The 217,650-nt window shown below is 47.8% G+C and overlaps 2 protein-coding genes and 2 long non-coding RNA genes across 15 annotated transcripts; 1 reads left to right on the forward strand and 3 right to left on the reverse strand.

The window, feature by feature from the left end:
• Positions 1 to 19,104: 19,104 nt before the first annotated feature.
• On the reverse strand, positions 19,105 to 163,436 carry PFKFB3 (6-phosphofructo-2-kinase/fructose-2,6-biphosphatase 3). Of its 11 annotated transcripts, none has more exons than XR_013379534.1 (18): positions 163,310 to 163,436; positions 107,425 to 107,550; positions 106,752 to 106,848; positions 105,984 to 106,050; positions 105,348 to 105,422; positions 104,939 to 104,995; positions 102,439 to 102,563; positions 101,371 to 101,578; positions 100,996 to 101,142; positions 100,724 to 100,828; positions 99,166 to 99,295; positions 98,359 to 98,421; positions 98,158 to 98,222; positions 96,196 to 96,369; positions 76,646 to 76,846; positions 66,651 to 66,690; positions 48,623 to 48,844; positions 19,105 to 20,716 (listed from the first exon to the last, which is right to left on the reverse strand). XR_013379534.1 is itself a non-coding variant. In XM_077897296.1 (17 exons), exons 1-16 carry the CDS (start codon positions 115,222 to 115,224, stop codon positions 91,966 to 91,968), a joined length of 1,581 nt encoding a protein of 526 aa, XP_077753422.1. In that variant the 5' UTR covers positions 115,225 to 115,361; the 3' UTR covers positions 87,837 to 90,512; positions 91,956 to 91,965. The 11 variants fall into 11 exon arrangements, 3 of the variants coding, with proteins under 3 accessions (XP_077753422.1, XP_077753425.1, XP_077753424.1); XR_013379535.1 differs by lacking the exon at positions 163,310 to 163,436 and adding an exon at positions 145,548 to 145,678; XR_013379536.1 differs by lacking the exon at positions 163,310 to 163,436 and adding an exon at positions 144,597 to 144,659.
• LOC144313887 (uncharacterized) lies at positions 143,035 to 144,617 on the forward strand. The gene is made up of 2 exons (XR_013379539.1): positions 143,035 to 143,887; positions 144,257 to 144,617. It is a non-coding gene; the product is annotated as an uncharacterized LOC144313887 (long non-coding RNA).
• Positions 163,437 to 167,633: 4,197 nt separating the features above from the next.
• LOC144313886 (uncharacterized) lies at positions 167,634 to 180,553 on the reverse strand. Of its 2 annotated transcripts, XR_013379538.1 has the most exons (7): positions 175,062 to 180,553; positions 174,374 to 174,932; positions 173,278 to 173,444; positions 169,815 to 171,061; positions 169,094 to 169,254; positions 168,918 to 168,994; positions 167,634 to 167,786 (listed from the first exon to the last, which is right to left on the reverse strand). It is a non-coding gene; the product is annotated as an uncharacterized LOC144313886 (long non-coding RNA). The 2 variants fall into 2 exon arrangements; XR_013379537.1 differs by having other exon boundaries at positions 167,634 to 168,994.
• Positions 180,554 to 187,476: 6,923 nt separating this feature from the next.
• Positions 187,477 to 213,667, reverse strand: RBM17 (RNA binding motif protein 17). The gene is made up of 12 exons (XM_077897300.1): positions 213,535 to 213,667; positions 207,183 to 207,320; positions 203,138 to 203,254; positions 200,213 to 200,379; positions 198,240 to 198,337; positions 195,404 to 195,460; positions 194,365 to 194,506; positions 192,263 to 192,414; positions 191,074 to 191,147; positions 190,218 to 190,316; positions 189,003 to 189,075; positions 187,477 to 188,870 (listed from the first exon to the last, which is right to left on the reverse strand). Exons 2-12 carry the CDS (start codon positions 207,303 to 207,305, stop codon positions 188,767 to 188,769), a joined length of 1,206 nt encoding a protein of 401 aa, XP_077753426.1. The 5' UTR covers positions 207,306 to 207,320; positions 213,535 to 213,667; the 3' UTR covers positions 187,477 to 188,766.
• Between the last annotated feature and the right edge of the window lie 3,983 nt (positions 213,668 to 217,650).

Consider the following 217,650-nt stretch of genomic DNA (forward strand, 5'->3'; position numbering starts at 1 on the left):
AGAAGGGGAGACAGAACAGGAGAGACTTGTAACTCTGGGAAATGAACTAGGGGTGGTGGAAGTGGAGGAGGGTGGGGGTGGGGGTGACTGGGTGACGGGCACTGAGGGGGGCACTTGATGGGATGAGCACTGGGTGTTCTATATGTTGGCAAATTGAACACCAATAAAAAATAAATGTATATTAAAAAAATAAAATAAAATAAAATAAGCAGCAATAAAACAACAACAACAAAAAAAAAGAAAAGCAATTCGGTGTGTAGGGTTTAGAACCAGATCGACACATACAAAATATTGGGCATGAAAAAAAAATATTGGGCATGTTAGCTCTTCGATCTCAGGCAAATTACTTAACTATTTTTAATATCTTTAATCTCATTTCCTAATTTACATACCTCATGGGTTTCTTCCTTTTTTAAATTTAAATTCAATTAACATATAGTGTATTATTAGTCTCAGAGGTAGAGTTCAGTGATTCATGGGTTTCATAGAACACCCACTGCTCATTCCATCAAGTGCCCTCCTGAATGCCCATCACTCAATTACCCCATCTCCCTCACCTGTCGCCACCCTCCAGCGACCCTCAGTTTGTTTCCTATAGTTGAGCCGCTTAACTTCACCAGTTTCTTAGGAGTACTGTGTATATAAAACGTTTAGCAGAGTTTTCCTGAAACACTTGATAAGTAGGTAGACAGATACTCAAATATTTTGGAGGAAAAGGTGAGTTTATTTCTCAGAAACTCTTCCTGGGGCAAACCATCCAACTACCCAAATAATAAAAGAACTGGTCCTCAGTGTTTCGCACTGTGAAGTATTAGTACCTCCAGCTCCAACCTGCAATCTCCATTTCTTTTCAGGAATTCCACTCGTAATTTTAATTCACTATTCTTGATCCTATCCTTCCCCACCTACAATTCAGCTCTGTTTGGGGAAATAACACTTGAAGGAGACAGCAGGAGGGCCTAAATTGCATTCTTCCTTGCAGCCAATTTCACAGCGGCGTCAGATACATTCAGCCAACCTGGGGTAGTCGCCGTCTGTGAAAAAGGCATTATTTTTCTAAATCGTTGGGGGCAGTGATAGAGATAAATCAGATCATTTTTTGCACAGCGCTATTGATTCCTTAAAATAAAAGAATATATACTGACTTTCTGGCCTAGTTGCCATGACCCCTCACAGCGCTATGCTGCTTGCACGGGTCCCTCCTCTCCCAGGCCCCTCCAGGCCCCAGCCCCCCTTCCATGTGTCCTTAAACCAAACTCACCTGTGTTTGCTTTCATTGGCATCAGCGATCCCACCGCTGGGGTCTGATGTGAAATGATTTGGGACAAACCTCCCAATATCCTTCTAATTTCAAAGGGTCATATGGTGATGAAGGGGAGTGGGGGCAAAAGAAAGTGGGTGACGCTTAAGGTCATTTTCAATGCCCTGATTCCGAGATAAAAATAGGATACTGAGCAAGCAGGTAACAGTCTCAGACAGGGTTCCTTCCCCCAAAGCTCTTTGGGGGTCCTAGTCCCAGGCACCTTCCCTGCACTGTTCCTCCTTCCTCTCCAACCTTACAGGAGCATCCTAGCCCCCCCTCAGGCAGCTCCCTAGCAAGGCTCCCTTTCCCATCCTGACTTTGGATTCCTACTCGGGGAGAAGCATCCTCTGGAGCCTCTCCAACCTCGACTTCCCGCTCCCAGGGGCACAAATGTGTGGAAGGGGAGCCGGGACCGCGCAAGGAGCAGAAGGGCAGTCCTGGAGCTGGCTCCCAGGCTGGCATCTCTACCCCTGACCTTTAACCAAAAGAGACCTCGGGGAGCAGTTTCCTTTCCTTAGCCCGACCTCAGAGCATGGCTGCCCCTCCTGCCTGTTTTATGATTAGCAAGAAAAAAACAATATGCGTCCAAAGGAGGAAGAAAGGAGCCCCCCCTGCCCCCCCAGTACCCCTCCCAGGCGCAGCCAGGGGGGGTCCCCGGGGAGATGGGGGAGGCCGCGGCCCCACGCACACCTGTTGAGCCTGCAGCACCCACCTGATGGACCCCGCAGAGCAGGCTGGGGATCCCCCCCACACCCGGGGCTGCCCCTGCCCGCGTAGACTCCACAGGCCCGCGCTCCCACAGACGCAGAGCCCGGGTTGGGGAAGGGCAGGTCGGCACCCACCCGCCCCCTGGCACCCACCCAGGACCGCCCGGCTCCCCCCGCCTCCCGCTCAATCTGTGCGCAGCCCCGCAGCCCACGAGCGCACGCTCACAGGAGCGCAGGTGCACAAGCAGGTGCACACGCAGGTACACAAGCTTCGCTCCCGCCGAAGGTCGCCATGCAGGTGCGTCCCTGCTCTGTTTGGGTCTGCGGCTCAGGACCCCTGCGCCCTGGCTTCGGACCCACTGCCCAGCCAGGAGCGACGGGGCTGGGGCCAGCAGCCTGCCTCCGCACCCAGGAGGCCCTCCGGGTGCAGCACCCCAGCGTCCCGCACTGACCCCCAGGGCCCCCGCCTACCAATGGAGACCTCCGGGTTGCAGAGCCGGTTCCACCATCTTTCACCTGGGGGTATCCGGGTGCGTGGCAGGCCCTACCAGGCCTCAAAGTCTGCCCTATGCACTTGGTTTCTAGCACATATTTTCAATATCTAGACAATTTCAATATCTAGAAGGTAATTCTCCGTCAAGTGCCCATGTCTCTGGTTTAAAGAGAAAAACAATCACACTCAAGTAATGTCAATCTTCCAGCCCTGGGCTCACTGGAGCTGTCCCTCTCTCCCCCACACCGCCAGTCCTCTCCTTCCCACTCCCTTCGTTTAGACTCAGGTTCTAGAACCTTCTCCGCCCTCCAGCCTCCACTGGAACCAAATACCAAAGCCTGATCCGAATCCCTGAGCTCTGTGGCCTGTCCGCCGGGAACAACTTGGCAAACCTCGCCTCCCCACCTGCAGCTGAGTTCTTTCTTAAAACCATGTCCCCTGCTCCCACCCGCAGACACCCACTCCTCAGTGTAGACACTGACATGGACTATTCCTGGCCCCTAGCCTAGTCCAGGTTTGTGAGTGGTAAATTCTGCCCCGGAGAAGTACCAATTTTTAGTAGCACTTGCTCTTAGGAAGTTCTTACATATTCAGAAAAATCATAATCATTTCCAAACGAGATCCTCACTGATACTCACTCCCGGGCCAACTGGAGTAGGTGCAGGAAATACAAACTAGCCGTAAGCTCCAAAGTAAGTCTCCTCTAAGAGGCGGAGAGGAAGAGGAATTCCCATTAAATATTTGTGCATGGTAACGTAGCTGATGTTTTGGTGACCATTAGAATATGACACTGGTATTAATCTCACTTCCAGATGAGAATGTTTGCTATCTAGGTTAGTTGATTCTTGCCTGCTGATTCCAAAGCTTCGGTCAGACTAGTCAAAGGAAAAGTGAGGGGGGAACCATTCAAACACAAGTAGGTTGAAACAGCAAAAAGCTTGATATTTTGAGGTAGACTGTGAATCTAGTTGGTCTACACCCCCTCCTGGCCATCACAGTTGGTCTTAATTCTCTTTCTCATGTCCAACCTCCTCAAGCAGAGAGCGATTGGAAAGGTTGGCTTAGTGAGACAGGATACTCAGCACCTGGGCTCATGCTCTGACCCCTTCTCCAGCTACATGGGCCGCCAATAGTCTCCATCTTGCACCTGGGGGTATCCGGGTACGTGGCAGGCACTACCGGACCTCAAAGTCTGCCCTACGCACTTGGTTTCTAGCACATATTTTCAATATCTAGACAATTTCAATATCTAGAAAGTAATTCTCCGTCAAGTGCCCATGTCTCTGGTTTAAAGAGAAAAACAAGCACACTCATGTAATGTCAACCTTCCAGCCCTGGGCTCACTGCATTTCTTGGACTGCCTTTTGTACTCACTGGTCTACACTCTGTTGACACAATCTCATGTGATCCTCTGACTTGTCACCTCCCCGTTCCTATCCTTCTGAGCTCCTGGCCTGTATATCTGATCCCTATTTGATGGCTGCACTTGGATCCTTCACAGACATATTGATCGCAGTGTAACCAAACCTGAGCATTAGAACCCAACTCCCAACCTCCCTCCACCTCCAATATGTTCCTCCTCCGGTGTTTGCCATCTCAGTAAGTGGTGTTTTTAGTGTCTCATTGCTCATGTCAGTAACCACGGTGGCGTCCGACACCTCCCTCCCTGGCAGCTCTGTCCCCATCTCCCTCATCACTACCCCCGGGTCCACACCTAGCCCAGTGCAGTCAACCTTGAAAATGATTTGAGGATCCATCCGATTCTGCTCATCTCTACCTGTTCTGTCCTGCCCTCTTATCAGGGCTACGCAAGAGCCTGCGGGCTGGCTTCCATTTTGCTTCCCACCCCCACATCCCTGTGTAGCAACTGTAGAAAACCTTTTTTTTAAAATTGTGGTAAAATATACATAACATTTACCACTTTAGCCTATTTACATAGGCTTCGAGTGGCATACACATGGCCAATGGGTACATGAAGAGGTGTCCAGCATCACTAGTCATATCCCATGATAATTTTGTGGCACATAAGTACATTGTGTGCAACCGTCACCACCATCCACCCCCAGAACTTTTTCATCTTTCCCAGTTGAAACTCAGTTCCTATTAGATAATTACACCCATTCTCCCCACCCATCCACCAGCTGGCCCCTGGTAACCACCATTCTAAATTTCTGTGAATCTATTCTAGATACCTCAACAGTATCTAGAATACTGTATCTAGAATCATATAGTATTTGTCCCTCTGTATCTGGCTTATTTTTTTCTTAGCATAATGCTTTCAAGGTTCATCCGTGTGGTAGCAGGTGTCCTAACTTCCTTATTAAGTCTGAATATCCCATTGTGTGTGTATATATATATGTGTGTGTGTGTGTATATATATATATATACACACACACATTTTGTTTATTCTTTCATTTTGTTTTCCACCTTTTGGCTATTGAGAATAATGCTGCTAAGAACATGAGTGTACAAACATCTGTTTGAGTCCCTGCTTTCGATTCTTTGGGGTATCCTCCCAGGAGTAGGATCCATGATAATTCTGTTTAATTTCTCGAGGAACCATAATAAACTTTTATAAACATTAGCCAGATTATGTCTTTCCTTAAAGTCCTTTGACGACCCCCTGTCACACCTGCTCAGCAAGAAAACAGTGTCCCAGTTTTGCTTGATCTGCCCTGACCTTTCCCACCTCACCCACTAGCTCAGCCCCTCCCGGGCCTCTCCAGCCTCACTGGTCTTCTTCTCATCACTAGGGGGCACAAAGCACTTCCCTGTTGCACCCCCTCACGCAGACCGTCCCTGTGCCTGGAATTTCCTTTCTTCTGTTCTTCTGCTCTCCTGCAGTTTAAACGTCATGTACTCAGGAAACCCCTCCCTGAGCTGGTCCTAGACCTCCCCACCATCTGAGCTTGATGCTCCCCTATAATCTCTGACAGAGCCGCCAGCTGGCTGGTGGAGGGACCATGAGGTCAGGTGTCCTGACTCTCCCATTCCCACTCTTATCCACAGTATCCGATCCCGTGGTTGAATGAAGACCCCTTGTTTCACTAAGGGTTTTGTCGTTGTTGTCATTGTCGCTGCTGCTGTCTCCAAGCAGAGCTAAAGTTTACCAGAGTGGCAGCAAGGCAGTGCTTGTCCTCATAAAGTCATGGCTGAGCTTCTATTGGTATTGAGAACTTCTGTATGCCATTGCCATCTGTCACAGACTGAATGTCGCAGCCCTACTGCTCCACGTGATGGTATTTGGAGGTGGGCCTTTGGGAGGTGATTTGATCATGAGCGCCAGGCCCTGGTCTGATGGGATTTGTGCCCTCATAAGAAGAGACAGCAGAGCACTTGATCTCTCTGCCTCCCTCCCTGCACTAAGGAAAGGCCATGTGAGGACATAGCCTGAAGGCAGCCATCTGCAAGCCAAGAAGAGGGCTCTCACCAGAACCCAACCATGCTGGCCCCTGACCTCAGACTTCCAGTCTCCAGAGCTGTGAGAAAATAAATGTCTGTTGTTGAAGCCTCCGGGCTACGGTATTTTTTATGGCAACCAGAGGGAACTGAAATACCATCATCTCAAACCCATCATGTTACACACAACTGTTACAACTTGAGCTTGTTACTACTCCAGCTTTCCTTCAGCACAGCTGTCATCCCGTCTCATTATAGCCTTAGCCATTCATGTGCCCCTTTCTGCCTCCAAACTTGAACTAGTTGGGGTATGAACCACACGTGATGTACTTTTTTTGATCTTGCCTGCTGTTAACCGGATCCCGAGCCATCCCCTCAGCAAGCATGTTTGTTAAAGTTGGCTGAAATGACTCGGTGGCTTCTATATGCCTCCAGAACTTTGACAGTTTATGAACGTTTCCTCTTTCCAAAAACCGTTTCAAATCAACTTGGTTTCTCAAATGTTAGATAATCGTTAAACAGTTATATTGCTATCTAGCCATATTGCAATTAGAGCAAACATATGATACATCCTTTATGCTAAGGAGTGATTTATCACATTTCTCTCTGTATTTGTGAATGTTTTATCAGTACACAGCACTTACTGTGTACGTAAGTTATTTAAATGCCTCTGTATGTATATACATGAATGTTAATAATGACTACCCTTGTTGAGCTCTTACATCTGGTAAACCCATTGTGTTGGGCTCTTACACTTTTCTAAGTGTTATGTGTGATATCATTTAATCTTCATAGAATTCTGGAATATGGGTATTTTAATGCCAGGTTTATGGAAAGGAGAGTGATCTCTGACAAAGACTGGGTAAGTCCCTAAGCCTATGCAGCAAATGAGTAGTAGTACCGGGATTTGAACTCAGGACTGCCTGATTCCAAACCCTATGCCCTCACCTATTCTCTGTATGTCAGCTTTATCTTCGCTGAAGTTCCAGCAAAGCCCATTTCTTTCTGTGATGTACCCTCAGTGCAATGGAAAGTGCATACCCTTTGAATCTACCTTATTTCTCAAGTCGGGGAGGCCTTCCCATGAACAGAAGTTACAGTTTAGGAAAAATATCAAGTCACATAATAGTCAAGACAGGCTAGGTCATGCTGCAAGGAGAAACAGCCTTAAAATCCCAAAAGTCTAGGATAACAAACAATTTATTTGCAGCTGACAGTGTGTCCATGGCAGGTCAGTAAAGGCTTAGCTCCACGTCTGGAACCAAAGCTGGGGGCAGCCTCTATCTGAAACGTTGCCTATCTTCAGACAGGAGGAAAAGGGGGAACTGTGAAAACCCACAATGACTTTGTTGGCCAAAGACACATGAGCCAGCCTGATCTCTTGGGGTGAGAATTATAATCCTCAGTAACTGCCCAGAAAGGAGCAGTTACTACTTTTAACAATACTGTAGTCTATCATAAAATTCTTTTCACTGTGGAAGAAAGAGATTATTTCAATCTGGCAAAAACATTTCTGTTCTTTATTCTACAAATCCACAGCACTGTGCTCTTTTTGCCAGAACGCTATGATAATTACTTTTTTTCTTTTTAATTTAAAAAGGCAACATTTGGGGGCGCCTGAGTGGCTCAGTTGGTTAAGCATCTGCCTTCAGCTCAGGTCATGATCCTGGGGTCCTCGAATCCAGCCGCAGGATCATGACCTGCTGGGGTTCCCTGCTCAGCAGGGAGTCTGCCTCTCTCTCTCCCTCTGCCTCTCCCTTTGCTCCTGCTCTCCCTCCCTCTCTCAAATAAATAAATAAAACCTTTTAAAAAATAAAAAATAAATTAAAAGGCAACATTTCATTTAAGAATTTAGAATCCAGAGTATACACCTTTTAAGTAAACACAACCACATGAATATAATAAGATTAATTTTCCAAAAGTCAAATACAGACCCTTCTATATATGTGTACGTTATCTTTTCTGAATAACAGTCATTGATTCAAAACTTAGAAATACTTTCACCACTTAATTTTGGTCTTGTATCGTCACTATAACTCTCTAGTTGAGCTTTTGGAGTTTTTTGGTTTTGTTTTTGTTTTCTCACAGTTCTGGAGGGTAGAAGCCCAAGATGAAGGTGCCAGTAGGCTATGTCTGATGAAGGCCACCTCCTGGCTCAGCGACAGCTGTCTTTTTCAATGTAACCTCACTTGGCAGAATGGGAAAGGGAACTCTCTGGGGTCTCTTTATAAGGGCGCTAATCCCATTGGTGAGGGCTCTGCTTTCATGACCTCATCACCTCCCAAAGGCCCCACCTCCTAATACCATGACAGGGGGCATTAGCTTTCAACATAAGAGTCTGGTAGGGGACTCAAATATTCAGCTATAGTACTGTATGAGATTAATATTTGAGTCAACAGACTGAGTAAAGCAGATTGTTCATTCTCCCCACGGTGGGTGGGCCTCATCCAGTCCACGGCAAGACTTATTGCCTTCAAGCTGAGATGCAGATCATGTCCTGCCTTAGGACTCAGACTCAGACTATAACATCAGCTCCACTGGGTCTCCAGCTTGGCAGCTACATAGATCGTGAGATTTGTCAGCCTCCATAATTGACATGAGCCAATTCTTTATCATTTATACATATAATATTCCTCGTATATTTATTATTCTTTATAATTAACAGATGTATTTCTCATGATTTATATTTATGTGTGTGTGTGTGTGTGTATCTCATTGGTTCTGCTTCTCTAGAGAACCATGACGGATATAAATAGATTGGAAAATCTTCCTTCTATACAGATGGGAAAACTGGCTTAAGAAGATGAGACTTCTCTTGGGTCATACCACAAGCAAGTTTTCTGGACTCTAGACTCTAAATTCCCAGCTTGGACCAAGCCAGAAGGATTAAAATTGGCCAGCACCCCCCCTCCAACTCCAAGGCCAAGGTGGCACAGACGAGTGTGGGCTCTGTTGCTTGTGGTTGCTTCCACGAACCTGGCGCCAGGAGATCTCTCAGAGGCCTGCCTTGCCCACACTAAGCACAGGGGAGAGGTTCTGCCTTTTTCCAGTTAGGTTGTGGCGAGCCAGAGGCATTGAACTTTCAGATGGTTTGGCTCCTGGTTGGGAATTTTCAAGGACAAGGTCAGAGATTAGTCTGGTTGGCTCTTCCCGTGCCAGCCAAAATATTCTTAACTATAATCAAAACCAAAATGAAAAGTGCCAAATAAAATGTGCAAGGGCCAAACTTTTCATTCCTTTAACCTGATAACCAGTTTTAAGACCAAGGAATCAGACAAGGTTAGGAAAGTTATTTTGTTCAGCTGAAGTGACCCCACCCAACTTTCTGTTCCATGGAGGGTGTCTAATCTAAGCAGAAGCTCATAGTAAATCTCCTGGTTGCCCTTACCACAGTGGTTGTACATGAAGTTAGCCTGCAGTTACATAGGCTTCGCATGGCATACACTTGGCCAATGGGTACATGAAGAGGTGCCCAGCATCACTAGTCATCAGGAAAATGCAAATCAAAACCATTATGGTTCTTTATACTTTTCCAATGTGAGGAAATGCGCACACATCCACATACATATTTTAGTCCATTTCAATTTGTTTCTGAAAGCATTATATATTCACATATCAACAAACGTATATGGATTTATTTATGTAATTTCATCATTAAAAATATGTAAGATACCACCTCACTTGTTAGGATGGCTTTTGTCAAAAAAGACAAGAGATAACAAGCATTGGCGAGGATGTGGAGAATAGGGAACCCTCGTGTACTGTTGAAGGGAATGTTAAATTGGTGCAGCCACTGTGGAAAACAGTAGAGGTTCCCCAAAAAAATTTTAAGTGGAGCTATCTTATGATCCAGCAACCCCATGTCTGGGTATTTATGGAAAGGAAAGGAAATCAGTATCTTGATGAGATATCTGCACTCCCATCTCCTCTGAGCATCTTTCACAATGGTCAAAACATGGAAGCAACCAAAGTGTCCATTGACAGATGAATGGGTGAAGAAAATGTGATACATCCGTGCACACACGTGTGCACACACACACACACTGTAATATCATTCAGCCATAGAAAAGAAGGAAATCCTACCATTTGCAACAATATAGATGAATCTGGAGGACATTTGCTAATGGAAATAAGCCAGACACATACTGCATGATCTCACTTACACATGAAATCTAAAAAAGTCAAACTCATAGAAGTAGAAAGCAAGCATGATGGTGGTTGTCAGAGGTTCAAGAAAGGAGCAAACGGGAAGGTGTTGGTCAGGGAACACAAAGTTTCAGTTATGCAGAACGAAAAGTTATGCACGTAGAGCATAGTGGTGATAGTCAACAATACCGTATTGGATACTTGAAATTTGTTAAGAGAATGGATCCTAACTGTTCTCACCACAAATAAATAAATATAGATAGATGATAGATGATAGATAGATAGATAGATGATAGATAGATGATAGATAGATAGATAGATAGATAGATAGATAGATAGATAGATACCTATGTGAAGTGATGGACATGTTAATGAGCTTGATTTGGTAGCAATATATGCATATATCAAAACATCACATGGTGCACATTAAATATATACAATGTTTGTCAATTATACCTCAATATAGCTGGGTGAGCCAAACAAACAAACAAAACAAGCTTAGCCTGAGGTCCCTGGCTTCTGACTTACAATCTTGAATGAATAACTCATCAGCCCTTGCTGTGGGGGGTCCTAATTGTAATGATATCCAGCTCATGCAGTCATTGCAAAGACTAAATGAGATCCTATGTGTCAGAGTTTCTCAACCCAGGAAAAATATATGTTCTTTATTCTCACCAATTTAAATGTACTATTAAGCCTATCCTCACATCTTTACTCCCCTTTAATGGTTTAAAGTAAATTATAGACATTTAGGCCAGATAACCTTTTGTTGTGGGGCTGTCCTGTGCAGTATAGGATATTTAGCAACAAGTCTGGCCTCTACCTATTAGAGTAACACTCTCACCAGCTGGAACAACCAAGAATGTCTCTGGACAACACCAAATGTTCACGTGGGGAGAGGAGGGAAGTCCTGGAGTTTCTCCTGGTTGAGGAACACTGCTTAACCTGAAGGTATTTTATAGAAACATAAAGCATTGCCCAATTGTTTATTATTATTATTAACATGCAGTGATTTTAAACTAACCGCTTTCAAATCTGGACTGGCTGTATGTGTACAGAAAAGCAGTGGCACCAAAAATGTAAAAGCCACCGAGATTCTCTATTGAAATGTCCAAAGGTTGTTGTGTGGCAAGCCGAAGTCCTGGTTGTTTTATGTTTCTAACAATGTTTGAGCACAGGGCAGCTGTTGGAAGAGGAAGCAGTCCCATGGTCTTCGAGCATGTGAGCAGCAGGAGAGAGCCCATGACCAAACGCATGGGGCTCCCTTCCATCTTTGGCTGTGTAGCCCCAGATGTGTCCCCTGCAAGTACTGGCACCATATCTTCACCTTTGCAAAGTCAGCATCTGTCTTAGTCCATTTGGGCTGCTATAACAAAAACACCACCAACTGGGTGGTTTAAATAAGAGACACTTAGTTCTCTCAGCTCCAGAGGCTGGATGTGTAAGACAAAGCTGTTGGCAGATCTAGGGTCTTGCGAGAGCCCTTATCCTGGTCTGCAGATGACTGTCATCTCACTCTCCCTCCCACGTGGTGGAGAACAGAGAGACAAAGCAAGCTCTCTAGTGTCTCCTTATGAGGGTTCTAATCTCATTTTAATCTGTGGTCAAGGTGAGAACCACTGGCAGAGAAGGAACATAATGGAGCTATTGCCTTTGGCTGCACAGGTGAGCAGAATCCACAGAGGGTTCCCATCCGGGCAGCTGCTTTCCACTTGTCCAGTGTCCAAGCTGTCCGTGGGACGTTCCAACCAGTCCTGTCTCACCATCTCCCGGGAGACAGTCTCCGGGGCACACTTTTCTCCTCTTCTGCTTTAAAGTCTCCTGAATGCATTTCTGTGTCTTTGGCCTCCTCTCAAGAGTCAGAGGCCACTCAGCCTCACATCAAATGTACTTCCTGGAGAAGTTCCAGAAGCCTCGCATAAAGATTACATAACCAAGAGGGAAAGGGGAAGGCCAACGTGCTGGCAAGGAGGGTGAGAGGGAAGGAGGCCCGGCTCAGAGGCTCGGTAAAACGTAAATTATCAATTCACCCACAAGCGTTTCCATCACTGTTAACACCTGCATGTGTGACTCTTCTGGAGAACAGAGCTTTGGAAATTTCAGTCCATTCAGCAGAGGGGAATGTGGGCCTTGGAGCATTTTCTCACATCCTCCAAAGCACAAGAGTGATCAGCTTTCTCCTCTACCTGTGCCTACAGCTCTCTCTGGGTTGAAAGTGAAACTGAGATCTTCCCAGTTTCTCATACTTTGGAGACAAGGGGTAAATTCCTAGTTATGCTCTTAATTCTTTTGAAAGCGCTCAGCACATAGAAGTTCAAGGGCTTTTATAAGATTAACCGAGTTTTTAAAACATCAGATGATTTAATCACTGTACAACGTTGAGTGATAACCTGAACGGATGCATTCACTTGCGCGTTTCACAGAAGTAGGTGTAGGAGCTGCTCTGTGTGCATCTATCTGACTTAGTGCATTCCAGAAAAAAAGCTAGAAGCAAAATAGACGCAATTTAATAACACGATGTCCGAGTCATTTCTCAATTTACTTTGGGGGAGGATTTCTTTTCATCCCTTGGTTTCAGCCAAGTACGAGAAAAGCAGGCGTATGTGAATGGGTCTGTCAAAGTCTTACCCAGCATGGAGATCTTTGTTTAACCCATTGGCAAGATACTGATCAGACACCACATTCTTGGTGAAAAGCCTCTTTCACAGAGAGAGTGCATTCAAGAAGAAAATAAAACTTGAATTGCTATTTATAAAGCAGAGTTTGAAAGACAGATGGAAGGAGCAGGTTCCATGGGAAAGGAAAGAGAGAAAGAAAGGGAAAGCAGTGACTTGCCAAAGTAAAGCTGGCTGCGGCTTCGAGTTCTTTCCAAAATGCCAGGAACCTTGGGAGGCGAACAGTCCTCTCCTGGGAGGAGACCCAGGGTAAAATGGCACTTCAGTAACTGCAAATGCACTTCTCGGAGGCAGAGCCCCACTTGGAGAGCATTAAAGGAGTTCACAGAAGGCCTTCTCTCCTTTAGTGACTCAACTGTGGAATGGGTAAGAAGCACATAAAACTCCCCAAGTAGCAGGATTCTTCACGTGGACTCTGAACCTCTGGAAGCTTCGTGAATGAGCACTAGGAGTTCTGTGAAAACCCCAGAATGTAGACGACAGCTAAGTTCAGGAAGAGGTCAGTAGAAGAATTCTAGGCCAGATGGGTCATGTCGAGAAGACGTTTTCCTAGTATAACCATTGTTCTGTGTGCGCGTTTTAGTCTTCACTTACGTGGGTATAGTTGACCACAAGTACCTTTATGAGACCTTTAACCTTTCCCGATGTTCTAAAGTTCCCGATCAGAACTAGTTCATCGCAGGGTAGTGGAGGGAGAGAAGGAAGTTTGGGGAGGGAACTACGCAGGTGTGTTTTTATTTCCATCTTGATGAACCACTGCTGAGTGTGAAATAAGTGTGCATTTCTGGGCTGTGCTGTCCGCAGACACCATTCAAGAAATCAATGAAAATATGCCTTCTTCTTTTAATTTTTTTTATTGGAGTTCAATTTGCCAACATATAGCATAACACCCACTGCTCATCCCGCCAAGTGACCCCCTCATTGCCCATAACCCAGTCACCCCAACCCCTCGCCCACTTCCCCTTCCACTACCCCTTGTTCATTTCCCAGAGTTGAGTTTCTCATGTTTTGTCACCCTCACTGATATTCACTCATTTTCTCTCCTTTCCTTTTTTTCCCTTTCACTAATTTTTATATTCCCCAAATGAATGAGACCATATAATGTTTGTTCTTTTCCAATTGACTTATTTCACTCAGCATAATACCCTCCAGTTCCCTCCACGTTGAAGCAAATAGTGGGTATTTGCCGGAAAACATGCCTTATTGCTACTGTTTCCATCGGACAATCTGATCATTTCCTTAGAAATTATACTCACCGTGTTCTATTACTTTATATGTCACTTTAAATTGATCCTTAAGGGGATACTCCATTTTAATTTAATTCTGAAAACATCTTTATTCAGAGTGCTGCTGCCATTTTTCTCTTTTAAGAAATTTCTGTCTCCATGAAAGGCAAGATTATATTTATTTTCCTGATTGAGTTGGGGTAGTGTATTTTTGGTTACTAAAATACTCATGGCTTTTCCTGGGCTCCTCTTTCTGAGAGGCCTACATGCAAGGTACCCCTTTTATTCACCATGCTAGCCTTACACAGGCCTTTCTTCCCTTCCCTGACAAATGTCAGAACTCTCCCTGGAGTTTCTGGAAGGATTTATGATCCTACAGGTCACAGGGTAACTGGAAACACTTATTTAATGATCCCAAGAAGAGTGAGCTTCTTGGGTGAGTCACACTGAGGTCCCTGGTGTCACACCCTGAAGCGCTAGAAATCTTCCAGGTCTGTCTCTCTCTCTCTCTCTCTCACACACACACACACACACACACACACAGTCACAGTCACTTTCATGACTTTGGAATTTTGGTAAATATTCATGATGCATGAAATAGCATGATAGATACTATTTGACCTTATCTCCAGAACAATACGAAGGGCAACTTAGAAGGTCAAGGTAAAATATAAAGTGCTTGTGATTATGAATGATTTCTGCATTCTTCACTCTTAGTGTTTCATATTTTCAATAATGCATACATTATTTTCAATAATGCACGATAAATTATATTTTAAAAATATATGCTGAAGCTTTTATGTATATGCATATACGCATATCTGTAGGAAGAGGATTTATTTTTATAGACTCAGAGAAGCTGTAAACTCCCAAAATCAAGGTCAACTGTGCTTTCTCAATGTTTTTTCCCCATTTTCTTTTTTTTGTGGTAAAATATATATAACATAAAATCTGCCATTTTGATCATTTTTAAGTGTACAGTTCAGAGGCATTAAACATACTCTGTTGTACAGCCATCACCACCATCTGTCTCCAGAACTTTTTCATTTTCCTCAACTGAAACTCTGTACCAATTAAACACTAACTCCCCCATTCCACCCTCACTCCAGCCCGTGTTCTACTTCCTGTCTCCATAATTTGACTTGGTATCTAATATAAGTAGAATCCTGCATCTGTCTTTTTGCCAGCTTATTGCACTCAACATGATGTCCTCCAGATTCATCCATGTAGTAGCAGGTGTCACAATTTCATTCCTTTTTTAAGGCTGAACAATACTCCATTGTATGAATGGACCACAAGAAGACTACATGAGAATGTTTATCCATTCTTCTGTGGATGGACATTTCAGTTGTTTTGACCTTTTAGCTATTGGAATAATGCTGCTATGAACACGGGTATGCAAGTAATCCATTTGTGTTTCTGCTTTCGATTCTTTAGCACTCAAAAGTGGGATTTTTGACTAATTTTATGTTTAATTTTTTGAGGAAACACCATACTCTTTTCCAAAGCAGCTTTATAATTTTACATTCCCTCCAGCAAATGCACAAGGGTTCCAATTTCTCCACATCCTCACCCTCACTTCTTGTTTTATATGTATATGTGTATGTATGTATATATGTATATAGTACATAGGATATATATGTGTGTGTATAAACATATATAAATGGCTTTCTAAATGGGTGTGAAGTGGTACCAGTGCTCTTTTAATTACCTTACAGAGTCAGAGTTAGCAATCCTGGCCTCAGATCCTCACCTGTCCTAATGTGCAACTTGAAGAAAGCCTCTTTTTTTTCTTTTTTTTCTTTTTTTTTTTTTTTTTTTTTTGAAGCAAGCTTCTTTAAGTGAAGTTGTTTCCTCATTTCTGAAATAGGAAGATTAAATTATTTATATAGCAAACACATATAGTGTGTAAAACGTAAGGCTAGGTCTCAGAGGGTGAGAAGTGGGGAGAAAAGGGTGTTAGGATGAATAAGATGGAAGAACTCTGCTTTCAAAAGAGTTCACAGTCTGCTGAGGAAATGAGCCTGGAGTTGAGGGGAAGAGGAGGAGATGAGGGATCAAGCACTGAGGTGGGCTTGCTATCAAAATTCCCAACTGGTGTTGGTGTCACGGTGGCATTCTGAACACCGGCACAGTGGGTGTTAATAAGCTTTGTCCAGATCAGGCTAGAGAACAAACACCCTGCCGGTCACCATGTAATGACATCTACACTGCCTTGATTCCCCCTCTCCCACTAAGTAACCTGCATTATCCCTTCCTTTGACCTCATGTGCTAGATACCCAGCATCACAATTTGATCTTAGTCTAGAAGGGAACAAATATAAAGAAATTGCACTGCTGATGTTACAAGGCATCAGAAAAGCTTTAGATGATTCCCAAATGATGAATTTTTGAAGTTACTACAACACTTACTATCAACAGAAGGGTTGAAGAAGTTCTTTTAACCCTTCAGAAGAGTGAAGATTGATAGGTTTAGTTTATAGTAACTGTCCCACAGGAATATGAAAGTAGTCTTAAAGAAGTCATAATACCAAGTGATTTTTTAAATTTATCTTTCTCTATTATTTCAGAAGATGTCATTATGAGAAATCTCTGATTCCAGAACAGTTCATTTCAGTCATAGTGCCATCTGCACCTTCTGTCACTCATAGAATTAATGCCTCTTCCTTCCTTCCTTTTCCCCTCCTTTCTATTTTTCCTTCCCTCTCATTAATGACTAGACTTAGATGTGTTCATAAACATTACCTTAGACAGTACTCATAACAATAAAATAGAAAGATTATTGTAATTCTTTTTACAATGTGGGAAACTGAGTCTCAGAAACATTAAATAACTTGCCCAGAGTCACACTTCACAGCCTACATTAAAACCTAAGACTGAAAGACTCCAAGATCTATGATCAGTCAATTTTATCAGTTTGTTTCTGATTTTTAAAAAATGTAGTGTTGAATAATCCCAAAACTTGTATGAAACCACAAAAGACCTCAAATAGCCAATCTTGAGAAAGAGGAACAACGCTGGAGGTACAAAACTCCAGATTTCAAGATACACTACAAAGCTATAAAAATCCAAACAAAATGATAGGGCAGCCCGGGTGGCTCAGCGGTTTAGCACCACCTTCGGCCCAGGGCCTGATTCTGGAGTCCCGGGATCGACTCCCACATTGGGCTCCCTGCATGGAGCCTGCTTCTCCCTCTGCCTGTGTCTCTGCCTCTCTCTCTCTCTCAATCTCTCTCTCTCTCTGTGTCTCTCATGAATAAATATATAAATTTTTAAAATAAACAAACAAAATGATAGTGGCACAAAAATAGATCAATGGAATAGAGTCCAAATAAACCCATGCTTATATGATTAATTCATGTTTTTGAAGTTTTCATTGATTTCTTTAAGAAAGAGAGAGCATATGCAGGAGGAGGGGCAAAGAAAGAGGGAGAAGCAGACTCCCCACTGAGCAGGGAGCCCAACACAGGGCTGGATCCCCAGACCCCAAGATCATGATCTGAGCCAAAGACAGACATTTAACCAACTGAGCCACCCAGGCATCCCATGGGTAATTCATTTACAACAAAGGAGGCAAGAATATACAATGGGGAAAAGACAGTCTCTTCGATAAATGATGTTGGGAAAACTGGACAGCTATGTGCAAAAGAATAAAATTGGACCACCTTCTTATACCACACACAAAAATAAGCTTAAAGACCTAAATGCGAGACTTGAAACTATAAAACTCCCAAAAGAAAACATTGGTAGTAATCACTCAGACATCAGCATTAGCATTGCCTTGTCTCCTCGGGCAAGAGAAACAAAAGCAAAAATAACCTATTGGGACTACATCAAACTAAAAAGCTTTTATAATTTTTTAAAAATATTGTATTTATGTATGGATGTCTGTATTTGAGAAGGGGGGGAGAGAGGGACATAGAATCTGAAGCAGACTCTGCAGTGAGCAAAGAGCCCAAGTCAGGACTTAATCCCATGACCTTGAGATCATGACCCAAGCCAAAACCAAGAGTTGAACACTCAACCAACTGAGCCACCCAAGTGCTTCAAACTATAAAGCTTTGCAAGCAAAGAAAACCATAAACACAATAAAAAGGCAACCTATGAAATGGAAGAACATATTTGCAAATAATATGCCTATAAGCAGTTAATATCCAAAATACGCAGAGAACTCAACACCCAAAAAATATTCAATTAAAAATGGGCAGAAGACCTGAATAGACATATTTTCCAAAGAAGACATACAGATGGCCAACAGACACATGAGAAGATGCTCATCGTCAGGGAAATGCAAATCAAAACTACCATGGGATATTACCTCACAACTGTCAGAATGGATTAAATCACAAATACAAGGAACAGCAGTGTTGGCAAGGATGTGGAGAAAGGGGAACCCTCTTGCACTGTTAGTGGGAATGGAAACTGGTGCAGCCTCTGTGGGAAAAAGTATGGAAGTTTTTCCAGAAGTCAAAAACAGAAATACCTGATCCCAATAATTCCACTAGTAGGTATTTATCCAAATACAGAAACATTAATCCAAAAAAAAAAAAATACATGCACCTGTATGTTCATTGCAGCATTGCTTACAATAGCCAAGACATGAGAGCAACCTTCATGTGCACTGATAGATGAATGGATAAAGATGTGGTGTATATATACAATGAATATTACTCATGAAAAAGAATGAGCTCTTACCACTTGCAATGACATGGATTCTCCTTGAGGGTATTATACTAAGTGCAATAAGTTGGACAGGAAAGATAAGTATGATTCCACTTATATGTGGAATCTAAAAACCAAAACAAATGAACAAACAAAAAAAACAGAAACAGACTCATAGATACGGAGAACAAACTGAGGGTTGTCAGAGGAATGAGGGGTTGAGGGTTGGGCAAGATAAGTGGAGGTGATTAAGAAGTACACATTTCCAGTTACAAAATACGTAAGTATTGAAACATGAAAAGCACAGCATAGGGGATACAGTCAGTAATATTTTAATAATGTTGTATGGTGACAGCTGGAAACCATACTTATGGTGATGAGTAGTACATAATGTATGCAATTGTTGAGTCACTGTGTTGAACATCTGAAATTAATATAACATTGTATGTCAACTAAGATAACAGAAAGTTCTTTAAATGTAATTGTTTAAAAAAAAAACAGTGAGGTCTTTTAGAGGTTATTAAAAGTTAATTTTAAAGCTAATGTTAAGGGGTGCCTGGGTGGCTCAGTCAGTCAAGCATCTGCCTTCAGCTCAGCTCATGATCTCAGAGCCCTGGGATGGAGCCCCACATCAAGCTCCTCTCCCTCTGCTCTTCTCCCCTGCTCACGCTTGCTCTTGCTCTCTCTCAATAAATAAAATCTTTTTTAAAAAGCTAATATTAAGGTAGAAAAAACTGGCAAAACATAAGATAATTTGAGAAGACAACATGCTTTTTATAGCCTTAAGCAAAAGATAGACTAGAGGAAACGTAATGCATTATTAGAATTGATCATATGAAAAAAAAAAAAGGAATTGATCATACATCCTTTAAAAACATAATATAATTATCTGGGGGGTTGGGGGGAAGTCAGGAAAAGAAGGAATAGTCAGCAAAAGAAAATGAGAAGAAGAAAGGTATAGACGTGTCAGATGATGGAAAACCTGGTAAAGGAAACAAAATAGAATTTCCATGTGGAGTTGAGCTTTCACTTAAGGCTTTCATAATTGTGAAGCCACTCAATGCAAGGTAAGAGTTTCTCCAACAATATTCATTAGTTCAGTTCAAGTACAAAGGAAGGAGATCATTGGATTCAATTCAACCAGGGTTGGAATTTTGCCAGGTGAGTGCAAAAGAGAGTAGATGGACTCTTAATATATGCTTATTGACCTGCATAAGAGTCATACTCTACAGGGTGAATTTTTTTTCTTTCAGGGGAAAGAAAGCCAAATAAAATTATGTAAACACAGTAAGATTATAGAATATACCAAAGTGGAAGAAGATATGCCAAGGGAGGTCATTTATCAGGAATCATCAGAATGAGTAATTCTTGTCCAATTTGTTGACCACTGAATCTCCAGCATCTAGAACATATAAGGGACTCAGTAAATATTAGTTGAAAGGCTTCCTCTTATGAATATCAAGCACCTACTCTCAGGCCCTGTGCCAGACACGATGCTAGGATGTGGGGAAATGCAGGTCTCAAATAGCAAAAAGCCACACTTTGAACCAGGACCACAGCAGGATGATGGTGAAGCATATGGATGGAGGCAGCCTTGGAAAATCTCCCTTGGCCTCCAAACCTTTGCCAGGCCTGTTCACATTTGTGCATGACACATTCCCAATTTCACCGCAAAGCTGGAGCTCCATGCAATGGCCTGAGTCCACAGCCCCGTGGAGGGATTGCCTGCTGGGAATAATATTTTTCCCCTTTACACAAATTGTCCGTGGCCTCCCACATGCTTTCCTCCAGGCGCTTGATCTGTGAGGCTCCTGGGATTTTTCCACAGGGGAGTAAATGACATCAATCACTACAAAGCCACAGCAGACAAATCATAGTGGTCGGGTGTAAACATGGAATGAGCATCTGTTTCAAGTCAAAACATCGGAGTGATTGTTGGCAGGAATGTGGCCAGCCACAGTCTGCTGGCAGAAACTGAAGCACAGCTCTGGAGATGGGCAGGAGACTTCATATCCTTCTGACTTTCTGTCCACGTCTGAGCTTCCAAGAGATAAAGTTGCCAGCCAGTCAGGTTGTCCTGGAACCTCAAGGCCATCATTGTACACCTGCCCAAAAAAAGAAAGCAAGTGACATGCCTTTCAAAAATCCTCTGCTCTTCCAGTATGGTCCTCATCAAAGAGGAGCCATTTGGGGCACTGTAGGACACACCTGCTCCCAGGACCAGTCTCGGGAAAGGCAGGTGGCCCAATGCAACATCGGGTGGGGTCCTCCAAACACCTTCAGTGAGTCTTCCCCACTGAAGGAGCCTTGCACCCATCCCTTCCCCTAAAATGAGGAGCACATAGAAATTCTGGAATGTTCCTGGTAATAGTAAGTACCTCCTAGGAAGTGGATGTAGGATGGGGGGACCATAGTGCAGTGAAAGGCAATTTTCACACTTTTACTTTACATATGTCTATTATCTGAATTGCTATCATGAGCACACATTGCTTCTATCATAAGGATTTTTTAAAAATCCCTGGTCATGCTGGGAATCACTGAGATGCTTCCAAAGATTCTGTACCTATCACACCAAATGTAAAGCCACTGTCCCCTGAGAACATGCAGTCTTTGCTCAGTTTCCCCTCTCTCCAATACCCTTCCCCTGATCTATCCCTCCTACACAGCCCACCCTCAAACTTCTTCATGATTTTTCACCCATTCCTACCCTCAGCCTCCAACCTCCAAATTATACATATTTTACATAATCACTCAAAAATGCATTTCATCTTGGATCTGCTATCATTGCTCTTTATGGAAGAAGGCAAGATAGAAACCAATGTAAATGAGGTATTGATGTAACTAATTTGCTGAATCCTAGACCTCAGGGTTTTGAAGTGCTCATTTTCCTGCTACAATATCCCCATCCAGCTCCTTTCACTCCACAGCCCTGAGAACACAGCACCAACCCTCAATAAATGCATACTCTTTTTTTAATAAACATGACAATTTTCTAGACTCCCTACCATCTTCCTTGCCCTGGTTGAGTTGGACAATCTAGGAAGAACCTGAAAATGGATTTTTTCCTTCTCATCGTTGACTCTAAGATGCCAGCTTTCCTAGATTCCAGTGTCTGCCACCCTGCTTCTCTGGAGTGAAATACAGAAATCCCCCCTGGATACCAAAAGGTCTCAGAACAATTTGTTACCTCCTCTTCACAAAGGCTCACTACCAGAAGAAAGGTTGCCTATACCTAGGAGGTAAAAGGCGGGGAAATATGTTGCTACTACCCTAGAATAAGACAAAGCTTGAATTAATTTTAAAATCATAACACTTCCTGGACCCACTATGTCTCATAATGGGCAGGCTCTTATGCCACTTCCTTTCTAAGTCTCTGGCCAGGGCAGCCACCTTAGGAAACCTGCCCTGGGTGACCACCCAGTCATTGAATGAGGATTGCCCAGTCATTGACTGAGGATTTGCTGGGAGGAGTGTGGCTTTGTGAACCACTGAGTTGGATCCTGAAGGAGCTAATAGAGACAGCGGCCAACCACAGTTCTCAGAGCTGGGGGCCTAAAGAGGGAAAGAAAGATGGATCTACCACAGTCTGCCTCTTGCTCCTCACAGAACCACTTCTTCATACACACATGTCAGGATCAGCCCCCAAGGTTCCAGTGGGCTGCTCTTCCTAAGGGCAAATTTACCTCCTAAGAGGGAGGTAAGTGGGAAGAAATACAGTTCCTATCACTGCAGTTTGTCATTGCCTCCTTCCTATACCACCTACTCAAAATTCATCTTGCTCTAAGCTGCTACCTCTGCAAGCCCTGGGAACTTACCTGGTAATATGATACAAATCTTTATTCCTGAGGATTTAAGCCCTTGGTACCCATACCTTTCTCTAGCAGTGTTGCTGCCCTTGTCCATTCAGTCACAAGGGGTACCCAAGTAGGTGACCTATGTTGCACTCCTCTCCTCCCCCACAGCATGACAACAACCCCACCTCCTCCTGCTGATTAGAGTCATTTACCCCTGCCACGATGGTGACTCTTCTCCTTGCCTGCAGGTCTCTGGACACCAGGAGCTCACACTACCCAATCAGCTGCCATGGACTATAATTTAGTGGGACCCTTACTTTTCTGCTGGTGAGAGAACACTCCTTTTGCAGAGCTCAGAGTTGCGGAGACAAAAAACACAAAGATTCTTAGTGGGTCACTGGGACTAATGATAGCTTCTACTCTTAGTTCCCAGATCCATGTGTTTCTCCCAGTGGGCATGCAGAACCATATACAGGTCTCCAATTCAGATATTTTATCTTGGAAATTGGGTACCATCTACACAGGGCACTGCATCTGAGCTTCAGTGGCATCTTAGCAGTCCATCCCAACAATCTGTCAAGCTGACAGCTTCTGGATTGGATGGAATGTATACAGCCAGTGAACCCATGTCATGGAGCCACATCCACACCTCCTCTGATGAAAGTGGGGCCATGGTCTGACACAGTGTTACATGGGATCCCATGACAGTGACTCAAACACTCCATAAGGAGTTTCTACTCCCACCTACAATACAGAAAAGCTAGAAAAAATATTGCTGTCATCCCTACAAGAGAAAGATGAATAAAATTTAAAAGCATAACTTTTCCTGAACTCATAGAGAGATTAAATTGTAGAGAAAAGAAATAGCCTAAAATCCAAGGGAAGACAGTTGTCTCCAAGGAGAGATGGATCCAAGCATGGCTCACCTGTGGCAGAGCACAAGAGGAAGAGACCTCGGTCATCACACCAGCAAGTAGGAAGAATTTCAGATTTTTAACAAAATGCTAAAATATCAGAGAGGGTAACAAAACATGAGACACTTCTAACTCTGGGAAACAAACAAGGGGTAGTGGAAGGGGAGGTGGGTGGGGGGATGGGGTGATTGGGTAAAAGGCACTGAAGGAGGCACTTGACAGAATGAGCACTGGGTGTTATACTATATGTTGGCAAATCAAACTCCAACAAAAAATATATAAAAAATTAAAAAATAAAATAAAAATGAACACCACCATTATATTATTTAAAAATGCTAAAATAAAATGAATATGGGCTACCATGGGGATATAGAATACCAGATGTTGCAGACCCAAAGAGTTTGCACCTACCCAGAGCGTTCTCCATGGATCTCTATGGTATATTCATAAGAAAGATTAGAGGCTGGAAAGAAAACCAGAGAAACTGTTCCTTCAGTGTTTTAGGCTTAGGGGAGAAAAGTAGCTATCTCCGTGAGAAAGTCACAGAGTCTCCTTGAAACTTCCCTTCCTACATAACAAAAATCTTAAGCCACTTGGAAAGGGACAGAAGACCCTAGTACAGGAATATAGGGAAAGCTAAAATCTGGGGGTAGAATGAAGATACTGAGGACAAATCCTCCAGCACCTCAGATAAAAGCACAAGAAAATTCTAGAGAAATTTGAAACTAGTGATGCTCTGAAGGTAATCATATCCATAACAAAATCCAACTTCCTCTTAACTTCTAACTGTATTCTGACTCAGATACCAATTTTTTTTTCTGATACCAATTCTAATGTATGTGGTGCAGGGGGAAGTTGCACACCAAATAAGCCTCTAACGCCAGCTGGGTGTGCTACAATTCAACTCAATCCTGACACTATCTACATGGAGATAGTCAGATCCCACAGGTTAAGGGATAAGTTCTACAAGATTGTCCTCCCACTGCTTCAGGCACTGATTACAAGTCCAGGTTGTTACCTGTGCTTCTGACTGACCAGCTAAAGATTGGAGATTCAAAAACCCCACCACCACACACCCACCTTGAGTTCAATTAATTTGCTTGAGTGGCTCATGGAACTCAGAGAAATATTTTACTTACTAGATTACTAGTTTATTATACAATTAAATTTATCTATTAATGTAAACTCAGTTGTGGTTGTAAGGGGCTTATTTCCCAGAAATAATGAAATACACCAAACCATAAATGTAAGAATCCTCAAAACCCCCAAGCAAGATAAAAAAAAATAAAATAAATGAAACAGGTAAACATAATGCAAGCCATAAACAATGGGATATTTTTAAGTGCTGAAAGAAAAACAGTCAATCAAGAATTCTATAGCCAGCAAAAAATACATTTCACTGACCATACAACCTGGAAATTGCATTTCTCTTCATTTATTCCAGAGAAATAAGTTTATGTCTACACATTCCTCTGAAGTATCATGCATAAACCAACAACACCCTGACTTCTGTCTCTCTTCCTTGATTCTTTGAATAGCTTTGAGATCACCTCTTAGAACTGCTTTTAACCTTTAGCTGCAGTGGCCATGCTGCCACACGTGTGTATATATATGATGTTGTACAATGTACATATCCTTGGATCTCCATAGCTTGATCCGCCTCCCAGGACCCCTCTACAGTATGATGAGTTAACAGGCTGGTGACATTTACAAAGTAAGACACAGCTATTTAATTTCTTGCCATACATCACCCCTCTTAGCATAATGGGGAAAAAATGTTATGTTCACACAAAAAAGTTTACACGAATGTTCATAGGAATAGCCATATACCTTAGGGCCCTCAAATAGTGGTACTACTTGAAGCTCTGTAGGAACAAAGGGCAAACCCATTCCTGGAATATGTGTCTATTTCTATTATAACAAACCTCTGGCTCTTCCATAATGGAAGGGGCCCAATGTAGTAAACTGGTCACCTAGTTATACTTCAAAGTATAACCCTAATCAAGAGCTCAGCATTGGTTTCTGTTGCTGGCCGGTTGAATATTAGAGAGTTGCAATAGCTACATCTGCTTTGGTAAAAGGAGTCCATAATGATGAGCCCATGCATAGCTTTTATTCTCTCCTACCATGGACTCCTTGTTCATGTGTCACCAGCACTGACATTTGACCAATGTCAACTGGCCAAAACATTAATGCCTCTTCTATGATGGTTGTTCCCTGGCGGGTTTAACATGTGATAAAACTATCTCCATATTTTATTCCATCCCTCCTCCAAACTTCCTTGTCCCTAGTCTTCCAAAATCTCTCCCTTCAGACTTTCATGGCTGGCTAAGCTATCCATGCCATTTTCCATTCTGAGTCAACAAATATTTTAAACTCAGAATACTTCTCCTTCAGCACAAAGTAGTCAATCAGCTTCAACACCCAAAGTTCTACCCACTGGGAGATTCTTTCCTCACTACTGTCTTTCATGGCCACTTCTAACTAGCCACAGGCCATTTTTGGTTTGCATCACCTACTTAGATGATATGTCCATAAACCAAGCTCAGAGATTATCCTCCTCTATTTTGCTAATAATTTCATGGATTTCTGTCAAATCCTGTTAATCAACACATAAGGCTTTCAACTTTTCTATTCCAGAAGGCCATGTCTCTGTCAGCATCCCACCTTCATCATCAAAACTGTCAAAATCTGTGATGGATCTGAGATTTTTACCCTTGAAAGCTATCAAGTTCACCTGGCATAGCATAGATGCTGGCACAAAACTTGGGTCAGAGACAAATGACAGTTTGTTATTCACAGCAATAGCAGCTTTCAGAGTAGCAGCATTTCCACTCATTCCCCAAACCCTAGTTCCCATGAAGCTACAAATGACTGCCAGGTAAGGCATGTGTCTCTATGGGGTTGCATTACAGTAGACAAATCCCAAGCTAATGGAACCTTTTAGAATAGGCAAAGACTACCTAACCATTGCACCAAAGAGAAACACTAAATTTGCCACACTGAAGAGTAAACAACCTCACCTTTGCTCTAGAAGGAGACACCATCTCTGATTCTCAAGGTTGCTTACTACACAAATATCTTTGAAAAGATCATATGAAACAAAAGCCATGAGTGACATGTAGAAACATGAGAGACCCACAGAGAATTGTCTTCCAAAATAATTCTGACAATTTCATTTTTAGAATTCATCCTACAGATAGAATTGTGCCAGTGTGAAAATATATATATATCTTTGAATATGATGATGAATATATGATGAATATATATAATGAATATATATATTCATTAAAGCACTGCTTGTAACAGCAAAAGATCACAAACAACATAAATGGCAATCAATAGAGACTGTATTAGATAAATTTTGGTACATCCAAACAATGGAATGAAATATTACAGAGTCACTAAAAAGAAAACTTGTTCTACTTATGCATATATGGAGCAATCCATGATATATTAAGTAAAAATGAAATAAAACAAGATATAGAGAATGATATAGTAAACTGTGTTTATATAAAAATTAAGAACATATTTTATAGATATTTGCCTGTTTATAAATATCTCTGAAAAGATATATAAAAATCTAACAACTGTAGTTGCATCTAGGGCAAGAAGTTGAGAGACGGGGGTTAGAGAAAGTCTTATTTTATACTGTAAGCTCTTTCGTACTTACAATTTTTAAACCTACACCTATGTTAATTATGCAAAATGATGAAATTTTTTTAAGAAAACCGGAATTTTAAACTTTTGATGGCTCTTAGTGTATCTATGGATAGAGCATTGGAATTAATGGCTTTTTGCTTAAGGGGATACCCTGATGGTCTATTTTGATTAAAAAAATAATGGCCCTAGGAAGAAAATATGGCATTGCATAATAAAGCAACATGAATTTGTTATTTTCCTAGTGAGAATTTTAAAGGTTTGGGGAAGAGAAGTGGGGAGAGCTTGTAGAACTGAGAAAAAAATAGAGTTCATGGTTGTGCAATACAGCAATAATGATATCTAAGTAGAAAGATTGCTGTTGAGGATATCCCTGTGACATACAGAAACTATCTAGTACTGAGTCTTAAGCTATTTCTTTTTTCTAATATTTTTATTTATTTATTCATGAGAGACACAGAGAGAGAGAGAGGCAAAGACATAGGCAGAGGGAGGAGAAGCAGGCTCCATGCAGACAGCGGATGTGGGACTCCATCCCCAGATTCTGGGATCATGCCCTGAGCCAAAGGCAGACACTCAACCATTGAGCCACCCAGGTGTCCCAAGCTATTTCTTTTTCTATGTTCTGCTAAAAATCCATTCTACTATTCTCAAATACTAGCATTAGTCTATTATATATAATTGTATATATATTATAATAAGAAGGAAACTGCTCTGGACACCATTCTTGGAGTATCAAATTTGACAAATCTATCATTGCTAATAGTAGGACAATCTGAAATTGCGAGCTATTTGGTATGACACTATATGAACACAGAATCTATTGATATGACAACTATAAGAACCTATTGCCAAAAAATGTTTTACCTGAATTCAATCAGTATACAAAAAACACTGGGGATAGAGAAACAATTTAAATGACATCTCAAAGAATAATCAGACAGATCTAGAATTTAGGACATACTATAAGACAACTGGTCTGGTATCTTTAAAAGATTACGGTCATAGGGCAAAAAATAGTGGGGAGATTATTCTGGCACAAAAGAGATTAAAGAGACACAAAAACCACAATGCAATGCATGACCCTTGATTGATCTCAGTTCGAAAAATATGTAGAACATATATATAAATGTATTTGGTGCATGAGTGGAGATTTATTCAAATATTCATGAGCTGAATCTTACAAGATATTGAAGTTTTTTTTTTTTTCAGTGAGAGAAAAAGAGTACCAGCAAGAGTAAGGGCAGAGAGCTAGAGAATCTTAAGTAGCTTTCACGCTCAGTACAGAGCCTGATGTGGGGCTCTATCTCACAACCCTGAAATTATGACCTGAGCTGATATCAAGAGTTGGACACTTAACCAACTGAGACACCCAGGCACCCCAAGATAATGAAGACTTAATTGTTTTGAGTGACATCATGTTTTCGTAATTATGTAGGACAATGTCAATAAGAGATGTAAACAAAAGAGTTAGGAGGGAAGTGTCATGTATGTAAATATTCTATATATTTGTAGACAAAGCAGGTATGAAATCTGAAAAATTTCACAATACATAATTGAGGATAGAGATTAGGTTTGCGCAGAAATCCAGTGCAAGGGTAGCCCGGGTGGCTCAGCGGTTTAGCGCCGCCTTCAGCCCAGGGCCTGATCCTGGAGACCTGGGATCGAATCCCACATTGGGCTTCCTGCATGGAGCCTGCTTCTCCTTCTGCCTGTGTCTCTCATGAATAAATAAATAAAATCGAAACGAAAAGAAAAGAAAAGAAAAGAAAAGAAAAGAAAAGAAAAGAAAAGAAAAGAAAAGAAAAGAAAAGAAAAAAATCCAGTGCAAGAGGCCATAGAAGCTAGGCACCACCTCAGGAATCTTTGAAATTTTCACCAAAACTCCAGGTGAACTCTTAGCCTTTCTTTTGAATATTTTTTAAAGGATGACCCAAGAAGGACTTCATTCAGTCAATCCTTTATTAAGCCCCCACTACATGTCAAATACTCTGTTTGCAGTGGTGATAAGAAAGCAGACCTTGGGCCCAATGAAGTCTCCAGTTGGGAAACATCTGTAGTGGCATTCACCCTTGGAGGCTAGCAGCCCATCCCCCTGCCTCCTTTGTTGGGGAACTTGATTTAGTTGGGGCAGTTTGTGCCAAGCCCCAGAGATTTGTCATGTTTGAAGTCAGTCAGTCAGGGTGATTTCACTCCCCTTTACAATTGGCTGCCTAGAGACAGGCAGGCGAGCCAGGTTTAGCTAATGTGATGCAAGAGAAAGACTGTTGGGAGCTTCTAGGTCAGGTTTTCCTCCTTAATCACAGAGGGGACAGTGTCAGGGAAAGTCCCTCGCCCTGGACCTTTCCCTTCCTGCTTGAACTCCACCATGTGAGTACACAATGCTTTGAGCTGTGGCATCTGTCATCACCTGTGACAGGAGACATTTTCAACCACACAAAAAAATGACAGCATAAGAAGAAGGGAGAGCCTGATCCTTCATGGCTTCATGGGTGCAGAACTGACCCTGGAATCCCCTACCTCTAGGCCAGGCTTCTTCTTATAGGACAGTAACAAACCCATACAAACCTTTTTATCTATTACCTGCAGCTTATCAACTCTTAACCTTTAATCTAGCAGCTCCACTTCCAGGAATTTATCTGAAGGGTCATTAAGCATTAATTCATTTCCTTAAGGATTCATTTATGATCACAAACAGCATAGATATTGTTCTTAAGCAGTAAAAATAAGTTTAAAACAAACTTAAAGATTCATTAACGGAATGTGAGTTAAATAAATTATGATATAATCGTACAGAGCGATACTAGTCAGGTATCACAAATAATACTATAAATTTTTTTAGGATTTTATTTATTTATTCATGAGAGACACACAGAGAGAGGCAGAGACACAGGCAGAGGGAGAAGCAGGCTCCCTGCGGGGAGCCCAATGCGGGGACTCAATTCCAGGACCTCGGGATCATGGCCTGAGCCCAAGGCAGACGCTCAACCACTGAGCCACCCAGGTGTCCCTTACCAATTTAAATCTTAAACACTAATGAATAATTCCAGGTGGTCACAGACAACCGTGAAATAACTCAAGTTCTGTTTCTCAGTCCTTCCAACCAACTGGCTTCCTTGTTTCCAACCAACCAACTGGTCCTTCTGACTGGATGTCCTTGTTTATTTGAACCTGTTTAAATATAGGTATATGTAGTAAGGCAGCCACCGGGGACAGTAACTGTGTCCAAAATGCATCAGAATGGTGCTGGGCTATTCCAAACTTCCTCTTGAAACAAAGGTGGGTACCCAAGTCCATGTGTGTTGGAGGCTGACTCCATAACTAGGAGTTTTCAAGATTAACTGTCACGTGGGAAACAATATTTATGAACAAACAAGTAATAAAAATCTACTCACTTTAAATTTATATGATTAAAACCCAGCCATAAGCACAGCGACTATTTAGAAGTTATACCAACGAAAGACTTTTCTTGTGGGAGGTATATCTGTCACTGACATTGCTTAAAAGTGTTAGGGAGATGTGTGTCAAGAATGCTGAGAAGGCTATATGTGAACCCAGTGGCATCCAAAACAAATAACAATGCTACCTCCTGAGGAGCTTTTCCACTGAAAATCTATTGTAAGGATTTTCATCACCTGTTGGGCTATAGCACCAGACTGTGGATGCTCAGATTCTGGATTATCAAATTTCTGCCATGACCAAGGTGGTGCAAGATATAATTATGGCAGAAGAAAGGAAGGGGAAAAAAAGTCAGGGAAGGAGGGAGTGAGGTAGGAAAGAAGGAAGGAAAGAAGGCAGGCATTTTAAGCCGATCCGTTCTCAGAGCATTGAAATTATCCTTCCCTTAGGGCCACTCTTGCTTGGTACCCATCTACATCCCGGATGTATTAGTCAGGGTTCTCCAGACAACAGAACCAATAGGATGCATTATATACCTGGGAGTTATATAATACAAATATAAAAAGATTTATTATAAGGAATTGGCTCATATAATTATGGAGGCTGGCAAGTCCAAAATCTGCAGGGTGGGCAAGCAGGCTGGAGGATCCAGGAGAGGCAATATTACAGTTTAAGTCTGAAGGTTGTCTGCTGTGGAAACAAGAAGAGTTGATGGTACAGAGGTAGTCTGCTGGAGAATTCCCTCTGGCTTGGGAGAGATCAGGCCTTTTGCTCTATTCAAGATTTCAGCTGATTAGATAAGGCTGCCCACATTATGGAGAGCAACCTGATTTCCAACCATTTAAATGTTAACCTCATCCATGAACACCTCACAGAGACACCCAGCATAATATGAGACCAAATATCTGGGCACCTGGGCACCTGGTCGAATTGACACATAAGTTTAGCCATCACTCTGAAGAGCTGGGAAAGTTGCCCTCATTACTGCTTTTATTGCCCTACAGCTTAGTTATCCCACCTCCTATTGGAAAAGCCTCATGGAAGAAACGTGTGTCCTCATCTTTAGCCAGTCCTGAGACTGCACTGCTCTGTGGGCCAAGGACAGGGCTTTCCCCATACAATGTCTTGAAAAAATAATGATTCCACTGAACAGAGCCTCTGTGGTAGGACTGAAGGTGCTACCTCCTCCCTCTACTCACTCAATCTCTGAGCTCACCTTTCTGGAGAGTCTATATGGTTATTTCATTGTTTGGGGGAGTATAATATGTAGGCAAATATGTTACATTTAAGAAAAGCAAACCTGACTTCAGCTACCTGTTGATCTGAGCCAACTCCCACCTCCCTCCCACCACATCACTGTCACTGGGCTGACCCACAAACCCATGGGGAAGCTGCATAAACAGTCCATTTGCAGCAGTCTAGAGGACTGAATACCCTCAAAGAGTCTTGCAATGAAAATAGCCAAAAAGCTAGATTCAGCATTGAACAGATGTTTTCAAATGCATGTCTGAGAGGTAAGGCAACATGGAAGCCCATTCATATGCTAAGTTTCTGCCTTGGCAGATGCACAGGCCTGAAAACAAGAGATAAAGCTCAGGGCATGATCAAGGTATGCTCTTGACATGGCCTCTCCCCACAACTCCACCCCAAACCCCGACACACACATACTCCCCTCAACCACCCACCAAGGACAGATTACCAGAATAAGAGGAAGGAGAAACTAACCTAATACATACAAAGAAAGGCAACAAAACTTGCTTATCTTGACCTTGGCACAGTGTGGAAAGGGGGAAAAAATCTGCTTTTAGAAGTTGTTACCAGAAACCTTAATTAACTGAATTTAAATAAAACTAAATTAAATTTTTTTAAGTTGTTACCAGAAACCAGATTTCAGTCATGTTTTGAGTCTGAACGCAAGTTTGCTGTGTGATCTGAAAAGGTTCATTTTGATATTTTTATTTAAAGTGGTCAAGGTTGATAGCACTCCCAGACAACCAGCAGAAGCAGAAATTCTCTAGAGAGATGCATTTCAACCAAGGCTTCAAAGAAATCCCACAGATAAAGCAACTGAGGAAGATTAGCAACTCTCAATAAGAGGATCTCTAAACACAAAAGAAAGCAAAGCACCATGTGTGAAAGTAAGCAACAACAACAAGCAGCTGAATCAGGCTTGCCAATATTTCCTACATATTGGGATTATCTGATACAGAATATTTTTTCGACTATATTGCTAACCTTAAAGAAATGGATGGAAACTTGAAAGCAAAAGCAAGGAATGTGAGACAATAAGGAAGGGCTGAGCATATTTGAAAAGATATAAATTTCATAAATGGAAGAATGCATAATTTCCACTAAAATTTCTGGGGGATTAGGGAGCAGAGTAGATACAAACAGAAACTAGTTGTGGTAGCGTATGAAGAGAATTCGTATCCTGGAACAGAGGCCTGAAGCAATGACGGGGGATACAGCACAGACGCAGGCTGACTACGGTAATCCATTGACCCAAATGCATCACTACTCGAACTCAACACAGGTTGACTTTTATTTAGAACACTGATCAGAGCAAATGAGCTTTGTTCACAACTGCTCCACGAGGTAATTCAGAGACCCAGGATCCTTCCACCTTGTGTCTCTACCATCCTCTGGACACTCTTTCTCATTCGAATGCAGCCAGCAGGTGAACCCTGAAGCATGGAGATGCACCTGTGTCTTCAAAGTCTTGCCTAAAAATGAACAGCTTCTGTCACTGTTCCACTGGCTATAACTCACTATCATTATTTATTTCTCATTTTCCCGATTTTTGTCTTTTAATCAAGAGTAAATCAATGCTATTTTAGCATTTATTGAAGTCATGAGCTTTCTGTATTAGACCCAACTTTGTGATATTTACATTTATAAAACTTTTTATATTAAGACACCAGTGCTTTCTTTGACATCAAACCATCATTGTATGGTGTGATATTGCTATGTTGTACCACTTACTCATTTTTTTTCTTTTTATATAATTTTATTTTTTATTGGTGTTCAATTTGACAACATACAGAATAACACCCAGTGCTCATCCCATCAAGTGCCCCCCTCAGTGACCGCCACCCAGTCACTCCCACCCCCAACCATGTCCCCTTCCACCCCCCCACCCAGTTCATTTCCCAGAGTTAGGAGTCTCTCAAGTTCTGTCTCCCTTTTTGATATTTCCCACTCATTTTTTTTCTCCTTTCCCCTTTATTCCCTGTCACTATTTTTTATATTCCCCAAATGAATGAGACCATAAAATGTTTGTCCTTCTCCGATTGACTTATTTCACTCAGCATAATTTTTATTAGAATTTCTACTTCTCTGACATGATACTCTACATAGAAAACCCAAAAGTCTCCACCCCAAGATTGCTAGAACTCATACAGCAATTCGGTAGCGTGGCAGGATACAAAATCAATGCCCAGAAGTCAGTGGCATTTCTATACACTAACAATGAGACTGAAGAAAGAGAAATTAAGGAGTCAATCCCATTTACAATTGCACCCAAAAGCATAAGATACCTAGGAATAAACCTAACCAAAGATGTAAAGGATCTATACCCTCAAAACTATAGAACACTTCTGAAAGAAATTGAGGAAGACACAAAGAGATGGAAAAATATTCCATGCTCATGGATTGGCAGAATTAATATTGTGAAAATGTCAATGTTACCCAGGACAATATACACGTTTAATGCAATCCCTATCAAAATACCATGGACTTTCTTCAGAGAGTTAGAACAAATTATTTTAAGATTTGTGTGGAATCAGAAAAGACCCCGAATAGCCAGGGGAATTCTAAAAAAGAAAACCATATCTGGGGGCATCACAATGCCAGATTTCAGGTTGTACTACAAAGCTGTGCTCATCAAGACAGTGTGGTACTGGCACAAAAACAGACACATAGATCAGTGGAACAGAATAGAGAATCCAGAAGTGGACCCTGAACTTTATGGGCAACTAATATTCGATAAAGGAGGAAAGACTATCCATTGGAAGAAAGACAGTCTCTTCAATAAATGGTGCTGGGAAAATTGGACATCCACATGCAGAAGAATGAAACTAGACCACTCTCTTTCACCATACACAAAGATAAACTCAAAATGGATGAAAGATCTAAATGTGAGACAAGATTCCATCAAAATCCTAGAGGAGAACACAGGCAACACCCTTTTTGAACTCGGCCATAGTAACTTCTTGCAAGATACATCCACGAAGGCAAAAGAAACAAAAGCAAAAATGAACTATTGGGACTTCATCAAGATAAGAAGCTTTTGCACAGCAAAGGATACAGTCAACAAAACTCAAAGACAACCTACAGAATGGGAGAAGATATTTGCAAATGACATATCAGATAAAGGGCTAGTTTCCAAGATCTATAAAGAACTTCTTAAACTCAACACCAAAGAAACAAACAATCCAATCATGAAATGGGCAAAAGACATGAAGAGAAATCTCACAGAGGAAGACATAGACATGGCCAACATGCATATGAGAAAATGTTCTGCATCACTTGCCATCAGGGAAATACAAATCAAAACTACAATGAGATACCACCTCACACCAGTGAGAATGGGGAAAATTAACAAGGCAGGAAACAACAAATGTTGGAGAGGATGCAGAGAAAAGGGAACCCTCTTACACTGTTGGTGGGAATGTGAACTGGTGCAGCCACTCTGGAAAACTGTGTGGAGGTTCCTCAAAGAGTTAAAAATGGACCTGCCCTACGACCCAGCAGTTGCACTGCTGGGGATTTACCCCAAAGATACAGATGCAATGAAACGCCGGGACACCTGCACCCCGATGTTTATAGCAGCAATGGCCACGATAGCCAAACTGTGGAAGGAGCCTCGGTGTCCAACGAAAGATGAATGGATAAAGAAGATGTGGTTTATGTATACAATGGAATATTACTCAGCTATTAGAAATGACAAATACCCACCATTTGCTTCAACGTGGATGGAACTGGAGGGTATTATGCTGAGTGAAGTAAGTCAGTCGGAGAAGGACAAACATTATATGTTCTCATTCATTTGGGGAATATAAATAATAGTGAAAGGGAATATAAGGGAAGGGGGAAGAAATGTGTGGGAAATATCAGAAAGGGAGACAGAACGTAAAGACTGCTAACTCAGGGAAACGAACTAGGGGAGGTGGAAGGGGAGGAGGGCGGGGGGTGGGAGTGAATGGGTGACGGGCACTGGGTATTATTCTGTATGTTAGTAAATTGAACACCAATAAAAAATAAATTAAAAAAAAAAAAAGAATTTCTACTTCTCTATAAAGGAAATCAGTCTCTTCTTATTTCCTTTCTTCTCCTCTTTCTAGTTCTTTGTATGAGATTTCTTCTACCTTTGTAAATGAATCAATGTGCTGCCTACACAGTATATGACAAATTTATTACTCTTGTAAGATTGTAGTGGTCCATAAATCCTAACGACATCAAGCAGGATTTTTTAAGAGTTAATGCATAGTTGTCGAAAAACAAAAGATTTATGCTTTATAAGACTTTCCAGATGATTGATTTTATCAGCATGTTGGTACATGCCAGCCATTAGAGGATGGATACTAGTCCCTGCTCTGTTCCACTTTTACCTGGGGCATGTCACAATGCTACATCACCTAGAGTTTCATTTTTATCCGTAAAAAGGGTACTGAATAGATGTGATATCCAAAACTTCTTCCAACAACCCAAGTTTTTTTCTGAATTCCACAGATGACTTCTTCAGCTCAGAAGTTAAGGAAGATCACTTTAAAACCAAGACTGTTTTTCTCTTTCTTTGCTTTGTCTTCCTACCTAAAAGGGAGGCAGGTATGGAAAAAAATCACAAATATGTTAGCTTTGTATAAGTAATAAAATCAGCACACTTCTCTGTCCCTGTCCCATGAGGAAGTAGAGAAAGCGAAGTGACACTCTGGTCACTGAACAGTCTCATGAGGAATCTGTCAGGTTGATCAGTCATTAATCATTTACCAGAACAAATAGCACAGCAGGTGGACCTCCACCCAGCTTTCTGCAGGGGGATATTGTGAGCTCTCATTTCCTGGAAATTAGTCATAACAGGGGTGATCTGCAGTGAGCCTCCCTTATCAGGATGGAGTAATGATGATTAATTAGAATCCCATCTCTGCTGTGGTTTGCCCCTATTAGGACAATGCCCACACAAGATCTTTGAGCTAAGCTGCTACTTAAGGCAGACTTGTTGCCCTACTAAGTCAAGCTGTTATTCGCAATTATATCAACCGGTGCTTTTCAAAGGGGGGGGGAGATTTCTTTAATCTATTTGTTATCACATTAAGTTTCTGAAAATCCAAATTAGCACAATTCTGTTTAAAAAAGAACTCTTCACTTTAAGAATGGCATGTTTCCCTAGTATATTTAGAACAAGTCAATTTCCAAAAAGAAAACCCTTTCGATCAACACTCAATATTTTTAAAGGATGTATCTCAAACAATCCAAGACTATACATTGACCATTACCTACAGGAATAGTGAAGGGAAATAATCTTTATCAAGTTCCTTAAACATCCAGGAACTACAAGATGACTTATATAGATTCTAGGAATAAATCTTAGTCCTGCATTCCAGATATGCATGAATCATCACATTACTTTATTTCCTTAAATCAAAATCATCTCCAACTCACTGAGATAGTGCAAAGTCCAATTGTGGATGCTTCTTCCCATTCAACACCTTATCCAAGGTTATAAAGAGGTACAAAGAGCAAAACATTCATCTTCTGTTCATACTCACATAGCCCTTTGGAATCTGATAGCCTGTGGCTCCCATGCCAAACTTGGGCAGAGGAATCTGCAGCAAGATGGTAGCTTCAGTTGCTAGGGTTCGAATCCATGGTGCACCACATGGCCATTCCCTTCACTATTCTTCCCACCTTTTCAGGTGTTGCCAGAGAGAGAAGAGCAGGATCTCCCTATTCATGGGACCCACAGGTTCCTGACCCCTTCCTAATCTTGAATTTACCCTTCTCTTAAAGGCAATAGCTTGTCTTTACTACTTATGGCATAATGACCTCAAGAAGCCAAGGCTTCCAGAACTCAAATCTGGAAAGAAATCAATCCCACTGTATACAACTCCTGACTTCCATTCTGCATCACAAGACTGGCTTTGCTGAAACCTGAGCTTCTGGGTGCAGTTAATAAGAAAATAGCATGGGGCGCCTGGGGCACTCACTTGGTTAAGCATCCAACTCTTGATTTCGGCTCAGGTCATGATCTCAGGGTCACGAGATCGAGCCTGCACTGGGCATAGAGCCTGCTTAAGATTCTCTGTCAGGCCAAGAGAAAACCTAATCCTTTCAGAAGTGAAGACTGACTTGACTCAGACTCTTGAGTTAACTTTACAGGATCTAAACCAACTTTGAGCATTCAGATACTGGACCAAATGGAGCCAGAGAATTGATGATGCTTATTTTGAGCTGGACTCAGTCACCTTAAGATGACTTGCCTCCATTCCATGCTGTATTCCCCATTGTGCAAGCCCCTTCATGAATACATAAACACCCTTAACTTAAAATGTCTCAATTTTGTTGTTCAGGGAGATCTGCTTTGAGAAATATCCCCAGTGTTCTCTCTTACTTGTTGCATGTAAAACTCTTCCTTTTCCTATTCTTTGGCTTGGTGTTGCCTTTTGGCTCAACACCCACCAACAAGGAAACCCAGTTTCAGTTTTAAAAAGTGCTGTAATCAAAACATTTTCATGGTTAATGGGAAAGTAAAATGGTACAACCACTGTGGAAAATAGTATAGACAGCCCCCAAATAATTAAAAATGGAACTATATTTTGATCCAGTGGTCCCACTTCTGGGTATATATCCAAAGGAATTGGAAGCAGGATCTCGAAGAAATATTTGCACACCCATGTTCATTACAGCATTATTTCTAATATCCAAGATATAGGAGCCCCCTAAGTGTCTATCAAAGAGTGAATGGATAAAGGAAACGTGGCATATGGTCTATCCACACAATGGAATATTATTCAGCCTTAAAAAAGAAGGAAATCCGGTCACATGCAACAATATGGACAAACCTTGAGGGCATTATGCTGAGTGAGATAAGCCAGTAACAAGAAGACAAATACTGCATGATCTCACTTATTGAGGTAGGTAGAATAGTCAAATTCACAGAGACAGAGAGGAGAATGGTGGTTTTCAGGGGCCATGAGAAATGGGAAGACTGAGTTGTTGCTGTTTAGTGCATATAGAGTTTCCATGTCAGAAGATGAAGAAGCCCTGGGGGTCTGTTGTACTATAACATGCATATAGTTACTATTACTCTACACTGAAAATTGTTAGGAGGGTAAATTTGTGTTACATGTTTTTTTTAAAAACACACACACACACACACATTTTCAGGCTTTAGCCTTGCTCAGGAATCACAGTTTTCAAGAAAAGGGGTGCTGTCTCCACAAAGCCTCATAGGAAGGGTAGAGATTAGGAGGAGAAGCAAAGTTGGGGGAAGAGGTTCTAAGCCAAGGAAATATATAGAGCCCATACGACTGGGCAATTTCTTGGGAAGACAAGTTTGAGCGATTCCTGCTTGAGGAGCACAAGTAGTAAAATCAGAGAAAAGAGGAAAAGTACTATCCTTTATCTGCCCTAACAGAGGGAACAACAGCCTGTGAATGATCAATGCCAGGGAGAGACTGAAGTTCATGTCCAACAGCCCTTGACCTGCTGCACGTGATTTAGCTACTTTATCTCCACAAAACTACATAAGCACCATGAGGTGGCTCCATGCCTTCCAGGGACTCTCTCTCTCTCTGTCCAGGCTTTGGAAACACCACCCCCTGGGGTCAGCCAATTCACGCCTGCCCATAAATCCCAGTCCAGGAGAAAGGAACAATGTAGACATACGAGTATAAATCCTGCCTCTGAATAAAGACAAAAACCAAGTATGGCTCATTATAGTGACAACACAGTCATCACTGCAAGCACGTATCATTCCTGAAAAATACAGGCAGAATGTATCCCTGTAGGTTAGCAACTGATATCTCCCCTTGTGGTGTTAGCTGACCTATCTCCCCTAGTGTGGAAGCTAGGCCATCATTTTCAGTCCTACAAAGAAAGCACTGGGAAAAACAGAATTTAAAAGTCATGTAGGTTAAGCAAGGAGTCAACAGCTATAGTTTGGGTTCTTTTGCTTTATCAGGGAAGGAAATGAAATCAGCAGAGGTCAGCACGGGTTTGGGGCTTTATGGGAAATACAGAGATGAAAGAGACACATCCTCAAGAAGCTCAGAGTCAGGCAGAGAAAATAAGACATTTTACACATCAGAGCAGTGATTGGTACCACACAATAAGCTCTTTAAATGATCGACATTACTCACAGCCACCAAATGCTGGGCTCTTTTTTAAGACCAACAGATTTGGGAAGGCTGTAGGGAGTATCCACTTGGGGGTATATCACAGAGATCCATCTGGAAGACCCTAAATCTTTTAAGACCGTTCACAACTCGAATACACCTGAGCAGCTGCCTGGGATTGAGAATGCCTCTGAGGATGAAGGATTCACTGAAAAATGGACTATGGCTTCACTGTTTTCCCACCTCCTTTCTCAATCCAGCTTCTATGGGCATCACCCAAGGACATTCTGTAATGGTTACCCTGGAAGAAGCAGCACCAATCTCATGGAGCTGAAATATAGCTGTGGGCTAGGCTTGATTTGCACCTACATGTCCCTGGGTTGGGTCACAGCATGTGCACCTTTTCTTTTGGCTTTTACTCAGACTGATTTGCAAGGTAGGTAGACTGCTAGCCAAGAAGTCTCTTTTCCTCTTCTTATTGCTTTGATAAGTTCTTCAACTAAACAGAACATAGTGACTTATGGGACCAGCCCAATTATTAAGAGCCACTTTAGTTTGAAAATGCAATTTATTTTTGTTCATCCACATGCTTTTTTTTTAAATAAATTTATTTTTTATTGGTGTTCAATTTACCAACATACAGAATAACACCCAGTGCTCATCCCATCAAGTGCCCCCCTCAGTGCCCGTCACCCATTCACCCCCACCCCCTGCCCTCCTCCTCTTCCACCACCCCTAGTTCGTTTCCCAGAGTTAGGAGTCTTTATGTTCTGTCTCCCTTTCTGATATTTCCCACACATTTCTTCTCCCTTCCCTTATATTCCCTTTCACTATTATTTATATTCCCCAAATGAATGAGAACATACACTGTTTGTCCTTCTCCAATTGACTTACTTCACTCAGCATAATACCCTCCAGTTCCATCCACGTTGAAGCAAATGGTGGGTATTTGTCATTTCTAATGGCTGAGTAATATTCCATTGTATACATAAACCACATTCTTAACAGATGAATAGAGTGATGCCCCTAGGAAGTTGTCAACAGAGGGAAGAAAGCCTGGTCTTTAGGGACACCTTTGACTCAGCTGTTAAACAAAAATACAAGGACAGGGACAGGTATTAGAGCCAGAATATCTAGACAGGAAGAAGACCCACCTGTGATATAGTGAGAAGGAAAGGTTTGCCCACTCAAAGGTATTCTCCACTTTGCACAGCCTCTAATACCTCATCATCAAGAGAGCACTGATCCACATAACAAGCCTCTTTCTCAAATGCAAATGACCTCAGACAGGTCCCCACACTCAGAAACAGGTCTGCTTGTACTCCATCCTCCATGCACCCCTCATGGTGGCATCTTGCCAGAGCTCCTGCAACAGAAAACATTCTTCTTCCTCCCAACGATATCCCTACACCCCACCCAACTGTGCTGCATCCATAAAATCTCTGCAAAGAATAGGATGGACACCTCACTGACAACTCTATTCCAGATTCTGACATTTCATCTTGTCACCTAGGCCCTACAACAGCCCTCCTCCTGTCCTTGACTCACACAAAAGCAGTATTTTTATCTTTTACCTACTCTCTCCCTGGAGTTCAGACATCATCCCTGTGTCCTTCCTACCTTGAGAATAAGTGGTATATTCCATTTTCTCTCTGAAATCTGCACAAAATAATTTCTCCCATGAAAAACTCTTCTTTCATGCATGTCAACCATTATAAATGCATACTTGGCAGTGGGACACTAGGCCATTATTCTAGCACTCAGACTAACTTTTACTGTCAGATTATGCTCTAGTGGAACACATAAAGATGTCCTCAGATACCCCCTCCCTCCAATAAAAAAAAATCCCAATTTGCCCAGGGAAGCCTGATCAGTGATAGATCAGTAATTCATCTCAAGATTGTGTTGCCATTTTCCTTACACCTTTATCATGCGCAGGTGAGGTCCAGTTCAATCATTCCTCTGCCTTAGCGTTCTATAAACTAGGTATGGGAGCCCCTTTTATGAATTGAGTAGCTTCCAGGGAGTCTCTGACATTAGTTGCAGACATCTATCTATAGTAGGTAATCTCAGTCCTCAAACTGAGATGTACTTTCTGAAAAGCGCTAACTTCTTGTTTCCAGTCCAACAGGTATAGAAGTTAGAAGTCATCACTACCATCCTCACAAACAAGAAAAAAAAGTTGAGCAAACTAAATATCAACAAATCTTGTTAGAGCCATCAGAAAATTGAGGTCACAAGGCAAATGGCTGTCCCCAAAACTGGAGAGATAGACAGGCAAATACAAAAAAAAAAAAAAATCACAGCTCACCCAAAGTAGAAGCCTGCAGCTGGAGCTGGAGTTCCTACTGTGTAGAACACAGTAAGCTGTAATTGACTAATTGCTAGAGGCTCAGTGTAGACAAGCTTGAGAATGAGAAATTCTAGTGGGACTCAGTCCTAGGACTTTCCTCACACTTGTATAAGTTTTACCTCCAGGGACCCTGCCAAGTTCTTACTGTGAAGATCTGAGAAAAATCTCCTCTTGCTTCCAACAGGAAGAATGGAAAGCTCTATTCTCATTAACAAGGCCTGCCCTCAAGAGGAATTATTTACCAGAGTCTCACCAACTGGGGCTTTACCAAAGCTAGGGTGGGAAGATGGGGGAGGAATATTCAACTGAGGCTCATGGAAAAAACGAGACCTCATAATCTTTACTACCCCTCACATCTCACCACCACATCAGTAGGGCTCCTGTATATAACAGCTGATTACAGCAGAAAAAAAAAACAAACAAAACAAAACAATTTTTTTTAAGAAAAGAAAACCACCAACTGTATTTAAGAAGCCTTTAGGAAAATCTAAGACAGCAAAGAACAAGAACATTATGAAAACAAGAACATTAAAGGAAATTTTAGCATCTGAGACCACAGCTACAGTAAAGAGTAAACACAGACTAACTTCTAGCCAATTAGACCTAAAATTCATATCAAAGGCCTACCTACCTTATTTCCTTTCACCTGATATATCATATCTGACTTCTAACTTCCAAAAATTACAAGGCAGCTAAAAGGCAAAAGGCATAATCTGAAGAGGCAAAGCAAACATCTGAACCAGACTCAGATATGGCAGAAATTGTGGGATTATGAGACTGAGATTTTAAAAGAACTATGATTCATATTCTAAGGGCTCTAATGGAAAAAGACAGACAACATGAAAGAACCCATGAGTAATGTAAGCAGAGAGATGGAAACATCTAAAAAAGACTCAAAAGGAAATGCTTGAAATTGAAACCACTGTAACAGAAATGAAGAATGCCTTTGATGAGTTCATCAATAGACTGGATATAGCCAAAGAATCAGTGAGTTTGAAGAGGTGTCAATAGTAACTTCAAAATGGAAAAGCAAAGAAAAAATAATGAAAAAGGTGGAGCAGAATATCCCAGAACTGTAAACAACTATAAGCAATGTAACATACACATAATGAGACTATCAGAAATTAAAAAAAGAGTAAGGAACAAAAAAATATTTGAGATAATAACAGGTGAGCATTTCCTGAAGAGAAACTCAGAGAACACCAACCAGAATAAATATTTTTAAAAATCTATATCTAGGTATATCATATTGAAACTGCAGAAAGTCAAAGAAAAAGAAAAAAATCTTAAAAGAAGCCATGGGGGTAAAAAACACTTTACCTACAGATAAACTAGAATAAGAATTACATCAGACTTCTCTTCAGAAACCATGCCAGCAAGAAGAAAGTGAAATGAAATGTTTAAAGTGTTAGAAGAAAAATAATCAAACTAGAACTCTGTATCTAATAAAACTATTATTCAAAAGTGAAGAAGAAATGAAGATGTTTATAGAAAAACAAATAATGAGGAAATTTGTTACCAGTAGAACTGTCTTATAAGAAGTCATTTTTAAAATTCTTCAGAGAGAAGAAAAATGATATAGGTAAAAAAAATCAAATGTACAAAAGAAAGGAAGAGCATTAGAGAAGTAATAAGTGAAGGTAAAATTCAATCTTCTTAGATGATCAAATAGATAACCGTTTGTTCAAAATAATAACAATAATTTGGTTATTATAGCTTACAGAAAAGTGAAATGAATGACGACAACATTATAAAAGACAGGAGAGAAGAATTGGGAGTACTCTGTTATAAGGTTATTTGCACTAACAGTGAAGCAGCACTGTTGTTTGAAATTGGACTTGAATTAGTTATAAATGTAGATTGCACTCTCTAGGACAACCACTGAGAGAAGTAAAAAAAAAAAAAGTATAATTGACATGCTAAGAGAAGAGAAAAAATAAAATCATACAAAGTGTTCAATTAAAACCAGAGAAGGCATTCAAAAAGATGCATGCACACCTATGTTTATTGCAGCATTATTTACAATAACTAAGATATAAAAGCAATCCAAATGTCCATTGATAGATGAATGGATTAAAAAGATGTGAGGTACAATAGCCAGACTGTGGAAGGAACCTTGATGTCCACTGACAGATGAATGGATAAAGAAGATGCGGTCTATGTATACAATGGAATATTCCTCAGCCATTAGAAACAACAAATACCCACCATTTGTTTCAACGTGGATGGAACTGGAGGGTATTATGCTGAGTGAAGTTAGTCAATCAGAGAAGGACAAACATTATATGGTCTCATTCATTTGGGGAATATAAAAAATAGTGAAAGGGAATAAAAGGGAAAGGAGAGGAAATGAGTGGGAAATATCAGTGAGGGAGACAGAACATGAGAGACACCTAACTCTGGGAAACGAACAAGGGGTGGTGGAAAGGAAGGTGGGTGGGGGGATGGGGTGACTGGGTGATGGGCACTGAGAGGGGCACTTGATGGGATGAGCACTGGGTAATACGCTATATGTTGGCAAATTGAACTCCAATAAAAAAAAGATGTGAGATATATATAATGGAATATTACTCAGCCATAAAAAAGAATGAAATCTTGCCATCTGTGAGAACATAGATGGACCTAGAAGGTATTATGCTAAGTTAAATAAATGAGACAGAGAAAGACAAATATCAATATGATTTTACTCATACATATAATCTAAAAAACAAAATAAATGACCAAACAAAACAAAACAGAAACTGACCATTAATACAGAGAACAAATTGGCAGTTGCCAAAGTAGACAGGGGAGGATGGTGAAAAAAAGGTGAAAAGGATTAAGAAGTACAAACTTCCAGTTATAAAATATATTAACTGGGGAATATAAAGTACAATATAGGAAATACAATCAATAATCTTGTAATAACATTGTATGGTGACATGGTAACTACACTTGTGGTGATAATTTCATACTGTATATAAATGTTGAATCACTATCTTGTACACCTTAACTAACATAATATTGTATCTTAACTATACTTCAAAAAATAAAATAAGACAGAAAAAGGGTAGACATGGGGAAAAAAGAAAGAACCAAGGGCAGGGACAGCCTGGTGGCTCAGCAGGTTGGTGCCTGCCTTCAGCCCAGGGCATGATCCTGGAGACCTGGGATCATGTCCCACATCTGGCTCCCTGCATGGAGCCTGCTTCTCCCTCTGCCTGTGTCTCTGCCTCTCTCTCTGTGTGTCTCTCATTAATAAATAAATAAAATCTTAAAAAAAAAGAACCAAGGGCAATGAGGCAATGAATAGAAAACAGTTACAAACATAGTAAATACTAAACCAATTATAATAATAATCACAACAATCACTTTAAATATGAATGGTCTAAATATACCAATTCAAAGACAGAGATTGTCAGAGTAAATTAAAAACACAAAACCCATTCAATTGCATGTTGTCTATAAGAAACCCATTTGAAATATAACAATACAGATAGATTAAAAGTAAATAGGTAGAGAAGAAATTAAAATTCTTGTATACTTCTGGTAGAAATGCAAACTAGGGGCACCTGGGTGGCTCAGTTGGTTGAATGTCCAACTGTTGATATCAGCTCAGGTTATGATCTCAGGGTCATGGGATTGAGCCCCATGTCAGGTTCCACACTCAGTAGGGAATCTACTGGGTATTTTTCTCTCTCCTACTCCTTTTGCCTTCTCCTTTTGCCCCTCCCACATTCTCACATTCTCTCTCTCTCTCTCACACACACACGCACACACAAACACACATAAATTAATATTAAAAGAAAAATAAATGCTAACTAATGCAGCTGTTGTAGGAAACAGTTTGATAGTTCCTAAAAACTTAAGCATAAAATTATCATATGATCCAGCAAGTCCACTTCAAGGTTTCTACCCCAAAGAATTGAAAGTAGAGACCCAAACAAATACATGTTCATAGCAGCATTATTCATAAAAGCCAAAAAGTAGAAACAACCCAGATGTTTACTAATGGATAAATGAATGAAAAGAATGTGGTATATACATATAATGAGATATTATTCAGCCTTAAAAATGGAATGAAGCTCTGATATGTTACAACATGGATAAAATTTGAAAACATTATAAATTTTAAAAGTCAGAAACAAAAGAACAAACTTTGTACAATTCCACTTACATGAGGTACTCACAATAGACAAATTCATATAGGCAGAAAGTAGAATAGAGGCTACCAGCTGTGTGTGTAGGCAGGGGTAGTTATCCTTAAATGTTAGAGTTTCTGTTTCCAAGTTCTGGAAATGAGTAGCCATGATAGTTGCACAATACCGTGAACATACTTAATGCCACTGATTTGTACACATAAAAATGGTTAAAATGGTAAATTTTACATTATGTGTTTTACCACAGTAAAAAAAAATTAAGAGAAGGAATAGAGAAAGATATATCATGCTATCATGATCAAAAGAAAACTGGGGAAAAAAAAGAAAACTGGAGTAGCTATATTAATTTCAGACTTGAGAGCAAGAAAAATAACCAGGGATAAAGAGGAGAATTACATAATAATAAAAGGGTCAATTCTCCAAGGAGACATAACAGTTCTTAACATGTATGTGCCTAAAACAAAGTATCAAAATTCATGAAGTAAAAACTAATGGAACTGCAAAGTGAAACAGAAAAATTCAATAAATACCCCTCTATCAGAAATGGTCAGATCCAACAGGCAGAAAATCAGTAAAGACACAGCTGAGCTGAACAGCACCATCATTCAACTGGATGTGACTGACATTTATAGACCACTTCATCCAAAAACAGAGTATACATTCTTCTCAAGCTCACATGGAGCAATCACCAGGAGACCATATTCTGGGGCAAGAAAATGTATCATACAAAATATATTCTCAAACACAGAGGCATGAAACTGGAGATTAATGGTAGAAAGATGGCAGGACCAAAACAACAACAACAACAACACAAAATAATTGGAGATTAAACAGCACACTCCTAAATAACACAAGTCAAAGAAGATCAAAGAAAAAAATTTTAATGTTTTGAAGAAAATTAAAATACAACCCACCAAAATTGGTAGAAGCAATGCTTGAAGGGAAATTTTTAGCATGGAATGCATATATTAAATATATGTATATTCATAAATATATATAAATATATGTATAATCAATTATCTAAGCTTCTATGTTAGGCAACTAGAAATGGTAGAGCAAATTAAATCCAAAGTAAGCAGAAGAAAAGAAATAAAAATTAGAGCAGAAATCGGTGAAATTGGAAACAGGAAAACAATAGATAACATCAATCAACCCAAGAGGTACTTCTTTGAAAAGATCAATAAAATTAGTAAACCCCTAGCCATGCTAACCAAGGGAAAAATAAAGACACAAATTACTAATACATGAAATGAAAGGACCTCATCACCAAAGATCCCACAGACATTAAAAAGGTAACAAGGGAATATTATGGATTACTATATAGCCACAAATTTGATAACTTATATTAAATGAACTAATTCTAAATAAATAAATTAATTAATTAATAAACAAACAAACTAATTCCTTAAAAGACACAGTCTATTAAAACTCACACAAGAAGAAATAGACAATCTGAATGGGCCTATATCTATTAAATAAATTGACTCAATAATTAATAATCTTCCAAAATGGAAAGCACCAGGCTCAGGTAGTTTCACTGGTAAATTTTGCTAAACGTTTAAGGAGCAAGCCTCACTCATTATTTACCATCCGTTCTCGAAAATAGGAGAGGGAACACCTCCTAACTATTCTATGAGCATTCCCCTAACACCAAAACCAGACAAAGACACCCCAAGGAAACTACAAACCATTATCTCTCATCAACATAGATGCAAAAAATCCTCAACAAAATATTAGCAAATTGGATCCAACCATGTACAAAAAGAATAATACTTCACAGACCAGTGGAATTGGTTCCAGTATGCAAAGCTGGCTCAACATTTCAAAATCAATGAACATATTCCATCTCATCAATAGGCTAAAGATATATTTTATTATATATTTATAGTTTTTTATGACTAATCATATAAATATAATAAAGGGCTGTCACCACAAAGGAAAAAAATAAAAAACCTGACTTCTATCTGGTAGAAGTAAGGAAGGCATCATAGAGGAAGTGACGCTAGAACTAGGTCTTGAGAGATGAGTAGAATTTCTCCAGGGAAGGGTGGTTTAGGGAGAAGAGGCACCTGAGTGAAGATACCATGGCAGGAAGGTAACTAGTCAGGTGTGGCTAGTGTGTGATGTTGACAGTATAGAAAGCTCCGGAATCCTTTGTCTGTCATATCTGGCTATTTCACCCACCTGCAAATCCCAGATTCCTCCAAGAGGCATTTCTTAACAACCTTTCTTACACACACTGCATCCTGCCAGGGTCAAGCACAATGACAAAGTAATCTTTATAAACCCAACGTTGCCTCGCACACCTCCCTCACAGAAGGGCCTTGACATGTCAAAGCCAGTTGACTCTAGCTCCATTTATGTAATGGTAAATATCACTGGTCTTTATTTGTCAAATAGCTGGAAATTTTACTCACCTCCTCCTGCCCCTGCAGCTAGTTAATGGTTAGTTTCTAATTGCTGCCTCATGTTGTCTGGCGGGAGGTTCTGTATGACTCAGGGTTTTATTGAGTATGACATTCCAGGAGGTCACTGGAGACACTCCTCCTGAACGTGACCCCAGGCACACAGGCTGCGAGCACAAGTGGACAAGAGGAGATACTCTCTCTTCTCTAAGTGTTCAGATAGCATTGAAATTTCTGAAAAAGAAAAGACAAAAAAGAACCAAGACACTTGCTGCAGATAGTAGGAAGGAAAGGGAAAAATAAAATCTGTTCACCCACTTTTATGAGACTAGATGCCATTTTCCAAGGTTGATAGAAACCACTGAGCATCTGCACAGAAAAGAACATTTCCATCCTTCCAAATGCCTAAAGATATGGCCATATGCATGTTAGATGTTTGACTATGAATGTTCATGGCACCATAATTTACAATGTTAAGCAAGAGCTGTCATTTCAAAAAAGGAGACACAAGGCATTTTAAACGTTCGTGTGCACATAAATGCAATTTAAATTTGCATAAATGTCATGAATATAATGGTGCATCTTCAATCAAATGATTAAGCATTTCTGAAGAAAAGCAATTAAGAGTTACAGTGACTGCATCATGATGATCTTAGGTAGAACCATGATCTGCTTCGGGATAGTACCAACAACGAAAATTGATTACGCACTTACAAAAAAACCAGACTATGCTCAGAGCTTCATGGGTCTTCACAATAATGCCCCTACGACAGCTGGCCTGGAATCATCCCATTTTACAGATGAGGAACAGAGGTCTGCATTAGATCGGCCAGGCCCCAAATTCTAGCCTGGATCTAAATCTTTTATTTTAACCAGCCCCCTACTGTCTCCTTGAAATGGCTGGTTGGCATCTATCCTGTCACTAACTAAGCATTTATTGAGCATGTAAACAGTAACCTAAGAACAGGGAATAATGTGTATAAAATGCAATCTGCCCTCAGCAAACTGTTGGTCTAGTAGGCACTTTTTTTTTTTTTTACCTTTAATATTACTATGCAGAAAGCAGCTTTATTCATAAGAGAGAAAAAAAAAACAGGAAAAACATTTCCTTCCTTGGAGAAATGGTCAAATAAAACCATGGTACACCCATATCACAGACTATTATTTCAGCGATAAAAAGGAACAAATTACTCATACATGCAACATCTTGGATGGGTCTCAAAGGAATTATGCCAAGTGAAAAAAAAGTCAACCAAAAGGTTAAGCGCCGTATGATTCCATTGATGTAACATTCTTGAAATAACACAATTATAGAGATGGAAAACAGGTTACTAGTTGCCTGGGATTAGGGATGGGAGATGGGTGTAGCTTGAGGAAGACTTATGTTGATGGAACCGGTTGACTTTGGCGAGTTAAAGGAATCTACACATGAGCTAATACTGCATAGTAGTCACACACACACACGAATGCATATAAAACACGGGGAATCTGGATAAACTCTGTGGACCGATGTCAACACCCTGGTGGTAATATTGTCCTATAGTCACGTGGCGTGTTACCATTGAGGGAAGCTAGGTGAAGAGCACGAGGACCTCCCAGTGCTTTTTGTTTTGCAACTCCCTTAAATCTACAAGGATTTCAAAATTTTTTTCAAAAAATTTAACTGCTATGCAAGTAATTCTCCTTTTTTAGACACTGTTGAACTCCACTGGGAGCTGTAACTCCTCTGCCATTGCCCTGAGGCCATTGCCCTGAGAAAGCAAAGATTTTGCTGGTCCTTGGCAGAAATTGAGGTTATTATAGTCAATAGTTTAGTAAATCAGCCGTTAACACGCAACTAACCAGCATGTTAAAATGACAGTCTCGTATAGAGATTTTTGTTTTTTGCTGAAGCATAATCCTTTTGTTAAATAGATCCACAAACACACATTTTGTACTTTTATACGTTTTAAATTTTTTTTTTATTTATTCATGAGAGACACACAGAGAGGCAGAGACACAGGCAGAGGGAGAAGCAGGCTCCCTGCGGGGAGGCCGATGTGGGACTCGATCTCAGGACCCCTGGATCATGCCCTGAGCCAAGGGCAGATGCTCCACCTCTGAGCCATGCAGGTGCCACTATACATTTTTTAAAGTATGATCTAAAACACATTATGACCCATACATAAAAAAATATAAGTCTTTCTATTCCTATGCCATGCTTTTTAAAGAATTATCCTGCTTGTAATCTGTACATAAAATATACTGCCCATGAACTTGATTCATGGCCAAAAATCCCACAAAATTAAGGAAGCATTTGCCTATCTACTCTAAGTGACCAAAGTTTCCTCATGGGTGGGCAGATGTGTTGGTCTTCTTTTCCATCAAAATCTTCTACTTCTCTAATGGGCTTTCTTCTTATGCCCCCTTTTGACCCCATTTTGTCAAATACAAGATGCCTGGAATTATAAGAAACATCCTGACTTCAGAGATATTCAAGCATGAAAGAAGCGTGTCTTAGAATCAGTAGAACACTGTGGCTCAGCTCAGTTGGTTAAGTGTCTGACTCTTGATTTCGGCTCAGGTCATGACCTCAGGGTCGTGAGATTGAGCCCCATGTTGGGCTCCATGTGGGGCATGGAGACTGCTGAAGGTTCTCTCTTTCCCTCTGTTCATGCTCATGCACGCTCCCTCTCTCACTCTCAAATCAAGTCAATCAATCAATCATAGAATCAGTGGAACACTATAATATTCCATCCAAATACCTCCAAAATTCCATCCAGATACATCCAAAGGTAACCCCTGTGTTTATTTGAACCAGGATCCTCCCTGATGCCATAAAGAAAATGTTTCTACTTATGGTGATGCAATCCCTCCATTCAAACTACAAGGTCCAAACAGAGGTTTCCTTTTTGTGGGTTAAGAACCTATATGAGGAAGGGGAGAGTGTGTGGTTATTTGCAATAATGAGATGAGTTCATGTGAAACTTCCCAGAGAGACCAGAGCCTGGGATACGCCATGTGTGAGTGGAGACCAGCTGACTGGAGGCCCATGATTCATCGACCACTAGCTCCATTACAAGAGCAAGGATGCAGTTTCTGGGATAGATAATCAGCTACTTCCTGCCTGTGTGGGACCCCAGGAAGGCTTAGCTGAGTCACACAGCAATGATTGGGGTGGCTCTGCTGAGTCACAGGCCAGCTATGCAGAGAAGTCTTCCCGAATAAGCACTGTGCTGCTTATGCTTGAGAAGGGGGTCACTTCCAGAAACCAAACAGGCCCTGCCACCATGACAACAGAAAGGAGGGTACGGCATGACCACAGCTCCTGGCACCAAGTCACCAAGGCCCAGCTGGAGGGTTAGCGGGACCAGGCAAGAAAGCCACAGACTTTAGCCTCCAAGAGGAATTAATCCAGAGTCTCCTAATCACAGATTAGGCCATAGACCTCATCCAGTCCAGGAATAGGTACACTTGGATGAAAAAAATAGAAAAATCTTTGTTCTGCTAACCAACAATGGAGATTTAGCATTTAAAAAAAAAAAAGATTTTATTTATTTATTTGAGAGAGAGAGCACAAGCTGGGGGAGGAGCAGAGGGAGAAGCAGGCTCCTTGCTGAGCAGGGACCCCAATGTGGGGCTCCATCCCAGGATCCTGAGATCATGAACTGAGCTGAAGGCGATGCCCAACTGACTGAGCCACCCGGGCTCCCAGATATTTAGTATTTTAACTATGAATGTAGTTCATCAGCCTCATCTGTGCCTGCAACCAATAAAAATCATAATATGTTCACGTCACATTATGGTTGTTGCAAATATCTTGAAATATCGTTCGCCCTTCATCCCTCCTTAGAACTAATGGTTGTTTTAGACTCGCCACGATATCTTGCCATTTTAATCCGTTATTAAAGTAGCACCTACGTTCCTCTTCACAAATGTTTGGGTTTTTCGAGAACTGTATTTCAACAGACATTCTTAGTCATTCGATGTAATGTTTTTCACATGGAGGCATATTCTGAGAAAGGGATCCAGGGTCAATCTTAGATCACCAAAGGGAAAGAGCATAAAAGCATCATACTAGTTGGCTAGGGTTGCCATAGTAAAGTACCACAGACAAGTGGCTTAAGCAACAGAAATTTGCCTCACATTTCTGGAGGCTGGAAGCCCAAGATCGAGGGGTCGGCAGGGTTGATTGCTTCTGAGGCCTCTCTCCTTGGCTTGTAGAAAATGGGCCTTCCTTGTGTCTGTTCACACTGTCCCTGTGTCCAAACTGTTTCTCAGGACCCCAGTCATGTTGAGTGAGAGCCCACCCTAATGACCTCATTTTAACCTCGTTAACTCTGCAAAGACCCTATCTCCAAGTAAGGTCACATTCTGGGGTACTGGAGGGGAGGACTCCAACATATGGTATTTTTGGAGGGGGAGGGGGGACAATTCAACTCACAACAGGCACATACTGTCGTCCAATCTCCCTGCTTTCTTGGTGAGGAGCCTCAGCCCCAGAGCAGAGGAGTAACTGACAAAATTACTAGTAGAACTCAGGCTTCCCAACACCTCGTTCAGGACTTAAAGGGCTTTGTGGACTGTAAAGGGCTGCACAGTCATAGGTAAATGGCAATCTCCCCGCTGCAGACTCTCTCAGTTGCCCGAGAGGCCCAATCTGAATGCTAAACCTTTCACCTACCGGGCAGCCAGTTCTTTGGTCCCAGAAGAGGAGGAATGGGAATCACCTGTGATACAATTTATTTTCTGTTGGAAGCTGCTTGCTATCCCATCTTTACATTTTGCAGCAGTTATGATCACCTGCATACAAGGTGGCGAGTGATGGGGCATGGGGAGTCCACTTGCGGTCCCCAAGAAAATGCCTGCAACCCTGACTGCACTTACTGCACCAAAGACATTTGAACACTTCAGGAAAATGAGAATATTTTCTCACCCTTTATTTTCTCTCTGAGACTCTCCCTCTCTGATAAATCTTGACCTCAGGCCTATTAACCCACTGAAATCCTGTCTCCCCCGTCTGACCCTGTTCTCTGGAGAACTGAAATGGACTCTTTCCGCAGAGCTGTTGGCATGCACAAACCCAAGATGCAGAACAAGTCTGATGGAAAGCAGTCCAAGCAGAGAGCTGCTGGGATCCAGATAGACCGACTTCAATACACTGGCCAGGATCCATATATCTGATTGTCATTCAGGGTTTAGTTAAGAAACCAGCACCCCCATGTCTTCCTGGGGCAATCATAATGGTCACCTCCTCTAGCTGGAAGGTGGAAGTCAAGGCAGGGAACAGGAGAGACTATTGCCTGCAAGTCCTAAAGCGACATCTGGGACACTTGTCATCTCTGAGCTGTGCCCTCCTCGGCCCTTCACCAAAGCGTACAGACTGCTTACAGCCTGCACGTGGCGTGAACCCAGGGCGCTTTGCACTTCTCCCCACATACTAACTACACACACGACGGTGATTAAACACCTAACTGCTGCATCCCTGTCTTCCCCACTAGATCCTAGGGCAGGGGCCACCGTGTCTCCTTCCCACCACCGTGCTCTCAGTGCTAAGCACAGATTCCCACACATGGCCCACACCCATCAATATTTGCTCAGCAAATAAACGAATGCCTCTCCCACTCCAATACCCACCTCCCTGAGAGCCTATGCCCTGTTGCAGTCCTCTCTGCCCTTCAAAGTGACCCAAGTTCATTTAAATTTAGCTTTAAAAATATGCTCAAAAAAGGTGGAGCAAAAACCCCTGCTGCAACCTGCCTTATGGACCCGCCTCTCAATGAGGCCCTGCGGCTGTCGGGTAATAGTACCCCAGCTGCCTTTATACTTGCTATCAAGTATAAAGACTTGATACTTGATACTTGGACACTGCCTCATTTATTCTCCACAATGGCTTCATTTTAGAGACTCTCAGGCTCAGGGTTGGACCTCTTATGTAAGGTCACACAGCTAAGAGGGCATACTGGGAAATATGTTTGGTCTGTGTACCCTATTCCTGGGGCAGCGCTCCTAAAACCCTTGGAATTTCCTGAGTAATAGGAGTATCTTTTGCTCTTCACTTTTTGATCACACCTGAGTTTATGCTAACGAGGTGACACAGGTGGAGCCCCCAGATAGCCTCAGGATGGGGCTTTCAGGGCGGGGAAACTTCAGCCCTACTCACGGACCCCTCAATAGGGCAGTGGGGACCGCAGATGGAGCCCCATAAAACCTTTGAACCAAGAGATGTGCTTCCTGGTTGGTGATGGTGGAGAGGTGCTGGGAGGGTGCTATGGCAGAGAGAGCACGCGAGCACCCCCCCCCCCGCAAAAGACCTAGGCATGTCTTCCCCCTGGAGGGGGGTCTGAGGGGGTGGTGCATCCCCCCCACCCCTAGGGGGGTTGCATTCTTGGGATAAACCAGTAACAGCTAGTCAAGTGTTTTCTCTGAGTTCTGTGAACGGTTTAAGCAGATCATCAGGGGCGCCTGCTTGGCTTGGTGGCTGAGCACCTGCGTTGAGCCCAGGGCATGACTCCGGGACCTGGGATCGAGTTCCCGGGGGCCTGCTTCTCCCTCTGCCTGGGTCTCTGCCTGTCTTTGTGTGTCTCTTGTAAAGAAATTAAAGGCTTAGCAGATCCTCAAACCCGCATTGGAGGCAGTCCGCCGGGAGTGTAGGTGACCGCTGGTGCCCACGACTGGTTCCACTGAGGCTGAGCCCTCCCCCCATGGGCCAGGATGTGCCTGCCCCCAGACAGCCCATCAAGGAGGGGGCGCGGGTCCTCGGGGAGAAGCCCCCGTGGGGAGTCAGGGCTGCTCTGCTCCACCGGGAGGAACCAGGCCCAGGGCCCGGACACTAGGCCTGTAAACGTCTGGCTGTGGCTTTGCCACCTGCAAAGTCCTTCTGGCTTAGGTCTCTAAGCGCTGCGCCCATGCTTCTTGGCCTGGGACTAGAGGCCTTCCCAGGCTGTCAGCCGGGAGACCACACTTCTTTGCCAGCTCTCAGCCCTGTCCTACCTGAGGAACCTCAGCACCAGGGCAGCAGCAATCACCACCAGTCCCTGCTGCCCCGGCTGATGAGCAAAGGGAAGAGGTCTCCCCACTTCCTGGAAACACCAATGCCCCTCCCCTGACCCTGTAGGTCCTCACTACTACAAAGCCCGCAGCTAAAAAAAAAAAAAAAAAAAAAGAAGAAGCGAGAACCTATAAGGGACAGAGATTTTTCACCCACACAGCCTCCTTGGATGTATCTTCGCAATTGCGTTGCACGAATGTTTCCAGGAGAATCTGTTTAAATTCTAAACACATTTTCCCTTGGCACTTGAAGCCAGGTTCCAGACGAGGGAAGCAGCTGAATACTAATTACTTGTAGCCAAGGACATTTAAAGACCAATCTTTCACTTCTTTTCACAACTTGAATCATCTGTTCCTAATGCGATTTGCCCAACCCCCTTTACAGAAAACAAGTTAATAAACCAGCAAAATCCACAGAGAGGATGAATTAAATGAAATTAACAAGCTTGCTTTCCTTCCTTCATTTATTTGACAAATATTTACTGGATGCTTCCCATCCCCAGGCAGTGGGCTAAATGCTGGGGAGAGAGCGATGAGCAAACACTGGCAGGGTGCCTCCCCCCAGGTGCTGAAGTCTAGTAAGAGAGGAGGCATGAAGGAAATAATCACACCAACGAACATAAAACTGCAATTCTGGGGGCCCAACAGGAGAGAGGTTAGGCCTGCGGTCTAATGAGTGCATTTCACGGGGATCTGAGCTAGTCACCAGGCTGGGAAGACTGCCCTGAGGACAAGACCCTAGATGCATCAGGAGCTAAGTGGGCCAGGGGGCCAGGGGGACACTTGCTAGCCAGATGCACTTTCCAAGGAAGGGAACATGGCCAGGTCAAGGGAGCTTCAGAAAGTCAGTAGGACTGGAGGAGTAAATGGTCTAAGATGAGGCCAGGGACCTGGGCAGGGGCCAGGCCACCAGGTACGGGGTGAGCTGTGCTGGGCGAGTTTGTCACTAAGCCCAAGAGCATGGGGAGACACTGAAGGGCTTTGATCACCCGCGTGCCACAATGAAACTGTTGCCTCCAAAACAGTACTCTCATGGTAGCAGAATGAGTAATATGGGTCATGCTGTACTTTTCATCTGAAATAGGAAAGATTAAAAAAATGAAATAGGAAAGAGTATGAATTATTATCTCTTCTAGAGATGACAGTAATGACATGTTGAGAAGGAAAGTGACTTGTCCACTCGTAGCACACTAGAAGCTAAAACATGGAACTCTTGTCCCATGTTCCCAAGTCTCTAAACACCCAGTTTTTAAAAAGTAGATTGAAAAATCTGTCAATTGGGACGCCTGGGTGGCTCAGTGGTTGAGCATCGGCATTCGGCTCAGGGTATGATCCTGGAACTCCAGGATTGAATCCCACATCGGGCTCCCCACAGGGAGCCTACCTCTCCCTTGGCCTCTGTCTCTGCCTGTGTCTCATGAATAAATAAAATCTTTTAAAAAAAGAAAAAAATCTGTCAATTATCATATTAGATATGACTTCTCAACTTATGCATTTGACATGCTAAGTTGTGACATCCCGTGGCTATAAAGGACTCAGCCAGGGGCCAGAAATATAAGCCACCTGTCGTCCACTCCTAGGAGTGGTTAAGTCTTACTCCCTCTTCTCTCCACACACTGGACTTATTTCTCCTCCCTTTCTCTGCTCTAAGTCACCCGAACTTCTTCACTGCTGTGTTACTCCTTAATACAAGTCTAAATCGTCCTAGACCACTGAGTGATAAACAGTGGGAAAAAAAGACCCAGGGCCCCCAATGAACTAGCACAGACTGGCAAATGTTTCATATGCCAAGGAGATAACATACAAAACTAAAACTTTTAGCAGAGGAATGGAAATTATTTCTTTGAAGAAGAGCCAATGGGAGCTCTAGAACTGAAAATACAATGCCCAAAATTAAGAAGATTCTATGGATAGGCTTAAGAGAAAGTTAGGAAATCAAAAAATACAGAGGGGGGGGAAGCAAAGCATAATAAGAAGGCACAGAGCAACAAGAACATGGAAAGCACAACAGAGTAGGTGACTCAGAGGATACACTGAGAATGTCTGGTATATGTACATACAAAATTCGAGGAGAGACGAGAATGAGGGAAATGTGATATTTAAGAAATAATGGCTAAGAAGTTTCCAAAAATGGTGAAGATCAAATTTCAAAGTCGGAAAACCCCGAGAATTCCAGCAGGATAAACAAACAACAAAAAAAAGAAACCCTTCCCTAGGCACACCATAATGAAACAGATGAAAGTCAAAGACAAAAGGAGTCTCTTGAATACAGCAAGAGGAAAAAAAAGGCATATTATCTTTAAAAGACCTAAAATAAAATGTCAACTGACTTCTCACTGGGGAACAATAGAGTGTTATCTTTAAAGTGTTTAGAAACAGGGATGCCTGGGTGGCTCAACAGTTGAGCATCTGCCTTTGGCTCGGGGCATCATCCCAGGGTCCCAGGATTCCTAGGGTCCCAGGATCAAGTCCCACATCAAGTCCCCTGCAGGGAGCCTGCTTCTCCCTCTATGTCTCTGCCTCTCTCTCTCTCTCTGTCTCTCATGAATAAATAAATAAAAATAAATAAAATCTTTTTTAAAAAAGTGCTTAGAAGCAGCACACATATACTAAGTCAGGAATAAAAAAGCAGCAGCACTCAAAGTCCCACACATATTAAAAATATACTATGAAGGTATTAGAAACAACCCTGTGAAAGGTTGAATGGATGGTCAACTTATCAGAGGAATAAAGCTTACCCAAACTGGCACAATAAAGTAGAAAATACAGTCATGTTACTATTAAAGTAATTGAATCCATAATTTAAACTCCCTCAAAAAGAAAATCCTGGTCCAGATATATTCACTGATATTTCCAAACACTTGGAAAAGAAATAACAACGTTTACACAAACTCCAAGAGGAGACGGGGGGGGGAAAAAAAAAGGCAATCACAAACTTGTTTTTTTGACCATAATCTAAAACCTCTTAAGAATATTACAAGAATGGAAAATTTCAGAACATTCTTACTCATGAACACACAGAACCTTAAAGCCAATTGAACAGTATATATAAAGAAATTAACATATTATAGCCAAGGTAGGCTCCTTCCAGGAACACTGGGTTTGTGTAACCTTCAAAAACCAGCAAGTCATAATCACATGACATCTCAATAGATGCAGGAAAGACATAAAATTCAACATACATTCATCATTATAAAAACAAATAAGCCCACAGAAGACTAGGAATAGAAGCTGTTTTTATATTTAAAAAGCATCTACTAAAAACATTGTTGGTAACAAAATTACACACTTTCCTTCTGAGATCAGGAATGAGTGCCCACCATCACCACACTCCTATTCAATGCCCTACCAGAGGGCCTAACAGCAGTAAATCAAGAAAAATGGAGAAAGGATAGAATTGGAAAGAAAGAAAGAAAACTGTCATCATTCTCCCTGACTACATGATTGATTTATGTCCCCAAAAAATTACAGCTGAACTATTAAGAGCTAGTTTGTGAATTTAACAAGGTCTGGAACTACAAGGATACTTTTTTTTTTCAAGTTATTTCTACGTAACTGTAGTAAATAATTAGAAAATGAAAATTTTAATATACCTTTAACTTCTTTATGCTTGATCTTTGTGAATGTATTATCCAGTCCACACCCCCACCCCGAAAAAAGTTTTTGATTAAACAGTCTTTTGGGGATCCCTGGGTGGCGCAGTGGTTTAGCGCCTGCCTTTGGCCCAGGGCGCGATCCTGGAGACCCGGGATCGAATCCCACATCGGGCTCCCGGTGCATGGAGCCTGCTTCTCCCTCTGCCTACGTCTCTGCCTCTCTCTTTCTCTCTCTCTGTGTGTGACTATCATAAATAAATAAAAAATAAAAATAAAAAAAAACAAACAGTCTTTTGTTGTGGAAAAAGAAGATAAATTTTAACAATAGCATCAAACACACTTACACACACACACACATCCTAATCTGTAGGATAACAGCAGCCACTTGAGCTTAAAACTCTGCACACAACCTCCCCCAAACCGCCTAAGATCAAGGAGTAAAAATAAACCACACATGCCTTCAGCATTACCAGAATTGAGAGGAAATTCAAGTTATGCAGAGAAATATGCACCAAATGGCAACAGACTGGGTGACGGGCACTGAGGGGGGCACTTGATGGGATGAGCACTGGGTGTTATGCTATATGTTGGTAAATTGAACTCCAATAAAAAATAAATAAAATAAAAAATAAAATAATAAAATAAAATAAATTAAATAAATAAAATAAAATAAAATAAAATAAAATAAAATAAAATAAAATAAAATAAAATGGCAACAGAGCAAGTTGTGGCTGGAGCTCTGCTCGGGCTTTAAGACTTTGGGAGTAAAGAGTGGGGAGGGATGCTTAAGAAGATGCTTGAAAAATAGGAATCCTGTGCACTGTGCAGTCACACAGGGCTCTGTGCTCAGAAGGATGCACTTGGCCTAAAGTTCTGTGGTCACCATCCTGAAATTCTTCACAGGTTTATCTTTGAAGGGACACCATCAGTGTAGAATTCAGGGAGGCTCGAAGTGAGTGCAAAGAAAGTGTGTAATGTCCACAACTCGGTAGGTGAGACGAGAGCCCCAGGAGACCACGCTTCATTGAGTCAGAACTTGCTGTGACTGCGCACAGAAGGCGGCGTGTCCGTCGTAGGGCAGGCTCACGGCCAAGGAGTCCAGGGCCACCTTCCTCCCCCTCATCCACCAACCACATAGGCCGAAAACGATGACATACAGAGAAGGGGAGAGACAGATGACCAGGGTGCCTTTTCTTGCCTTTTCTTCCCAGTCCTTCCTCACTTATCAGTAACCCCAAGAAGGGTTACTAGAACGGTTGGTCGAATGTGAGCACATTCAGAAGTGAAGCAGAAAAAGTTAGTTTTGTACAACCATCCCGCTTTCTTCCTAAGAACAAAATATACACACACGTACAAGCTAGGAAATAGTCACATCATGTGATTTGGGGGATTTCATTCAAGAGTTTCTTGATTTTTTTTTTAAAGATTTTATTTATTTGACAGAGAGAGAGAGCGCACAAGCAGGAGAGGCAGAGGGAGAGGGAGAAGCGGGCTCCCCATTGAGCAGAGAGCCCCATGCGGGACTTGATCCCAGGACCCCAGGATCATGGCCTGAGCCAGAGGCAGATGCTGACCCTCCCAGGCGCCCCTTCACTTAGGATTTAAATGCTTATATGCATTTAAAATGGCCATTGTGAAAAAATAAAAATTAAAAAATTTTAAAAAATTAAAAATTAAAAAAATAAAAAGGCCATTGTGCAATATAAAGATGAACAGTAGAATTCATGCAAATAATTCAAATTTAATTTTTTTTATTTGGGACAAGGTTAAATAGCAAATAAAAAAAGCCATGGCAAAATGAGGAGATGGCAAAATCAATTCCAGGAGGATGGAAAGTAAATATAAAAGGCGAAACAAAAAAAAAAAGGCGAAACAATAAAACTTTAAGAAGATTTCTGTGCCAGGTATGAGGCTCTTGTCTCTCAGCTCTGGATCTACTCTGCTTTGTGATTCGGGGGCTGGGACCCTACATTTCTCCTGTTAGTTGGTTTCCTGCTAGATTCCGCGTCAGGTGCTGCACGGAGGAGACTGGGAGACGGGAGAAGCCTAGAAGAGCCTTGTGCTGTTGTGCACGCGTCTCCCCAGCTGCAGCCTCCCAGGCCCCTAGCACCTGCTTCCAGGTCCGGCTCAGGGTATCCCCCCAGGCCCCTCCAGTCCCACCCCCCCCCAGGACCCAGCAGCAGCTGGAGCGCACCTGCACCTGCCTCCCCGGCTGGGCTGCCAGAATCCCTTCTCTCAAGTTCAGGTTCTGGTAACACCACCTCTTCTCTTTGCTCCCCTCCTCTTAGGGCCACCCCTGTTTTCTGAAGCCGTTATCTCTGTGCTGCTGTGAGCTTCCTTGTTTGTCTTCGGGCTCTGATATCCGTGCAACCATTTCTCCTTGTGAGATCCTCTCTGTTGTACGTGGTGTCCGTTTCCTGGCTCCGCCACCACCGATACAATAACATGCAAGAAGATTTCTTTTATGACCTCAGGGGAAGGAAAGGTTTCTTAAGCAGGACACAAAGAGTGCTAACCACAAAGGAAAAAGATATCGAAAAATAGCATTTAAAGGATTAAAAGGCAATTATACCTCAATAAAGCTGATCAAAGGGGTGAAGACTTCAAAATGTACTTCACAAAAGGTGATAGAAAAATGTCCCAAAAATATACAAAAATGCTTTCAACCTAATTTGTCATGAATGGGATGCAGATTAAACCCAAGAGGAGATACCACTACAAACCATCCAAAAAAGCCAGAATTAAAAAGACTGGACGCAGCGCCACAAACATACTGGTACACTTCGGGTGGAAGGGTAAATTAGTACCACCAGTTTGGAAAACCGTTTTGCATTACCTACCAAAATTCAATGCATGCCTATCACCAAGCAAGTTCACTCCTATTTGAAAACCCAAGTAAAATTCAGGCTATTTTCACTGAAAGTCATGCACAGAAATGTTCATAGCAGCATTTTCGGTAATTGCCAAAAATTGGAAAACCACAAATGCCCAAAAAAATAGTAGACTGGAAAATAAATGGTGCTATATTCATATAAGAAAATACTATACAGGAAAGAGAACTAGATACAACTAATGCAACATGAACCTTAAAAATTTAATGTTGTGGGGGGAGAAAACAAAATCACTAAAGAAAACATACAATATGATTTATGTTTAACAAAACAAGCAGGACCAAACTATAGTGTTTAGCGACACATGCTTACACGTTAAAACTATTTTTTTGAAAAAGTAGAGGTCCTTATTATACACATATATATCTATATATAAAATCTCAGGATGGTGGTGATGTCTAGAAGGTAAGGAGTGGGTGGCACTGAAGGAGGGGCACACAGAGGGCTTCTGAGTGTATATATATATATATACACAACTTTGCTTTACAATAAATTATAGAGTCATACTTTATTTTGGGGGTGCATTTCTTGATATGTGTTGTATCTCACAATTAAGAGGATGAAAATGTAGATAATACACACGTCTTAGGATCCCTGTAAGGATTTTTTTCTTTTTTTTGGATCCCTGTAAGGATTAAATGAGATAAGGTATACAGGGAATTTTGCAAAGTACCTGACAGGTAATGAGCATTCAGTACCTGGTAGTTGTTATCCGGTGTGGTAGTACTGAGAGACAGAAGGAGCTACGAACCCAAAGCAAGGAGAAAACAAACCCTAATGAGAAGTAGTCAGAGGACCTGACATGGTTTCTAATATATGCTAAAGGCTGTAGGTAAAAGCTGAAGGTGAGTTTTAAGAGTGTTTGCAGATAAATGCAAAAGACTAGGAATGCCTACCGCATTGCCTGGCTCATGAGAGTCTCTCAAAAATTATTAGAAAGATGGATGGATGGATGGATGGATGGATGGATGGATGGATGGATGGATGGATGGGGAAATGAGCAGGTGGGTGAATGGGTGCATAGATCAATGGAAAGACAGGTGGGTGGCTGGATGAAGAGTAAGTGAGTGGATTGGTGGGTGAGCAGATGGTTGGGTGGATGAGTGAATGGACTGGAGGATGGGTCGATAAATTGAAACAAGAGTTGGTCTGATGTAAATCTTGCAGCTCCAAAGTGAGGAGACGTTCTTCAAGCCCTTCTCTTTGCCCACAGCTTAACACCATACACAAAGCTTTTATTTCAGGCTTTGTGATTACAGGGATGTTGGTACCACTCTTGCAGACCTTTTCATGGTTCTTTTTGGTTGTTTACTGGCCAGAGGAAGGGATTATATCAACCTGGATCTAGAATACCTACCATCAAGGAGGAGGAGAGCTGATTTCACCTACAAATTAAGCGTCTGGCAGGGCTACCAATTCAGGCTGAAGGCAGAGTATTAGAATAGTTTTTATACCCAGACAGACCCCCCAGGGGGAGGGGAGGCTAAACCAATGAACATCCAAGGGATAGGGACTCAAGCATGAAGAGGAGGCACCAGGCTAAAAACATGTTTTCTTAAGACAGTCGAAAATGACAAACAGGCATCTGGAATGGAGACCACTGAAGCCACAATTTCCAGTCTAGTCTTGTACGTAATTGTAGACTTCAAAGTTTTGTCCATCACGGGGAAACAGCACCATATGCACCAAGCGATCACTATGGCACTCGGTCCGTAAGCCTGTCTGGTTCTCAGAACTGCACACAGAGATGCCCATGGGCCACAGAGGCACACGCTCTTGTCACATGACAGAGGTCTTGTACACTGCTTTATTTTTTTTTCCTATTATAAAGCATAACGACACGCTTGCTCAGAAATCTGAACATCTCTGCCTGCCCCCCCACCCCAGCCTTCCCCAGTCCCTCATGTGGTAACACAATCAACAGTTCGATCTGTTTCTTTCCAGACTTTTTTCTTTACGTGCACACAGATGCACATTTCTTTTTATTAAAAAAAAAAGTAAAAAAAAAAAAAAAGTTATCAAAATATCTCTGTATGGTATAAGAAGCAATCTCTTTGGTCTTTGTCCCCAGTCCCTGGAACAGAGCTCCTAAAATCCTTGGAATTTCCTGAGCGATTGGAGTGCCTTTTTATGCATAAGGGACCCATTTGGATCACACCTGAGTTTATGCCAAGGAGGTGACACAAGTAGGGCCCCTAAATAGCTTCAGGATGGGGCTGCTCCCAGGCGATTACAGAATCAGAACTTCCAGCTCCTTCTACCAACCTCAGGGAAGAGGGGAGATGGGGCTGGAAATTAAGCTCTATAAAAACTCTTGCATGAGGTTTGATGAGCTTCCAGGTCAGTGAACACGTGGTGGTGCTGGGAGGGGAGCTGCACCCAGAGAGGGAACTGGAGACTCTGTGCCCCTTCCTACATCCCTCGTCCTAGGCATCTCCTCTACTGGCCTTTTCCTGAGCTGTACGCTTTATAATAAAATGGTAACGTTGGGTAAAAGTGTTTTCCTGAGCCCTGTCAGCCATCGTAACAAATTGTCAAACTTGAGTGGGTGGTCCTGAGAGCCCCAACAAGTAGCCAGTCGGCCAGAGGACAGCTGACCCCCTGGGACTGCAGTGGGGGCTCCTGTGGGACTTAAGGAAACTGAAACTCACTCCAGAATGGAACTGAATCCCTGGAGACCCAGCTGGTTGGTGCCAGGAAACACCCTAGGATATGTTGCTTCTGAACCTGCTTTTTCGCTCAGAATTTACCATAAAATATTTTTTTTTCAATGGAAGGACTTGGCACTTCCTTCTCTTCAATAGTTGGATAGTAAAGCCAACACTAACCAAACCCTCCCTCCAATCCCTTCACCATTTCAGTGTGTGTCCCTCTAGCCACAGGCACCTGCAACTCCTTTCTTGGAAAACTTTCTGCCCTTGAGGTTCTGGAGCCATTCTACCTGTTAACACAGAGAGCTAGGAGGGGCTGTGGGACTGTGGGACCCTAGCTCCTTGCATCCAGTTGGTTCAATCTGTGCTCCAGAGCTACCCTCTCACCCACCCCAACCCCAGGGATCAATCAGTAAGTGCTGGGATTTGTCTGAAGTCATTCCCTGACTTGATTTCTTTCCCTTTCCCACTCCTGCCTCCCTCCTCCTAGGGGCCTAGGAAGGCTTCTGTAATAAATCATTAACAAATCATATGCAGACGAGTCCTCACTGCAGGCTGTTTCTGGAAAGATGATGCACCATATTCCATGGTATACAATGTGCCCTCATCGGCCCAAGTGATCTGTTAATGGTCTTTCAGGTTATTTCTGAATTTGCCTATCCCAGACCGTGCCACACACATTCGTGCACACTACTCCTACAGCAGAGGTCCCTCGCGGCACCCACCCCCCACCCGGCTACGCTTACCAGTTGCTCTGGTGGTCAAGTCAGTTGTCTGGCCTCCCAACGTCAGACTTTAAAAATAAGAAGGTAAACGCCCCTGCAAGCAGCCCACTACCTTTATTAGCAACCCTGATGATAAATGACTCAGTGTGCCTGTTTATTTTTCCTGGAGTTAAGTTAGGATCAAAGAGCTCAGCCCACACTGCTTCCCGAAACACCCTACTCTCAGATTCCTAAGTAATCAATGGTTATTATCACACACCCTCCCTGGAGGCTGGTGTAGACATTTATTCAGATCAATGACTCAGAAAGAGTCCTTTGTCTGAGAAATTACGGGGTCTTACGTCTCTCGTCTCTCTCGGTCTCTCTTGTGTGTAACCTTCAACCAACTCCTTGGATGGTCCCAAATAAAAAAGATGAGCTCCTGGTGCCTGAGAACTTCATTTACTGACACTACTGTGAAATTTTCTGGGAATTCCTGAAAGGAAAGGGCTCCAAGCAGGCTGGGTATTTCTTTTTGAAACCATCAGCGAGGACGTATGAAAATCTGCTTGCAACTCTTCTTTAGGAAACCTTGAAAAATGAGCTCAACTGTCTTACTCTCCAGGGAATCCCCAGAATAGAGATTTCCTCCATATCCTTCTCTTTTGGCACAGAACCTCAGGCAGCAGTAATCTGGTTCCTTCCTTTTTCTCTCCTCATGGGTGAAATTATCTACCAACGTCTGAAAGGCCCCCCCTTCACCTCCGACTATGTATTTCCACTCACTGAATAAGTTCCGCATGAAGTTTCAGGATGACAAATCCCCATCACCTCCAACATGCCTGGTAGTGAGCCCCACCTCGTTCTTGCGGTTTCCCAGGGCGATCAAAGAAGTTGGTCCACTTACAACACAGCCATCGTGTGAAAAAAAGAAGTGTGGTGGCTGCATCTCCCCAGTTCCATGGTAGCTTGGCCTCAGTGGGGAGTAGGAGAGAGCACTGCACACATCTTCCCAACACCCAGCCCTGGGACCAGCTGGGTACAGACACAGCCATCTCCCCTGGGTGCTAGCACTCACATCCTAGCAAGGACACTATCTTTCTTGTTTTTTTGTTTTTGTTTTTGTTTTTTTCCATCAGGGATGACAAACTTAAAACAGGTTGACTCACCTGTACTTCTCAGTCTCCTACTGACCCACCCCTTCCTGTCCTGAAAAAAAAAAATTCTTCAATTAGTCTCAGGCAGTTCACTTCCTCTGGTTGGCTGGATGCTGGGCCAAACCATCCAAGAAGGGGAGAATGAAATGTTCAGAAAGTCATCTCATTCTGATGCTGAGCCAAAGACAAAGTAAATGCTGAGGGCACAGCCCTAGAATCTCTGTGTAGAAGGGAACCCGGCGATCAGACTGCGAGGGTGTGGGGTGTGGAATACAAGTTTTCAGAGCCTCAGTGGTTTACCCCAAAGCAGGCCATTAGCAGCAAGTCAGGGATTGCAGTCTGCTTTCTCAGTTCCTGGCCTGGGGCTCTTTCCACTAGAATACATTGCTAATGTCATTAGAAGCCCAAGGAACACAAGAGAGAGAATAGTCGGTAAATGTCAAGGCCCCTCTGATCACCTGCCAACATTCTCTTTTTATTATTATTACTATTATTGGTATTATTATTATTATAGAATGCCGTTGTCACTTTTATTTTCACACTTAGCTAAACTAATGGCCCTGAGGGGGAAGCAGCAGTGCTTCCTTTCCCTGACTCTAGGGTCAGGCCCGCCCAAGCCACCCCCTGGACCAAGAACCCAGAGCATTGCCGGTGGGCTGATGTTCAAAACGCAGGGCCTTCCCCCCATGAAATCCACGCATCCAGACTGGGCAAAGCCTGCCCATCGAACAAACCCCACTGTTTGCCTGACCTGGCGGAGTTCTGCATGCTAACCGAACAACACAAAAAAATTACTCTTTATTGCTCTCAAGTTTTCATCGTTGCAAGGGGAAGACACCTGTTGAAAGCATCTTACCTGGACAAAACATATTTTGCATTTGTGTATTAAAATTGATTGATTTTTTTAAAAAAGAAGTTGATTCAATGTTATTTTATTCACATCGGGGTTAGACATATAAAGAGATGTAAATACTCCTCATGATGCTCTAAATGGGGCCCAAGAGAACTAATGGCACAAAAAAAAAAAAAAAAAAGGCCAGGCGAAGGGATGTCTAGGTGGCTCAGCTGTTGAGCATCTGCCTTGGGCCCAGGGCGTGATCCTGGAGTCCCAGGATCGAGTCCCAGATCGGGCTCCCCACATGAAGCCTGTTTCTCCCTTGGCCTGTGTTTCTACAACTTCTATTTTACACAACTTACCCTGACCTGAGAAAGTGCCAAATGGCCACAGAACCATGAATCCTTGTCTCTGAGGCTCATCTTGGTCTCAGGTTAATGTGGTTACTGTCAGCCAGGTATCAGCTGCTTTCAGGAGAACCAGAGAAGTGCAGGAGCAGTAAAAGACCAGCCTGGGCCCCAGGCTGCTGGGTGGAGAGCCAGCTCCCCACCTGGATCCCCTGGATGCCCTGTCTACCTACGCCCACCAGCTTCGACTCCTAAATAGGAAGGAGCACACCGTGGGTTGACTGGCTCGAGTGGATCATCAGAAGTGGATAAAGAGGAAAGTACATGAGTTAAAAGACTATTTCTGGTCCCAAGTGAAACATGCTGCTTTTTTCGAAAGGCTGCCTAGCGACGGTGCTCTTTCCCTTGTCTTGATGGAGCACCAGCTGCCCTCCCTGCAGCTACCCCACCACCAGGCTACAGCCACGCACTTTAGCTTTCTCTTCTCTATGCCAGCAACCCAGGGAGCAGATTGTGGGAATGAAGGACGGGGGTGCTCACCCCGAGGTAACAACACGTGTCACAGAACACACCCTGCCACTGGCTGTGGGGTGACGACACCCTGTCACCCTCACGTGGAGCAAATCTGTCTGCATTAGACCACATCCTGCCACCCACATCCACTTCAACACACCTGTTTGCAACTTTGCCAAGTAGCCCATTCACCTCAAACCATTTTCCCAATTTGTTTAATTTTATGAAACCACTTTAGATCTCTAGAAGGTATTTTTTTTTGTCTTGCAATAAGCAGCCAAGCTTCAAAAGAAGGTACATAGGAAGAAACTAAAGGTCAAGGCTTTTTAAGATTTTACTATTTTTAATTATATATGTAGTGGATATAATTGTTCTCTTTGGAAGCGATCCAAATATAGATGTTTACAGAATAAAACATAAAGGTCCTGCTTTATCATCTCCACCCATTTCACCTCCAAAACTAACTTATCTCCATTAACAGTTTGATATGCATCTTTCTATATGCATAAGATTTTTTTCTCTGAAATAGCACATAGCATATATAAATAGCATATACAGGACATAAATGACTCCATACTGTCAATAATATGTATTAGAGATCTTTTCAAATCTGCACATGTATATTGATCTCATTATTTTTAATTATTGCTTTCCATTGTATGACTATATCATAGTTTTTTTAGCCACTTCCATATTGATAGCCATTTAGTTGTTGCTAACCCTGTTATAACCGTATTTAAATGACTTTACACATATGTGTGTGTGTATATATATATATGTCATTCCTTAATGTAAGACTTTTCAATAATTTCCAAATTTATCCTTATTATATATGACTTTCTGTATAAATCTTTGTCTGCCTTTATATCTTGGGACAGATTTCTAGAAGCTGAATCACTGAATTGGAAGAGACAAACTTTTTAAAACAAAAGTCTTACATCCTTACTTACCTGATTACCAATCAGAAAGCATACACCACTGTTAATCACAAACAACACCAAAAAAGTCACAAGGGACACTTTTATAGACAACGATCTGGGTATCTGTTACCAATTATACCATGAGTTTTGGCATAAGTTTTCCGAACTATGTCATTCATTCTCAGATCAAAGTTCTGTGTAGGAGTCCCAAGAGCCAAAAGTATATTCTACAAATACACCAGAATAACAGCTTAAGCCAAACAGTATTATTTCTATATTAGCCATTCGGCAGGGGCAGTAGCTTCCTGTGGCCAATTACACAAAGGATACAGATTAAAAAGTTCAGGCATTGGAGTCAGACACCAATTTAAATCTTTCCCTACCTACAACTGAAGCTTTTTCTCTCATAATACCTCTCTCATTCATCAACTTCCGTTCCATTCTTACAACATCCTCCCTCCTGCCCATATCCTGGCTCTCCTAAATTTAACTCATCCTGCCTTTGCCCCCAGATGAATCTTCCCATACAGCAATTTGCATGCTTCCCTTTCCAGGGCTTCCCAGTACCTAAAAGAATTCCACTTCCTACAGGAATGTAGAAGAGACCATCACACCCACCTACCACAACACCTGGAAACGGGGAAGCAGAAAAAGAAAACTAGATAAACCAACAAACATGTATTTGTTAAAAAGCTATTAGGAAGTATGGATTCAAGGCAGTCTACAAATTAAATTGTAGAAGGAGCAAGGGTCTCCTCCCTGTAAATGTAGAAGGCACTTCATTCCGAAGGCAATGGTGGTTGGTGGATGGGTGGATGGGTCTGCCGTAGACTGAGGGAAGACGATGAATAATCCCTACAACGATTCACTGAGATAAAATATTTAGTTTGGTGGTTTCATCCAAGGTTTCCTCACATCAATTTAGACTTACATAATCTGAGAGTTGGAAAAGATACCTTGGGTTATTGTAGTTCAGTGGTTCTCAACCTTGGCTGCACATTAGAATCACCTAGGAAACTTGAAAGAACAGCCATGGAGGGGGAGGAGGTGCAGGGGCAAGGGTGCATCCAGACCAATTAAAACAAAACCTCTGTGGTTAAGGACCAGACCTCAGCACTCAGTAAAGTTCACAAGGTGATTCTGGTGTGCGGCCAAAATTAAGAGGCACTGGCTTACTTCAACATGCTCATATGATCCCTTATGGCTTAGGTTAGATTTTTATGTGTTACACTATTTTATCTCCTTCCCAATTTTGAGGGCTCAGGCAATATATAAGCCATCTTTATATCTTTCATAGCATTCAACATAGACTTTACCAAAGCCAATAGAAGAAGGAAATAATAAAAATAAGAGCAGAAATAAATGAAATAGAGACTTAAAAAATAATAGAACAGATCAATAAAACCAGGCACTGGTTCTTTGATAAACCTTCAACCAGACTCATTATAAAAAGAAGAGAGAAGACTCAAATAAATAAAACCAGAAATGAAGGAGAAATAAGTACCAACAGCACAGGAATACAAAGGATTATAAGAGAATATTATAGAAAATTATATGCCAACAAATTGGACAATCTAGAAGAAATGGATAAATTCCTAGAAACATATAACCTTCTAAAAGTAAATCAGAAAGAAATTGAAAAATTTGAACAAACCTATTACTAGCAATGAATTTGGATCAGTAATCAAAAAAACTCTCAACAAACAAAAGTCTGGGACCAGACAGCTTCAGAAGTGAGTTCTATCAAACATTTAAAGAAGAATTAACATGTATTTTTTTTCAAACTATTCCAATATTAGAAGAGGAAGGAAAGCTTCCAAATTCATTCCAGAGGTGAGCATTATCCTGATATGAAAACTAGATAAAGACACTACAGAAAAAAAAAAACTACAGACCAATATCTCTGATGAACATAGATGCAAAAATCCTCAACAATATACTGGCAAAATGATTCTAGCAACACATTTTTAAAAAAATCATTCACCACATCAAGTGAGATTTATTCCAGGAATGAAAGGGTGGTTCACTACTCACAAATCAATCAACATGATGCATCACAAGAAAAAGGGTTAAAAATATATGATTATCTCAATATATGCAGAAAAAGCATTTGAGAAAGCACAACATTCGTTTATAATAAAAACTCTCAACACAACAGGTTTAGAGGGATGTACCTCAACATAATAAAGGCCATATATATATAAAAGCACAGCTAACATGATACCTAATCATGAAAAATTGAGAGATTTTCCTCTAAAGTCAATAGCAAGAAAAAGATGTCTACTCTCACCACTTTTACTCAACATAGTACCAAAAGTCCTAGCCACAGCAATCAGACAAGAAAGATAAATAAATAGCATCCAAATTGGTAAGAAAGAAGCAAAACTGTCACTATTTGCAGATGACATGACATCATGTATAGAAAACCCTAAAGACTCCACCAAAAAACCACTAGAACTGATAAATTCAAGAAAGTCACAGGATACAAAATTTATATAGAGAGATATGTTGCATTTCTATACACTAATAATGAAGCAGCAGAAAGAGAAATTTAGAAAACAATCCCATTGATGATAGCACTAAAAAGAATACCTAGGAATAAACTTAAGCAAGGAGGTAAAAGATCTGTACTTTGAAAACTATAAAAGAAAGAAATTGAATATGACATAAACAAATGGAAAGATAGTTCATGCGCATGGATTGGAAGAACAAATATTGTTAAGATGTCCATACTTACCCAGAGTAATCTACAGATTCAATGCCATCCCTATCAAAATACCAACAGCATTTTTCACAGAACTAGAACAAATAATCCTAAAATTTATATGGAACCACAAAAAACCTTGAATAGCCAAAGCCATATTGAAAAAGAAGAGCAAAACTAGAAGTATCATAATCCCAGACTTTAAGATATACTAGAAGACTGCAGCGATTGAAAGTGTATGGTACTAGCACAAAAATAGATACATAGATCAATGGAACAGAATAAAGAGTCCAAAAATAAACCTATGATTATATGGCAAATTAATCTATGACAAAAGAGGCAAGAATATTTCATGGGAAAATGACAGTCTCTTCAACAAATGGTGGTGGGAAACTGGGACAGCTATATGCAAAAGATTGAACCTGGACCACTTTCTTACACCATATACAAAAGCAAACTCAAGATGAATTAAAGACTTAAATGTGAGACCTGAAACCACAAAATTCCTAGAAGAAAACATAGACAGTAATTTCTTTAACATTGGCCATAGAAACATTTTTCTAGATGTATCTTCTCCGGCAAGGGAAACAAAGGCAAAATTAAACTATTGGGACTACACCAAGATAAAAAGCTTCTGCACAGTGAAGGAAACCATTAAAAAAAGACAAGCTACTGAATGGAAGATTATATTTGCAAATGATATATGGGATAAGGGGGTTAATATTCATTTTATAAAGAACTCATGCAACTTAACACCAAAAAAGCAAATAACCCAATAAAAAAATACACAGACCTGAATAGACATTTTTCCAAAGAAGACATACACATGGCCAACAAACACATGAAAAGGTGCTCAACACCACTATCAGGAAAATGCAAATTAAAACCACAATAAGGTATCACTTTACACCTGTCAGAATGGCTAAAATCAAAAACACAAGAAATAACAAGTGTTGGCAAGGATGTGGAGAAAAGGAAACCCTCATGCACTGTTGGTGGGAATGCAAATTGGTGCAGCCACTGTGGTTCCTCAAAAAATTAAAAATAATCATATGATCCAGTAATTCCACTATTGGCTATTTACCCAAAGAAAATGAAAACACTAGTCAAAAAGATATATGCAGATATATGCACCCCTATGTTTACTGCAGCATTATTTACAATAGCCAAGGTCTGGGAGCAGCCCAAGTGCCCATCAATAGATGAATGGATAAAGAAGACATGGTATATATACTCAATGGAGTAGTACTCAACCATAAGAAAGAATGACACTTGCCATTTGCAATGATATGGATGGAGCCAGAGAGTATAATGCTAAGTGAAGCAAGTAACTCAGAGAAAGACAAATACCATAGGATTTCACTTGTATGTGGAATTTGAGCAAGAAAAGAAATAAAGAAAAAGAGACAAACAAAAAATACCATTAAATACAGAGAATGAAGTAGTAGTTACTGATGGGAGGTAGGTGGGGGGACGGGGTGAAATAGATAAAGGGGCTTGATGATGAACACTTGATGAGTACTGAGGAATGTATGGAATTGTTGAATCATTATATTGTATACCTGAAACTAATATAACATTGTGTGCTAAATACACTCAAAATTTTAAAAAATAAAAAAATTTTAAATTATTAAAGTGATAAATAAAGACAGTGCTTTACATATAGTAGGGATTCAATAAATGTTTTCAAAGTGACTGATTAAACACACTCCCATGAGAGTTAGTCTTTAGGAACTCAACATCAGGAACCAAATGCATGTTTTTAAATTTAAAAAACATTAAAATTATAATTTATTAAAATTATAAATGTAATACTTTAAGTAAGTAAAGAGAGAGAATGGTATTACCACGCCAGAAAAATTCAGACCTTACACTACCGGCTCAGGAAAGTGAAAGTGACTAGTGACTACATTTCCATGGAAATCACATGAACAGAAATGAAAGGAAAGGTCCATTTTCCCATCTCACAATCTTGTTCCCACAGGGTTTCTCCTCTTTCTGGAAACTCACTGACTTTTCTCTAATCAAGTCGGATCCAGCAAAAGAACAAAGGCGTTGGCTTTAAGGCCACCTGGTAACTGTGGTTACCTGCTTTCATTCCCCTTCTACCCATGACCATCTGTGTGATCTGGGGCAAATTATTCAAGTTCTCAAAATTATTTAACCTTTGAGCCAGACTTCTTTCATACATGTTGTTAAAAGATAAGCTGAGGCCTATTACAATTTTTGAGAGTTTGAGCAAAAATCCATTCATATAGGACAGCATCCAATCTAGAAGATAAAGAGGAATTCTGAGTTGCTGCGCAAAATGAAAGACTTTTATAGGCAGAGGGGAGTGGGAACAAGGCTGTACTAAGCCAAAAAAAATAAAAAAATGCATGTTGTTTATTGCAAGGTCACTTTCCTCAGGAGGTGGCAGGGGTCTATCACGCACATGACCTAGCCAGTGCTGATCAGGAGATTCTTGACCCGCAAATTTAGGATTCCATTTCTGGGAGAGCCCGAGCTGTAATTAAGTTAAGTCTTGCTTTGGTGACATGGGGCTTAGCACAACTGACTCCCCTTGGAAGCTGTTATCTTGTTTTTAACAATATAAAATGGAAAAGGAACAGAGAAGTAGCTCATTAAGCTATGGAGAAGATTGGGTGCAATGTCCTAAAATTAAACATCTAGCCCAGAGTAGGCATCAGACAGTACTTCTGATTGTTCTTTGGGACCATTTTTCATATGTTCTCTGGTAAGAAAATCAAGTTCGCGCTTCTAGTGATTCCCAGAACTGTCTGAGCACCCAACCTGACCGCTGAAGAGATAGGAGATATGCCTGCCCAAAGCAGAAAGGTTCAATTAGGAAAGGCCTGGAAGATAAAACATCACAGCAGTGGAATGAGAACAGAGCTCCAGACGGGCCAGGAAAAGAGAGATGGTTTTTTCTCCTAATGAAGGGAGAGAGCTGAACTCTTGAACCAACTAGATGTGTTTTCCTTTGTTTTGCCTTCCCCTGGACTAACCCAGAGCAGTGGGCGGATGGAGGTCATTGCCTATTTCCTCCCGGTTGTTTTCATAGACCTACATTTTGAGAGGGCTAATTGTTGGAGTCCTCTTCCTTCTTCCCCACAAAGAAAAGAGCTTTGTGCAGCAATTAAATCGGGCTGTCTGAGATGCGAAGCCCCTCACATCAGAGGCTCGAGGTTTGGCCCCCAAAGTAAAAGAAATGCTGCCTCTTTTTTATTGAGCTGACGATGTTTTCTCCCCCAGAGACCAAACTAGACTTTTCCACCCGAAAAAAAAAAAAAAAAAACCACCGGTCCCACTGTGACACATAGCAGGAGGTGAGGCCCTGCTGGCGGAGCAGGGCAGGAAGGCCACCATTTAGACATCTTGTTTCTACTTCCAGTGAACCAATGCAAGCAGATTGCCTCCGGTTTATCCATATAACCGCCTCGGGTCTCTCCCTTCCCTTGTTCTCTCAAATATCAGACTCCTAGGGAAGGGTAACCCCACCAGCCACTGGTTACCCATGCTGGCTAGCTGTTGCCACCTCAACAAAAGTTCTGGGCACCCGACTTTGCAAAACTGATGTATTCTTCTTCAGCATGCTGGAGCCCCTAAGAACTTCTTGTCATTCTTTTAAGTGATTGTCTGCTCTGAGATGAAATGGTTGTGTTCTGTGGTTTTAATCTTTTTTTTTTTTAAGATTTTATTTATTTATTCATGAGAAGCACAGAGAGAGGCAGAGACACAGGCAGAGGGAGAAGCAGGCTCCATGCAGGGACTCGATCCCAGAACCCCGGGGTCACACCCTGAGCTGGAGACAAGATGCTCAGCCACTGAACCCCCCAGGCTCCCTACACTTCTCTTTGATAAGAACTAATGCTTTTCTCCTGCAACTCCTATAAAAGTTCCTCCTGGCATGTAGCACGGTGTTGGGCCATAATGGGAACTCCATGAATTTGGAGTGAGTGAGTGAATGAACCTGATTTGAGGCCACTCTTGGCACTTGGGCACAGTGCCATCCTCAGGACATGGGGCCCCAGACGGCAGGGCGATACACCTTTGTCCTTACCTGCTCCACCCTAATCCTTTGTGAGCTGTGGATTTAAAAGACCCAGAATGACTTGTCCACGTACAATCTGCTGGCCCACCATGTGCTACAGAGCCCAGATTCTTGACTGGGCTAGGGTGTACTTTCGGGTCCAACTGACCCAGAACACCTGCCGAGTGCAGCTTTTCCCAGGTGCTGGGCCCACACTGTCAGGCGTGGTCTGAATTGGAATACAGTTCATGTCCTTCTGAGACAGAGTGAGCAAGCAGATTGCTCCAGGGACACCGTAGTGTCCCCAGGAATTCCCTTCCACTCCGACCAACTCCGCCTTCCTGTGGCCCGTGGTGGTCCAGCTCCCTCGGAGAGCTGGGTCAAGGGGTCCCTAAACCTGCTTCACTGAGTCGCCTGTGTCTAGTGCTTTGTTAGTCCGGGTAAGGGATCGGAGGCCCAGAAAGGCCTGCGCAGCTGAGCTGAGGTCGCCCTGTCCCCTGATGCGCAGAAGAAACAGAGCCAACCCTTCAACTCCCCAGCCCTGAGGTTATAAAATGAAGACTAACGGTTTATGTCGCACCTTCTTCCCCATTCCGCGTAGTCGAGGTGCAAAGTGAATTAGAAAAAGAGAATAGGCCCCGGTAGGAAAACGTACCTGCTTCTAGGGCTCCGGTGTGCAAAGGACATCGAATGACAGGGCCCAAAGGCCAGCCTGCTCAGAGGGGCCACGTCCTCGCTGCCTGGCAGAAGGGAAGGAGGCTTTTCCCGAATCCGTCACGGGGGGTTACTTCTCCCTCCTTGTGTGTGACTCTCTCTCTACTTGTCGTTCCTCAGACACTGCATCCACTGATGCCTTCTGGAATTTAAGAACAACAGAAAGAAGTCTGGGACCAAGCTTCCCTCAAGTCTTGGACAAAAGATGCTAAGTGTGTTGTGCTGAGACCAGCAGGTGCTCCATTTCCAAACATGTGTGAAGGAATCTCTCTCTCCCTTCTCTTTCCCGTTCTCTGAAGCTCTTGCCTCCCTCTCCACACAGCTACCTTGGCTGTTCTGGAACTTCACGGACCTGAGCATCCCTAGAGAATCCATTAGATTGCTGCTAGCTCTGATACCTACCACACTTAGCCTTGCACGTCACAGGCGGTCCACAGGGGCTTGCCCCGGGGCTAACCCCCCCACCCCCCCGTCACATGGGAAGGCCTCACGGAATAGCTAAAACCGAACCCCTCCAGGCTGCACAGTCACCAAACATGCTTTTTTTTTTTTTTTCAAGATTTTATTTACTTATTCATGAGAGACATAGAGAGGCAGAGATACAGGCAGAGGGAGAAGCAGGCTCCATGCGGGGAGCCCGACGTGGGACTCGATCCCAGGACTCCAGGGTCATGCCCTGGGCTGAAGGCAGTGCTAAACCGCTGAGCCACCCAGGGATTCCCCCGAACGTACTATTTATAAAAACATTTTCTGGAGCACCTGGGTGGCTCAGTGGTTGAGCATCTGCCTTCAGTTCAGGTCGTGACCCTGGGGTCCTGGGATCGAGTCCCACATCAGGCTCCCCACATGGAGCCTGCTTCTCCCTTTGCCTGTGTCTCTGCCTCTCTCTATGTCTCTGATGAATAAATATAATCTTTAAAAATAATTAAAAAGATAAAAAACCGTTTTCAGTGCATTACCATGAGAATATTTTCAACCTACAGGCTTCATCTGAACAGCCAAGTGAAATCTTGCCATACTAGTTAAGCCATTTGAGGAAAATATGAGCCAGGATGGTGCTGACTTGTAGGTCAGAGTGGAAACCCAGGGATCCACCTCTTGCCCAGTCAGGTATATTAGGTGCTTAATATTCTGGGTAGTGGAGGCCTGTCGTTCATGGAAATTGAAGAACTACAAAGCTGGTAAGAAACATACAAACTCATCTATGGGGACACCTGGGTGGCTCCGCAGTTGAGAGTCTGCCTTCGGCCCAGGACATGATCCTGGGATCCTGGGGTCGAGTCCCACATTGGGCTCCCTGCATGGAGCCTGCTTCTCCCTCTGCCTGTGTCTCTGCCTCTCTGTGTCTCTCATGAATAAATAAATAAAATCTTAAAAAAAAAAAACCTCATCTATGAAGGAAGATCTGTGATTCCATAGTGATATAAACACACAGTTGAATTAAAAACAAAAATAGGGAAAAGGCAAAATTTTCCTTAGGAAAGAATTACTCATAATAAGTGTAAAAGGAATAAGGAAAATTTAAAAATTGCCATTAGACCATCATAGTATTTGCTGCAAGGAAAATAGGCTCATGGGCACTAAAATCAGAGGCTGAAACTTTAAGAACCAAAATCTTTGTATGTCCTCAAAGTATCTCTCCCAATATACATATTAATTACTGCGGTGGTTTTAACATATGTCCACAAATTCTTTGATACTCCTCCCTGCTGGAAGTGGAGCTAATGGTCTTCCTCGCATGGGAACTGTGACTCATTGCCAAATAACTAAACATTGAGAGGGAAAAATACTAATTCGACAGTGGCAAAAACCGGCAGATGCCACCTTCCAAGTCATGGGTTAACATTACCAGTAGTAAGTCCTATTGTTGTCACATCTTCCCCCACACAGGGTGTGATGAGAGAGTCACCTCACCTCTGCACGCCTCTTCCCCAAAATGCATAACCTTAATCCAATCACCAGAAAACACCAGATAAGCCCCAAATAAGGAACATTCTACAGGACACCTGACAAGCACTCTTCAAAGGCATCAAGGCCATGAGAGAAGAGGAGAGACAGATTATCACAGATGGGTTGAGGTTTAGGAGACAGCAGAGCAAAATGCAATGCGCCATCCTGACCCGGCATGCTGGAACCAAAAATAAAAAAAGGACACTATTGGAAAAACTGGGGAAAATTCAAACAAAGTCTGTAGTTTTAATAGTATTGTATTAATGTTAATTCTTAGTTTTGATGACTGTGCCGTATGTTTGTAAGATGTTAACATTCGGGAAGACGGATGAAGGGCATATGGGGACTCTCTGTACTATCTTTGCAACTCTTCTGTAAATCTAAAACTATTTAAAATTTAAAAGTCTTTTAGGGGCGCTTGGGTGGTTCAGCCAGTGAAGCATCGGACTCGATTTCGGCTCAGGTCATGATCTCAGGGTCATGAGCTCCAGCCCTGCATTGGGCTCCATGGTCAGTGGGGAGTCTGCTTGACATTCTCTCTCTCCCCTTCCCTCTGCCCCTCTCCCTCCACTCTTTCTCTCTCTCTCTGATAAATAAATCTTTTGACAAAGTTTTAAAGAGATTGGTGTCTAAGCTCTTCATTTTATATATAAATCTAGGTAGGGGTCCTAAGCTTAAAAATGTCCAGCATCCTAGAAGCAGGCACATGGTAAGTGTTTGATGAATTTTTAATTATGTGGATTTTATTCTAATAGCTAGTGAGTAAACAGCCTTCAGAACCCAGGTGTCCTGGGCAGGTCCAAACAAATGATGACTCTGTAAAGTAAGGATAGTCATGTTTTTTAAGTTTTGTTTTTAAAAGATAAAACAAAGTAAAAATCAGAAGTAGCTTCATTGCTTCTACTAGCCATCAAGTTCCGATTTTCTCTACATACACTTCATGATAAAGAAAGGCAGGCATATCTAAAATCTAGTCTGTCAGGCCATGGGCACAGAATTTTAATTTTTGTTAATAGGAGGTAGACATTACTGCACAGAATATAAAATATAGGGAGGATTGGCAGTAATCAGAATAAATATTTTATCATGATTTGATATCACAGGTTTTAGTCTCACCTTAAATGGCAGAGACTCTTCAAGAATTCATGAAATCCTTTAAGAAGAAACTATTTTACACATTTTCTATATCTACGTGTTCATGTTATCACCCTTTCCGTTTTGTGAGAAACACTGGACAGAGCTTTGTCTTTTCTAGTCCTTGTTGGTCTATCAATTTAAAAGCCAACTCTGTAGACATCTTCGGAGTTTAGTTTTGTAACAAAAACCGTTTGAATAATTAGACCTTTATATTCCTGAAGATGAAATGAACCTGTAATCTTTTATCCTATTTGGCTCAATAAAACTGTTCAGAAGATCAAAAGTGGTAAAGACAATGTGAAAAGTTAACTTTTGCGGGGATCCGTGGGTGGCTCAGCGGTTTAGGGCCTGCCTTCAGCTCAGGACATGATCCTGGAGTTGAGTCCCACGTCGGGCTCCCTGCATGGAGCCTGCTTCTCCCTCTGCCTGTGTCTCTGCCTGTCTCTGTCTCTCATGAATAAATAAAATCTTTTTTTAAAAAGTTAACTTTTAAAAATATTGATGTTGGACATTATTTTACTGAACATTTCAGGGAGTAACTGCTTCCGACTTCGACTTGAGAAAACACTTTTTTGTTTGCAAGACTATTATAAGAATATCGCAAAATTGCAGGAATAAGAAGAGAACCACAGCAAACTATATGCTTTTACCAGATGTACTTATTGTCAACACTGTACTCCATTTGCTTTACTATTCATTCTGTGCATGTGTGTGTGTGTGAATTTAGCTCAATCATTTTAGAGTAAGTTGTAGGTATGGAGACATCACGGTCCTGGAGCTTCTGTAGCATAACAGATGACAAGAGAAGTTTTTATCTGTGGGGATTTTTCCAATGTTTTCTGAAAATACTTTTAGTTCTAGAAAACATTTCCATTACATTTTAAAGAATATGTATGGCTAACCTATATTGTTGTTCCAACTATTTAAAGGTACTTTTCTTTCCAGCTCGAGAATATTGAGAATGTTGTTCGTGTTTTTACGTTTTTAATTTTTAGCATTCGATATTTCTTTCTGATATTCTCTGCTTTGCTTTCAAGGGGAACTCTCTCACAAGAAGGCTATATCCTCCGATACTAGCAGAGAAATAGAAGAGGGCAAGACACTGAGACAAAATTATCATCTCTACCACTTCATTCTACCATATATTATTTGGAATAATATATCAAAATGACTCTCCCTGAAAAAAAAAAATGCATATGTCACAAAAATCCTTAAACTCCGTGTGTATTCTTTTGCAGATCCGATCTGAGAATGCACCTCTTGTCTATCTCAAATCTCACTTAGCTGCATGGCCCCCAGGACATAAGAAAATTCTAGGGCACAAAACAAAGAATAAGACTCCCTTAATTATTCAATGAAGGTAGCATAAACCGGGGATTTCAAGATCTGAGCTGGCTAGAAAGTATTGCTATTTCCCCTACTTCTTAGAAGGCCTTCCCTAAATCCCCAGGGGGAACCCTGTACCAGTTTAAAGGCCACTTTGCTAAACAAATCATGGTTGTCTGAGAAAAGAAGGGATTCAACTGGGGGAAGACCAACTGGTCCCAGATTCTGCAAAAGCAGTCAGGGACACAGGCCATCCCCACCTGACTCCTGGGATCAGAGGGAAGTGCAGAGTTGCATGGGTTCCATTTTGCCCATTGGTTAGTGGCTATAGTTAGAGCATCTAACAAATACTGTATGATCAGAATGGTGGCTGAGAATATGATGTGTGATCAATCAAGTGAAAAACAATTTGGTTGACAAAGACAAAAAGGTAGGAAGTAACCTGAAACAGAAGGATGAGAGACCCCACAAGGTGGTCCTTTCCTCACTCATTCACCATCATCTTATTCATTCTGTGGTTGGTTACAGAGTACTTAACACACACACACACACACACACACACACACACACACACACACACACACGAGTCCACTCATTCTGCTCCTCTGGAGAATAACCCTGACACCTCCACATTCCATACTCTGAGAGCACCCCACACTCAGCTTCATGTTGTCATATGGCTACATAATAGTCTGTTTATAATCTGTACACTTTATGTATATGTATTTATATATATATTTGAAGGGGGGGGAGCTAATAAATCCCAAGATATGCAGGACCAGTCAGCAAGCTAGAGACCCAAAAGAGCTGATGGAGGTCAGCCTTTCGTTTTATTCAGGCCTTCAGCAGATTTGGTGAGGCCCATCCATATGAGGCAGGGCAATCTGCTTTATGCCATTTACCCATTTAGATGTTAATCTCATCCAAAAACACTCTTGCAAAACAACAACAACAAACAACGCCCTTGCAGATATTTAATATCTGGGCATCCTATGGCCCAGTCGATACATAAAATTAACCATCACAAAGGTGAAGGGAAGACAGACCCAAAGACTGACATCTCAGATTGAATCTTAAAGGATTAATGGGACTTGGTGGAATTGGAGGGAAATATTTGTGATCCCGCCAGAGAGGAGAAAGTGGAGAGGTTCAAGAATGGAGGGCATGGCTCAGGATGGTGACAGTTGGGATGGCAATGTCTGGAGGTCATGAGGGCGGGATTAAGAGGTAAGCAGAAGGGTCCTTGGCTTGGGGAATTTGTCACCATGCTAACATCCTATCCTTTTCTTGTGGGAAATAAATGGGTGGCCAGTGAAAGGATTTATGCATAGGAATTGTCAGATTTCCACTCTACAATAAGGGGGGGGGGGCGTTTAAATTGTAAAAACAATACCTAGAGTCTCTAAAAAATGCAGTGAGCTACCACTATGGAAAACAACTGACAGTATTTGTTGGAAATTTCAAGTTTTGAAATAAAAATTAGAAATGTAGAAAACATATCTGTCATTACAAGACTGATAGTTTTTCAATGCTTCGAGAATTTTCTAACGAGATTAAAAGGATATTAATCTTAGTATATATGATGCTGAAGCGAGCATTAGAAGGATATCCATCAATGTGATTTTTTAATATTACGTTTTGAAATGTGTCAGCATTTAGAAGATCTCTGTAACTCGGTGAACCAATGTTTTCCAAATGACCTATGTTGGATATTATATAATTATGCATGGATGAAAAAAATCAATTCAAAGAGCAAGATCAACCAAATGAATTTTAATGTAACAAAGTATGAAAAATTCACTGATACCGTTGCAGATCCAACACCCCAACAAAATTTTAAAACACTATAATGTGTCCACTTTGGGTGTAGGATCAAAGAATACTCATGATTATCTGAAAAGGATATTAATATACTCTGCTCATGTTCATCTACATAACTGTATGAAGCCAGATTTTCATTATATACTTACTTCAACCCAAGCAATAAATATATCACAACAGATGGAATACCAAAATCAGATATGAGAATTAGCCCTGAAAGAGATTTATAAAAAAATACAAATGCCATTCTTCTCACTGCATATTTTCTATTTTGAAAATCAGTTGCTTTGCATATGTCATTTATCACCTGTAAGGAGTTTGTTATTTTAAAATAAATTATTAAGTACACGTCTTTTTAAAAAAATGTCACGGTTTTCATTTCAAATACACTACATATGGGTAGAAGTAATCCATATCAACAAGGGCTCTTTGGAATCTTTAGAAATTTTAAGAGTCTAAAAAAATCTTGAGACCAGAAAGTCGGGGAACTGCTGTACTAATTTATAGTGCTTCACTTGTTCTCAATTTAGAACATTCCAGTAGTAGCGGAATCCCAGCTTTAATAGAGAGCCAGGTTAGGAAAGAAATCCATGGGCGTTCACAGTGTCTGGAGTTAATCATTAAAGGAGGCTTCCCTCTGCTGGGTGCCCAGGAGATGTTTCCACCCTTGGGCAATGCACTCTAGTAACTGCTTTTGGGGTGGGTGAGGGATTGCCTTTTGTTTGCAAAGCAGAGAAACACGAACTGTGAAGGTGCGTAAACTTCTCAGGCTGTTTTAGAAAGAGTGATGGAATATAAAAAATAGTGAAAGGGAATAAAGGGGAAAGGAGAGAAAATGAGTGGGAAATATCAGAGAGGGAGACAGAACATGAGAGACTCCTAACTCTGGGAAACGAACAAGGAGTGGTGGAAAGGAAGGTGGGCGGGGGATGGGGTGTCTGGGTGACGGGCACTGAGGGGGGCACTTGATGGGATGAGCACTGGGTGTTATGCTATGTGTTAGCAAATTGAACTCCAATAAAAAATAAAAATAAATTAAAAATATATTAAAAAATAATATAAAAGAGTGACTATGGAAGTTGAGGATCTGTAAATCTATTCCCCTAAAACTATCTACGTGTGTGTGATACGAAAAGTCTTTTCGTGTACGAAAGTCTTCATGTACACCCAGGAATAGGATAGCCCCAAAGACGCTGGTCTATAGGCCCTATTTGGAAGAGGTGAGTGGAGGAAAACACAGAACCTTAGACACTGGATATCTGGTCTTCAAGGCTCTGCAAGCCTCCTGAATCACAGGCCTTTAAAGAAAATCTGCTCTTCATTTGGATGCAGACAGACCTCTCCATAGCCCCAGGACACAAAAGCGAGCTCGCTAATTAACATGCAACTCGGCCCCAGTCTTGTGGTTGGTGACTCATCCAGCAGGGCCTTGCTCAGCCGTGTGGTTCTTAGGCTGCGTGATTTGGCAGTCTAACCAGCCTGGGGCTTACCCCTAGTAGTGGCTAGGCAAAAATCAAGCAGGATCCTTCAGCTCTCCTGGCCTCAGCCACACCTCTATAAGGTGGGAGTAACAATATCTGCTTTGCATTTGAAGCATCTGATGCGCATCATTAGATTAATAGCTATCACTTGGGTGCTTACTCTGTCAAGGTCTCATTTATAAAAGTCCCTGACAAAGTCTGAAAAGTAATTATGGTATTTCTCTACTTCTAAGGACAAATTTCGTCTACATTTAACACACCCAAAAGTTCAACTTTTTTCTTGCATTGGATGTGCAGATGGTTCATTCTGCTTTGTGTGAAAATCAAATCGACAGTGAATCTTATTTAAAAATAAAAAAATAAAAAATTGATAGTGAATCTTATTTAAAAATTAAAAAAAAAGATAGTAAATCTTATTTAAAAAAATGTGGTATGAACTTCTCCACTTTATGATTGAGAAACAAGTTAAAAAACATGAACTTGTCCAAGGCCACACATCTAGAACGTGGTGGGAAAAGAGATGGACCTGAGACTATCCATCTCCAAAGCCTGGGGTTGCCTGGTCAATTCATCGCCCCAGTCCCCGAATTCTATCACACAGCCAGGACTTGGAGATGAACTGAGTCCCACCCAGACCTTGAGTGTCCCCTCTGTCCTTTACTCGCCAAATGCAGTTGCCAAAATATCCAGGTGAGGCATCTTTTGTTCAGTGATCCAACATGTCGAAGTAGAGTTACTCTGATGCCTGCAGCCTGGAAAGAGCTTACCTGTACCCCCACCTGACCCCAGCATTGAGGATTCACTGACAACGCAATGTCATGAAGCCTGTTGCACAAGGGGACACTTCTCCACTGAGCTCCACTCAGCTCCACTGAGCTCTCCATGAGCTCCACTTCATCCACTTACAACGGTGGCTAATGACTTTGAAATTAGAAGTATTTACATTGTGGAATCTCAGTGTTTCCTCTGTGGCTTCTTTTATAGCTTTTAAGCTTGATTTTTGTCCACCCAGTATTTTCTTCTCCTTTTTAATAGTTTGATACTTTTTAACACCTCGCTCAAATGGATGGTGCAACACTATGGTCTAATTAGCTGCTGCTTGTCAAATACTGGACTATTTTTCTCAGTTAGGTTTATTAAATAATCCCAAATTAAAATATTCCCAACAATGCTGGTGAGAAAAATGTTAAAGGAGCTGAGGGCAAAGTGTGACGAGAGTCAGACTAGCTGGTTGCTCCCACCAGCAGGTCTGGACTACAGGGGGGCAGCATCTAGCATCAGGAATGCAGGTCCTGCCCAGGTCCCCAGAAGAGTGATGCCACCAGCTCTGTTTACTCAGAGGTAAACCTCCCTGAGCACCCACTTGCCCACTCCCCACCCCTCCCGGGCCTCCCACCCTTTATGGCACAGTGCTATCTGCTACTTCTTGGAAGTGCCAATAAAATTCTTGGGAGGAACTCCTGCCAAGATAGATTTTGGATATTACCTGGGGATTTCTGAAATCTGAGCCATGGCTCCCATCTTCTGCTGATGACTTCTCTAAAGATCCTGACCATCTGACCACCAGCTGAGCACCACAGGGAGCATGATGGGAGGGAACGCCCATGCCTCCCAGCCCGACAGGCAAGCAGCTTAAAGCCGCCCTGCTTCCACTGCTAACTCACTTTACTGTGGAAAGACCAAGGAGACATGAAGGGAACATTTTTTAATGGTTAAAGCCACCAACTCTAGGGTCCCAGATACCTGGATTTGAATCACTAAAAGTTACCTGCCAACGCAAGGGCTAAGTCACCTTCATTAAGTCTCAGATTCTTCATCCATAAAATAGATGTGACAGTAACAGTCCCTGAAGATGGTTAACTAAGTCCTCCGCAATGTAGTGGTTAGTCCTTGGCATAGCTTTATCTGCTCCAGGGGAATTCCTACTCTGGTTTTCAAGGTATAAAGAGGCACAGCGTGGCTTGTAGGACCTCAGTAATGAATCAATTTCCTTCTGGCATTCGCCTTCCCGCAGCTTTCTGCCTCTCTTCCCCCACTCACCCACCTGGTCACCCTTTCCTCAATATTTATTCAGTCATTATAGCTCTGGCCCAAGGTGACACACAGATGTATTCAGGAGATTGCCCAAAAGGTCAGGAAACTTGCAGATTCCCATCACCTGGTAGGCCCAGGACTTTAAAGTATGCAAACAGGGGCACCTGGGTGGTTCAGCATCTGCCTTTGGCTCAGATTGTGATCCCGGGGTCCTGGGATTGAATCCCACATCGGGCTCCCCACGGAGCCTGATTAATTCTCCTTCTGCCTGTGTCTCTCATGAATAAATGGGGTCTTAAAAAAAAAAAAAGTATGCATACAACCTCTTTTAGGACCACCTTCTAATTTCTTTGGTAGATAACCTAAGACATCAGCCCCAATCTAGGGGCAAAGACCCACATCTGTGAAGGCCACATAGCGAAGCCCTGCACCCAACGCATAACGAGCACTCAAACATGGGCTCAGAACTTGAGAGGCTGGCCTGAAGCGTGGGTCAGGCCCGGCCTGCAGCGGCTGCCTGCACTCCCTGTTGCCAGCCAAGGCCCTTTATCAAAGCGCTTGGCCCCGCCACGCTGGTTACAGATAACCTTGGAATAGAGGTGCCCAACTGCTGACTCCTGTTCTCTTCACAGCTAGGGTTGAGAAAGCGAAAGGGAGGCGGAAAGAATATTTGGGAGCAAGGTCTATTTCTGGAGCAGAACAGGGGGCGCCCATGGGAGAAAAGTCAGACCCAATGAGAGCACTGTCGGTCATCAATACTCTGTGTGAAGGAGATACTCAGGGCTGCCTTCCGGCCACTCACGTGTTCTCATCCAGCCCTCGACCCTGCCTGTATGAGAGAGTCCTCATCCGTAGAGACAAAAGTGCTAAAGCAAAATAACTTGCTCAGGAATAGTAGCAGAGTGACCCTAGAAGTTCGACTGAGTTTTTTCCCCAGTAGAAACTGAAAGGGCCACAAGGGGGTAGGGGGAAGGCAGGGAAAGTGAAAGGAACCCAGAACCTAAAACCAAATGCCTTCCTCTAATTCTGCCCAGGGCCATCATGAGCTGCAATGCTTGCATGAGCATGCTTCTGTTGAACGGGCTGAAGAGCAAGGGTATGGGATGAAGGGAACACAAAACGTGGGGCCTCTGTAGTGGTGATGGGACACCCCATCGGTATGCATCTGTCAAAACCCATAGAACCCATAGGGCACCCTACTGTAAACTGGGGGTTCTAGTCCACCAGGACCTATCAGGACCTGCATGTCCTGGTTAAAGGACGATGATGGATGGTAGGTCAGTCAAGAGCCCAGTGGTAGAAACTTGGTGCACTGACCACAAGTGTCACCACCACCACACCCCCCACACCCCCAGAGAAGGATCAGAGGTATACTTCATCCGCTTATTTCAACCAGGTATTTTATTGTTTCGGCAATTGCAAAATATACAAATTTCTGAAAAGCATCCCCTGTTTGAAAGCTGGCACAGCCTCATCCCAGGTCATTAATTCAGACAACATACAGAACACAGAGAAGTCTTAAGTCACACGTAAAAGGCCCCCAAACCAACCAACGAACAACTAAACCCAATCTATACAGCTTTCTATTTTCAGGCTCCCTTATACATATTAAATAAATAAATAGCACATCTGCTATCAAAATAATAAAAAAATAAATTTCAAGTATTACAAACGAAAACATCATTGGTGTGGTTGTGTCTCTTCTCCCCACAAGTGATGAGCTTCGCCCATGGTCTCAGGACAGAATTACGGGCAGGGGTAAACCCACCCAAAAACAAACTTATGCCAAGTTAACAAAATTGGTCCCGAATATTTTTCAGGGGGTGGAGTGGGGAGGGGGGGGTGAGAGGCAAGAGTCCAGAGCAGCAGGCGCCCCGTGACTGCAGCTCAAACACTCCCTCTGTCCGGCGCCTCAAGTCAGATCACGGCTTTCATCCGGACAGCATTCTGTTCTCTCAGAGGTCTCTCTCCTCGTCCGTGTTTGTTCTCTCGCCCCACCTGGGCCTTTACAGCCGGCTGTTCAGGATGTTAGCTTCCGTAGGGACCGACCTCAGCAGTCAGGCAGGCGGGGTGCACCTGATGGCTGGGAAGGGTCAAGACTCCGAGTCGGCTCTGGCAGCCAGCGTGAAAAGGAGAAGGCCATTCTCAAGAGCAGAGCCGCAGGCCCTTCTGTCAAAAACTACGACCAACCTACAAGCACGTGCTGGTGCGCACACACACTTGCCATCTGACGGGACTCGGGATGGCAGGAAAGGGAAATCAACCCATCTTCGGTTGCACAGGAACTGGGATACACGGACATCCTCTCGGGCAAAGTGCCCCCCTGGGGAAGAATGGGGGGAGGATCTGAATGGCTCGGTGTGAACCCCATGGATGGGACTCTATGGTACCTGAAGCACACCCCAGGTTCCCACCGAACCCCAAGCAGGGAAACGCGCATCGTCCGGTTCCCGCTCTGGATGCCCAAGCCCCGGTGACCCCGCTCCCAGCACCTGCCTCGAGACCTAGGAGGGGCAAGGCTGTCAGGCTCGAAAGCAGAGGGCGAGCAAGGGAAGTGACCTTTGGCACCAGCTTTTAGAGATCCTTCAAAGGGTCGTTTGGACAAATTCTACCAGAGTCTCCAAATCCTTTCTTCTGGGCCTCAAGACACCTCCTGGTCCCCAGTCCACGGAGGCAGCAAGGAGAAACCAGCAGGCAGACACTATAGGTCTTCAGAACCGTATGTCCCACAAGCCCTGCTTTGAACCACCCCCCAAAGATGCCACAGGAGCCACGAAGGCGAGGACATTCTCTTCTTCGGAATTCCGAGCAACCCGGCAGCGTGCCAGGTGTACAGCAGATGCTCCACAAAAATACGCAGGATTGAGCTCAGTCCTGCCAGGAGACCACAGCCAGCCTCCTGGAAGTGGCTGCAGCTGAGGCCTGGGCTGGGCCACTGTCCCCTCCCCGGAAACACAGGGAGGCGACAAACATCCCGGAAGGAAGGAGGCCGGACCCCTGATCACCTCTACTCCATGTGCCGGGTCAGCCTTGCAATGATCCGAACAGCGTGCTCCCGGCCTGGTGGACTGGGGTCCCCCAGAGCTCCCCATTGCGCGGGCGGCATGCCCCACTCCCCATGGAGCTCTGGCCTCCCAGGGCACGAAACCCAGACATCACCCAAGGTCCTCCAGAGAAGGTGCATCCCTCCGGCCTCGCGCTCCGCCACTTAGAAAGTGCAAAAGCAAGCGGCCCCCGGGGAGCCACCTCAAGGGTGCCTCGGTTCGGGTGCCTCGGTTCTCGTAGGACGGCAGCCCCAGGGCTATGCCGGCAAGATTATTTCCTCTTGTCTACAAGGCCAGACTGTCCGTCAGCATCTCCAGGGGCAGAACAGAGGCGGGGCGTGGGGACCCGCGGCGGGGGGCTGCTGATGGCACAGGCGCATCTGGCTCACCGCCCCCCTCTCCACCTGCGGCCCCCGCCCCGCACCCGTCCGCACCCTTCCTTCGCAGGGCGGCGTCCCAGGCCCCGAGGCACAGAAGAGCCCTGTGAAAGTGTTCACCATCCCTTCATCTTCAGCAACTGGGATCTAGGCTGCCTTGAAATTTAGGATTGTGGGGCCAGCGTCACCTCCCCAAGCTGGGGACATACCAGGTCAGGATCATAGAAACTACAACAAAATGAAACAGCATGGAGGCCAACATCCCCTCCTGGGGAGGGGCTCGTCCCACGTCTTCCACGGCTCATTGTCCTTCCCAAGCCCCGTGGAGGGTCCGCAAGTCCAAGGAGAGCGCAGGGCGGGGGTGGCCGCAGCACGAATTCCACACGTGTGCGCACACAAGGAGAGGCCTCCTGGGGTCTGGGCCGCCCCGCTGCTGGCGGGTGGGGGGCACGGTTCTCTGCGGCCGGCGGGCCCCGCTTCCACACCACCCACCCGGGGCTGGAAGCAGTCCTTGGGATCGCTGGCCTCAGGTAGATGGAAAAGCACTAACTAAGCGGTAGGAATGGAACTGGCATGGAACCGACGGGGCTGCCTCAGTGGGTCCTGGCGTCGATGCCGCTCTGGGTGCCTTTCAGGTTCTGTTTCCAGGAGAAGAGAGGGGCGAGGAAGGGGAATTATTACTTACCATCCACTAGGCTCCTAAACCCAAAGACTAAATGAAGCCATGCAGTCGAGACCACCCCCCCTCCCTCAGACAAAGGACATGGCCCCAGAAGAGCGCCAGGGCCTAACAGGTGGAAAGAAGGGCAGGTGGGCTGCAGGAGCGTGGTGGAAGCTAGGCCCGGGTCACCGGGAGAGGGCCCTCGGGGCAGAGGCCTGGCATCTGCCTCTAGGAGGCAGGGGGCAGCAGGCAGCTCTCGTGGGTCGGGGCTCTGGGGACTGTTGGGAGCCCTGGGACTGCCCCCGCCTGTACCTGGAGGGCTCCTGCCGCCTGCGGAGATATGGGGAGGGGTGGGGGATGGCGCCTTCCTCCATAGAAGTGTAAGGACTCTCCTCCCAACGTGGCTCAAGTAGACCACACACTCCGGCCCCTGGAATCTCAGTTCCAGAACATGGGCTGGGCAGCTTGGACACGGGTGCCACTGGCTGGCGGGTGGGGACGGGGACAACCCCGGCGAGGAAGCCAGGCAGGGACAGGCAAGTATTACTAAAGCTCTTCCTGTTCTAACAAAAGCAACCGTAGCTGGAAGTCCCACCCCCTGTGAAGCTGACCAGTCTCAAAACCCCCTTAAAAAAAAAAAAAGTGTTCCCATCAGCTGGGGACAGATGGCAGCTGCCACTGCCCAGCGGCGGGCTCTCTGTCCAACCTCAATCCACCCCACAAAGAAAGGAAACCCAATCTGGGAAGGTGCTCTTTCCCATCCCGAGTGTCTCCAGCAAGTCGGTGCAAAGGGGGCAGGGTTAAGGGGAGGGCGGAAGCCGGGGACACAGACACGCAGGGGTCCAGGGATGGCGCCGGCCGGCTCCCCTGCCGTGCGGGACCGGGGACATCTGCAGAGAAGAGCCTCGTGGGAAGCACCGGGCTACGCAAGCCCGTGCTCAGCCCCACCCAGCCCGGGCCGCCCCCCGCCACAAGGACACCACGCGGCGTCTGTGGCCGGGGGGCCTCCCCAGGGGGCACCTGGCAGCCTGCACCCCGCCACTCGTGGGGGCTCCCGCCGCACCTGCCGGCCCGAGCCCGCCCGCACACCTCTCACGCCCAGGGCTTGGAGCGCCCGCGGATGATGACAGATGCAACAATGACACTGGGGACTGCAGGCACAGGCCACGTCACATCACTCACTCATGGTGCCCTGGCTCAGGCCATGTGGAGGGAAACGGGGAAACGAGGAAACGAGAGAGAGGACCTCCAGACAATGGTGCGGCTCTTGGAAGACACGTGTTCTCCGGCACGGGGTGTATGAGTCACAGACTTGACAATGGCCAGTCTTCACACAGACCGAGATGCCCTGGCAGGCTGAGATGCCATGACTCGGGGAGATGTGGGGGGGACAGGGAGGGGCATGCACCGAGCCATTTACCTTTCCAAGGTTAGTAGGGAGAAAACTTTGAGAAAATGTGACAAACAGTTCGTCTTTCAAGCATAGTGGGGGGGAAGGGAAGAGCATGTCAGAAAAGAACAGAAAACAGCTTTAGTAGGAGCTTCTTTCTCGTGTGCGTTTGAAACTTCAAAATCGAGGCCGCCCGATGGCCAGCCGGCCCCAGAGCACGGGCGCCACCCTGGGGGAGGACTGCAGGGCGCTGCGCCCAGCCCGGGTGTGCTCAGGCCACACCCCGGAGAGCCCCAGGGGTCCCCCCGGTCCCCAGTCCTGGCGCTCTTGCTGCTCCTGAGAAGACACCCCACCGGGCCCGTGCAGAGGAATGGGGAGGAGGGATCAAAGTGCAGCGGGAGCCAAACCCCAGCACCCCAGGCACCGCAGCAAAGCAGGGGGCGCGGACTCTCCTACACTAACGGCTCCTGCCCGCCCCGCGCTCTCTGTGCCGGGTATCCTAAGCGCTGCACCTGCAGCGTCACCACCAAAACGCCTCGTAACGTTACCGTCTCCGTCTTGCAGATGAGAAAACAGAAGAGCCTGGAATGGCAGGACCTCGCCCAGAATTCCAAAGACAGAGGGTCAGATAGGAAAACCAAGATCCAAACCCGGCTCGGTTTGAATGGAGGCGTAAAACCGGGGGCCTGCAGTCTCAGACACGGGCTCACCCTTCCAGGCTGGGCTGGATGCCGGGACCCCGGAGTGGAATGCAGGGTGTGATGGGTCCAGAGGGTACATTTTTTGCTGACCTGGAGGGATTCTAGCCAAAGGCATTAGGAGCCATGGAGAAGGGGCAAGTTCAACCTTAGAAGGTCGGGGGTGGGACACCTGGATGGCTCAGCGGTTGGGCATCTGCCTTCAGCTCAGGGCCTGATCCTGGCAGGATTGAGTCCCACATCAGGACCCCTGCAGGGAGCCTGCTTCTCCCTCCACCTGTGTCTCTGCCTCTTTCTGTGTGTCTCTCATGAATCAATAAATAAAATCTTTTTTTTTTTTAAAGATTTTATTTATTCATAGAGACAGAGGGAGAGAGGGGCAGAGACACAGGCAGAGGGAGAAGCAGGCTCCATACAGGAAGCCTGATGTGGGACTCGATCCCAGGTCTTCAGGATCACACCTGGCTGCAGGCGGCACTAAACCGCTGCGCCACCAGAGCTGCCCAATAAATAAAATCTTAAAAAAAAAAGAAGGTGGGCGAGATGCCCAAGGGGGACCCTCCTCCCAGCAGGAAGCTCTCTTTCCTGGCAACACCAGGCCATAAGACTCAAAAAGAAGAGGATATGCACAGATGCAAAAGTAGAAGGCTCCAAATCCAAAGGCTGATTTTCACGGCAGGGGATCTCCTGCTCTAGAAGCACTCGGTGTGCAACGCCTGGGTTCCAGGAGGAACCAGACATAGGACAGTCTGTCTTTAAAGACTGAATTTAACGGACAGGCCCCCGGTAAGTAAACACAGCCTAGGCGCAGAGGACAGCTGCAAGGGAGAAGCTGCAAGAGCTGAAAGGAGCACCCAACAGCTCTGGCCAGTGCCCCACGGGCCGCAGACGTCAGGTGCCCGGGGCCAGGGGTAGGTGAGAGCACCCGGACTGTGCCCAGACTATGCCAGCAGAGGGAAAGTGGTCGGCCTTCAGGAGAAGGAGACCCGGGTGTGCTACTGACTAGCTGGACGGCCACAGGCAAGTGCCTGACTCTGGGTCATCTGGTAAAAAGGGCCAGAACTGCCCCCCACGGACCTCCTGGGGTATTTTAAGGCCCAAAGACACGGGCTATATGCAAACAAGCCGCATCGCAAAATAGATTCCGCTGCAGGTGGGGGCCCCTGATCCAAGCACGATGAAACAACCGTTTTCCAAGAACAAGCCACACTTTTAAGCCCCCAGGCTGAGCTCACCGAGTCACCCGACTGGCAAAAGGGAGAATGGGCAGATAATGCCCTGAGCGGCCGGGGCAGGTGGGTGTATCATGGTGGCTGTTAATGGAACTCCAGGATGGAAGGCCTCAGGGCTCCTTCCTTGGTGGGGGCCACAGGAGCCCTGGAGACACCGAATTATCTAGCAGCTGCTCCAGCTGACGGTTAGCCAGAGACGCCTTGCAGAACGCCAGCAAAGGACATGGGAAACCAACGGGTCTGATTCAAATGCTGCACCCAATCCTGAACGTGACCATCACGGCTAAGCAGGTGCTGGTACAGGACAACCAGATCCACAGCCACGGTCCCCAAAGAGACCTCCCCAGAGTGCCGGGGTCCCGGAGCCCCGAGGGAAGCGGGTCTCTGCTGGGACAGAAGGGAGAGGCTGCAGGGCTGCAGCCCCCACCCCCACCCCCCAGAGTCTGTCCTCCTGTCTTGCAAACTAGGCCCTGAGTTACTTTTCCTTTCAACATGAAAGGCCTCTCCCCGCGGAGGCACAGACCCTCAAAGACGATGCATCCGATGCATCGGGCGTAAGGCATCGTCGACTGGCACCAAATTCTGACTCCGAGGGAAAAAGTAGACTCAGGTCTAGCCATGCCCTACAGCAAGTCCAAACAGTCACCAGGACCCCAAGGTGCGGGCAAGGAAGGAGCCAGCCGTGGCCAGTGGCGGCAGCAGGACGCACTGAGGGTAGCTGGGCCACATAGCTTCTTGGCTCCTTTTCTAAATATTCATGAGTCCCCTTCCCCCTCCCGCATGGCCATCTCCCTCTGTCAGATTTGACAGGAACTGTCCTCATCCTCCACATTTTATCAGGCAGGAGGCCACACTGGCAAGCAAGGAGAAACAGGTGCGAGTAGCAAAATTATTCAGAGAAAAATACTTACAAACAGGCTTTCCCTAGCAAAGGCTGCAGAGAGAAAAAGTGGAGAGAGAGAAGTGAGTAGAGGGACAGGGTACAGGCCCCGCATCACTTGAAACCAGGACATCCTCTGCTGGGATGAGGCCCCGTGGACCCTCCCCGCCCAGCACCACCCAATGGCTTCCAGACTTCCTGAGGATTCGGGTGGACCACCCCCAAGGGCTGTCCTGTCAGAGTCGGGGGAGCCCCAGCCGCACGTCCTCCGTGACCTTGCAGACGCAGTCCCAGCCCAGGCCAGTCCGGCCTCGGAGTGTCTGTGACAGCAGCCTCTCAACTTCCAACTGTGCCCGCACAGCAAACGCCAAATGTCACCCACAAACCACTTCAGTCCTCGGTTTTCACGCAAAGACACGATAAGATCCCACAGCTGGCGCAGTGGTGGACACCGATGTGTCAGAGGCTCAGCACAAACTGCCCCGCATGACCCGCCTTTTGCAGGAGGTACCATCTCTCCCTGCCCCCAACCCACAGATGGGAAAACTGAGGCCTGAAGAGGTTCGGTGGCCTGTCTGAGGCTGCCCGGCACTGTTCCCCACGACCCAAGTCCAGACACCACCAGATTTAAACATGCCTCCAAATGCGGGTTTGTGGGCCCCGGCACTGAGCTCCTACATCCAATTTGAGATTCAGCCTCTGGCTTATTATCTGCGAAGGGCCCGGACACGGTGGGTGGAGGTGAGGGGAGATCTGGAGGTGGCCCCCAAATTTGTGCCCGGGAAACTCCTAGATCTCACGTAGTGGCAAAGATTCCTAGTGGCCACTGAGAAAGACAATTGCTGCTCTTCTGAAAATAAATCCTAGCGCCCAACAGCCAATATCTTGCAGCTTTTCATCTTCACAGCAAACGGCACAAGGGAAAGCTAGCTGGGGTTTTTGCCTTTTGAGGTCTTTACTACGTGGCGTGAGGTGGCACCCGTGTCACGTGAGAAGGCGGCTCTACCCCGGCTCTGGAGGAAGACACGCTTTTCCCTACGACAGGGAATGTGCACGGGGGCACGTGAGGCAGATACTCGGCCATCGGCCTGGGACAGAAGAGGCGTCCTCAGGCCACGCGTGGCCGGTGACCCAGAGCTGAATGAAGGGAGGCTTGTCGACTAGGGCTTGGTCTTCGATTTCGTGTGACAACAGAGCATTCGGGAATGAGAGTGGGGTGCAGATGCTCGGGAATTTCTTCTGCTCTGCCCAGTTCTGCCCCATGGAGACCAGCTCCTCAGAAAGCGGCCGGCGAGGAAGGACCCCAGGGTGCACGACCTCGGGGGGACACCCCCACGCTCCCCCGCTCTGCCCCCCGCCACCTCCCACACACGCAGGCCTGGGTTTGCGGCCCCCGCGGCCCCCCGGGCGCTCTCCTCCCGACCCACAGTGACTGTGAGAGAGGAAAGGGGTCAACGCACTTGTCCGGGCAGCTGCGTGGGCACCTCCGGGGGCAGGCAGTTGGGCAGGGCAGCGGAGGTGGAAGCCACATGCTCCTCAAAGCTGTTGATGCGAGGCTTTTTGGTGGGCTCGGGGCTGGCTAGTGGGGTGACACTATTGCGTCTCATGAGCGGGTTAGGTGCCTTCTTTGCATCCTAAGCGAGACAAAGACAAAAGAGAGAAGGCGACAGTTACGAGGAGTGGGGCGGTAAATAAGCCAAAAACAAAAACACCAAAAAAAAAAAAAAAAAAAAAAACCCAACACCAAACAAAACATGTTTCTCTGCTTCTGGATTTTACAGACTCAAGACTGAGCGCGGTGACTGGCCCCGGGACCTCGGGGCTGCCATTTGGTGCGGATTCCCTGGTCGGCACAAACGAGGGATGACGTGCTGAACCCCTTTTCGGGAACATTCCAAGACGCCCACTTGGACAAACGCGACGCTCGCAAAGCAGGGGAGGGCAGAGCAGCAGGACCAGCTGTGCAGACAGCCGTCCCATGACGGCAGCTAACGAGGTCGAGGTCGGAGGAGGGGACCCGGCTGCCAGCCTCCAAGAGTGCCGAGAACGGGGAAAGGGGACCTGAGCGGAGGGGACAGCGGGAGGGGGAGGGGGCGGTGCTGGGCTCTCCTCGCCCGTCGCGAGCCAGCAGGTGTACAGTGGCTCCTGCTCCCCATCACGACACCTGACACCCCGGCTTAGGGCCAGAAACGTGAGCTTCAACCCCTGCCAAGGAGACCAAAGAGGCAGAAAACCTGAGGTTTGCAGAACGGCAAGCCAGGGCCGAACGAGAGCCTTCCCAGCAAGTAACAATCCAACTGGAACCTGGGGAACCCGGGCCCGTCCCCAGGCCTGTGCCCCTACAGCCTGCAGCCCCGCGGCCTGCGTGGAGGTCTAACTGTCTCCCTCGAGGCGCTGCCCCAGCTCCGCACAGTGTCCACGGGCCATCGGAGCCCAGCGGAGGCCCCGGCCCACGGCAGGAGTCAGGCAGGGCGTCTGGCCCTCACCCCCACCCACGGCCGGGAGCGGGGCCAACACAGGGCCGAGGCTGGCCGTCCTCCTTTCCCTATGGCCAACCAGCCAGCCAACCACTGGTGGAAGCTGGGATCTTCAAGCCAGAATCTTGTGGCCACGCTTGGGAATGGGGAGGCAGGTGTCCTGCTCAGACGGGACGGTCGCCGTGGTGTGAGAGCAAGGGTCAGCGGGCGACGGATGCGCTGCGGTCTGACGGCTGGTATACAGCAAGCCCGCCGTTCCCTCCCAACCACGCCTGGGCAGCGCGCTGCTTGGCCCCTGGGGGCTCCGGCCAGGCTGCCCCCCAAGTGCAAGGCCTCCCCAGGGGAAATCGGATATGACCAGGCCTAGGGTCTCCTGATGGAGCCTTCCACATCCAGCCTCCCTCGAGTCCCTACTTCCCGAACCACAGCATCTGGCCAGCCCCGGCTCCTTTCCATGGTTTTCGTCTTCCTGCTAATTCTGCGCCTCCACCCATCCTGTTTGCACCAATAACTCTGGAACCCGAAGAAAGGAGACTTAGCTGCCCCAGAGGAACAGACAGCAGCTGTGCTACGGTCAAGCTTGCAGGAGCGGAATGCATCTTCTGCTCTGATACCCACTTGAGTCGAAATGGGGGAGGAAAATAGGGAAAATAAGAAAAAGAAGATGCAAGGAAGCCACATAGAAAGACACGGCAGGAATGCATGGATGGAAAGGCAGGCGGGCAGGGGAGGGTCGAGACCGGCCAACTCCACACACGCTTCTCCAGCGAGAACCCGCTGGAAGACACAGGCGCACGGTTACAGGCAACACAATGTGGGGACCTCCCGAGGGCTCGCAGCCACCGGCCCTGTCACTCCACAGAGTCCCTCTGGGAACGGAGGACAGGATGGACGGAGGACAAGGTGGGGATGCTGGAGGGCCGGGGGCACCGGGCTCGCACTCACCTCTGACCTCTCCCGGTGCGTGCTCACGGACTCCACATTCAGGTAGATGGACTCTACACGGCAGCCTGGGGGAGGGTGGGGACAGAGGTTGGCTTCGGCTCCAGGGGACAGGCCACTTCTAGCCCCAGAGACGCCAGGAGCCACCGTCCCGGGGGGTGGGAAGGGTGCAGGGTGTGACAGGAGCTGAGCCGAGGTACTCACCGTAAGCGACAGGGGTCAGCTTGAGGACCGTGTGAAGGGGGCATTTCAGATAAGGCATCTCCTCTGAAAAGAAAAGAAAGGGCCTCACGGTGAGACAGGAGCCTCGAGGATGGACACCTGCAGGTCCCCAGGGACAGCTCCTTCCGTGGTGGTGGTGGTGGTGGCGGCACCCTTGGGGTCCGGGCCGAGCAGGAGCATCTCTGCCTCCCCCCACCCCACACACAGGCCTCTCCTGCTCAAGGCAGGTGGCCCTAGAAGCAACATCCAGCCAAACGAACAGAATTAAAACCAACCCCAAAAACACCCTCACACATTAGAATTTACAAAAAAAGAAAAAAAAAAAAAGGTGGGGGGGTCATTTCTCAATTCCCCAAACAGTTTAGGTATGAGCCCTGGGTAGACACAGGTTTAAATTTCAAGTCTCGTGAGAGTTTTCTGGGTGCTTTGTTCTTTACAGGTGGGCTGAAGGGAAGAGCGGCCCCCCCCAGGCCCCCCGACCCAGGGCCCCTGAGCCCCTGAGATGTGAACAGCTGAGGACTCTCGGGGCCATTTCACGAAGCCAGCAGGTCCACTGTGCATCAGACTGAGCATCACAGGGTGCTCTGCAGACCATCCCGAGGGTGGCCAGGAAGCCCTGGGCCGGGAAGGCCTCTCTGCAAGCCGCCAGCCTGCGTGCTCTGGTGGGCAAGGCCTGGTTTGCAGCAACCCCAAACTCAAAGACCAGTTCCCTCCTCCGTTTTGGGGAGCCCAACTGGCTCCTAATCCCCTACCCAACCACCAAGAGGAAGCTTCAGTAGCCAGCAGCACCTGCACTCTTGTCCAGGAAGTAGGCCAAGAGGCAACGCAGGACAGCCTGATGGCAGATGACCAGCACATTCTCCTGGCGCTCCAGCTCCATGATCACCGGCTCCAGGCGCTGGACCAGGTCCTGGTAGGACTGCAAGACAGGGACGGGGACGCTGGGTTTGGGCAGAGGCACAGGCAGGCAGGGTGGGGGCTCTGCTAGCCCAGCACGCCCCTCCTATCGTTAGAAACCAGGGCACAGGGGCGCCCGGGTGGCTCAGTGGTCGAGCACCTGCCTTGGGCTCAGGTCATGACCCCAGGGTCCTGGGATCGAGTCTCACATCGGGCTCCCCACAGGGAGCCTCCTTCTCCCTCTGCCTGTGTCTCTGCCTATTTCTCTGTCTCACTCATGAATAAAATCTTTAAAAAAAGAAAAACAAGAGGATGTGGGATCATTCATCAACAGCCGGTGGCAGTTTCAGGGGTGCAGCCCTCATAGGCACTGGGGGACCCCCCTCAACCAGCTTCCTAGGCAAGAGGCACTGTCCCCATGCTGGTGAGGATGTGGAGAAGCAATCCTCCAAGAGTTGCACAGAGCATCCTCTCTCCCACTACCGCATCCTGATCCTCTGCACGGGGGAGGGAGGGGACGACGACCCGACACAGGTTTACAACGTGGACCTTGAACGTGTTAACTCGGTGAAAGAGGCCAGACACAGAAGACCACGTGCTGTACGACCCCATGCCCATGAAACGTCCAGAATCGGCCACTCCACAGAGACACAAACAGTCCGTGGTCACCAGGGCCGGGGCTAGGCAGTCACAGGCTGGGGTTTCTTTTGGAGTGATAGAATGTTCTAGAATTAGCGGCGATGGTTACACGGTATCCCGAGTATACTAAACACTGCCGAACCATATACTTCAAGATGGCAAGTTTTATATTATGTGCATTTCCTCTTAATAAAATAAAGAAATTGAGGAAGAAAGGGGCAGGCCCATGGCTCTTAAGACCACCGAGGCTCCCACGCACGCCACTCCCTCTGGGGTCCCCCCTCTTTCTCTTACTAATCAGGCTCCAGGAACGAGGGCCAGAGCCTCAGAGGAGGTCAGCACCCTGAGCGCGAGCAAGACGGAGACGGAGACAGCCTGCAGACGGTGGCGAGGAGCCAGCAGATGTCACCTGGTGGCCTGCACGGACCCCCCAGAGTGCCACCCACACTCCAGCGCTCACTTGGCCAGATGGGGCTACGCGTGCCCTCAGTTCGATTCGTGCCCACAGCCTGCGGACCAATGTCACGTCTGCCGTCTGGTCTGCAGCCGAGGGAATGACCGCCCGTGACTTCAGTACGAACTCCTCAGAGGAGCACGCCTCCCGCTGTTGCTCACGGGGGAAAATACAACTGTGCTTCTCTGGGGCCCTTTACAAGGTTCAGTCCAGGAAGCCTCGAGTCAGGGGTGAGTGTGCCCGGAACAAGCGTCCGAAGGCGCTGGGGGAGGCGGGATACAAGAGCCCGTCCTGCCCACTCCGCCTCCCCAGGTCCATGCCCGGCCTAGACACACGCGGCCACACCTGTGCACGTACCTCCCCGGTGGGGTAGCGGTAGTAGTACTTGTCCTGCTCCCGCAGCGCGTACTCCTCGGGGTAGGTGGCCCTGATCTCCTCGTAGGTCATCTCCTCGCAGACGCCCTGGCAGGAACACGGGCGTCACCGCCAGCCGGCCCACACGGCAGGGGCTCTCACTTTGAGCAGATGGGGAGGGGAGAAGCCTCCGAGCCCTCTGGCTCCAGTCTCCCGCCTCCCACAGCCAAGGCCGGGGGTGGGGCCCACCCCCGACCACCCCGCACTGCACTCACAGCATCAATCTCGTTGAGCGCCTTCCACTGCTCGTAGGGGAGACGAAGGGCCTCTGCCGTCTGGATGGTGCTTTTCAGCTGGCTGGTCCACACCTTGAGGTCCTTCAGGTTCTGCTCCTCCACGAATTTGCTCAGGGCGTTCGCGAACTGGGAGGGCACGGGACAAGAGGGACACGCAGACTGGGCTCAGGCTCCTGCACCCACCCTGCGCCCCCCGGAGAAGTGGCGCAGGCCTGTCCCACGCCACGTCAGGAACGTTACTCTGCCATCCTCAGAAGAGTGAGGAGCAGCCCCTGCAGGGACATGCACCCCCAAAGCCCTGGAGACCCCCCCCAACCCCACACACATGCAGGGACTCCCTGCACTCCCCCCTACCTTCCTGCCTCTGCTGGACAGACCCGAGTCCCCTCCGATCTTCCCCTGGAGGTTGTGCTCGCTCTCCCCGTGCCGACACAGGTAGATGGTGCGGGGCTGCACGTGGATGTTCATCAGGTAGTACACGATGCGGCTCTGAATGTGGTCCTGAACTCTGTTCACCAGGAACCGCCGGCCCACATCAATCACCTTGATCAAGGAGAGGTCCCTGCACGGGAGGGCGGCCAGTTGAGCGGCAGCCCCTGGGCCCACACCCCCCGGGGGCCCCCAGGCTGAGCGCACACACTCAGCCCCACCAGAACCACCACGTCGGACGTCTGGCCGAGAGCCCCGTGAGGGCACAGACTGTGTGTGTTTGCTCAGAGACTGAGAAGAAGGGTGCAGGGCATGCTGGAAAGGCCGCTGCCTCCCAGACGGGGAGAAGAGCAAAGCAAGGGGACAGAACAGGACAGAAAGGACACAGGGACACCTGGGTGGCATCTGCCTTTGGCCCAGGCCGTGATCCCAGGGTCTCGGGATCGAGTCCCACACATCAGGCTCCCCGCAGGGAGCCTGCTTCTCCCTCTGCCTGTGTCTCTGCCTCTGGCTCTCTCATGAATAAATAAAATCTTTTTTTTTTTTTTTTTTTAAGATTTTACTTATTTATTCATGAGAGAGAGAGAGAGACCAGAGGCAGAGACAGGTAGAGGGAGAAGCAGGCTCCCTGCGGGGAGCCCAATGTGGGACTCGATCCCGGGACCCCAGGGATCACGGCCTGGGCCGAAGGCAGGCGCTAAACCACTGAGTCATCCGGGGATCCCCAATAAATAAAATCTTTAAAAAATCAAAAAAAAAAAAAAAAAAACAGAAAGGAAGCAACAGGAGCAAGACGGTGCTCAGCACGCACTTTCCACACCTCGACTCAGCACCTGAGACATTTACACTGAACACAGGCGATCAAGGACTTCTTTTAAAGACATTTTAAAAGGTAGTTTTTGAGAGTATTCAGGAGCAAGTGCTTTCACGTGGACAGCAAGAAAACACTAACGCAGGGGATTGGGCAATGGTCCCCTCTTAGGAATGAATTACCTGTCACATTTGTCGGGGTCGAGGGGCTGGTAGCTGGCTTCATAGCAACTGATTCTCTTCATGAAGTCGTCCATAGCTTCTGCTGAATTGCAATCTTTGTAATCCGGGCTGGAGATTTTGACTTCCTGCAACACCACAAAAAGGCAGCTGATGAATCACGCTGTGCAAGGCTTTCTGCTTAGACGAAGCGGGATTTGGGGCTTGCAAACAGGGAAAGCACAGACCAGCTCAGAATAATGATGATCCTACCCGGCATTTAAGAGGAAAAAAAAGGGGGAAAAAAAAAAAAAACCACCGGGGATTGAGTCATAGTCTGATGATTACATGGGGAAAGCACCCAAGGGACACAGAGGATCCCTGCCTGGAGGGATGGAAACAGAAAACCCACAGGATTCTAACGAACACATCTGAATAGGCCACGTTTGGGGATCAACCCAGTGGCCAGGACGCCACCGGACCGCCACCCTCAATCCCAGCTCTGGATAGGCACCCATGACGTTCCGCGCGTGGACAGTAGGTGGCCCGCTCGCAAAGGTGCACTCGGGGGTGCCAGCGGTGCTCTGCCCTGCGCGCCAGGCGGGACTCTTCCTCCCACCTGCCCTAGACGGGCAGCGCATGCTTGCAACCCGGCCCCGGTCAGAGCTTCTCCCCCTGGACCACACGCCTCGGGCCTTCCTCAGGTTTGCTCCCACACAAAAGAGGTCAAGGAGGAAGGACCCCCAGACCTGCTGCCGTCTCCTGTAAGTGAGTGACATGTCTGAGAAACAGGGCAGGTTTTAGGGACACTCAGGATTTGTTCCTGCGTGTGCTCTCTCCAACAAGCCGTGAGACAGGCGGACACTCTCCAAAACCCCGAGTCCGCGGGGAGTTAGGGGTCCACGACATAGGGCCTCTGCCTGGGAAGACGCGGACCTTCTGCCGTCCGGGGAGGTGACCACTGCGCGGAGACGGGAGCGCGCTGAACGCCGCAGCGCGGAACGCTCGCACGGGTCAGACGGCAAATCTGGTCTCGTGTGTATTTATCGGGCCGCGATGAAAAGCGATCTAAGTGGCCAAATCCCTCTCTCCCTGGCACGGCCACCACAAAGAGCGCAGCGGGAAGGCCTAAGCTCCAAAGCTGCTCCAGGGCTTAAGCAGAGCCCCGGATTTCTGAACACAGAGGGGTCAGGGCAAACGACCAGATGTGTTAACAGAGCACGAGATAAGCGGGGAGCTCCCAGCCAAGCACGTGGGGCCCGCTCGCTGCGGAACACCAACTGTGCAGCTGCACCCTGCTTCGCCACCAAGGGGAATGAGGACCAAACCCAAGAGACACAAGCAAAACCCTCTGTTCCGATGACCGCCACGTCTGTGCTACGTCCCCGTACTTTGAGCCTCTTCCTTTGGACGTGCTGAAACTAACCGGGCCTGATTTTCCACTAGTTGAATAGCCCTTCCTGACATACAAACTCATTTCTTAGAAACGCTCGTGAATATTCCCGCTGCCTTCCAAGCCAATGGATCTTCAGCAACCCCCTAAGGATGCACGCGTGGGGGATCCCTGGGTGGCTCAGCAGTTTAGCCCCTGCCTTCGGCCCAGGGTGTGATCCTGGAGACCCGGGACTGAGTCCCATGTCGGGCTCCCTGCATGGAGCTTGCTTCTCCCTCTGCCTGTGTCTCTGCCCCTCTCTCTGTGTCTCTCGTCAATAAATAAAATCTTTAAAAAAAAAAATAAAGATGTACATGTGTATACAGCAAACCGGAGCACTCCCTGTACAAGCCTCAGACCCGCTTGTCATTAGAGACATGTCTTACTCTCATGTAATTTACACAGAAAATTATCTACTTGGGAAGGTGACCTGTGGTAAGGTCTTCATGGTAATGGTTTCCACTTACAATATATCGCTCTCAAGTGGCAAAATTTAAGAATCAATCAAATTAAGCTGCCAGTTACCTTCAATTTATCTGGGCAAACTCCCCCTTGGCACCGGGAGAGGAGAAGGTTACATTACAGATGCAAAAGCAGGAAGATCGTTTTCCTACCTCCAGTCTTCCCACGCATGGGGGTTCTGGTTGAGTTGGCTGCGTCCTATGGCGTTTTATCGATACACGATCATTCTTACTAAGACCTTAACAGCTAAAGAGTCCACCCCACTGCCTCCTTTCCCATCTGGAGGGGGTGAGCTGCCCTTTGTCCCAAGCAGCCCCGTCCCCAGCTGGCTGCCAAGCTACCCACAGAAACTGTTTCCAGTCTCCTGCTTTATCTCTCACGTCCTGCAAAGATTGGTTTCTGCCAACGGTCTGCAAGGACCCCAGATAAAAGCCAGCCCAGGTCACAGAACATGCTTCTAAATTAAATACTGCTCTGCACCTCCCTCCTCCCTGGATTCCCATTTCTCCGACAAAACCAACAAGTGGGTCAGCCAGCTCGCTCTCAGCACCCAGTTATTGCTCTGGGCCTGACCTGGTTCCCCACTTTTCTCTCACTGCCACCCTAGAGTGGGGTTCTGCGTGGTCTTACCATGATGTTCGAGGCCACAACCATAGGGTCATCGCACACAGACTCAATGAAAAACACCTGGAAGTAAAAGTAAGGCAAAAACGTTAGGACACCACAAATGTGGTTAACACAAAGGGCTGACTTGGGTGTCACTGTGATGTCATCACCACACTGGAGGAGACAGGACCTCTTTAAAAATACCCAAACACATAAAACCAACCACTTGCTCAATCCTACCTCCTAGTCATGGTAACCCCTGAGAGTCCCCACCAGGGAGACTCAATCTGTAAGGCAGCAAAGCAGGGGCAGCAGGAGGTAAAGATGCAGGCAAGGAGCAGCGGTGCCCCAGACATGGCAATCAGCCAGTTCCCGAGGGGTATGTTTTCCTCACTCCTCCATGCTCCAGAGCAAGACAAGAAGTTTGGCTCACCTTGAAATCATTTTCTTTGGCAAAATGAAGGATCATGTGTCTCCTCTCTCTGGTAGTATTGGTGGCATCGAAAACCTGATAGCAAGAAAGACGGGCAGTGAGGAGAGCCCAAGTTTGAGATATATAGTATTTACCAAACCACAAGTAGGTCAGGCCTGTCACCTCCAGGTGTAAGCCAAACGAGGTTCCAGGAGAGATGGTGCCCTGCCCCCTGGGCCTCCTGCTGCCTCCAGCACTCTGGGACAGATAGGGAGCTGGGGGATGGTACTTAAACCAAATGAACAGTAGCAACGCACAGGAGAGGGTGCAAGGGAAGGGACCCTGGCTACCATGGCACAGCTACCCCAGGCCCAGCCTGCCTTGGAGGGTGGTGTCCAACGGCATACAGATGAGGGGTGATCAGAGCATACCAACCAGCTGTGCCCCGGGTCTGCACCCAGTTAACCCCCTTCCTGGGTCCCTGTGCTGCACTAGCCACTTGCTTCCCTCAACTCTCAGGCCAGAGGCACTTGTCCCAGTAGAGGTGTCCCTGCAATGTCTCTTGGCACTGCTCTGGCCACTGTTCTACATTTTGCTCCCTCCAGGGCACTACCCCACTATGGCACTGGAGACAGGGCTGGCAATTCCCAGACTTACTGCAATTTGGCCCCCTTCCTTCATCAGGTAACTTTTGACGTCTCTCAAGGCAGCTAGAGCACACTGCCTGGAACACACAGAAAGAGAATGCAGGCATTAGAGCAGCACAGCCCAAGGGGGAAGCCCACGCAACCCCCCATTCATCCTAACAAACAGACTGACCGGCAATTCCACCCCTAAACCGCCAGGCTGGCCAGGGCGGCCAGGCCCAGCCCCCACACACCCAGAGGCTCTAGGGGAGGCTTGCACGGGTGGCCACGGTCACCCTCGGGAGATGGTGCTCATGCCTGGCTGCACACAGAAATCTCTCCGGGATCTTTTACACATCGGCCGCCCAGGTCCTGCCCCTGGATTCTCACTGCACTATCTAGGGGAGGGCTGGCATCAGGAGCTTCCCAAGCTCCCGGGTGCATCTAGAATGCTGTCAGGGATTGAGCGCCACGGGACCTGGGTTTCACGACCACCCCGGGCTTAAAAGAAAAATGCTCAGCAAATGTAAACAGATGATTTTACACACACATACACACACACACATTTTGTTCGTCCTCGACGAGGCATCACTGCTGATCTGTATCAACCCTCAGATGAACTGGGCTACGGGTTGCAGATGAAGCAGCGAGCCCCAGCGAGGCCGACACACACCCTAGCACACTCGGAGGCCCGTCTGGGGAGCTACACCGCAGGCAGCTTCCTCTTTCTCCCAGAGAACCCGGCTTCAGGAAGCAGAGCAAACCCACGTCCAGGCTCCCGCAGCAGCTCGGGCCTTACTTGCGGACTTTCATGGCTTCCTCATTGTCGGGGCGGAAGAAGCTGTAGGAGCTGTACTGCTTCACGGCCTCCCGGCGGTACTCCCCGACGTTGAACACTGCGGGGGCAAAGGCAAGGACCCTTACTGACCCCCTCTCTACCAAAGGAAGCCACGCCAACGCACCGACGCCAACCCGAGTAAGGTTCCGCTAAGACGCAGAGACCAGGGAGTGGATCTCCCCACGCGGGGCTGGGAGGCCAGAGGCAGCCCCGCTTCCCCAGCCCCAGTGCCGCTCACGGTGGCCTGCTCTTCCAGAGCCCGTCTTCCACCGCCCCGCCTGCAGTCCAGCTGCATGAGACCGTGCAAAGAGGCTGCAGCACACAACTACGTGCTGGTGGGACTTAAGGGACATGGATCCCCCCAGACCATGTGGCCAGAGAAGGCGTCTTGAAGGAGGTGCAGGGCAGTAGGAAATGAGCAGCAGGTGGGAAAACATCCAGCACAAACGAAGGGTATGTCCATAGGGTGGTGAGTGACACGGCCAGAGGGACCCCCCCCACAACCACAGGGGGCAGGCCAGCCCCAGCGGGGCCCCACAAGGCAGGTCCCAGCAGCCATTTAATCGGTTGCAGGGGTCAGCGAGCAAGACCACAGCGCTCCAGGTGACCAGCCTGGCCGTGGCACTGGCCTCACCTTTCGTGGGGACGCCAATCCAGTTGAGGTAGCGAGTCAGCTTCTTCGAGATGTACGTCTTACCCCGGGCTGGGAGGCCCACCATGACGATCACGGTGGGGGAGTTGGTCAGCTTCGGCCCACAGGCTAGGGGGAGAACAAAGAAGGGAGTGAGCGAGGAAGCAGGTGCCGTGACGAACTAAATCCACGATGAACTCTCAGGAATTCTGTAGCAATTCCTATTTCATTCCCACCTCAAAGCCCAGGGTCCAGCGGGGCTGAGACACCCCCACACACACCCCACCCCAGTTATGCATCCCCATCTTGTTTTCAGGTCATGAGTGGCAGGGGCTGTCCCAACCCCAAATACCGACCCGATACCTGAGGGCCCTAAACCCAGCCAGGAACCCCATTACTAACCCCAGAGCAGAAAGCACTCTTGGGGAGAATGAGGAAGGGACTCCCCAATACCAGTGGGGGTGCGTTAGTGGTAGGAAAGGTGTTTCAATAAGACAAAACATCAGGGAGAGAGGTTTTCACTGGTTTTAAGAAAGGAGCCCAAAGAACCCTGTTCTGGACACTCAATGGGCAACGTTTTCTTGACTGGTGTCTTGCCCTTGAGATGCTAAGGTGACTCCAGCATCCTGGGGACAAGCATGTCAGGGGCCCATTGGGGGCAGGAAACCAGCCGCCTGCCCACTCCCAGCCCAGCCACACTGCCTGGTGCTCGCTGGCCGCCTGGTCGGTTACGTGGCATTGCTTCCTGGCACCGGCCACGTGGTTGCAGACAGAGCTACTGTCACCACGCCACAGGTCTAGGCAGACGTCAGATTTAAACGTCAGATTCTGTCTGCTTCTAGGCGAGTGAGTGCCAGATGGGGAAGGAAGGAGAGCCAGCAGGCCACTGACAGGCACCGGCTTGAAGGAGGACACCACCTCCAAGGGGGACGCCCCAACACGGTCCCATGCTGAGCCTGTGACCATGCAACCACGTGTCCAAACACCCACCGTATTATTCTAGGATCTGCCCCCTGGACCTGTGGGCTGGGGGCAAGGAGGAAGCAAACCACACAGAGGGGGCTGTTTCTTCTTTCACATTTGAGACCATCAGTGACCTTCTCCACGCAGAGTCAGGAGGAGGACAGGCCATCAGAAGGCCAGGAGACATTTGGGAACCACAAAACCCCTTGGCTGGGAACAAACGAGTTCGTAGCAAAGAGGCATTTCCCTGCCCGGCCTAGGTACCCAAGTTGAGCAAAGAAGCGCCAGTGGGCTTTCTTGAATCCCAAGGGGCGAGAAGAGAAAAGTGCTGGCCTTCTGGAAAACCAGTGGGGCCCTAAGACACACTCTCTGCATTGTGGCAGCTGCAGGTGACTCATGAGAAGACTCTTCTCACTTATGCCTGGAACCATTTACTCTGCAAGCCCTTCCCTCAAGCCACTGGCTTTCCTCTGCTCTTGCGTGATGTCCCCACCATGCCACTGCTCCACGAGCATCCTAATATGCAGGCACCAACCGACTGACTCCCCCCACAGCTGTGCCCATGTATGCGATGCTTATGATGGACTCATGCCAAGTAAGTGGAGACAGAGGCTGACCGATTTATCAAATAGGGAATCAAGGAATCCTATGCACAAATCTCTGGCAGGAGATGCTTTGGAAGGAAAAAAAAAAAGCCATGTGGACACAGCAGAGTAAATATCTTAAGCCAAAAATTCAAGCTGAATCTCAAACCCCAATAAATCATTTCTCTCTGATTTGGCAAAGCAGAAGCGATTTTCCCTATTCCTTTGGCTTCTTGCACAAGATTCAGTGGAACCCTCGGCAGAGGTCGCAGCCGTCCCTCCACCCTGGCACTCCTGGGACTCCAAGCAGGGAAACCTTCTGACTAAGCTCAGAGTCTGACTCTCCCTCATCGCTCCCGGCTCCTTTTGTAAACTCCCAGGTGATCTCAAGAGCCTTCACGCTATAATCATCTGCCCAGGCTGCAGCCCCCCACTACCCCCCCTCGATTTCTTCTTCTCTGCAGATCCTTCTTAGCCCATGGAAGAGGAGCACCTCTGTCCCCCTGTCACACCAGGCTCACTGGGCCTCTGCTTTCTCCTCCTCTCCCCCAAGAGCAAGGGACTGGGGGAGAGCAGGTAGGAATTTAACACAAAAGTCTCCAAAAAGGGGGATCCCTGGGTGGCTCAGCGGTTTAGCGCCTGCCTTTGGCTCAGGGCGTGATCCTGGAGTCCCGGGATCGAGTCCCACATCGGGTTCCCTGCATGGAGCCTGCTTCTCCCCGTGTCTCTGCCTCTCTGTCTGTGTCTCTCATGAAGAAATACATAAAATCTTTAAAAAAAAATTAAAAAAAAAAAAGTCTCCAAAAAGTTCGTGTATGTTTCCCTTCATCTGATACAAACATTTACTATTTTAACTTCTTTTTGACCCTCCCCCCCCAAGTTTTTATACTCAGATATATTTAGATGTCAGTGTATAAAGCATGTTTCGGGGGATGCGTATATGTTCACGATGTTAAAGCCAGAGAAGCCATTGTTGAAAGGAGCTGGGTTAACAGACTATTAACACCTTGACTGTGGTTTGCAGCAGGGAGGGGGACGGAGCTCGGGCTAAAAGCCACATCCAGGGTTAAGGCTGTCACTAGAGCAAGAGCCGAGTTCTGGGCGCCCCCCCTCAACTCCCGTCATTCCATTCATTCATTCATTGGCCCATGGAACACACGTGCTGGGTGCCCTGGGAGCACAGCCCCTGTGCTCACAGCATCTGGTCTGGGGTGGGGAAGTGACAAAGTATGAGCAAACAAACGCACAAAGTCATTTCGGAGCGTGGTGAACGCTGTGAGGGCGCAGAACAGATGTGTGCGTGGAGTGCTGGGGCGGGGCGGGTGTGGGCATGGGGGGGGTGAATTGGGGCGCCAGGGCCAGTGTCCCTGAAGAGCACCTGAGCCCAGCCCTCGCCGTCCACGGCCAGCCACACCAGTCCATCAGCCCGCGATGCCCCCTGCCCACTGGGTGCCAGCCCCTGGGTGTCAGTGGACACAGGAAAGTCTGCAAACGGTAACCAGGAAGCCAGCTGCCCAGGCCAGTGAGCAGCAGCCCCTGGGGTGACCTGAGTGGCCGGTCCTAAAAACAGTCAGTGAGACGGGCCAGGGTAATGCCCCTCGCCCTGCACACAGGTTCATTCTAGGGTTCCAGCTCCAGCCCTACTCCCCAGATTAAATGACTCACTTCTCTGATAACGTGTAACCACGGACACCAGCAGGCACCCAGCAGCTGTCCTCACCCACCACACCGACACCCACAACCCACGCTCAGAAAAGAAACGAAACCATCGGAAGACACTTTATTGTCGCTCCCCTATTTCCTGCGAGAAGCTTCCTTCTACCCAAAGGCACTCGGAAACGCCAGCTTCCAGAGATGCCAAGTCACTGGCATGCCTTTCTGCAAGCAGGTAATCATGCTTCCCGTGCTGAGTTCCGGGGAAACAAATGGAAGGGGTGTTTCAGACAGACGGACAAGCTGCACACGCGGATGGGGTCAAAGCCCAGAACGTCCAGATGGGGGACTCCCCTGCCAGGGGTCTACAGGACAGTTTGCAAGAGCAAACCAAATGCTGCAGACAGAGACCCTCTGGGACGCGGCCACCTCTGCAGGGCTCCTTGGGAAGGGCTCACATACCTGACCCTGGGGTGACAGAAGGCAGGCCCAGAACGCTCTCCAGTCCCACTGCTGGATACTAAATCGCTCAATGCTTTGCATGCAACACTTCAACCCACGCATGTCCAACAAATGGCCCTCCTCCCCTGACATGGTCTCTGCAGGCCATAGTGAGGAACCGGGCATTTTAGTGACTCATCTGACAACCCCGGGAGGCGAGCCGAAGTGCGGTGGCTGAGAGAACAGAGCGTGCAGTCGAATAAACAGCGTTGGATGCACAGCCCCACCACTTCCTCGGACCTGGGCCAAGTTACTTGAGCTCTCAGCATCTTGGTTTCCTTGCCCGGGAAATGGAGGGACGCTTCATAAAGGCTCTTGGGAGGATCAACTGCAATGCAATAGGCATAAAACATGCTCCCTGCAGCATCCTCATCAGTATGAGCCGTTATGGTTTCCATCATTCTAGACGTGACGAAGAGCCGCAGGTGAAGATGGGTCCCCCTACACCCGTGGTGAGGGACAGAACTGGGGCTCGCCTAGATTTTTCTCACCTGGAAGTCTTCAGGTGCGCTCTCCTAAACTAAACTGGCTGTTCTCAACCGGTGGCTGAACCGAAAACAGCCCCACTGTAACACTTCCCACTTGGCTTGGGCTACCCCTAACGATTTTTTTTCCCCAAAATCTCCCCCCAAAGAACTCTAAAGTGCAGCCAGGGCAGAGAATCACTGCTAGATAAGGTTGGGAATTCTCCGGAACACCCTCCTTTCCCTTCTGTCTTCAACTTGGAATGCCACCCACGGGCTGAAGCCCCTACCGAGATGAAAGTCCATCAACAGTACGTACCCTATTAGATAGACTAGAAACTCAGGTTTTGCGTGGATAACTACCTCGCCCAAAAAAGTAGAGGCTCACATACAGAGGTTCTTAACTATCAGCGCTGGTAAACTAAGCGCACAGCTGGCCTTTCCCACTAATTTACTTCCTTGTCGACGGCTTCCTTGTCAGTAAGTCCTGCCACAGTTTGCAATCGAAGGAAACTGCAGGTTTTGTAAGAAACGTTTACTACAGCGTGGGTGCGGCAACAGGGCAACCCAACTGATGTGCTTTAGACACAGACATCATCGTCAGACTAACCCACCTGGAGCGCTCGGTCGTTGTTTTACTGTTCCTTGTACACAAACACTAATGGTCACCATGTCATCTTTTAATTAATAAAGCTCAGAGGAATCTGCTGCAGACCTTCAATTAGGACACCAATTAGAAAGGCGGTTAACAGGTTTTAGAAGGAAGAAAATCCACCCAAGTTTCCAAGTACCATTAAAGAAGGGGAAGAAGGTGATGGGGTTGGGAAGGGAACCAGGAAAGACCCTTCAAGGAAAAATACCCTCTTCTCCCCATTCTGTCGAGAGACAAATGTGACTATGTGACCCGAGAAAGACCCCACTACTTGAAATAAGGTCATGTAATAAATACCCAGGCTGCAGATATTTTTATAAGGAAGAATGTGTCTGAGACTACACCCCAGAACAGGGATTCCAGGAGTGGGCGGGGACAGGAGACTTAATCTATCAGCTTTAGCACACACACCCCCCTCCCCCATGCACACACCAAGCTCTAATGGTTCTCACAGGGATTTTAGGCAAATCTCTCATCTGCGTGTGAGACGTGCAGACTGATAACGTCTAATGGATGGGTCTCTGAAGCCCGGAGGAAGGAAGCATAGCTGCACGCTTGTGTCTCTCCGATTCACACGACTGAGCGAATGCCAGCCAATCTCAGTGTGCTCCACACCAAACCTCACGTCTCCACCATGAACCTCGGGGCCCTTCTAAATGGGTGCACATGTGTACACACACACCCCTACAAAAACACGTGTTTTACCTATAGAGCGAGAACCAACCTACATTTGTATGGCCAATTATAGCTTACAAAGTGCTCCATAAATACTGGTTTTATTCAAAAGCCAAGAGGGTGGGGCTGTTTCTGTGTCTTGCTGTGGCCACATCTCCCACACGACTCAGGGTACTGCCCACTCCCCCACCCCAACAGGGGAATATTGTGGTCAGCCCCAGTGCAGAAAGCTACTTAAGAGTGTGTCTGAAAGGGCTGGGAGCAAGAAACAGACCTGCAGAGAGCCCCTGCCCGTGGCTGCCTTGCAAGGAAACCAGTTCTTAAGGCTTCTGTGGCCCCAAGAACCTGAGGTCCAGCAGAGGAGACAAAATCGTGGAGGAGAGGCCCCCACTGTCAGGAGCACCTTGCCAGGTCCCCATCAACAGGATGACCTAGAAGCACCCCAGAGCCAGCTCTCCCCGCCTCCTGTCTGGGACAGGGAGAGAAGGGGGAGGGTTGGTGATTCAGACCCGGGCAAAGCCTGAGGTGGCAAGATGTCACCATAGCCTCAGCGGCCATCTCCTGAGAAACATGGCAACAGAGGAGGCCAGCAGGCAGCCTGGCGCTCAGGAGCCACCCCTGACTGGAAGCCACCCTGAGGATCGCTACCCAGGATTCCCTGTGTAGTCTCAGGTAACCTGACCCCACCTGAAGCCCAACACCCAGCATTCCACTGGCCCCATTCGGCCCCTTAGGCTCCTGGGTGGGTTACCTGGACAGCAGGTGTTGCCTTCAAACCACTGGGACCACTCTTACTAGGGGCCTCTCTCCGCGGCTAGGGAAGAGCCCAAGTTAAAGGTAAACTTTTCCAAAGCATTTATGGCTGATGACAGGGCAGGAAGGTGAACTGCCAGCAAAATCCAAGCACAGTGGAGTGTGTGTGTGTGTGTGGGGGGGGGGGGGGGGGTGCGTGTGTGGGTGTGCTCATGCACGCAAGTGAGAAATGCTGTCAACTGTGTGGTCACTGATGTGCGGACCCTCTCCAAACCCAGGAGCAGAGGCCTGGTTCCCGGCCGCTCTCTTGTCACCCCCAACATAGAAACTGATGGTGGAGGCCCGGAGAAGAGGGCACGGGAAGGAGAAAGAAAATGCACCAAGGGAGAAGGAGGGAGCGAGGCGACAGGGAGGCAAAGGAGGGAGCCGACAGCAATATAAAGAGGGCTGGGCAGCCCGGGGCTCAGCGGTGCAGTGCCTGCCTTGGGCCCAGAGCGTGACCCAGGAGACCCGGGATCGAGTCCCACACTGTGCTCCCTGCAGGGAGCCTGCTCTCCCTCTGCTTGTGTCTCTGCCTTTCTCTGTGTCTCATGATAAATAAATAAAATCTTTAAAAAATAATAATAAAGACGAGTGGAGATTTCAAACCCCCAGAAAGAAGAGAGAAACTGGAGATGGAAATCCAGAGAAGGGACAGATGCATGGGCAGCGGGAGGGAGAGGCGGCGGAAACCGAGGTAGGGGGCCGGGAGGGAGAGGCTGGGCGGGGGGCACCCGCCGCGGCTCCCGGGGGACTGGGCGCCCCGGGGCCCCGCGTCCCCGCAGCAGAGGCTCCCGCACGCTGGGCCCCCGCGCTCCGACTGTCCCGGCGCCTGTGCGCTTCCCCACGCCGGCCGAGCCGAGCCGAGCCGAGCCGAGCCGAGCCGAGCCAGCGGCGCCGAGCCCAGCCGAGCCCAGCCGAGTCGAGCCGAGCCCCGCCAGCCGCGCCGAGCCCAGCCGAGCCGAGCGGAGCGGAGCAAAGCCGAGCCCAGCCCAGCTCCGCCAGCCGAGCCGAGTCGAGCCCCGCCAGCCGAGCGCAGCCGAGCGCAGCCGAGCCCCGCCGAGCCGAGCCGAGCCGAGCCCCGCCAGCCGAGCGCAGCCGAGCCGAGCCGAGCCGAGCCGAGCCGAGCCGAGCCGAGCCGAGCCGAGCCGAGCCGAGCCGAGCCGAGCCCCGCCGCGCCCCGCGGGCCGGGCCACAGCGCCCCCGACGCCGGCCGCAGGAGGCGCAGCGCCCGCCCCAGCCCCGCCGGCCGCCCGCGGGGAGGAGCGGGGAGGAGCGGCGAGCGCCCGGCCCGGCCCGCGGGGACCGCCGAGGAGGGCGGCGCCCGAGCCCGGAGCCCGCAGCCCCGCGCCCCGCCGGCGCCGGCGCCCGCCACACAATGGCCCGGCCGTGCACGCGGCGCGCCGCCCCCGGCAGCCCGGCCCCGCGCGGACCCGCACTCACATCTGGGCAGCGAGGGGCGGTGGTCGACGGGGATCCAGATCTTCTGCACTCGGCTCTGCGTCAGCTCCAAGGGCATCTTCACAGCCTGCACTCGGCGGCCCTGCGCCCCCCCGCGAAGAAGTCCGGCGTGGGGAGGAGCGCGGCCTGCCGACCCCCGAAACAAAGGGGAAGGGGGTGGGGGTGCGCGGGAGCTCTCCCGTGCGCCGCTTTTTGGAAACGTGCTTTGTGCTAAATGACGAACGCTCGCCCGGGGCGTGAGGCTCCACGCGCGCCGCGCCGGGGCCGGGGCGGGGGCCGGGGCCGGGGCTGGGGCTGGGGCTGCACCCGCGGCCGCCGCGGGGCCGGGCGCGTCTACGCGGGAGCCCGGGATGCTCGGAGCGCGCTGACAGCCGCGGTCGCCGGGTGCCCGCTCCGCTCCGGCGCCCGCGCACCCGCTCGCCGCCTCTCCAGCTCTGCTAGGACTCCGCGCGCTGCGCCCGGGCTTTTAAGAGTCGGGGCCGGCAGCTCCGCACGTCAGCCTCGGGGCGGGGCCGCATTCTTCGGGTTCCAGCCCTCTTTCACGTGGGGGGTGGGCAGGCCCGCCGGCGGCCTGCGGGCGCCCCCTGCAGGTGGGCTCCTGCGGTCCCGGGGCGGACGCACGACACTGGGCTCGGGCGAGGAGCCCCACTCTGAGCCTGCCCCTCCTGCGTCCCCTAAAGATGCCTGGCGCGGCTGCCCAGGAGCATCCCCGCAGCAGTGCTGGCAGGGACGCAGCGGCGCCGTCCATGTGGTGCGCGGAAGGGCCCTGGCGGCCCCGTCGCCTGGGATGCTGGTTAAAATGCATCCTGCTGACCCGGCCTCTCTGGGACGGGGACCCCAACACTCGACATTCTTAACGCGCGATCCAGGTCAGGCGCGGTGAAGTTGAAGACTCGGGCCCAGGGCTACAGATGGAAGAGGGGTTGGGGGGTTCGGGGGTGGGGGGGTCTCTGCTACCTTAGGGAGAGCCCGAGGAGGATGTCCAGAGCGCCTGTGTGGCACAGGTCTCCGGGTCACCCCGCTTGCCAAAGCTGCTCCTTGATAATCATGCGTGTTGAGTCTCACCCGCCACGACCCCTGCACCCCCCCCCACCCGGGGAGGGGGCTTCCCTGGTCCTTCATCCTCACCCCGCCCGCCTTCCTAAATCCCTTAGAAACCTTGACTTGTGCTGAGCACCGTTCCCCCCACAAGCAGCCCCGAGACCTGGAACCAGCCCCCCTCCCCCGCCCCGGGGGTCTGGGCACCAGACCCAGACTGGAAAGCTGGAGCGGGGTGGGGGTGGGGGGGGGGTGCAGAATGCAACGGGCCAGGCACCTTGGTCTTCGCTGTCACCTTTTACAATATTCACGGTACTGTCAACTCCGAGCAGAAGAGTGAGTCAAACTAGAGCCTGCAATGCGTCCCCTTGACTACAAAACCCTGGAATAACTATTGGGAGGTGGCCCCTGGATTATGCAAACCCCTGAAATTCAGGACGTTCACCCTGCACAGCTCGCACCTCCTCCTCGCCGTGTTTTGGGTTTGTGTGTCTCCGGCCTCCACGGCCCTTGGGGTTTTGCATCGGCTCGTGCGTGACACGGGACAGCCGCGTGGTCATGCCGGTGACCCCCCCCCCCCGCCCCCGGGAAGATCCGGGTGTTTAGAGCGGGGACTGCCGCCCGCACACTGGCCCTTAGGCAAGGGGACGGCACCGAGGGGCTGCGCTGCCCTGCAGAGGTGCACGGGGCTCCCTCCGCGACTCCAGTGCGCCTGGAAGGAAGAAGGCGGCGCTCCTGGAATCCACTCTGCAGCAGAACAGCGCGCAGAGCCTGCCACACGTCGCTCACGTCCCGCATGGCTCGGCTGGACCGCGCCCGCTCCCTGGCGGCGGGCGCAGCTGCTCCGCCCCGCCCCTCCCGGGCCTCCCTCCCGGGCCTCCCTCCCTTCCCTGCACCCCAGCCCGACCCTCACTCCGGGCGCCCCCGCCCCCCCCCAGGGCCTTCCCCCTTCCCCCTTCCCCGCACCCCAGCCGGCCCAGGGGCCGCGGGCGCCCCCCCCACGCCCCGGGCATCCCGACTGCAACTCCCCCCCCCCCCCCCCCCCCGCGGCCCTCCCCGGAGTCCCTGCTCTCTCTCTGACAGCTTTGCTGACTGTCTGGTTTCGGCGCTCGGGCAGCTGTTCAGAAACCCGAGTGCATTGCAATGGACTTGTTTTTCTGCAGTGGGAGCAAATGCCAGAGATGACACCCTATAACGCCCCAGGGAGAGTCCCACTCCACTCCTGAAACAAGAGTGGGCTGATCCAAAGAGAAAAACAGCAGCAAGCGGGCTCTGGAGCCCCCCGGGAGAGCTGCTGGCTGGGGGTTGACTGGGGTCAGGGAAGGGGGGGCCCGTCGTGCACGTGAGGCCGGCTGCACCCCTACACGCTTGCACGCTTGCCTCTCCGAGAAGAATCAGTGTGCCTGCTCGCGTGCCTGCTACCTTGCCATCGGCGTTTTTGGACAGACAGGCAGGGCGCAGGGACGAGGTGGCATTCTTCCAACCTCTAAGCTTGCAAACAGCTGTGGGGGCCAGCTCAGGGGCAGTGGGGTCCTCGCTAGCGGCGGCCAATCTTTAGTGTCCTGACCTAGATAATGTGTCTGGCAGGGGCTGCTTCTGAGGGCAGGAGGCACCTGAAGTTCCCCAGCAAGCACCGGCACTCGCCACCAGACCCCTCGCCCTACCTGTGTGTCCATAAATGCCTCGGGCTCGTGTGTGTCCCGGGCCATGGATCAAAGACCAAATTCTTCCCCCATCATCTCCTGCACCTGACAGGGGGACAGGCAAACGGAAGTTCACATAATCCCCCTAGCTTCTGATATGGGAGTACAAACAATGTGGGAACTGGTGGGGTTCAGGGAGGAATCCACACGTGACCACAAGGCAAGGGGACAGCTAAAACCCATGTGGCAATTGCAACCCTCAAGTACATTAGGGTAGCGTCCTTAGGAGGGTAAGATTGCCTCACTGCAAAACAGTTTAAAAACAACCCCACTGTAACCGAATTCCAAGAATGTGCGAGTTCAGACTTTATGGATTTAAACATCGTCCTACCCCCGGCCCCCCCAACCCCGCTCTGTTAATAGCTCCATCTCCGGCCAACTCCCCTGTCCCCAAGCTGGCAAGAAGGCACGCAGTCCTTTGGAAAAGGCTGCAGGGGATACACAAATCTGTCCAACAGTGATGCTTTACAGACAGGACGGCTCCGCGCACCAGGGGAGATTCCATGATCCTCGGTGCACCTAAGGCTACCAGACTCCTCCAGACTAGTCAGCCCTTTGTTTTAATTGAGTAAGAGGAAGTTTAGAGAGAGAGGTTAAGGAACTAGGGCAAAGGTCAGGACCGCCAGTTATTAACTTCTTTTCCCCGACTTGACACAGGCATCCGATAGTTCCCAAGGGGCCATGTGATGGGCACGGCAACCTCAGGGTGCTGAGTAGAGTCTGTGGTTTGAGCCTTCTCGCCCAGAACAGCTGAGCTGTTGGACAGAAAAGGGCACAGAAAGACCTTCTTGCACAGTCATGCCTGGTGGAGGTGCTTATAGAGAATTCTTGAATAAGGTAGAGACTCAGAGAAAGGTGGTGGAAGAGTGGCACCCTCTTCTTCCCCCTGTTGGCCAGTGTCATCGAACCCTTACCCCTGCTCCCCGGCGGGGCTACACAGCAGCAAAAAAGCAAACCCCACTTCCAAGATCTCGTGCCAGCGAGCCAGACTGAAACCCTGAAACCATGCGATACCCACCTCCTCTCTGGCGGGAGAATGACAGAACAAGCTGTGGCAGGCTGGGAGCCATCAGAAGTTGTTAATTAGACACAAAGTGTCATCATTTGCTCCCTTAACAATCCCGAGTCTGAGAGAGCGAGGCAAGACACCAAATAAAAGACTGAAATAAACCCTTACCTCACCATCCATCCAAAAACAAGAGAGAGGGTGAGTTTTTTTTTTTTTTTTTGTATGTTCCTCACTCATGCACGAATGGTTTCGCAGACACAGGTGCCCACCCAAGTCCACATCGGTGGGTTGAAAATCCAACTCAAAACCTGCACATGGAGCTTGGTGGCAGCTCCATTCATCATCGCCAAAGAATGCAAGCAGCCAAGATGTGCTTCGGGAGGTGAGCGGATAAATAAAGTGGGGTCTGTCCAGACAGTGGGATAGCATTCAGCACTGAAAGGAAATGAGCCATCAAGCCAAGAAAAGACATGGAGACGATAATGTGCATATTATTACTGTCTGACTGCAAGTCTACGACACGCTGGAAAAGGCACAACCACAGAGACAGTAAAATGATCAGGGACGCCTGGGTGGCTCAGAGGTTGGGTATCTGCCTTTGGCTCAGGGCGTGATCCTGGAGACCCGGGATTGAGTCCCGCATCGGGCTCCCTGCATGGAGCCCGCTTCTCCCTCTATGTCTCTGCCTCCCTCTCTCTGTGTCTCTCATGAATAAATAAAAATCTTTTAAAAAAAAGTGATCGATGGTTTGCCGAGGGTTGTGGGAGGGGATGGTTAATGGGAGAAACACGGGGTTATGTGGGGCAGTGCAACCACCGTGTCAGAGGCTGTAATGGAGGGTGCACGTCATTACACGTGTGTCCAAACTCCTAGCATGCACGACACCAAGAGTGAGCCCCGAGGTCAACTATGGACTCTGGGTGATGATGCTGTGTCAGCGGGGGTTCATCCTCAGCCACAACGCCCCACTCTGGTGGGAGATGCTGCTAATGCGGGGTGCCAGACCTGTGCGGGGCGGGGATATACGGCAGCTCCACGTTCCTCTCACTTTTGCTGCGGACCTAAAACTGCTCCAAAAATAAAGTCTATTTGAAAAATTGCTATGTTTCTGCCGGTGGCATAAGCTTGTCTCCGATCAAGTGGACTCACACGTCTCATTATGAGGCTGTGACAACAGCCCAACATGGCAAAAAGCACACCATGCAGTCCCACCAAACCCAACAGCAAGTTTCCATCTCCCTCCACCCGAGCTCTGTTTCTCCACTTTCTCCAGGCCTTTCCTTTCTTTAGGGTGCCCCTGAGCTTGGGACCAGGCTCTTAAAACTGCCCGACCTTGTTTCTTAGCCAGCACCAAGCCTGGCTACTGCTTTCGGAGTATCTTTCGCTCCTGTCAACCTCCTCACCCAATACCAAGACATAAATCATTTGCGTTTTAAAAACATTATTTTACAACTTCAGAATATTGGTGCTTTTTAAAAACCAAATATCCCACAGTCTGGGTAACAGTATGGTAGCAATGTAACATTCATTTCCCGGTTTTGATATTTTGCTGTCATGTAAGATGTTGCCAACAGAGGAAGCTGGGTGAAGGGTTCCCGGGACTCTATGAACTATTTTGTAACTTCTGGTATTTCAAAATAAAAAGCTTTAAGAAACAAAAAAATCTAAAATAGGTGAGAGTACAGGGCCTCTGAGCCAATGTCTATTTGGACTACTAGCGCCAACATGAACTGGTGCAGATTGTGCAGATCCAGGCATTGAGGGAGAAGGGAATTGCCAGAAAGGTAGTCAACAACTCTGCAGTGATTTGCATATGCACCTAACATCTCTGCTTCTTGCAAATGACACACATATACAAACAGAATTTGCATGAATCCTGTACCTGTGGAAAAGCAGAATCAAGCTCAAGCTGTGTTTTAATTTAGGGGGAAATGATTCTATTTCTGGGCGTTGCATAGACATTTGGGAGAATACCAATGGGTCTGTAGTTTGTCCCCAGTGTGCATGCTGAAAATTTGAAAAAGACAGTCATGCAGAGTTCAGCTGACTCCAGAGTTCAGTGGCTCCAAGAGGTCCACGCTGATCCCGTCTTTCCTGGAGTGGAAAGGCGTGCAAGGATGGGTAACTACTTGAGAAGCTCACTGCCCAATCTTCTGGTGTCTATTCATTAAATGCTCACATTTATTAGACACTCACAGCAGCGACTGTGTGTCAGACGCTGCAAAGAACAAGCCACACCAGGATCTCAATGATCTGGGGTCCAGCCAGGGAAGACAAGTGGGCGGGCAACTAGCTATCATCATGGTGTTCTGTGCCCAGCCTCATGCTGAGTATCACAAAGAAAAAGCTCCCACGCCCAAGGCCTTGTAACTGAAGACTGGAGTGGGGAATGTACATGTATGGGAATCAAAGCAGGAAACAGAGAGGCGGTAGGTAAAGGGAGGCTATGGGTAGATCCGTTTGGGACAGTAAGAAACGTTTGCACCTCAAGGGGGGAAGCCAGCTGGCAATTTCATGTCCTAGTCATCTCATGCTTCTTCGGTGTTTGTCTAAGAAGACACATCGAACAAAGTCAGTATCTCTCATTTCTTGCCATATGCAACAAGTACCCGCTGAGAGCCACTGTATCAGGGAGGATGAGGACAAGCAGGATGTGGTCCTTGCCAGAACTGCAAATTCACTTTTGAATTTTATAGTGTCCCCCTAGCACGCATGTGCGCGCACACACACACTCACTCACTCCTCCCTTTGTTCCTTACAGTTAACAAAACTGAGGTTCAGAACTATTAAATTACTTTTCTGTGGTCACATAGCTAATGAGCCAAGGAATAAAAAAAACCATGATCTTCAACGAGCCTGGTAGTCTTTCAAGTCTCTCCCATTTCAATCCCCTTCCAAGTGGGACATGCAATTTCCTTCCCGATAACAATGCCAACGACAAAATCTTGAATCCAAGTGGCTTTGACGACGGACTCAAAATTACTTAGAATTTGGCTATGATTTTGAAATAAGATGAAGAATCATCTTCAGAAACTACTGGGAAGATTAAGACCTAAAAACTCTCACATGATCCTACAGTGGAAGGTGCTACTTAACCTATGAAAACAAAGCCAGCCCCGCGGAGATGCCCGCATCTCTGTAACCCAGCAGGCACGCCTGGAGAGCCTTCCACCTAACGGTGTAGGAAAGCCTCATGGTCGCCAGTATGGTAAATTTAGAAAGAAACAATGGTTTTGTGGAATGAAAATGCATCAGCATTCAAAAAGAAAAAAAAAAGGTGGAGGAGGCCTTGGCATTTTGTGTACTTCCCAAAACAAAAGTTTTAGGATGTCCTGATTTATTAGCAAAGGGAAAGAAGAAAAGAAGAAATATTTCCCCATCTCCAACCTCATTCAAATGATTAGATAAACCTCAAATTTCTATTGTTAATAATTCATTTTTACAGAATGGTCACCTCACCCCGGTTGTCAAGAGCCTGACATCTTCATGAGCTCTAAGGCAGCGCCATCCCATAGAAGCTACAATCTTAAGATTTTCTAGTCGTAAAAAGAAACAGGAGAAACTAGCATCACTCATATATTTTAGTTAACGTCATAAATCCAAAATATCATTTCCACATGTTACAGTATGACACACTGAGGTACTTTACACCTCCGATCTCCCTTCCAGACATCTGGAGGGAGAGCCATCCAAGGAGAGGGAACAGGAACAAAGGCTCTGGCCTGGGATCTTGATTTGGGGATGGAGCCAGGGTGGGTGGGACAGGCAGGGCTTCGGAGGGAGGGGGAAAGAGGTGCTACATGGAGTAGCACCTTGCAGATCCATCAGGAAGGCTGGGTCCTTTTCTGACAAAGGTAGGAAGCCACCAGAGGGTGATAAGAAGGCTGAGCAATACACAGATGACCCGCTAGGGCAGGGAGGCCGTGTTCAGGAACACATTCACGTTCACTGGTGTAGCCGTCCCAGGTGCCTAGAACACAGGCACAGCCACGGTAGACACCCATGGGTTGACCGAATGAGAACATGTTTAAAGAGTGGCCTCTGGTTGCTGAGTTAAGAACAGGTTCTAACAGGCAGGCAATGATCCCAGGATCCTGAAGTAATCATAAGGTCCAGAATCTCTGGTCTGGATTTATAAGGAAGAGGGGGTGAATGACCAGGCCCCTGCATGGAGACAAGTCTCAAACAACTTGGCTCTCGAGTTCTCTTGCACGCCTCCCCCTCACCCCATAGTGTTAACCTTGCAAAACTGAAAGAGGAGGGCGAACCAGAAAGCTTTATTCTGGAAAATTCCTCTCGAAGGCTTGAAAACAAGAGGAAGGGATGGGGCAGCAAAAGAGCTGGATGTGGGAACCCGTAACTGAGCTCTATGAAGCAGCAAGGGGCCCTCCTATGATGAAAAAGGTCATCATCTGCAGTGAGAAAAAAATTCATGGATAATTCACTGTGAACCCGATGTCTTGGGCGGCCTTGGCTCTTCGACAATAGCCAATAACCCACTTTCTCCTTTCTCTGTTCTACCCTGCACAGCAGCCTTCTAATTATCACTCACCTCCCCTCGCAGAGAGAACTACCACTTACCTCCCCTCGCAGAGAGAACTACCACTTACCTCCTCTCGCAGAACTACCATTTATCTTCTCTCACACAGAACCCACGGGTGAGCTGCTGTGAATGTTCTCTTCCAACCAGCAGCTGGAAATGTGTCAAGTGGGCAATCTATACTTACATGCCATTCTCTTACCAGTTTGGTTTGTGACTCAGTCTCCCAAAGCTCGACTATCTCCGGATGCACTGCTAAAACCCAGTTCTAAACAGAAACACCTGAGGACCAGACACTGGACCAGACACTCGGCCAGTGGACCACAGCCACCCGAGCCACATTGGTCCCTCCACCGGCCCGGTGATTTCTGACACCTCCATCTTGCTTCTTTTCATTGTAAGCCTGGAGATATGCCCTAGAACACTCGTGGCTATGCTTCTTGCCAGAGTAGCTTCCCAATGACAATATTTTATTGACACAGATACAAAACACAGATTGAAGAAAACATCCAGGAGTGTAGTTAAGACCCAGAAAAGCTGGTGTAACAATCTCTGGGTAGACTCATTATGGGGTAGAGAGAAACCACGACTACCCCAACCCCAGATGTCTCCTATCTAAGGGTCTCCAATGATCCTTATGACACTTTCTCCCAAATCACAGGTGAAAAGGTAATGGGAGAAAACTCACCTTTCTAAGAAAAAGACCATGGGACTTTCAGAAGGTGCAAGATTTTCAGAGTGCGTGATTGGATAAACTGTATACAGGTCTGTTCAAGGAGGGTAAGTCAGACAACTCCTGGCGTTATCATTATTATTGTTCTTGAGAGTTCAGGCTGTTTCTTCATCAGTAAGAAAATGATTACTCAGCCATCAGTCACCCATCAATTTGGATCAGGGATGCCAAGAGCAGTGCGCAACCAGCTGGACAGCAATTAAGCCCGTGAAAGAGGCCAACCCCTTCGCCCGTCCCGTGGCAAGCTCACAACAACACAGCTTGTCGCCAGACACCTGTGTGCCAGCCTCAGGGGGACAGCGATGCCAGAACTAACCCTGATAGCGAAGGCTGGACGTTGCATGCGCACCCGGCCACTTAACCACCAGTGTCTGGGACAGTGTACACTTGCTACCTGGCCCTCTCTCCCATCCACCCCCCAGGGCCAGTAACCTCTTTGTGTAAAGAGACAGTGGGCGTAGCAACATTATTCACAATAGCCCAAGGCCCCCATGTCCATCAACATATGAATGGATAAACAAAATGTGGTCTAGCCACACAATGGAATATTCTTCAGCCACGAAAAGGAAGAAAGTACTGAAGCATGCTGCAACACGGATGAACCCTGAACTGTCACTTTGATGGGCCAGAATTGTCCTCTCCCAAAACCCTTATGTGGAACCCTAACCCCTAGCACCTCAGCATGTGACTGCGTTTGGACACAGTGTCCTGAAACACATAATTACGCTAAATGAGGTTAGGACGGGCCCCAATCCAACCTGATGAATTTCTCTGCGAGAACATTTGACCCACAAAGAGACTCCGGGCACACGTGCACACAGAGGAAAGACCCTACGAGGACATGGCAAGGCAGCAGTCGTCTGCAAGCCAAGGAGAGAGGCCTGAGGGAAAACCAGAGCTCATCTTGGACTTCCGGCTTCGAGAACTATGAGAAAATAAATTTCAGCAGGCTAGAGTATTTTGTTATGGCAGCCAGAGCAAACTAATACAATCATGCTCAGTGAAAGAAACCAGACACAGAAAGCCATATCATATGATACCACTGATGTAAAATCTCCAGAATTGGTAAATCTAGAGGAACAGAAGGCAGATTTGTGATGACCAGGGACTGGGGGAAAAGGAGAAGGCCTACTTCGTGGGGACGGGGTTTCCTTTTGGAGTGATGACAACATTCTGGAGCCTGACCAAGGTGATGGTCGTACAACACCGTGAACGTGCTAAGTGCTACTCAACTGTGCACTTTAAAATGGTTGGTTTTAAAAAATAAAAATAAAAACAAAAAAAATAAAAAAAAAAAATAAAATGGTTGGTTTTACAAGACAAAATCAGAGAGGGAGACACACCGTAAGAGACTCTTAATCATAGGAAACACACTGAGGGTCGGTGGAGGGGAGGGGGTTAGGGGGATGGGGTAACCGGGGGATGGGCACAAAGGAGCGCATATGATGTGCCGGGCACCGGGTGTTCTACACAACTGATGAATCACCGAACTCAACCTCTGAAACCAAGAATACATTATATGTCAATTAACTGAATTAAATAAAATGAAATTAAAAATGAAACGGTTTTATATTATGTGATCTCAATTCAATTAAAAAAGGCAAAAAATAAAATTAAAAAAACCAATGACCGTAGATCAGAAAGCTATCTGAAACATGAAGATGTGAAGCCTGTTGGAGTTACAACAGGGCAGTTAACTAGACCCAGGAGAGGGGGGTGGTAGGAAGAGCAGGGAAAAGCAAATTCAAGAGACTTGAGATGGTGGGAAAAGCCACGGTGGGCCCAGAGCTCCCCACGGGAGGCCCAGGGCACCAGCAGCATGGGTGGTGGCAGGCAGAGGAGCGGAGTCTGAGGACTTGGAATGAATCACCCCCTGTCAAGCGGGTCTCCCGTGCATGGCTACAGTGGCTTGGTGCGCTGTAGAGGAGGGACGATGGCCACCGCTGACAGATGGTTATGCCCAGTGCAGAGCACAGGACCTGGCATGTGGTACACTCAATACCCGGGGCCACAAGCTCTATGCGAACGGAACCCTCAGCTTTCCACGGAATCTGCCTCTCTCCCAACCCTACACCAGGTTGCGGTACCTACGTTAGAGGATGGAGGGTTTCCTGGTTCCTCCTCCTTTCTCATTCCTGCCAAGGATCACGTATTGGGGAGGTTTCGTTACTTCCTGTTACTCAGGGCTCTGGAAGGAAGGGAGGAAAGAAGGAGAGAGAGAGAGAGGAGGGAGGGGCGGAGGGTGGGTGAAAATTAGTGAAGGGAAACCTTTGACATGGAGTCAGAAAGGCCAGAAGGGGGAGCTTTTGGGCACGTGCCCCCTGGGGCAGCTGACTCCACATTCCCTGGCAGGAGGAGGCTGACTTGACTACCCCAAGGGGACCAAGGAAGATTTTCTCCTGGTCCAGCAACAGCCCAGCCAATGAGAAGCCCCTGCACCTCAAACTCCCAGGCTCCTCCCATGGATTGGACTTTTGTCAACACTACTCCTTCCTTCTAAGTCCCCTCTCTTCTCCATAAAAGAATGTTCCTCTCCTTTGTTCTCTGGCCTGTGATTTACCAGAGTGGGCATGTCCCAAATTGCAATTCCTCTGCTATTCCCAAATAAACTCATTTTGCTGGTCGACTAACTGGTTTGTTTTTTTTAAGACTTCATGTCTTTATTTATTTGAGAGAATGTGCAAGCGTGTAAGCAAGGGGAGGGGCAGAGAGAGAGAGGGAGTCTCAAGCAGACTCCACACTGAGCACACAGCATGGAGCCCCACACGGGGCTCAATCTCACCACCCTGAGATCATGGCCCGAGCTGAAAATAAGAGTCCATTTGTTTCACCAACTGAGCCACCCAGGCGCCCCTGGTTATTTTTATTTTTTAAGGTTGGAAGTACATATGCATGAGAAGAGACAGTCTAGTATTTGGCCCATATGGTCATGGAGGCTGAGAAGTCCAACGATACGCCATCTGCAAGTTGGAGAACCAGGAAAGCCAATGTCCTTCAGTCCAGAGTCTGAAGGCCTAAGAACTAGGAGCACCTCTGTCCAAAGACAGGAGAAGGTGGATGTCCTCACATGGAATGTCACCCTTCCTCCACCTTTCCGTCCCATTCAGGACCTCAGCAGATAGGATGATGCCCACCGCAGTGGAGAGAGCCATCTGCTTTACTCCATCCCTCAAATCAAACGTGATCTCTTCCAGAAACATCCTCATGGCCACGCTCAAAAATTGTGTCTCACCAGCGACCTGGGCATCCCTTGGTCCACATGTAGAAGATGTGTTACATCGCAGTCCCATCTTCCTTCACAGCAGAGCCCTGGTTTGTAGCTGCCAGCTAAGCACTATTTTTGAGACTTTTAGACACGGCTGAAAGGCTACGGCGGGCTCCTCTCACCCTCCCCTGGGCGTCTTCTGTGGCTGCAACAGCATCTACATGAGGAACAGCAAGTGCGAGGTGTTCCCAGCAGTGAACCGGCTCATCCTGCTCCAGCCAAACCTCGGGTGTCCCTCAGGCCACTTCCTCCCTGAATTTCTAGAAACCCCCCTCAGACAGCCCTCCTGCACAGCCTCAGCTCAAGCTCGTGGCTTCAGGCTGCTTGTTCCATTTTTAGACAGTGCTACTGGCCAGACAGCCTTTCTCACACTGAGCCAAACACCTCTTCCCATAACTTTCCCCCGTCGGGTTGGTTGTCACTCTGCTGCTGGGGACACAAGCTTGTGCTCCATCCTGGCAAGAGAGGCTTGCCCTCTAACATTTGTGAGCAGCTATCATGTTCCCACGAAAACACACAACCTTCAGGCCAAGAAGCTCACCCCTGGGCCTGAAAACAGCGTCAATATGGTCTTCAGCACACGGTAAAGCCAACTAAAAGCATGAATTTGTCTCGTGATGTTAAAAGCACCAGGTTCGAGGGAGAAGTTGTGGAGTGATGCCATTCGATCTATGGTAAAGACTGGAATGAGCCAGGCACTCAAACCTACTGTGACGAAAAGCAATTCTAGGGAACCTATGGAGGATCTCAGTAGGTTTTGATTCTCACCTACTGAGAACCAGAGGTCTGCTCTCCTGCCAGAGGGAGCGGGGAAGGGGCCTCGGGCTGGAGCCAGGAGCCTGGGCCCTGCTGCTGGCCCCTGCTACGCCAGGCCGCAGGGCTTCTGGACCTCGGTTCCCTCATCCGCTGATCTGGGTGGATGGTAGGTGGTCTCTCGGCATCCCTTCCACCTCCCCAACGATCCTAATCATTCTCGGTGAAATATAAATAGAAACTTGATCAATAATCATGGGGCTATAAGCTCTGTGTCACCAGAGCCTACCAAAGTGTTGGGCACGTGGGAGGTGTTCATATACATCTGTTTGATGCAAAGAGAGGCTCTAGCACAATGACCCAGGGTGGCTCCCATCGTGGACTGGAAACAGCCTCCACAGCTGCTCCAGGGACCACAGGGCCTACAGGTGGCCACGCGCTGCGGCTACCAGACGTTCATCTGCAGAGTGAGGACAACACCGGCCCTGTCCACCCTGAGAGGGCCTCGGGAGGATCAAATCAGACCTGCACGAAAGCGCTCCTGGCAAGACCACGAGGTACTCCGCAAATATGCGAAGATTAGAATTTCTGAATTGCCCTGGCCCACCCGTGGTGGGTGATGAAGACGTCTGGGTGCCCTACTCTGTGATCTGGCCTCCATCCCCCCCGGTTTCCTTAGCACCCAACGCCGGCCCCCCAGCACACACACAATGAGGGGAAGAGCCCAGGTTACAAGGGCTGAGGTCCCTGCCCCCCCACCTCTGGTGAGAACAGAAACTGGCCAGCAGACCACCTGCTGCTGAGTATGAAAAGCGCACCATGGGGACACGCCGAGGGGGGCCCAATGTGAAGAAAGTTGGGAATGGGTGCTATGTTGCAAGGCCTGCTTGCGTGGTGCGGTGCACGCAACTCTGGGATTGCCACATCAGAACTGGCATCCTGGCCCTTCTCTGTTCTCCTTACACTTCTTCCTTCTCCCAGGGGAAAGCATTCTAAAAATAGAGCTAAATCAAGACCAAAAAAAAAAAAAAATTTTTTTTTTTTTAAGTAGGTTCCACACCCAGCATGGAGCCCAACTCAAGGCTTTATCCAACTGTAATTTACTTTCTATGTGAGATAAGTAGTCATGTAATTTTCTTTTTTTTTTAATTTAGAGAACCAATTGAACCAGAATGTATTTTCAAAAAATTTTTAAATTAAAATCAATTTAATTAACATATACTGTATTGTTAGTTTCAGAGGTAGAATTCAGTTAATTCGTCAGTTGCAAAGAACACCCAGCGCTCACCCCATCCCATGCCCTCCTCCATGCCTGTCACCCAGTGACCCCACCTTCCCTCCAGCAACTGTTTCCTAGAGTTAAGAGTCTCTTATGGTTTGTCTCCTTCTCTGATTTTGTCTTATTTTTTCTCTCCCTTCCCCTATGTTCATCTGTTTTGTTTCTTAAATTCCACATGAGTGAAATCACGCGGTATTTGTCTTTATTTCACCGAGCATAACACCCTCTAGTTCCATCCACATCATTGCAAATGGCAAGATCTCATTCTTTTCAATGGCTGAGTACTATCCGGTTGTGTACATCACATCTCTAACCATTCATCTGTCGATGGACATCTGGGCTCTTTCCATAGTTTGGCTATGGCGGGCACTGCTGCTATAAACATTGGGGTGCAGGTCCCCTTTGGATCACTATGTTTGTGTCCTGTGGATAAATCCCTAGTAGTACAAATGCTGGGTCATAGGGTAGCTCCACATTTAACTTTTTGAGGAACCTCCAGACTGTTTTCCAGAGTGGCCGCACCAGCTTGCATTCCAACAGTGCAAGAGGGTTCCCCTTTCTCTGCTTCCTCGCCAACATCTGTTGTTTCCTCACTTGTTAATTTTAGGCATCCTGGCTGGTGTGAGGTGGCATCTCATTGCGGTTTTGATTTGTATTTCCCTGATGCCGAGTGAGCATTTTTTCCATGTGTCTGTTGGCCATTTGTATGTTTTCTTTGGAGAAATGTCTATTCATGTCTTCTGCCCATTTCTTGACTGGATTTTTTTTTGTGGGGGGGGTGTTGACTTTGATAGGTTTTGGATACTAGCCCTTTATCTGAGAATATCCTCTCCCATTCTGTAGGTTGTCTTTTAGTTTTGTTGACTGTTTCCTTAGCTGTGCAAAAGCTTTTCATCTGGATGAAGTCCCAGTAGTTCATTTTTGCCTTTGTTTCCCTTGACTTTGGAGACCTGTCTAGTAAGACGTTGCTGCGGCTGAGGTCACAGGGGTTACTGCCTGTGTTCTCCTCTAGGATTTTGATGGATTCCTGTCTTACATTTACGTCTGTCATCCATTTTGAGTTTATTTCTGTGTATGGTGTAAGAAAGTATGACCATTCTTTTTGGTAAAAAATAAGTGACATTCCTCTGGTTTAAGCTACTGTTGGTCAGGTATTCTGTTAGTTGCAGCCAAAAGCGTTCCTAACTGGTTAACAAATCATGACTCTCATCAAAATTTCACTAGTACGAACTTTATAATTAAAATGTTAATAATTGAGAGTAGTTTTACTTAAAATCATTTCTCTCTCATAAACCACCAAAAACACCACCAAAAACTTTTGATTTCGGCCACTCTGCAACCCTGAAAGCAAGGTAAGCCACCAACAGCCTCACTGGAGCCACCCCAGAAAATTCAGCCAAGGCTCCTGCTCTTGCAGGAGAGTCAGAGACTACATCGCTGTGAAAGGGGTTCCAGAGGCTTTTCTAATGGGGGGGGGGACTTTTGATGTAGTACAACCAGGTGAGGTCTGAACCGGAGTGGCTCGGCTGGGCCTTCAGATGGAGTACTGGTCCAGCCACCCCAGATGGAAGACAAACGAGACCAGAAGGGACAACTTGGAGGCCCTGGTCTTCTTCCAATGCCCTCCTCCCCCCATCAATGGACAGTTTTTATGGTCTGTGATCTCCATCCTTATTAAACTTGCTTTGGGAAAAGAATCTGCACGCCATTGCAGTTAGAGTGTCTATGACTGCTAAATGGCTTCCAGCAAACCCTGTCCCATGGTGTTTGACTTCTAACTTTTCTCCAGGACTTAGCAGAGGGAGAAAGCCGAAGGAACAGCATGTCAGGCACCAACCAAAGCCCTGCATTAGACAATGGGCACCTGCCCCTGGCTGGGCTTGGGAATGGCATCTTATGGCTTATGTCTACTTCAAGGGACTGGTCTCTTCTGGAAGGATCCGTGAGCCCCTTCACAGGCTGCCTTCTGAAGGGGTTCCCCCTTCACTTTGGTCTTTAGGAAACTGGGTGGAGCCACTCAGCGTACTGGCCCAGGAATGCTCCAGATTGCCACCCTAAGAGTTGGAAAGACACCCCAAAGAAGGCAGAGGCATGAGGCTGGACTAGCAGAGATGTGTCGGGAAAGCAGCACTTGCTCCAAACGAGAGGGAACCCCTAAGGGGATAGAGGGGCACAGCTCTGTCTACAAGGGCGTCTCTTGGTGTGGGTAAATCAAGTAGAAAGCACCATCGTAGACGAAGAGGAGCCCATCCAATGACACGCTGCTGCTGTGAGTCGTCAGAAACTCATCACCAGGAAACAAGAAACAAAAAGATAAAAGGCAGAGCACACAGATGGCACAGGACACGATGGGGTCACTGTCAACATGACCAAATCCTTTGAAAACTGTGATGAGCCATGTATAAGGTGTACTAACAGCAGATACGGTGGCAAGGAAATTCTACATGAAAGTAATGCTAGTGGAATCTCAATTTTCTAAAATGCATTGGGTGTCACCATACGTTCAAAAATAATACATCTAGGTGGTTGAATTACAGGCGATTGTCATTCTTGTTTTGTGTGTCTTCCGTGTATTTTATAGTAACTACATAATATGCTACTATCACGGCAACCACTTTATAACCCTAATAGCAATCATTATTAAAACAGCTACCATTTACTGAGCACCGATCCTGGGCCAGACTCTGTGCTCAAATTTTGCAAATATTTTCCCAACCATTCATTGGTAAGTAAGTGTCAGTATTTTTCAGATAAAGAAATGCAGACTGAGAGAGACAGAAGCCTTACAATGGGCCATGTAACAGGGATTCCAATACAGATGAGCTCTATGCCCTGACTTCCAGAAATGAAACCTATTTTTTATTTATTTTTTTAGTAATGCATATAGAAATCTGGTGAAAGGGAGCAAGGAAAGAGGAAGCGCAGCAGGTCTGGGCTGGAGAAGGTCTGCCAGGAGGCCTCAGGCAGGAGGGGCCACCGAGAGCCCCCATGTCATTCCAGAGGACGCGGCTGCCTGGAAGGACACCCCCTCAATGAACCAAATAGCAGTTAACAAGCGGAAATGAAGGTGTCTTCTTCTGATCCTCTTTTTTTTTTTTTTTTTTTTTTTGGCGAAGGGACAGTTGTGTAAGAGAACTCAGGAGCCCTACATTGGAAGGTGGGGTAAAGGCACTGAGAGGAGGAACTTCTGAGTCAGCCAAGGACAGCCAGGGTCAGCAGGGGTCAGCCAGGGTCAGCCAGGAACAGAGCAAGGCTGTGCCTAGCCACAGGTAATTTTGACACAGCTGCAAAGTGTTTTAAATGGGTTGACATGTAATACTAAAAGGAGCTTTCTGGGCACCCAGGGGGCTCAGCAGTTGAGCCTTCAGCTCAGGTCGTGATCCCGGGGTCCCAGAATCGAGTCCTGCATTGGGCTCCCTGCATGGAGCCTGCTTCTCCCTCTGCCTGTGTCTCTCTCTGTGTGTCTCATGAATAAATAAATAAAATCTTAAAACAAAATAAAATAAAATAAAATAAAATAAAATAAAATAAAATAAAATAATTAAAATAAAATAAAATAAAATAAAATAAAATAAATAAAATAAAATAAAATAAAATAAAATAAATAAAATAAAATGGGCTTTCTTCCACAAAGTCCCATCACTGAGAGGCCCCTGTGTGTGGTCTCTGAGATGCTCAGGGCCTCATCAGAAGAACACAGAGACCAGCTCAGCCCTTTCCATATGAAACAGAAAACTGAACTGCTCAGTCCCACCTCACCTCGTGACCTCTGGGACCCTGAAGACACCCCACAATTTAGATGGCTCTGCCTAAAATGACGAGCCTCACAAGCAGGAGACAGTAACCAGTTATTCATGGTTCAAAATCAGATATCACAGGTTTACTAGGCAGGAAAGGGGGACCAGAGGATCCCTACAGCATGCACCCTCGGAAAGGGAGCCAAGGTCAGGACACGTTGTTCCCAAAAGCTCTGGCCCCCTTGGAAAGTGGATGAGCTTAGCTACCTGCACAAACAGCCCATCCTGGGATGCCTTCTAAATGGATTACGCACTAAACCAGCCGCAGTTTCCATAATCCTCCCAAAGCAACGAGGGGGTCACATGAGAATGTACAGAAGCAGCTGGAAGGTCCTGTGGGCAGAGAGGAGATGTGACCCAACTTCACCAGGAAGCCCTCCGGGGCCCAGTTTGCTGGCCTAAGCATTGCTTCCCCTGGAGTCTGCATGGAAAGCCAGAACTCGGCCTCCCGGCTACTTAAATCAGGTTTCCAATGTCTGAATTGCCAGGCTGATACGCTGGATAATCGAGGGGACAGGGGAGAGTGAACCCGAAAACTGATGGGCCTGCACCACCCAGGTCCCTTGGTTTTCAACACCTGTGATGTGTAAGCATCACCCGGAGAACCTTTTAACAATACCCAGTGTGTAAAGCCCAGGCTAGACCAGTTGGATCACAACTGCTGGGTGGGGGGCCCCTGGGTGGCTCAGGGTTTAAGCCTCTGCCTTCGGCTCAGGGTGTGACCCCGGGGGGCCTGGGATCAAGTCCCACATGGAGCTACCTGCAGGGATGGAGCCTGCTTCTCCCTCCACCTGTCTCTGCCTCTCTCTCATGAATAAATAAATAAAATGTTTTAAAAAATTAAAAAAAAAAAAAGGAAGGCTGGGTGGGGTTCAGGCTGTGCAATTTCTTAAAAGCTCTCCAGCGAGTCCAGTGGCGAGCCCATGAAGACTCTGGGTTTCGCCTGCATCAGGCCAGTGCTGCGGGACCAGGGAGGAGTACATGGCACCTGAATGCAACTATTTTTTACCCTGTTGAGGAAACGGGCAGTAGATGCATGGGAAGCAAGGAGCAAACAAAATCACAGTGGAGCGTGGAGGTATTTTAGGGAGATTTCTGAGCAAAAAATCAAGAGTCTAGAACAAGTGAGCCCTTTGGAATCGACATTCCTGCTGCGTCTGCAACTTTTTTTTTTCCTAAGTGGCTTATGACCAGCCAGCCATTCAGCAGCCTTGAAAACCCTTTTGTTTGTTTCGCTTATGAGGATGAGGAACTGGGCTGGCCTTGTCCAAGAAGCTGAATAAGCGACCTTAGGATCCCGAACTCCTAGGTAGTTTCCAGAGACAAAGCCCTCCTGCCTGCTATCTCAGGATTAAAACAAGTCCCCCCTAGAGGCCGCCCATCCCACGCAGGCCCTGGCCCAGCAGACAGGCACCGAAGTCCCCGTGGAGGGCGGCAGGTGTGGCCCATGGGGACGTGTCCGAGGTGCCCCGGGCTCTGCGTGGCCGCCTCCGCAGCCTGAGGTCAACAAGTGGGTTCACGGGGACAGGCGGCCGCAGCGCAGGGAGCTCCCCTCCCTCCTCCGCTGGCCCCTGCCTCGGCTCCCACTCCCTCCCGGCCTGTTGTGGCGGGAGCCCCGCCAAGGGCCAAGGCCTGGGGGACCGACAGGGTGCTTGTGCACCACCAGTGCTAGCCCCCACGGAGCTCGCCACCCCGCTAGGCCCGCTGCGCTTTAGAGCCAAGTACAGACTGCTGCGGACAGAGGCCATGCAGACCCTGGGGAAGGGCTGGGCCTGCGTCTCCCAGGAAGTGGCATTAGGAGTCCCCCCCACCCCACGGGCGCGCTGCACTCCCATCCAGCTGCTTTTCCTTCCCGCTCTCATCTCATCCAGTCGCCCTCTCACCATCCCCACCCCGTCCCTGCATCAAAAACTTCCATTAGTTCCATTATTGGATTCTATTATGTGTAGGGGGGGAATCTGGTAAGAGCAATTCATACTAAGATGTGAACGGCTGCCGCTCAGTCACCAGGTAGCCTCTGAACTTCTCCACCCACCAGGAGGAAAATCAAATGAGTCAGCCAACCCCATCAGAGTTTACAGTCCAGCCAGGCAATCTGTCACACAGGAAGCCATCACGAAGTGCTGTAGTAGCCCCACGCGGGCCGAGGGCTTTAGAAGCCTGGAGCCGCCTCCCAGTGTGGGAAATGCAGCCCTGCAGTTCTCCCCGCCCCCCAGGGCTGAGTCAGGGTGCTCCTGCCTGCCTCCTGGACCCTCAGCCAGACAGTGGCCACGGCTCCTCGGCTGCTGTCACGCCCAATCGCACCCCAACCCACGGGATCTGCTTCATATTTAGATTTCGGGCAACGCTTTATACAGAGATGGTTCTGGGCTGTGACGGATTTGCAAACCGTGGTCCGGTCCAAACCATCGATTTTGCAGAAAGCGGATCCAGGCAGGAGTGATTTGCTTGAGGTCCCCACAAGTCAGGCGGACGGGGCGGGGGTCCTCAGGGACCCAGGCTCCCTGTCCCCCCAGTCATGTCTCAAATATGAAACATGCATGGATCCATAAACGCTCCGAACAAACACACCTGAGTGACCATCGCTCAGCTCAAGAGCTAGGTCATGTGCCAGCACCTCAGAAGCCCCCCTGGTGCCCCCTGCCAGTCCACCCCCCCACCTCCCCGTAACCAGTATCCTGACTCAGGGAATTGTTGGTACGGTCTGGACTTTGTATCAGTGGATTCGCACAGTATGTATCCTACGGGTCTGGCTTCAGTCACTCAACATTTGTCCATAAGCCTCTCTCGAGTGGCCTCCACAGCGGACCTTCCTTCACTGTCACGGTTCTACAGATCCCGCTGCACAAATATACCGCGATTTATTTACCCACGTTGACGGTACATCGAATGGCATCACTTTGAGGCTGTCACAGGTAATGCTGCCGCGGACACTCTCGCACACGTCAAGGCAGGTCTGTAGGGTCTATGCCCCTCCGTGGACTTGCTAGATCACATGTGTGTGTCCGCTCGGCCAAATGGTTTTCCGAAGTGATTACACCAATTTTCACTCCACGTGACAGTTCCCATCACTCCGTTCTGGTACAGAGTAGTACAAAATATGTATACAGGGGTACCTCACAGTAGCTTCCCTTTCTATTTCCTAGATGATTTTTTTTTAAGATTTTATTTACTTATTCATGAGAGATGCAGAGAGAGAGGCAGAGGGAGAAGCAGGCTCCCTGTGGGGGGCCTGATGCAGGACTCGATCTCGGGACCCTGTGATCACACCCTGAGCCGAAGGCAGGCGCTTAACCGCTGAGCCCCCCAGGCGCCCCCTATTTCTTAGATGATTAAGGCGCTGGAGTGGCTTTTCATTACTTACCGGCCCCCTGGAGATCTCCTTGTGTGAATACTATTAAACGCACACCTGTTTCCGTGCCAGTTTGCTTGGTTTGTGTTTTTCCTTTCTCCATGGTTGACCTCGCTGGATCCACAGGTGCATGAACAAAACCCCTTCCCGAGCAAGGGCTCGGGAGCCAGACCACCCGGGGGATGTTCCAGCCCTAGCAGGGCCTGCCTGTGCCTCTGGGTGGCTCAGGTCCCGTCCAGCCCCCGCTGTAAGATCAGACGGGGGTACCGGGACCTCCTCCGGGCTGCGTGAGTGAGCGCATGCGTGCAAACACCTAGAACGATCTAGGCACATCCCACGTGCTCCATACGCTGGGCTTCGTGCAGTTAGCCCTAGCACGCCATCCCTGGGAGGGCTCAAGACTGAGGCGGGCACGGAGCAAGACCGAGATGAGGTTGCACAGTCCGCTGGTAGCGGGCACCACCTGCACTGCAGCAAACAACCCCCCTGCTACCGAGAGCTTTCCCTTGTGCGTGGAACCCAAACTGGGGGTGAATCTGGCATGTGGGGGAGACGCTGGGGCGCACAGATCTCAGCTGAACAGAAATGAAACAGAAGGAGACACACAAGGGCCCCACGTCCTGGCATCACCCGCATGGGCTGCATTACAGGGACGCCAAGTCCGTGCAGCGAGGAGCCCCCCAGCCCTCCGAGTGAGCACCAAGTGCAGCTGGGCCCCCCACTTCCACTCCCCCCAGGAGACGCTCACGGCCCAGGGGGCCAGGAAATGAAGGGGAAGGGCCTCCCCACCCCCGGCTTAGTCTGGCCCCCAGCTGGAGCCCCCGCCCGGGGCCAGCAGGCTGGCTCCAGAGACAGAGCTCCACCCGCCAACCCAGCCTGAGGCCTCGGCTTCGGCCCCGGGGCTGCGGGGCTGCAGGGCCCGGCAGCGCTGTGAGGTCAGACAGGAGGAGGCCGGGGAAGGGTCTGCCGCCGCCGTGTGCGTGAACACATCGAGCGTGGCCTCCCCAACCAGGTCTGGCACAAAACCCGACTGGGTCACAGGGGCCCATTCCCTTATCCGACGCACTAGGAAACGGAGGCTCCCAGAGGCCCGCAGAGCGCCCGGCCTCTGGAGGGGGCCCCCGGAAAGCCCTGGCCGCTCCTCACACCCCGGCCGCTCCGAGTCCTACCTTCCGTGCGGCTCACGCCGGTGATCGGCCTTCTTCCCCCCAGACCTGGACGCCTCACCCAGAGCACAGGGCGCCAGCTGCCATCGCGCCCCCAGCCGCCCCCAGCGCAGGCCAGGTGCGCACCTCCGGGGCCTCCCCCAGCTCTGCTCTTCCCCTGTTCACAGCCTGCGTGTCCCGATTCCTCCAGGGCCCCGCCGGGGGCTCCCGACCCAGGTTCTCCGTCACCCCTCTGCTCATCCGAACCGTCTGCCCCCCACATCCTCTCTTCCCAAGCACGTCTGCCTCTCCACCGCTCCCCCAGGTCCTTCTCCTGGCTCATCGCCATGCATCCCACGTGTCCACTAGCGTCCCCCACTTGCTGTGACCACACGCTTCTGGGCCCCGGCTACCTGAGACTGGCGACCGGCCCGCACCTGTGCGTACAGGTGGGTATGTGCCGTGCAGCCCGAAGTGCACGAGCCGGGGGGCGGGGGCAGCCCATCCCCGGTGGCAGACGGGCAGAGATGGGGTGCCAGGGGCTGCCACAGAGACCTGAATGACTGCCGCGGGCGAGGCCTGAGGATTATAATCGAAGCCTCCACGAGGCTTAACGGGGTGAAGACACCGGGTTAGAGTGACTCCCCGCAGGGAGGGATGGGCCAACCATGCCCCAGCGCCGCAGGCCACGGTGGAAGAGCTGGTTCTGTTCCTTCCTCTGCGGCAACTGTCTGGCCTTGGGCAAGCCTGCACACTGCTCCAGGCCCCAGGGCCTCGGGGGGCATTTGCCTCCTGCCTTCCTGTCCAGCGGGGTGACCCCGAAGAATCCACCTGTGCCTTAGGAAAACCACACCCACACACGCAGCGCATTACCCGCCAGGTGGCTCGCCCCGCAGACCCTAGGTCTTCTGCTCCAGTCTAAGGCACAGGCGTCCCGCCTCTGGTGGCTCCTCCCAACCAGGAAGGAGCCCGCGCCCGCTGACCTGGTCTCATTAGGGATCTGAGAGCTCAGGGGTGGCACTGCAAGAGCCCGGGGCCAGGCCAGAGCGCACCAACAGGGCTCGTGGCTATTTACCCAGAGACCGTGGCTATTTACCCGGAGACCGTGGCTATTTGTCCATCTGGACGGGACGGACACAGAGGTGGATATCCTTTCCCAAGCCCAGGGCCAATCCCCTTTGCCACAGGTCGTGTCACGTCGTCCTGGCCATTGCACTGCAGACTTGAGGAAAGGAGGTAGAAATGCTGCCTTTGAAGGGATTTTTCTTCTGCTGCCTTGGCGCTGCTCACCGCAGCCCAGGAAGCTGTGAGATCCACACTGGGTCTGTGTACGCTACGGAAGGAAACCCCTTTTGCAAATCAAGCAGCTCTGGAGGATTATAAGGCATCCTCATGAGGCCAGTGAGCTTTTCTCAGGCCAGAAAGGGATTCGAGGGGAAATGCTGGAGGCCTTCCACGGCAGGATGTGGGTGCAAGGGCGGAGAGAGTGGTTTCTACACTGGCTGCACCGACTGGCCATTTCCTTCTCAAACTAGCACTCCAAACCTGAGCTCCACGAGCCCCACGTCCAGGAGGCCACTGATCCTGGGGCCGCTGCTGAGGAAATCTTCTCTAGAGCAAGCCAGCCCAACCCACATCCGGACTCTGGCTCAGAACAGGCTGGACAAACAATCCTTCCTGCCCCGCATCTCTGCTCCCCTGAGAGGAATGAGGGACGAGGAGCTTCTGGTTCTTGCACCTGATGACGGTTTATAATTACACTAAGTGTAAACGGTCTAAACCCTAATCAAAAGACACAATAACACTGGATAAAATGAGAAAGCAAGCCCGATGCTAAGAGATCCCACTGGAAATAGAAAGACGTGGACACTTCAAAGTAAAATACACCAGGCAAACAGTGATGGGCAGAAAAAGGAGTAGCTATATCAAGAGCAAAGTAAATTTCAAAACCAAGACTACCTGTGGGGTTCAAGAGGGATATTTCATAACGATTAAACCAGTCGATCTGGCAAGAAGACTCAGCAATTAACAAGCATGTCATTAGGATTATCTTTATTAAGTTTCAAACGTATTAATTACCATCGTGTCTATTTGGGTCGTATTGAGGAACCCTTCCTGATGTCAGCATCCTGATTTCCCTGCCGGGAGCATCCTTCCCCTCTGTCCTCTTGTGGGATTATTCACCCTTCAGAGACGCTCGTGCCAGGTAACTGTGCCGTGCCCTCTGTGGGCAATGGGACCCTGACCCCATCAGGACACTCAACAGCCAGGTAAATGCATCTTTGCTTCTCTGCCCCCCTCCTGAAGGCCACGGACTATTTCTGTCCATCTCTGAATCCTGAAGACCTAGTACCAGACACATCATCTTGCTTGATGGATGGATGAATGAAGGAGAAGGTCTCAGAAACTCAAGCCTCTGAACTCTCATGGCTCCCAGAACAGCGGCAGGTTTTGCTCAAGCAGAAAGCACACTGAGCCCATGGCCAGAGGAACGTGCCCTGCTCCACGGCGTACGTACGAGCCCTATGATCTTAGATCTGTGACTTAACTATTCAGGGCCTCAGCTTCCGTATCTGTAGGTGATGAAAGAGAGGAGTGGCCTCATGGAACTGTCGGTTGAAATGTGCTCGGCAAATGTTAGCTAACAATAGAAAGGCCAAGGAAGGCCCCCAAGCCGGCCGGGTACAGAACAGCAGGCGGGGATGGCCGCCGCCGCGTAATGGGTGCACCTGTCTACCCCCCAGCCATCGGCTTTTCCCCACCTGCACCCAGCGCCTTCCAACTCTGAGACGTGGGCCACAGACACCATCTGGACCGAGAAGCAAATTAGCGTCACGTGACATAGGACAGTGATGCATCCCTAATGGGATGGGAACGGATGCCGGCAAGTTGATCCACACGCGGGACTTCCTGGCGGTGTCAAGAGCGAGGGCGAGCGGGGCATTCCAGGAAAGGAAAAGCCGGAGCATCTGTTCCTGACCGCCCGGCAGCTTCGGGTTTCCCTCTCGTCCGAGACCCCAAGTGCCACCAGCAGCACGCAGAGGAGAACACCATCTCCCTCCACCTGAGTCAGTTCCACCTGCAGAACCTGGGGCTTTGGCCCAGGCCTGCCGACCACTAATCTGCGCTGCGACAACGCCGAGGACTCTTCTGTATTCAAGTCTGAGAAGCAGGGCCTGTTTCCCTGCTCTGTCATCACTTCTGGGAGGAGGAGCAGCCTCCCAACGTTGGCCACAAACTATCACCTCCCAAAAAGGCATTTTTTTTAAATTGTAAATTATACACATGTGCTCTTATACCGTATCAAACTTCAGCAAAAACTAGAAATTCAAAAGGATGCGCTGAAATAAACAGAAGGGAAGCTGTAATATTTTCTTCCTGCACCCAAAGTAATCTTTTTTTTGGGGGGGTGGGGAGGCCACAGAAGGACGTGAGGTGTGCCCTGCCTGTCCTGACGCCTGGATTAATGGAAACCCTACTGGTCCTCTCCTCTTCTCGGAAACCCACCCAGCTCCCAGACCACCACCTCCTTACACTCTGTCCACCCCACGCACATGTCCACCCCACCCCAATTTTACTCCTCATCTTCCCTTTCCCAGCATCAACAGCCCTGGGAATTGCAGTGGCTGAAAGTTTCTAGTCCCATTTAAATGTACATCTGCCTTTCTTTCATTAGAGGAGTAAGAAAGAAAATATAAACAAGGGGTGGAGGCGAGTGGGAGGGCAAGAGTCTGGCAGGTGGATTTCTTTCTTTTTCTTTCTTTCTTTCTTTTTTTTTTTTTTTTTTTTTACGGTAAGGCACTCAGTATTCTTCCTCATTCCTAGGTCAACAAACAATGTGACAGGTCACTCAAGATAAGGTGATAGTCAAGAGCGACAGGGGTTTTTTAATTGCTTCTCAGCCTGCCACCGCCTCCTGTCTTGGGATAAGCATCTATTTTTGGAGCTCTGGTAGCCGGTAAACATGATTCTCCTGCTTGAAAGCAAAACCATGGTATCCTCCTTGGAGAACCAGAGGGTGGGCCTCCCAGGGCACATTCCCCCAACCCCACCACTTCAAAACAACCACAAACAGAAGTCCAGGAAAGTCATCACATTAAAAAAAAAAAAAAATTCCCAAAACGTTGCTAATTGAAGGTTCCTTCAAGTAGAGAATAGGGCAAGTCTTTCCGGAGAACACGCCACACACATACATACCACCAATCAATATTGCCACCTTCTCAGGATCTAGACCCAGAATCTCCAAGAAGCTGGGAAAGGTTTGAGAAAATGCACATCCATGAAAGAACTACAAAAACACTAATCTGGGAGTCAAGCAGGGGCCAGTCCTCCCTTGAATCCCTCTGAGCCTTGTGGCCAATTCCATACGCAAGAGCTCAGGGACTGGGATATTACCCCACAGCGTAACATTTAGATACTGAATTTTTCACAAGTATTTTTAAAGACTCTGCACACGTGTGAGCTTTGGTCTAGACCCCAGCAAACAATCCCCTTCCTCCGGTCCCTGAGCCACACCTCCCAGCCCACCATCAGCAAGGGCAAGGTCAGCCCCAGAGCAGCTTAGGGAGCAGAAACAAAGGCCCAAGAGCAACATCAAAGCCTCCGGTCTTTTCGGCACCTGTTGATGCCCCCTGCCTCCAGCCCCTTTTCATCAGCCCACCTTGGAGCCACTTCATTCCTCCTTTCACTAAAATTAAGTTCCAGGCCTACTGGTCCCCGCCAGAGACCCCATCTCAATTCCGCAGGTAGGAGAAGGAGAAAGAATGGGAAGCCTTGTTTCCCAGCCGCATGAGCCACCCAATCTGTTACTTCATAGCAAGAGTACAGGACAGGCGACCCTGTTAGAGAACTCAGGGGACAGGAAGGAGAGGCGTTTGGCTAAGGACCCATCTGGGAGAGGTTGTCTCGGGCGGATCGACCATCAGCAAGTTTGCTGGATGCGAGTCAGGGCCCTGCAGACCGCCTGGCCTTCCACGGGGCAGGCCTGGAGGATAGGTTAGTGCTTGGGGCGGGAGCAGCTGTGCTGACCACCCATCCTTGAGGCTCCCAGCCCATTTCAGCTCACACGGAAGCCGTGGTGACAGCTCTGTGGGTGCTGTCACTGCCGGGCTGAGGGCTCCTTCAAGTCAGGAGTCAAAGCCACCGCCTATGAGGCCCAAGCAGGTGCCAGGCGTGTTTGGAGAGCTTGGGGCCTACTCCTCACGACCACCCAATGCCACTGAAGGTGAGGAGGCTGACGCACAGAGACGTAAAGACACTTCTCCAAGGTCACACAGCTTCTGCGAGGTGGACCTGGTGTGGGAGCCCAGGAGGTCTGACCTCAGAGCCCAGGCGCAGCTTCCCACCCCCTCACTCTGGCTCCCTGCTGCAGCAAGAGCCAGAGGGGTTCCATCTCTGCCTCATCCATGAATACAAAGACGGCCAGGTGGGTGACCAGGGAGCTCGAGACTAGTCTTCCCACACACCACCTCCACTTCTCCAGCTGCCTGACCTGAGCTGCCCTGTCAGACGAGGACGCTGGGGTGGAGACAGCATAGGGCCAGGGACGGAATAACGTGTCCAAACTTTTGCTCCAACCCTCTTCCTAAACTGTTTATGCTGTAAAGCCCATCATGAGGATACCCTCCCTTGAGTTCAAGATCTTTGACATCAGTTAAAAAGCAAACTGAGCATTATCGCTTTAAGAATCCTCCTGAATGGGGCAGCCCAGGTGGCTCAGCGGTTTAGCGCCACCTTTGGCCTGGGGCCTGACCCGGGGCCCAGAATAGAGTCCCATGTTGGGCTCCCTGCATGGAGCCTGCTTCTTCCTCTGCCTGTGTCTCTGCTCCCTGCCCCAATCTCTCATAAATTAAAAAAAAAAAAAAAAAAAAAAAAAAGAATCCTCCTGAATGGAAGGATCTAGGGGAGGAGAACGCAGGAGAGTACTTGCAGGTGGACACATTTCACCTCCTCTACAAGCACTGCTTAGATCTTAATCCGAGATCTAAGCACTGCTTAGCTGGGCTGGACGGGCTACCTGGAAGATCTCCAAAGCCTTGATACCCCGGAGGAGACACGTAACACCCAGGAGGTTAAGAAGGAAGAACCACAGACTCACTGAAAGGAAGGTAAGCAGGTCCTCAGCGACAGCTCCTAGATCTTTGAAAATACGTCCAGGGTAGAGAGGGGCCCAACTCTGGATGCTGCCTCTGGGGGAGGAGGACTAGGTTTGGCATTTCCTGGCTGGATTTTGATTAAGAAATCGTAACCAGGTCTGCTGGAGAGCCGAGAAAAACCAGGTATTGCTTCTTTACACCGTCCCATATGCCCACCTTCCTCCCAGGGATGCCATCGTGGGTTTGTTTTTCGACAATTTAATACATGAAGTGGAGGCAAAAGTAGATTCGTAAAGGAGCTCCTATCTTTTCACAGTGTGTGAAGCAATTAATTCATAAAATGAATCCAAACCTTCAGGGAGCTGTGCCCCTCCCCTACAGGCTTGAGGTACGCTGTGCACCTCTCCTACAGGCTTGAGGTACGCTGTATCAGACACCGAGGGCTGCGGAGCGAGTGGGAGCAGCCCAGGTGCTTCCCACCTGACCTTTCCCGACACCGGGATCTGGTGCTGCCTGACACCCAAGTTCCCAGGCCTCCACTCCTCAGCTCTTACTGCGTGGCTCCCAGGCAGAGAGCTGGGCAACAGGAAGGAGGGTCAGATTTGGAAAAAAGGAAGGGCCAAGAGGCAGTAAGTTATGCTGGATGACAGTTGCATACGGGGACTGCATTTGTTAAACTCAACGTCAAGATTACTGCTTTAACAGGGTGAAGAGCACTCACAGGCACGGGGGTCAGAGCTGTGCCCTGCTGGAAAAACGTGACTTGCTGGTGAGACAGGTGGCCTCCTCCTCTGGCCCAGGATGACCTCCCTCTTCATCCCAGGTAGAGAAGCAGTGACACGGCTGAACACCGCTGAATGACCTCTAGCCCAGCAGGTTCCATCCATGCAGAAGCCCTTTGGCACGGCTCCCAAAGCCACCTGGTCCATGAAACAAATGCATCATGAAAGCCAAAGGCTTTGGAGTCTGACAGATCAAAAGTCGAAACCGAGCTCCCCCCATTTTCCTGATACAGATGCAGAGGTTTCCTGGAGGGAACTCCACAAAGTGCATTCCTCCCCCTTCTCTAACTGACCTGGAATTCACCTTCCCCCAACAGCTCGGTCCCGTCCTCTGGGGCAGCACGGGGACCAGTCAGAACTGATCACATGAGTCTTTAAATACTTGCAGACAGGCTCACAGGGCCCCGGGGCCTGTCTGGTCCGGGCTCCACACCCCCCGTTCTTCGAGCTCTCCCAGGACCGCGTTTCCTGCCCTCCACCAGCTGAGTCACTCTCTGCAAGCCGAAAGGGTCAGATGCAACCAAGGTCCCAATTCCTTCCAGGCCAGGGGATGGGGGATGGGAGGGGAGCAGTGTCCTCAGCTCATGGGGAGTCGGGGCCCCAAAGCAGGGGCTGGGACGACCTGTGCCCAGGGGGACCGCGCGGCCCGCAGCACCTGTGCCTGCTGTTTACAGCGGGACAGAACATCGCGTCCACGCCCGGCAGAGACAAGCAGCGCCGGGCACTTCCAGTTACTCCGCAAAGGGACAAAGGCACCTGTTGATGCCCCCGCACGCTCCGGCGCGTGCATGCTCTTTTGCAACCTCGCGCGTCCTCTCTCCGGACGCTGCCCCGCGTGTCCTTCCCGCGCCCCCGCCCCGCCCGGGCCCGCCAGCCACCTGCCGACCTACTTCCTCTGGCGCCCTGACAGCGCGCGTCCGCTCCCAGGCCTAATCGGGGAGAAAGCGCGGCCCTGAACGCGAAAGCAGGCCACGGGGCGGGGCGCTCCAGCCGCCTCCAGCCCCGCAGCTGCGCCGGTGCACGCCGCGCCCACGTGCCAGGCCCGGGAGGCGGGCGGGCCGCGGCGGCGCCACGTGAACGCGGCGTGCCGCGCGGGGGGGGCGGGGCGTGCGCGCGGGGGGGCGGGGCGTGCCGCGCGGGGGGGCGGGGCGTGCGCGGGGGGGCGGGGCGGGCGCGCGGGGGGTCGGGGCGGGGCGGGCGCGCGGGATGGGGGGCGGGCGCGCGCTGGACGGTGGGAATGTGACCTGGTGCAGCCACTCTGGAAAACTGTGTGGAGGTTCCTCAAAGAGTGAAAAACAGACCTGCCCTACGACCCAGCAATTGCACTGTTGGGGATTTACCCCAAAGATACAGATGCAGTGAAACGCCGGGACACCTGCACCCCGATGTTTATAGCAGCAACGTCCACAGTAGCCACACTGTGGAAGGAGCCTCGGTGTCTGTGGACAGATGAATGTATAAAGATGTGGTTTATGTATACAATGGAATATTCCTCAGCCATTAGAAACGACAAATACCCACCATTTGCTTCGATGTGGTTGGAACTGGAGGGTATGATGCTGAGTGAAGTAAGTCAATCGGAGAAGGACAAACATTAATATGGTCTCATTCACTTGGGGAATATAAAAAATAGTGAAAGGGAATAAAGGGGAAAGGAGAAAAAATGAGTGGGGAATATGAGAAAGGGAGACAGAACATGAGAGACTCCTAACTCTGGGAAATGAACTAGGGGTGGTGGAAAGGGAGGTGGGTGGGGGCTGGGGGTGACTGGGTGGCGGGCACTGAGCGGGGCCCTTGACGGGATGAGCACTGGGTGTTATTCTCTATGTTGGCAAATTGAACACCAATAAAAAATAAATTTATTATTAAAAAAAATATCGGCGCGCCCGCGTGCGCGCCGGCCCCGCCCTCCGCCCCGCCCACCCAGCAGGCCCCGCCCCCGCCCCGCGGCCCCGCCCACCCGGCCGGCCTAGGCTCCAGGCCCCGCCCCCATGTCCCGCCGGCCCCGCCCACCCCGCCCCTCCTGCGCCCCGCGTCCCCAGACGACCTCTCCCCTACCGGCCGAGCCCCGCTGACCTTGTCGTCCCGAGCATCAGCGGGAGCGAGGGAGCGGCGCCCTGGGCCTGACAGGTGGCACCGGCCCCACCCGCACGGCCGGGGGGCTGGGGTGGGCACCGTCCGGGAAGCCGGGGTGCAGGGGGAGGGGGAGCGGGCGCTCCTCCTCGACCGCCCCCAGCCCTGCCCTTCACCTGCCACCCGCCTTGTCGGTCTGTCCTTGGTCACCTCTGCCCCCGCGGTGCCTGGCTCCTAGGAGACATGTGGACAGGCAGCAAATGCAACACCCCCCAAACATGCCTCTTGGGCATAAGGATTATCTGGTGCAGACGCAGGAGCTCTGCAGGAGCTCTGCACACAGGGTCCAGGATACCCCTTTGCAGGGGGACTTTACACGGAATGGGGGAGAACTGAGCCCACCCGTCACTGCACCTGACACCTGCGGGGCGGGGCTGACTTTGTTTGCCACAGCCTCCTCTTCTGACCCTCCTGGGCATAGTCTTTTTTTTTTTTTTTTTAATGTTTTATTTATTTATTTAATTTTTATTTATTTGTGATAGTCACACAGAGAGAGAGAGGGGGGCAGAGACACAGGCAGAGGGAGAAGCAGGCTCCATGCACCGGGAGCCCAATGTGGGATTCGATCCCAGGTCCCCAGGATCGCGCCCTGGGCCAAAGGCAGGAGCCAAACCGCTGCACCACCCAGGGATCCCGGGCATAGTCTTCCTTGCCTGGGACACCACAGCTCAGAATGATCCGTGAGCCTCTACCACCTGGCAATTTGAGTCTTTGTGGGGCTGCTGAACGTATGCACATACATCATTATAAAATTGGCTTTTTCTCTCCTATCTATTTTTTATGGAGGCAGGGAGAGTCTCAGCCAAGAATCTAAAAGGGCAAAGGGAAAATTGTTTCTCCTTCCCTACAATAGTAGGACCAAGGTGTTGACATCCAACCTACAGATAGGTTCCTTTTGCCTTAAAATACTCCTATGTATTACTTTAAAAGGAATATCCTTTTCATGGTGAAATGACAGGAAAATATGGAAGAAACATTCCCAGTTGTGTTTCCTTCCAGGCTCTCCTATCTGTGCAGACTGGTTTTTTTGGAGCCTCAGGAGATCTGGCATCATCAGCCTTCACCTTTGCATTAAATTGATGATCTACTCAATGTCATCACTTATGAGGAAAATAGACATCAATCATGAAGATTTTTTCATAATTAGTAAGGCCAGGAGTAAAGGAGGGTCAAGATTTTTTTTTAATTCCTGGGAAAAAATATAAAAAGCAAATGAAAAATATAATCTATGGAAGGGGAAAAGGAGAGGGAGAACTTTCTGGAACTGGACTGGATGAAGAGCAATATGAACTTACAATCTTAAAAAACTTGTTTCCCAGCTCTGTCCATTGGAAAGGCCCTAGAAACAATGCTACCCCAGGAACAAGGAGCACACGGGAGTGCAGACCCTGGTTTCCAACTATCATCGTTCAGATGAGTGTCACCAGGGCTCCCTGGGGAAGTTTCTGAGCCTGGAACAGCTGGTTGTGCCAGAATATAAGATAGAGCTCACAAACTAAGGGGGATGTGTCAAAAGGATATGGCTTGAAAAGGCTTTTATCCAAATTTGGAACAATTTGAACATCAAGATGAATAATGTCAGGAATGGATTATAATACATACAATAATTTTTAAAATCCCTGAATCTATATTGATACTATTACTACTGTTAAAAATAATGAAATGGAATCTATTTCAAAGGGGAGAGTGGGTAGGAAAGCCCTTCTTTACAAAAGACGGCCACTAATAAATGTTGAAAGGATGACTGAAATGGGGGCGCCTGGGGGGCCTCAGTCAGTGAAGCGTCTACCTTCAGGTCAGGTCATGACCCCAGGGTCCTGGGTTGGGCTCGCTACTCAGCAGGGAATCTGCTTCTCCCTCTGCCTCTGCCCCTGCTCATGTTCTCGTTCTCTCTCAAATAAATACAATCTTAAAAAAAGAAAAAAAAAAAAAAAAAAACAAGGAGACCATCAGCCAATTCCAAAGTGAGGGGCTCCCTGCAAAAGCAGCAGCCAGGATCTTCACAAATACCAGTATCACTGAAATAACACTAAATAAGGCTGCAGAACTCTTCTAGAGAAAAAGAAACTTCTAGATAAATGTGTGACACTTGATTGGACCCTAGATGCAAAAAGAAAAATAAATCTATAAAAGACACGACTGAGACGATTCAAATACGGACTGGCAACTAGGTAGCGGACTTGTGTCCTTGCTAAGTTTCCAGCTAGGATGATAACTGTACCGTGGTAATTGAAGAGAATGCTCTTGTTCTTGGGAAGAACATGCTGGTGCACGTTAGGGATGAAGTGTCATGATGTCTGCAACCGGTTCCCAGATGGTTCAACATCAACAACATCAACTGAGAAATGAAGACGGTAAAATGCAGCAGCAGGTGAATCTGAATGATGGAGGTTGTGCACTATCCCATTCCTGCAACTTTTCTGAAGGCCTGACATTCATTAAGGTAGAAAGAAACAGAAATGGAAACTTCCCCAGGCAAGAGTCCCTCCTTGCCCTCGCACACTTTTACTAACACACAGAAACTTCACTTCTGAGTCATCGAGCAAACACAAGTCAAAGCTGGTATGTCCGTGTAGATATGAAATCACATAGGAAATTAAAGGGACAAGTCGGTGACAAGTGAGAACTACGCCCAGGTAGTTCAGTGCCCCAAAGTATTTCCCACCTGTTTACGAGCCATGTCTCGAGCCTCCCTCCCTCCGGGGCCAGCATACAAACACACAGCAAATCCGAGAGAGTCACGAGAGTCACGGCTCTCTCTCAGCTATCGGAAAGGCAGGGAGGGGCCACTTTCTGTTTCAAGTCAAAGAACTAGATGGACATTGGTCATTAGGAGGCTCTGTAAGGGGGTGGGTGGCGATGGACGCCTGGGTGGCTCAGTTGGTGAAGCATCTGCTTTCAGCTCAGGTCATGATCCCAGGGTCCTGGGATCGAGCCCCATATCAGGCCCCTGCTCAGTGGGGAGTCTGCTTCTCTCTTTCCCTCTCCCTCTATGCTCTCTCTCACTCTCACTCTCTCAAATACATAAAGCTCTTGAGAAAAAAAAAAAAAGGCTCAATGAGTCAGAGAGATCTGAAATCGAGGGCTCCCTTTGGCCACTTTTGCTGTGATGCGTGTCTGGCTGTTGCTTAAGTATCCCTGGGTCTCCTTTTGTTAGGGAGGCCACCAAGCCTGTCTTGTCCACTCATTCGACAGATGTGTGCAGTGGGTCCCACACCTTCTAGAGGAGAGCTGCTTACCGCTGAACTTTGGTACCTTGCACACCCTCTCAGAGCTTCTGTTTCAATTCCTAATGTCCACCCGACACTCTAGGTGATCGTAATGGAGGATAATTCCAAGTAGAATAACTTTGGACACAACCCAAGCAACGCAGAGAAAGCAACATGGAAGCAAAAGTGGTCTCCCTCTAAAAAATAAGTGTGTGACTTGTCAGAGGGGGGAGGGACCAGGAAGGGTGCACGGGAGAATAAAACAAAATGCAACACCCCAACATAAGTCACCCGAATGATTTCACAGGTTCAGCTACACCTAGAGACCCAAAGGCCAGGAGTTCCATGAGCCCGACGGGGAAAGCTGCACACCTTCTATTCCTCCCTTAGCAGATCCCTAACCACACCTTTCCTACGACCATTGTAAGGAAGTACTAGAAGATTCCGATGCACTCTGAAATTTTAATCAAGAATGGAGAATGAGGGCAGCCTGGGTGGCTCAGCCGTTTAGCGCCTGCCCTCAGCCCAGGGCATGATCCTGGAGTCCCAGGATAGAGTCCCACGTCGGGCTCCCTGCATGGAGCCTGCTTCTCCCTCTGCCTGTGCCTCTTTCTCTCTCTCTCTGTCTATCATGAATAAATAAATAAAATCTTAAACAAACAAACAAAAAAGAATGGAGAATGAAGGGTGCCTGGGTGGCTCAGTTGGTGAAGCATCTGCCTTTGGCTCAGGTCAGGACCCCGGGATCCTGGGATCCAGCCCCCCCCCATCAAGCTCCCTGCTCAGAGGGGAGTCTGCTTCTCCCTCCGCCTACGGGGAGAACTTCCCCATAAATGAATCACCTGAACGTAAGCTGTCAGTCGTCCAGCAGGCACGAGGCTGGACAGCAGGAGCACTGCCCAGAGTGGTTACGGTCAGGCTGGGGGGACCAAGTGATCACAGATCAGAGCGCAAGAACCATGATCACGTCCAGCTTTAAGACGTCGAGGCCGACTGTGGTTTGAGTGGAGCCTTGAAGGTAGAGGCACAGACACAGGAAAGCAGGTCGCTGATGAGAAAGTGCACAGCTGAGAGGGCAAGGGGCGTGCACAGCGAAGAGCATGAGCCAGCCTGTTACGAAGGGGCGAAGACACCGGCAGGAAGGGGTGACGGGGAAAAATCATGAGAAGGTAAACTTTTCCCGAGGAAGATAGAACCTTTCTCCAGATCAGATAGACGATGCTGTCTCTAGGTCCCAAAACCATCCGAGCAAGGCTGATGTCAGAGCTAAGCCAGCACTGCACTCGGACCCAGCAGGTCCATAGAAGCATGTACTCTTGCCAACCAGAAGACAGGTACCAATAGAATGTTCACGGTGGCTCTGAACGTCATAACCCAACCCAGAAACAACCCAAAGGCCCATCGACCCCAGAAGGGCCGGGATGAGTACTGAAAGATAGGAAAGTGTTGAATCACCTATCATGCACCTGAAAATAATATAACACTGCTTGTTAGTCGTATTGGAATTAAAATTCTTAGAATAAAAAAAATTTTTTTTGAAAATCAAAGGGACAGGGATCCCTGGATGGCGCAGCGGTTTAGCACCTGTCTTTGGCCCAGGGCGCGATCCTGGAGACCCGGGATCGAATCCCACGTCGGGCTCCTGGTGCATGGAGCCTGCTTCTCCCTCTGCCTGTGTCTCTGCCTCTCTCTCTCTCTCTGTGACTATCATAAAAAAAAAAAAAAATTAAAAAAAAAAAAAAGAAAATCAAAGGGACAAACTGTCATCTATTTACACAACAGAATACTATACAGCAATGAAGATGAACTAAGGATTTCCATACACAACAACATGGAAAAATCCAGGTGGGATGTTGATGGAAAGAAGCCACATTCAAAAGCTATAATGTACGAGGCGCCTGGGTGGCTCAGTCGGTTGAGCATCTGCCTTCGGCTCAGGTCACTATCTCAGGGTCCTGATATCGAGCCTAGCATCAGGCTCTGCGCTTGCTGGGCAGTCTCCCTCTGCCCCTCCCCTACTCTCACCCAAGTTCCATCTAAAATAAATGAAACATTTTTAAAAAGATACACGACGTATAATTCCATCTGTGTGAATTTCAAGAACAAGCAAAATTTATTTATAATGAGAGAAGCCAGCCTAGTGGTTTCTGCTGAGAAGCAAGGGCATGAAGGAGCTGTCGGGGGGTACTGCACATGTCCTATCACTTGATCAGGTGTTGGGTTAACAGATATACACATATGTGTGAAACCCAATTGGAATGTGTTTTTTGTGTTTTTGAATTTTATTTATTTATTCATGAGAGACACACACAGAGAGAGGCAGAGACACAGGCAGAGGGAGAAGCAGGCCCCATGCAGGGAGCCTGAGGTGGGACTCGACCCTGGGGTCACACCCTGAGCCAAAGGCCGATGCTCCACCACAGAGCCACCCAGGCGTCCCGCATCTCTCATTTCTGTTTTAACTTCTCGTTTTGACATCATTTCAACTTTACAGAAAAATTCCAAGTAGGTCAAGGAATTTCCATGTATCCCTCACCCTGACTCACCAATTAACGTTAACAGGTGGCCACATCTGCTTTATCGTTCTCTCTGTACATTATCACAGTCTTAAATACGTATTTTTATATACAAAATAGTACACAAGTTTTAAAAAATGTATACATATCATTTTTTGCTGAACCACGAAGATAAAATCTGCTCCCCTCCCTCTTAATACTTAAGTGTCTATTACGTAAAAGCCAAGATGCTTTCCTCCATCCATAATTATGATACGGCCATCAAAAGCAGGAAATTAACTTGAATGCAGTACAGACTCCAAATGCATTTGGCCAATTGCCACACTAATGCCCAGGCTCCAGTCCAGCATTTACACTCAATGTCTGTCTGTCTCTCTCTCTCCAATCTGGGTCCTTACCTCTAAGGATCTAATACTGAAAAGTACCTACCACTTGACATGGGCTCTCTAAATAATTTCATTTCCTTGTTAAAACTCAAATATAGGGGCGCCTGGGTGGCTCATCTGGGGAAGCGTCTGCCTCGGGCTCAGGTCCTGATCCCGGGGTCCTGGGATCAAGTCCTGCATCCAGATCCCTGCTCAGCGGGGACTCTGCTTCTCCCTCTACCTCTGCCTGCCCCTCCCCGCCCCAGATAAATAAATAAAATCTTTTTAAAAAAATGTAAATTGGTAATAACGGGAACGAGCAATTAAAATTCGAAACCACAAAGTCATGCTCTATTTTGAGGAGGTACCACATTCAGTCCCGGGTGGACCATACCCTTCCTGCTGCGGCTCCACTGCGTTCAGAAGACCATCACCACCGCAGGCAGAAAGGGCACTGGAATTGCCTTGCAACCGTTTGACGGACCCTGAAAACACGGTTTTGGGAATGGCTGATCTCGCTAACAAGTAGGAGGAACCATTCCTCTTCACTCCTTCTTGGTCACTGGGCCCCCAGCGCAGACACGTGGCTTCCTCATAACCCTTGGTTCATCTCGAACACTCATCACTGATCCCCGAATGGTCCTCTTTCATGGTTCGTTGAAGTGCTGCAATGGACGAGCAGAGATCCCCCAGCCACCGACATCCACAGCTCAGCTCCCCCTCCCTGCTCCTGCCTCCCTCCAAACAGAAGTCACCATGACCCTGAATTTTACAAAAGACGTACTGTTTGGTTGCATAGGTCGTGCTCAAAAGCATATTGTTTTAGGTGTTTTAATTTTACTTAAAAAGAAGTATTTGGGGACATGTGGGTGGCTCGGTGGTTGAGCATCTGCCTTTGGCTCAGGGCATGATCCTGGAGTCCCAGGATCGAGTCCCACGTCGGGCTCCCTGCAGGAAACCTGTTTCTCCCTCTGCCTGTGTCTCTGCCTCTCTCTCTCAATGTTTCTCATGAATAAATAAATAAAATCTTTTTTTTAAAAAAGTATTTTACTGCACCTAATGCTTTGCGATTTGTTTTAAGCAGTCGTGACATCGAATACAGCTGTCCCTCAGAGTGGGGCCGTCCGACAGCCGCACGACTAACATCCCGCGCGGGTCGGGGGCAAGGGCACATCTACGCTTCCCCCAAAGCATGTGCAGCTGCTCGTTTGGAGCCCAGACTGAACGTCATCTGCGCAGAAGCTTCCCTCGGTGACCAGCCCGGGAAGGGCATGGGGAGCCCAGCTTCACAAGACGACTCCAGACTGCTTGCTGGGCACGTCTACACCGTGCCCACCCCCGCGGCGCATCACAGCGCTTCGGACCCACATTCTCCCCGACGCCCAACACGGGCTGGCTTCTCCCTTATGCCACCCGCGTCGGGGCAAAACTGCATCGCCCATTGGGGTCTCTATTTGCACTTCCCTGCTCCCTGAGGAGGTCCAACGTTTTTATCTCCTTCTCTTACGTTACATACTACCTGATTTTTTTTTTTTTTTAAAAGGTGTTACCAGTCATTCAGCTCTTTTTAACAGAAGCTGGAGAAAGGAACAGAACCACAAAGAAAAAAAAAAGGTTGCCTCACTGCTCAGGACGGGTGGCTCTTCTGCAGCGTGGATTATGACTGTATGGTCACGCCATCTATCACTAATTGGTATGCATTCCATAATGAATTTTTTAAAGATTTTATTTATTTATTCATGGGAGACACACAGAAAGAGGCAGAGACGCAGGCAGAGGGAGAAGCAGGCTCCCTGCAAGGAGCCCGAGGCGGACCTCGATCTCGGGACCCTGGGGTCACGCTCTAAGCTGAAGGCAGCCGCTCAACTGCTGAGCCCCCCAGCCGCCCCCCATAATGAATTTTTTTGACGTTTTATAAGGTAAAGAAATTTCCTACAGAGCAGCAGTGACGACACAACCTTTTGCTTCATTCGAATGACTTCAAAGGAAAACCTTTTATATACTCCAGGATTTGCACAAAACATAATTTTGGCTCAGAGTCGATTCCACGTTTTTTGTCCTCCATTCACGTTCAGCCAACACGACTCATGGCAAAGCGGATGGATGCCAACTGCCTCGCTTTTTCTATTATAAAAGTGTGACGTTCGAGCTTTAGATTTTTCACACAGAGACCAGCCAGTGCGCCGACTCAGATCCCTGTGCCGTTGCACTGAGGCAGCAAGTTGATGATAAAATCCCCGTTTTGATTTTCTTACACGTCTGGGGGCAGAGCGGCTCGGAAACAGATCTTCCACAGTTTCAAGTCCAGAGCCCAGGGCCACCAAATTTGCTTGGATTCTTTCCTTTTGTTATTCAAACATTAATGAGCTTTTAAAACCTATTTCTCTAAATGAGGCCAGCAGGCCTGTGGCGCAGGGTTGGCTGGAGGTAAGTGGGGTGATCTGCCGTCCTGGGACTGGGGAGGGGGGGCTGCTGGGTCTCATGATTCTCCACACTCTACAGGGGAAATCCAGGCCAAGCCAGGCCGAGTCGGTGACCCTGCCCGGAGGCTAACTTGGCCAGCCGGTAGCCGGGCTGGGTTTGTGCAGGGACTCTTTCTGGAGTAGAGTTTTCCCTTCTCCTACAATTGAGCCCTTCACAGCGTAAGGAGACCGAAGAATGGACAGAAAATCACTGGCAGGGGCCCCTGAGGGCTCAGTGGTTGAGCGTCTGCCTTCGGCTCAGGGCGTGACCCCAGGGTCCTGGGATCGAGTCCTGCACCCGGCTCCCCACCGGGAGCCTGCTTCTCCCTCTGCCTGTGTCTCTGCCCCTCTCTATGTCTCTCATGAATAAATAAATAAAATCTTAAAAAAAAGAAAGAAAGAAAAGAAAAGAAAAGAAAAGAAAAGAAAAGAAAAGAAAAGAAAAGAAAAGAAAAGAAAAGTCAGTCACTGGTAGTTGGGGAACCACTGACACGGAAGCACCGGCAACAGGAAAAGCCCACCACGTGCTTGTCCACTGGCTCGGACGACATCCACGCACAGCGACCGTCCCTGAGACCCAGCCAAGCGTTATGGAATCCCTTACGTGGGGCAAGAATAATCAGCCCTGACTCTCAAAGCCAGTTTTCTCTTAAAAGAAGCGTCTGTCCGGCAATTGGCCCGGAGCATAATAGATCTTTCTGGAAGGCTCCGTGCTGAGCCCCAAGCCTCTGGAACCATGAATACCAAGTCTGTAGGCTACTGGACACAGCCCACTGAGCTCCAGCCGTCAGGATAACCACCGGGGCTCTGGGCCTCCCCGGGCGCCTCCAGAGAAGGCAGCTCCAGGAGCCCCCCGCGGCAACCCTCCCTCTTCCCTGGCATCCAATCCTCACACCGCGTGCGGCCCGTGTCTCCTACACACACTCAGCATCCAGCCCCGTATGACCCCCGCCCTCCCTGACCTCAGCCGACCTCGCCGCTCACGGACAGACTCCCACCTGGTCTCCTCGATCCACCCTCACCACCCTACAGTCTGTTCCCAGGAAGGCAGCTACATACTGCATAGACAGCCTGTAATGCAGAGCTCATTCACACAACGGTTCCCCCTACACCCTCCAAGGGCTTCCCTATCCCACCCCACATAAGGGGCTGAGGCCTCAGGGAAGCCTTGGTCTTCAGGAGCCGCCTGCTACCTTTCTGAATGGGGTCCTAACTGACGCAGCTCCAGCCTCACCGGCCTCCATGTGTTCCCCCCAACATTCAGCCCACTATGGCCACAGGACCTTTGCACCTACACGTCCCCTTGCTAGAGCACTCTCCTAACAAACTGCACGGTCCACTCCTCACTCCCTGCAGTCTCTACCCAAATGTCACCCTCCAGTGACCATCCTATTTAAAACAGCCGCTCACCCTCATCCCCAACTTCCTTCCTCCTCCTCCTCCTCTTTCTTGCTTCATTTTTCCCCACAGCACTTCATCCCACTGGGCACACTCACGTCTCTGTTTACTGTCTGCCTACCCCAGTTAGAATGTAAGTCCCACGGAGGCAGGCAGTTCTGCCCATAGTGGTCACTGCTGTACCCTCGGCTCTTCACCCATGCCTGGCCCACTAGGCGCTGAACAGATGTTTGCCCAATGACTGAAGGGTGTGTGCCAGCGAATGAAGTAACACAACCGGCTAGGAGAGGCAGCCAGCTGCAATCCAGTTGTTTCTTGCCTTTTATACTAAGTGTCCTCAGCTACCAGTCTATAACCTCCACTCCCCTTTTCTTCCCAAATGGTTATTTCGTGAATGTCCCCAGAGAAATGTGGCCTCTGCACATGGCTGATGGGGGGGGGCTCCCCTTTTATCCAGATTCACTGCTTCCCCCCAAGGCTGCCTGGTTGGGGAAGCCCCCACCAAGTGGTTGGATGCCTCCGCAGCAGTACCTGCCAGAGGCCTTGAGCAGGAGCACGCTGATCTTGCTGCAGACCCTACATCACGCTCAGAGCCCTAGCTGCAAGGGAGTCTGGGAAATGCAGTTTCCAGCTTCCCAGCAGCTTCCCAGCCTCCCCGGCGCGAGCTGTCACGCTAGAGCAGTATTTTCAAGACCGTGGATTTATTCACCACTAGCGGCCTTGAAATCAATTTATTGGAAGCCGACCAGAGTCCTTTTTAATGAAGTGGAACAGACGACAAAGTACCACGGTGTACCCTACATTCTGGGATGAGTGCTGTTTCATGAAAATTTCTGTCCAAGCATCAACCCAAACTATTACATCAGACATTCTGGCGCATCAGGCTTTTTTTCAAAAAGCTCCCTGGTTCATCCAAATGTGTGGCCAGGAATAAGAGCCACGGGGGTCTGGTTTCTCCCTTAGAGAAACGATGCTTCTGTACCCATAACTGTCCCCCAGGATCCCACTCAGCCAGCCCGACCTGCGGCCACGCTTCCTCGGGGTATGTCCCTGAGCCTCTGCTCGCCCCCACTGACTGATGAAACTTTGCTCTTCCTGCAGCTGGGCCCGGTCCCCAAGCCTCAGGGTGGGGGGAAGAGGGGGTGCTTCCTGAATCCAATCCATTGCTAGGGTTCAGTATGTCAGGCATACAGTAAAAACACCAAAGCGATTCAGCCCTAAGGAAGGACACAGTTGTTCCCTCAAAAAGCATCCGCACAGCTCAGCACCGTGCACACCCAGGGAGCACACTTCTGGAAGGCTGCCTCGTTTCATCTGGCCCAGGACGTGGGGGACGAGCTGACCGTCAACCCAGCGTCGGGCACGGCCACTCCACCTGACGCCCCATGTGGGAAGGCCGGCTAGTAGTGACTGCTTTAGACTCGGGGAAGATTAGCAAAAAATTCTTCACCCCAGAGCTTCCTGAAGGGACTGCAGGCCAATGACTCTGAAGGCCTGACATCACGGACAGAGACCCCCCGACTGACTTCACCAGACCACAGGGCTACGTCCACTCAAGAACTGGACACCGACACCAACTTCCTTCTGGCACAGATGTCAGACCTGACTCGGAAACCACAGGTCGCAGGGCCGTGACCCCATCATTCACCACCTGCCTGAAACTTAGCCTCCCTCGTGGAGACACTGGGAGAGGCCAGGCCAGGGTGCCCTGTGCGTTCTTTGAAGACAAAGGCACAGAGGGGATCCCTCCCGCCCCCTGCAGCCAGCACAGGCAAGAAGCTGGGGCCACTCCGTGTACATGTGACAAATGGCCAGAGGGCACTGAGTTGGACTGGGAGGGAAACTCAGCTCGCATCCTCCTTTTCCAGTTGGGTAAACTGAGGCCGAGTGCTCCTCAGCCACTATGTGACACAGGTGGGCCTGTCACTACCTGGTCCCTGAGCTCTTAGGCCAAGGTTTTTCCCCGACCCCATGGTGCTGTCATACACATCATCCCTGGGTCTCCGTCCTCGGGGAGCACACCGCGGGCGCATCAGGGACAGAGCTGTGACATGGCCAGGCCAGGGAGCCTTCCTTCATCCGTAAGCCACCGGGCCCCAGGGGACGCGGACAGAGCATAGGGTGGCCCCCGCACAGTGAGGACCCGGGCAGGGAAGGCCGCCAGCCGCCCGGCCCCATGAGGGCGTCTGTGCACGGCTGCCACCAGCCACCACCGGCCACCACCTGCCACCGGGGAAGCAGAGACGAAGGAAGGAGAGCTCCTGGGTGTGAGGTCAAAATGCTGACCTCAGTTTGCAAAATCGCAAGAATTGCGACTGTTTTCCTGCTGCCAGGGCCGCGCTGCCCCAATTCCCAAGGGGCTGCCCCGCGTGCTTCCCTCGGTGCCACCACGAGCGTCCCCAGACACTGCCCAGCAGCTGCGGCCTGTGGCCTGGTGGCGCGGCAACCCCCGCAGGGTACTGGGGTGAGCGCCAAGGTCTCCGCTCATGGCTCAGCTCGTGGGAAGGCCACAGCGGCTGCCACGGGCCTCCCGGTGGTGACCAGCTCCCACCTCGTCCCCACCAGTCCTGCAAGGCCGCGGAGGCGCAGCACACAGTGTGCAGCCCTGGTGGGCACATGGCTCCACGCGGGAACCCAGCCCAGCTGCATGATCCCCACGGCCGCGGGTCTTCATTGTCATGATGGAAACGATGCCACGTGCGTCACACAGTAGCTGTGAGGACAAGTGAACCCATGGAAGGCTCTCCGGGTGTGGGCGTGTACAGAACGCTAGCTCGGTTTCCCTACGGGCCTCCAAGCCTCCCCCCCATTCCCCATCCCCTCCCAGGGATGCTACACCCCCAATTCCCCGCCCCCTCTGAAGGGGGGACTGCACCCACAATTCCCCATCTCCTCAGAGGGGGGCTGCACCTCCGATTCCCCACCCCCTCCGAGGGGGGCTGCACTCCAATTCCCCACCCCCTCCGAGGGGGTGCTGTGTAGAATCCTTGGGACCCTGCTCCCTGAAGACCATTTTGCAGGCTTGTCAATCAGAAAGGGCCCTAGGAACTCAGCGGAGACCCTGGCCTTGGAGCAGAGCACCCATAGTCGCAGGGGAAGTGGCCACCTCCACCTGTGGAGCCCCCCAGAGGAAGAGTCCCTATCCCACGCCCCGCCTGGCTCCCCAGCTCCCCCAGACAGGTGTGGCCCCCCTCCTGGCGTCTGGCCCCAGCTTTCCTGACCACCCCCACCCCTCCTGTGCTCAGGGCAGCCCGGGCCTCCTCCTGCCCCATCCCAATCTCAAGGCCCACTTCTCCAGACCCAGCCCTGGTCCCCATCCGTGGCCACCATCACCCTGGAACCAAGAGAAGACCGAGCATCTGCCTTTCACCCCGACCCACCCCGTGGGGAAGGTCACCATCACCCGTGGGGAAGGTCATCCGGCTGGGATTCTGCGGGAGCTGGGGTGGGGGTGGGGGGTGCCTGGACCAGGCTGCAGATGCAGGCCGTGGAGCCTAAGCCCAGGGAGGGAACTGCCACGCGTGTTCAGCTAGCACCTTGCCTGTGCCTGGCGCAGAGTAAGCCCTCAATCTAGAGGATGAAGGACCGAATGAACAAATGAGTGAACGAATGAATGATGTAGCGTGCAATCCCTGAACTCTGCATTCGGGAGACATCAGCCGTGTTGCTCAGTCCCAATACCTGAGATCCCGGGCTGGACCAGCTTTCTCACCAGATCCACCCTCCAGCAAAGGGGAGTCCGCCCAGCGCTGCGTCCTAGGAGGCGGACCTGCAAGGACACCCGTGGGCCCCCTGGCCCTCTGGCTGCGGTGCCCTGAGGTCAGAGGGCAGGAGGGGCAGAGGTCGGAGGATCCTTCCAGTGTGCTCGCTCTCTGGGGGCTCTTCAATCCTCGGGGTGGGGGGCTCCAATCAGGCCACCGGCTCCTCGGCCCTGAGGCCTGAGGTGGTAACGCCAGGGGGCCCTGCGCTCTCTTCTGTGGCCTTCCTACGCTTTACCCACGGGGTCTGGTGAGAAACAGGTCAGCAGCCCAGGATCCCAGGTGCTGATCCTGTGCCCTGAGTGTGGGACGGCTGATGTGCCCCGAATGCAGAGTCCAGGCTCTGCACGCTAGCTGTCAGGACGCAGAGACAGGGCCAGGGAAGGTGCCGTTCTAGAGGTTGGCCGGAAGGAAGTCCTTCCCCATCTGGCTTGGGGTCATCTTGGGAGGGGGGCCAGGAAAGTCCTTCCTTCTTTCTTAAATTGCTTTTTTGGATAGTTAATACATCCAGGCGGCTCAAAAATCCCAAAAGACATAAAAGAGTACTTGCCCTGAAGTCTCCACCATCTGGGCAGTTCCAGGATTGGGGTGCTGAGCGCCCTCCCAGGCCGACCTCCAGCCCTGCAGCAGCTGCACCCCATGTCCCACCACGACCCTGAACAAACCCGGTCTCCGGGACATTTCCACCAAGTAGGAGATCACACCTGGACAAGGCGGGGAAGCCCTGCCTGGGACGCGAGGCCTCCAGAGTCCCTGCCCCGGCTGGCCACCAAGGCTCCCGGAAAACCCAGCTGAGGGCTATTCCTCACATCCTGGACCTTCAGGAACTGCATCCACAGAACGGGGGAAGCGCATCTTCCCTCCGGCAGCAGTGTTCTCTTCAGATCGAAAAACCCAACACAGCTTAGCACTGAGCAGCGGCCAGTGTGCGGTCCTGCGCCATCGGCATCGTTCGGCGCCGCCGCCAAGTGCAACCTCACAGAGAAACTCCCTTAGCAGCCCCGGTGCTTTATCTGGGCGCCCAAGCCCCTCTGCCCTCCCCCACCCCCCTCCCCGTGCCTCTGCAGCAAGTGCGGTGCCCAGCCCACAGGCATCTCTGCCTTCTGGAAGCCTGCCAGCAGAGCCGGGGACCAGCGGGCAGAGAGGGGGTGAAGGCGGCCATCCACGGGTACTCCCGCTGCGGCTCCGAGGGAACCTCCAGACAAGGGCGGCAGGCTGTCATAGCATCGCAGAGACAACGAGGACAGTCAGCACGGGAAGCAGGTGTCATCAGCACCCGCAGAACCTCAGTCACCTCACTTCTCACCATCCCCCCAGGAACAAGGAGTGCCAAGCACCCCCCTTCGGCGCCAGGAGCCCCCGCGGCATCTCAGGCTCTGGGCCAGGCGCACAGGCCACAGGGGCCTCGCCGCCACCACAGCAGGAACCTGTTTCACCGCTGAGGGAAGAGAGGGTGTGCAGGGGACCCAGGGAACAGGGTGCCGGCCACACGGCTGGGTCCAGGCACCGGCAGGGAGCACATGCTTCCTCCCACTCACTTCTCACGGGGCCTGGCGCCCAGGCGGGTGCAGAGGCCTGGGGTTCCCAGTGACAGGGACTCACCCCAGCCGAGCCCCTCCCAACAGGGCAGAAAAGGGAAGGAGTCCCATGGCTCTGATGGCAAAGTAAAAGTCTCCCAGCCGGCTCGGCGGGGACTTGGGGGCATCAGGGCCTCCCTCATCCTGCCCGGAAGAGGAGGCCAAATGCAACGGGGACCCCCTTCCGGGACAGGGGGCCGTGGAGCATCTTGGGGCCACCGCCCCTGCAGAGGGGGCGCGGGTCGGGCCTGCAGGTGGGCCAGGTGGGGCGCCCCAGGCAGGGCCCCGGGTGGGCAGGTGCTGCCGGCCAGGCCTACCTCGCGTCCCTCGGCCTGGGTGCTTTCTGAGCACTGCCCCCCCCGCCCCCCACGCAGTCATCCCCACTCAGGTCCATTTCACCAGGGATCGGAGGACTTCCGAGAGTCCGAGAGCAGAGGCGGGCGGCGGCAGGACTCGCACACAGAGCCGCCTTCCGCACGGCGCGCCCTGGCCCGACCCTCCCCGGGACCCAGGGCCGCCACCGAGGGCCCCCCCGGCGGTGCCAACCTGCCCCACCGGCGCCCCCGCACTTGGACGCAGCTGGTCCAAGGCGGGGCTGGTTCCGAGTCGGGGTGCGCGGGGCACGTGCGGCGGGCGGGGCCCGGGAGGAGGGTGCGGGGGTGCGCGGGGAGGGTGCGGGGGCGCGGGGGGGTCCGGGGAGGGCGGAGGAGGAGGGCGCGGGGGTCCGGGGAGGCCGGGTGGGGTGCGCGGGGGGGGTCCGGGGAGGGCGGAGGAGGAGGGCGCGGGGGTCCGGGGAGGGCCAGGCAGGAGGCGCGGGGGGTCCAGGGAGGCCGGGCGGGGCGCGCAGGGGTCCGGGGTGGCCGGGCGGGGTGCGCGGGGGTCCGGGGAGGGCGGAGGAGGAGGCGCGGGGGTCCGGGGAGGCCGGGTGGGGTGCGCGGGGGGGGGTCCGGGGAGGGCGGAGGAGGAGGGCGCGGGGGTCCGGGGAGGGCCAGGCAGGAGGCGCGGGGGGTCCAGGGAGGCCGGGCGGGGTGCGCAGGGGTCCGGGGTGGCCGGGCGGGGTGCGGGGGTCCGGGGAGGCCGGGTGGGGGTGCGCGGGGGGTCCGGGGAGGGCGGAGGAGGAGGCGCGGGGGTCCGGGGAGGCTGGGCGGGGTGCGCGGGGGGCGGCGCGCACGGAGGCGGGGACCTGCGGGCGGCGGGCTGCGGGGCGGGGGCTCCGCGCGGGGGGCGCGCCTACCTTTCCTGAAGGGCATCGCGGAGGGGGCGCCCCGCGGGGCCGGCCCGGGACACCGAGGCCGGGCGACGTCCGAGTGGCAGCCCCGCGGCTCGGGGGCGCCTGCGGGCCCCGGGCGAGGGCGGGCGAGGGCGGGGGGCGGGCGGAGGAGGGACGTATTTGGGCCGAGCGGGCGCGTCACGGCCGCAGGGAGGCTCCGCGGCGGGCTCGGGGCGGGCTCCGGGGCGGGCCCCGCGGAAGCCGCTTAACCCCCGCGCTGCCGGCGCTGGGGGCCGCGCGTACGCTGGTCCTGGGAAGGGCTTGGGCAACTTCAGCCCGTGTCCGCGGGCACACAGGGCGGGTACAGGGACGCCTCCAGCTTGAACTGCAATTAAAGGACGGATGGAGGGACCCCCCCGCCCCCCCCCGCAAAAGCGCAAAGTGCATCCCCGCAGGCAGCCTCCCGAGCACCCTCCTGCAAAAGCCTTCCCACCCGGGGCTCCTGCGCCCCAGCAGCCCCCACCTCTGACATTCAATCCCGCCCTCTATGGTCCCCGGGTCCTGGGGAACCCAGACCAGCACTTTGCACGCAGGGCAGTAAGTATGTCAAAAAGAACTTAAAAATCACCGCGATGCGCAGAGGCAGGAGGGAGACCTCCCCGCACTTGGCTCGCCCCTGTGAAGGCCAGCACCTGGAAGTGCTGTTTGATGGGATCAAATATTTCATCAGGCCGGTCACCCTTCCTTCAGGTGAGAGCTATTTCTTGTGAAAAGTGCTACTTTAGGCTGCAGTTTGAAGGATATTAGGAACGATCTCCTGACCTAATTAATATTTGAGACACGCATGCTGATAGCAATTTCTCCCACTTTCTTTTTTTTTTCTCTCTTTAAGATTTTATTTATTTATTCATGAAAGACACAGAGCGAAAGAGAGGCAGAGACTCGGGCAGAGGGAGAAGCAGGCTCCATGCAGGGAGGCAGGACTCCATCCCAGGACTCCAGGATCACATCTTGGGCGGAAGGCAGGCACCACAAGCTGAGCCACCCAGGGATCCCCTCCCACTTTCTATGAAATGAAAAAAAAAAAAAAAAAAACCCATACGGGTGAACCGAAAAGTCAGTTGTTTGTTTTTGATCATTTCTTGGTCACAGTTTCTTAGCCTATTCTCCCTTGTGGGTAGAGCAGCCCAAACTCCTGCCCTGCATTCAAAGGCTCAGAGCCCATGTCTCAGGGAAGAAAGTCACTGCTTGTTCAGACAGGGTGTTGCCAGTGGGCCTGGGACATGGCCGTGGTGGAACCTTCTGGAAAGCCACTGTCGCATGGGCCTGGCTGGAGATTGGGACCATGAGCTCTCAGGCTTCGGCTCCTGTGCCACAGGCCTCCTGAGAGTGGGTGTGAGTCTGTGTAAGAGGAACAGGAAGTGAGGGATGGGGCGGTGTTTTGAGAGATTATCACCTCCCTCTACCCTTTCCCCTGCCACATCTGTACCCTCTGGTGGACTTGCACTTTACTCCATGGACTCACACGCCAAGGAAAGCAAATTTTATCTAAGGCCCGATAAAGTGTGCAAGACCGCACATCTCAGAACTGTCCAGCCACACGTCACAGTGAAGCCAGAGGACGTGCACTTTGGAGTGGGTGGGCCCACCTTCCTTGTACCTGGCACCTTTACTGCCTCATGAGACCTCATGTGGCTGTGATGCAATAAGAAATCTGCATTTGGTCCCTGTCCACAGTTCCTGGCACATGGGAACCTTGGAATCTCCACAGGGAGGAGGGAGTGTTTGCGTGATCGTGGAAGGACTGATGGTGGCCGGGGCACCCAGGCAGCTTTGGGATAGGGGCTGGTGGCCAGAAAGACCACCTCATACTTAGGGGGTTGGGACTTTTAGCACCACCCCTCCACCTCCAGGGAGGAGAGAGGGCCTGGGAAATGAGTGGGGTCTGGGCCACCCAGGTGGCTCAGTGGTTGAGCATCTGCTTTCGGCTCAGGGCGTGACCCCAGGGTCCCGGGATTGGGTCCCTCATCGGGCTCCCCGCAGGGAACCTTCTTTTCCCTCTGCTTATGTCTCTTCCTCTCTGTTTCTCATGAATAAATAAATAAAATCTTTAAAAAAAAGAAAAAATGAGGAGGATCATGAGTGGTCAGTCACACCAACATAATGAAACCTCATTAACCCCCCTAAAAGATGGGGTTCAGAGAGCTTCCAGGTTGGTGAGCACGGGGAGGCACTGGGAGGGTGGCGAGCTCAGGGCACGGGCAGTCGGTGCACCTGTACCCTCTCGCCTCGTCCTAGCCATCTCTTCCACTTGGCAGATCCTGAGTCGTATCCTTTATAATAAACTGATAATAACAAATAAAGCACTTTTCTGAGTTCTGTGAGCAGCTCTAGCAGATTATCAACCCTGAAAGAGGGAAAGTTCTGGATCCCCCTGACTTTGTAGCCCAATTGGACAGAAGAGTTGGTGCCCAGCAGCTGCACTGGCATCTGAAGTGGGGGTGGTCTTGGGGGGCTGAGCCCCCTACCTCCCCTGTGGGGTCTGTGCTAACTCCAGGGAGTTATGTCAGAACTGAACAGGATTGCGGGACCCCTGGAGAACGGGCTTGCCGGCGGCGGGGACACCCCACACACTGCGTCTCAGGAGCCTCCAGAGGAAAACCGGTCCGGGCTCATGGAGCCCGATGGCCCCGCGTTGGCCGCAGTCCTCTAGAGGAACAAGAGCACGGGTGGGACTCTGGGCTGCCTTGCACCTGTCACTGTGGAGCAGCAGCCCTCCAGGACGTCAGCTGTTGTTAATAACCCCGGGGACATTCTTTCGCTCCCAATCAGAATCAGCCATGATGGTGGCATTTCAGAACTCAAAGAGTGTGTCCTCCGCACAAGGGAGTCCGCACAAGAGATAAGCGAGTGGCGGGAAAAACTGGATCTGCTCATGGCAGCCAGGACCAGGTGCGGGGTGGGCAGCTGGGCCGGGTGGGGGGCCTGGCGTCCCGGGCTCACGTGGAGGCAAGACGTGAAGCAATTTTAGATTGAGAATATATTCCCAGGCGCCGTGAACAATATAGTGGGAATCATAGAGTGAAGTCATCGTGTCGTTACTCGCTGAACCCCCAACCCGTGTCCGCTCACATTTCTGCTCTCAGGCTAATGGACTTAACCCTGCTCTTCTGACGAGCATTTAACAGCAAAGGGGCGCCTGGAAATCTAGTGGCTGGAACCCTGGGGGAACCGAGGAGTGTTGCCGGGCCAGCTTCAACTCTTCCTGTGGGTCCCAGTGCCGGTCACTTTAGAACGGTGGCCGTCAGGGGCATGGTGGGGTCACTGAGGTCCGGAGAACAGAGGCGCTGCGGGCAGGGGAGCGGGCTGGAGGCTGGGTGGGTAACGGGGTGGCTGGGCCTCCGCAGCAGTTTCTGATTTAGTAGGGCCAGGGGTGAGGGTGCAGGAGTCTGTGCCGCTAGCAAGCTTCTCAGGTGATCGGGATGTTGCTAGTTCTCCTCGACAGAGACCCAGGGAGGAGCGTGGAACCGGGCTGTGAAGGGGAAGGGCCCTGGCAGGACTGGATCAAAATTGGGGGCTCCTTTCACCCAGGGCACCAGCCAGCCTCCCCCTCGGGCATCCGTGCATGCTGCTGGGTGCCACCCTGCGCAGGCTCTTCGGGCAGGAAGCGCCAGGCCCCTAGCCTCGGGTTTTCTTACTGCAGGAGGAGAAGGGCCCCCTTCCCAGACCTCTTTCATGCTGTCCCCACAGGGAGGGTAACATGCAAGTAGAAGAGATCTATGGCTTTCTACCCTGGCAGTTCCTCCCTGGCGGGGGGCCTTTCCCTAGCAAGAATTTGCATCTCCAAGCCTTCCCTCTTTAGCAGAAGGTAAGGTTTTGTCTCCAACGAAGGAATTAGGGCCCTAGGAGGGAACCTTTTGATGGGGTCAGGGAGCAGCGGTAATGAGCCTTTGAAGGAGGAAGGAAGGAAAGGGAGTGCCTGGGGACTGGGAGCAGCAGGGCCCTGCCCCACCTCCACCGGAATCCCCCTGTGGAGAGTCCAGCGGGGGGCGTCCCCACTGCAGGGCACCCCCTTGCCCCATGCCCCTCAGCCTGGTTCCCTTAGTGGGGAGCTCCTGCTTCCTTCAGCTTTCCAGGACCTGGGGTCCTGCTGAGAGCCAGCCCTAGGATGGGTCCGACAGAGCAGGGATGGAGGGAAGAGACTGGTGGGAACCCTGCCGCGGCTTCCTATGCTCTGTGACATACCCTCCTCCAGCCTCAGTGTTTTGTCTGTAAAATGGGCGTAATGTGTTCTTCATAGATTGCTGTAAGGATTCGATGAAATCATATTTTCCTGGAGCACAAGTGCTCAATGAAAGGTAGCTGGCTTTATTGTTGTTGTTGTTGTTAGAGCTGGAACAGGGTCCCTGGGGTCCCAGAAGAGCAGAGAAGCCATTCGGAGCATCTGGGAGGTGCAGGCTGGGAGCATGTGGGCCGGCCCAGGAATGTCGGAGCTGAGCATCTGTGGGGTCGAGTGAGACAAGGGAAATGCAGCTGCCTGGGGATGAGCTCCCTAACTGTCCATTACCAAATTGTGAGTGTGTGTGTGCATGTGTGCGTGCACACGCATGTCTACGTAGGTAACTATGAAAGAATCGATGATCCACATAGATTTTCTCATCAGGAGAAAACTGTAAACAGTAATACCAGTCTCCCACCAAAGGAACCAAGAGACCTGGGAGGATCGGAACAGCGAGACACAAGAGGAGCCGGGAAGGTTTTGTGGTGCCCCCCAAAATAAGTAATCATTCTGCCAAGGTGCCAACAAATGACGAGGACGTGTCCAGAAGACACAGAGGCCAACCTGAGCCAGAAGATAACGCATGGTAGTAATGGACTGTGACCCAGAGAATAAAGTGAGAACCCAGGAGTCCATACTGACATAAATTTTTTTTAAAAATTGAATAAATATATAAGGGAGGAGGAAAAGCTCTTCCTCACAAATTCTAGAATTTATGGACATGGTCAGAATCCTAGCTAATAGACGCAGAAGGAATCACGGAGCCAGAAAAGTCGCTGTTTGGTGAGAAGCACAGGCATAATTGTTTCATAGCAGGCCTGTTGGTGGGTGAGGGGATCAGCCAGCAAAAGCGCAGCGAGAAAGATCAACGGTCCCCAAGTATCTCCCCCAAGGTACTTGCGAATTACGAAGGGGAAGGGTGGGGGGACTTCTCGGTAGAGACGCCTGGAAGCCTCCTCGACCACATCCTCGAAGCTAACGTCACCTGTAAGGGCCCAAACCGGCATCAGGTGCCGCTTGACATGACGTGCTGAGGACCCGGCACAGTACTGTGACATACTCTCGCCCCAAACGCAATAACCCGAACTTGCCCGTGAGGAGACGTGACACCCCTTAGACGACGCGACAAAAATAACTTGCAGATGGTTCTTAAAAAATGTCAAAACCGTGAAAGACAAAGGCACACAGAGGAAGCGTTCTTGCTGAAAGGCAGCTGCAGACACGCGAGGCCCAAATGGGGATGCGGGCCCCGGGGTGGCCTCCTGTGCCACACGAGGGACATGAGTAGGGCAGCTGGTAACCCGGGAAGCCTACTGGGGCCACCCCCAGATGCGGTAACCGTGCCCTGCTTACTTAACACTGGGGAACGTGGGTGAGGTCCGGGGTGGGGGTGGTGAGAATTCTGTCCTCTTTGCAGTATCTTTTGTAACCTTGAAATTTCAAAATAAAAAGTTAAAAAAAAAAAAAAAGCAAAAGCAAAAGCAAAACCAATATCTCTAGCAATCGCGGAGGCCGCAGATAGAACTCACCAAAGGAGGGCAGCCCGGGTCGCTCAGTGGTTTAGCGCCGCCTTCAGCCCCAGGTGTGATCCTGGAGACCGGGGATCGAATCCCACATCGGGCTCCCTGCGTGGAGTCTGCTTCTCCCTCTGCCTGTGTTTCTGTGTCTCTCATGAATAAATAAATACAATCTAAAAAAAAAAAAAAAAAAAAACTCACCAAAGGAGAGACCTGAAAAATTAACCGGCTGTGCCCTGGGCCCCTCGGGGCCCTTAGTGATGGGAACCCCCAGATTTCCAGGCAGTATAGCCAGCCTGTCACCACACATTTGGTGACTTCAAACACCACCTGTCCTGTAGGTGGGGAGACACGCAGGCGTCTGGGGGCTCTGCCCAGAGTCCCCGGAGGCTGCCATCGAGGTGAGCATGACCTGCAGACCATCTGCAGGAAACCCAGCTTCCGAGCTCACGCCCAGCAGCAGAGTTCAGCTCCGGGGTCTGTGGGAATGAACATCCCTGCGTCCTGCTGGCTATCAGCCGGGGCCACCCTTATTCCCAGGGCGGAGTGCTTGCCACAAGCCCCCCCCCCCGCCATTCTTCAGGTCAGCTGGGCAGGCTGATGGCTTCTCCCACTTTGAGCCCTGACCTCTTCTTCGGGGACCCCAGAGCTCCCTGCCCTAAAGGACTCAGGCCCGGTGCACGTAACCTCCCTACCCTCAGCCCAGCCGATTTGGGATCTGAATTTTACCCACCAGTTCTCTTCCTGGCAGTGCTTAGATTAGCTCTGGAGTAACCGGAAGCTTTGTGGATGCCAGGGCCGGGAATCCTGGGGTCCACATGGGATTCCTGCCGGCCAGAGAGTAAGTCCTCAAATGGGATAAACGAGTACAAACTGGCACCAGGTTTATGGATGATGGGGGCGGGGGGCGCGGTGCCCAGCAAATCAGTCCGACCTGGCTCCCAGAGGGTGTCCTCCTTCCCCATGACCCTCCCGTTTGAACTGGTCCCCAGGCCGGCCCTGACTGCATTGGGATGTAATTTATTCTCTTCCTCTTTCCAGTTGGAGTTTCAGAAATCAGGGCCTGGTCTCTAGGGGACAGATCCTGTTCCGATTCTGGAGGCCGGGGATGGGAGGACGTGCCACTGTATTCATACCCTGCTGTTGGCTCCAGGCTGCATGCTGGTGGCGCCCTCAGGCTGCCCAGCTCCTGCCGGGTTGGTTGGGTTGGGGACAGCTGCCCTGTGCTCGGGAAGGAAAGAGCCGCAGAAACAAGGCTCCACACTAGGGGGTGGACCCGGTCCTTGAGGCACCCTGAGCCCAGGGCTGGAGTTGAATTGAGGATGAAGCCCCAGAAAAGACCAGAGCCCTAAAGGACTCCAGGATGGAGCCAAGCTGCTCCACCCAGTGTGTGACCAGGCTATGGTTGCTTCTTCATAGCATGTGGACCAATACTGGGTCCCAGCAGAGGCGAGGGGCCACCCGTTTCTCTGTGGACAAAGCTGGCCTCCACTGGGGAGGCGGCTGCCTAGTGCCCAGCTAGAAAGGATGGAGCACAGGCCTCCCGATCACCTTGTCCTCTGGGGTCCCTGTCCCGCAGCCAGGATGTCGCAGTCCTCAGGGGGCTAGGGAACCATCCATCCTCGGCTGACCTTGTCTTAATGATCTATTTAGGGCTGAGGAGCCAGGCTGCCTCCTTCCCAGAAATCAGGCTCCAGGGCTCTGGCCAAGGGCTTCCCGCCCCCACTGTGGTCCTTCTGCAGGGGGACGAGCAGTCGCCGTGATTAAAATTAGTCACATAATCACTTCCAGAGAAGCAGGGCAAGTCTTTGCAATGGGCTCTCACTGACCCCGAGATAGGGACGACTGAGAGGAGCGGTGGGGTGGACAGTGGGCCAGCCAGGCTGCGGGAGTGTGGAAGATTCGGGGGCAGCGTCACGGCTGGCTCTCCTTCTGCCCGCGGGGGGCATTTCTTCCCTCCTTTGCCCTCTGTCTCCCCGTCTGTAAGATGCAGGGAATATTAGTTGTTGCCCAAAGGTGAGGACCGCACGACTGCTGGGAAGAGAGCACAGACTTTCCAATGTGAGAGGAGCGTCTATTTTTACTGTACACGAGGGTGGCTTTTATACACACGAAAGACTGCTCGGAGTTATTCCTAAAACTAGAGGATGGTTTTTCTATTTTTATTTTTAATATTCAGTTTATCCAAATCCGAAAGTTGGGGTTTTCCTTCAGCTTTTAGGCTTAACTTAAACCTATGCTATTCTACTTAAAACCTTAGCACATAAACTGTAGTAAAATATAACAGTCACTGTTAAGGGGAACCTTTGTGACTGGCCCCGTGTAGAAATACGGTTATTTAAACTGCCTTCTTGAGGACCCTGGGTGGTTCAGTGGGTTAAGCGTCCGCCTTCAGGTCAGGTCAGGTCATGATCCTGGCGTCCTGGGATCGAGCCCCACACTGGGCTCGATTCTCTCTCTCCCTCTCTCTCAAATAAATAAATAAAATCTTAAAAAAAAAAGACCTTCTCAACTTAAAACTGTATTTATGAAATGCTTTATGCAAGCCTTCCCAAATAACCAACTAAATATGGTGAATCTTAAGTCCTGTTAGATGTCCCCATATTGCTTATAATCTTAACAAAATGACACTGTACCTTTTAGCTCAAATCACAAGTCTACATCAATTACTCAAATATATATATATTAACGTGGGACCGAGGTCGGTCCACTGGATACTCACATTCGCCACATTCTCTTAAAACTACAAGTTCTTAAAATGCCGAGTAGATACTAGTCACCTGAACTTAACCCCAAATATCGAAAGTATGAATTTACTGTGCTTCATGTTCCTCTGCTTAAATAGAAGCTTTTCCACAGTTAAAAGAAAGGGACTCTATAAAGGAACAATCATGTCATTATCAGCAAGTCCAGGTCCTGTCCCAAGACACTGAGGTTATTTATCGACCAAAAATATCCCAATGAAGACAGTAAAAGATATAAAACAGGGTAAGGGTTTTCCAGACGTTCTGAATTGAGGGTTATTTTTGCAAGAAAATGTTTAAACCTCAAAAGAAAGCAAGATTCTAAATCTGCTGCTGAGGAGTTTCTAGAGGGGGCTGGAGAAGAGCTTTTGAGACCCTCGCTGCTGCAAGCCGGCTTCAAGAGTCAGCCGGGGACCGAATTTCTAAATGGTGCCGTGTCCCCGGGGGCCGGTGGCCGTGTCCCTGTGGAGTGTCCCAAGGCCCAGGGCCCGCACGGAAGGACAGCTGTTGACTAGAGGGAGGGCCGGCTCTGGGCGGTTAGAGAAAGGGCAAGAGTTGAAACCACAGTCCCACGGGGCAAGGGCGCTTCGCTAGTAGCCATGGAGGTCACCCAGGCTCTTGGTGCCAAGGGACAGTGACCAAACCTGAGGGAGCTTAGGCCAAAGGACAGTTATGTGGAAGGAAGCTGACGTGACCCAGCTCGAGAGCCAGAGCCCTCAAGCCGCGGGGAGGGGTGACGGCCTGCGGGGCCTCTGGGACCAGCCTCACGGCCTCCTGGCATCCATCATCTGGCTCGCTGCTGGCTGGGGGGCCCCCTCACCACCAACCACGGAGCCGTCTTGGGGAGGCGGGAGGAAGGGGTCAGGAGAGTGGCTCGCCCCGCGCTGTCCAAGATGCAGCAATGGTTTCAGCAGAAGGGCGGGGAACCGGGGGATGGGGGCAGGTGCCAGCGCCCACTGGGCCGCCGCACTCATCTCCCGTCTCCACTGCCAAGTGACCCAGAGAGGCTCTGGGCCCTGACGGGACAGCTACAGCGGCTCTATCGGGAGCAAGGAAGGGGTGACAAGGGCGGGCATTGGGGGCACAGGAACTCCCCACGGGAAGCAGAGCTGGAGAGAGGATGCTGGCCTTCTGACCAGGGGAATGTCCTCACTCACGGGAAGCAAGGGGGAAAGGCTGGTGCACGAGTCACTCGGGGACCTCACCCCCCCACGGAGAGAGCTAGCAGACCCACGGGGGCGCCTCAGGCCGGCCCCCAGCCCCCCAAGTCCAGCCTTTGGTACTTAAGACCCTCCCCCAAAAGCAGAGCAAGGCTGTAACCCTGTTGACCCATGTTTTCCTTCAGGACCTGAGCCCCTGAGCCTGCCCCGTCGTGGTTCCTCCACATTTAGGGGACAAAGGCTGCATGTTTGCAAGACTGTGCTCCTAGAAGCACTGACCGAGAACATTCACCTGTGTCTCTTCAGCTCCAAGAGCCTGAGCCACTACAGATGAGCAACGAGTATTTGTTAAATGAGTGAGTCAGCCGATCACAAGGCGACCTTTGCTGAATTCGTGCTGGTATTTCCGTGTGGCCTGGAATGCAGATACATCTTGGTCCTCCTGGTCTCGCACAGGGCCTGGCGCATAAAAAGTGCTCAGTAAACATTTGTTACAATGACAGTTAAATAAGCAATACCAAAAAGATATAAATAAATAAATAAATAAATAAATAAATAAATAAATAAATAAATAAATAAATAAAAAATAAGCAAGCAAGCAATACCTCCTAAGCTTTGTGTTCAATTTAAAAAAAAAAAAATAGTCCTGAGAGGGGACGCCTGGGTGGCTCAGCGGTCGAGCATCTGCCTTCAGCTCAAGGAGTGATCCCGGGGTCCCAGGATCAAGTCCAGCATCAGGCTCCCCACAGAGGGAGCCTGCTTCTCCCTCTGCCTGTGTCTCTGCCTCTCTCTCTCTCTCTCTCTCTCTCTCTCTCTCTCTCTGTGACTATCATAAATAAATAAAAATTAAAAAAATAAATAAAAATTAAAAAAAAAAAAAAGAAATAACATCATTTCCCTGAATATGTTTTTCACCCTGCTCCAGTCAGCGAATGAATTATAGTTTAGCTTAAATAATTACTCTATGCAGATAAGCAGGGAGATGGCATCTCATAATATTGAAAAAAAAAACAAGTTAGAGCCCTATTCCCTCCTCATCTAATATTTCCAATCTGACTTGCAACATAAAGCAGTTGGACATCTTGCTCCAGCACCCCCTTCCCCTTTGCGCCCTGGGAAGAGGAAACGTCTCAGCACAAATGAGCTCACCCGGACCATCAGAGAGCACGGTGGATCTCATGCACCGCCCAGGTGGCAGTGTCTTCAGTCTCTGGAAGCAACGGCTGGTCCTGCCGCAAGGACGTGTCGGAGAAAGGTTTATTTGTGGCAGAAAGCACGCATCTGTCTAATGGTCTGGAGGACGAGCATGGCCTTCATTCCTGCAGAATTACTGTTAGAAAAATAATACAGTCCCGAGATGTCACAAAGTGTGGAAATTGCACCCTCACCGTCGAGCTTGCATCAGCCACCGTCCAGTAGGGAGCCTACTGAGAGTCTCGGGAGAGGGCTCGTTTTCATTTCCTCAAGAAACAGGAAGCATTCTGCAGCTAGTGGTGTCGGGCAACGGCCTGCTCCGCGCGGCCCTCAGGGTGCCCTCGCTCCGAGATAAGGAGCACAGAAGTCAGGGAGGTGGGCAGGGAGGGCCCTCCCCGCACACCTGCCACCCCAGCTCTCCACGGGAGCCCGGACGACCGTGCCCTCCCCACCGGCACGTCTCCTCCACGAGGCTCACTGAAATCCTTTATGTGTGGGACACCGACAACTGCCGGGGCTGCTGAGGCCCAGGGGAGACACAAACATGAGGACAAACTGGAGGAGGACACGATCTTCGCCAATGAGGGGCTCACCTCGGCCGAACACTCGGAACAGGCGGACACAGAAGCCAAGTGACTCAGACTCCACGAGTCGACTCCAAGAGGCTGAGTCAGCCGACCAGGGGAGGTGTGCGGTGGCAGGAGGTGAGAAAACCGGCTTCCTCCATCCTTGTCCCAGCCTCCTGGAGACTGCCTACGGGGCCAAAGGTCTTTATTTTTAGCAGATATGGCATCTCTGTCCCTCACTCCCCAAAAAGGTCTTCCCCCTTGGTTCTGAGAACGTCCAGACTGGTTGGGTTGAGGCCGAACCCCAATGCTGTACCTTTGGGAGCTCGGTGGACCTGCACGGACGGGCATGACAGAGACCGTGTTTAGAGGAAGAGCAGCGCGGAGCAGACTCGGTGGCCTGGATGCAGGAGGGTGAGGGGGACTCATCTCCCCAGACCGGAGGACTCTTGGGCACGATATGGGAGGCTGGCACTGTTTTATGGTCATGCTTGCACAACGGTACACCTTGAGCATCGCGACATCCCCGGAGTTTCTAGAGTAATGCAGTGGCTCTGGATTTCAAGGAAAAAAAAGTCAGTTGAGGAGTTCCTTAGCCAGCTCTGAGTCCTACAGACATAGATCAGGGTTTTGTTTTGTTTGCTTTTTTTAAAGATTGTATTTATTTATTCATGAGACAGATAGAGAGAGAGAGAGAGAGTGAGAGAGAGAGTCAGAGACACAGGCAGAAGGAGAAGCAGGCTCCATGCAGGGAGCCCGATGTGGGATTCGAACCCGGAACCCCAGGATCACACCCTGGGCTGAAGGCAGATGCTAAACCGCTGAGCCCCCCAGGGATCCCGTGTATGTTTGTTTTTAAGATGTTATTTATTTATTCATGAGAGACACAGAGACATAGGCAGAGGGAGAAGCAGGCTCCGTGCAGGGGGCCCAATGCAGGACTCGATCCCGGGACCCCGGGGTCACGCCCTGAGTTGAAGGCAGACACTCGACCACTGAGCCACCCAGGCATCCAAAAAGCATTCTCTTATTGAAGCTACTGGACTGGGTTGAATAGTGTCCTCCTCCCCCCACCCCCAATTTATGTCCTTTCCGACCTCTCAGAATATGAGCTGGAAACAGTGTCTTTGCAGATGTAATCAGTCACGATGAGATCATACTGGAGTAGGGTGAGCCCTAAAGCCAACGGGACTGGTGGCCTTGGAAGAGAAGAGAATGGAGACAGAGCGCCACGTGATGACAACCGGAATCAAGTCCCTAAGTCAGAGAATGCCAAGGGTGGCCAGCAGTTGCCAGAAGCCAGGGAGAGGCGAGGAAGGACCCTCCCGAGAGCACGCCACCCTACTGGCACCTTGATTTCAGAAATGTAACTTCCAGAACTGTGGAAGCAAAAAAATTCAGTCTGAATCCACAGGGTTGTGGTGATTTGCTCTGGGCTGCCCAGGAAACCGATAGAGCTACGGTTACATTTTGTCGTCTCTGTTATAATAGGAGGCCTAACCACGCAGAATGCAGCTTTTCCATGTGGCTCCAGGGTCACTGTCCACTGAGGAACTGATGATTCTCACTGATTTATGGGAGATTACGGCAGTTCTATGGCCAGCTCCATTCTGATCCTGCCCGGAACCTTCCTCTCTACAATGCCTAGAGACTCAGCCCTGTTCTGTGTGAACACTTTTCCTTACAATTTCATTAAAAAAAAAAAAAAAAAAAAAGCCAGATGAGGTAGGAAAACTGATTAACGAGATGGCTCAGAGCTCACTTCCTAACACAGGGGTGCCCTCCATTCCTGCCCCACCCTCCCCCTGCTGACCCATCCGTGCTATGCTAGGAAGCTGGAGGCCACCGCAGAAACAAGCTCAGAGAGCTCCCTGGGGGGCGTACTTTAGACCCAAGGAGGCCTTCTTCACTCTCAAATGCCAGATGTGTAACCGCACGGACTTGGAGCAGAAGGCAGCAGCAGCCAGAGCTGCAGGCGGACAGCCGCCACGGCAAGCTAAGCAGACAACAGGTGCTTTCAAACGTGCGAGGGCCTCGCCCTTTGCTTCTCCTCGTGACACGAAGGTCAGGCATCAAGCTAAAGGGCAGATGCAGCAGCCCCTGCGGATGGCCTTGTCCATCAGCGCCCCCCCGTCACGGCAACGATGCTCTGACAAGAAGGTACATGCCAAGTCGCTCCTTCTCCAACGCTGTATGCGACTCCGCTCAGCCGTGAATTTTCAATCACATTAATGCCTGGAGGATGTGAGACCATACAAGGTAGGAGACTCCAAAAATTAGGGCCCAACATGAAACACGGCCAAGGGAAGTGCATCGAACATGCAGCAGGTCTTGGAAGTGAGTGGTCCAGACTGGGGAGGAGGACGCCAGGAAAAATTCAAAAGCGAGAGATTAACTGATATGCCTGGCCTGGGGGAAAATATTAGATGGCAGATAAACTCCAATGGAGAAATTAGAAAAATCCTAAAATAGATATATACATTAAACAATTGTTTAAAAAAAACTGGGCAATTATTAATTCTAGAAGACCCAAGGGTTGTATAAAAAAATGAACTGTAATATACTACTCAGATCGTGCATGAATCATATTTATGTCCTAGTGAGTTTGCAGTGACTACTGCTTTAATACAGAATTTTGATGTAAGCAGTTTACAAGAGTTGGAGGGAGAAACCCTCCTCTCCTGTAACAGAAAAGCACTAGAAACATATCTACAAATAATAAGTCAAGACATAGCTTACTTATGAGCAAATGAGTTCAAAATAGAAATAAATGCTATAAAAAGTCAGTTACGAGACTTGAATGTGTTTTCCTGAGGGCAGCAAGACGGGTGAGGCAGAGGGCTGTTCTAATTGGCTTCGAGCCTCTGAGCACTTAGTGGATTTTATAATTATGTGCATATATTATTTTGAAAAATTAAAATGAAAACTGAAAGTAGAAATAACAGCCCTGAACTTACTTTTCAACCAGAACTGTGATAAGAATTATGCAAAATCCAGGTCAGAATGACTCAATACACCTGGCCCCTCATAAAGTACCCTTATCCACACTCGCCTGCAAGGGTTCATTGACTTGCCATCTGTTTACTTCCAAATGATACAGCACCAGCATGACTTCTTCAGGTTTCTTAGTTCTTGAGTAAGAGCTCAGCATTGCAAGCAACTGCAAAGTGTGTCTTTGCTGGTTTAAGATTGTTTGCTAGGTTATCAGACTTTGATTCTGTTTCTTCCTTCTGTTTTTTGAAGATAAGTCAGTAGTGATAAAATGGCCTCAGCTACTCCACTCTTGTGGACCTACTTCCTCCCCTCATGTCAGCTCCGGTTTCAACAAGCCAGGGACCCGCCCACAGGCTACAAGGCGTTGGCTTATCAGAAACGAAAAAATCAGGTGTTCCCTGCTTATCCGGACACTGACGAGGTGGGAGAAAAGTGCAGCAGGAAGAGGAGAATACAAGGGGTTTAATAAGAGGTATTTTTAATCATTCGATAGTGCAGAGGAGGGGAAGAAGGCGGTTGCTAAAGAGAAGGACCCAGCTGTTTCCAAATTTGGAAGTCACTGGTCTCCTGAAACATTTAAAAATAATCTGCAAGCTATACACCTTTGAGAGGGACGATAATGTCATTAACAGGGTTGTTCTCTGATCGTAGCTGTACGAACCCAAGACATTCCCCATGTAAGATATTTCTCTAATCTTGCCCTTTCTCACACTTAAAAAAAAAGTTTTAGGTTATCTTTAAAAAATAAAATCTAGGGACACCTGGGTAGCTCAGTGGTTGAGTGCCTTTGGCTCAGGGCATGATCTCGGGGTCCTGGGATTGGGTCCCACCGGGGTTGCTGCAGGGAGGCTGCTTCTCCCTCTGCCTGTGTCTCTGCCTCTCTCTCTGTGTCTCTCATGAATAAATAAATAAAATATTTTTAAAAATAAAAAATAAGATCTATTTTGCGAATGTCTAGCTGGTAACTGAAAAAGGAAACTTACTAAATTGCATTTCACCGAATAAGGTCTATGTCTTACTCTTTATTTAGCAAATAACATCTACCTCTTAATAACTAAATGCTAAAAGGAATATACTTCTAGAAGGAAATTGCTAACTTTCCCACATTGTCGGTGTATGTGCATTTATATGTCATTATTAAATTAATTGTTCTTCAAAAGGTGTGGAAAATCTCCATAATGCACTGCTTCTAAAAAAATAAAACAACACATGCATCTCCACAATTCAGATACATCTAAACCCTTAAGGTTCTGGTCCAGGACTCAGCCACTTCTGTATTGTATTGCCTTAGATGAGAGGTCAGCGAATAAGAAAAGATAGACCAATTCAACAGCAAACTAATAAAATCTCCAAAAGAGATACAATGAAGGAAGATGTAATGATAGAAGGGGAGGAAGTTATCAAATATCACATATTATGTGAAAAATTTCCAGGATTGGAATTCAAAGGACATGAACTTCCAGGTTGAATGAGTCCGTCCCAAACGCCTAGCATAACAAATGAAGATATATAAACCAAGACGCATAATCATAAACCTTCCAGAGAGAAGAGAAACAGATCAGCAAGGATAATATTTTCTCAACAGCACCAAGGAAAGAGGACAAGGTAGCAATGCCTTTATATATTGAGGGAGGGGGCAGTGAGTTTTAACCAAGAATCTATATTTAATCAAATTATCAAGGGAGATGACAAAATCAAGATATTTTCAGATCAAGGCCTCCAAAAATATATCTCCCAAGTGTCTTTTCTCAGGAAACTACTAGAGGGTAAGCCCCACCAAAAATTGGGAAGAAATCCAGAAAATGAAGACAGAGAATCCAGCATAGATATCCAACGTGGGGGAGCCCAAGATAATTTTAACAATCTGGTAACCTTCTGGGAAATGGCAGCATTAGCCTTTCTACCCGCCCCCCCCCCCCATTTGTCCTTTCAGTTTAGTCAGAGAGCAGGATTAAAAATAGACCAGAAATGAGTATTTATGTGTATTGTTGCAACATTCTGTATATTATTCTCAGCTGAGCCACTTGCCTACCATAGTTAATTTTCATTATTGTACAACTTTTCCTGGAATTACTTGAGTCAAATTTTTCCTGGCAGTGAGTCAGAGTATCCCGTTTCTCCCTGGAGGTGTCCATTCTGAGAGCCCTCACCTTCCTGCTCCCACGGGGACCGAGTTCTCCAGGACCTTCTCCACAGCTACGGGGCCAAGGCTTCTTTCACCATCATCATGGGGTTTACTTTTCCCTCTCTTCTGTGCTGGGCCCCCTATTGCCGGGAGTTGGTGTCTTCCTTTTCCTGGATTTTCTCCTTACATTGTAGTGGGTTGGAAAGTGAATGGAAGTTAGGAAGGCAGAAACCGAGTTCAGACTATCCTTAGAAACGTGTTTAGGACGAGAAAGACGAAGAATGGGAGCCGTGAAGGAGGGGGCAGTTGGTGGAAAGTAACCTCACGAGGATATATTTAGGAATAAGGAGGCAGAATCAGAAGCGACCCCGCTAAAACAGTTAGAAGTAGTTACCACAGGTGGGGTATAGAGCAGAGGACTTTTGTTTTCCGTCATAAGGCTTGTGGTGCCAACAAGCCCTGCATGAGTAGGGTGGGTGTGGGATATTTGTTGGGAGAACACAAGCAACGGTCAATTCTCCAGGCGGAGGGAAGAACATGAACAAAACAACCTGCCAATGTTTCTACCTGCTGGAATATAAGGTGAAGGTGCGGAGGGGTGAGAGTGAGCACGAGGGTGAGGGAGGCTCCCCAGCTTACTAGCGTATGGAGCCGAGGCTTGGCTAGACCAAAGACTCTTTTATTTGGGAGTAAAGTATGACTTAGGCAGATTAGAAGTGTGCGAGGTCAGAATCGGAAGACTAACTGGGAGACCACCATCCATTCCAGGCAAGAGGGAAGGAGGCTCTGAAATCAAGGCAGTACCCTGGGCTAATGTGACAGAAAAGAAAGAAGACCAACAGGTCTCCATCACAGACAGAGCTGGGATAGAAAGGCTTCTGACTTAGGTGACGTTTTTCCCAAATTAGAGAGCTTACCAGGAGGTTTGGAAGGGAAAAGTGAGTGAAGTTCGAACACGTCTCAGATGGGAGGGAGACATCTAATTGGCACTTGGATACAGATGAGAAGTTTTGTGATGAGTGGCTGGGATAAAGACGTGTGTTAGTCACGGCAGAAACTAAAGGCCAGGAGAGCAGATAAAATCACCCAGGGAGAGGGTGAGTGATAAGCCAACACTAACAGGAAGAGTGGTCACAGGCCTCAAGGAGTGGTTAAGAGCGTCAAACGCCATAAAAGGTCAAGAAAGGGAACTGAGTAGACCCCCTTTGAAGTGGCTCACGGTGATCTTTGCAGGAGCAACTGAGAAGGTCTGGTGGCAGCAGAGGTCTGACTCCATGTCAGTTACAGTCCCCATCCTGTAAGTGTGCGCTGACCTGAGGGGGGGCGGGGAGCAAAGTCAGCAGGTGGCCACAGACAGCATGTGATTCTTTGAGAGTCAGGGTACTGGGGAGTAGGAGAGTGAGCTAAAAATTCAAGGGTTTAACTTTTCTCCCTTACAGAAGGGAGAGATTTGAGAATATTCACATGCTCCAGAAATGTAGCCAGTCTGGGGAGGGCTTGAAAAGACGGGAGAGGCTTAGCACATGGTCCAGCAATCACCCTCCTAGAGATTTATCCAACTAATGTCCACACTTGTGTCCACACAGAACCCGCACACAAACAGTGACAGCACTTGGTTTGTAATTGCCAAAACCTAGAAGTGACCAGGATGTCCTGCAACAGGGACAATGAGACATTGCTCACTGATGGAAACTGAGCTACCAAGCCACAGAAACACACAAACGAATGGATGAATCTCAAATGAGGAATGTAAAGGGATGGAAGCCAGTTCTGAAAAGGCCACATACACAGTGTATGATTCCAATTACGAGGCATTCTGGAAAAAGCAAAACTACAGAGTCAGTAGTCACCAGGCATGAGAGAGGAGAGATTTGTTTTTGTTTTTTTTTTTTTAAGATTTTATTTATTTATTCATAGACACAGAGAGAGAGAGGCAGAGACACAGGCAGAGGGAGAAGCAGGCTCCATGCAGGGAGCCTGATGTGGGACTCGATCCCGGGTCTCCAGGATCGCACCCCAGGCTGCAGGCGGCGCCAAACTGCGGTGCCAAACCGCTGCGCCACCGGGGCTGCCTGAGAGGAGAGATTTGAACAGGGGCCACACAGGGATGTTTATCAGGACAGTGAGACCATTCTATGGGATATGGTAATGGTGAGCCCGAGGCACAAGGTGGTTGTCAAAACCTCTAAGACTTCCGAGCCCAAGGAGTAAACCTTCACGTGTATATAAAAACTTAAAAACTCATCTAGGAGACTGGGGGATCCCAGGGTGAAGTGCACAATGTGACAGATAAATCTAAATGTATTACAAACATAAAAAACCACCTCCCTGAAGCTTGGGGCAGGGGAATAGGAGTTGACCTAAAAAAAAAACTGGAAATGAGCAAAGTCTGTAAGACTAAAAGTGTGACAAACTGTACAGAAGCACTGTACTCTAGTTGATAAAGCTGTGTCCCATGAGAGTATGGATTAAGAATTCTGGAAGTGCTATAAATGTGTATCGGAATTGAAACAAGTAAACGGATGTTAGAAGCTGGGAGTCGCGCTTCTCAATGTTGGGAGGAGGAGGTTACAGATAAGCCAGGAGAGGGGGCTAGAATGATCCAGGGGGCCAAGGGTCAGAGTTGGGGACATCAGTATGGGTTCATATTTACTCTATGCACATACAGATGGTCACACATATAAGGTTATTCCACACACATGTATTTCCTGGCACTAGGAGCTGAGAGGGCCTGGAAGCGATGGCACCCCAATCCCTAATGGCAATGAGCACACCTAATGCCCAGATCCCCAGTAAAAAGGACCAGACTGTGGCTCCTTGGGGAAAGTGCTGATGCTATGACTCAGGCAGGAAACTGGCAAGCTGAACAGGGAGCACCATGCAGTGCCAGAAAGTAAGGAAGTGCTGTAAACAGACCCTCCACAATGAGGGGGATGTCGAAGGCCAAAGGGATACAGGTGCCAACTGAAAAAGCTTCCAATGGCCAAAGGTGGAACAATTTGGGCCGAAAAAATAAATACTGGTTTATAACCTGAAGTATAAGCTACATATCAGTAAGTTCATGCTGACCTTAGGTGGCTGAAAAAGTAGGCCGATGATGGAAGAGAAGACACATCTTGCAGGCATAACTCCAAGTATTCATGTAGCTAGTCCTCCTTAAGGAGGTGAGCACACCTCCCATTCTAAGTGTGGGCTGTGCACCGTGACTTCCTTCCAGAGTAGAGCACAGAATGGAGGAGAAAAGAGAACCTTCGGGGCGGGGAAACCTGACTAAGACTGATTCAGTCCGGTGATCAAGGTAAACCTCGATAGTGACAAGTCATGTTCATAGTATGTGCCCTTGATACGTGATGAAATGGACATCCCGCCCCTGTGGTCTTCTCCTCCTTCTCCTCCTGCCCCCCCACTACATTACCCCAGTCGAACCAGGAGAGAAACAGACAAATCCCAACCAATGACTGTTTTACAAAATACCTGACCAGTAGTCAATTGTCACAATTATCAAAAAAATGAAGAAAGTCTGAGAAATTGTCATAACCAAGAGGAGCCTAAGAAGACAGGGCTAACTAAATGCAAACTAGTGTCCTGAATGGGGTCCCAAAATAGTGAAAGGATTTTAGGTAAAAACTAAAGAAATCTGATTTAGCTATATATTAATAATTTATAATATATATTCTATAAGGAATATAATAGTCTGTCAATATTGTTCATGAATTGTGACAAACAGACCACATGAATGTAAGATTAGTGTACAAGGGAACTCGGTACTATTGTAATAATTCTGTAAATCTATAGTAAAAACTTTTTTTAAAAACTGGGAAAGGGGATCCCTGGGTAGCTCAGTGGTTGAGCACCTGCCTTTGGCCCAGGTTGTGATCCTGGAGACCCGGGATCGAGTCCCATATCGTGCTCCCTGCATGGAGCCTGCAGACACTGCCTGTGTCTCTGCCTCTCTCTGTGTGTGTTGCTCATGAATAAATACATCTTTAAAAAAAAAAAAAAAAAAAACCTGGGAAAAGAGTAACTAATAGAGCGGAGGACGAAACCATCACTACTGCAAGGTCAGAATGCTGCAAGGCAGCAATGGCAGGCGGGCGGGGGCAGTGCCATCGCTCCCTTGCCCTTTCCCGGCAGTTGGGAAGCTGTCTTCCCGCCTCTTTCCAGCGGGCCATCCCTGGCCATCCCATCTCCCTTCAAGACCCACAGCACAAGTCACCTCCTCCTCAACTGCAGTCTCAGACTTTGCCACTAACAGATCTGCTCAGTCATCTGTCATCTGTGACCTCACAGTCAGCAAATTTACTGCCGATTTATTGTTTACCGGATGTGTGCTAGATGCTGGGAAGAGAACACTGTCATTAACCTCAAAGAATTCAGTCCAGTGACATATCTTATCTCAGCACGGTTCACCTTGTACGGTTTCTGCTTGTGTGTGTCTCTGAAATCAACCATGAACTCTCTGAAAACGCAGGTTATTACCTCATTCATGTCTTCATTCCCAATGCTAAAAACAATACCTGTGCACAGCAGCCGACAGAGACACTTGTTGAAACAAACAAAATTCTCTTTCAGTTTAAGTAGGGACTGCTTCTAGGAAAAGCAAACTGAGGAGGGTCTGCAAGTTTTCATACTAATACGTGATTTTTAATTACCTGCCAAAAAAAAAAAAAAATCTCCGTTTTCAAAAATATCACACACATTTTGGAAACAGACTGTATCCGCAAGAGGCAAATTCACCTTCAAGCGAAAGAGAAACAACTGTATGGAAAAGCTGAAAGATGAGACCCGCTGACGCTGGCACGCTGGCTAATCACCTGGACTACATGGTGGCTGTGGCTTCACCGGGAGAATAAAAGGAGTTCTAATACTACATCCCCACTCACAGCCCACGGGCCAGAAGTGTCACTTGGCCGGCCCGACTCCAGGTAAGACTTTTAATAACTTCTCCAGCCTTTAAAAAAGAGGCCCAAGATAGAATTTTGGGAATAGGTACCAGGCTATGCAGCGTCTGCCAGTCGACCTGTTAGGCTCCCCCAAATTTTCATCGTTCTTCCCACACATACACTTTGAAAGCATTCACCCCTGACTAGAGCCGACTCCAAGTCTCTTCCAGTTATTGACTGCAGCCACAGTCTTGGGAGTGAACGGTGTGGCTTTCCCCTTCAGATCCAAATGGGGCCCCACCTGGTACACACTTACAGCCACCAGGCGAGGCAGCCTGCCCTGAACACAGGCCCTGACGCACAGAGGCAGGCCCGGCCCGGCCAACTGCCCGCTCCACGCCCCAGCAAGCCTGATGGACGAGCTCACCGAGGGGGCCCTGCACCCGAGCACTTACAGCACCTGCTCTCTGGGGGTCTGTCCAACCCCCTCACCTTACTTCACAGTTAAGGCTGTTGTCTTGGGCAGTTCAAAACCAACCTTTCAAGTAAAAAAGCAGTACCTTCAGATTCGTTTTTGCAAGACTAGGATCTCCAATCTGGACTCCTGCTAAGGCTGCCGCTGGGGCCCTTGGCTGAGCTTCCATGATGGGGTTTCCCCACAGCGGTGGGGCTCTAACTCGGAGATCTGAGTCACCTGAGGATGCAGGCCAGAACACTGGAGGCTTTTCCCGCGGCAAGGCTGGCTTCTCTTCTTCACACTTGCTTTTGAGCCAGACTCCCTTAGTCTGGCTTTATGTTCTTTTGCAGGACCTTGCAGCTCTCATTTAACTCAATACTTCTGGGATACACATGATTGACTTCATCTTCCTAACAATCCTAGGTAAGGGCGGTTTTCATTTCCATTTCCAGCCGAGGCACCTGGTCACAGAGCAAGGAAGCAGCAGCAGGGTTGGACCCCAAACGCTCCAGTGGCCCCACCACCACCACGGCTGCCTAAGAAGTGACCAACACTTGCGAATGCGCTGTGGTTTCCCTCTGACTTCCCTTCACACCGGTCTGGCCCTTAGGCTAAAGCACAGTAATGGTTTGGCAAAACGGTCTGCCATCAAATAACTAGGCTCACCAATTTTTTTTACCAACTAACCTAGGTAGGGAGTCCTCCCTAATCCTGTCCTAGCTCTTTCATCTTTTGCGATTTGTCATTTGCAATTCCAGATACCAACATGTTTATCAACCAGTTGTTCTTAGCTACAATTGAAAGAACGCACGCACGAGGGCTTAAGAAGAAAATGGAATTTACAAAACAAAAAGCAAACAAAAAACCCCCAAAAAACTAGATTGGAAACAAGAATCTCCAGACTGGCCTCAGTCATGGAGGTTTAACTAGAGCAAGAACACTGCCAAACTACACCTCGAAACTGCTCCAAAGCCTGTCCTGCTCCCACAACACATGCCATGACAACATGACAAGGTCTCTGCCACGGTTGCCCCAAAGACCACCTGCCCCTGCCAGTGGGAGGACGGCTTCTTTAGAAGCTGGCACAAGTGATGGGAAGACTCAGGGCCAGGCTGCAAGACAGGCGGGGAAAGCTACTTTCTGATCTTGACCTTAGGGAGGGAGGTGGATGCAGGCAACTGACAAGAAGGGCTCATTGATCACAGGTGGGCCAGGGGTGACGGATGTTTATTATGCTGACCCTTTCTAATTATATTGTAGCTTCAATGATTTTTTTACATTGAAGTTGATACTGGAAATTAAGTTCAAAGTTCTCAGGCAGTATCGTGCAGGACACTTTGTTATATTAGAAATTCACTGCCAATAACACCCTAAATCACTAATGTAGTCACGGATAATTTAAAAAATAATCATCAGAGAGATATGGAGAGAGACACTAAGTTGTGCCCATGCTAATAAAAAAGTAGTGTAAGGCACCTGCATTTCCCTCAGTTGATCATGAGAACACTGGAAAAAGCCACCTAAAATGCAAATGAACAATGATGTTATTATAAACCAGGATGAGTATGCAGTCATTAGAGACGTTTTGGAACTTACACTTTAAGAACATTAAGCTGTCGTAATAAATACAGATGGCCTCAACAGTTTTTCAACTTTGCTGTGAAAATGATACCCGTTCAGTAGAAACCATACTAGCAGGCTCTCTAGAGATCGGATCCTCTCCGTGATGCTGGGCAGTGGCAGCTGCGACCACGAGGGCAGATGACCCATCCTGCCGTTCTGTTCACTTCCAGGCAGTCCTCAGTACAGGAGACACTTAACACCTGACTATCAGATAGGTTTTGTGCGAGAGGACTTCGCCCCCCTGAAGGCTGGTGAGAGTGCTGCGGGCACAGTTAAGATAGTGGAGGCTAGGCTAGGCCTTTCAGCAGGGTAGGTGTACTAAATGGATTTTCAGCTTATAGTGGGTTTACCGGCATGTAACCCCATCATAAGTCGAGGAAGGTCTGTACTCAGTACACGCACGTTTAGGTACCTGTAAGCCCAAAGGTAATACACCCATATTTACTGTTTGGTCCAGGTAGTCAGGTCCACCAGAGGACCTGTTCAAGTCTCAGGGCTGTTGATTTTTATTCCTGCAAAATATTCAATTATGTCATTCTTTTATACCTTATATTCTTTAACCCAAACTTATTTTATACAATATGTGCACTTTTATCACAAAAACCGAGTCTCAATTCAGTTTTACTCAGTAAAATAATACCACAAAAGAGAAAATGTTATTCGTTTATTTATGTTAAATAAAAACATGAGAAAATCCTTTTTTAAAAAGGGTCAGAATATTCCTTATGTCTCCAAACCACGGATGCAAAGAACTGCTGAGTGCTTTCTTCACCCATGGGGTCACAACACACTTCCATGTGGTGATCACCTAGAGACAACGTAGATGCGTGCTCTCCAGTTGCCACTCCAGGAAAGTCACATGCAGTATTTGGGCAAGCAATGAACAGAACACAGGCACAGTATATTCTGGAAACACTTCCTGTGCTGGCAATGAACCTCAGTACCAAGTATCATTACCTGGTTTTGTTTTTGTGGTACTGCGACATTTGTAAGCCATACATACCACCACACTTCAATGGTACAATTTTTCACAATTCCAGAATTCTATCAACTGGCAGTACAGTTTAAGTAGCTTCTGTGGCAGCACTTTAGAAATTTAAAAATTACATATGAGAACTAACACTATTGCAAATTTTGCCAGTAGAAACGTGACCCCCTATGAGCCACCGTTTCCAAAATATAACTGGACGCACGTTTACAATGTACCTGTGGATTCTAGGATCAACATGTAATTTCCGACCTGCACTGAGACTATAGGTGAGTCTCTGAAAACAAGTGCTAGATCCATGGTCTCTACACCCGTCTACCCCTACCCCCAACCACACACCCCACAGTCTAATTTCACCGAAGATGATCTATCCAAACAATCATGGTAGGTTCGCAATTCAACCTTAGCTCAGTCACAGAGAGTTTTCTAAGATTGGAGTCAATAAGAACTTCTCTGTTAGAGAAAGCAAACATGTTCACCTTTGGCAAACTGCCAAGATGATGCTTTATTATAGAACTTATGAAGCTACAGTTTAGTAACTTGCAGGTTTTATTAAAATAATTCAAAAAAGAAAGAAAAGCAAAGGGTAACAATACAACCCCATATCCCAAAACTTTCTAGATTTTTTAGTGCAAGAAATGCTGTATCACTGAAGCACTTGAGAATTATCATGAAATCCTAGCAAAAAATGTAATCATCTCAGAAGTGGTAATAAAAAAAAGAGAAACAACCAGAGGCACACAGATTGTTGGTTTTTTTTTAAAGGATTTTTATACTATATTTAAAAAACCACAAAATAAAAAAGGGATCAATCAACATATATCTTAGAAGTCCTTCCAAGAGTCTCTGTACGCAGCAGCCACACAGGCTGGCTGAGGCCTTTTCCTTCTCTGCTCAGCCTGCAGCTCATTTAAGGATCATTGGAGATGACTCGTGCTCTAGTTCTTAAAATCAGACTTGTTCGGCCAAATCCAAGACCCTGAACTTATCCAAATTGTAGAAACATGCTTTTACCACCCGTCCACCAAAATACCTCCCATTCAGATCAACAACAGCTAAAAGACAAACAGAAAGAATGTCAGTTAATACAGGGATCTGTAAGGCATTACAAGAATATTGTTTTAATTATAAGGATCTAGATCACAAATTCAACTTCTTTATTCTTTCCATTTAGCTGTACAACTTACCTTTAATTGCTGACTCAACTCTCTCAAACTCTAAAAATATTCGTACTGCTTCATCATCAGGGGCACCAGGAATCTGGGAAAGAAATGAAAGTGTAACAGGTGAAGTTATCAACGGAGATAATAGTTGAATACAAGCTTTCTTCCTTAACTGATCTTTGTCGAGTAAGTATTGCAATTATCATATACAGAACAAGTCATATACCAAGGAAATAAATGATTTTTTCATCATCAAAATTTGTTAACATCTGGTTTTTTTTTTTTTTGAATGTCTATTTATGAGAAGCACTGTGTTTGGGGCAGAGAACACAGAGCTAACTGAGCACAGCCACATTTAACCCTGAAGAGATCCTATGCCAGTCGACACCTAAACAAATCACTATGCAGTCAACAAACAGAACGTGATATAGAAGAGAAGCAGCAGTGGGAGCAGAAATTTAAGATGAAAAGATCTGTGCTCTAATTGCTTCTCACATTTGCTTAAGTTCCTCTGTCACGCTCTCCAAGTCTGGTATAACATGGCCCCATGGTGAGCATGTCCCCCATTCATTCCCAGGTGAGCACCCCCACTCCGTTCATTCGCAGCACTCCCAAACATTCCACTCTGCAGCCCCCTTAGTCTCCCAGAAGCTGTGACCCTGTCAGGATACCTATTCCTCCTATCCAAATCCTACCCATACATTCTAAGCTCACCCAAATCTGATACTGTTCACAAAGCTTGCTCTATTTTTTGTGATCAAATCCTTTTCTTGACTCCTGTATTTATAGTGAATACTACAGAGTCTAGCAACTGAACATTCCCTATTTTTACATGTGCTTTTTTGTTGTTTCTTCAATTGAACATACCACTGAGAGCACAGACATGTTTCCTGTCTTCCAAAAGCATGAGGGAGGCACTAAATTTACGGTTGCCAAATGAAAGAAACCAAAGGTACGTCCAACTAACTCAACTATTGAGCACATGACAGTAGTCTTTAGTCATCAAACTAAACCTCAATCATAAAAGGAAATAATTAATTTCTTCACCAAATAAAATGTGAAGTCCTTCCTGTCTTTATGTTTAAAATTGTTATAACTATGTAAACGAAGTGTATCTAAGCATCATCTGTGACCTTCGACGATGTTACTCACGGTACAACTTGTCTCTATTTGCAGAAAATGTCTGGTAACCTGTCAGTTACAACTTGGGTTACAAAAATCAAAAGAAAGCCCTCTTACTTCAAATATCACACATTTTCCAACTTTGCCGTATTTTTCACACTCTTCCTTGGTTTCTGCTTCCAAGTCTTCATCTACCTCTCCTGCACCAACCATGTTCTATGAACAAAAATGAATAAGTTCAAGTGTAATTTACAAATAAAGATGAATAAATAACTTTGTTTCACGATGGCAAATGTTCTCAATCCCAAATGACACAATGAGAATTTTCATCCTTGTAGTATCCAAAAGTTGGTATTTCTTAACAAAAAAAATATTTATGGTTTTTAACACGTTGAATTAAAGCAAATTATGAGCTCACAGTACGTAACGCCGTACAGAGGTACACTCTTATTCCCTTTACTCATTTAACTGAAAAATAATTTTTTGAGTTGATGTTCCACTTTGAGTTGAAAGAGTATCCTACATGGACAGGCGCCCAAGTTAAACATGGCTTACTTACCGCTCAAGGCAAAAGTGAACGCATTTTGTTGTAAAATTAATAGGTGAAATAAGCAAATCTTTTGAGAAACACTAAACACACACACATACACTAAATTTCATAGAGTCACAAGAGCATCTATGCTAGATAAACTAAAATAGATAAACTAAACTGAACTAACGACTTCAAATATTTTAAAGCAATTACTCATTGCAGTCTTGAATACTGCATTTAGCAAAGAAACATTAGTGAAAAGGGAACCTAAGATATCAACCTCAGATGGCATCTATCCAGAACAATCATTTGCAGAAAAATTATTTTCAGTTTTAACTGTTATTGTATCAATAGGGTTGAAAGCATGCAAAGATGGATCAAGGTGGAGTGACAAGCAAAAATCAAGGTAGGAAAACGGGTTTCTTCAATTCTGCTTCTTACCCTTAGGAGGACCACTTTGGTAGGACACTTAAGTATTTCAGTTAATGGATTTGAATCTGACTTCTTGGATGCATCTGTAGCAAAACATTTAAGACGTAGGCGTGTTAGAACACGGAGTCCAAGTTACAATGACTAATTTAATTTCAAGAGTACTTGTACCCACTATTTATGTCCTTAGATTCATCTATAAGCATTTATGCAATCAGTCTCTGAGCAAAAATGTCGCCTTATCCATGATGAAAATATCTGCTCTGCTTCAGTATAGGTTTTTACCATAATTTCTACAAGTTTTCAGCTTCTCTAATTACCTGGGATTTTTGCTTAGGGTCACTTCCTTAGTTCACACAGTTGACAGAGCACAGACCACAAACCTTACAGGTCAGAGTATTGGCACATGCAGTGTGGCCAAAGGTCACCAGTCCAATATAATAAGCAGTGAATTAGCCAGCCACTGGCAGACTAACTTCATATACCCTACAAATCAGGGCGATGGCTGATTTTGGCTTCTAGCCTGTCAGGCCAACCAGCTGCTTCATCAGGCCATGTGTTGACAGGGCTGCCAGCAAAGTTTTCTTCTTTCCTTAAGAAAGGGAGCTAAACTAAGATACTCAAAATAAACTCAATTCTTTTTAAAATGTGAAGCTACACGTTTGACTCATTTCAATATGCCCTGGGCACAGAACAGAACATAATAATAAGATGAAAATAAAACACCAAGTAGGCATCATCTACCACCAGACTGTGAAATAACACCAGACTTCACAGAGCAATCAATCTGTAAGAAAATGAGAAATCACACTTGAAAGGGTAGGAAAAAGCAAAAAGTAAAAAACTCATAGAGGATGGAAATACACCAGTACCATCACGGACACACTGCACAGGGCTCTTCCATGCTCTAAAACCATAACTCTGATTTTACCAGTTTAACAAGGTCTTTGCATAGTACAAATAGGCATGAAAACACTTCTCTGAGTGTTATTTCTGCGAGTCTATCGTCTTTTCCCCCATGAACCTTCCTATCTCTAGATCTGTTCCGATGAGCCTCCCGAGCCTCTGTTTCCACAACACAGAACTGGAATACATCATAATCGCATATTCTTGGTCTACTCCAGAGAGGGGTGGTCCTCTCATGCTGGACCACGTTCCCCGTGCTCCCACCCCAGAAGCCCTGCTCGTGGAGCAGACCCACCTTTCTCTGTGGCATCACCCACAATGATCTTGCCTCCTCGCTTGCTTGTCTTCTCCACTGACAGTGCTGTGCTCAGCCCTTGTTCGTGCTTCCCAAGACCCTGGCCTTCCCGGAAGCCGTACTTCTGCATGATTTTATGTGCTACTGTGCCACTGGGAGGAAGGAAAAGAGAAGGATTTCCTGGCCTTGAAGTCACCAGCTATGGCATAAACCAATTTTATATCATAGCAATCACCCTCGAAAAAGTCTAAATCCCACATGGGTTTCGATGTGGTCACACATAATTACCAACGGGCCAATCGTTGGAGGTTGTGGGGATACTCAGGATGAAAAAAAAAAAATGGAAAAAGCTAATGCTGAAATCCTGGACATCCTGAGATTATCTCTGAGGTAAGGAAAATGCCCATATTCTCCCCAAATTCTCCCAGTATCACTGTTAGAAAACACCAGACGTCTTGTGTGGTCCAGAGACTGCACTGCTATACAATTTATGACCACGGTTTACTTCCAAGTGTGCCCGTCAAAAAACAAGCATGATTTTCACACAATGAAGACGACTACATTTTTCTAAATAGTAGAGTTCTTGATGACAGTCCTTATAAACAAAAGAACTCTTAGAGCGCATCCATTTACCAGATGAGAAAATGGAAGATACTGAGGCCCAGATTAGTTGACCAGCTTAAGGCTGACTCTGAGCAAAGCAAGACCCCCAATTTAGAGATTCCTTCAGAGGTGCTTATGGTAAAGTGAAGCTGGAACCTGCCCACAGCTCTTAGTACTGAGCGTTCAAACTGCCCCTGGAGGCGCCTCAAGGGTCTCCAGGGAGTCCAGCAGCAACTACTGCTATTTCAAGCTTGAATCACAAAACCCTGTTTTAAGTAACAGCGCACCTACACGGTTTCCTACATGTCATTAATTTCTTTACAAATTCCACTTGAACAAGCTGATCCAGAGCAGAGAAGCCTGAAGGTGGCTGAGCTACGCCACCCTGTACTTTCCTTGGGTGTGTGGTGAACACTTAATCTCTGTTCAAAGGGGAATTCAGCAGAACAAAACCTAGCTTCACATCTGTCCACCCTCTAGCACATGTTCTAGGGCGGCCCAATAATCCTTTCTGCAAGAGCGGAAATGCTCTCTACACTGCCTTGCATGGTTTCTGAGCACCCAAGAGGACACTACTGTGACCGAGGAAATGCATTTTAAATTGTATTCATCTTCAAGTAATTTAATAGCCACCAATTATACCACAGAAAGCAGCGCAGGTCAAGGAGATGGATACCAAGATGACCAGACACTGAAAACCCTCTTGCGGGGTATAAACCCCCGCCATCTACTCCCACTGACTGGACCCCTCTCCAACGGCTCTCGGAATCCAAGCACATGCACATAGGGGAGGAGCATCACACTACAGTTCCAGCAGCAATGTCATAGGCAGAGTGCAGGCCTTAGTGTAATGTTGCCACATCTGATAGCTCCTCATCGCATGAGACACAGAGGAAACACAATAAAACATTCTTAAACCAAAAAGCATGCCAAATCCACAGGGGGGTCACAAAAACAAATCCACAAGCCCTATATGAAAGTCACCTTAAAACTGAATTACATATGCCAGCAAACAAATTTCTAATTATAGTTAGAACGACTAAGTATTTTAAACTCAAAGTGCAGAACCATGACCATAAAGCAAATGGCTCATTTTATCAAGAAAAAAGTTACTCACCCTTTGGATAGCAGCATAACTCAGCTCTAATTCATATGAGCTATTTTGTTTGCAAATGTTATGAAAACCAATGTAAGTAATTATCAGAAACTGTTCCTACCTAGAGAACATAATGTTCAGTGTCTAAATCATTCAAATCTTACATGAAAAGGCTTGATGCGTGGTACAAAACCTTATAGTGCCATGCTGGAACATCCTCCCCATGACTCAAGCACTGATTCTTTTGAAGAACGCGGTATGACTGCACACTCCAAGCATCCCCCCATAAACCTGACAGTGCCTCATTTTCCACCAAAAGCCTCATCTACTGACAAGGCTGGCAACACTTCTCACTGAGTCCTGTCCTCACACTTGCTGAGGTGAGAGCAAGTGGAACCATTACCCCATGTTGGCAAGGAAGGAGTTGCCAGGTCCAGTTGGAGATCTGGGTCTGTCTTGTTCCTCGTATACTGGAGGAGGGATAGCAGCTTTGGAAGACTGAGAGCGAGGTCTGGAATCCTCTTCGTAAGGGAAATCTCGGGGTACTGTTGGATAAAAATAAACAGGCTTACCAAAATACTACAAAAGAATTCTGAATTATACTTAACACAGATCAGTTACCTACAAGGAATAAGATAAAAAACAAATTAATCTTATAGCCACTACATTTCTTTTTTTAAAAATCAGAGGTGGAACACTCTCTTCCTGATTTCCGCTTTGCTCCTCGGGCTTATGGTTTGTTAGGTGCTCCACATAAAACGCATTTAACAGTATCTTTTGACTTATCTTCTTTTATTTTTTTTAATTGACTTATCTTTAAAAAGATGACATAAATTGTGCAACAGGTACTAAAAAGCACTAGATAATTTTATTTTCTTGGGACAGTTTAGGTATGGTCCAACCCAGAGGATATGAAAATGATCTGGATGCTCTATCAAAGTCCAATTCCAATCCAAATATTCTAAATTAGACTACTGGGAGAAGAAACGCTGCATGAGTATGTTTTGGCAATTTAAGTAAATATGCACAACACATATAAGGAAATAGAAACTCACTGCAAAAAAACCTAATTAAGGAAGGCACTGCCACCTTGTGGAAGGTCATGAATTTAACAACCTCTAAACCAGAGTATGAAAGCTGTAAACTGAGCTGCATTTGTTTTAACCTAACTCCAACTATGAAATGTTAGAGAAAATAAATTACTTAAATGAAAAGAAAAGCATCTCACCCTATAAAATCCAAGCCTCGGCCTGGCATGAAAACTTCTAGAGCACAGAGTGGAAGGGTGGTCTCCCCCTGGGCCTTAGTGGTAGAGCCAGAGGGTGAGTTTTCAGGCCACTACCCTTTACACTTAAAACACTTGGCTGATTCAAGCTAAGACTTCCCCTGACTCAGTCCAAGAGGTGGGTCAGAATAAAAAATGACAAGAAACAGATACGTACACTCTTTGTCTTTCTCTACAAGAGAAGTGGGTGGTGCGATGGCAGCTCCGCCCATGCCTGCAAGACAATAATCCACTGTTAGAGGAGCAGACACGCTGACCCTTCCCCCGCGATGTACTGCACCCTTTCCCTGGGGGACAAAGAGGGAGAGATACCAGCCACCTCATCCCTCCTGCTAACATTTTTGAATTCATCTCTGAGTCTAGGATTAAAAACACAGAAAATGGGCAAAACACAGGCAGACAAAATCATCTTGTTCATGGCAGGCATTCAAAAGCCCCAGAATGAAGCTAATAGGTGAATTGCAAGGTGAGAGAACACAGCTCAAAGAACTAGCAGCTACTTGAGAGACTATAACATAACTCTCCTCGAAGTCTGTTGCCGTGAGGTGTTTTCTTTCTTGTGATATCATTTAGGTCTAAGAAACCTCAGAAGGAGGTCTTACTGCTTCCAGTTTTCAGATGAGAAGAGGATCAGAGGAGACAGAATAAAACAGAATAGCAGAGACAGAATAAAACCCAGCTCCCTGAGGCGCCAACACAGTCCACCACAACCCAGCACCCTCTTGTCTAGGGCGTCAACCACTGCAGCTAAACACCTATTTGGAAATGTGGGTACTTTGGTGCTTGTGTTGTTGCCATTCCTGCTCCTGTCTCCTGGACAATGATGACACAACGAACCCAAACAGACTCCACCTGCTATCCAGCAACCAGGAGGAGAACAGGCATGGAGGATAGAAGGGATTTTCATTAGATTCATTAGGCCCTAACGTAGGTATTACAACTTAAACCACCAATGAAACAATAACAATAATAAAATGTAAAGTAAAAAAACCCAAACATTACAAACCATGCTGTACCAGCATATGTAAGGTTTCACAAAAGAAACTCTAAAGCTAGTGTTTGTGCATCACAATGAATGAACACGGCTGGACTAGACTTATGGAGAAATAAGAACCTAAAAGAAACTTGTGTTTCTTCTGACGTACCTATTATCATTTTTTTACCTTGTCACTGAGACCTAGGTGATTACTGACTGATTCTGAAAAAAAATCAGTTCTGAATTTAATATAAAAAATGCAGGTGATTACTGGAAATGTGCTACTAATCTGGTTAAAATGTGAACATTAATCAGTTAACAGCAGCATGAAAATAATGCCATTATTTTCTCCTAATACTAGTCTGTATAGATTGTGTTAAAAACAATGTCCTTAATATAGAAAGCACAGCTCCTTATCCAAAGGGCAGCCAATCTGTAAGCTGGAAAAGTAAGATGAACAAATACACTGGATTCTAAAACAAGTTAATTAACATTTGTTAGTCAGCAAGAGAATGGATATGGAATGTTTACCAAAATGCCTGACATACACAGTGCACCCAAATGTTAACTCTCCTCCCTGTTAGAAACACAACATAATACCTGACACTGCTCAGCATGTGGTACTTTTTTTTTAATGAGGTATAATTGACATGACATATTCATTTCAAGTGTGTAACATACTGTGACGTGATCCCACAAGAAGTCTAGTTGTCATCCATCATGCACAGCTACAAGTGTTTTTTCTTATAATGAGGACCTTTAAGATCTACTCTTAGCAACTCTGAAATACGCAATATACTTGTACTAACTACACCTAATGCTATATGTTACATCCCCATGACTTATTTGATCACTGGAAGTTTGTTCCTTTTGCCCACCCCCAACCCCATCATCTCTATCAACTACAAATCCGTTCTCTGTGTATCTATGAACTTGGTTCTTTGCTGTTGCATCTAGTAAGCATCCAATAAATACATTTAATTTATATCTGCACTGGAAGATTAAGAGTTCTCAATTATTACAGACGTGTTCCTTTCCAACTCAATTAGTATTTTAAATAAAACCCTCAATTAGCCTCATTGTACACTGGGGAAGAACAGGCTCGCCACACTGCTAGTCATACAACTGAGCTCATGCATGTGGAAATATACTGCAGCTTTATGACATTGTGTTGAAGATGACCACAAGATAAGGGAGGTTTTCGGGCAAACAAACATCTTGGATCCTCTAAACGGTGGACTTGCGTTATATAAAGCACTTTACTCCCTCTGTGCCTAAGATTTCTCACCTTTAAAATGGGGATAATCACAGCTCCTACTTGGAGCTGTGTGATGTAAAGTGCTTCTTAGAACTGTACAACCTGGTATCTAGCAGACAAGTAGAAGGTTTAAATTTCTCAAATAAATCTCAACCTGTCAACCAAACTGGTCAACTAAACCAAGGAAATCTCAGCAATTAAAACACAACGAAAAGAAGCATTCCGTTCTCTCCCCGATGAACACTCCTTAGCTATCCAGTAAGCAGGAAGAATTCAGCTCTGACACAAGTACAATTCTGCGTGTAAAATCTTAGAAATGGAAGGGGCTTAGTGAAGTACCTGGCTCAAATTCCTGTCTCCCTACTCTCCACAGACCCCAGAAGAAACCAATGTTCAGGGAAGCTAACTGATTTCCTCAAATTCATGCAGGTCAGTGGCAAACACTGGAAACGAGTGCCTGGACTCTGTTCGGTGCTGACCGCATACACAGCTGGCAACGAGAAGAGATCAATGTGGCTGTGCGCACATACGTAAGGTATGCTCCAACTCTCCAAGCAACATAGGTGAGAGAGGGATTGAGAAGCCCAGAGGAATGTACATGAAAAGAGGATGTAGGTTAGAACTGTTCTGCGAACATGGACTGCTGGAATTCCAGACAAAATTACCCTAATCAATATCAACTCAATTACTTGTCTATGACTATGAAAAGCAGTAGAATGTCACAAGTTTGAGATGCGACACATATGTCCCACGCCTTACTTCTTTTCCGCCTCTCCCGCTCATAATCCTCATCTTCATCAGAATCTGGATCTGGTCGCCTTGAAAACCCACTAGCTTCATGTCTGTCTTTACGCCTCCTGTGACAACAAAGGAACCAAATATTCGTTACAGACGAACCAATTTTGAGATGTGAACATATGGATGTCACCTTGACTTGCTCTTGGCTAGAAAATTCTCAAATCCTCTCTTTCTCACTATGCTATTTGGGGTGGGGGGGCACATGACCACATACTGGTTGAAGGAAGAAGTAGCAAAAATTAAGTGATAAAAATTCAAAAGATAAGTTGAACAATTGAACAGCCATATGAATATAAGTAGCAAGAAAAAAGTTTACTCAATGTTTACCTTTTAATTTTAAAGCATATCAACATAGGTAACACTTTAATAATTTTGATTCTGTAGAACATGCTTTCACCTCATGAAATGATTCAATAAATGAGAAAAAGTATTAACTTTATATAACTACTGAATAATTAACATTCAATATTTTCAAAATAAGCAATACAAGTAAGTCCTTTTTACTCATACTTTCAAAAATTATAAACAAAAGATGCATATAAGCTTTTCAAAATTCCATCTGGCTCAAAATTAAAGAAACATTTAAATATTTTATTTTTTAAAGTAAGCTCTACTGCTCAACATGGGGTTTGAACTCATGACCCTGAGACCAAAAATCGCATGCTCTGCCGACTAAGCCAGCCAGGTGCCCATAATATTTTAAGTATTTTAAATGGTTATGATTCAAGTGGCATAGGAAAAAACCCATTATTCAACATCATTTTTAAGTCACTTTTCTAACAACTCACACAAAATATACTTCAAGTTTCCTACATCTAGATGTGAGATCTGTTCTAGTGTTTGCTTTCATGCTGGAACATAACCACAAGCACACCTCAGAGATACTGCAGGTTTGGTTCAGACCACTGCAGTAAAGCAAATATTGCAATAAAGAGAATAAAACTAAATTTTATGAAATCAGAAATGAAATTTCTGATTTCCTGGTGCATAGAAAAGTTATGTTTACACTACACTGTAGTCTATTAAGTCTGCAATAGCATTATGTCTAAAAAAATAACGTATATACCTTAATTAAAAATACTTTATTGCTAAAAAATGCTAACCATTTTGAGCTTTCAGGAAGTCATAATCACTGATCATAGACCACCATAACAAATATAATAATGAAAAAAGTCTAAATATTGAGAATTACCAAGTAACAGACACATGAGGAGAGCAAATGGTATTAGAAACAATGGCACTGAGGGGTGCCTGGGTAGCTCAGTCCAAAGAGTATCTGACTCTTGCTTTCAGCTTAGGTCGTGATCTCAGGGTGGTGAGATGGAGAGCCTTGTGCTGGGCTCCACACTCAGCACAGAGTCCACTGGAGGATTCTCTTCCTCTCCCTTTGCCTCTGCCCCCTCCACCCCTGCCCACGCTCTCTCAAATAAATAATCTTAAAAAAGAAAAAGAAGAAATGGCACTGATAGACTTGCTCCATACAGAGCTGCCACAAATTTTATTTTTAAAGATTTATTTGTTTGAGGGAGAGAGAAGAAGAGTGAGAGACTGTGTACACAGGTGGAGGGGAGGAGGTAGGGAGAGAGAGAATCCTCTAGCTGACCACACTGAGCGTGGAGCCCAGGGCAGGGCTCAATCTCACAACCCTGAGGATCATGACTTGAGCCAAAAGCAAGAGTCGGGTGCTCAACTCACTGAGCCACCCAGGCGCCCCACCACAAATTTTAATTTGTAAAAAAGACTGCATCTGCAAAGCACAATAAAATGAGGCATGCCTGTGTTAAGTTCTTGAAAATAAACTGATTCCTTCTGATGACTGCTCAGATCTACCATGAGAACTTCAGCCTTTACAGATAGCACTAAAGTTCATTCATTAATAACCCAAAGAATATTTCAAATGTTAAATATATCCTCAAATCCAGACAAAGCCTTACTTTTCTCTCTCTTCTATTTCTTTCTGTCTTTCCAGCTCCCGCTGTCTCTGTCGTTCCTCTCTTTGGCGTTTCACTACTTTCTCATAATCGTTAGGAAACATGGGATCATATTCATCAGCTAAAGGAATCAAAACTTCTCCTGCAGAAAATCCACTGGGAACAGGATCCTGAGGAAGGCAAAAATACCAAACTGTATCATCCTCATGTTTTACAATTTTATTCATAGAATTAAAGTAAAAAAATATGAGCGTTAGAAGGGGCTTTGCAGACCATCTATCTGCCTCCTTTGCTTTACAGACGAGGAAACGGAAGCCTACAGAGGGTTAGTGACCTGATGTGGCCACACTCCTAGCTATCTGCAGCAGCTGAACCAAGAGTTTCACCTTTCAGTTGAGTATGAATTCCATAAATACCCTATGGCATCTTCCTGGAATTCGTAAACAAGCTGCCACCATCTAAAATTTCAAGCAATAAATTAGACTATTCATAAGAAACAATGAATACTTCTGCTTTTGTATGTCCCTATGAAAACTTAAACAATCCATGACTAATAATCATTCTTATTATTCCACTTAATAGAGTAATTTTAGATTCTACTTAAGTGGAAACAGGATATATTAAGACTTTACAATAAAAGGCAGAAAGCATCCTCCTGGACTTTTTGAAGCCTCTGGAACACAATCCTTTCCAGGTAGGATGCATTTCAGGCACTGAGTCTCATACAGGTGTACAGGTGGATACAATTCCCTTCACATCATTAATTCTTTTAACATCCACTAAGATCAGTTTGGATGTTAACATTTTGCATTTCTTTTCTGTACATTTAGAAACTGGGGCTACCCTTTGAGAGAAAACAGGTAGTCTTAAAGAAATCAGAAAAACAAAAGGCAGGCCGAGCACGGCTGACCTGAAAATACGTGACCAGAAATGGGGCTCTAAACCTCCATGCTTTGTTAGTTTTCTGTAAAAATGAATGCCCTAACTGGTCTCCACAGATACTGTGAGCAAAGCGCAGGTTGGGACTAGAGTCTCTGAGGGCCCATTCTGCACCTCCTTCAGGAAGTACACTGCCCCAGACCAGCAAAGGCAGCACAGCTGTTTGTAAAATGTGTTTTATATGTGAACACAAGACTGATGTGATACAGAGAGCTTACGTTCTTTATCAAGGGATCTAAAACGGACAATTCCTGTATTACACTGTTGCATGTGATGTTTTGCATTGTAAACAAACATTTCAAAGCTTTCTTATAACTAAAAATCAGAAATATGATGTCCAATGAATATAAGAAATTAGAAAAACAACTATAATCAGCTCCTGGCCAGAACACTGAAAAGTTGATACAAATCAAATAAAGCAAGGTTCCCAAAGGGTAGTTACGAATTTGTATTCATATAAAAGCTATTTTAAAAACACAAAGGCATATACACAAGATTTCCTTTCAGTTATTATTAAGACAGGAGAAAAACTAACAATCAGCTACTCAATTTATACAATACTATTACCACAGAGTTTCTGACTGAACCAACTGTCAATATCAAGGTTAATTCTTTGTCATTTCAAAATCTGAAAGTAAACAACTTTTACTGTATAAACCCTGCTGAGCTGAACAAAGAGCCATCATCTCTAAATGCCATTAAGAATAAAGTCATCTGTTCAATTTTTAGAAATGAAAATGTCAATGCCCCAATGCTGGGGAGGCGGGGGGGTAAAAGTAAACTACATATTGTGGTGCTGCTGTAGAGTCAAGACCCAGTAACAGGAAACAACAACCCTAGTTTTTGGTTAAATGCGGTGGGGAAAAATTAGATAATCTGTGGGGGGAAAGTGTTAAATGACAAAGAATCCCCAGAAACCTCTCCACTAGGGGATGTCTTTCCTTCTTGACAGTCTATCAGCCTGCACAACCAACACCAGTTCTTCCGGCCAAAAAATCTCAGAATAAAAGCAAATTTGGGAAGCAGATTCCAACCCAGAACAGTTCTGACTGAAACTAAATACAGAAGGGAGCGGGCATACAGTGGGACTGTGTCTCAGCTTTTTCTGGGTCCCTTCTAATCGGGGTGGGGGTAGGGAGAGGACCTTGCTAAGAAACAGCAATAAGAGCATATTCTATTTATTAACCATTTGGTCATTTTTCATCAAGCAATTTGTGTGCGTGCTGCTTACTAAACTCTTGCAGTCCTATTACTTGCCCGCCATCTGTAGAGGGACACGGTTAGGTTACCTGAGGAGTGGTTGTGATTTCAACCACTCTACACTGAATTCATTTATCCCTCATTTTGTATCATTTCTCAGTTACCCTGGTCCAAATCCTCCTCATCCTCACTAGGCCATTTATAGAGTTGACCACATCTGTTTGTTTTAAAGACTGTGTAAAATCACTGAAGTGTAAAGGTCAGGCTGGTAGAATTTGAACCTCTTCTCTACTGTAGTCTATAATCAAGACAATAAGCACTAACTGTAACTGTCCTTATGACACCAGAAATTAAACACAACCCATATATTCAGCATGAAGCGAACCAAATAAACTGGTATACGCATGTGAGGAAGTCGAGTGAAGCCGGTAAAATGATCAGACAATCTATACTCTTTGACACACACACACGGTCACAGCACATAAAGTGAGAAAACCAAGGTAGGGAACAGAAGGTAGAGGAGGCAGAGAACGGAAAGATATTCCAAAATATAAAGTTTTTAACTTCTAGCGGGTAGCATTGTCAGAAAGGAAACAGTAGGTCTGTTTTTCCCTTTCTGCCTATTACCAGTTTCTGATTTTTCCATAATGTACTATTTTATTTTAAATAATAATTGTTACAGTTGAGCCGAAAAGAGCACTGGCTAGCCTGCAAAGACCCACTGAGGAGACCGTGCTCTAGGGACACGCGCGTAACACAGGAGAGCCGCTCAGGCCCGGGGCGGCTCACCTTCAGGCCTGCCGCCACATGCGGGGGGGTGTCCACGATCTGCCGGTCGTCTGAAGAGCCACCTCGCTTTAGGTCGATTACTGGGGCAAGTACCGTACTCTGTTTCGTTCTCTGGCTCTAAAATCATGGAAAAACAAAAGGAGCGCACTGAAGCTTCAAATTAAAACTCATACTGTTTATAACAAAGCTTTTTGGCCTCTGTAACGAACCTTTCAATTATCAGAAAAACATTCTTGAAACAACAGCCTTTTAATTCTATTATTATACCACCATATACTGGTTTCCATAGCCGTTTTTTTAACACAAATTTCCTCTATTTTTATAAAAGGTTTACAGTAAGCTTGGTCTCTTTTCTTTAAATCTGCATGAAAAATAATAAATGAGAAAAGCTCTAACACTGATTTTCCCTTTGGCCCCAGGAGGGCACATCACACTCAAGACTAGTGAGACTCTTTCACAAGGAATAGATATGCTTTCATATCCTGAGCAAAAGATATTCGTGAATTAGAAGTTGTTCCCTCCCACTAGAATCTAAACTCCTACCTCTTTTATTATGAGCCCATAGAAAACAATGTTTTAAACAGAACAATACTCATTCACGTACCACTGTTACCACGTTTTCTTTACTGAACACCTGTATTTTGTATTGAACCATCTGAAAAGAAGTTGGAAATTCATGACACTTTCCCTTAATCTCTTAAAATTACGACATTCTCTTACATAAGCACAGTACTATTACCACATCTCATAAAAGCAATAATCTCCTGTATCATTTCCTATCCAATTCATACTCAGATTTTCTAGTCTGTCCCCTAAAATGACTGATTTTATTTTGAACTAGAATCATACCAAAGTTCTCCAAAGCATCTGATTTTTAAATCTCTCAATTTAGAACAGATTCCTTCCCCTGCTGTTGTCATCATCACCACCAGAGCCGCGTCTTTGTCTCCTCCTCTTTTCCCCGACACTTGTAAAATGCTGCACATTCTAGACCTGTCTGTTAACTTCCTGGTGGTCTAGTTTCACTTATTCCTCTATGTCCTTATAATTCCTGAAAACTGAATACTTCACAGGTGCGGTGGTGTGCCCCATTTGGCATCACCCTTGCAGGCATGCAGGGTCAGGCTGTCTGGCAGTAGTGCTAACATCAGATGGGCACAACAGTGACCATCTGGTCTCGTGGTTACAAAGGTTTAATTCCCCCTTTGCAATTTAAAGTGTTATATGCTTTCATTGTTATTACTACAAAAGGGTCAAAATAAACCACTAGCCGTCTTGAATTTAACAGTACTTAAAATGTTAAGGAAACCAATTTAATCCAATCATTAGATATACAATCCACAAAATGAATACCAAAATTTAGAAGACAATGGGGAGATTCTCCAAATCACGTATTTTCTATTATATCCCACATGAGACCACAGCTCCATCTTTCAGTTGTAGGTAGTTTTCTTTACCAAACACCTTTACAGATTTGGTTAGGCCAACCTAGTACTAAGTAATTAATTAGTCAATTAAACCTAAGAGAATCAGTGCAACATATCTTCACTTCCCTTCAAGAAAAACAAAATGCTAACTTCACAGAGCAATCTCAGAAAGATTTAGAAAGTTAGCAGAAATGATTTCACAGGCCGCTTTTTATTCTGACCTATCTTTTAAAAACCTATTTGAAATCTCAGGAGATATCCTAGTAGCTGAAATTACTATACTGGAGAAGGGAAAACCTGATAAGCATAAATTAAACAGACTGAAGCAGATACTAAAGAGGATATCCAAATCAGTACATAATGAATAAATTTCATTTAACTTTTTAATATATGTTTGAAAGGATCTATTTTTCTCAATTGTATTTTATATAAGCTAGTTTTTAACTGATAGGTTATAAATATGCACTGATTGGATAGAGTAAGTGATCCTGAAGTTACTCTGGGCAGGAAGAAACAAATTAGTTAGAATTTTTAAAATTTGGCTGCAAATAATCCACAAAGCTGACAATACTTATGTTGGTAATTTTGAAGAATCAGCTCAGTTTTTAATCTGTATATATCTAGTATATTTTGACTTCTGTTCTTCTATTTTGTTACCTCCCACTGACCTAAGATTGTCCACTAATTGTGTCCACATAACTAAATTTATGTTATTAGTTATGAGATTGCTCCTTAAGCCAGACCAATTCCCATTACAAAAGGGAATATTAGGCCTTCAAGGAGAATACATTAAACGTCACTGGCATTGGAATATTAAAACCTTATTCCTAAATCTCATGTGCAAAGTAAGTTACATGAAATTCAGAACATTTAAAAAATTAACCAATTTAGGGATCCCTGGGTGGCGCAGCGGTTTGGCGCCTGCCTTTGGCCCAGGGCGCGATCCTGGAGACCCGGGATCGAATCCCACGTCGGGCTCCCTGCATGGAGCCCGCTTCTCTCTCTGCCTGTGTCTCTGCCTCTCTCTCTCTCTCTCTCTGTGACTATCATGAATAAATAAATAAAATCTTTAAAAAAAAAAAAAAAAAATTAACCAATTTAAAAAAATTAAGAGGGAAAAAAAACAAGACTTATTTTGCTAATCTTCCCTTCAGGTGGGGTGAGATCCTGTTTTAAGACAAAATTATCAGGCAGCCCAGGTGGCTCAGCAGTTTAGCGCCGCCTTCAGCCCCGGGCGTGATCCTGGAGTTCCGGGATTGAGTCCTGCGTCAGGCTCCCTGCCTGGAGCCTGCTTCTCCCTCTGCCTGTGTCTCTCTCTTTGTCATGAATAAATAAATAAAATCTTTTCAAAACAAAACAACAAAAAAAGACAAAATTATCTGTTTAAAAAATACTGGCAAAAAAATTTAAATCTGGTCATGATGAATTTCAAAAAGACAAAAACCATGATCAGGAGAATCAGCAAAACAAGCTAAAGTATCATAAGTATCTCAATATAGCTCTAAGGCAGATTTTCTTAACTTGTTTTTTCACTATTATGAAATTATTGCTTCCCTCTCAAGAAATCATTTATTTATTTATTTATTTATATATTTTTAAAGATTTTATTTATTTATTCATGATAGTCACAGAGAGAGAGAGAGAGGCAGAGACACAGGCAGAGGGAGAAGCAGGCTCCATGCACCGGGAGCCCAATGCGGGATTCGATCCCGGGTCTCCAGGATCGCGCCCTGGGCCAAAGGCAGGCGCCAAATCTTTTAATACATATTTCCCGGCCCATAAAACTTACCATCACTGATATACTATGTATCTGTTTATGTCTCTTACACGTATGTGTGCTCCACACATAAGAGGAGCAAAGTTTTCATTTCCCGATGGGACAATGTTCCCAGGAGAACATTTAGGGTGATACAGCCTCCACTGGGCCATATGATCTAACATATAAAGGCCCTTAAAACAACACACAAACCAGAATAACATTTTCATTTCATTTCCTAAAAGTATCTGACAGTAACAGTTTAGATCATATATTCGGTGGGCAACTATGTTCCTAATGTTATATGCTATTCAATTCCAAAGACACTGCCAGTGCCAAACATGTATACAACAGGAACAAAACCAATTACTCCCAGACTACATATGCCCAACGTTCAAAACTAACTGGAGCCCTCACTAATGCATACACATTCTTAATTCCTGCAGAGCCTCGCTCCTCAAAGCGCTGCTTCCAAACCACCCACAACAAACAGCAGGAATGCTACTTAAAAAGGCAGATTCCCAGGCCCCAACCCAGGAATATGGCAACATTTCAGTCAAATCCTTAGATAAGCTTAGACTCACAGAAGCCCAAAAACCAGTGTCACCGCTGGAAATGGAGAGCCCTGCTTTTCTTCATTCCGATTTCCTGAAACAGTTCTATCCATCAACTCAGGAGAAGCACAATGATCTCAAACTCCTTATTTCTCTCCACCCAGAGCCTCTCCCCCTATAGATGTTTAACCCTACATATCTGATAAACAGGCAGAAGAACAAGCTAAAACCAAATTACTCTTAATCCTCAGGAGGAACCTGCTGAGTGAAGTGTAGACTTCCACTTTCACACCATGGGCTTATCTTACCTTTGCTTGTGTGAGAGCTGCCTTCTTGACCTGAAGCTGAGACTGCAGAAGTTTAAAGTTTTTGGACCAGCCTTCTGTTTTTGAATCACTGGTCTCCACTCCCAGGTCATCGTATAGGGACATCTTTTGAGTTTAATGCTGAAAGGCAAGGAGAATGGGGTTTAAAGAATGCAAAATACAGGAAGGATTTCCTATCTTTTCATGTTAAAATAGCTCAGTATCATGGAATTTTAGAGGTAAAAGGTAGTGGAAGAGGTCACCTGGTCCAGAAAGCTTCAGCAACAGACGTCAAAACGCCCAATACCACCCATCAATGCCCTTCCTAACACACGACGCCATATCGACATGTTACTTTACAAATACACTTGAAGAATTAATTTTTCCACCTATAAGATCATGTGGTCAAGTAATTCATGAGTGAAATCATTCTGCTCGATTGCATATAATGGTTATTATTAATAATTACATATTGTCAATTACACATATCCAATTTTTAAAAATTCTTTTTTGACTCAACAACAAAAAGTAGAAACTTTACAACAACCCATTACCAGGTTGATTTAGCACTATTAGCTACCTTTTATGAAGAAGAAATGTAAACACATGCCTAGAAACAAAAAATAAAAAAGAAATGCTATCACTGATGCCGTATTTTCATAAATGACTGATTACTGAAGAAAGTAGAGAGGTGGATCATAAACGCCTCAACTAACTCATAGCCCACCAAGTTGAAATGTGTAATCTTTAATAACATTGATTACAAAGAGATCATCAATAATCAACATGTGAACGGTCAATACATAATATCCTTGCAGAAGAGAAGGATGTAAGACAACAACAAATACAGCAAGAGTTCACGCTTCATAAAGCCTTATCGAGCCAGGGTGGTAGGAAATGTAGGATCTGCTGGAGAAACCTCTGGAGAAGCCTCGTGCGAGGCTACACTAAAGCCTGGGCTGGTGCAGCACTAGGACTCTGGGAGGTCATCTGCCCAAGGTCATGGTGAGAAGACCCGTTTTAAATTTAGTCCACCACAATCCTTGCCACTAAACCCCTATACTCTCACCTTTTTAAAAAACTCAACATTCTGGGTAAAACCGCGACATAGCCCACTTCGCAAAAGAAGAAATCAATCTCATTCTCACAGACGCAAAGAGAAAAAAAGTATGATTGAAATTCCGAAATTGCAAATACATACTTTGCATGGGTAGTTTTCGATTTATGGACACATTTCAAAAATCTGTCCGTCCCCAGGTCCAGACAGCATTTTGCCATAGAAAGTGTGTTAAACAAATCCTGCTCCGCCTGTCTCTCAGGAAGAGATGGTGAGACGGAGAAGGGAAATATTGAATGCCCGCCCCCCGGCCTCCCACCCGCATCTCTCCGGTATGTGCTTACTTCTCCGCCCTTCTCTGACCCCGCCACTGCAACACCCTGGCTGACCCTGGATCCACCTGCGTGGGGCGAGGGGGATGAGCATGACCACCCCTGGGTGGGGGGAGAGCCACTCTGGTTCTGAGCGGGCAGCTCTGCCCGGACGTCAGGGCCCCACGCCGCTGTCAGTTCCTTCCGACCCGTAACATCCGGGCCCTCAGGCTGCCTGCAGCTCCTAGGTCCGCTCGTGGTGGAGGGCCCCCAAGGGAGTACAGAGGCCGGGAGAATAAAGAGGAGGCCCGGGCACCGTGGCGCTCAGCGGCTCCGTGGAGGGCGCCAACACGCATTCCTAGACAGCAGCACGTCCCGTGGGAAAATGCCCGCTGCCCGCGGCGCCAGAGTGAGCGCCTGACTCAGGACTTGGCAACCCATGGTCGCGTGAAGCTTGAGTCACTGAGACAACAAAGGAAGAGTGAGGGAGCCCGGCGCCCCCCGAGAACCTGCTTCCGCCGGCGCCGGGCCCAACAGTAGGCAGGCCGGCTGCGCGGTCTGGGCGCTGCTCACAAACCCTCTCGAGCCGTTTTTTCTGAGCTTTCTGCCCACGGCTACCGCGCAGAAGGAAGAGCCCGGGGCTGCCCGGTACCTTCTCAGAGCCTATGCGGTACTGGGAACTCCTGGTTCTCACAAACACGTAGCCTTACACTCTCCACTTCATCGGAAGAACTCGGGAGCAACAGCAGAGAAAAACGAAGCCGACTGCAGCCCAGGCCTGTGGCTCTCAGGGCACCGCGCGAGCGACCCGCACCCTTCACCCGAGCCGGCTTCACGGGCCGGGCTCTATCCAGCCAGTCGCCAAGCGGCGCCCAGTCCAGCGACGGGTCCATTTGTTTTCTCCTTTATTCTCAGAAAGGCGAGGGAACGCCGACACGTTCTGGGAAACGAGTGTCAACAGAGAAGCTTCCCTAGGAAATTATAAAGAGATAAATCATCAAAATTTGTTTGCAACCCAAACTCTCCTTCTCCCGGTACCTCTTCCTAAGAAACGCAACCACCTCCTCGAAAACATAATTTACAGTTATGTTCGTGCCAGCGGAAATGGGTTAACCAAACGTCCACCGATCTACGAAGGGAAGAGACCAGCCTGTCCATTTGTGCACCGCCAGTTTCTGGCACAGGGCAGGGGTTCGGTATGTGAACTTTTGCTGAGGTATTAATAGTAATTAAGTGAAGTCCGCTCAGCCACGTGAATCCGCAGGGAGACCACCCAAGGCCCCAGGCTCCACAGGCAAAAGGCACTGGAGAGAGATGGTGCCAACAGCTGTACAACGTGTGTGTGCTTACTGCCACGGTCCCAGGCCCTTAAAAACGGTTAAAATCCCAAGGTTTGTGTTACTTACACTGACCCCCCAGCCACAAAGAAGAATGGGTAAGAGGGAGGGGGGTGAGGTAACAGCCTGCCAATTAACACCAGTGCATCTCCCTACCAGGAAGAGTAACTCTAACGGAAATAGTTCCCCAAATCTGGGGGGTTAAAAAAAAGTCAAACAGTATAGTATAGAGGCTCTCCTGCTGGACCAGAGCTTTTCCATCTGGGATCTAGCATTTAGCGAGGACGTCGTAGCTGAATTCATGAGGTCCCATGGGACCCTATTTCTGGTGATCCTGTTTCCAAATTGAAGACGGTCTGTTAACAATTCCATTTGACTTGCATCCCTCTCCGACTTTCAAAAATCACTATGCAGCAAAATCATTCATTTAAACCTCCCCGTTTCTGCTCTCAAGAGCTTCGGAAACACACTCTAAATATTAGCAACTGATGTCATCCTAGCAGCATCTGCCGGTTTTCTGTGACAGAGCTTATAGATCAGATCCGTCACCAGAGTAAACGAGGAAGAGCTTTCTTCGCTTTTCCCACTCGGACGGAACTTCAAATTCACAGAACTGGATCCATCACAGCAATGACACACTCGTTACCCAGCCGCACACGTATGGCCTGTTCTAATGGCTACAGGCACCGGGGAATGTCCCAGGCAGAACAGGAGCCAGAACCTGGACAAACCACATTCACCGCCGATGCCCCTCTAGCCCATTCGAGTGGTTTCCCCAGCCCAGGGGTGGGCGGCACCCGGAACCCCATTCCCATTAATTCCTTACTAGCCTCCTTTTATGTAATGCGATCTCCCTAAAAGGTGTACACATTTTGCGGGTTTAGCCACCTGAGGCACTTGTAACGGGTCAGGGCCGCGTCCTGCGTTCTCCACACTGCAATCGCTGAAGTGTAGCGAGCATGGAGGGGGCGGCCAGGACCCGAACCTCACCTGCTTGCTGCTGAGATGCTACTTAGACGCCAGAGCGCATCTATTTCATGGAGTCTGGTGCCGGGTGATAAAACTAGCGCTGACATTTGGATGTCCTTTAAGCCAGGGTCAGGCACAAACACACACGTGACTTTCAGAACTTCCAAACAGCCGCTATTTCTTTTTTATGGTAACAGCACACTTTGACACATCTTTCATATATGCTGGTTTTTTTTAAAGAAACAGTAAATGTGGTTCTGCCAGAAGAATGACTTGTTAAAATTCTAACTCAACCAGCAGAGATTTTTTTTAAAATGTACAACTAGTAGAAAAACGTCACAGAAGGCGCGTCCTCAGGGCAGCCCACGTACCACCCCCCCCCCACCCCGTGCATCTCCGAAGCCCTCAGCAGCTACCACCCCCACATAAAACCAGCCAGCCAGCCCCAGCTGGTTTCCCCTGAACGTTCTCGGAGCAACTTCTGCACGTTACGCTGCTTCCTGGTTGACAGGCTTGCTTCTCCTCCATTATAAGCCCCTTCAAGGTAAGGGCTGGTTTTGCCTTCATCTTTGTAGTATTTTCTTTAATTTTTAAAAAGTATTTATTTACTCATGAGAGATGGGGAGGGCAGAGACAGAGGGAGAAGCAGACCCCGCCCTGAGCAGGGAGCCCGACGTGGGGCTGGATCCCAGGGCCCTGAGATCATGACCTGAGCCCAAGACAGACGCTTAGCCGACTGGGCCCCCCAGGCGCCCTCATAGATATTTTCTAAGTGAAGCGAGCGGATGGAAAATGGTAGTGCACCTACTTAAATCACATTATGAAACGAGATTGTCAGATGTGCTTTTTAAGGAGACAACTTATTTTTACTAGCATTTGACATTCATGTGCTAAGTTTTAAATTTCACACCATCATAACAGGAGAAAAACCACCAGGACCACACAACTGACAACGAGTCAAGGTCGGAGTTCTGAGCACCTGAAGAAACAGCGTGATGAGGCCTTTTTCTTTTCAGTCACTAAATACGCATCCTGAAGCAAAAGGGAAGCGCGGGGACTGTGGGAAGTCCCACGGATAGAAAGGAAGAGGATGGGAACACGAGGGGCGGTGCATGTTGAGGTTTACAAGCAAACCCAGGTAATAAGCAATAAAAGGCATCTACCTGCCCTACCTAAAACCCACGACATTTTTTCCCCTACATCCCCCTGGGGCACCGTGGTTGCGTCTGCTCGCAGGCTGCGGGGGGCCCTGGCGGAGCCCAGGAGCGTCACCTGTTAACTCAGTCCTCCAACAAAGCCCACTCCTCACTGCAGGACAGGCCTGTGAAACTGCCAGGCCTGGGCCACCTGTTTCCTGGAGGTGACTTAAGACAAACCCGGTAAAAGAAGGCTGCTCTCTGCGCGTGCAGCTGGGAGCACACACCAGCACCCCTCCCGCAGTCTTGCTTTCCACCTTCAGCTTCTCCTGGTCACACAACCGGCACACCTTGTTCTAGTCCCGCCTCACTACCCACTCGTCCTAAGCTGTACAATGAGGGGAGGAACCCCGGGCGGGGGGGGGGGGGGGGGGGGGGGGGGCTCAATGGTTTGGCGTCTGCCTTCAGCCCAGGGCATGATCCTGGAGACCCGGGATCGAGTCCCACGTGGGGCTCCCTGCAAGGAGCCTGCTTCTTCCCCTGCCTGTGTCTCTGCCTCTCTGTCTGTCTCGAATGAATGAATGAATGAATGAATGAAATCTTTAAGCTGTGAATGAATGAATAATGAATGAATGAATAATAAGTAAAATCCTTAAGCTATTCCGCGGGCAGCACATTTCCTAATGAAATTCCAAAGCCCACCCTCTGCTTAAGTCATCAGCTCATTACTACCTACCCCCCCCCCCCCCCCCCCCGCCCATTCCTCAGGTATCTCCAGGGCTGCGGGCCTTTCTCCTTTGCAGAGCCCACCTGTGGCAGGGGTCGTGGCAGGGGTCAAGGTAGGCATCACGGCAGGGGTCACGGTAGGGGTCGCGGCAGGGGTCACGGCAGGGTCAGGACAGGGGTCACGGCCCCCGCAAGGTCGACGCGGAACGCTGCCCTTGTCCAGGGCCCGCCCGCTGCTCCCCCCGCAGGCCTGGCTCCGGCATGGGCTCTCCCCGCCCCCGTGAGTCCCCTTCGCAGCCCCTCGAGGGGCCCTTGATGGCGCGCGGCCTCGGGGCGCCTCTCCGTGGCGGTGCGCACGGCCCGGGGGGGGCAGCGCCCCGGGAGCCCCCCGGATACCCCCGCCCGCCCCGCGGGGCCCAAGCGCCTCCGTCTGGCGTCGGCGGCTCGGCGCGCGGGGTCCCGGCGGGAGGAGAGGTCGCGCGGAGCCGCCGGGGAGCGGCCGTCGGGGCCCCGGGGTCCGCAGGTGCGCGCGGGGCAGCGGGAGGACAGAGCGCGACAGAGCGCGACACAGCGTGCCCGGGCCGCACGGGACGCGCGCGGAGGCGGCGGAGGGGGGCCGGGGGCGGCGGGGGCGGCGGGGCGCACGGCGGGGCGCGGACGGCGGGAGCCCGGCCGGGACCTCTCGTCACCCCCGCCCCCCCCGCGGCGCGGCCTAGAGCGGCGGCCTCGCGCCCAGCGCCGCCCGGGACGCGCCCCCGCCGCCGCCCCCTCCCCGCCCGGACGGACGGGCGCACGGACGCCGCCTCGGGCGCCACTTACCCGGCCCGCCCGGCCGACTCTCCCCATGGGCCGCGGCGCCGCGGAGACGGAAGCCCGCGACCGCAGCACCCGGGCCGGCGCCAACCCTTACGCCGAGGCCGCAGCGCGCGCGGCGGCGCGGGGTCAGGGGGCGTGCGGCCGCGAGAGGGGCGCGCCTGCGCCTGCGCCGCGAGCCGCCTGGGCGCCGCGCCCCCTGCCGGCGGGAGGACCGCGCCGCGCCGCCGCCGCCCCCCCACTCCGCCGCCGGCGTCCTCCCTCCCGCCGACAGGGGTCGCCGTGGCGCGGCTCCTGAGTTCTCAGACTCGTGGGCGAGGCTGGCAGCGCCCCCACGCGGCGAGGAGGACAAACGGCCTGGGAGCCCGCGGAGTCCCCTTGGTGCGGAGCCCAGGTAGGCAGGTGCACGGACAGGCTGCTGCAAAGCCACTGCACCGACGTCGGTGGCTGAACGAGGGGTCACACAACACAACGCAAGTGGCATTAAAGCCTCACGATTTATTTATGTATGTATTTATTTATTTATTTAATATTTTTTTGCCAGGCCTGCTATTTATTGAAGGAAAGATAAATAAAGCACACAGATCATTATGTGACATTAAAAGATGAAAACATTCCTTTCTGAATTTTTGCCCCAGTTGTAAACTACCAATCGAGTCAACTCTTTGAGGGCGAGGACGATGTCTTTATAGATAGGACCTAATAAATGTTTAAACTTGGTGTATTGTGAACGAGTTTGAAATCATGATGCCAAAAATGAAAAAATAAATGAATAAATAAATAAATAAAATCATGATGCCAAAAATAATAAAATAAAATAAAATAAAATAAAATAAAATAAAATAAAATAAATAAAATAAAATAAAATAAAATCATGATGCCGTTTAAAATGCCAAACATTAATGTTTTTAAAAAGTGCAGGGCAGTATATAGGACAATAGCAACTTGAATAAGTGGACTTAGAATTCTGTAATTGCCTCAAACCATCTGTGGCAACAAGGAAATAATATGAAATGCTGAATTAGAGTCATTGGCCATCACAGAAAAGTAACCATTACTGAAAAATAATCCTTTAGTATCTTCATTGCCATTTTTACTTATATAAAGAAATATATTTTGGAGCCTCATTATTTAAAAACGAATGAACACTCGTGGTTGGGCATAGTCTAGACCATAGATAGAATCTTAATGTATCCTAATAAGTAGAACCGTATGGATAATATTATATGGTCAATAAACTAGAAATTCAATAAAACTAGAAATTAATGACAAAACAGAAAATGAAACATCCCTACTCCTTGGAAATTTTAAAAGGCTTACATGACCTTTGGATCAAAAAGGAAAACAAAGACAAAGTAGAAAATACCTGCAAGACTACAGAAGTGAAAATGACAAACCAGAACCCATGGGATTTAGGTACATTCCTAAGAGGAAAACTCATGATTTTAAATGATCATATTAATTAAAGAATTAGAATAAACAGAATGAATTAAGCACCCATGCAAGAAGTTAGAAATAGAACAAAACAGAATAACATAGAATAAAACAGAAAAACAGAATTAAAAAAATAAATCCAGGAGCTGATTATTTGAAAGTAAATTGGTAAGATATTAGCTAAACAAGGAAACAAGAAGAAAGTACAGATATACAAAGTATGGAATAAAAGCAACTAGCTCCAGACACAGAGGAAAGTAAAGTGTTTTTTTTTTAAGATTTTATTTATTTATTCATGAGAGATACTCAGAGAGAGACAGAGACAGAGACAGGCAGAGGGAGAAGCAGGCTCCATGCAGGACTCGATCCCAGGACTCCGGGATCACACCCTGGGCTGAAAGCAGGAGCCAAACCGCTGAGCCACCCAGGCATCCCTTAAGTTTCTATTAAGAGAAAACTTTGGGGATCCCTGGGTGGTGCAGCGGTTTGGCTCCTGCCTTTGGCCCAGGGTGTGATCCTGGAGTCCCGGGATCGAGTCCCACGTCGGGCTCCCGGCATGGAGCCTGCTTCTCCCTCTGCCTAAGTCTCTGCCTCTCTCTCTCTCTGTGTGACTATCATAAATAAAAAAAAAAAAGAGAGAAAACTTTGTTGAGTTTTATCAAATAAGTTGGGAAATCTGGATCAAGGAGTTATTGAAGGATAGTATAATTTGTTTAAAATGGGCTTTAGACAAGTTATAACATTTAAGGAGACCAACTATCACAGGAGAAATAGGGAAAAAAAGCAGAAACCTCCTGTCCAAAATAGCAGCAAGTCCACATGGGGAATTTTTACCAAATCCTTAGGGCCAGTGAATCCAGGGCATAGAAAATGAAGGAAGGTTTCGAATTTCTTGAATGAGCCAGCACAGTCATGATACCTAATAAATATGCCCCAAAGAAAAGTACACGCCATTCTCATGATGGTCAAGGCAAAAACCCTAACTGAAGTATGGCATGACATTAGGACAGAGATCGTCAGTCCTAGGGTGAGGCCATTCCCAGAGCTGTGGCCATCAGCCCTCGGTGAGAAGGGGGACATTCTGGCCATAAGACAAACGTGCTCAGGGCTGGAGCACTCACTCAATTGCAGTTTGGAAGGAACCAGTCCTGTCTTGGGAGGGTTCGTTTCCAGGGCTGGCTTGGAGAAGACCTAGGTTTGTGGGGGGGTCAGCTCCACTTTAGAGGTGAGGATTTCCAAAGCTGGGGAGTCGTTCCTACTCCAGATGGCTGGTCCAAACGTACTGAGGCTTAGGTTCAAGGTCACACAAAGACCCGATTCGCAGGTTCACACCGAGCTGCGGAATCCGAAGGCTTCTCAAAAGGCATTGCTGCTTCTAGAGCCTGTGGGCAACCAGGAAGCATTTCAGCCTAGCAGAAGGAGAAAGGGAGGGGGTAGGAAAAGTGCACTAGACATATTGGAGACTTTGCTAGAGGCAGGTAACAACTAGGAAGAGATGGTCAGGGCACGAACCAAGGATGTGTACAACCCTAGGGAGCACGCCCTTCCCAGAGGCAGGAAGATGCGCAGTGACTGGGAAGCACTGGGAAGCGGTGAGACTGGATTCTCAGTGGAAGGAACTTTGGTTCAGACACACAGGCAATGGCTCGCCCCAGCAGGAGCGTGAGGTCTCATTGGTCACAATTCTAGAGGCTGGAGGTCTACGATCAAAGTGCACGTTTGGTTCTTGGGGAAAGGGCCCACTTCCTGGGGGTGTAGACGGCTGCGATCTTGCTCCCTGATGGAGAGAGAGAGCTCTGGTCTCTTTCTCTTCACGTAAGCATCCAGATCCCATCTTGGAGGCCCCGTCCTCGTGATGTAACCTCAACCTCACTGCCTCTGAAAGACGCCACCTCCTCCTACCGTCACACTGGGAGTTAGGGCTTCAACACAGGAATTTGGGGACACACAAACATGTAGCCTATGAGTGAGAAAAGAATCACACTTGTCAGGGGCTCTGAAAACCTTTGGACGCCGCCTTTTCAGGAGCCTGAGGGAGAAGTAGGAAGCAGGGGCTGGCTCGGCTGCTGCCTGGGGGCCAGGTGTGGGGGCCGAAGCCCCAGGGAGGTTTCCAGCAGGGACACAGGGCCAAGGGTAGCAGGGTAGTGAGAGAGGACAAGATTTTTTTTTTTTTTTTTTTTAAAGATTTTATTTATTTATTCATGATAGTCACAGAGAGAGAGAGAGAGAGAGAGGCAGAGACATAGGCAGAGGGAGAAGCAGGCTCCAGGCAGGGAGCCTGATGTGGGATTCGATCCCGGGTCTCCAGGATCGCGCCCTGGGCCAAAGGCAGGCGCCAAACCGCTGCGCCACCCAGGGATCCCGAGAGAGGACAAGATTTTAACCTCTTCTCTCTTAGGAACCACGGGGTGGGTGGGGAGGGGCATCCATACTAGAGTCTGAGAAAGTTTCCACCTGAATCACTGTGCGAAATGCTGCATTTTGCCCTTAAAAGGAAAATATGCTAATGATCTACTTTTTTTTTTTTTTGTCAAAGTTTCTAGAGTAGTGTCCACTGGTCTTTTGTTACCGCACATATAAACCGGGCAGGGGAGGGGAGGGACTGGCTTTTATTTGGGTAACGCTTTTTTTTCTTTTAAGATTTTATTTATTTATTCACTAGAGACACAGAGGGAGAGGCAGGCTCCC

This window comes from Canis aureus, chromosome 5, assembly GCF_053574225.1.
Source record: "Canis aureus isolate CA01 chromosome 5, VMU_Caureus_v.1.0, whole genome shotgun sequence".
NCBI lineage: Eukaryota > Metazoa > Chordata > Mammalia > Carnivora > Canidae > Canis > Canis aureus.

What these genes read in the sequence shown, in the direction of transcription:
- PFKFB3 (XM_077897296.1), bottom strand. Translation starts at nt 115,224, where the DNA reads ATGCCCTTGGAGCTGACGCAGAGCCGAGTGCAGAAGATCTGGATCCCC. An exon ending in TGTCCAGCAGAGGCAGGAAG is followed by an intron (nt 101,143 to 101,370) that starts GTAGGGGGGAGT and finishes GTGCCCTCCCAG; the next exon opens with TTCGCGAACGCCCTGAGCAA. An exon ending in CTTCCTGGACAAGAGTGCAG is followed by an intron (nt 98,422 to 99,165) that starts GTGCTGCTGGCT and finishes TTTTCTTTTCAG; the next exon opens with AGGAGATGCCTTATCTGAAA.
- RBM17 (XM_077897300.1), bottom strand. Translation starts at nt 207,305, where the DNA reads ATGTCCCTATACGATGACCTGGGAGTGGAGACCAGTGATTCAAAAACA. An exon ending in TGTAGAGAAAGACAAAGAGT is followed by an intron (nt 194,507 to 195,403) that starts GTACGTATCTGT and finishes TTTATCCAACAG; the next exon opens with TACCCCGAGATTTCCCTTAC. An exon ending in GAAAATGTGTGATATTTGAA is followed by an intron (nt 189,076 to 190,217) that starts GTAAGAGGGCTT and finishes TTTCTTTCCCAG; the next exon opens with ATTCCTGGTGCCCCTGATGA.